Raw genomic sequence first — 248,917 nt, 5'->3', positions numbered from 1 at the left:
CTCTAAACCCTCCTTCCGACTTCCACAGCATTTTGGGCGCCAATGGGGAGTTCCTCCCTCCCTCTGACTCCTTTGCTTTTTGATACGTTCGGACCTCCGGGTCCATGGTGAGGGGGTGTTCCCCACACTCTCAAGTGATGTCTCAACTAGCTGCTCCCTCCCTTCTGATACTGCTGTCATTATATCGTAACTGGGTAACTCCCCCCCTAAGCTGTTCAGCTCCTGTCTCTCTCTCTGCTTCTGAACACGCTGTGGACAAGAGGGGGGAGCTCTTCCCCCTCCAGCTGTCCATCAGAGAGAAGCTGGTCTGCCATAGGATGCATTCCCCAGTCCTCGTCTCCAGACCATTCCCTGACATGCAGCAACTCCCACGCCCACAGTTTATTTTGTTTCAAGCTGAAGTTCCAAGTTGGGGGTGGGGACTCAGGAGGAGCCAGGCCTTAGTGTAGTGGTTAGGAGCGGTGGACTCGTAATCTGGTGAACCGGGTTTGATTCCCCGCTCCTCCACATGCAGCTGCTGGGTGACCTTGGGCTAGTCACACTTCTCTGAAGTCTCTCAGCCTCACACACCTCACAGAGTATTTGTTGTGGGGGAGGAAGGGAAAGGAGATTGCTAGGCGCTTTGAGACTCCTTCAGGGGAGTGAAAGGCGGGATATCAAGTCCAAACTCTTCTTCTTCTTTTCTTGTGACATACTTCTGGAAGCCAGTGTCACTTGGGCCACGTGACATGGAGGAGGAGGGTGTATGTGAAGGTGTAAGGCAAGAGTGTGGCACCCAAAACCCCTTCATCATTTGGTCCCGTGCTCTCGCACAAGTAAAAAGCAGTACATTCCGGGATCCATCCAATCAGAAGCTGGGATGGCTTCTGTAATTACAGGATATCCTGGTCAAATTGGGATGGTTGGTGGGTATGTTCACCCTAATGGTCAATTATCCACTGCAAAAAGTTCAGCTGTATTTTGGTAAATCTACCAGTCTTTCTGTCTTTCTTGCCTTCTTGTTTCCACCTCCTTTACATTCCATTCCAATCTACATAGAAGACAGGAATTTCCCTTTATTTCTGAGAGAGAGGAGGATTTATTAGAAGTTTGAAGGCGGTTGCTCAATGTGTCGGGAAAGAGGAAATTTCACATTTTCCACCAGATGGGCTGGTGGAGGGTTCAGCTTTAGCCGTTCCATGAAATGGGGCAAAATTCAGAGGGCGGCCAACTTTTTGGCCAGTCTCTATACCTTCGCCATTAAGAGTGGATTCCTCTTCAGACATTAGCAGGTGATTGTGGTTATTCCCAAACTGCAAAACTTTTTTCACCTGCTGCTTTGTACATCAAGCTTGGCCCAATGAACAGACCAATGTGTTGCTTTCCTGGTCAGCTCACCTACAAACTAGGGATGAATATTGGAAACAAGGGTATGGAGAGAAAGCGTGTTCTCATTAAAAGAGAGTGCGTGTTGCGGATGGGGCCAAGCAAGACACCCCGTAGTTGCCAGGCAGGATAAGATAGAGGGGCCAGGCAAGGATTGGTTGTTTGTGTTGCTGGGGTGAAATTGATGTTGCCAATTTGGGGGTGGGAGCAGAGATTATTTAAACAGTGCTCACAGCAATCTGCTTTCTCTTTCGCTGTGGGCACCGGATCACCCGCCCACCCTCCCTTGTTTTGGGCTTGTGCTTTGACCTTGTTATGCCTGTCATGGGGTTGTCTGCTTTGGGGCAGGGGCCCGGTAGGAATTTTGCCATCTGACTGATTAGTGGGAGCCATTTGGTTTTTTGCCTACTGCGTAGCAAATCATCACAACTTGTAAGGTTGGCGGTTAGGCATTGCTTTAAATTGGTTGGAGGAGGGGTATGGATTGGCTGGGCCAGCCCCTCTAATGCTGCTGCTCCAAGGGAATTCCGTTAAAGGAATTCAGGGGCTTACCATCCTTTCGTCCAAACCCCTGGAATCGGGTTTGGGCCGCGTAAGCCCCTGGGAGCATGCGGGGAGAAGCTGAGGGTCTGTGTCGCAGCTCCAGTTATCCCCGATCTTGTTTCCCCACACTGGCTTTCGCTGGAATCCGGGAGTCAGTTCTGTCCCCAAGGCGGGGGGGGGGGGGGACAGATAGTCATAACCAATGCCTAAGCAACCACTCACATCTTGTATGTTTAATAAAGTTGTGGCCAAAATTATGCCATAAACCTTAAACAAAAATTATGTGTAATGTGTGAGTTATTGGGGTAGGGATGTTTTGGGGGACCTCAGCACGCAAAATGCAGAGTAAAGTTAAATGATTCAGATTTCTGCTCTGTCTACCGAGGTGGAAAACTCTCATTTAGTTTCGGTTTCCTTCAGACAGCTTCATTTCCTGGTTCCATTCTGTTTCTGAATTTTGAAGTCACCCCATTGTTTCCACTCCGAGGGCCACCCAAGTCTAGATTAAAGTAATTTTCTTTTAAAGTCCCTTCCTGGAATTAGGAGCAACAACAATAACAAAAATCCCTTTCAATTATTTGGCTATGGCAATCCCTGCTAGGCCACTAGAGGATAGAGAAATAAAATCACAGATTACTTTGGTAAAAGAGTGAAAGAGCTTTAGTTACCAGCTTTTCTAAGGTAATTAAAGTCGATCTCTTGTGTTTCTACCCTTTATGATATCTCTAGTTTATCTCTTTAAAATATAACCTGTGGCCAATTTCTACAACTATTATGGACAGGGGGTAGGGAGCAGGGGTACTGGGGAATGACAATTTTGGTGTGGCATTTTTCTATATTTATTCCTTACAATTCTATTCCATCCTTTACATCAGAAACTCAGGTCAGCAAGCATAACCTGTTCTTCTGCCCCATTGTGTGGGCTGAGAGAGAGGGCTTAACCCAGGTGGGTTGGTGAGAACATCTAGAATATTGCCAGGGCCCTTTCAAACTAGTGTGCAACGGTGTTCTCTATTACTGCCCCTTCAATGTGCATTTATTCATTTATTTTAGTTCCCTGTCCTTTGAAAGAAACCGGGGCAGTGATCTTCTGATATACAGAAAAGATACACCGCATGTCCACATACGAAGGCATCTTCGTCACTGTCCAGCTTCCTGTTTTGACTATTTTTAGTCATACATAGGTTATTTACATAGTGAGGAAGAGGAGCACAGCTATGCAAAGTCAATAGGTCTGCCCCAAGAAGGGGAAACCGAGTTCTGTGCACACATGTGCTCAGGAAGTGCTTGAGAGGTGCCCCTTTGGCACAAAATGGATTATAACCATTCCAGCGTCACACTGACAAAAAGTGTGGGACAGGGATGACATGGGGATGGTGTCTGTATAAGTAAAAGTAAAAGGTAAAGGACCCCTGGATGGTTAAGTCCAGTGGACTTCAACAATGGGGTGTGGCGTTCATCTAGCTTTGCAGGCCGAGGGAGCCGGTGTTTGTCCACAGACAGCTTTCTGGGTCATGTGGCCTGCATGACTAAACTGCTTCTGGTGCAACGGGACACCGTAACAAGTGCCAGAGTGCACTGAAACACTGTTTACCTTCCCACCACAGTGGTACCTATTTATCTATTCATGCTGGTATGCTTTCAGATGGCTAGATTGGCAGCAGCTGGGACAAAGAGACAGGAGCTCATCTTGTCACGTGGATTCGAACTGCTGACCTTACAATCTGCAAGCTCAAGAGGCTCGGTGGTGTACAGCACCCAAAAGATGCAGAGAGAAAACACCCACGAAGCCAGTGTACTTCATGGCTAAATAGGGATTCAAACCCTGGTCTAATCCAGCCCACTAGCCTTTGCACCACATTGTGTTAAGTTGTGGGTGAACATATCAGATGACACAGTGATTCTTCAAACAGCTCTTGTTTATTCACAGCCAGAACAGAACTGAACTGAAGGGTTCAGCCAGCCTGCTTATATAGAGCTCCACTAGAACGCAACAGTAACCACTTTCTGTAACTATCCAATCACTGAACGTCACTTTCCATCCCTTATTTGCATATGTGGACCTGAGTGAAAACTATCTACAGTATCCCCCTGCTGGCCCAGGGTGAGAACTTCAGTACATAACACATTGGCTCCTTTCTCAAATGCTTCAATGGTGAACAACGTTTCGGAGCGAAACGGCTTGTCAAATTCCCTTGCAAGTGCATGACACATTGATAGTGCTTAGGAATTATACAGAGCTTCTGTGAAGCTCAAAGTGCATCACACGCATCTCTAGTTGCAACGAACCAGAAAACAAAAGGATCTGTCTTGTTTTCCTGCTGCCTGAGTTTGCAAAAGAAATAGCTTTTTTTTCACATAAGGAAAACTGTCACCTGCCTATCCTGTTTCGCCGCCGGAGGCAAAACAGGAAGGTGCTGTCCGCCCCTGCCAAACCCCTCACTTACGAGGGCTCCTGCAAGATCTCGCTCGAACCCGGAAGCCACCACAACCACTTCTCCTCACTTCTCCAGTGACAACAGGATGGGTGGTTTGCCTGTAGTGGCGCCTTTTGGATTCTGCCGCCTGAGCCAGTTGCCTCAGTCTGCCTCATGGAGGGGCCGGCCCTGCTATCACCTGCTCATACGAGGGTGGGGAACTAAGCAAGATAATGGACCATGCAGAACTGGCAAAATTAACAGCAAAATTAAGATAATCTAATGATGAGTGTTTTATGAAAGAACAGGTGCCTTTTTTCATACTACATAAAGAAATATAATAGTATGATGAACTCGTGAGCAGGATTTGAGCTATGAGTGACAGAAGTAATTAGATTATAGCACTGTGGGTTATGATTTAATAGATAGAAGGGAGAAACAACAACTCCCTGGAAAACAGGATGGGAAGTTGACGAAAATAAGAGAAAAAACATAATTGTGTATTGGATTGTATATGTTGAAAATGTTGAAACTTAATAAAATATTATTGCGGGAAAGAAGATCACAAACAAGTGCAAGCAAGGACTCAGCAAGTACATTGTGGGATATTTTTAAGGGGATATTTATTGAAATTATTCATGGCCACATTCATGGAATGTTTTTAAGCTTCAATTTTAAAATTAGTTTTTTAAAAATGGTATTTTATATTTTGTCATGTAAGATGCCTCATCAGGGCTAAATCCTAAAAGTAATTAAATAAAGGAGTGACGAGGGGAGGAACACAAGGGTGGAGGACCTCAGGCCCAGGGGCCAAATGTGACCCTCTATCTGGCCCTTGGAAATCTCTCAAGCCCCACCGCAATTCCTCAGGCCACACACCTGACTGTTCCTACTTTGCATTGTCCTTTGGCGTTTTTGCCTGGCTGCAATGTGCCCTTGAAGTCTTGCATGACTGGATGGATGAGAGAAGTCGGCGCAGAAGCTAGGCAAATGTAACACAAGTAAAATTTGGTGCTCTGCCTCTGGCCCTGCCCAGCTCTGAGATGTGGCCCCTGGGAGGTTGCCCAGAAAGGACTGTGGCCCTCAGCCTGACAAAGATTGTCCACCCCTTTGCTAACGAGTACAGATCAGGCCTTCAGCCTGACAGATCAAAGGACCGTGAGCCAGTAAAGCAAATAAAAATGGGAACCTTAATATAGGAATTGTTACAACAGCCCTGTAAGGTTGGCCAGTGTTTTCATTCCCTCTTTGCAAGGGGTTTGGGGGGGGTACTAGAACCGAGTGAGAAAGAAAGAGGCTCACTTTAAGTCCTGTATATGTTGCGCTTGAAGTCATTTAGGGTCATTTAACACTTTTTCACACAGCGGGACGCGGGGGGTGCTATGGGTTAAACCACAGAGCCTAGGACTTGCCGATCAGAAGGTCGGCGGTTCGAATCCCCACGACGGGGTGAGCGCCCGTTGCTCGGTCCCAGCTCCTGCCAACCTAGCAGTTCAAAAGCACCTCAAAGTGCAAGTAGATAAATAGGTACCACTCCGGCAGGAAGGTAAACGGTGTTTCCGTGCGCTGCTCTGGTTCACCAGAAGCAGCTTAGTCATGCTGGCCACATGACCTGGAAGCTGTACGCCGGCTCCCTCAGCTAATAAAGCGAGATGAGCGCCGCAATCCCAGAGTCGGTCACGACTGGACCTAATGGTCAGGGGTCCCTTTACCTTTACCTAATGCTTTTTCTTCACCATTTCCCCCCAGTAGTACGAGCCCTAAAATTCCTTCCTGTTAGATTTTCATTTTTCTCCTGCACTTAAATTTATTTGCTCTTCCTTTCTCTCTCTCTTCCTCCCCCCCCAACTCCCTTCTTGACAGAGAACCTCTTGTTTTTCTTTCATGCTGTTGTCAGGGGTTTTTTTTTTGTGAGAAAGCAATAGAGGGAGCCAAGCCCAGGGAGCGACTCCAAGTCCACTCCTCACTGAGGGAGGTTTCACTTTTCACTCTTGCTTTATGGGGTTTCCAGGCATGGAAATTCCAACTTTGTCTTGCCCTCCTCACCCCTTCCCCACAGCCAACCCCTCCTTCACTGTATATAAAAAGAAAGAGATAGAGTTTCCTCACACTGCTTTCCCTCTCAGAGCCAATACTTCCAAAAGCCTCGGCTTTCACTTCAGAAGGAGCAGCATCAAGGTTTTGAGACTGGTTTCCTTTTCCCTCTCGATATCAGTTTAAGACGAAAGGCAGCCAAATGTCAAGAGGAACTTCGTCAGCGTTGACGGCGCTTTTACTTATGGCTGTCCTAACTTGTGAGTTGTGTGCTTTGCTTTGGTATTTTTCAGGAGGCGGGAATTCTGTGCTTTTAGAGATATACTAACATTGCTATCTGTTGAGTTTCGGCTTTGCCTACCCACCGTGCCCTTCACTTCAGAAAATAAACATACAGTTGTAGTTTGTTTGATGTGAGGCATGTTTTTAAAAATTGCATGCTCAGTCTAGTAGTATGAGACACTTAAACTGTTACCTTATAAATGAATGGTTCCAGGAAAATAGCATCACCTGTGCAAAGAAGAAATTTCAATGATAAATCTAAATTGTTTAGGTGCAGAAGAAGCCCCTTAATAAGGGGGTAGTCCTAATCCTTATTTGGGAGTACAATCTGCAGTGGAACTTATTTCTGAGTAGGGATGGATCAGTCCATTTTGGTTATCCCTGTTTATCATTTTTCCAGTTATCCACATTTTGCATTTTAGTGTGAATTTCTGTTTTAACTAACATATGCATTGTTGCAAGCAATTAAGTTCTTTTCACCAATATATTAATTATTATGCACACTTTCCCACAAAATATTCATTTTTTTGTTCGGTGAACTGTATTGCAAAATTCAAGTAAGTGTGAATTTTGAAGGAGAGCTGCATGCATTTTTGTTTTGGAAAGCGTGAATTTGCTTCAGCTTTAAATGTGAACGAAACAAAATTTCTCCTCCATCCCTGCTCCTGAGAATTAGTGACTTCATGCATAAGATTGTGCTGACAGTCTGATCCTGCCTGTGTTTACTCATAAATAGCACAAATTCTTTCCCCTGAATTCAGTAAGACTTACTTGAAGTAGGTAGCCATGTCTGTTAAAAATGTCTACTCAGAGGTAAGTCCTAGTGAATTGAATTAAGAATGTCTACTCAGTAGTAAGTCCTATTGAAAGTGGGGTTAGGATTGCAGCCTAAATCTTGCTGAGTTCAATGGGGCATATTCCCAGCCAGGTAATTTTACATTGGAATTCCTGCCCAAGTACTTATGTACAGATCATGCAATTTTAGAAATGCTGTTGCAGTTGTATGCAAAATCAATTTGTGTATTAAACAGGTCAAGTGAAATGAATTAAACAAGGCCTTTGGGGCAATAATTCACCTGCTGTCGGCTGTTCAAAGCAGTTGGTGACAGGTGGATCTTAGGTCGCCAGCAAGCATAAACTTGTATAGGTTTATAAACTGTCACAATTGTAGATTTAACCCCAGACATCTGAAACTCAGTACAGTATTTGCTTAGACAGTTGTGTGTCCTTGCTTGGCAGAATGTGCCATTGAATTCAATGGGGTGTGGACTGGAGATGACTTGTTGAGAATAGACAATCTGACGGATTTAGATATTGCCTATATGGTGGGGGATGCCATTAGAGGAAAATATAAAGCCTAACTGAATTAAAGAGATTGACCCTGTTTCTTTCCCTCTTTTTTCAGCTAAAGCTTTTGAGGTGGAGGACATTGTGCCCGGCCACCAAGTTGCCGCACAGATCGGTGAAGACCTGAAGCTATGGTGCAACACAACTGGCTGTGATCGCCCCACTTTTTCCTGGAGGACCCAACTTGACTTCCCGTTAGGTGCAAATGTGAGCAAATGGGGAGGAAGCAGCTCAGTCTTAACGATGAAGGTTGGCTTTGAAAACGAGCACGAATATCTCTGCAACACTAGATGCGGGGAGGTCAGGAAACAAAAGAGGGTGCAAATTGACATTTACTGTAAGTAGTATTCCTGCACAACCCTCTGAAACAATCACATTTCAACCTACTAATAACTATAATCCTTGGCGCTGGTTTGTTCTCTCTGTTTTAGTTGCACCTTGCTTTTTTCACAGTCTAGATGCAGGATTTTACATGTTCATTGTTCCACGTGCGTCTCATTTGATCTGTGCTCGTTTCTGGATTTGTTTGTTTTGCTCAAGACAACCCAAATTACAGAGAAAGGTTGCACACCAGTTTATACACTGTGAATAAATGAGTAGCATTCTCCTGGGGTGAGGGGTCTGCACCTCCTCCTCAAATAAGTTCAGTTAAGCAATTTTGGACCCACCACTGAATATGAAGTCGTTTTTAGAGGCATGAAATGTCTTTTATTAGTTTTGGCTGATCTACGACCTGCAGCCCTATCTGGACACAAAGAGCCTTGCTACCATTATAGCTCAGCTGGTTAGCGTGTGGTGCTGATAATGGCAAGGTTGCAGGTTCAAACCCCATATGAGACAGCTGCATGTTCCTGCATTGCAGGGGGTTGGACCAGATGATGCTCAGGATCCCTTCCAATTCTACAGTTCTATGATCCTTGCTCTAATAACCTCCCACTTCCAACACTGCAATGATTTATATGTGAGGTTGCCCATTAGATGGCCCTGAGTTCTAGTATTGTGAGAGAGGAAGAAAAAACTTCCCATTACCTGCTTTCTCTGCAGCGTGCATTAACATACTGAATAGGCTGTGTTGAACAAAATCTCAATGGAAATCCTTCTTAAGCCTCATTGAAGTGAGCAGGAGGTCAAGCTCTTGAAGAGTTTCCAATTGAATATTGTCAGTGAGGGGGGACGATTCCCCAGTACAATGGTACCTTGGTACTCGAATGGCTTGGTTCCCGAATGCCGAAAACCCAAGAAGTAAGTGTTCCGGTTTGCGAACTTTTTCGGAAGCCGAACGTCCTGCAGCCAATCAGAAGCCATGCCTTGGTTTTCGAATGGTTTCAGGTGTCGAACAGACTCCCGGAACGGATTAAGTTCAAGAACCAAGGTCCCACTGTACAGATGGAGCCATTATAATTTAAAACACATTGTAGAAATCTTCCGTGTTGCTTTCTAAATACACGGAAGCAAGTGGGTCCTTCATATTTTGATGCAGCTGAATGAGTACCGGTACTTGTTCAACAAACATGCAGAATTTGGAAAGTTCTTTCTGTCAGGGAAGAATTCGCGTATGAAAACCCCCTCACTGCTGCTTCAGTTTTCCTTCAGCCGTGATAGGTCTTAACTTGAGAAGTAGATCATACTCAAAACACCAGAAACCTGAATCTAGGGTGTGTGCACAACATGCAGACATTCCACTTTGAGCCCCTCTCGAGTAACCTTTTCTCCTTCTGTGTCCTATTTCTAGCATTCCCCAGTGATCCTGTTATAGAGATCAGCCAGCCGCTTATTCTGGGGGAACCAGCCACTATCACCTGCCGTGTTCCTAAAGTGTATCCCTCTTATCGGCTGGAGATCTACTTGGAGATAGAAGGGGAGGTTCGTCAGATGACAGAGTTTTCCCGAGAACCCCTTAACAAATCTGTCAAGATGAAAAGTGCGAGCATGACGTTTACTCCCAGTGAAGAAGATAATGGGAAAGAAGTCACATGCAGAGCTGAACTGCCAATTGATGAGATGGAGTTTGAGCCCAAGGCGAGGAAAACAACACAAATACTGCAGGTTAACTGTAAGTAAATTGAGACAATTGGTCTTCAGGGATACATTATATGTACAGGAGAGAATCAAGACCTAGGGTGCAGCACTGATTAATTATCCCATCAGCAGCAGCAGCAGCATCATCAGTGTGGATGTGACTTAGTTTTCATTTTTACACACTGTAAAGGTAAAGGTAAAGGTACCCCTGACCATTAGGCCCAGTCACAGATGACTCTGGGGTTGCATTCTCATCTCGCTCTATAGACTTTGGGAGCCAGCGTTTGTCTGCAGACAGCTTCCGGGTCATGTGGCCAGCATGACTAAGCCACTTCTGGCGAACCAGAGCAGTGCACGGAAATGCCGTTTATCTTCCCGCCAGAGCAGTACCCATTTATCTACTTGCACCTTGACGTGGTTTCGAGCTGCTAGGAGCTGGGACCGAACAACGGCAGCTCACCCCGTTGCGGGGATTCAAACCGCCGACCTTCTGATCAGCAAGCCCTAGGCTCTGTGGTTTAGACCACAACACCACCCATGTCCACTGTAGTGTGTGACAAATTTAGTGACACAGGGGAACAACCTTGCTGAAAAAAGGCCTGTTGGGTTAATAATACAGTGGTACCTCGGGTTACAAACACTTTGGGTTACAGACTCCACTATCCTGGAAGTAGTTAAGAACTTTACCTCAGGATGAGAACAGAAATCGCGTGTCAGCAGCAGAGCAGCAGCGGGAGGCCCCATTAGCTAAAGTGGTACCTCAGGTTAAGAATGGTTTCAGGTTAAGAACGGACCTCCAGAACGAATTAAGTTCGTAACCAGAGGTATGACTGTAATAATAGATCTATCCCATTTTGGCTCTTGATTTGGCCGTTGTTTAATGTAAACCACTTGCTGGTTTTTACTACAATTAAGCAATGAGTACATTTTGATAAGTAAAGAAAATAAATAAACCATATGGAAGCAATAATACATACGGATCAATTTCCTCTGAGAGACACTAATGCTTTGTGACACACGAAGTAGATCTTTTGGCACTGGCTGCAAAAGGAAAATTAAAACTGGAAAGAGTTAGATGATATTGCTATGATCTATTTTGGAGATGCAGAAATTTAATCTGATTTTTCTTTCCTCTATATTATTGGTATTGGTTGTATTGTTGCTATGTTTGAATTTTGTACACTATAATGTAATGGTCAGAGCTTTTGGCTAGCACAATAAACTTACTGAACTGAATGAAAACATTTAACAACGTACACTAATGACAGGCTTGCAACGTGGTTATGTCTCCTCTCGTAGATGCCCCCAGACTTCCAGACTTCTCCATCCTTCCTGCTGGGTCAGTTAAGGAAGGAGAAAGTGTTACTTTGCAGTGCTTTGCAAAGGGCAACCCTGCTGCCAAGGTCACCATAAGGAGGAAATCAGCCAGTGAAAAAGTGGTCCTTGATAGCAAGGATGGAGTCATCCACATCCCTAGAGTGACTCCTGATGATGTAGGAGACTACGAGTGTGAAGCAGAGAATGAGTTTGGGAAAGTCAAAAGGGCAGAAACACTAAGTGTGGAATGTAAGTTTGAATAAATAAGCAATACTTAGCATCTATTTTATTTATTTGTTATTTACTCAATGAATTTATATGCTGCCTTTCTCCTGAGGCACCCAAACTGAGTTTTAGAGCTCTCCAGTTTTGCGATTCGCCTATTGACTCTCTGGCAGATAAAAATAAAAACACAAACGAACACAAACAGCCCTCTCCCCAAGTCCTCTCTTCCTTCTTACAGGGCAGATGGTGTCTGTTGGCCCTGGAAGAGGGTGGACTTTGTATCTCTGCCTGCCCCGCTCTCTGCCTTCTCACAGTGCAGAACGGTGTTGGTATTACATTTCTGAGTGCCGTTGCCCTGTAAGACAGGTCAAGACTGACCAAGCGCCCGTCTTCTTGCCTTCAGATGTGTTTAGCAGAAGACCTTCGCGTTCTGGAAAGCGCTGATGTTAGCATAAGCTGCTTCGTGAAAGCTTTCGCTTTGAAGAGTGTGGTATAAATAACTGAAATAGATAAATGAAAAAACAAATCTCCATATTCCAGCTGTGGGGCTAAGGTTGTGAGGTTTGTCTTAAGACCAGCCAGGGTATCTGCAGAACACACCTCACATCTTTCATCAAGGCTTGGATAAAGTGCATCCTTTTTGCATTTTGTTTTCTAGATGGACCAAGGAATACAAGGATTGTCGCTGTGCCTTCTAGCACAGTGAAGGAAGGAGACACCGTAACTCTGACTTGTTCCACCTATGGGAGTCCCACCCCAGAGGTTTTCTGGAAAAAGCAGCTTTTGAACGGAGGCTCTCGGCTCATTTTGGAAGCTGCTACTTTAACCATAAAAGCCGTACAGGCAGAAGCTATGGGACTTTATGAGTGTGAAGCAGTTAACGTGGCTGGGAAAGAAAGCACGACTGTGGAAATAATTGTTCAAGGTAAATAAAGGTTTACAGCGAAACATGTTCAGCTTTTATTTCTAGGGCCAGATTGTGTGCTCTTCACTTTTGGTTAAGGGCAGAGATGAAATTAACTTGCCTGCTAAATCCTTCTCTTCAGTTTTTAATGCTGGAATACTCTCCAGCTCTGAATGCTCAAATGTTTGCCAAATATCTGAAAAGTTGAGATTTGTATGTGATTCTTGATTTCAACATTTGACAGTATTTGCACAGTGTAACTCAACCTTTTTATCTGGATTGCTTATGAATGCCACTAAATATATCCCCCTTTTTCTTCAGTCTTGTCACCCTCTACTCCAGAAATGTCACATTCTACTCCAGAATTGTCACCAACTGCTTCAGAATTGTCACCCTCCACTCCAGAATTGTCACCCTCCACTCCAGCATTAACAGATCAAACTGAAACTGTTACTGAGGTGGAAGATTTCACTATTAAGAGCACAACCTATAATACTCAACATCAAGTGACTGACAGCAAAGGGGATGATCCGGAAAAGGAAACTTCCCTCACCACAAATGGAAGAATCTTTACAACGTATACAGCATCCAGAAACAATACAATCACGTATGCAGTGAAAGTTGATGATATTGGAAACAGTACAGAAGAGGACAAAATAGTCAAAGGTAAGTAATTCACTGCCCCTCCCCAACTATTGTATCGTCACACCAGAGATGTGGCAATCATGGGAGTTGTAGTCAATCAATACCTGAGTTAGCCAGAGAGCTAACTACAGTCATACCTCGGGTTGAAGTAGCTTCGGGATGAATATTTTTGGGTTGCGCTCCACGGTGACCCAGAAGTAACGGAGCATGTTACTTCTGGGTTTCGCCGCTTGCACATGCGCAGACGCTCAAAATGACGTTACACGCATGCGCGGAAGCGGCGAAACGCGACCCGCGCATGTGCAGTTGCGTGTTACGTTCGCTTCAGGATGTGAATGGGGCTCCGGAACGGATCTCGTTCGCATCCAAAAGTACCACTGTCCTTAGTTGCAGTATAAGCTCTAGGTGGTTTACAAGAAATATTAGGATCCTCAATAAAAATAGATTAAAACTAATAATAAAAATAAAAATGAAGCATGATACCCGAACAACATCCAAGTGTCGGGATGTGCTCGTCTGAACAAAAAATGTTTTGAAGACATGCCGAAAAGAGTACAGCAAAACTGACAAAGAAGTTAAACCATGGGAAATAATTTAAGGGAGGAAAAACAGAAATACCATGTCTTCGGCAACAGTTTGGGTGTTTTATTATGTCTCTTTACTCAAGAAGATCTAGCAGTGGAAGAAACTGTCCATTTTGGTTCTCTCCGTTTCTCCAGTTTTCAGTCTTAAATTCAGTTTTCCACATTTTGCAGCAATTTGTGTGTTTGTGTTTTTTAAAAGAAATCCACAAGAAAATTCATCACCATTTTAGCATGAATTTCTCTTAGCAAACACTTTTTTGCTTGCACTTTTAATGTGCACATTTTTGCAAGCAATTTGCATTTTTGTATGTTATTTTTACTAATACCTTCATTTCTATGCACACTTTTGACCTAGCCTATCCATTTTTGTCAATATTATTTACATCACAATATTCGGATAGGTGTGGATTTTGAAGGATTCATATTGAACATATTGTTTCAGAAAGTGCAAATTTTGTGGATTTGACTTATAAAGGTGTACCAAATTGAATTTTTCCTCCATCCCTAACAATGATGCAAACAATTGAGTTGGAGGAGGGAGCAAGAGTGATGTTAAATTCAGAAGGGAAGGGAATTATTTTGTTAGAACAGAGCTAACCAACATGGAACACTTTGCATGATGTTGGACTACAACTCCCATCAGCCAAAGCAAGCGTGACTAAAGGTCAGGGATGATGGGAGTTGTAGTCCAACATCATCTGTAGGGCAGTACATTGGCTACTCTGTGTGAAGGTATATCGTCTTTAAGGTAGCACTACTGATATAATAACTCAACTTCACTCAACTTCTTTATCTTCCCCCCGATTTCCGCAGAGAGAATAGAAGAGCCAGATTACGTGACTCCTGTGATCATTGCTGTTTCTTCGTTAGCAACGGCGGCTGGGCCCATGGCAGCCCTATTGATTTACATTTTTCGAAAGGCAAAAATCAACAGATCCTACAGCCTGGTGAACTCCCTGAAACCAAAAGTATAAACAGAGCAAGAGTAACCGCACGTTTTCTGCAAGATTAACAGAGGTGGATAATGTTGTGCATTGCTTTGATGAACTTCCTCATCATAACTCAATGTGATAAACCAAAAATACGCACTTTCGTGAGAATCACCATGGTGTAGCTGTTAAGTGTGTTGGGCTAGGAATGGGGAGACCCAGGTTTGTCCCTACGCAGCCGTTAATCTTGCTGGGCTCCCTGAGGTCAGTCACTCCCTCAAGCTAACCTACCTCACAAGGTTGTTTTAGTGAGAAAATGGGGATGAGGCTATGGGTGCTGTCCTGAGATTCTTAGTGGAAGGACAAGGTATCTGAAGAAGTGTGAAGGCACACAAAGGCTTATACCAAAAACAAACTTAGTTGGTCTCTAAGGTGTCACTGGACAATTATTATTATTTTTAATATATACTTCGACTGTGTCAGACCAACACGGCTACCTACCTGAAGGTTTTAAAATGTGATATATACAGCTTCACATCTTTTGGTAGCTAAGTTAAGGGATCTGTGGGCAATGGCAGACTGTGGGGTTTCAAATTTCAGCACCATAATTTCATTCTACATCATAGTTGTGGTGCCCCCGAAGCTCTGCACCCAGTGGAACTGAACCACTCAGGCACCCCTAAATCCACCTCTGTCTGCGGGGCAGATGTTACCTATCAATAAAAGGTCAATCGCTTGCTTTCGAACTGCCTTCACAGAAGGAAATCCTGGAAGCATTAGACCATCCTTAGAAATAGCGTATATTTTATAAAGTCACAGATCTGAGGGGGAAATGCCCAAACTTGCCATGGCCCTATTAGTTCTGTGCCAAAGCATTTCCTTCCACATATAGCGGAATAATTGCCGGATGGTTCAGAAAGCAAGATTGGTGAGTTTGTATTATTACAGAGTGTGGGGTTCCCCGCCCCTCTAATCCAACTGAAGTTAGGGATTTTAAAGACCCACTGATTTCAGTGGAGGTTATTTTAAAAGACACGGTTAATCTTTCCATTGAAATAAACTGTACTTCTTACAGTTGGGCAGATCCACACCACACATTTGAACTAACGTGACATCGTGTCTGTATACATACCCAATCCTTTCCGTCATTTTCAGCAATGCAATCTGGTAGTTTCACGAACCTACAGCAGTGTAAAGTGAAGTTCTTTGAGAAAGACTAGGTGGAACTCTTAACATGTTCCTCAGCACCCATGCCAGGAATCTGGGGAGGGGGGAGCTGCAACAGTTAAGCTTGTTTAAAACTGTCACAACATGGTAGTGTGTAGACAATGTTCTGTGACGTCAATCTCTATGACTGAATAAAACTAAGGCTGCGATCCTATGCATGCTTCATAGGGCATATTTATCTGAATAAATATGCTTATGATCACATGGCAGAACGTCCTCCACTCATATTAAGTGGAGTTCAAAACATGTGTTGTCTCCCTAAATTCTAACTACAAAACAACAAAACTGACTTTTAATGTCTACTTTGAAGGACGCTCTCAACTGTAATTTTACAAAAATTAGCTTGTACAATAGCACTCATGAAATTCATTCCCAGTGGAGTGATGATATGTCCTTCTGAAAAGATTTTCGACACCCTCACCTGCAATTTCATGTTCTTGGTACTTTTACGTCTTGCACAGTATTATTTAAATCTGTTTGTAGTAACAAAGTTTTTTTATCCTGTGAATAGAATATTCGTGTTTACATTACCTCCGCTCCCATTTGTAAAATGTTGTTCTGCTAAACAGCAACGTAGCCGAAGTTCTGTAGCTAGTTGATGTGTTATTATTACCTTTGTAAATAAATGTCCTTTTCCTTGCTTTGTAAGGGTTGCTGTTTTTCTTTTGGCCCTTGCGAGATTTCGTAGAATTGTTTAGTTGTTTGCTGTAAACCGGGGACAAGGAACCCGTAGCCTTCCAGATGTTGTCGGACTCCAATTCCCATCAGCCCCAGCAACCATAGCCAAAGCCCAGGGAGGATGGAAGTTGTAGTTCAGTAACATCTGTGGAGCCCAAGGTGCCCCAGCTCTGCTGTAAACCTTGGTTTGCTTAACTACACCTGACTTCAGCACTGCAGCTCTCTCAGTCAATGGAAATTAGCTAGTAGGACTAGGAACTAATGGATGTTGCCCCACAAGGTGTCTGTCTACTTTAGCAGTGGCAGTTGTGCTAATGTAATTGACAGTGTGAGCCTAGGGTGTGAAGGATGGACTGTCTGAAAAGAACATTGGAGGGTGGTGGATGAGAAATTTCACAGCGGCCTTTCAGACGACCAATAGTCTGCAGGATTTTTTCCAGGTTGAGGGCAAAATACATACCGTACATACAAAACTAGTGTTTGAGAACAGACTACCATTTCTGGTAAATTCCAAGCTAGGTAGACGTGGCCTCTGAGAAACTTGTATACCATCTCTACTCCTCTGTTGTTTCATGATGAGTAGACCTAACGTGTGTGATTGTATCTTGCCAATGAAACTTTTAATCTCGCTTCTGGCTCCCATCAACCCGCTCTAGCCCTTGATTAATTGCACCGCTGATGCAATCAACTTCAACTTGCATTTCCCCAAATGGCAAGAGCAGCATGAGAAGGGATTGCTACACTGCTAAGTGGTCATAATTTCTGCATCCCATGCCACCCCCAGTAAAATGGATATAACAATATTGGGCTTCTTTGCAGAGCTGCCATAACCCACACTCTCTCGATACAACCCCCATTCCTGCTTATATCCCACTTTTTCTTCCCAAGGAAATAACCAACTTGATGTCCCCATTTTCACTTTTATTTTTACAATGATGAGAGCTCTCTCTCCCTGGGATGATCCTATGGCCATTGGGGAGTGCTTCTGAATATTCTCCTATGAAATATTGGCATTGGCAGGGAATTTTTTTAACATTAACAAATTAAATATTAAAGTTTACAATATTTAATAAATTTTGAGTAAGACCCAAGTAGGAAGACCACTTTCTGCTTTGGAAAAGAAACAGTATTTCCATATGAGCCTTTTGCTCTTATCATTTTTGGCCAGTGACTACAGGGTTGGAATGTCTTACAGCAATTGTGTGATTCTTGGGCTTATGACTGCTAGTCTAAGTACATTAGCCAGGTCAACAGCAACCATTCCGCAGATTAGGAATCCTTGATCCAACTTCCCCCTTCCCCAGTAAGCACATAACCTCTTCTAGGAAAGCTTCTCTTCTGCCAAGATTCCAGCATTGATTCTCAGCAGCTTTTGACATATCCCTTCATGCAAACATTTGATAGTTTGTTTAGAAAGAGAGGAATGCAACCACTTTTTGAAAATGGTTTGCTGTTTCTGCTCTACTGATGCCATGTCACGTACACAGAAAAAGCTGGCAAGGGCTCCTCCAGATGGGTCTAATTTTATACATTCAATTTGAAGTTAGATTGGTGTTAAATTGCCCTTATTATTTCAATCAATGCAACAAGGATCCTCACAAATGTCTTAAGGCAGTGGTGTCTTAAGAAATATGGCAGAGAGGGAAGGAACATGGGAAGGAACTGTATTTCAGCTTTTGTCCAAAGGCTACCCTAAAACCACATGGTAGGATGAATAAGACTGACCTTTCCACTACGACTAAAGATGCGGGTGGCTCTGTGGTCTAAACCATGGAGCCTCTTGGGCTTGCCGACCAGAAGGTCGGTGGTTCAAATCCCCGCAACAGTGTGAATTCCCGTTGTTCTGTCCCAGCTTCTGCCAACCTAGCAGTTCGAAAGCATGCCAGTGCAAGTAGATAAATAGGTACCACTGCAGCGGGAAGGTAAACGGTGTTTCTGTGCTCTCTGGTTTCCATCCCGGTGTTCCGTTGCGCCAGAAGCAGCTATGTCATCCTGGCCACATGACCCAGAAAACTGTCTGTGGACAAACGCCAGCTCCCTTGGCCTGAAAGCAAGATGAGCGCCTCAACCCCAAAGTTGCCTTTGACTGGACTTAACTGTCCAAGGGTCCTTTACCTTTTTACCGACCTTTTGTTTCAGACTTATGGTGGGTGGCTGGGTGGGTGGCTGTGTGTATTCTGCAACGTGTCACTAGTGATGGGCTTATAGCGGACCACCCATATGGACCATGCACACATCATTCTTTGTCTTTAAACTGGACAGCCCTTCAAAAAGATGGTCCTCTGTAAAGTTGGACATCTTACCATTGTTTTCTGATCTGCCTTTGCCCCCCTACAAAGTTCCTTTGCCTTCCTGAAGGCGCTGGTCCCCCAAGTGAAGGAAACCAGAAGGTGGAAATTTGCGCAACATTTCAACACTAGGATGATGGGCTGGATTTTCTAGATAGCATGTCGAACAGAGAGAATGCAGTGCAAGGAAATCTGTTCTGCATCTCTGCACGCTGTCAGTAGGAAGAGAAGCCAAGGGGGCAAAAACTGGCAGTTCTCCTATCAAGTGAAGTTCTCTACTGAATGTTTAAAATATATGATGAGAAATTGCCCAGTGGTACCATGCACTAGAAATTCATGATGCTTTTCATAATTTATAATGAAAGAGTAATTTAGAATGCTATTTAAGCCATTGCCAAGCATTTAATACCCTCCAATATTTCTCTGATGAAAATAGGGATGTTCTATTCCATACTACATAATACTAATAATTTTGTTATTTATTCCCTGCCCATCTGACTGGGTTACCCCAGCTACTCTGAGAGGTTTCCGACATATTTTTTTAAAAAACCATAATAAAATATTAAATGTTAAAAACCTTCCCTATACAGGTCTGCCTTCAGATGTCTTCTAAAGGTTTTATAGCTACTTATCTCCTTGGTTTTGGGGGGTTACATAACTCCATACCCTCCAACATTTCTCTGATCAAAATAGGGACATCCTAAGGAAAAGCAGGACATTCCGGGATCAAATCAGAAACTGGGAGACAGCTTCTGTAAGTCCAGGACTGTCCCTGGAAAATAAGGACACTTGGAGGGTCTGGTATTTTATAATATTTGCATGGAAAACATCAGCAGTTCAGAACAACTGCAGCACCATGAATTGTCAGGAAACACAACAGCAATGTTTTCTTTACATTATAACTGTCAGAGCTCTAGGAAGGCTCTACTTATGTGTTTTCCTGTGAAAGGATAGGCTCCGCCACAAAGGCTTGGCTCTGAGCAAATCCCACTTCCATAAGACATAAGAAGCTGCCTAATTGGTCCATCAATAAGAAGTCAGTCCATTGGTCCATCTAGAGCAGGGGTCAGCAAACTTTTTCAGCAGGGGACCAGTCCACTGTCCCTCATACCTTGTGGGGGGGGGGCAAACTATATTTTTGGGGGGGAAATGAATGAATTCCTATGCCCCACAAATAACCCAGAGACGCATTTTACATAAAAGGACACATTCTACTCATGTAAAAACATGCTGATTCCCGGACCATCCACGGGCTGGATTTAGAAGGCGATTGGGCCGGATCCGGCCCCCGGACCTTAGTTTGCCTACCCATGATCTAGAGCACAGTTGACATCTCTACAAGAACTGGCAGCGACTTACCAGGATTTAAGGTCCCCCAAGAGACGAAGGGAAAGGGACGCGGGTGGTACTATGGGTTAAACCACAGAGCCTAGGACTTACCGATCAGAAGGTCGCCATTCGAATCCCCGTGACGGAGTGAGCTCCCATTGCTCGGTCCCAGCTCCTGCCAACCTAGCAGTTCGAAAGCACGTCAAAGTGCAAGTAGATAAATAAGTACCGTTCCAGCGGGAAGGTAAACGGTGTTTCTGTGTGCTGCTCTGGTTTGCCAGAAGCGGCTTAGTCATGCTGGCCACATGACCCAGAAGCTGTATGCCGGCTCCCTTGGCCAAGAAAGCGAGATGAGCACTGCAACCCCAGAGTCGGCCACAACTGGACCTAATTGTCAGGGGTCCCTTTACCTTTACCTAAGAGACTAAGGGTGGTTTACAATACGAAAACACAAAAATACATACCGTAGCAACAAACGAAAACAATGACCCCCCTCCACAGCATTATTATCCCCAGGTGAAGGCCTTTACAGATGTTTAGATTATCACTAACCTGAAATTACAGCCCGGAAGCCTTCACCTGCCTCAGCTGCAACAAAACATGTCTCTCCCTTAGCAGTCTCTACAGCCACAAAAGGCGCTGCAACCTTCCCATGGTTTGACTTCACACCCAAAAGCACACTCCTCCATTGTCTCCTGAGATAGATGGACGCCAATACATTTGGAATTACAGGGCAAGATTAGTTATGATCACTTCGAGTTCAGCCTATGAAGCTTTCTTTAGCTATCCTTTTCCCCATTCTCATAAGGCCACTTGCTGTAATTGGTTGATCATCATATCTTCTTGTATGTGTGAGTTCCATGCATGCCAGAAGATTCCCATAGGTTGAACTCCTTCTCCTCTTCCCCTTCCTGGATACAAGGAGTTCTGGGGAACATTACCTGCAACGGGAAACCCCTCTTGTAGGGTGTGAATGGGTTGATTAACTAGTCCTGAGTTGATTAACTAGTACTGGGCAATGGCCAGTTTTAACTGGCGAAATAAAATTAAGGGCACACTTTTGTTTGTGTTAGGGTATTTTGGTTCTAGTGTGCATGCGAAGGAAACCGAAGAGCAACATACAAAAACTAGCTTTTTCTTCTTCACGAAATGATTGTTCACTCTTGTTTAGAAAGCAGTAAATTTCCTTTAGCATCTCAAAATGGCACCTACTGTATACCTGAACCTTGGATAATGTGCATGTTATCTAAATGAAATGGATTTGCTTGCAGATGATAAAAGGAATGGAAGATCTTTTATCATCTGTAGTCAGACCAACATTTTAATTTTATTTCAACATGTTTGGGAAGTTGGATTGTGTAGCAAACAGTTCAAAGATGAGGAAGTCCTCAAGAAAAAGATACTAATCGCAGTACATTTTGACTTATTGACAGCACTCGAGGGGACCAAATTACAGGAACAATCTAGGTCACTATAAATCTTCATCCTGAATCAAAGATCGTTTGAAAGATGTTGATTGTTCCCAGTTTTCCTATAGGAAATTCGCAGTGTGACAGAACTGGATGAAACTGATTTTAATTTACACTTTTTCCGGGCGCCTCATCCAACTGGCGGCTGAGTCATTCATACAACAATGCTTCTATGGCGACACAGAATCATAGACTATAAATATGAATTGCTTTTGTCCATGTCAAAGGGTCATCTTACCTGAAAATGAAATTGTGCTGTTGAGAGAGGAATATCAAATTGGCCAATCACATTCCTATTGTCTACTTTTACGTTCCACCAGTTTAAATGGGAAATGTTTGCAGAGATGCTGAAATTTCCCATTAAAACCAATGAGACATGCGTTTTTTAATTATTTAAATATTTTTATTAGGAATTTCAGCAAAACATTTTATTAAAAAACATATCATCCTTAATCCCCCCCATTTCCCCCTCCCCCCTCCCCATAAAGTAACCCACTCCCCCCCCCCGCCCTGACTTCCCTCAGCTCCTCTCTCTGGTTTATCAACAAACTTTATTCTCTACATGTTACAAAGTTGTATAGATCCTTAATTTTTCTGACTGGCTATTATCAATAAAAAGTTTGTGAGTGTTTATTCAAAACCTGCCAAGGAGTCTAGTTCGTTTTGTTCTTTCTTTAGGTACTTTGCAAAGGGTTCTCATTCTTCCTTAAAGTCACAGTTGTCCTTATCAGGTAGTTTATATGTCAGTTTTGCCAATTCCGCATAGTCCATCAGTTTCTCTTGCCACAGTTCTTTGGTTGTGATTTCTTCATTCTTCCATCCCTGTGCTGTTAAGATTCTTGCCGCCGTTGTCGCATACATGAAAAAGTTTTCCAATTTCCTTGGCAGGTCTTTTCCTACAATCCCTAACAGAAAGGCTTCGGGGGTTTTTTACAAATGAAAATTGGAACATTTTCTTCAATTCATTATATATCATTTCCCAGAATTTTTTAATTTTACAACAATCCCACCACATATGATAAAAGGTCCCTTCTTTTTCCTTACATTTCCAACATATATTTGAAGCAGTTTTGTACATTCTTCCTATTTGCACTGGCGTTATATACCATCTGTACATCATTTTTATATAATTTTCTTTCAACAGAGAGCAATCTGTAAATTTTAAGTCATTTTCCACAATCTTTCCCAGTCTTCAAACAGCATTTTTTAATTATTAAAGGCAAGATTTAGTTTGTTCTTTGCATAGATGGTCTGTTTCACAAGGCCTTCCAGCATCAACCTATCTGTTCATTCTGTTAATGCTCAGGAATAGGATAGTACCATACCTTCAGGGCAAGCATGATGTCACTGGGATCCAGATAATAATTTATAGTGGAACGACGTCAAAAATTAAATGAACATGGAATGCAGCTTGTTAAAACTATGAGCCAGGATCCAGCCAAAGAGAACCACTATTGACTTCTATGGGAGAGAAATAAATTCATTCTTAAGATTACCTAGATTGTAATCTGGTTTTTTGTGTGTGTTCATTTGTTTGGCCTTAATTTGCATCTTAAATTTTGATTTCCATCAGATTAATTTTACTTCTTTTCTGATCTTCTTCCTGGTGTTTTTATTGGGCCCCTACAACATGTCTGGAAGCAACAGAACGTGATATTAGTAATTTGACTTACCATATGGTTACTCTATGACCTCGTTCATTTTCTCCTACACAAATCGAGTGTGCGTGGATGTTTACTTTGGAGAGCCACTTAAAGGCTGTCTTTCCAAGACGTCTATGCTTAAGAGAGTGTCGGTGAGAAGGCTGACAGAAAAGAAGGACAAGCCTCTCTCAGTATCATATCAGAACATGCCGGAATGATGACCATGTGGTTTTGGAGCTGATACGTTTCGTTTCCAAGTGACGGAGAGCAGAGCTATCAGTGTGTAGGGGTGATGTCTATTGATCATCATGCACAAATATGATGAAGTTGCATCGCTGCAAAAAAATTATTGGGATAGAGAAGGAGCTTGGCTGCAATCCGAGGTCATTTGAAGTGCAAGGGATTTGGGCCGCCATTTTAATTAGAAACAAGATGCTACCGAAAAGCAGTGAGTGATATCTAACTAACACATCCTGTTGGCGCAAGGATTTCCATTTCTGCAGTTGGACTTTCCCCTTCCTCCTTCCTCCTTTTGTGCCTCCTCAGATTCACTCTGAAGAGTTGGGGGACCCCCTAGAATAGATTTGGGGGGTGCAGAGGAAGGGGGAAGTGGAAATCCTCGCACTGACGGGACCATGGCTTAGGGCTGCTTCTAGGCCATCAGTATTTTGGGGTTGGATTCGATCTCGTGCCACCAATTTCACTTGCGCCATACCCAATGTCACTCATCCTCCCTGCAAACAAATCCAAATTAATGTTCCTTAAAAGCCAATGCCGTCTAATCTCCCTACAAACAAATCAAGATGAATGCTCAGTAAGCAGGTCTTCTGGAAGCACCAATCTCACAGCAGTAGTCCATTTATTTGCAAATTCATCACATTTTCACACAGGTCTTTCAAAGGTTGCTTTTCGATATTCTTTTCAGCCTCACCTTCAGGGTTTACATTTGTTTGTTTGTTCGCTTGTTTCAAAAAACTCAATTAGGTTTAGAATTATAAACACCTGAGATATTGCACAGCTACCATTTGCGATTTCTGTTTCACAGCCATTATGATTAATTGTGTTGGTAGCACAGTCTTCGGAAAGTGCAAATCCCGGTTTTGAAAAATGAAATGGGAAAACGTCGGGTGAGCCAGCTGCAGTGCAGAAGACAAGCTCACGGGCAATGAATCACACTCAAGAGTTTCTCAACCTGATGATGAAAAAACCCATCACACTTCAAGTGCTTAGATTCTTAGCTGAACTATTTAAACCTGGACGCACTTGTACCAGGCATTACAGCTTTCGGTGTATGTCGTTTTCCTTTGGCTCTACACAGCGTTAACAAAGATCAGACCAACCCCCCCCCCCCCCCCAACTGAAAGCATGCAGGTCCCATGAGAAAAACCTGAGGCTGCCTACAAGTAAAACAAGTATATATCCTTTCTCTCAAGTATACAGTCACCCACTTCTGTTTTTTCATATAGTGCTGCTCTTTCTATCACAGCTGACAGAGCCAGCCTAGTAAGACCCCACCCATCTGCAGTAATAATAATAATAATAATAATAATAATAATAATAATAATAATTTATTATTTATACCCCGCCCATCTGGCTGGCCTTCCCCAGCCACTCTGGGCAGCTTCCAACAAAATATCAAAATGCAGTAATGCATCAAACATTAAAAGCTTCCCAAAACAGGGCTGCCTTCAGATGTCTTCTTATAAGTCTGACTATGGGGTTGTGGCGCCCATCTCGCTCTCAGGCTGAGGGAACCGGCGTTTGTCCACAGACAGCTTTCCGGGTCATGTGGCCAGTAGGACTAAACCACTTCTGGCGCAACGGAACACTGCAACAGAAACCAGAGCGCACGGAAACCCAGTTTACCTTCCTTATTTATCTGCTCGCAATGTTATGCTTTCAAACTACTAGGCTTGCAGGAACTGGGACAGAACAACGGGAGCTCACCCTGTTGTGCAGATTCGAACCGCTGACCTTCTGATCAGCAAGCCCAAGAGGTTTCAGTGGTTTAGACCACAGCACCACCCTACTGTTGACTGTGGAGGGTGATAGAGAACACGGACGTACCTAGGGGTTGGTCAGGTTGACCCCTGTCCAGGGCGCAGGCCCAGTGGGGGACACGAAAATTGCACCTCTCCTCTCTGGCTTGGAGTGGCTAAGAGCCCATCTGCTTGTCTACACACTCCAGGGGCTGCTCCTCCCCTAATCTGGGTGGCCGGATGAGGGGTGCAGGCTCCTTTGGGTCCCTCAGTGGAGAAATCCTATCGCTGATCTGGGCTGTCACAGCGGCCCTGCAAAGCCCCCTCCCCAGTCGGCCAGCAGCACTATTAGACATGTAAGCAGAGCACCTAGCGGGGCTCAGAGGAAAAATGGAGAGAGAGGCCAAGAGTTGCAGGAGGAGGAAAAGGGGAAGGAGGGAGGCAGAAAGGAAAGCAGGGAGGGGAGGAAGGCAGGCTGATGGAGGAGGAGAGGCAGAACTGAGCCGACCTCGGAGGCTGTGGAAGAAGTCATTGGTGGAGTGCAAAAGGCAACAAAAAGCAAACTTAATGGGTTTCTGGTCCATGGTTTCTCCCAGCTTCAGAGGTACCAATATAGCTCCTTGCCAAGAATGCAAGGGAGCTGAAATATACTCAGAGTCGAGAGTGGATTTCATGCTCTTTATTCAGCTCATAGTGGTGAGGAGGAATGGAAGTTCCCCCACAATATCTGCTTTATATACATTATTTACACAATGAGCTGCACGTGATTGGCTAATTCCGGGATTCTCCTGTAGTCCAATCAGGTTGTGGATTCACTTCCACCTGGAGCTGGATTGGGTGGCTCCTGCAGACCAATCATACTGCTGCATTGTTCTAGGGCCAATCAGAATGCTGCATTTTGGATCCTATTGTTCTAGGGCCAATCAGACTGCTGTATTTTGGATCCTATTCAACTCAGTACATAACAGGAGCCTAGGTATGCTTCTGTTGGAGACACAAGGACCAGCACACGAATGAAAGGAGGGGCGCATAAGCTTAGAGCCCAGAATACTATGAATCACTTCCTCCCTTCACACATGTGCCGTGCTGATCTGAGGATAATATTTTTTTATATAAAAAACAACAACCCCACCAGTGATTATCTATTTAAACTCCCCAGGATAAACGGTGCCAGCCAAGCAGGGGAGATCAGCTTTGTAAGAGCACATGAATACAAATCTGGAAATCGAGTTAAAAATAAGCTGTTCCCATGGGGACTAAAGGGGAGGCTGGCTCCCCCCATCTCTCTGTATTTCCCTGCCTTCTACCCTCAGGGCAAGGCAGACACCCACAGATTATCTGGAAGGGAGGCACCATCTTTGGGAGCTGGCGGACAGCGGCTCACCAAACTGCTTCTCCGAGATTGTGATCAATGTTATTCCAGCTCTATTTGTGCCATTTTGAAGTTAACAGAAAGCAGGGGAGTCTTGAAGCTTCAAGACAAGCTGCATTCAAAGACCACCAATGAAGCGCACCTCTCTGTGTAGGATTCATAGCTGTCAACTTACAGATTTGAAAATAAGGGACCAGCAGCCTCGGAAATAAGGGATCAGCAGCCAAAATAAGGGATTTTCAGAGCACAAGTATGTTCGACTTCTGAGCCCCTCCAAACCAAAGGCAGAAAGCCCAGCCAGCAGCCAAACGAAGCCTCAAGCGGTGGTTCCCACAGTGCAGCAACCCGGCAAAGGGGTTGCAGCAAGGAAAACCACCGTCACCTTTCCCCTGGGAAGCACTGAGCAAAGGCGAGTCCCCAGGCAACATGGCCGATTTGATCGGCACAAGGCATGCAAGCTCCACCCCCCAGTCGTTCTTAGACTTCTTATTGGGTGAGCAACGCAGCCAAGCAACACAGTTGGAGCCTCCCTCCTCCCTAGCTGGCAGGGAGGGAGGGAGAGGAGCTGCTTCCTTTGAAACCCGGGAAATTTAAGGGACATCATCAAGAAGGGACAGCCGTGGGACACGGCGCTGGGATAAGGGACTTTCCTGCCAAATAAGGGACGGTTGACAGCTATGGTAGGATTGCTTACGCCACCACTTCTAAGCACACACAGGTCATCCTAGAAACTGAGTTCCAGCAAGTTCTGGCTGGAAAAAAGTCGTGTGTATGCACTCAGCTATACAGCTGCAAATAAAAACGTTTTAAAGGTGTTGTAAAGTGTAATATGCAAATGTGACACTAGATGGCGACAGTGAGCTATGCAAAATTCAGTGTATTTTTCAAAACGGTTTTTTTTATTAAAAAAAAAAGCATTTCACAGCATTTTTTAATATGTGTGTAGATTCCACCTGTGTGTGTGTGTGCATTTTGCTGCACATTCTGGAAAGCAAAATGTCACTGACATTCTTCCTCTTGAGATGATCTTTCAGAAAGCACAGTCATCTTCAGCCCTCCTTGCCAAATCACCAGCTTTCAAATTTTTGTTTTTAGTGAAAATTTTAGAGTGATCTTCGTTACAAAAGAATCACGGAACGGTTTCTAAAATTCTTTTTTAAAAAACCAACACATTGTACAAAGAAAACAACAATAAGACAGCTAAAATTTATCATAAAGCCACCTCAGAAAGCAGTCACAGCTCACACACATCTGAAGGCCTTGAAAAGCCTAAATTGTTGGTGTTGGTGCTGACCTTTAAAGCCCTAAACAGCCTTGGCCCAGTATACCTGAAGGAGCGTCTCCAACCCCATCGTTCTGCCCGGACACTGAGATCCAGCGCCAAGGGCCTTCTGGCGGTTCCCTCTCTGCAAGAAGCCAAGTTACAGGGAACCAGGAAGAGGGCCTTCTCAGTAGTGGCCCCTGCCCTGTGGAACGCCCTCCCATCAGATGTCAAGGAAATAAACAACTATCTGACTTTTAGAAGACAGCCCTGTTTAGGGAAGTTTTTAATGTTTCGTGCTGTATTGTGTTTCTAATATTTGGCTGGGAGCCTCCCAGAGTGGCTGGGGGAACCCAGCCAGATGGGCGGGGTATAAATAATAAATTTATTATTATTAGGATTGCCATCTTCACTTAAAATTGTCACTTTCCTCCTGACGGCAGCATATCGGATAATGACCACCTGGACAGAATTTCAGACCAACCATGGCAAATTCTTCGAAGCGGGAATTTATTTATGATCCACCCTCGCTACTCAAGCAATATTACGGAATAACCTCTCCGCTTCCGCTGAACTCCTGCAGTGCCAGCAGCATGAAATCCAGACTGGCATGAACTATCTAGGCAAACGTAATGTACATTTATAGAGCAGAACAGAGATGTCTCATGCCTTGCGCTGAGCAGAAGGTTAATATATTCTCTACCTCTTGTTTAATCTTCTTTACCCTAATTGTTTACTGACAATATAGTTGCACTGGGATTAGCTATGATTAACTGTGCCTCTTAAGTTAATTCAGGAACTTTCAAAACGTGTGGGTTGTTTTTTTAAAAACAAGTTACTTACCAATATCAAAATGTATTGCACTTAATATTTTAATGACCAATTAATTTTCTAAACTGGGGTACAAATACACACAGCATGGACTTTGGCGAAGTTAAACTTGCTTTTTTTTATATAATTATTTTTTATTCAGTTTCCAATATACATTCCATCCGTTTTTTACGTCAGTTTCTAACATCTACCTCTTTTAGACTTCCCCCAGCCTATCCGACAATTTCCATATTATCACAATTACTCGCATTTCTTAAATTTATATTGCGCTTTAACAATCTTAGTCTTATCATCTCTTTTAAGCAACATTTCTATCAATCATTTTCACAGAGCTTCTTGAAAGCCAACAAGCGTTAATTGGTCCTCACATACATTTTTGATATACTCTGTAAATTTATTCCAGTCCTCGGTGAATCTCTGATCGCGTTGGTTCCGAATTTTCCCCGTTAATTTGTCCATTTCTGCATATTCCATCAGTTTCAATCTCCATTCTTCTCTTGTTGGCACTTCTTCCTGTTTCCATTTCTGGGCCATCAAAATTCTAGCTGCTGTCACTGCGTACCTAAATAATTTCACATCCTTTTTTTAAATTTCATTCCCTAATATTCCCAATAGAAAAGCCTCTGGTTTCTTAACAAAAGTGTATTTCAACATTTTCTTCATCTCGTTATAAATCATTTCCCAGAAACCTTTCACTTTCTTACACTCCCACCACATGTGATAAAATGTTCCTTCTTTTTCCTGACATTTCCAACATTTATTACTGACTTTATACATCTTACCAAGCTTCACTGGTGTTACGTACCATCTATACATCATTTTCATAATATTTTCTTTTATTGTAGTGCATGCAGTGAATTTCATTCCTTCTTTCCACAGTTTTATCCACTCATCAAATTGTATATTATAACCAAAATCTTTGGCCCACTGAATCATTACTGATTTTACTTCTTCATCCTTTGTATGCCACTCAAGTAATAATTTATACATTTCTGATAGAATTTTAAGATCACTATTCAAAATTTCTTGATGAAATCTAGATTTCTTTTCCTGAAAACCTCTTTCTGACATCTCTTTTTTAAACATTGCATTTAGCTGAAAATAGTGCAACCAATCATTCACATTTTCTTTAACTTCTTCATATGGTTTCAGTTTCCATTTATTACCTTCTTTGATTATCAAATTCTCATATGTAATCCATCTCCCTGTCATGTTGATCTTTTTCACACTCATTATCTCCAATGGTGATAGCCAATATGGAGTTTTAAACTCTAATAAATTTTTATACCTATTCCAAACTTCAATCAACGGTCCTCTAAAGATGTGGTTTTCAAAACCTTTATGCACTCTATTCTTTTCACACCATAAATACACGTGCCAACCGAATCTATTATCGTAACCTTCCAAATCCAACAATTCTGTGTTTTCTAACTTTATCCATTCTTTCACCCAGCAAAGACACGAAGCTTCATAATATAACTTTAAATCTGGCAGGGCAAAGCCTCCTCTATCTTTTGCATCTGTTAATATCTTAAATTTTATTCTTGGCTTCTTGCCCTGCCAGATATATCTTGATGTTATTCTTTGCCATTCTTTAAATATTGTCACACCTTTAATTATTGGTATTGTTTGAAACAGAAATAACATTTTCGGTAGCACGCTCATCTTTATCGTTGCAATTCTTCCCCATAATGATAGTTTCATTCTTCCCCACACCTCTAGGTCCCGTTTAATTTTATTCCATATTGGTACATAATTATTTTGGAACAAGTCAATACTCCTGGGAGTTAATGTGATCCCTAAATACTTAACTTTCTTTACCACATTCATCTCTGTTTGTTGCTGTATTTTTTCTATTATCTCTTGATCCATATTCTTAGCAATTATTTTAGTTTTTTTCTTATTTAACTTAAAGCCGGACACTTGACCAAAATGTTCTATCTCTTCTAGCACCTCTTTAACACTCTGCATAGGATCTTCTATAGTTATAACCAAGTCATCGGCAAATGCTTTAACCTTATATTCATTACAACCAACTGTCACACCTTTTATTTTTTCGTTATTTCTTAGTGTTCTTAGGAAGACTTCTAGGACCAAAATGAATAATAACGGGGATAAAGGACACCCTTGCCTTGTACCCTTAGTTATGGCAATATTTTCCATTATAACATTGTTAACAATTAATTTTGCTCTCTGCTCCGAATATATTGCCTTTATACCACTCAGAAAAGATTGATCCATATCCATGTATTCCAAATTCTTTAACATAAATTCCCAAGAAATATTGTCAAAGGCCTTCTCTGCATCTACAAATATCAGCATCGCTTGTTTATCCTTCCTGTTTGACAGAAGTTAAACTTGCTAGGGCAAAGGAACAAACTGTTTTTAACCGCTTATAGCGAAAGACCATCACTAACAAAATGAGGAGGAAAGACAGATTTGTCAGTTATAATAAAAAGGATAAAAACAGATCGACAGAACATAGGAGGACATTGAAACAGGAATGGCAAAACACTCATATCTCCCCCTCAGGTTTAAGGGGGAGTTATACTTACACCAATACTTACTTTAAAAAAAATTTAATTTGCTACACCAGCTTTACAGAAGTTATAACAAAATCCGCAAGGCTCAAAAATACCTCAAAAATGTAAAATGAAGACATGACCGAGGCAAAAACAAATAAGCCAGCTCCATGGGAGATATTGATGCATTTGTTTAACTCTCCAGCTCAAATCCTTTGGATTTAAAATTGCATAACTTTTGCTTGATTGTGGGCTACATGATTTGTGAAGCTACCGTAACCTCCTCTTTCCTCCGTCATGTTTATTTTGGGGTTTTTGCTTCGTTTCGTTTATGAAAGACTGTTTTATTCCTGCAAGTATTTAAGCGGCTGCAACCACACAACTTGAAGAGCTATAGCGGCAAGATTTATGGGGTGGAGAAAGGAGCAACATTGCACATTTCGCAAAATCAATCACGGAATTGTACGTCTGGCAAGGATGCCCTATAATCTAACTCAGTTTGCTGAAATATGTCCCCTTCCTTCCCAAACATTCCTGGCGTGTTAGTCTAGCAGTTAATGGAAACCAATTCAAAGACTGCCAGATTGTTTGCTAGACCAGGGATGGGCACCCCTGTCTAGGACTCCAGCTCCCATCAGCCTCAGCCAGCAGGGCCAATGATTAGGATGATGGGAGTTGTAGTCCAATGATATTCTCTTGTTAACTATGCTGTTTTAAATGTGCATTTTATATTTGACTTCACTTAACATTCTTTTCTTTTGAAATGTTTAGGAATAATATTTTTTTGGTTAACTTTGTTTGTGTTAAATATGTATTCTGTACTTGACCTCCTTTATAATGTTTTATTTTGAAATCTTTAAGATAATATTTTAGTTTCCTGTTAATTATGTTCCTTTGACTACATACTTTATATTTTATTTTCTTCAGAAATGTTTGATTCTGGATTGTTTTACTGATGTTTAATATGCAAACTGCTTTGAGATTTTTCTTAAAAATATAAAGTGGAATAGAAATGAAATTATGGGACGCGGGTGGCGCTGTGGGTAAAACCTCAGTGCCTAGGACTTGCTGATCGTAAGGTCGGCGGTTCGAATTCCCGCGGCGGGGTGAGCTCCCGTCATTCAGTCCCAGCTCCTGCCCACCTAGCAGTTCGAAAGCACCCCTAAGTGCAAGTAGATAAATAGGTACCACTCCGGCGGGAAGGTAAACAGCGTTTCCGTGTGCGGCACTGGTGCTGGCTCGCCAGTGCAGCTTCGTCACGCTGGCCACGTGACCCGGAAGTGTCTTCGGACGGCGCCGGCTCCCAGCCTCTTGAGCAAGATGAGCGCGCAACCCTAGAGTCGGTCACGACTGGCCCGTACGGGCAGGGGTACCTTTACTTTACCTTAGAAATGAAAATAATAATAATAATAATAATAATAATAATATTACTGAGAAAGAACCACATTGGCTACCTTGATATCTTGTCAGTAGGTTAGCACTGCTGAGGTAGTAGCTCAGCTTCACTCTTCTTTTATTTCTCTTTCCTCCCATCCCTGCCTTAACCGCCCTCCCAACCTGGATTTTTTTTTTTAAAAGTGTGCTTGCTGCTCAGCTGTAATTTGTGGAGATGTAGAAGAGTCCTGGTTCACTTCAAGCTGGAGATCTGGTGTGGATCATGTGATTATCCCTTTGAAGTGTACGAAATAGCTATATATTTTTAAGCTCAGCGCTGGCCTTCCTACTCAATTATTGGCATAATCCCTTTTCAGTGAAACCAGCTTGCTAGGCAGGAAATGACGCACAGCTCCACCCCTCCCCACAAGGAACAGTTTCCATATACTCAAGAGAATGCCCTAGGTGTGCTGTTGTATAGAGGTTTGTAAATTTTCAAAAGGATTATTATTATTATTATTATTATTATTATTATTATTATTATTTGGTGGTCCAACAACAACCTGTGAGCTTCTAAGACTGAGGGCAAGCGTCCTGTCCCAAGCTGGTAGCAGGAATATTATTGGGAGGGCGCATCTGTGGTCCACATACCCTAGAATCCCACTTGCCCTAGAGCCATTGTGGCATAATGCTTAAGCATGGGTAGGCAAACTAAGGCCCGGGGGCCGGATCAGGCCCAATCGCCTTCTAAATCCGGCCCACAGACGGTCTGGGAATCAGCATCTTTTTACATGAGTAGAATGTGTGCTTTTATTTAAAATGCATCTCTGGGTTATTTGTGGGGCCATAGGAATTTGTTCAATTTTTGCCCCAAAATATAGTCCGCCCCCCCCCCACAAGGTCTGAGGGACAGTGGACCGGCCCCCGGCTGAAAAAGTTTGCTGACCCCTGGGTTAGAGTGTTAGACTAGGAGCTGGGAGACCACGGTTCGAATCCCCACTCAGCCACGAAGCTCTCTGGGTGAGCTTGGGCCAGTCACGGCCTCTCAGCCTAACCTAGCTCACACGATTGTTGTGAGGATGAACCTACACTACCTTGAGTTACTTGGAAGAAATAGGTGGTATATAAAGGTAATAATAATAAAATAGAAGAATTCCCAAACCAATCCTTAGCTTAAGCTATCTTGGCAACCAGTCTTTATAGGTCTTTAGAAGGACAACATGGGATCAGGAGTTGCTTTCTTGCAAAAAAACGAAATGGAAAACTTACGCCTATCTGATATCAAATCCCACAAAGTAAATACAGTGGTACCTCGGGTTAAGTACTTAATTCGTTCCAGAGGTCCGTACTTAACCTGAAACTGTTCTTCACCTGAAGCACCACTTTAGCTAATGGGGCCTCCTGCTGCTGCCGCCGCGCCACCGGAGCCCAATTTCTGTTCTTATCCTGAAGCAAAGCTCTTAACCTGAAGCACTATTTCTGGGTTAGCAGTGTGTGTAACCTGAAGCGTATGTAACCTGAAGCGTATGTAACCCAAGGTACCACTGTAAATCACTCATATCACTATGTGGCAGATTGGTTAGCATGGCAGACATGAACCCAAGTGGCCTAACTATAAAACCAAAGCAACTTTTATCCTAGGAGCATAGTTCAACACCTTCTGTCATTTGTAATAACACTTCCACTCTGCAAAGGATGATTTCTACAAGCCGTCACAATGCACTCGTAATGCAGGTCTGAGTAGATGCTGGAAGAGACTCACTCAAGGCCACGTACTGTTGCAGCAGCAACAGATGTGAAACTTTTAATTCAAGAGTGCACGGAAACGCCATTTACCTTCCTGCTGCAGTGCTACCTATTTATCTACTTGCACTGGTGTGCTTTCAAACGGCTAGGTTGGCAGGAGCTGAGGCAGAGCAATCGGAGCTCACCCTGTTGCGGGGAGTCGAACCGCCAACCTTCTGATCAGCAAGCCCAAGAGGCTCAGTGGTTTGGACCACCCGTGTCACAAGGGGACTTACTCCCAGGTAGGTGCCAGAGTGCAGCCCTTTCAAGACCACCGACAAGCCTGATATTCTGCCCTTCTCGTTTTGGGAGGTGCCTCCACCTGACCTTGTCAAACTCTTGTTTCCTTATATGCATAGCTGTCAACGTTTCCCTTTTTTTAAGGGAAATTCCCTTATTCCAAATAGGATTCCTCACAAGAAAAGGGAAAAGTTGACAGCTATGATTTTATGTGGGAACCTCTGTGTCAAGCATAGGGAACCTGTGGCCTTGCAGATGTTACTGGACCACAACTCCCCTCTGCCCTAGCCATTGGTCATACTAGCAACAGATGTGAAACTTTTAATTCAAGGCTCCTGCATTGACTCTCTGGTTATTGAACTAGTGCTACTTTCTTTGAAGGTTGGCGCTGTGGGTAAAACCTCAGCACCTAGGACTTGCCGATCGCATGGTCGGCGGTTCGAATCCCCGCGGCGGGGTGCGCTCCCGTCGTTCGGTCCCAGCGCCTGCCAACCTAGCAGTTCGAAAGCACCCCCGGGTGCAAGTAGATAAATAGGGACCGCTTACTAGCAGGAAGGTAAATGGCGTTCCGTGTGCTGCGCTGGCTCACCAGATGCAGCTTGTCACGCTGGCCACGTGACCCGGAAGTGTCTGCGGACAGCGCTGGCCCCCGGCCTCTTGAGTGAGATGGGCGCACAACCCTAGAGTCTGGCAAGACTGGCCCGTACGGGCAGGGGTACCTTTACCTTTACCTTACTTTCTTTGAAAGCAGATACCCACAGAATGAGTGTTACTTTTTCAAGCTTCTCAAATAGTCGATGGATAAATTAGGGCCTTTTATTTATTTATTTTTGAGGGGAGGAAAACACAAGAAACTCAAGGAAAAAGTCTTGCGATTGCATTTTTTTAAAAGGAGGGATACTAATAGGGTTTAATAAGTTATCTGCTGCCCCCTTCAGACAAACTCCAAACATTACAAATACAGCTGAACAGCTGTGAGATTAACAAGAAAATCAACCCGCCCCAGCTTCTGTCACTACATTGGGACACATTTGGAAAGGGATTACAGACAAGCAAGGTGAAAATCAGCTAACACCTGCACAAACCAGGAGAGTTCCTGGAAGCAGATTTGCCTGGAATTGTGCCATTTTGGCTCCTAGTCCTGTATGCCCTGCTCCAGAAGAAGTCCTCCCTTGCCCCAGTTGGGCTTCCTATTGCTGCTAACAGGGTAGATGATCTCTCTCACACACAGACGTCAGTACGCCTTTCAACCGATGTCCGTGACTGGGCTCAGTAACTGGTTCTGCCCCGACTGGGCTAGGCGACAGGAGCACTTTCAGAGACCTTCCAATCCCGGAAAACAGGTCCCAGTGCACTGGACTCGCAACTGTGCATTGTGAACACCGGACTCACGCAGAGTATAAATAACGCGGAAGATAGCTGTGAAGCATAACTCCTTATATTTCTAATAGCTACTACAAACTAACAAACTACTGGCTTGCATGAGTGTTACATATCCCAGTCAGCCATCTAGTCACTACATAGATAAGACTCTCTCCACACAGTCAGGCAGTCAGTAGAAGAGCAGTTTCCGCCCCCTCCTTTCTCAAAACATCAGATCAGGAGATTCTTGCAATGGGAGGGGTGAAAGTATCAACAACACACACACACACACACACACACACACACACACAAACACAACATACCCTCCAACATTTCTCTGATGAAAATAGGGATGTCCTATTCCATAAAATAAAAATAGTAATAATTTTATTCTTTATACCCCGCCTGACTGGCTTGCCTCAGCCACCCTAGGCTGCTTCCAACATACAGTGGTACCTCGTGTTAAGTACTTAATTCGTTCTGGAGGTCCGTTCTTAACCTGAAACTGTTCTTAACCTGAAGCACCACTTTAGCTAATGGGGCCTCCCGCTGCCGCCGCACAATTTCTGTTCTCATCCTGAAGCAAAGTTCTTAACCCGAGGTACTATTTCTGGGTTACCGGAGTCTGTAACCTGAAGCATATGTAACCTGAAGCGTATGTAACCCGAGGTGCCACTGTATATAAAAACATAATAAAACTACAGTGGTGCCTCGCAAGACGAAATTAATCCGTTCCGCGAGTCTCTTCGTCTTGCGGTTTTTTCGTCTTGCGAAGCATGGCTATTAGCGGCTTAGCGGCTATTAACGGCTTAGCAGCTATTAACGGCTTAGCGGCTTTAAGAAAAAGGAAACAAACTTGCAAGAACTCGCAAGACGTTTTGTCTTGCGAAGCAAGCCCATAGGGAAATTCGTCTTGCGAAACGACTCAAAAAATGCAAAACCCTTTCGTCTAGCGAGTTTTTCGTCTTGCGAGGCATTCGTCTTGCGGGGCACCACTGTACACAGGGCAGCCTTCAGGTGTCTTCTAAAGGTTGTATAGTTACTTACATTGCTTCTAGGGAAAAAAGGTGTCGGTACTGTGTACCCCCAGGGGAAAAAAGCACTGGTTACTTATCTCCTTGGCTCGGGGGTTACATGACTACATACCCTCTGATGAAAACAGAGACGTCTTACCATACCCTCCAACATTTCTCCAATGAGAATAGGGATGTCCTAAGGGAAAGCGAGACATTCTGGGATCAAATCAGAAACTGAGACAGCTTCTGTAAATCCAGGATTGTCCCTGGAAAATAGGGACACCTGGACACACACACACACACACACACACCCCTCAGCAGGGCCCTGATGTTGTACTAACAACACGTAACTGATCAAATTAAAACAACTATCACTATGCCCACCTCTGCCTTCTGAGTTCCAACTCTGCACATGGGGCAAAGTACAGACAACGCTGGAGAGATGTATATACAATACATTTTATATATTTTTAAAAAATAGCCAGAAATTGCAGAGGACTGGGAGAGTGCCAAGTGTGAAGGGTTTGTGGCATGTCTGCCTTAATATTCGCACTGATTTTTAATGGCATTCTTATCGCTTCTTCTCTTTCTCGCACTGTGCTGCGTTACAGCTTGAATTCTGCGGAACTCAAACTGGGCTACAAGAAATGCAACGTAAGAAAGAAAAGGAGCAACGAAAACACAATTATAAAGCATACGGCGTCTAGCACAGCGCACTGAAATTGCTACAACAGGCAGAAATATCACTAAGCGCGTATACCGAGACCCTCGGCAGTTTTCAAGTTTGGGAGCGACTGCGCTAAGTCAAAGCTTGCAGCAGTAAATGGACAGGGAGAAGGGACACAGCTACATTCTCCCTTTCCGGAACCTGCACACTTGATGCAAAGCAGGTCATACAGGTGCCACCGTCAGAAAATGCCCCCCATATTATTTGCAAACCTCTGCCCTTTTACTGGTAATAAGTAGCAAATATCTTCATCTGTTGAGACTGCTTTATTTTTATCTGTAGTCGTGTGCAAGAAAGGGTTACAGAAATAAAAAAAGAGATGTGAAAAGAAACTGCTGAAAATGACTTTTTGTCGACATCTTTGTTGCAACGCATGTGAAGGATTCCATATGATCAGCTCCCAACAGGGGACAAGAACGACCGAATCACAGAAGTCCATTTTTAAAAGCCGAAGCTATCGCTTTCCCCACTCTGCTGTGATCTATACTGATCATCTGCTGTGTTTAACAGCAGCAATATAGGCTTTTTATTATCTAGAGAGCCCAAAATGGATGTCCTTTATTAGAATTAATTCAAACCTAACACTAATCACACTTTTCTCCCTTGAGGATGTCAGCAATATTTTTAAAGGCAAAACAAAAACAAAGCCAAAATAATAATAATTAAACCATTCCAACAAACAGCAGCAGCTACAAATTGGTGTTTAGCAGTCCAACTCCTTGGCACTCGATAATGTAGGCATCCTTGGGGGAAGCGTCCTCTTCTGATTTTGTCACAGTAAATTTAGCCTGCAATGAAAATAATTTTAAGTGTCATAAAGTGGGTTTATTAACGTGTTCTTTAAAATGCACATGTGTAGCCACCTGTATATTGTTTGCATGACGTGCAAGAGCTTGCTTATTAAAATCAGGCTCTGAAAATAAAATACCGTATTTTTCGCTCTATAAGACGCACCAGACCACAAGATGCACCTAGTTTTTGGAGGAGGAAAACAAGAAAAAAAAAATTCTGAATCCCAGAAGCCAGAACAGCAAGAGGGATCGTTGTGCAGCGAAAGCAGCAATCCCTCTTGCTGTTCTGGCTTCTGGGATAGCTGCACAGCCTGCATTCGCTCCATAAGACGCACACACATTTCCCCTTACTTTTTAGGAGGGAAAAAGTGAGTCTTATAGAGCAAAAAATACGGTACTATAATAAAATAATAATAATAATAATAATAATAACAACAACAACAACAATAATACAAAACTGATAGTAAACAACGTTCAGTTTAAAACTTGAGGTGTTAAAAGCGTGAGTAAACTTGTCATATGAACAGACCTGAGGAGGCTTTGCTAGACCCCCACCTGAGGGAGACTATTCCATAACAGCAGCATAAACGACTGAAAATATCTACCGTATTTTTCACTCTATAACACGCACCCGACCATAAGACGCACGTAGTTTTTAGTGGAGGAAAACAAGAAAAAAAATATTCTAAACGAAACAGTGGATGTATGATTTTTGTGGTTCATGCTGTGGCCACAGACATGTAATCTGACGGTGAGTTTGGGGTAGCCCAATGCAAAAATCCTGAAGATCCACGTGGATCCATGTTTGTAACCACGTTTTTGCACCACTGCGGCCCCAGGCAACAGTGGGTGTGTGATTTTTTTTGGTGCAAATTGTAGCCATGGACATGCTATGTGATCTGATGGTGAATTTGGGGTGACCCAGTGCAAAAATCCTGAGGATCCATGTGGATCTGTGCTTTGTAACCACATTTTAAGTGGGGAGGGAAGGAAAAGCACTCAAGGGACAAGGAGCACGCGTGGGGTGGGTGGAGAAAGATGCTGCTAATAATGCAGGAGAGTGGTATAAGGGGAGAAGGCTCCTCTCCTCTCCCACTTTGCTCCTTTAAAGCAAGCAGGCTCTGCTTCTCTCCCTCCTCCCCGGCTCATCCCCCCGGCTTAGCGAGCTGAAAAACTTTGCTGCTATTTAGCGAGCTGAGTGGGGAGGAGGGACAGAGAGCCTGTTTGCTTTAAAGGAGCCAACCTCTCCTCTCCCACTTTGCTCCTTTAAAGAAGCAGGCTCTCTGTCCCTCTCTCCTCTCCACTCAGCAGCTCTTCTCCCGCTTTGCTCTTTCAAAGCGAGCCACGGAGGAGGGAAGCATTTGCTCCGTAACACGCACAGACATTTCCCCTTACTTTCTAGGAGGAAAAAAAATGCGTGTTATGGAGCGAAAACTACGGTAACTAGAGAAAGCAAGTCTGTGAAGTGTGTACTCATCAACCGACATTAAAAAAAAAGAAAACTATGTATCACTCACCTTTGTCAGCTCTTCTGCAAAATGTATAGCAGTTTTTGTATGGAGAGTAATTGGTCCAGTTTTCACTCTGGAGAGGCCATTTGCTAAAGCCATGAAAATGATTAGCTTGAGAAGAGAGAGGAAGAAAAAAACCCACATCATTATTAGTGATGCAACTCCCATGGCAGCTAAAGAAAGCCAGTTGAAGTAACACTCCTTGCCCACATAACTCACAATAAAATCCTATTCATGTCTTTGCAGAAGTCAGCAAAGGTAAAGGACCCCTGGACGGTTAAGTCCAGTCAAAGGCGACTATGGGGTTGCAGCGCTCATCTCGCTTTAACGGTTAAGGGAGCTGGCGTTTGTCCACAGACAGCTTTCTGGGTCATGTGGCCAGCATGACTAAACTGCTTCTGGCACAACGGGACACCGTGACGGAAACCAGAGCGCACAGAAATGCCATTTACCTTCCTGCTGCAGTGCTACCTATTTATCTACTTGCACTGGTGCGCTTTCAAACTGCCAGGTTAGCAGGAGCTGGGACAGAGCAACGGGAGCTCACCCTGTTGCAGGGAGTCAAACCGCCAACCTTCTGATCAGCAAGCCCAAGAGGCTCGATGGTTTGGACCACAGTGCCACCTGTGTCACAAGGGGACTTACTCCCAGGTAGGTGCCAGAGTGCAGCCCTTTCAAGACCACTGACAAGCCTGATATTCTGCCCTTCTCGTTTTGGGAGGTGCCTCCACCTCACCTTGTCAAACTCTTGTTTCCTTATATTCATAGCTGTCAACGTTTCCCTTTTTTTAAGGGAAATTCCCTTATTCCAAATAGGATTCCTCACAAGAAAAGGGAAAAGTTGACAGCTATGATTATATGAGGGAACCTCTGTGTCAAGGATAGGGAACCTGTGGCCTTGCAGATGTTACTGGACCACAACTCCCCTCTGCCCTGGCCATTGGTCAGACTAGCAGAGTCCAACCACGCTAGGAGGGCAAAAGGTTCGCCTTCCCAGCTCTACACGAAACGCTTACTTGGTCTTGCAGATAATCGTCCACTGCTCCCCCATGTCGAAGATTTCCAAGCAACATCTCGGCGGCTTCGATTCCAACTTTGTCAGCATTTTTACCTGTGTGAAGAAGAAGCACAGGTAGAACCTAACACACCTGTGCTGCATGTGTGGCAAGTGTTTTGTGCTTGTGTGAGCTATGTGCAAAAAAAAAAAAGGTTAGCTACCGTAGCTCAAGAATGTGGCCTTTTGGTGACTGTAATTATTACATCGTAATTACGCAGAACATGAATAATATAAAATAAGACACCACCACGAAGCATGTCAGAGCGCCAAATTAGTTTCCATTAGAAGCTTTTTCAAAAAAATAATAATTAAAAATCCTGTTTGCCCAAATCCTCACCTCTTTTACCAAGCGATGATCCAGCCAGCAAGCAACCTGTGGAAGTCTCTGCAACAATTCTAAACAGAAGGGAGGAGGGGGAGATGTTGGAACAGTTATGCATAGAAAACAGCCTTTGGAAAACTTTAAAGTGCAGATAAGTGAATTTCTGGATAGCGAGCGTGCGGAAACCTGCAATTTGAGCCCACTCACATTATTCCACTTCCGGTTCCAAAGGCCTCATTATCCGGTTCTCGAACAGCCTCGATGTTGACGTCAAGGTCTCGGATTTCCTTTCTGATGCACCTCATTGCTGCCGACGCCATGTCTTTTGCTAACTAACGTGACAAAGTCAAACAAAGAAAAACAACTGAAACCTCGACAGAAGAGCTTTCCACCATAGTCTGAAGTTCCTACGTAGAAAATGGCTTCTATCGTACAAAACGGGCGATAAAATTCTCCTTACTCCTTGGCAGGCTGACGCACAGACACCTGGCTTGCTAAAGTGTCTCATATACGCAAAGCATGTTACTGCTTGGTAAACGCTTGCCTATTAGACAATGTCTATACAATGCAGGTCAGGGGTAGCTAATGTAGTGCCTTCCCAAAATTTGTTTTTGGGACTCCTATCATCCCCAACCATTGGGGCTGATGGGAGTTAGAGTCCTATAATGTCTGCAGGGCACCCCACTGGCTGGCTATATCTGGATTAGGTTCCTCTGCATATTTAGAAAGAGGTGCTATTCCGATGTCACAAAAACGAGACCCTGGAAGATACATTATTCCAGGTCAGGCTGATTCACCAACATCAGCTCCCCCAGAGTCTCTGGCAGGGGTCTTGCTTATCACATGCTCCCCGTTCCTTCTTTGAATCAAAGGTGCCAGTGATAGCTCCTGAGACACCCCCCCATAAAAAACTATGGTCCTTCTCCTTCTGGTTCTATAACAAAATATGTGTGGGCACCTGCATACATAAGCATTACAAATTCACTGATATGCTGGAAAGAAAGTAGCTACACATTTTTTTTATTCACCAAGTGCAGCAGAACACATGCATTTTCCCATGAGGGTGCATTTAATTTTTCAACTGACAGATCACCAAAAGGAGGGGTGCTACAAAGTTATAATATTTTGACAGGATGTTTTGGTTAAATTAATACAATTTGGTTCTGCTTGGCAAGTAAAATGTGTGTCGAATTGCACAGAAATCATTAAAAATGATTGCCAAGTACAGTTGTACCTTGGATCCCGAACGCCTTGCGAGTCGAACGTTTTGGCTCCCGGACTCAGCAAACCCGGAAGTGAGTGTTCTGGTTTGCGAACGTTGTTTGGAACCCGAACATCTGACGCAGCTTCCGATTGGCCGCAGGAGCTTCTTGCAGCCAATTGGAAGCCGCGCCTTGGTTTCTGAATGTTTTGGAAGTCGAATGGGCTTCCGGAACGGATTCTGTGTGACTTCCGAGGTACCACTGTACTTGCAGTTAGTAATAAAAAATAAGATTGATATAGAATCTATTTAGTATTTCCAGAAGGTAACAGTAAAATGCCTTGGTTTTACAAAAGCAGTTAATGAGCTGGACTTACCAAGCTGAGAGTTGTCCAATCACAAAAAAATAAAGAGCAGTTTGAACGCCTCACGCCCAAAAACTTTGTGGCCCCCTCACTGAAAGAAATTTGCAAAAATTTGAGTTTCACCCCCTAAAATGACATGCCCTAAAAATATGAGGACAGGCTCACTTTGACTGGCAGAGCTCCAGCTACGAAGGCTCTTCCGTGTATCTTGGTCACAGTGCCGCGGTCGGTTAAGTCGATTGGGCTCAACTGTTTAACAGGCGACATCCGTATGATCACTTCGCCACCCCCCTTGGGGTAGTAGCCCCTGTCAAGAAACAGCAGGTTATGGGCCATGTAATGTTCCTGTCATGGCAACGAAGAAACAAGTCAAATAAAAACTAGAGTTTATGGCTGGCTTATTTAAGCACAGTTCAAGGTTCAAACACAATGTCAAACTGCAGTTATTTAAAAGCTTCCAATCTCCTCCTCACAGTCGCAAAAAGAAGAGCCTGAGACCTACCTCCTTTTTATATCGCAGTCCAGGGTCAAATTGAACTTCTCAACCATTGGTTTGAAGACCTGGAGAGTAAATACATTTGCTGAAAAACACAGATACATACATATTTTAGTGAGCAAAATATTCCTTCCTATCACCCTGTCAGAGTGTCAAAAGAATGTTGTTGTTTTTGACTTGTGTGCTGCCAAAGCACACACGTCAGTCATTGCTTTGGGAGGTTGTTTTGTGCATATATAATACACAGATACAGTGCTGTTTTTCTGGAAAAAGAGGGGCTAAAACTCACCATGAACACGTCCTTTGTTCTCTTAGAATGGCAATGGCGCCAGAACTGAGAGGTACCGGAACTGAGTTCCGGCAAGTTCTGGCTGAAAAAAAGCTCTGCATATATAGCAATAGAAAGATAGCTAGCTAGAAATGACGACTAGTTAATTTGCATGAATTCTTTTAATGGCATGATGTATTTATGTTTTTAAATGTTTACTTGGAAACCTTTGGGTAACAAGCAACAAGTCAAACAAACAAAATTGCTAGTAAGGTAGTGGCTTAATTCAATCTTATTAATGTTTTATTACTTATTATGATTTATAACAAATTATTATCATGAGATCTCAGGGCAGTTCACAGAATAAAAAACAGGGTAAAAACAAGTCTTAGACTCTCACAATCCCTCTTCCCCTTCATTTGCACATGGCAACGGTGATGGGGAGGTAGATTAAAAGCAGCCGCTTCTAATTTGTCTGAATGCAGAAAACATTGATTTGCACAAATCATTATTTATTTGCAAACTATTATCTGAAACCACAGTTTGATTGTGGCTTGCAGGCAAAATAAAGTTTTTGCAAATCAGTTTCCTGCAATCAGGCAAAGCAAGCTATGGCTTGCTGCACACTAGAAGAAGACTTGCACATGACAGAGAAATCATAATGAAAAATCATGGTTTGACATTATGTCTGAACTGAGTCGATGGGCAGTGCTGACTTTTAGTTTCCACAAATCCTGGTTTGTCATTACATATATCTTGGTTTAAAATAAACTCCAGGTAAGTTAAACAATCCATGGTTTGAAGCTGCATTCTTCTGAAGCATGCCTTTCAAGGAAATGAACTGCAAAGAAAATTCTGAAGGAACCACAATTCTGAAGTCAGGCGTACTGTGCTACTTATACAATCCCATCTGTTTCAACAAATAAGAAGTTATAGCACCTGAATGAATGGTTTCAAGAAGTGACCAGGCTGGTAGACAAGCATTCACATAGTCACTGTGACAAGTGAGAATTATTTCCAAGTGATCAGACAAAGACGCGTTTATTATAGTTAAAGGAAATAAATCTGCCTATATAAAAGAAATAATCTGCCTTTATATGGGACTGTCTGACCTCTAGGTTTGTCATTGCTCTGACAAACCTAGCAATGACAAACCTAGACAGCATCTTAAAAAGTAGAGACATCACCTTGCCAACAAAGGTCCGTATAGTAAAAGCTATGGTTTTCCCAGTAGTGATGTATGGAAGTGAGAGCTGGACCATAAAGAAGGCTGATCGCCAAAGAATTGATGCTTTTGAATTCTGGTGCTGGAGGAGACTCTTGAGAGTCCCATGGACTGCAAGAAGATCAAACCTATCCATTCTGAAGGAAATCAGCCCTGAGTGCTCACTGGAAGGACAGATCCAGAAGCTGAGGCTCCAATACTTTGGCCACCTCATGAGAAGAGAAGATTCCCTGGAAAAGACCCTGATGTTGGGAAAGATGGAGGGCACAAGGAGACGGGGACGATAGAGGATGAGATGGTTGGACAGTGTTCTCAAAGCTACCAGCATGAGTTTGACCAAACTGCGGGAGGCAGTGGAAGACAGGAGTGCCTGGCGTGCTCTGGTCCATGGGGTCACGAAGAGTCGGACACGACTAAACAACAACAACAAATCTGACATCTGCCTGACAAAGGACTACTCAGAGCCATACCATCGTAGCTGCAGCATCAGACCATTCAAGCAGTCTGGTCAGGGAAGCTACCAAAAACAAATTTATTCTCTCCTCCTTCCTGCCAACAGCATGCCACAACGCCAAAGCAGGTGGATGTGGAAAACTGAGAACTAGTAACTTTTTGTGGCTTTATCTCCACTTTCTGGAATTTAGGTCCACTTAACCGTTTGGTGGCAATGTATTTCGGATGTAGCTTTCTTGTGTAACGTTGTTGCCAAAGTCTAATGAAGCAAAGGACTGACTTGGGCTGCAAAGATGGAAGGGTCAACTTACCATCACCGTATAGTCAATCTGGGGAGCCATCTCTGCATTGGTGCCACCTTTCAAACGGAGCTCCGATGGAGAGGCTGCAAAGAGCACACAGGGCATTGCAACTTGCATCAGCAGGCAGACACTCCTGCAACGGGAATGAGACATAGACAGAATGTGTTCTTTATTATGGAGGGACTGGAGCCAATGGGGATTCCCAAACTCCCAGATGCAATTTTCTATCTGTGGGAATGTTGTGGATAGTAGGAGAGGATATAGAAGAGGAGGGCCATCTGGCGGTTCCCTCACTGCGAGAAGCAAAGCTACAGGGAACCAGGCAGAGGGACATCAGATGTCAAAGAGATAAACAACTACCTGACATTTGGAAGACATCTAAATGTTCAGGGAAGTTTTTAATGTGTGAAATTTTAATGTATTTTTAATCTTTGTTGGAAGCCGCCCAGAGTGGCTGGGGAAACCCAGCCAGATAGGCGGGGTACAAATAATAAATTGTATTTTTTATTATTATTATTATTATTATTATTATTATTATTATTAAATATTATCCTTCCTTCACTCATGCTAGTGAGTCAAGTAGCAGAGTGCATTCCCCTTATACCAGGGGTGTCCAAACTTTTTTCAATGAGGGCTAGATTTGATGAAATGAACATGCATGAGGGCCGACCATAGTTGTTGACCTTTATTTTAGGATTGAAGTTGTTGACCTTCTTTTAGGATTTTACCCCAGGAAATTAACTGCCGCAGGGGCCAGATTAAACCGATCGGCAGACCAGATTAGGCCCCCGGGCCACACTTTGAACATGCCTGCCTTATACAGCAGGAAGCTGGTTTGCAGATTTGTTTGAATCTCTTCAGCTAAGCAATCCAGTCTGGCATGCCCAGATTGGATTTATTCCTGGTAAGTCCCCTTTGATCCCTCTCAAAAGAATAAAGACACAACAGTCAAGGCAAAGGGGTAAAAGAGGAAGATGGCTGTGTGAATGGACCTGTTGTGGGGTCTGCAAGGGTCACGCCCACCTACCTGGTCACATGTAGGGGGAGGATGCTCCAGACCAGGTGTAACAGGATGTTATGCTAGCTGGAGTAACATCCCCCTGTCTGTGTCCACTCTAGGGAAACAAGGAGTATTGTATTTGACTGCTCCAACGGATTACATCTCACACTATCTACCAGCGACAGAGATGAACTTTACAAAACAGTTATACTTTAAAACACACACACTGCTCAGCTCACAGAAAATCTGTTCGCTTAACGACCCAGTTAACAAAGCTTCAAAAATCCAGCCCCAGTGTTCAGAGCTTGCGAAGAAAAGCTATAAACATCACTGTAAATATTACTATTTATTATGACTCCAGTGCACTTCCGTTGCTGTTTTTTAAATCCATGAATACGTGCCACCCAAGATCCAGAGCTATCTTGAGGTTTCTGGTGAAACACTGCATTTTGATGCAGTTTTCCCCAAGACAGCTTCAATCTAACTCAAACATGGCATCCCTTTCCACGAATTTCTTTTGCCACCAGTTTCACATCTGCTTTACTAATAAAGATTGTGCAAGGAGGCAACTTGGCGAAGTATAAAAACCAAGGTGCATGTGGCAGAAAGCCCCGGGTATGGTACATTTGAGTACATTTCATTTTCCTTCTGGATTTCCAGGAGGTAGAGAAACCAACTGGACAATTACCGTATTTTTTGCTCTATAAGACGCACCAGACCATAAGACGCACCTAGTTTTTGGAGGAGGAAAACAAGAAAAAAAATATTCTGAATCCCAGAAGCCAGAACAGCAAGAGGGATCTGGCTTCTGGGATAGCCTCATGCTGTTCTGGCTTCTGGGACAGCCACGCAGAGCTTCTCCCGGGCAGCGGGAGGAAGACTCCCCCTGCCCGGAGGAGGCTGCGCGTGGCTAAGCCAGGAGCCAGGACAGCGCAGTGATCCCTCTTGCTGTCCTGGCTTATGGGATAGCCGCATGCAGCCTCTCCCGGGCAGCGGGAGGAAGGCTCCCCCAAGAGCCACGTTCCCTTTAAAGAGCGCACGGAGCGTGTGTGCGGCTCTTGGGGGCTTTTCCCCGAGGAGGGAGAAGGGCAGCCCTTTTCCCTCCTCGGGGAAAAGCCCCCAAGAGCCACACACACGCTCCACGCGGCTCTTTAAAGGGAGTGCTGAGCAGAGCCTCCCGTCTGCATTTGCTCCATAAGACGCACACACATTTCCCCTTACTTTTTAGGAGGGGAAAAGTGCGTCTTATAGGGCGAAAAATACGGTATGTCCGGCAAAGACATCACCACCTGAGGGTGTGGACCCGCAGCAGGTAACGTCTATACACAGCAACTTGTGCATACAAGGAAAGGCAAATTCTACCTGAAAGGCTGCAAGAAAAAACACGACCGATCGGCATTTTAAGCCGGTAAGGTGTCTTGTCAATACTGGATCCATTTTCTTTCATTCTGTTATGTAAAATTTCTCTTGAACACGGAATAACAATTGCTACATCAGCACCCAAAGAAGTCGCAGAGATATACCCCGCTGTTTTGGTATCCGCGACGTGGGTTCCACCCTGGATCTTCCCTGGCACGAAAGTGACTTCGGTCGATCCGATTTCTCCACCTTCCATCTGCCCGTTGCAAAGGTCGCGAACCATTTTCAATCCTGACAGGTGCTGAGGCCTTCAAGTCAAGAGGACTGAGTTAGAACAGAAGCAAAGCCTGCGTATGCACTCATGTAGCAAAGAATGCTAGATTTTTGCATGTCCGGTGCAAACTTCTCAGTACACCAGAGGTGCAAACAGTAACTTGCCTGCAAGCTCAGGGTGAGCAGCCATTGTCCCTGGCCAAGAAAGTTAGTGGTCATAGCAGCAATCATCTTCCAGGGAAAGAGGAAACCAGTGCTATCACAGCTGCAGAATTCCCTGGGAAGAGGGATTGAATGCTACCCAGCAAGAACAACAAAAGATTCCTACACATAGAAAATGAGCGTGTCGGGGAGAATCTTGCCCTAGAACAGGACTGGAGACTCTGTGGGCTTCCAAACTGTGGATTCCAATCAACCATCAGCGCAGCTAAAGGTCAGGGAGGATGTGAGTTGTAGTCTAGCAATAAATAAAATAAATAGCTGAAGAGTCACAGGTTATCTCCCCAAGTGTTATCTATTATTATTTGAATTTATATACCGTCCTATACCCATAGGCCTCAGGGCAGTTCACAGGATAAAATCAGAACACAAAACCACGAAGCACACAATCAAACAAAAACAACCACAACCCTCCCCCCAAACACATTTTAAAATGGCAGAGGATGTACGTTAAAAACAGTTAAATCACTTTTAAAAACGATTGAAAAGGACATAAAAAAAAAATTAAAATCAATTTAACAGAAAAAGCAGTACTTTCTGCAGGGCAGCAACACCAGTCCTTATGAAGCCTGTCAGGCTCCACACTGGCTCAGGTAGATAGAGGCAGGAACAGGACCCTCAGGCTCTCAGCAGGGTGGTCCTTGATGATTGTCCACCCCGACTTGGTTTGCTATGCAAAACGGATGCGCATTCAGTCCCGCTGATATTCCCAACCTGCAGTCTGAAGCGATAATGTCCAGATGCAGAGCATCATGGGGTGAGGTGATTGACAGGTGGGCTGTCCTATCAAAGCTGGCCTGCCAGGTTGGGGGCAATGAGGTTCCCCAATGCCTCTCCTAAAGCAAACCGCTTTGACAATTGTTCTCCTAGACTTACCTAAGGCCAGGCTGACTCCTGCCGGCTCGGATATTTTTCACATGTAAGGGCGTACCACAGAGGCAGCTCAGAGCTGTGGTGACGCGCAGGATCTGGCCACCCTGAAAAGAAAAGAGAGGATCAATACTTGCCACAGATAGAAGCGACTGTCATACAGGTACGGCCTCGTCACTGTTTCCAGGCAGACTGCTCCTCTTTCCAGAAATTAAGTACTGTCCTGCTATTGCAGTTACCCAGTCAATTTGTATGCATGCGGACACAAGTCCCACTGGGTACCCGGGTGGGTAGGCAGAGGTCTTCGGGGAAAGGCCGTAGAATAACAGAATTGTAGAGTCAGAAGGGCTCCCCAGGGTCATCTAGTCCAACCCCCTGCAAGGCAGGAATCTCAACATGTGGTCCCCCATCCAATTTGAAACCATACTGTCTAGCTTTGCAAGTGTGCTAGCAGGTTCATTGCTGCGTAAGTCAGTGCCAGAGGACGTGCTTTTTATGCAAACAACCACATGCTCAGTTACTGGGGTCTCAGGGAAGGCCTAGAACAGATCCATGCCTGAAACCCTGAAGCGCTACTGCCAGTCTGTGCCAACACTTCAGAGCTACATGGCCAATGGTCTGGCTGCTTATAAGGCAGCCACCTATATTCCTTTGACTGCAGCTTGCTTTTAAAGCGCTTTCTGATTTTTGTCATAAATGCGACTTGCAGCAGCACACCTGCAAGGTGGGCTACTAACCAGGGGCAGACTTTGGTAATACGGCACCCTGAGCAAGGAGAAAATTTGGCAGTATTCTCCTGATCTGGAGAGCAGGACTCGAACCAGCAACTTCAAGTTACAAGAAAGGAGACTAAACATCAGGAAAAACTCTCTTGAGAGGAAGAAGCTGTTCTACAGTGGAACGGGAGGTGGTGGGCCAGGGGTCAGCAAACTTTTTCAGCAGGGGGCCAGTCCACTGTCCCTCAGACCTTGGGGGGGGGCTGAACTATATTTTTGGGGGGGCAAATGAACGAATTCCTATGCTACACAAATAACCCAGAGATGCATTTTAAATAAAAGCACACATTCTACCCATGTAAAAACACCAGGCAGGCCCCACAAATAACCCAGAGATGCACTTTAAATAAAAGGACACATTCTACTCATGTAAAAACACACTGATTCCTGGACCGTCCGCAGGCTGGATTTAGAAGGCGTTTGGGCCAGATCTCGCCCCCAGGCCTTAGTTTGCCTACCCATGTGGTGGGCTCTTCTTTCCTGGATGTATTTTTAGCAGAGATTGGATGGCCACCTGTCATGGCTGCTTTCACTGAGATTCCTGCATTGCAGAGGGTGGACTAGATGACTCTAGGGACCCCTTCCAACTCTACTGTTCTATTCAGAAGCAAGCCCCACCGAGCGGGGCCGCAGCCTACTATAAGTAACCTGGGTGGGGTAAGGAGAAAGGTAAACACAAGCAGTTTGGCATTCCCGTTGGGGAAACCAAGCAAGGGGTTATGCGGCTCCACGGCAGGGGATCGAAGGGGAGACGCTCCCCCCCCCCCAATATCCAAGAATGCAACTCCGATCTACCTGGAGGCCGGGCCAGTCCCCCCCCCCCAAAAAAACCCCATTCATTCAGGTCCATGGCGGCTATGAACCCCGAGAAAGGCAGCCGGCCCCGCGCGTAATCCCCAGCTCACCCCTTCCATGATGCCGCCGTCGATCTCCACCGGCTGTGGATCGCCCATGATCGGAAGCCGCCGTCGAAGATCCGAGCCCCGGAGCCTGCGGACCTGAGCGAGAAGGAGACGCCGGCACACCCGCCCTTTGCTCCAGGCCGCCGCCAGCAAGGAAGGGAAGCCGCAGACTCGGCTGAAGCGCCGCCTCCGCCGGACTCCGGTTGGAGGCGCGCGGAGCAGGCGCACAGGAAAACCAGCGCAGCCGCCCTTTCCTCGGAGCTGCGGATCTGCAGCGCCGCTTGCGAAGCGCGTAGATCTCTCTCTCTCGCGTTTCCCACCCTGGTGGGATTTGGCTTCTCTTATCTACCAACAGGCCTTTTGCTTTTATTGAAACCGAAAATGCATAAGATCCTTCCCAGAGCGCAGGAGATTTATTTTATTTTTTAAATCTCAGGGTGGTGGGTTCGAGTTCCACACCGTGGGGCGAAAGTTCCCTGCGCCGCAAGGGGTTGGACTGGAATAATGAGCTGCGCGCAACTGCCACTGAAAACAGGAGGCAGCTTGTCAAAACGCCGTATCATAAATTTCATTTATGTGCCTTAAAATTCTAGACGCCGCTTGATTGTAAATAAACAAATTTGCAAAAAAAAGGAGAAACGGGAAGATCAAGAACAATTTGCAACCAGTGCGTGCAAAAGGTTAAAATGCTAGAACAAATACCGCAGCGTAGTCTTTCCTGAGTGTGCTTCGACTTGCTTTTATTCGGTTTGAGCAGCAATAGGATCCTGCCGACCCCATTCTTGATGCAAGAAGGTAAGGTGACCACCTTGGGTGGCACAATCCACAGGGGCAGCAGATCCCGATGCAGATCTTTGTTCCCCGATGTAGATCTTGATTCACCCCTTGTTCCCATGGCAGGGAGGGGTTCGCCTCGAGTGCCAAAATGTCTTGGGCCAGCCCTGAACAGGGTATACGACCGTGCAGAAACATTGTTCCTTACTTGCATTGCAGGACCAGATGTTCCGTGTGGTCCCTTCCAACTCTACAGTTCTGTGATTCTACTTTAGATCCCGCTTTTTCTCCAAGGAGGAGGTTCTTTCTCCACAAAAACCCTGTGAGGTAGGTTAAACTGAGACACACATATGTGTATTTGCATATGAGCAAGGTAGGGATGTGTGTGTGTACATATATATATATATACACACACACACATACACCTTGCTCATATGCGCGCGCGCACACACACACACACACATATATATATATACATCTGTATCCTGAGAAATATACACATACATATATATACATCTGTCTCCTGAGAAATCTCTATGTGGGACAAGAAGCTACAGTTAGAACTGGATATGGAACAACTGATTGGTTCAAAATTGGGAAAGGAGTACGGCAAGGCTGTATATTGTCTCTCTGCTTATTTAACTTATATGCAGAATTCATCATGCGAAAGGCTGGGCTGGATGAATCCCAAGCTGGAATTAACATTGCCGGAAGAAATATCAACAACCTCAGATATGCAGATGACACAACATTGATGGCAGAAAGTGAGGAGGAACTAAAGGACCTTTTATTGAGGGTTAAAGAGGACAGCGCAAAATATGGTCTGAAGCTCAACATCAAAAAAACGAAGATTATGGCCACTGGTCCCATCACTTCACAATGTATATATATATATATTAGCGATGCCACAACACTGCCATAGGCAGAAGCCTGTTCCTTCTAAAATGTATACCCGGCTTCGTGCGCTGCCGAAGAGTTCTGTGCCGCTCGGCTGCTTGCGGCTGTCCATAGAGGAATCTCGCTTTACCTTCCAAGCTAAGCGCCTCCCTCTCTCAACCATTCATTGGAGAGAGAGAGAAACAGACCTTCAAGGGGGCGGGGGCAGCCCTTCAACGTCTAATTGGCTACCGGGCGCCAATCGTGCGATCCCATTGGCTGCCAGGTGGGAGGGGTGTGGAGGCGAGGGTCTCTCTTCTCTCTTGTCTTCCCTCCCCCGGAGTAAGATGGCGGCAGCCGTCGGGCTTAGGAGCTTTTACAAGGCGACGGGGCGCCTGGTAAGGGGGCAGTGCAGTGAAGCCCATGAGAAATGGGCGAGTGGAGGGAGGTTAGGGGTGGGTGGGTTAAGAGCAGCTCCTCGGTCGATCCCGCGCCCCAGCGATCCTCCTCTGTGGAAAGCAAGAGATCTTGGGAGGACCTTGCCTTGAAATCTGCCAGTGATTGCGGGTGTTTGAGCGCCTTGGTTGCCCGCCATATGGTTGCTCAAGGCGGTTTGCAAGGATCTGAAGGGTCACCTGAATCAGGGTCGTCAAAAGTGGGGAATTGTGATCGATCCTCCTCCCAAAAACGCCCCTATCGTTAACACCTTAAGAGATCTCTGCTGCTGCAGTAGGTAGAGCGTGTCATCTTGGGAGGGTTGAACTAAAATTTTGCAGATTTCTCCCATGAGCATTGTCTTTAAAATACGTTTTTGAGGTGCAAGGAATTCAAATCTGCTCTTATTTTTGTGACCGGACTACATTTGGCTTGGTAGATCTGCGTTCCATTTTTTTAAAAAGCACATAAACTAGTTTTGCAGAACTGAAATCATGTTAATCTTACCATCTGAGAATGTAAGGCGATAGCGAATAAGAATAACAACATATATACCACCAATCCTTTTTAATGGTTTCTGCGCAATTTGTTGCACGTTTTGCTTAGCCAACAAAGCTAAATATTGATGTAACCGAAATATCTTTTGCCTTACAACTTTTTAAGCACTCCTCAGTTTTTGGAAATTGAAGAATTCAACACTCCCTACCGCTGCTGCTGTCTTGCCCATTTTTGCAGTCTTAGCTCTCTGAAACTGCCCAGTATAAAATCTGCTCTGCCACATTCCTATTTGTATATAAGGCTTTTGAAAACAACAGCAGTTTTTAACAGATTTGTTAATGAAAGGTGTTTTCCAACCACTGTTAGTGCTGGTGTCTTGATGAAGCTTCCATGTAACAGAGGCAGCATACCTCTGGGTAGGTCCCAGATGTTGGGACAAATACTGGTGGTTTGAAGACAGGCAAGGTCCCCATTCTGCTGAGTCTAGGTGTGGTCGGTGCCTGACTGGGAGACGTCTTGGAAGCCCCATGTATGCTGCCTGAGGTTACATGATGAATATTTAGAAATGTGAAAAACAAAAACCCAGGAAATTACGGTTTAAAAATGTCAAGTTGTTTATGTTTTGCACTTAGTCCTCTGAAGAACTCAGGGCAGCTTATGTATGGTCCCCAGGCAGTCTATACATACAGTAAAAAAGGTAAAGGACCCCTGACAGTTAAGTCCAGTTGCGAACGACTCTGGGGTTGCGGCGCTCATCTCGCTTTACTGTCCGAGGGAGCCGGCATTTGACCGCAGACACTTTTTCCAGGTCATGTGGCCAGCATGACTAAGCCGCTTCTGGCCAAACCAGAGCAGTGCACGGAAACGCTGTTTACCTTCCCGTCGGAGTGGTACCTATTTATCTACTTGTACTTTGACATGCCTTCGAACTGCTAGGTTGGCAGGAGCTGGGACGGGAGCTCACCCCGTCATGGGAATTTGAACCACCAACCTTCCGATCAGCAGGCCCTAGGCTCAGTGGTTTAGACCACAGCGCCACCCACATCCCTTCTGCCACCCGCATCCAAACTTCAGATCTTGTCACAGGACCTCCTGCCATTTGTCTAGTGGCCTGTCCTTTGTGAACCCACCGAATGACTCTTGACCTGACATTTGTGGATGATGATTAGATTCTATGTGTGTCTTCTCCATTTGTGATGAACACTATGAACGGGTATTTTACAATGTATTCAAGCTAGCAAACTTTTGTTAAACTGATATATTGGAAGGGACCCCGAAGGCCATCTAGTCCAACCCCCTGCAATGTAGGGTCCTGCCTGCAGCCATCCCTGGATGGTCTCGAACCACCAACCTCCTGGTTAACAACCAGACCCACTGACCCACTGCACCGCAAGTACATCCTTCACTTGATTCTTATCTACGCACATGCAGATTAATCTGGCATACAGTCAGAACTTGATAACTTGAATTGGTAAACAATATGCATGTGCTTAGTTAAGTCTAAGCTTCTTTGATAATTCCATTGAATTCCACTGTGAGCTGTGGCTATTGTATGATAGTCCGATACCTAATCCCAATGTAAAGGATTGGGAATGAGAACAAGCCTGCTGTGTGGATCTTGGTGCGGTGTTTTGATTTCATTTAATGTCTGGTTCAAGTTTGCGTGTGGTTTGCAGGATTTGTGAGTTGAGATGCTGCTGCAGTCTACTTTGACTTCAGATTGTATAAAAAAGTTTTGGCAGAAGTTTACTTCAGAAAGTAGTTAATACGCTGATGATGGACACTGAAATTGCCAATTTCAGTACTTTATTTATGGGTGCTTATTCATGGGTGGTATTGGGGTGGTTATACATGACCACAAACCAATACTGTTTACACTTGCAAATGTTTTTGGAGTGGACATACTACCGTATTTTTCACTCTATAAGAGGCACCAGACCACAAGACGCACCTAGTTTTTGGAGGAGGAAAATAAGGAAAAAAAATATTCTGAATCTCAGAAGCCAGAGCAGCAAGAGGGATCGCTGCGCAGTGAAAGCAGCAATCCCTCTTGCTGTTCTGGCTTCTGGGATAGCTGCGCAGCCTGCATTTGCTCCATAAGATGCACACACATTTCCCCATACTTTTAGGAGGGAAAAAGTGAGTCTTATAGAGGAAAAAATACGGTACTTCCTTTCTAGTCAGTGCAATCCCTTAGCATCCTGCTGAAATCCTGTAACTCTTTATACCCCAAATGTTCAGGCCTATTGTTTTGTCCAGCAATACTCCCCCATAATGGGCTAACTTTGGGAAGCATTGCAGAAGAACCAATAACATGGAATGATGTTCTGATGGTCCTGTAAATTTCTTCCTAGTATAGGAGGGAAGAGAATTTGAGAAATCTTTACTCGGAGTTAAAGGTACCACATTTAAACACGTAATTGCCAACTTTCCCACACAGGTCTCCTCTTTCCTGGACCTGCCAAGAAGATCATTTCTCAGTTTTTACTATGTGAAATGCTTGAGGTACTTTGCGGGACCTGCTGCTCTTCCTTATTAGGAATCCCAGTGGTTAACTTTTGTTTTAAACCATTTTAGGTTGATTCTAAGGCATCTTGATCTCTTTTGGGAAGCTGTGCAAAAGAACAACTCTTTGAGTATTGTGCAGTTTTTGAAATGGAAAAATGGTGCCTTGTAGATTATTCTGCAGATGCTCTCTCACAGTCCTAATGACTTCAAAACTGGACTTGGGAGCAGGACACCCTCTGTGACTTCTCCCACCATTGATGGATGGATGAGACCTGATGCATTTCTGTGGCTGAGCATCCCTCCAGCTTCTCAAAAGAAGATCTTCTGCAGCACACCTGCTCCTTTGCATTCCTCCACAGCTTGAGAACCTCAGCATAGGAATTCTCCTTCCCTTCCCACTATTTCCCTAAGAAAGTAATAAGCAAATACATGCAGTTTACATCCAGTGAGAATAACATTGACAAGAAGATTACGTATCTGTGCCCTAAGTAAGTAAGCAAGCACCTATGGAAGCTAATCAGTTGCACCTTCTCACTGCTGATTTTGACCTAATTGCAGCATTAATCTAGTTGTGATTTTGGTAAACAATATTGTAGTGATTGGGACCATAGCTCAGACAGATTGCTGGTGTGGTTTTTTTCTTGGTCACCCCTTCAAAGCTCTGATCAGCTTGTAAGATACAAAATGGCTACCTCTTCAGTGTTGGAGCATGGTCCATAGATGCACTGCGGGCGTGCATTTCCTGATATTGCCCAAAACTGAAGAGAAGGGGGCAGCTTCTCTTCATACGGAACTTCATGTTGACTCCAAAGCCCACGGCCCAGAGCTAGTGGAATCTGATGGTAGTTTTTAATATGGTTGTTTACATTTCTGCTATACAGGCCCCTGAGGATTTTGAGGACAAATCTTCACTTTTTTGTTAACTTCCAATGAACACACAATATGGCAGAATTTGCCTTCCGAAACAAAGCAATTAATAACAATGAGTAAGATGCAAATGATAACATCTGCTACCTTTAATTGTCATTTTTCTCCCCCAATAATAAGTTGCTTCTGTGCGCTTCTGACAAATTGAAAGAAGAGAATAAGCGGCGATTTCAGTCTTGCTTGTCTCTAAGGCTTGGTTTTTGTTTCCTTTGCCAGCTCTGCGTCCACCATATTAGATTGTACAGTAACTTCCGTTCGCTAAAGGCAAAATACAATTGTGGGCTTGACAAGCCCTCATGGAGGTATCGAAATCCACACCGATTGTTCAGAACAACTATTGGTGAGTTTCTTTCACACATAATTTTTTTTATTTTATTAGGAGTTCTTGTCACTCCAAAGAGAGGCAAGCAAACAAGGAAGGATCAACACATATACTTGGAGCAATCTCAATTCTCCAAGTGCGAGGACTTACATAGCCAAAATGGCAGCCAAAATGGAGCCATGGACATTGAATGGTGTCCCGTTAGGGCAAATGGGGCACTGCCCTCCCAACCTCAGTCTGTTGTGGAAGCCACCACTGGGTATCAACATACTTGGGGAAATCCCGAGGTTTGCAAAAAGCCAAAAAAACCTAAAAGGGGTGAGGAGGAACAAACCTCATGTGTGGTGGAGGAGTCCCAAATAGCTCAGAGGAGACTGGTGTGCTCAGTGGCCATGAAATGCTGACGGGGGGGGGGGGGACTGGTATTAGGGTTTGAATAGGGTGGTGTAGCTGAAACCCTGAAGCACTCCATTCTGCAGTAAGCGTCACTGAACACAGTCTTGAGGTAAAGTATGCAGCAATACATAGTTAATTCACAGAGCCCAAAACATGGACCCAAAGTGTCTTAAGGACCATCTAGTAGTTTTTACTCCACCTCAAATTACTGAGAACCTCTGATAGGGCACTGCTGGTGGTTCCCCATGCTTTGACTAGAGACCAAGTATTTCATGGAGCAAGCCCTGCCCTGCGGAACTGCCTGCCACTAAAGGTTTGGCAGGCACTGTCCCTGCCTTTTTTCACATCTTCTGAAAATTGTTCAGATGGGTCTTCACAATCAGAATTTTAACCCACCAGTACCTGCTGCTGATGTTTTATTGATATTTCTGCTTGGGTTTTATGGGAGTGGTTTTATTATGTTTTGTGTGCATTGAGCCTCCTTTAATATACTTTAGGAAAGTGAGGTTTATAAATATCTACATAAATAAACTGCTGGAACTAAGCAAGGCTGATGGGAGACTGCCTGAGAATCCTGTGTACCCCAACTTGATTCCACAAGTGAAGAGGATTGAGATTTAAATGTAATAAATAGGTTAGAAAGTGGGGACAGTATTGCACTTCTAATCAGCAGTTGTTGGGACCTGACTCTAATTGTATAGTTTGTACATAGAGCTACTCCATGCTGCTGTTCTGTTGTTTTGTTTGACATTTGTTCCCTTGTCTTTCCCCCTCCAAGTGTCACATGGCCAAATTGTCCAGTTCAAGCTCTCCGATATTGGAGAAGGGATTACGGAGGTGACGGTGAAAGAATGGTAGGTTCATGCCACAGGGCTCCCTTCGCCTTGCACTTCCCTGAAAGTTGGAATAGCGTAGGAAAGGATGTTCGAGTTGTGTTAAGGCAGGAATCGCATTGTGTCAAGAGGGCCCTCACAAAATACACATACAAAGAAAAGGACATTGATAGGTAGAGCACTCCAAAGCTTTCAGTCTGCAGGTTAAAGTTCTGCTCCTAGCCATCACTGTTGTCACCTGGCAAGAGTTGAGCCATATAGAGCAGAGCCCCATTTTCTGACAGCGACTGGCACATGGCCCACTATGGGGAGAAATGGGCCTTCAGTTTTGAAGTCCACTGATTTCAAGAGTATAGCTTGAGGAATACTTCCGCATAATTTTGGAAATATCTTTCTGTATCCACGGAAGATAACAGTGAGACATGAGGAACAACCAATTGGCCAGAATTAGAGAAGGATGAGAAGGTGGAGCTCAGCCACTTCCTTGAACAAGCTCTTTCAACCAGAGGGACTTTCCACACACTGTGCCAGGAAACATAAAACTGAGTGTGCATTGGCAGTTTGAAAGGGGGGGGGGGGCTGAGCTACGCTAGGGGCCCCACATATATCAAGGTTGCCACAGCAATTGGAGGGAAGGTGAGGAAAAGCAGCTCCTTTCCTGAAACATCAGCAAACCATGATTTTACTCAATGCTGCCAACCCATTTCTGCCATATTTCCCATGGTTCTACCTGCAGCACCTATTTGGAGCATTAAAAAAGGAGAGGTGCCAATTGTCCCATTGTTCTTTGATAACCCTCCGGCTTCTCTGCCATGTATGTTACGCAGGTCTTTCTTTTTTCTTAGGTATGTAAAAGAAGGTGACGTCGTCTCCCAGTTTGACAGCATCTGTGAAGTCCAAAGCGATAAAGCCTCTGTCACCATCACCAGCCGTTACGATGGCGTCATTAGAAAACTCCATTACAACTTAGACGAAATTGCCCATGTGGGGAAACCGCTAGTGGATATAGAAACAGCTGCCTTGAAAGGTAACGTCAGTGGATTTCATCATTCTGTCAGGATGGTCTCATAGAATCAAATGTGAAATAGGTAAATGGGAATTTTAAAAACATAAAACCAGTTCTTGTTTCCAAGTGCTTTGCAAGTTGCAGGAGGTTCTTCACTAGGCAGGGGGTGGGGGGAGTTTTATGCACTTCTCAATTCATTTTTAGAGCCTGGTCACTCAGTTATGTTACAAACAGAAATCAGGATTCAGAGAACCATTTCAAGCGTGTACAAGGGCTTTGAGCAACAGACTCGGGTTCTTATTTCTTGTTGCCATATACAAGTCTTGAGCTTGCATCTTCTCCCCTTCTTCCTCTTTTGCAGGCCAGTTTGGAAGCTTCTGCCTTGCATTTTATAGAAACCACTAGGGCATCTGAAACCTGGGAAATTCTGGCCTGGTTAAATTCTGGTTGGTGAAAATAAGGCAGGATCAAACCATACTTTCAGGTCCTAGCTTGTTCTCAGAACCAAAAGCATAGTTCCCTCCATTTGTACGTCACAGTGGTTTAAAATCAGAAGCACCCGATCTTGCCCTGCTGGCATGCAGAAGACGAGGAGAGGGGAGATAGGCGCACACAAGACTGCAGCTCGTTCTGATAGTGGGAAACCCTGGATTCCTGTACCAACTAACCCAGTCCACATCGCAAACTGCTTTGGGGTGTCTCAAAAGCCATTAGCTGTCTGCTATGTTATGACGCACCGTTGCTGCAGAGCCACAAGCCTAAAGTCCCTTTGAAAGCATGGAGCTAATTGTATACAGTGGTACCTCAGGTTACATACGCTTCAGGTTACAGATTCTGCCAACCCAGAAATAGTACCTTGGGTTAAGAACTTTGCTTCAGGATGAGAACAGAAATCACGTAGCGGTGGCGGCAGGAGGCCCCATTAGCTAAAGTGGTGCTTCAGGTTAAGAACAGTTTCAGGTTAAGAATGGACCTCCGGAACGAATTAAGCACTTAACCTGAGGTACCACTGTATATCTTTGCACTCTGGCCAGAGACGAGGGCAGGCTGAGGGCAACTTGGAAGCTGCCTCCCTTGGGGTGGTGTCCCACATCACTCCAGCGATGTGTGAAGGAAGGAACCACCATGCCGTAATCTAAACACGCGAACGGTCTCGTCTCACACGTGCCCAAGCTTAAGCGAAATAAACTGGCAGCATTGTCACTGGACCCACGTTCTCCTTTCCCTTGACAGCCGTTTTCAGTGCTGCGTTTTAAAGTTAACCCCTTTGTGTCCAACCTGCAGATGTCGCTCCCGAAGAGGACGTGGTCGAAACCCCTGCCGTGTCTCACGAAGAGCAGACCCACCAGGAGATCAAAGGCCACAAAACCTTGGCAACTCCTGCCGTCCGCCGCCTTGCCATGGAAAACAATGTGCGTTCCCTTTTCACTGAAGCGGGCTGCCTTGCAGTTGATCTCTTTTTGCGAGGAGGGATGCGAGGCTGGTGTAATGCATTCGCAAACTGTGTTAACGTAACGGCTAATGCGGCGATTGTGCTAATGTAACGGCTGATCAGAAGGTTTGATGCTTCATGGCAGGAGTAGGTAACTTCTTGGTGGCTGAAGGTGGTACATTGCCTTCCTGTATGTTAGTGCCCCACCTCCCATATTGTGGGCTGGGCTTTACGGCAAGCTCCACCCACCACATGCTATATTATGTCAAACGCAGTGGAGAGGCTTGCTGGGGATTAATGTGGGCTGAGAGGCACCATGGAGCATGGAGAGGCTCTAAGGACTGCGTTGCAACACTCATGACTTGATGAAGTGGCTTGCATGGCTAGCGTCAGGAATTTTGAAACCATTCACTTCTTGCGCAGAATAGTTCCGTTAGAACACAAGAGTCTCTTAGTGATATATGATATGTGTGACTTTGCACGCAGTCCGGCACCCTTACCCATAATGGCACACAATGGTGAGCCCCTTTTGTGCAGGAGATGTTCTGAGTCCCATGTCATCAGGAGAAACCCCTCTCGCAATCAGGAGAACCTTGGAAGAAGCCCCGAAGCCGCCTGGGCCATCCTCAAGGAGTTCCTGGAAACACAAACGAGGAGTTTGAAGTGTGAGGCAGGCAGCGTAGTCCCATCTGCTGTAGAATCAGACTTTGAAGGTGCCCACCTTCAGTACAGGAAATACAGGGACGCTGGTGGCGTTGTGGTCTAAACAGCATATGCGGTGCCAGGGTGCAAAGATCCGCCCAGGCCCCCCCGCCGGTTGCCCAGTCCCAGGCAAACAGGAGGGCGAAGTCGGCCGGCCACCTCAGCATCTCGCTGGCTCGGTCACCCCCAAACTTGCGGCACAGCAGAAAAGCCCGCCATGGCACTCCAACCAACAGGCAGACTGTTTCCCGGACTCTGGGCCTGGCGCCTCTGAGAGCCCGATGCCCCACACCCCTAGCGCCTATGGGTAAGACGGCCCTTGGTCTAAACCACTGAGCCTCTTGGGCTTGGCATTTGGAAGGTCGGCGGTTCGAATCCCGACGACGGAGTGAGCTCCTGTTGTTCTGTCCCAGCTTCCACCAACCTAGCAGTTTGAAAGCATGCCAGTGCAAGTAGATAAATAGGTACCACTAGGGTGGGAAGGCAAACGGTGTTTCCGTGCACTCTGGTTTCTGTCACGGTGTCCCGTTGCACCCAAAGTGGTTTAGTCATGCTGGTCACATGACCCAGAAAGCTGTGGACAAATGCCGGCTCCCTCAGCCTGAAAGCGAGATGAGCGCCACAACCCCATAGTCGCCTTTGACTGGACTTAACTGTCCGGGGTCCTTTACCTTTACCTTTTACAGGAGATTACACCCACCCAGCTTCTCTGAAGGAGTGTCCACCACTTTTCAAGACAATCTGTTCCACTGTTGTATAGATCATACCATCAGGAAGTTCTTCCTAATGTTTAGTCCAAATGTCGTCGTCCGCACCAATAAGTTAAACCCATTGGTTCGGGCCCTAGACTCTGGAGCAACAAAAACCAAATTTGTTCTTTATTGATGTGTCAGCCCATCAGATATTTGAAGATATCTCCTGTTCAATCCTTTCCTCTCTCGGCTTTTAGCAACCTCAACGGAATTGTGTGTGGATCTTTGTCACAGCACATTTCACATGTAGCCTTGAGCAAATGGATGATACAGAATTTTTAGTTCACACTATTCAGTTGCATGTATGTGTACACCAATTTAAGGGGCATGTGGATTTCTTGGGGAGGGGGTGGGTTACCAGTCCCAGCTCCACACTCACCTAGCTTCAACAATCCTGCAAAATTAGATGCTTTCAGATTATATGACTGGACACATGTGGATTCAGTGTTAATGATGTACCTATAAATATTTGCAGAGGGAAGTATCCAACCAATGCATCCCATCAACGTAAGGATTTCCATTTCTGCAAAGGAAATTGGGGGGGGGGGTGCATGGGGGCAAGAGAGGGCAAGTTCTGTTGTGCAAGTGGAATTACCGTATTTTTCGCCCCATAGGGCGCACCTAGTTTTTTTTTGGGGGGGGGGGAATAAAGAAAAAAAATTATTTCCCCCCCAGGCACGGGGCTGGGGCGGGGGAAGCCCGAGCTTCCCATGACCCCAGCCCCCAGAACAGGCTGCTATCCGCAAGCCTAGGGAGCCCTGCGGGAAGTCGCGCCGGTCTCCCCAGGCTTGCGGATATCTGCCCGAAGCCTGGAGAGCGATGCGCACTGACCCCTCTTGCTCTCTAGGCTTCAGCGAAAGCCTGCATTCGCCCCATAGGACGCACACACATTTCCCCTTCATTTTTGGAGGGGAAAAAGTGCGTCCTATAGGTCGAAAAATACAGTACTTGCACTGAGGGGATGCCTAAGTTGGAAATGGTCCACATATTCTTCAAACGCTTAACTTGCCTGCCTTCTCTCGCATTTTCTTTTGCCATTTCAATAAAAAGGATGCGTTCCCTCTGCTCATGCCCTATATCCAGAATTCTTTAGCTTGTGCTCTTGTCTTTCAGATTAAACTGAGCGAAGTTGTTGGAACAGGGAAAGATAACCGTATCCTCAAAGAAGACATTCTCAATTACTTGGCCAAACAGACGGGAGCTATTTTACCTCTATCGCCAAAACCTGAAATTGTCGCGCCGCCGCCAACACCGAAGCCTGCAGCAGATAAGCCAAAGACGCCCAGAATCCCTCTGCCCATTTCCAAACCTGTCGTAATTTCACAGAAAGATAAAACAGTGGCCGTTTCAGGTAAATAAATTAATGAAACCTCCTGAGGATCTAATATAGAACAGCATGCGTAAAGTATTTGTAAAGTGCAACTGAACAAGTAAAACATGAATATTTGTTTCTGCATTCATAGCGAAGCACACTGCTGGTGTTTTTCCACTTGTAATCCCAGTCGGCTGTTGAGGGATGTGGTGCAATTTTTAGTTACAGTTAGAGATGAATCCAGGAAAATGGCAATGCAGAATTTTGGGGAGAGTTCATTCAGGCACTAATACTTATGGAAGCTTCCAAAGACTGGCAGGTCTGCTCCCCGCTCCCATCTATTCTCATATTAATCAGGAATCACCAGATTATCTTCCTGACTCCTGGAAAATTAATCCAGACACTGTCTTGGTAAGACTTCTAAGCCTTGGCATTCAGTGACATCACCATGCAACAGGGCTGGGGAGAACAACACCCTGTTGTGGTGCAGTGCCAACATAGTGTATTTTCTGGTTACCCTGGTACTCTGGGTAACCAAACCATAGATATGGCCACGCGTCCTTCTCAAAATGTCTCCCACCCAGGCATCGATAAAGTCTGCACCCACTTAGCCTCAACAGTACAACAGCCTTGGATGCTGTAATCTGTTCATTGGGCAAATACATTCTTACTGTACTGCAGTCTTCTGCAAATAAATAAGAAGGTATTTTCTCATATGGTTTCTCCCCCAGAGTTTCTCCTATGGCTTACTGGAGTCCCATCTGCGATATTTAACCTTTTTAATAGTTTTGATGGGATGTGGGTGGCGCTGTCGGTTAAACCACAGAGCCTAGGACTTACCGATCAGAAGGTCGGCGGTTCGAATCCCTGTGACGGGACGAGCTCTTGTTGCTCGGTCTCTGCTCCTGCCAACCTAGCAGTTCGAAAGCACGCCAGTGCAAGTAGATAAATAGGTACCGCTCTGGCGGGAAGGTAAATGGCATTTCCGTGCGCTGCTCTGGTTCACCAGAAGCGGCTTAGTCATGCTGGCCACATGACCTGGAAGCTGTACGCTTTTATGTAGTTTTGATCCCTATGTCTAAGGTTGTCATCGTCGTCAGTTAAGTGGCATATAAATTTTGTTAAATAAATTTGAAGGAAGATGGAAAGCAAGGCAGGAAACCGGGACATCACCAGGCATCATTTTTCTTCTTCTCCCCCTTATTTCCAGGATTCCAGAAGGTCATGGTGAAAACCATGTCTGCAGCGCTGAAAATTCCTCACTTCGGTTATTGCGACGAGATTGATCTCACGCAACTTGTCCGGCTGAGAGAGGAGCTGAAACCTGTAGCGCTCGAACGTGGAATTAAGCTCACCTTCATGCCTTTCTTTTTAAAGGTGAGGCGGAACCAGCAGGCCTTGCTAATGTGCAAAACGAGAGGGATTTGTAAGAAGCTGTCCGTACAGTAGTTTTGATAAAATGCAAATGCATCAAATTGTAATACGTTTCAAGGGAGATAATTAATGTATATGTCCTGGTGATTTTTGTGGACAATCAGTACAGAAATCTATATAATAAATAATAAGAGTCTTTTAACTGGTAGACAGCACTCCTTCTTACAGGCTGTTACACTGACAACATATTTAGTTTTGCACGTAGGTTTGGCTGCAACAATAGATTGACCTTTCTCAAAAAAACTTGATTTTTTTCATGCTTCTCAAAATATTTTGAAAAGTATGAGGCGTAGTCATGGTCCTCTTTCAAAATGCAATTCTTTGGGTGGGGGTGTATCAGGAGTTGTTGTTGTTTTATATCCCACCCTTCATCAAAAGATCTCAGGATGGTTCACAATAATGTTGTAATTAACAAAAAGGATCTTCCATCCAATAATTTTTTCCATTGAATACCAGAAATTACTTACTCTGACTGGAGACATTTCCACTGAAATGCTAGATAAAGAAAAGCTGATGGGCTTCTAAGCACATTTATTTAAATGAGGGGTGTGATTGTGTGTGGGGGGGGTGTGTGGAATCCAGCTTACAGAATGGCATTTGATCCAGCAGAGGCATTTGCTATTGGAAGAAGAGGGGAAGACGATATCTGCCCATTCCCTCTTCCCCCATCAGGTCCATTGAGTTGGGGGACATGCCGGAACAGGGCGGAAGTGAGAAAGAAGAATTGGCAAAAAAATAAAATCCCCTCCTCTTGCATTAATCTGCTCAATCAGAAGCCCTTGGGAGCATAGGATCTGCTTTAAACTGAGTCAGACCATTGGTCCATCTTGCTCAGTAAAGTCTTCACCGATGGGCAGTGTCTCTCCAGGGTTTCGGAAAGGTATCTCTCACAGGTTTACCTGGAGATGCTGGAGCTTTCCGCATGAAAAATGGATGCTCTACCACTATCTCCCTATGTACACGTATGCAGAAGCTATGTTGCACAGTTTCTGAAGCATGCAGCCTGTTGGCTCTGGCTGCTAGAATAATCACATTTGTCTTTCTTAAAAAATATTTAACAGGCCGCTTCTTTAGCCTTATTACATTATCCGATCCTCAACGCTTCGCTGGATGAAAACTGCCAAAACATCACTTACAAGGTTTGTATATTGACATTCCTGTCACATTCTTAAGGGAGATCCAGCTCTGTTTTATGATGATTAGATACAGGGAGGGGGTGTTAGGGGAGGGGTAGTACCTCTGGTGGGGGACATGTTGTGCTCCTTGTGGGGTAGTTTGTCCACCTTGGGGTCCCCCCCCCACACACTCTGCTCTCACCTGTGGCTCCTCAAAGTTGTCAGCTTGTGATAGTAGCCACACCCTGGGAATGGCTTTGACTGGCCGGCTAAACCAGGTGAGGTAAGGGGAGCCGATAGGCCTCAGACTCTTGGGGTTAAAGACTTCCCCTGCGTGCAAAGACAGGCTCCAGTGGATTGAACAGATGAGACCAATAGGGTACAAGAAGACAGTTTCTGCATGGGGGGCAGATGGGGCTCATCAACCTAGAAAGGGAGCCCGTTGAGGAGGGGAGAGACTCCGTCAGGCAAGGCCTCCTTCCAACTGCCTTGCCCCACCCTCTGGCCCTAGGAGTCCTCATAAGGAAGCTGTTCCTGGAGGAAGAACTGTGAGGGGAGAGACTCCATCAGGCAAGGCCTCCTTCCACCTGCCTTGCTCCTCTATGTGTATTGTATTATTTTATGTACTGTGGCTTGCCCTTGTTTTATTGATTATAGTTTAGATATTATTGTAACTGTTGAATGGATTTCTGTTTAACTTTTATATGTTGATATTATTATTTTATACTATTCTAATTGATTGTTGAACGTTGCTTTTTTTTTACTTTGCTGCCTATTTTAAAGTTATGTTTTATTATCACGTTTTTGTATTGCATTAGATTGTTATAAGATGTAAATTTTTTCTTTCTTCAACTTGTAAACCACCTTGAGTATTGTAAGATAGAAAGGCGGTATACAAATAAAAAATGAGGAGGCGGAGGAGGATGAAGGAAAACTCTGGTCCTAAACCTCCACTGCCTTGCGGGATATCTTCAGGAGAAGAAAAGGCTAAGAAGTAAACCCAACACAAATCTGGAATAGAGTTCCTAAGGCGGTTGGATGGCGTCTTGGACGCCTCCTTTTGGCAACCCCTGCAGCCAAGCTGGTGCCAAACGTATTGCTTTGGACTGCATCAGTGAGGCAACAACATATTGTTGTCTGAGCAGCCCAGGACCTCCATCCACACTAGCCAGGCTTGCATCCCATGGAGGTCACTCGGGTGCTGCTAACACAGTGGTTTGACTTCACCTGTGGAGGTGCACTGCATTGTCTCTTGAGACTGATGCCAACAAGATACGGGAAATTATAGTTTGTACTGCAAGCAAGCATGGTGCTTATGGGAGTACGTCAACAGCACCTTGCACCTTGCATGGTTTCATTTTTGTTTTGTTTCTTAAAAATAAAGTCCTGTATTTTATCCCAGTGTTACATCTCTCAGGAGTTCAGAGCAGTGTACCTGGTTCCCCCCAACCCCATCTTATCCTCAACACCCCTGCAGGTCAGCCTGAGGGAGAGAACAATTCACCCAAGATCACCCTTTGAACTTTTGCTTGTAGACTTGGAATTTGAACCCGTGTCTTTCTGGCTCAGTTGACAGTACTGGGCTGCATCTAGCATTGCATGAATTGAAGTCCAGTTGTGGAGCAGGAAAGGGAGAATATATTGGTCATGCCTTCTTACATCTTGAAGAGAAATTCTGTTTGGTCCAAAACAAAGATGGATATTTTTTATATATTCATTCATTCATTCTAGGCTTCTCACAACATTGGAGTTGCTATGGATACAGGGCAAGGCCTAGTTGTCCCAAATGTGAAGAATGTCCAGGCCTGCAGTGTATATGAGGTCGCTTCAGAATTAAATCGCCTGCAGAGCCTGGGGTCTGCGAATCAGCTGGGAACAAGCGACCTCACCGGGGGAACATTCACACTCTCCAACATTGGCACAGTGAGTTTGAACAGCCTTTTAAAATCCAACTCTAGAAGCATATCTAGCCATATTGTTTTAAATACAACCAGGCCACAAACTATTACCCCACGAGGGAGGGAGAAACTGGTCTAGCTTTGGGGACTAAGCCCCTGGGAGGACAGGGGGTTAGATGAATGAATATTCAGTTATGTAACTGCCCTACTTTTAAGCTGAAAAAGGCTCCCACAGATGGATAATAATATCAGGCTAGCAACTCCCATCATCCCTGGCCCATCGGCCATGCTTAGGGCTGAGGGGAGCTGGAATCCCAACAATATCTGGGAGGGATTGGGTTCCCCATGCCCGGCTTAGATGATACCCACCGCTGCCAAAGTAGATAGTCCTGTTGGAGTTCATAACAGGGCAGTGGAGCCTGATGGTCTCTGTGGTGGGTGGAGGAGGGGTGGCGAAAACAGCTACAAGTGGAGATGGCGAAGGTGTCTGTTGACCTTGCAGTCTGCTGTTGCTTCTCTTCCTCGCGGGGCATTTGGAATATGAGAGAGTGGTATGGGGTCCCTGCCGTGGGAGCATATTCACCCAGTGCTTTACCAGTTGCTCTGGCTCCCGGTGGAGTATAGGGTCAGGTTCAAGGTGCTGGTTTTGCCCTTTAAAGCCCTTTGTGGCTTAGGGCCCTTGTATTTACGGGACCGTCTCTCCTGGTATGCCCCGCAGAGGACCTTAAGGTCCATTAATAACCATAGTCTAGAGGTCCCAGGCCCTAAAGAAGTCAGACTATCCTCCACCATGGCCAGGGCCTTTTCAGTGATGGCTCCGACCTGGTGGAATGCTCTGTCCCATGAGACTAGGGCCCTTCAGGATTTAACCTCCTTCCGTCGGGCCTGTAAGACAGAGCTATTCCACCTGGCCTTTAATTTGAATTCAGCCTGATCTTTTATTTCCCTTTTCTTCCCTCCCCCTCCCCTTTTATGAAGATCACCCGCGCTGAGACCCCACACCTAATTCTCCCCAGGCCTCCTTGCTGGCCTAAGTAGGACCAATTCAACCAGCTAGCCCTGGGAATTATCTAATGCTTATTTCCCCTAAATTGATTTTTGATTTTTGAATTTTATTGTTATTCATGTTTTTATACTGTATTTTATGCTGCTTTTGTAATTAAGTGTTAAACTTGTTGTTAGCCACCCTGAGCCCAGTTTTTGAACCGGGAAGGGCGGGGTATAAAAAAATTATTATTATTATTATTATTATTATTATTATTATTAGGCCCCCATGAAGAGTAATGGTGTTATGTACACACATAGCAAACAACTCAACATGCACAGCTTCACCCATGGGCTGGGAGGGGGAATTGTTTCCCCCAGATTAAAGATCACCTAATACAGATGTCATCAGAAAAAATGCTTGTTTATTTTATTTTTTTATTTTCCAGATTGGCGGTACCTATGCAAAACCCGTAATTCTTCCTCCTGAAGTAGCTATTGGCGCTCTTGGGAAAATACAAGTATGTTGATTCTGAGTGATAAACCTACAATTTCAGTATTGATTCAGTATCGATCACTCCCATACGTTTTTGAATGCATTTTCACGACCAGTGTCTTTTTTTTTCTGGGGGGGCGCAGGGGTATGCATACCCCTAAACATTTTGTGAATCTTAAGTTTGGCCTCATTGAGGAGCAGTATTTTAATATGAATAGGAAAATGAGAGAACAGTGGTACCTTGGGTTAAGTACTTAATTCGTTCCGGAGGTCCGTTCTTAACCTGAAACTGTTCTTAACCTGAAGCACCACTTTAGCTGCCGCTGCCACCGCGCCACCGGAGCATGATTTCTGTTCTCATCCTGAAGCAAAGTTCTTAACCCAAGGTACTATTTCTGGGTTAGCGGAGTCTGTAACCTGAAGTGTATGTAACCTGAAGTGTATGCAACCCGAGGTACCACTACCCCTAAACATTTTTTTAGGATAAAAGCACTGGTCACGACGCTCTGCAAGCGTTTGTTGGTTTTCACCTAGGGGCAGTGAAAACTCAAACAGAGTGTTCTGATTGTGAGGAGTGGCCAGATTTTGAACCAGTCTTGCTGCTGTTTCACAAAGGCGCATTGTCCTGCTGCAGTCACTGTGAAGAGTCAGGGCTGTGGATGAGCACTTGCTCCACAAAGCCCCACAGTAGGGGATGGGGTTTGGATTGCTCAATAAGCCTACAGCCCCAAACATACTTCCTAAGGCGTAAGCCCCATAGCGGGAATTGGTTTTGAGCAAATATGCACAGGATTGTGCTGTAAATGTAACTTGAAATACTAGCATTTTCCTCAATTGCAGATTTGCTGTCTGCTCAGTTGAGGCCTTTAGACAGAGAAAAATCACACAACTGACTGTTTTCTGAGTGATACTAACAGTTTTGTGAGGCAAGCTTTCAGAGTCAAGAGGGGAAACTCTCTCATCCGACTAATTTCAGGGCCTCTTGTGTATCCAGGGCAATAGCCAAAGGTGTTAGAGAGTTCTGATGTATTAATAATACTCCATTAGTATTCTCTCCTTTCTTCCTGGATTTTTTAGGGCCTTCCTCGGTTTAATGCGAAAGGTGAAATATTTAAAGCACAGATAATGAATGTGAGCTGGTCGGCCGATCACAGAATTATCGACGGCGCTACCATGTCCCGTTTTTCCAACTTGTGGAAATCTTACTTGGAGAACCCTGCTTTCATGCTGCTGGATCTAAAATAAAGAGGACTAATGCATGGGTGCATCGTTTAAATTTTGAAACTGCTATCAAGCTAGCTATGCTAGCAAGTGTCCTTAAATACTACATTTCACAATTCAGTGTGTGAATTGTGTGATCACTTACAAGGTGTGATCAATAGGCCTTTCTGATCACCGGTCAGTGTACTGATTAGCTGTTACATTTTGTCGGGCTGAGTAGGTTAGTTTGTAAATTATTAGGCTAGAGACCGTCAGACTGTCATACTTTGGCTCTTTGGTGCGGCATTGAGAAATCTATGTTGATAACAGGCCGTATTCCACTACACTGACATTGCCAGATGAAGGTTACTAGCATTTTTTTTTAACTGCTTCTGCTGTTGGTAGATTAATCTTTTCTCAGAATTTGATTGGAAACAGGGTTTTCTCTTTCACAAAACAAAAGGGATGGTACCAAGTTTCTGATGCAACAAACGCACAAATCATGTTCAAATAAAATGCTTTTATTGCTTATTTTATTAAATACACGGGGATGGCCTTTCATTGGTTATTGATGCTAACGTTTCTTTTCCAAACGTCCTTTCTGCCTAAATTAATTTCTGTAATATGTGAAGCAACTGTCGGCAAATGGGAATATGTCCAATAGGAGTAAAGTTTGAAGCTCATAACAGGGCACAGCTTAGCTAAGGAGCCATAAACGAAACTCATGCAAAATGGAGGTTCTTCAAAATCCCAAGTACGTTGACTTTGGACAGTTATTGGTGCTCCATATCAAGATGGTATGGATAGGTATTTTGTGTGAAATCTAATGAATGTAACAGAGGTGCCCAAAGGATAGTTTGCACAATACGTTTGTTTATTTCACTGTCTCCCGCATGCTGCTGTGGACCTGGGGCACAGACTCCTGGGGGCCCAGCCCTTTTGGGACACCCCCCCCCAATATTTTGGGGGGCCCAATGTCCAGAAAACAGGAGGAGGTTGAGCGCGGTGCAGCTTCCATAGCCAGTTCCTCCTCCTCTTCCTGCTGCGGAGGGGAAGGAGGGTCCAAACAGCCCCCTGCCAATGGCAGCGGGAGAAGGAGGAGGAGCCACTGGCTCTTGAAGCCATGTGGCTGCCATGTCCTACTCTGCCCCGGCTCCTCCAGATGCTCTGACATCATGTGTGACATCAGCCCATCGCCCTTGCAAGCTGGCACCTCTGGTGTGGACACATGTAATTTATGAAGCAAGCAACCACAGATAGACATAGCTGACATCACTTCCTGTGATCAGAGAGGCACCTTTTGAGCCAGCGCAATAATAAAATTTGCCAATGGCCAATTCCTGCGTTAAGTTTCTCCACATGAGTGCATGCCTGGGTTTGGAAAGGAGGCTGGTAAGTAGGAAGTAAAGGCATACAGCAGAAAGGTGTTTGCCCGTTCACATAAAATGAACACTTTGAAGAGATGCTGGGTTCAAGCTGCGTCAACTGTTAAGTGGTTTCATCTGAGGATTTTCCACAGTGCCACTGGAGTTCACGATCCCTTTTTCTGCACGTGCATTTAGAGCCGAAGAATGGTATCCAGTTAAGTCGCTGTGTGCACAGGAATTGCCCCCCATACCGTCCCCCAAATCTACTTGGAAGGCTATTCCAACTCTATTGTGCAATTGTGGACTGGACTTCAGAACAGCGAAAACCTGAGATGCAAGCAGAAAGGGGTTTGAAACAAGCAATACACAAATGCGCAACTGTTTAGGGAGATTTAAAGTGACTTTAAAAGTGAGCGTGCCGGATTAAAGGCTGTACGTGACAGAAACTAAAAGGCACTTTAAAGAAAGAAAACAAAATAAGCTTCTAAAAATCATATGGGAAATGATCGTACGCTCAAGATGCTTGACAGAAGCTTAGTATTGCACGCACAGCGTATTTTCAAACAATATTGTATCCTTATTGTGAAAGTTATTTGGTTAAACATCCCTACAAACTCTTAAATCGTATATGTTTATTTTTAATTTTTTAAAAAACACTCCTCTTGCCATCTGTGAGAAGAAAGTTGAGGTAAAATATCTGAGTTTTAGAGACCTAAAGATGTGAAATAATACTCAAGTCTCATATAGATCTGTGAGGAATTTTGTATTCACTTTTGCCGATTAAAAAGCAATTACTATATACTGTCTTAACATTTCTTTTAAATTGTTTTCTATTCTTGAATAAATCTTTTATTACAACCTTTTGATTTGAGACTTTTATCTGAGGGTATTTTGTGGCTTTAAATCCACCAAGAACATAAATCCACAAACCGGGACAAAGTCCTGAATACACACTATTCGTCTCGTCACATGAAAGCAACTGATTGAGCTCATCTGCAGAAACTTGTTTCTTTAAAGATTTTCTGTAGTGCCAACAGCATTCGGTCTCCTTTTTACCTGCATGCTGACACATAGACTGGATCAAAAAGTGGATGTAAATTCAGATCCCAGAGGAAAAGTGGCCATGTGGCAAGATCAAGCTACAAGAAGAAATGGACAGTAATGGGTGGGAATATCAAAAGTAGGGGAAGACCAAGAGATTTTGCAAGAATCTGGCCGGGCAATGCCAATTTTTCTGTTTCCCTCCTCACTTCCTTTCACCAAAGCAAATCATCATAGTGTTTACAACAGCCAGGATTTACATATAAGCTAAACAAGCTATAGCTTAGGGCCCCACTCTCTTGCCCCCCCCCAAAAAAAATTAGGAGTCTTTGTAAATTGTGTTTCTAAAGGAACCTTTTTTATTGCCAAATGTCAATGCATTATTAAGTTTGTTATGAATAAAAAATCATTTTAAGTTAGAGCTTAATGATTATTTCACTATTATTATACTTCTTAATTTTATTTCACTATTAATATACTTCTTAATTGTATTTCACTATTAATATACTTCTTAATCGTATTTCAGTTCAACAATTACTTTGATAAAATGTATATTTTGTTATTTGCAAATGGCTTTAGATACCTATTAGGTCCATAAATTCCCATATAGCATATATTCAGCACAAAAAACAGCAGCAAATTGTTGTTGACAAAGGACAGCTGGACATATAAAGGGCCGCATTGTGACTGAAGGGTCAGTTCTAATTTTTTACCTGTGCATTTCAGTCCCAGTACTTAGGACAGAGAGCAAAACTTAGATCTCTAAGCTTAAGGAACTTTCCCTCGTTGTGGAGGGAGAAGAGAGACCTCCTTTGTGACTGCCAGCCCTGGTTGGTAAAAAGTGCCCCCCTTATTGTTCTTCTCATCCCAGAGTCACCTTTAAAGATGCTGAGTACATAAACCTCTGGATTTATTTGCAATTTTGCAGGATCACCTCTCGTGCTCACAGAACTGCCCACAGTACACTAGAGAAGATTAAATGATTACTTCTTCATTCATCCAAAAACTATACTGTAATGTCTACCCTTGTCTCTGCAGCTATCCTTCTGAAATTTGGCAGGGTTCACGCTCTCTGGAGGGGTGACCTTGCTCCAATTCTGGCCAAAGATAAGAAAGTAGAAGGTGGATTGAGAGAGAGAAGTTACTACCAGGAACTTTACAATAAACTGCTCAAGCATTTCTGGCTGTTCCCCATTATTGTTTGCTAAAAAAATGACCGCTGTTATATACCCAAATTGGCAGTTCTTCTATCCAGGATTCCTCATGGATTTAGATTCATGTCACCAATCATAATCAGCTGTATTATAGTAGCAATATAGTAAAACTCTTTTTTCATACAGAGCAGCTGAGTTTTCTTCGACTTATAGGAACACGACGACGAGTTCTGAAAAGCGGAAAGGGATTCAAAATTGGGGAAATACTTCAGAGGGCTGTGACACCTGGTCACAGCAATACTTACTATTCCCGGCCAGCGTCGTGGGTTAAAATTAGAACTCGTCAGGCGTTGCATTTCACTCTTCCATAGTTGGTACAAAGGTTGTAAATGGCTTTAGCAAAGCATTCAGGGTTTGCGGCCGATTTCTGTTGTCGCACAAGAATCGGGGAGTCATGGAAAACCAGGCAATAATTGAGGTAAGCCATTACAAAATGCTTCCGTTAAAACGCCTGAGGTGAATGCATTACCAACGGATTTGTTGATCTGTTTGCTTTGTGGCTAAAAATGGGAGCAGGCTTTTGAAACGGCTTGTGATCGCTGAGCAATTGTGAGATTGGCTTTGTCCAAAATAAATAAATAACTCGCCTCTCCTCTTTTTGTCTGCTTGACTACATAGGCCTGCAAAGGAGGCTATGATCATTTTAGGCTGTGGAACCCCCTCACTTTCATTGTACATTGTTTTTTATTATTATTACTGAAAGTTAGCAGGGATCAATGATTCTTAACACTGAAGGTCTCGCCAGGTTTTCCTCTTTTATGTGTGACACCCCTGTATGCGACAGTGATGCAGAAAAATGAAACCAGACACTGAACCGGGAGGTGGAAGGGCCATGACTGAAACGTCAGTTTGTGTCGGCACGTTTACAGCTGTTAAGGCACTTTGGGAAGTCAGGATCCAGAAAATCAGTGAAGAGCTTCGAAAGCAAAAGGCATTCAGTCAGAGGTCTGCAGAGAGGTAGGTTCTCAATACGACTTGAGTTTCTCCAAAAAAACAATTTAGAAATTGATTTCCTAGCTTCATTGGGAGCAACATATTAAGTTGAACTATCTCCTTTGAAGGCCAGATCTGTTGGTTTATTTAGGGTATTTATGAATACCCTGATACTCCAAAGGAGCTCATGGCAATAGACAGCAAGCAGAAAGCAAAATGCACCAAACATCAGTCAAAACGTGTATGAGCTAAAAATTACATTTCAAAAACAATGGAACACCGACTCATATTGCTTCTGAGAATTAAGCATCTTGTTATCAAACTGTAATACTTTAGGTAATTCAAAATATCTTCGGTTGATGTCTGAAAACTAATAATATGGAAGACAGAGAGTCAGGGCCTCATCCCAGAAAAAGCCCTTCTATATATTAAATATGTTACAACCTATTTCTAGGCTGACGCTTGTTTGGGAAGAGAGAGTCAGTTTGGCCAAGCTCAAAGAAAAAGTTATCACAGAAGATGGAAGGGCTGTTTTAAAGATTGAACAAGAAGAATGGAAGGTATTGTTTGCATGGTGCTGCTAACAAAACATTTCACATTGTTATCCCGGCTTCAGTGCTCCACTTCATCAGTTTAATCCAAGCTGTGCCAATATTATGGACTACAACTCCCATCATCCCTGACAATTGTCCATGCTGGCTGAAGCTGATGGGAATTGTAGTCCAAAACATCCAGAGGGCACCATGTTGGGTAAGACTGATTGAATCTATTGTTATATGCTCCTCTCTTCTTAGAGGAGGAGAGTTCCAGGGACAATAGGCTTCATTTCTTTTGGATTAGTATGCGTACTTGGAGACGTGTGCCTTTATAATATCAGATTTTAATATACAGAAGCACATTGGAAATACACAGGCTTCCAAAAGCACAGCCACTAACCCTGCATAAAATTTCCACATCAACAGTGCTGAGCTCCCCGCAGCTCCCTAACCCAGCTTCCAGTTTCATTCTCTCTCCATCAGATGCTCTCGAGCTGCAGATTGCTTCTAATGGTCTCTCTGTCCTATTCTGCTGTGAATGCTGACTTTTCAGCCAAGCAGGGGAGTACCCTAGACAGCTCCATGCTAGGCTCAGGCTGAAGACTTCATGAGAGCAGAGCTCTGATGTTGCTTCAGCGACAGTCGCCCTCAGCCTGGAACAGGAGCCATCGCTCTGTTTCAATAGCGAGTCTCATCTTCGGTGTGAGGAATACCTTCCTCTCAGCCTGCTTCGGCAGTCATTGGGTCCAATGGGATGGAGGAGACGGGTTGCAGTTGGGCTTCTAAGCTGGAGTCTCTTGAGCCAGAGGAAAGTGACAATCAGAATCACAACACCTTCCCCAAAACCTGATGGGTGAGACAGCCCAAGAGCAAGAGGGAGAGAGATTAAGCCATCAAGTAACAATTCTTCCCTTTTGTTAAGCTACTGGTTGCCCATTAGTTGCTGGACTCATAACAATATACTATGTGGTTTTATATTCTGATTTTGTTCTGTGAACTGCCCTGAGACCTATAGGTAAAAGTAAAGGGACCCCTGACCATTAGGTCCAGTTATGACCAACTCTGGGGTTGCAGCGCTCATCTTGCTTTATTGGCTGAGGGAGCCGGTGTACAGCTTCCGGGTCATGTGGCCAGCATGACTAAGCCGCTTCTGGCGAACCAAAGCAGCGCACGGAAACGCCGTTTACCTTCCCGCTGAAGCGGTACCTATTTATCTACTTGCACTTTGACGTGCTTTCGAACTGCTAGGTTGGCAGGAGCAGGGACCGAGCAACAGGAGCTCACCCCGTCGCGGGGATTCGAACCACTGACTTTCCGATCAGCAAGTCCTAGGCACTGTGGTTTAACCCACAGCGCCACCTGCGTCCATCCTGAAACCTATAAGGCGGCATATAAATTCAATAAATAAAATAAATAAATATGGCAAACAATGTACAATGACTACAAATGTAGTTATTATACAGAGAGCGGTGGGTAATGAGGGTTTGGGTTGAAATGGAGCTCTCTGGCATTTTATAGACTTTAATATACAGTATTGAAATCCAGTCTATGTTAGCATACTGAATGCTTACTATTTTTATTCCCCCCGCCCCCCGAATCTTGGAAATTGTAAACAGTGTTTTTACCCATATTTTTTGTACTGGATTATTAAAGGTGTCAAAACTACATAGGCATAAACAAAAATCTCTTAGTACCCGTTCATTTGCTATATATGTTCTGCATTGGTTCCTGGTCTTATTTGGCACCAAACTGATTGGATTATTGTCATTGTTCATCTGGCATGATAAGTGACATCTCCCTCTTGTTTCGTCTCATGCAAATTTAGACTCTGCCTTCTTGCTTACTGAAACTGAACCACCTCCAGGAATGGCAACTTCACAGAACTGGTCTGGTTAAAATCCCTCAATTCATCGGTCGCTTTCAGAGTCTCATTGTTCTAGATCTGTCTCGAAATTCCATTGCAGAAATTCCTAGGGAAATCGGTGAGTTGAACCATGAAACCTTATAGCTGCTTCTGAGTCAGGAATGCAGGAATTTGCACAGCAACATTTATCCCGTCGAAAAGAATGCAGTGGTACCTTGGGTTAAGAACTTAATTCGTTCTGGAGGTCCGTTCTTAACCTGAGGTACCACTTTAGCCAGTGGGGCCTCCTGCCGCCTCCCGGCAATTTCTGTTCTCATCCTGAAGCAAAGTTCTTAACCCAAGGTACTATTTCTGGGTTAGCGGAGTCTGTAACCTGAAGCGTCTGTAACCCGAGGTACTACTGTTTGCTTAAAATGCACCGTCTGTTGATTTTTGCTGAAACGTAAATAATTCTGAGGTTGCTTGAAATATAAAGTGGTATACAAGTCAGATAAAGTAATAATAAATTGGGATTCCTGTTGGAATAGCTTCCTACAGAGAGGGCCTTCCTGTATGGTCTCTGTGGAGGTGGACCCAACTTAACACTTCCACAGTCTTGAAGATAAAATTGAGAGAGCCTTCAAAATCTATCAGAGATGGCCCCTCCAAAGCATCCACCTTCTTGATGTCTTCATCTGGGTTTTTTCCAGAGGATGCTATTGTTGTATGTGTGGAGGAAAACCTTAAAACAGGGGTGCCCGAACTTTTTTCAAAGAGGGCCAGATTTGATGAAGTGAACATGTGTGAGGGCCGACCAAAGTTGTTCAGCTTTTTTTACAATTTTACCCCCAAAGTTATTGAGGTTTTTTTAGGATTGAGGTTCCTGAGGTTTTTTAAGATTTTACCCCAGGACAGATACTGCCATGGGGGCTGGATTAAATTGACTGGTGGGCTGAATTAGGCCCCCAAAACAGACTTTGGACATGCCTGCCTTAAAACATGTAGCAGAATTTCCCAAAAAAACCCAGACCAGAGGCAATAGTACTTCATCCAGCAGAGCTTTACTTGTGCTGAAGGCAAATGAGCATAATGGTCACAAATCCAGTACATTCAGGATTGGCACGGTCCATAAGAAATCCAGTTGCAGCGCTTACAAAAGCTTATAAACTTAACTCATAATAAACCTTAGCACTAAGCATACTATGTACAGAACACCACACCAGAAGGAAGAGAGATAGAGAAATAAAGTAAAACCCAGGCTCCTTCTGGCCTATATTTATAGTCAGCTTGACCTTAATTGGAAGAGATAAGAGAATCAGTTCAAACCAGCTTCCCAGAAGGTATAACCCAAACAACATTAAGCTTCTTTCATACAGAGAAGCTTCCAGAACCCTCTTGAATGAATTAGAATAGGAAAGATATCTACACATCAGATCAATACTTTCTGCACTAAGAAATGCAAACTGAGAGCTATGTGTTGGAAAATAAGCTTTTAACAAGTGAACATTATCACCCATTTTTGTTTCATTCGTAACTTTTGCAGGCCAGTTGTCAAATCTCCAAGAGCTGATCCTCAGTTACAATAAAATTAAATCTGTTCCTAAAGAGCTAAGCAACTGTGTCAGCTTAGAAAGACTGGAGCTGGCAGTGAACAGAGACATCTGTGACCTTCCCCATCAGGTTTGGAAAGACCATATTCTCTCTGTTTCTTTGATCACAAGGGTGACAAGGGACTTGTTTACGATTACCATTTTTATACCAGTGTAACCAATGTGGAATCTATTCCTTCACCATGTGCCAACTTAGCCCTTCCCTTCCCTTGCAACCAGGTGGCACCAACATGGAGACACCACTTGCGAGAGTGGATTTAATGTAACTGTCACAGTTTGCCCAATTGTGGAAGCCTTTTAATGGTCAAAATTGCAGTAACTGCATGTACAGCATCATAAAGACACTGCTGAACAACCACTGTCCAATAGTTAGCTCAACGACAGATCCCAAGGATCTCGTGCGAGGGCTACCATTTTGAGCTATCACCTAGTATCACATTCCATTGTACAATTAGGGCTCTTGACCGATTAACGGAATCTCGGTTGATTAACTGATTTACCATTGGTTAACTCTGCATGCATCGGCACGTCGAACAATAGTTCTGAAGGAGAAACATAATTTTAAAAGATAATGCATGCATGTTCCACAGTAGAAAGAGATTTTCCTTTTGTATTTGTGAGAAGGTGGGAAGCCTGTTATAAGATGGCATAGGACACAACAGCACGAGCCTATGCACGTTTACTCGGGAGTAAGCCCCACTGTGTTGAATGGAGATTCTTCCTTAGTAAGCATGCTTAGGACAGCATCCTAAATGTTGCAGCCAAAGCGGTTCAAGGGGGCAGCACTAATGATTTGTTTATTATCCTCTTGATTTTATTGCAAGGAGATTCATTATTTCCAGAGAGGTTACTCATGCTTCTACTTCCTCGTTCCGTTTTGTAATGTTTGACATGGCTCTGCTTAGCTCGCTCTGCAGCCGTTTGTGTGTTACATTTCCTTGCGGAAATTCTCAGGCTTGGTTTTCCCTTGTCACTCTACCAAAATATCTTGGGACTCTGTGTTGGCCCTTTCATACTGTTTGCACAACGCCCGCAGGCTTATGTGCTTATGATACAAAGTCAAACGGAGAAAGAGAACAAACGAGCCATTGCTATAGAAACAGGGCCGATTTATTTATTGAACAAGCATATCCCACTGGTCACTCTGGCACCTGCTCTGTAGGCCCTTTGTTGTGGCTCATCTTTCTTACCGTATTGTATACTGGACTAGATTCAAGAGTAAGCTGCCTGCCTGACTATATCCGACACGTAGCCTGGTGCCACTGATTTAGATATGATTCTTCTCAAGTAGGTGGCTGAGCTTAGCTGGCAATGGCACAAGTAAGGTCAGACCTTTGTCTATGGCCTCGTTGGACACAGGTGGGAGGAAGCAGTTGGGGAACCACCAAGGGAAGAAGGCTCAGAGCCCGGGGAGTGGTGGTGGGAGGATGTTTTAGTGGGCTGAAGGAGAAGACTGGGAAGAGGTGTTGGAAGCTGAGGAGGTAACAGGGTTTAGTGAACTGGGAGAGTCTGTGTCAGAGAGAAGTCCAGAATCAAGAAGCTGGGGAAGGAGTCCAAGAGGCAGAAATGAGTCAGGCTGGTGAAGAGCCATTATTATTATTATTATTATTATTATTATTATTATTATTTATACCCCGCCAATCTGGCTGGGTTTTCCCAGCCACTCTGGGAGGCTCCCAACGGAATATTAAAAACACAATAAAACATCCAACATTTAAAAACTTCCCTAAACAGGGCTGCCTTCAGATGTCTTCCAAAAGTCAGATAGTTGTTTATTTCCTTGACATCTGATGGGAGGGCGTTCCACAGCGCGGGTGCTACTACCGAGAAGGCCCTCTGCCTGGTTCCCAGTGTGGTGTAGTGGTTAAGAGTGCTAGACTCATAATCTGGGGAACTGGGTTCGCGTCTCCGCTCCTCCACATGCAGCTGCTGGGTGACCTTGTGCTAGTCACACTTCTTTGAAGTCTCTCAGCCCCACTCACCTCACAGAGTGTTTGTTGTGGAGGAGGAAGGGAAAGGAGACTGTTAGCCGCTTTGAGACTCCTTTGGGTAGTGATAAAGCGGGATATCAAATCCAAACTCTTCTTCTTCTTCTTCCCTGTAACCACACTTCTCGCAGTGAGGGAACCGCCAGAAGGTCCTCGGAGTGTCTCTCCCTCCTGCTCCCCTCCCCTTTCCCAGAACCAAGAGAGGCATGAAAAGGGCAGAGGAGAGATTGACTTCACACAGCAGTCTCCAATTGCTTGGGAAAAGCAAGAGAAGGCAGGAACATTCAGTCTTGGCAACTGAACTATGGGGCAAGACCTACCAGGGATGAGCTGCTGTGCTCATGAGGCCTCTCTGCCACGTCTGTGCAGACTGTGTTCTTGCTAATAAAGCATTAACTCCAGCTTGCATGGTGTGGTTTACTGCTGGCTCACTCCTGATACCTGCTGAGCTAAGTCCTGCACACGTGGTACAATGCTTAGGACCCTATACTTCTGCTTTCCTTTCAAAGATCAATGGGGAGGATGGATTAAAGATGACAGAAGCAACATGATTTATGTCCAGGTATCTCCTCTGATCTCTCCCACCTCATGTGGTGGGGGATAGGGAGAGGCACTACTGGTTTATTGCACAGAAGAGCCCAAAATTGGATCCAACGCTTCCTCAGTGTTTATAGCCCACGGCATGCTTCATAAAGTTGTTATCACTGAGATACTTATGCGTTTTTACCAGCTCAGCAACATGAAGAAGCTTTATCACCTAGATCTGAGTATGAATCAGTTCACCACCTTCCCATCAGTCATCCTGGATATGCCAAACCTGGAATGGTTAGACTTGGGGAGCAACAAAATTACAGAAATCCCTGGGGATCTGGACAGGTAAATTACAAACCTTGGGGAAATTCCTGCCGCTTTCCAGTATTTATTGGTAACAATCAAAGTTTACTGAAATGAAATGTCTTGTTACCCAGATAGTAAAAACTGAAATATATTGCAGTATAGGCAAGCTATATTGTTGTACCATTTATCCTAAAGCAAACAAGTCCTTGCTGGTCATGGGACAAAACAGGCTTTGTTTCCTCTGCAGCCAGCAGAGAAACCAAGTTGCCCATTCTTTCTCCACCAGCCTATTCAGTTACATGCATGAAATTCTGAATGCTTATGACTACCAGGTGAGTCCTTAAATATAAGGGTGTGCAAACCAAGCTAGCAGTTCAGGCTCATACATTGATGAGGATCATAGAAGCCCCCTTTGTGAGTTGTGCAGAGAGGGGTGAACAGGTGAATGACAAAAGAATTTTGGCATGACTGTCTAACTTTGGGGGCGGCATATTCTCCTCTGGAAACGCTATAGTTAGTTACTATTGCAAGGGTTTACCCTCCCCCAATTCAAACTAATGGTTTCATATTGTCAGATGCACCTAGTTTTTAGAGGAGGAATACAAGGAAAAAAATATTCTGAATGAAACAGTGGATATATGATTTTTGTGGTTCATGCTGTGGCCACAAGACGTATGATTTGATTGTGAGTTTGGGGTAGCCCAATGCAAAAATCCTGAGAATCCATGTGGATCCGTGCTTTGTAGCCACGTTTTTGCGCCATCGCGGCCCCAGGCAACAGTGGGTGCGTGATTTTTTTGGTGCAGGCTGTAGCCATGGGACACGCTATGTGATCTGATGCTGAATTTGGGGTGACCCAGGGGATGCGGGTGGCGCTGTGGGTTAAACCACAGAGGCTAGGACTTGCCAATCAGAAGGTCGGCGGTTCGAATCCCCACGACGGGGTGAACTCCCGTTGCTCGGTCCCTCCTCCTGCCAACCTAGCAGTTCGAAAGTATGTCAAAGTGCAAGTAGATAAATAGGTACCGCTCCAGCGGGAAGGTAAACGGCGTTTCCGTGCGCTGCTCTGGTTCGCCAGAAGCGGCTTAGTCTTGCTGGCCACATGACCCGGAAGCTATACGCCGGCTCCTTCGGCCAATAAAGCGAGATGAGCACCGCAACCCCAGAGTCGGCCACGACTGGAACTAATGGTCAGGGGTCCCTTTACCTTTACCTAATGCAAAAATCCTAGGGATCCATGTGGATCTGTGCTTTGTAACCACATTTTTGCACCATTGCAGCCCCACGAAACAGTGGGTACGTGGTTTTTTTGGTGCAGGCTGTAGCCATGGACATGCTATGTGATCTGATGGTAAATTTGGTGTGACCCAATGTAAAAATCCTGAGGATCCATGGGCTTTTACCTCCCCCGCCTCAGACAGCCTCCTTTATCTCTAGCTCCCTTATCTCCCTCCCCAATCCCTTACCAATCAGCTGCTTTCTTTCAGCACTCCCTTTCCTCTTGTTTGCCTTACTGTCTTTTCCTTAGCTGGAGCATTTTTTGCTCCTCCTTTTCTTCTAATTTCTCTCCTCATTGCTTTAGTCTGTTTCCTCTCCTTGCAAGTTTGCTGTCTTTACCTCCCCACTCCCAGGCAGCCTCCTTTATTGCTAGCATCCCTTATCTCGCTCCCGATCGTTTGCCGATTAGCGGCTTTGTTTCAACACCCACTTCCCTCTTTCCAAAAAAAAAAAAAAAAAAAAAAGCATGATCTGCTTTTTGCCCCTGGGCAATTTGGCTCCAGGGACCACACTTTCACTGCATAAGACGCACAGACACTTCCCCTTACTTTTTAGGAAGAAAAAAGTGCGTCTTATGGAGCGAAAAAAACAGTATTTATCCTCAGCTAGCTGCCAGAGATTCCGTAATCGAATACCACAGAGAAATTGCTCATAGCACTCCATGCTCAGCCTTCATTACTACCACTACAATGAAGAATTACAGGGGGTAAAGAAATCCAAGTGGTTTTCTTCATAATTAAGGTATCTGCTTGACTTCACAGAGCTGAAAACTTACACACTTTGTGGCTCCAAAGGAATGAAATAACTCATTTACCCGAATCCATTCGTAACCTGAAAAATCTGAGCACGCTTGTTCTTACCAGCAACAAGCTCCAAGATATTCCTGCCTGCCTAAAGGACATGACGGAGCTGAGGTGAGAGGAAAACAATCGCTGTGTCTGTAATGTTCATATTCATAGGCAAACACACAAAACCACACCGCTGCCTTAATATTGTGGAGGAAGCAGTCCAATAAGGTTTCAAAGAGCACATACTACTCCAGTAAACTTCGCTGCAAACCATTTCACCTGAGGATTAGATTTTAAGGCCTGAAACAGCTCTTGCTTTTTGAATTTCTCTCTAATGCATTACTAGATTCGTCAACTTCAGAGACAATCCACTGAAGTTGGAGGTAACACTACCCCCTTGTGAGAATCCTGAAGAGGAGGAGGAACAGGAACTGTATGGCCTTCAGTTCATGCATGCATACATTCAGGAGTCGCTCAGCAGAAAAGGTATCTTTATACCATTAAAATAAAAGTTATATTTGAATTCAGCGACCAAATGCTAAGGACATATTTTCAAGTGATGCAACCTTGTGATCTTTTACTTTCTAATCTTTAGTCTTCCTCAGGGTGGAAATATATTCCTTCTTAAGATTGTTGGCACTACTTTTAAAAAATAACAAAGGCATTTCTCTCTGGGCTGTCAAGGCAGGCTGGGAAACACTAATATATTACTAGATTTGTCAACATGTTTGCATGTGCTATCTAATTTTTCCTGCCTCACCCCCCTGTAGTGTAAGATTTTCTAAGGGGAAACAGCTATGAAAGCTCCGGTGAAAAATCACCCCTTCTTGAGGCAAATTACAGCTTCAGAAATAAGGGTTTTCACTGCACAGGAGAAAGGGTTCAATGCTCACTCTCTGTGCAATGCAATCCCAGTTCCGATGTGGGAGCCTCTAGCTGCTATTTTAAAAGAAAAAACATAAACATGTGAAAAAGTAAACTATGTGTTACATGTAAGGTATAATTTAATTTAGTCCATTGGCAGGGGGAAAAATACTCAACAGGCTTCAGCTAAGTACTTTAATTCTATGCAAGCACATAATGCAAACAGTATAAAAACTTGTTTTAAAAAAACCTTTCAAAAAGATATGGTGAACAGATAGGATTATAAATAAGTTGACAGTATTATTATTTTAATGTAAGTTTCTTGGCATGTAGATTTCTTCCATTAAATATTTTCTCTTTCAGAAAACATGGAAGGTGGTATGCTAGCTGGTGCTGCTGTCAATGAAAAGTAAAAAAAATAATCTTTTCCACTCTGAGTTTTCACTGTTACTGGAAGTTCACAAGAATATGTCTTCCAAACAAAGGCGTTCTCTCAGTGAAGAAGAAGTTGATGTTTCCTTTCTTCTGGTTCCAGAGGAGGCTATACAAACCTCTAGCTATTTGGTAAGCTCTATACTGGATGTTAGAAGAGGAGGCATGTTCTGCAGACTGTGTGTCCAGTATTTTCTAAAGTCCTCTTGCTTTTAAGCAGTTGAGGGGGTTAATGAAGACTGACATGGCACAGCTGTCAAGAGTACATTTTCTAAGGACACGCTGAGATCTGTATAGTGCTGCAACATAGCTTCATACCCTCTCTGCTGTAAATATTCGATCCGACCATGATCAATCAACAGTTTGCAAAGCTGACCTATCTGCTTTCGGTCCTCAGTGGTTAACAGCCTAAAACCAGAAGGAAAAAATATTTTTAAATACAGCAATTGTAACATCTCAAGGAATCAGGACATCAGATTTAGAGCATTGTAATGCAAATGGGTGACTTAAGAATTCCTTAAAAGTCATACAGTACCTTAAAGACCAACAAATTTACCTTTGTGGACTTGGATCTACTTTAAAATCTTGTAGGTTGCAACAAATTACAAAATACATTTTGGAAGGGAAAATAATACTCCTAATTTACATATCTGAGAGAGTATCAAATGCAGAATGTTAAAACCTATTTATTTCAATAATCTGTTGTGCTGAAAAGGATCACGTACCCTTGCAGGCTATCCAAATTGTATTCATCTTGGTCATGTTCTTCTGTCTCATTGGTTTGTTCTTCATTCTTTGTATGAGTTGCATAGCTTTTCCTTGCAGTTTCTCTCATGCCACAAGTGGCCCAGCTTGTCATCCTTTTAAAATAATTGAATTCCATCGCCCCAAGTCCTACTTTTTTGAAGAAGTCTTGGCCTACGTAATGCTTCCAGTCACATCTATGATGGCAACACAGGGCAATAACAACTCCAGCCACAGGGCTCCAGCTGTCTGCTATAGGCTTGCCATGCAATTCACCAGAATTATTAGAAGTTATGTTGGTTTCATTGCTCTTAAAGCGTTTAGGTGCAGGGCTCTCCTTTTCGCCTTCGCAGAGTTTTGCGTATGTTTCAACTAAGCATCTCAAAGCAAGATCTGTGAACACAAAAGTATTGTTTGAATTGTGGCTGCTTCAAAGAGCAATAGAAATAATGTATAGGTTATAACATTTACGTCATGTTCTTCTGATGTCTGAACCATCATTTTACCTGATTCCATCCACAACCGTTAAAAAACTTGGTTCGTAACAGATGTGCCATATTTATGGTACAACATTTTCAAGCTATATTCTTACTTAGCAGCCCAACCCAACAGGACTCCAACTCCCAAGTTAAGTGTAAGAAGGTTTGCAGCTTAATAAGTACAACAATTATTTATGAAAGGGTTTGGTAAGTTCTATTAACTTGCTTTAATCTCCTTTATTTTGTTACCTTATCAGTGTTTCCCAAACCTGAGTCCCCAGCTGTTTTTGGACTACAACTCTCACCATCCCTAGTGAGCAAGATAGGGATAATGGGAATTGTAGTTTGAAAACAGCTGGAGACTCAAATTTGGGAAACAAGGCCTTACATTGTATTTCCGTGAATATTTTTAAGCAGATGCAACGTGTTCAGCTATATACCAAGGAGAGATGATGACATACTGATTCTCAGAATAAAGTCAAAGCCTGCGCCAAGTCATGTGACCCTTTGGGGCTTGTGTGATTTTAATCAGCGATAACTTCTCGCTGTATAGTTCAAACACCTCTCTCTTCACCAACTAGGACAGTCTTGTACCTGTTGCCGCACCACAAACATGTTTTCCAATTCCTATCACAGGCAGCTTCTCTTTCACAAGAACGGGGACCTTATCTGAAAGAGAGAACCCCAGCCAGCATGCTTCTGACCGCTGCAGACACACACGTGCATCAAGCAATCAGAAGAAAATCAAAACTGAAAATCGTATGCTTTTACATACAAATTACATGTTGGTCCAACCACAGAGCAGCCAGAGACACTGTGATGAAAGGTTTTTAAAAGAAAGATTACCAAAAAAAGAGCACAGTAGGACATAAGAGTATCAAATCTAACAACATAAGTAAATCAAATCAAAAGCCCATCTCACAAGCTCTTTTGAAGCCAGCTCTGGGAAACCCATAAGCAATAAGGATGTGATGGCAATAGCCCTATTCCAACCCCTTTAGTAAGCTGGTCAAGGATGCCAAACAATTCAAACACACATTCCTAGTCAAATGTATCAAGTTTTATACAGTGGTACCCTCAGTTTTCGGATGTCTCCGTCGTTGAACGTTTCGGTTTTCGAACGCCAAAAACCCGGAAGTAAATGCTTCCGTTTTCAAACGTGCCTTGGAAGTCTAATGGCTTCCGCTGTGTGTATCTGTTGTTTTTCACAATTTTCTCTATTTAATTGGCAGACCGCTCTTTGCACCTCAGTTTTCGAACGTTTCGGAAGTTGAACGGTCTTCCAGAACGGATTGTGTATGAAAACCGAGGTACCACTGTATTTGGATACAGTGCCTTCAAGTTTTTCAGTGCAATGCATTTAGCCACAAACAAATATTCTAAAAATAATATACAGAGGACTAATCTGAAGTTAGTTCACTGATGGCAATCCAAATGTACAGAGTAATGCACATGAAACTGAAACACTCTGATCGATTTGTGTATCTGACCTGCTTTGTGATTATTAACACTTAAGGAATACAAATGGGGAGTGTCTAGTAATGGATTTGAAAAGTTGTATTTATATACCTAACAGTATATAAAATCTTGCCACTGAAATCCTGTTCTCTAGCTCTTGCACCACACTTGTTCTCAAATCTCAGTTTAGTAGGACTGATCCTGCTTTAACTGTTTCTAAAATCACCAGGGGTTTTTTCTGCACTGTCTTTCACAGAGTTCATAAAGAATGATTACTGTCAAACTGAAGCATATGTTAAATGAATGAGCAACTTACTTAAACACAAATGCTGGATATCGACTTGAAGCCTTTCAAAGCAATTTTTTCTATGCTTACCATCTACCTGTGAAAAAACAACAAGAAAGATTTATGAAGTAATTGCCTCCTAAAAGAGTTACTTGGCAAATTCCAGTTATATTTCACAAATGAAATAAAAAAATGTTCAGTAACAATTTCAGTATTTTTTTTCCCCTGCTGCAATGTTGTTATTGGCAAGACTTTAAAACAGACAAGTTTAGATTTGGCCTTACTTTTTTATTGATAATCTTATTTTTTGTAAAAAAAACAAAAACCAGAAACAAAAAACCCTTGAGTTGGCTTCCCCTGGGGGTGGGGGGTGGGGTTATAAGGCTTGCAATACTGCCTTACCTTGAACCTAGTAGTTGCTCTTTCAACAAGAAGAAAATGCACATCTTTAGAATCTTGTAAGGCTATATCCACCCAGTGGGACAGCTTTCCTCGTCCCGCTCCAAATTCAACAAAACAGTTGCCAGGTTCAAGCAAATGCAGTCTTTCCATGTTACCTAATATAGAAGCCTACAGATGTCAAAAGATTATTTATCAGCTCAGCGAAATCAATTCTCTCTACTATCATCAACGTAACAATCAGAAGAATTTTCCATAGCACCTACTAAAATGCTGCTTCTGATTCTGCCCATACTAATGGATTGCAGGATTAAATTATTGCATTGTTATTTTGAGCATATTCTGGTAATTCCATGCAGGGGGGTCATCTATGTGGCACCCACAATGACATGCACCCACAGAGGCCCTCTTCTTGCTGAAATTAGGCTTGAAAGCAGTGTAGCCAACAGAACAGGTTGTGGTGTGTGTGTGTGTTGTACCTACAACAGTTCCTTTGCTTTGCAAATGCATACCCACGCACCAAAAAAAGTTGGTGAAATTGCAGCCAAACCTATTTTTGATTTCTGCTTACTTAATACTATGAGCATTTTCTTTGGGCATCTACTTTTTAAAGAATTTCACGGGTTTATTTAATGTCCAAACTCATTACAAACAAATGTAAATGAAAGCTCCATAAAGCACAGAGCAATTTCAGAAAAAAATATATAGATATGCTAACACTTCGAAGACATTTATCAACCAGAAATTTAAAAGAAAGTTTTGCTAGTCAGTATTTACCACTAAGAGTACTCACCTGTTGTTTCAAATGCTTAAAAGCCACCTCTCCATTTTGGGGATCACTCAAGGCCTCTTGTAAAGCTTGGTGAGAGAGGATTTGGTCCTTAAGTACATAATTTATACCTGAAGACGAAAAGCATTATTATCCTTTGCCTGAGTTTCAACTGAGGCAGTCACAAAGAACCTCCTTCCAGGTAAATACATCTTGTAGACGGAAGGGTAATGGATGGCATGATGGGCCTGTGCAACTCCCAACCTCGACAGGTTGTGCCACTGCTGCTTATGGAGAGGGGAAAAGAGGCACATGGGCCCAACTCATTTATGCAGCAAATCCTGCACCCCTGTCAATGCAGTTGCACCATAGCAATGCCCCCGCCTCCTTGCCCCTCCATCCCTTGCAAACAGCAGCAACACAACTGACCAGAGGTGTCAGGTGAGCACCATCGACCCACTACACTGTCCCCTCCTGTGACCAAGTTACTAACCATATGAGAGTACACAATTTTGAACAGCAAAAATATTTTAAACAGTCGGTGTTTAAAGGTTTTCTAGTTCCATCCTTACATACAGTGGTACCTCTGGTTGCGGACGGGATCCGTTCTGGAGCTCGGGTCGGATCCCGAGGTTTCCACAACCAGAAGGACCGCTTCTGTGAATGTGCACAGTAGAGTGCTTCTGCGCATGTGTGCGCAGCGAAACACTTCCGGGTTTGCCGCTTTCACAACCCGAAGTTTACATTACCCAAGGGTAACGTAAGCCGAGGTGCTACTGTATTCTAAAAACATTAGGCTTTGACCATTAGGATTATTTCTATAATACTCTATTTCCTCAACACCCGACGTAAAATAAAACAGACTCACAGTTACTTGCTCTTCTTAGCTTTCTAATTAAGTCCTCCAACTCTTCTTTAGACAGCGCAGAAATCGGTACCTGCTGAAGGGTACACAAAAGGAAACTTATACAAAGTTTATTCTTTGCCCTTAGACTGGTGCTGGTCACCAAGGAGAAGGGATCATGTACGAATCCCCCGGGCATGATCCTCAAATTCTCTCCAATTAGGAAATGTAGTGACTAGACAAAGGAGAATAAAAGGGAATTGAATGCAGAAGCAATAATGGTGCAATTCTCCCAGCCTGTCTACACATTCTAATTGAAGTGAATGGAAAGCCTTGAGGAGGAGAGCTGTACCTAGTAAATGGGAACACACATCTAGAAACTTGGTTGTCTGGGCGACTGTCACTTACATCCTACCTGGTGCTCTTTTTTTATATGCCGTATATATAGCTGTTTCTGGTATCACTGGATCCTGCTTGGTGTGATTCATAAGCACCTGTAGTCCAGTCCTACATGCATCTACATGGAAGTACCGGTAAGCTCCCATGATTTTATTGGGATATATTTCTGAGCAAAAATGCATAGGATTAGGCTTTTTCATTAGAGCCAGCCACAGCAACAATGGATGAAGAAGATAATGGCACATATAAGAAGATGGATGCAGTCATCTGAACAAAGGCCCTTTGGGTGTGGTGCCTCAAATGATCAGCAGCATATGATTCTGTCCAAAACCAAAACCAAAGAAACAGCTTTTTCTATACTGAGGTTTAAGATACGGGTCAACTAAAATCAATGTTTAAACCCATTGGATTGTCTTCTAGGCTAATAAATCTTGCTGCAGAACCATGCCTGACACACAAGAAAATGTGCACTTACAAGAGGCAGTATACTTGCACCAGAGAACATATTGCAACTGCTTATCATTTGCAACAAACAACATATATTAAAATTTAATCATTCACCTGCTCTCCTGGCAACTCTGTCGTATCTTTCAGTCCTGCATTAATATCTTGAGCATAGTAGACCTTAATTAAATCGTGGAACAAATATCATGTTAGGATCTAATTATGGCAGGACAACATACAATTACTTTTTCAGTATGTTTATATGGTTTTACCTAGCCTTTCATTAAAAGGTTCACGGAAAGAATTGCTTCTCCATCCCCTTTCCATTTTTCTTTTGATGCCATTCTTCTTATTCCGTTTTAAACTTTAGTGGCCACCTCTTCAGAGGAGCCTGCCTTAGACTTTTATATCCATAGTTTTAAGAGAACCCAGTACTCCATAAATCATGTCTGCATAACTGTAATAAAAACACCACCCAAACAAAGCCACATAGATTTTATCTCACCAGAGAACCATCAGAAGGAAGACTGGCAGTAACATCACTGCAGAAGGCAGCTTTGCTTAAAAGACACCATTATAAACCCCGTTTAACTCATTCAAATCATTAGATGTATACTTACAGGCTTTGGCTTCTCTCTTGAATTACACTTTTTCAAGTGTTTTTGTAGCTGATCTTCATATACAGTACTAAAAGCAGAAACAGACAGAAAACTAGCAGCAGTGTTCACGGTTCTCAAAACAAAAAGTTAGCGTGCAAACATCTATTAAGCATGCTTACTGTTTCGGATCCAAAGGGCATGGAATTCTTTTCCTGCCATTTTCTTCCTGGGTGGCAAAAAAAGTTTTAACTTTAAAACTGTGTGTTTACTTTAGCAGTCAATGGACTGTATTGTTATATGTTATACAGAGAGTGGCCCCAATGAGATCAGTGGACTTGACTATGTCCTCTAAACTGCATTTAGCACCCGGGAACGGAATACAAAATCAAAATCGGCTTTCACAGAATGGGGTGTGCAGTTTGGACTCAAATCCTTAAAACATTACTTGGAAACAAGTTTTACTTAAAAGCATGTGTAAAAGAGAAAGCTTTTTTTATTTTATGACCTGATGTTTCAGGCTGCTGTCCTATATACACAATAACCTGGCAGCAAGTTCCATCGAAGTCAATGGGTCTTACTTTTGGGTAAAATGCCATCATAGAATTATAGTACTGTAGAGTTGGAAGGAACCCTGAGGGTCATCTAGTCCAACCCCCTGTAATGCAGGGAAGCTTTTGCCCAACTCCAACACACAACCCTGAGATTAAGAGTCTCCTGCTTTCCCAGTTGAGTAAAGGATTGCATTGCACAGAATTTCAGATTTCAGTTTCCAGTTTTATAGGGTGTGTTTTTTTCCTCCTGGGAATGATACACTACCTACAAGTCGTCCACTATAAATATTAATTTAAAGAAGAACTAAGCATATGTGTGTGTTGCAACAGATGAAGACTTCATCCAGCATGGAAATAAACGAAGCCACGAGGAATCTGCAACTACTGAACATGTGGTGGATCTGTCGCAACATACCACCATGCCTCTGAGCACGTGCAAAGCGCATTTCCTCGTTGCTGGAACGAAGGGGGTCCTTATTGACGGCGTGGTTTTTATTTTGGTCATTTGATGGTGGGTTTTTTTTGGGGGGGAGAGTCATTGTTTATTAGAACGAAAGCGAACTAGCTATTTGCCAGTCTCTCCCTCTGCCTCCACGTCGCCTGGTGAGAAACGAGCTCCAGCTGAGGCCATTTCTCTCTCTCTTTCCTCCCCGCCCTCCGCCTCCAAAGCGACTACCTCACGGCCTCCGTGCTCGCCGCAGAAGCGCCTGCCCTGGGCCGGCACCATTTTGCAGAAGCGCCTTTTCCGCGCCACGAAATAGGCGCAGCGGCCCGGCTGAGGGGAGACCGGCGCGGCGCCTGCGGCTGCGGCAGCCTCCGCCGCCATCTTGCCTACTCCTCCTCCTCCTCCGCTCGTCCCCGAGAGGCCTCCTTCCCTCTTTTCTCCGCCCCGCGGGAGGCCGGCGCCAAACTCAAAGCGCAAGATGGCGGCCGCCGAGAGTCTGTTCAGTCAGTTGGTGCCGGTGCAGGCCAAGTGCCAGGGCTGCGAGGAGAGGTGAGCGGCGAGGCGCGGCTTCCCCGCAAAGGGAGACCTTTTCCGTGTCTCCCCTCACAATGGCCTACGGGGGGGGGGCTTTCTTCTCCCCACTCCCCCCATTGCTTGAAGGGCCGCCCTATCTCCGTCGCAGCAGGCGGGCGGTTGGCTCGTCCCCTGGCGGGACCCGGGGAGACGGAGGGGCCCTTGAGGTGGGGTGTGGGGGGAAACCGGCTGCTTGCCCCCACTTCTCCAGCGCAAGACCCTCGGACCCTTTTGAAACAGGAAAGCTGCGGCTTTCTGTAGTTTGGCCGCTTTTGAGGGGGTTTATCAAGTTTTGGGAGGGGTTTTTTCAGAGACTGGTCGTAACACGAACTCTGGCGGGCTGGAAAGACGCGTGTCACGCTTTTCAAACGACCCCCTTTCGAGGTTGCAGATAAATGTCGTGCGTTGCGGGTGTTAAAGCGCTGCGAGGCTCGGGAGCAACGGACTCGGGAACCCGCGTGTGTTTGTGGTCCAACCGAGTTCAGTGGGGAGGAGGAGCCCGGCGCCGCACCTGAGCCTTAGGGGTCTTTTGCCCGAGTTCATCCCCTTCCCAGCATGTTGGCGCCATCATTTTGCGTGTGTGTGTGTGTGTTGTGCCGGATTTACGCATAATCTCAACAAGCTCTAGCTTAGGGCTCCACTCTCTTGGGGGTCCCCAAAAATTTAAAGGGAAAAAACCTGGGAGTACATTTCCAGAATACTGTATAAGATAATAAATAAATAAAACCTGCATATAGCAATAACAGTGTAGGCGCCTACGATGTAAGTAATGGGCCCCACCTGCTAGCCTGCTCCCTAAAATATCACTGGTTTTTCTCATTTCTAGTATCAATTGCTTTGATAAAGTACATATTTTGTTATGCGCAAATGGCTTTAGATACCTATTAGGTCCATAAATTTGTTGTTGTTTAGTAGTGTCTGACTCTTCGTGACCCCATGGACCAGGTCCATAAAAATACCATATAGCATATATTCAAGACAAAAAACAGCGACAATTTGTTGTTGACAAAGGACAGCTGGACATATAAAGAGCCCCATTACAGTACCTTCAGTGGCTTAGGGTCTCATCAAACCTAAATCAGTCTCTCTCTCTCTCTCTCTCTCTCTGTGTGTATGCAAATGCATGCAAAGGTAACCATGAGCATATAGACTGGCAACTTTAAAGCATATAAAGGTAACCTTGAGCATATAGACTGGCACCTTTTAACAGGGTTGTGAGCATGGGCATAGCCAGGATTTGTTTTTTTTGGGGGGGGGTAGGACACCCCCCACCTGTCATCATCCTCTGTCTAGCAGATGGGGAATGAAACCGTCCAGACAACAGTTGTTTTAAATTACTTCATTTCAACCCCGAGTTCTCAGAAAAATCTGTCAAAATCATTCGACACTTTCTACCTTAGTTAAGTATTTTTTATTGACTTGTAAATAGAATACGTACGTTTCTGAGCGCAATTCAAAGTGTTGGTGCTGACCTTTAAAGCCCTAAACGGCCTCGGCCCAGTGTACCTGAAGGAGCATCTCCACCGACATTGTTCAGCCTGGACACTGAGGTCCAGCTCCGAGGGCCTTTCAAACTTGAGCACACCTGCATTTGAACTTGGTGGAGCACAAAATTTGAGCCATGCTTGCTTGCTTAAAAGTAAGTCCTGTTGCAATTCTAAAAAGCTATGGCTAGGAAGCAAGTCCTGTTCAATACAGTAGGACTTAAGTTCCAAGGAAACATACATAGTAAAAAAAACACTGTTACTGAGTCATTAAGTGCAGGAAGCCCATAATTTTTAAGAATGCTGTGAGCAACTTGGTGCAAACTATTTTTTGAATAGATAGATCTCCTCCCCCCCTTTTGGCCTATATTATATGGAATCAGTATTTTGTTACAGCATTTTAGAATTAAAAACGGGATAATGCACTAATCAATTTAGATTTTAGAATGAATTGCACGCAACAAGCATGACTTAGTAAGTTTCTGTTTATTTCTCATTTGTGCTGCAAATTGTCTATACAAATGGAATTTGTAACAATGCTATGGTGTGGAGTGCTTGTGTTCAGGATTCTAGTCAGCCTTGTCATTTTCCAGGATACAGTGGTACCTTGGTTTAAGAACAGATTAGTTTATGAACAACTTGGATTAAGAACACTACAAACCCAGAAGTAGGTGTTTTGGTTTGTGAACTTTGCCTTGGAAGCAGAACATGTTCCGCTTTCTGCTGAGTGTGTTCCATTTCTAAATTGAGTCCCCGCAACTATGGGAAAGCACACCTTGGTTTAAGAACACTTTGGTTTAAGAACGGACTTCCTGAACGGATTAAGTTAGTAAACCAAGGTACCACTCCTCACCATCACTGCTGCCCCAGTGCTCACTGATCATGCACAATCTGCACTGGGCTGTTTTGAGTTGTTCCCACCACGGCATCCCCATTGGAAATGATAATGTAGCCTGCTGATAACTTGTACTGTTTTGGCTTCATAAGGATCCACACTCAATGAGTGGGCTTGTTGTTATTAACTAAACAATGGGTGATATGAAACTAAGGTTCACTTAGAGTAAACCCATTGAAATTAACAAACATGAGTGTAAAGTCCATTAATGTCAATGTGTCTACTGTAAGTAAAACTTGGTTGCATACCACTCCATATTAGTGGATTGGTTTTAGGATTAGTGATGTATGTATGAATGAATGGTTTAGATAGCAATTTTAAAGCAAGTGGCAAGTATGGAGACATTACATTAAGGAAAGTATCTGTTACCCAAGTTCACTTTTGTATTGTTGAGAAAACTTCCTAGCTGAATATAAATATAATCTAAATAATTCAATGATTAAGGCTTCATTGCTGTTTTGTAGCATATTTTAGCACTTAATCTAATTTTTCCTGTGAAAATCTTGATCAGAGCTGAAGTACAAAATATTTCATTTAGTAAAATGAAGAATAAAGATGCAGTCACATGTCTGTTTTGCAGGCGAATAAACGTTCGCGTGAATATTGAGCTGCAATCAACAACAAATCCCATTCATAGAAAGGTTTGTATTTTGCTTGTCATGTGTTGGTTTTGCTATCCTTTAGTTGCTTCTTCATATGATCATGTTTACTAATGAAAAGTAGGCTCATCGTTAAAACAGCTAGCACCAAACAAATTTGATTCCATGAACGGTAGCCTTGTAAGAAGTAATAGATTTCTGGGGATTAGTAGTCTCCCCCCCCCCCCCCCAAATACACACTGTGTTTCCTGATACATTTCCTAAGTTTAAACAATGCCCTAAAGGCTGGGGCATGGACAATTGAGAGGGATGGTATAGTCCAACAATATATGGAGGTCCACAAGTCCCCATCCTTTTTGTAGGAACTACTGTACAGTTTCTTGTGGAACATTATGAATAAGCATTGTCTTTGGGGTTAATATTTCTATGTTATGGTGCTGTGGTGTCATCTGTTGTATAGATGCATACAACAGTTACAAAATGCATGGGTAGGCTGTTGCTGACTTGGTTTGCATGTAACATTAAGGCATGGTTTGTTTGAATGTCCAAGCCGAGCAGAATACCCATGGTTTTCTACTTTGTTACTACTTTGAGCTGGTTTGCATGTAATGTAAGCTGAACAATGGTTTAGGATGAACAAGCAGACTGCTGGAGATTGGACTGTGCGCACTTTGTTCCCTCTGTCTTCTTCCTTCTGTCAGTTAAGCCATGGTTTTGCATAGCATGTAATCTAAACTCAGCCTTGTTATTTGTCTTTCTCGAGACAAATTGAGTGGTAACCCAGATTTGTAGCTCATCTTGTGACGGCCAAGAAAAAGGCCTTTTTGTTGTGGTACCCTGCCAGTGAAACAGTCTTCCTTGAGATAAGGCAAACACCTACTCTTGGTTAGCAGTGGTTGCTAAAAACATACTACTACTTCAGGTTTTTGCTAACCATTAATATCAGCATATTGATTTTATCTTAACTTTTTTTTGGCTCCCGAATTTATTGTTTTTATTGTATTTTTAGTGTTTGATTGTGAACCACCTTGAGATTTTTTTTCTTAATCAAAGAGGATTTGGAAGTATTTAAATTAACAACAATCCATAGTTAAAACAAACTGTTACATACAGTGCAGTGTGCAGACACAGCCACTGAATGCATGACTCTGAAAGAATTGTGAAACTGTTATAAATTTCTCCAAACTATTTTCTTCTAGGATTTAGTTGTTCGTCTAACTGAGGATTCTGACCCCTTCTTTCTATACAATCTTGTTATTTCTGAGGAAGATTTTCAAAGGTAAGTTACCAAGTTCTGATTAGAAAATACTTAGATAAAAGTTTGGGAAGCTGCGTTTTAGCTAATGAACATTGTTCCTATGTACCTAATGACTTGCATATCTCAGAAGGAAAAAGGAGATTCCAACTAAACATCAAGAATAACTTTCTGACACTAAGAGCTGTTTGACAGTGGAACAGGCTCCCACAAGACCTGTTGGACTCTCCTTCCTTGGAGATTTTTAAGCAGAGGTTGGATGGTCATCTGCCATGTATGATCTAATTAAGATTCCTGTATTGCAGGGTGTTGGACCAGATGACCCTCAAGGTCCTTTCCAACTCTACAATTCTATGATTTTAGTAACAAATAGTCTATAGGAATACATACTTATTATACCTTTTCTTTTTGTATAGTTTAAAACTCCAGCAGAGTCTTCTGGTAGATTTTTCTGCTTTTCCTCAGCGATTTATAGACCTCCTTCAACATTGTATCCAAGAACAAAATAAAGACATCCCAAGGTTAGTAACGCTTAAGCAGTAGTCTGCTTTCTTTAAAACAAGTAATACAAACAACAAAAGTAGGATTCAAGGAGACTGATTGTGTCTAAAGCCCTTATTTATTTTATTAACACCATTTGAAATCTCACGTTCGGTAACAACAAAAATGGGCAATGCAAAACCTATGGCCAGGATTCAGCTAATGGAAGCCTGCACAAGTGGGCTTACCCACTCTCCTGTCCCCATGCCCTCTCCCAAATTGACATGGGGAGGGGGCAGGAGATCTGCTAGAACAGTGAGCTGGAGGAGGAGAGAGCTGACTGTCCCATTGTTCCGAGCACAATTCAAAGTGTTGGTGTTGACCTTTAAAGCCCTAAACAGCCTTGGCTCAGTATACCTGAAGGAGCATCTCCACCCCCATTGTTCTGCCCGGACACTGAGGTCCAGTGCCAAGGGCCTTCCAGCAGTTTGGAAGGTCGGCGGTTCGAATCCCCGCGACAGGGTGAGCTCCCATTGTTCGGTCCCAGCTCCTGCCCACCTAGCAGTTCAAAAGCACATCAAGTGCAAGTAGATAAATAGGTACCGCTCCGGTGGGAAGGTAAACAGTGTTTCCGTGTGCTGCTCTAGTTCTCCAGAAGTGGCTTAGTCATGCTGGGCTGGCCACATGACCCGGAAGCTGTACGCCAGTTCCCTCAGCCAGTAAAGCGAGATGAACGCCACAACCCCAGAGTCGTCCACGACTGGACTTAACGATCAGGGGTCCCTTTACCTTTACTTAATGACATTTAGAAGTCATCTGCAGGCAGCCGTGTTTAGGGAAGTTTTTAATGACTGATGTTTTAATGTATTCCTAATCTTTTGCTGGAAGCCGCCCAAAGTGGCTGGGGAAACCCAGCCAGATGCGTGAGGTAGTCATGACTCAGGTTAAAGTTGCTTCAGGTTTTCTTTTCTCTTTAACTATGTAATTTTTAGTTTCTGAAATTTTAATAAATATCATTTTTTTTAAAAAAAAAGTTGCTTCAGGTTGAGCGTTTTCGGGTTGTGCTCCATGGCAACCCAGAAGTAACGGAACACAATACTTCTGGGTTTCGCTGCTTGTGCATGCGAAGATGCTCAATGACGTCATGCGCAGAAGTGGCGAATCGCAACCCGCATCTGCGGGTTGCGTTCTGCTCTGGATGCGAACAGGTCTCCAGAACGGATCCTGTTCGCACCCAGAGGTACCACTGTATTAGGCAAGGAGAAATGTTTGTGCTGCCAGAGCAATCTGCTTAGCTCCATGTTGAATTACTCCATATAAATCTATCAATTATATTTTGCTTTGACTTGGCTCTAGGAGTGCTAGTTGAGGTTATTGACACCCTTTAAATGGAGAACACATACCTCTTTCTGCAATAGAGTTAGAGGCAAAGTACAAACTCTGCCCAGTCCATCTAATACTCTGTTATAGTGCATTGTGCCTTCTCCCCCACCAGCTGCTTCCTTATTCCATTTCCTTTGCCTTTTCATGAGCTACTTCCAAATGATTGTTGCTGGCTTTTTAAATAAGGCTTTCAGACTGCTTAGGAAAAGGTGGTTGCACCTGCATTGATCCACACTTCTACCAGTGGGCAGAGGAAGTAGCCAGTATTTGTAATGATTGGTGGATTAACACACCAGTTGGATAGCAGTGGAGTTGGAAGAGTTATTTCCTTTGTACCAGCCTACCCTTCCATAAGGATATGTGCATCATGCTGAGAGACCCAGCTAGCAAGTCATTTTTAATGTGTTCTTATTCTTTTTTAGGTTTTTGCTGCACCTGGTTTCATCGGGCCCTAATTTAGATCACACTCCTGCTTTTTTAAATGTGGTTGAGACAAACCCATTTAAACACCTCACCCACTTATCACTGAAATTCCTACCAGGAAATGATGCAGAAATCAAGAAGTTTCTGGCAACCTGTTTGAAATGTGTTAAGGTAAAACTAAGATTTCAGTTGTATGGTTTGGGTTACATTTTCGGATCTTTCGGCATAGTGACTAGCTTGGGTCACTTTGTCTAAATGAGGAGGCAAAATATAAAGTTGTGGGGTGTGTCCTGCTGTGTGGTCTGGCATACTCTGCTTTTCTTTTCGTGACAGTGGTGTAACAAGGCCACCTTGACATAAGTTTTTTATATTTTACAATTGAAAGTTCACACATCACATTAAACCAATGTCGAAATAAAGTACGGTTTAATGTGAAATTGCTGGTGCTCCTGCTGCACTGCCAGGAACAAGTTACGTTCTGGCTTATCGTCATCTGGGCTTGGGTTTTGGTTTGTTTCTCTCCAGCCAAACTATGAATTGAATCCAAGGTTTGTTCTTGGCTTACCACTCATGATTTGTTTGAGGGAAAGAAGCCTCAGGCCTGTGTTTGTTTCCTTGTAGCGCTGCGGAATAAAAGCAAATCACTTGTGAGTTCAGCAGTGTGCACCAACATGCTGCTCATTCACATTAAACCATACTTCATTTTAACTATGGTTTAATGTGATATGCAAACGAGGACAGTGCATCTTTCAGAATTAGGCCTATGGAAAGGCACCTAATAGTTAAGTAGCCCAACTCCTGTAACAGGAGTGAGTTTGTATCTGATGTGCTGAATAGCAGTGCAGTCCTACGCATTTTTACTCAGAAGTAATCTCCCTGTGTCCAGTAGGACTTGATTCCAAGTGAGAATGTTTAGGATTGTAGGTTTAATGATTTCAAGAACTGGAAATGGTTGCATTGACCAACAAAGCTGTCAACTGTACCTAGGAAGAAAAATTGCTGCTGGAACAGAAACTTAGAAAAACAGACGAGGACCTTACAAGACAGCTGAACTATGCCCAGCAGGTAAGAGCAGAATTCCGCTGTGGTCAATTGGTAGAAAATTAATGTTAAAAAAACCCACCCTGTGTTGGTTTGTATACAATGTTATCCGTGTGTGAGCAAAACTTCCGCTGTAAGCACTGGGGCATCACCTTCCTCTAGTTGAGATTCCTGCTTTGGACTATATGACCCTCTGCAATTCTCTGATTCTTTACGCTCCCCCCTGCATGTCCTTAAAATGACAACCCCTCTGGAACAGATTTTTGGAGTACGTTGGGGGGCTGCAGAGAGGATAGGAACCCATTGCACAAATCAAAGTCTGCTTGAGCAGTGTTTGACTCCTCCTATTATTTAATTACTGTATTGTGTTTACTTAATGATCTTTTTGTACCTGACCCTTTAGAGAGAGAAAGTCTGGCAGATCCTTACCCCAAGGGGCACTCAAATCAAAGTCAGACATAGCAAGACAACAGAGGGAAGGGGGAATTAGAGGTGTGGGCAGGGCAGGGAAAGAACATGCAATTCAATTTGTTGCACTAAGGTGTCGGGGCTAAGAGAATGAGCCCAAACGCTCCCCATGAAATTGTGTTTTGAGGGGTGGGATTAACAGAAAATGAAGATTATTCTCTCTATTTGATTGAATTCATTGTATAAATACTGTGTCTAAATTTAGGATCTGTGATATGCCTTCTTGCTGAGAATTCAGTACAGGAGGAGAGGAAATGATTTAAGAATAGCTGCATTAGATGGCTGAAGAGTTCGCTGGCTCCTTGAAGTGTAACAAACTTATTGCAGCTTGTGCTAAAATAGGCAAAAGCCTGTTTCATCAGATGCACGGGAGGTTAGGGTAGGCTCAGCTTTAAAAGCTCATACTACGCTTAAGTTTTAGTGTTTAAGGTGCTATAGGTTTCTGTAAAAACAGAAGAATTGTGTATGTCTATATAATGAATTAAAGTGCAAAGCAATTATGTTTTTTTCTGGGATAGCTGTGATGTGGGAAATGTTCTGTAGGCTAGTCTTTGCAATGGGATGTGTTTGTAATAGGATAACCTGCCTGTAACCATTTTATAAAGCACTGGCACAGTATTGATTAAAACCCTTCAATTACATGCAAGTTGACCATCTTACTATTTTTATTTTCTCATATTTAGAGCTTGTCGGAAAAGAGCAGGGAATTGGACAAGTTGAGAAATGAATTGGCATCCAAAACAGCATCTCTAACCAACAAATATACCCAGGAACTGACAAATGAGAAGGAGAAAGCTCTGCAGGTGTGTAAAGAGAAGTCTATATACATCTAGCAGAATCCTTATGCCTTTAGTAGTTGCTCAAGTAATTGCTTTTCTTTGCAGGCACAAGCACAATATCAACAACAGAATGAGCAACAGAAAAGGGATCTGGAAAGCTTGCATCAGAAAACAGTGCAGCAGCTGCAGAATAGGCTGAAGGAATTGGAAAATGTCAACAAGGAGCTAATGGAAAGGAGATACAAAGGCGATTCGACAGTCAGAGAACTTAAAGCGAAATTGTCTGGCATAGAAGATGTAAGTAATATTCACCTATTAAGATTGGGAGACAATTTGATAGTTTCCAGTCACTCATACAAATATACTAAATATTGCCAGTTATGTATTGAAAACAAGTTTTTCTGTTTTGTTTTTATAGAATATGCTTAACTTCTGTCAAGCATGAAACAGCATGAATTTTTGCCAGCAACATTTTTGTTAAAATGCTTGTAAAATATTTCTTCAACCACATAGGAATGCCAGAGAGCAAACCAGGAAGTTCTGTCTCTACGTCGAGAGAATGCTACCCTAGATGCTGAATGCCATGAAAAGGAAAAACTAGTAAATCAGCTGCAGACTCGAGTTGCTGTTTTAGAACAGGAGGTCAAAAGCAAGGAGGATCTGATTACTAGGGCAAAAGAAGTATCGGATGCAACACATGAGCAAAAGGTTCTTAATTTTACTTTCTAGAATGCAGCAGTACTTTAATTCATGGAGAACTGAATGCTGAAATGAAAGAACATGAGCTACAATCCATAGAGCTGCTTATAGGTGCACAGCAGGGGTTCCTCATGCCCCATCTACTTCCTATTTGATACAACATAAGTGTTGTGCTCCTCAATATGCCCTTGAAATTCCTTTTAAGTTTTAAAAATAGTGTGCTGTGTGACATGGGACATTCCCAATAGAAAAACAAATCCAAAAGCTGCTGGGCACACAGAGATAGTTATGTAGTTCTCCGGATTATGGCTATATTTAGAAAGTGTAGGCAATACTGCAATGTATTGAGTTTTTTAAAAGTTATATATTTCACCACGCTGTAGTCACTATAGTAATATAAATAAGCATTTTTGGATGTGATGGGCTTTTAAGAAATTGCTAGCATTTTACATTACAGAATAGGAATTTCAGAACTAGTGTTCTTGTTACGTTATGCAACAGATCCATGTGAATATTTCTTGGCAAAACAAAACCTCCCTAATACAATATATGCTCTTTTAAAAGGTAAACCTGGAAAAAAATATAGAAAAGAAACAAATTCAAATAGGAAATCTGGAAACAACACTAAAGTCACTATCATCTGAACTCCTTAAGGTTTGTTCAAAACACATTATTGTCCTTCTTGATGATGATGATTTGACTTCGTTTTTCTTAATTTAAAATTCTGTGGTTGTTTATTAGGCCAATGAGATAATAAAGAAATTGCAAGGCGATGTAAAGACTCTAATGAGCAAACTGAAGCTGAAAAATACAGTAACAATTCAGCAAGAAAAACTCTTGGCTGAAAAAGAAGAAAAACTGCAGAAAGAACAAAAGGATCTACAGGAAGCAGAAAGTTCTCTCCGAGCAAAAGAGCAAGAGGTAACTTAAGGGTCAGGTTTCTATCCAGTAAGTGTTTTTTTTAAAAAAAGATGCTTAACTTTAAACTCATGTATGTCAGTTCATGCTAGGTCTGCCTTGAATCATTTTGCATAATCCCTGTACATATGATTGGCAGACTAATTCTATGGTGTGGTGGAAATACCGTCAGTATGAGCTTTTCAATAGACTTAATGCACTTTGCTTTTAAAGTAAGTTTTGATGCTGCCAGTTAAACTGCTATGGACTGATAGTGTTAAAACAAGAGATAGGCCAACTAAGGCCCGGGGGTCGGATCTGGCCCAATCGCTTTCTAAATCCAACCTGCAGACGGTCCGGGAATTAGCATGTTTTTACATGAGTAGAATGTGTCCTTTTATTTAAAATGCACCTCTGGGATATTTGTGGGGCATAGGAATTCGTTCACCCCCCCCAAAAAATATATAGTCTAGCCACCCATAAGGTCTGAGGGACAGTGGACTGGCCCCCTGCTGAAAGAGTTTGCTGACCCCTGTGTTAAAACATTTCAGGTGTGCAAGTTGCAGGAACAATTGGAAGCTACAGTACAGAAGCTGGAGGAAAGCAAGCATCTTCTCAAAACCAATGAAAACGGTGTGTGTATATGAGATTCTTGCATTAGCCACTAATATCTAATCCTAACAACTGAAGCTGGTTTGAGACGTAATCTCACTTTCATGGGTCTACAAATTCTATGTTCTTAGATATGTGGCAGTTGATCAGCTTTCTGTTAAGGAAGTGCAAGCATGTAAATATTACTGTGCAAAGACTAAGAATCCTGTTTGGCAGCTGAAACCTAAAGAAGAATTTCTGGGGCTGCCATATTTATTCCTCCCCTTTTGTTTCCTTCTCTCTTCTGCAACTTCATTATGTAATTTAAATTTTTAATAAATAATTCCTGAATGTAATTTCCCCACTTCCCATCTATCGTGTAAGGCTACCACAAAGTACTGACTAGGTTTCTCAGACTCTAATTTAATATATGACAAAACTGAGGCTGCGGTCCTACACCCAAGCATGTTGAACTTGATGGACTGACTTCAGTGTAGACATTCATAAGATAGCACTGTGAATTATTTACCGTATTTTTCGCCCCATAGGGTGCACCGCCCCATAGGGCGCACCGCCCCATAGGGCGCACCTAGTTTTTTGGGGGGGAAATAAAGGGGAAAAAATTATTTCCTCCCCAGGCGCGGGGCTGGCACGAGCTTCCCCCCGAGCTTCCCCCGACCCCAGCCCCCAGAACAGCCTGCTATCTGCAAGCCTAGGGAGCCCGGTGGGAAGTCGCGCCAGGCTCCCTAGGGTTGCGCAGAGCTGCACGAAGCCCGGGAATGCAGGCAGCTCTGCGCAACCCTTGGGAGACCAGCGCAACTTCCCGCCGGGCTCCCTAGGGTTGCGGAGAGGTGCATGAAGCCCAGGCACGCTCTTCAGCGCACCCCAGGCTTTGGAATGCAGGCAGCTCTGCGCAACCCTTGGGAGACCGGCGCGAAGTCGCGCCGGTCTCCCAAGGGTTGCGCAGAGCTTCCTGAAGCCTGGAGAGCGAGGGGGGTCGGTGCGCACCGACCCCTCTTGCTCTCCAGGCTTCAGCGAGAGCCTGCATTCGCCCCATAGGACGCACACACATTTCCCCTTCATTTTTGGAGGGGAAAAAGTGCGTCCTATAGGGCGAAAAATACGGTATGTATGGCTGTCCAGCAGTATACTGAGCTATGGTTTAGATTTAAAACAGCAGATAAAAGTCCTAAAAAGTGAAATACTTGGTGCACATTTTTTCTTTGTAGTCATCACATGGCTAAACAAGCAGCTGAATGAAATTCAGATGACGAGGAAGCAAGAAGTGTCAGGAACATCTACTAGTCCTAGTGGTACCACTCCCAGAACTGGCATTTCACCTCACAGTATGGTAATAGTAATGTCCTTATGAATTTTTGTATGGTCCTTCTGGTCCTTTCCTTCTCCTATAGTGTTAATTTCTACACATACTGGGAGAGAAGGAAGTGCTTATACCCAATATCCACTACTATTAAGATACAAATAGAGGAATTTGTTTTCAAATGGAAAGAGTACAGTACAAATTATGAAATACTATATAAATTATTAGTATAGTTTAATTTTGGATGTGTTTGCTTTTAAATACAAAAAAGGGGAAAGGTATGAAAGGAGCTTTGGAACTAATAGTGTGCTGTTGTTGCTCTGGCTTTATGATTTTAATTTTCTTTTGCAGGTTGATAGCAGAATTCCATTTTTGAACTCGGGACTAGGCTATCCCATCTCTCCTTTGCTGCCCTTTCAAAGTTTCCCAGATACAGTGGCTGTCAAAAGCATCAACCAGCAAACTTCAGGACAAAAGGCAGGCACCCAAATATATAATTTTATATTCTATTGCATCTTTCCACGTTAGCATTATAAGCTGCTGCACACCCAGAATACAGGCTTTAAGAATACATGTAACAAGGACTGAGCTGCAAGTTCTCATATGGAGAAACTGCTACCTGTGGCAGCAGAACTAAAACAAATATTTTTTAATGAACAAAAAAATTACCCTGTCACTGTTTTGGCAAACCTCATCCCTCAGAAACAAGTCTTTCCCCTCTTAAGTTGTTTAAATCTCTTAGCCTCTCCTTTTTGCAGGTATATAAAGTGAAATTAATTTCCACAACTGCCCTCCTTTATAATTTCAGCAAAATACTGGGAGTGTGGAAGCCTAAGGTTTATCCCTTGGTGGCTTAAATTAAGTTTTAGTGTTGTGCATATGAACCAGATTTTAGTAAGTCTTCTTGGCATTCTTTAATGTATAATTAAAGCCTAGAAATGGAAATGTGAGTGTGTGAAAAATTTTCTGTTTCCAGCAGGTTCAGTTCAATGTGCAACCTCAAGAGATTAACAGATGTTCGGATTCGCAGCCAGGAATTCCTCTGATGACGAATCACCCAACAAATAAAGAGAAGTGAGTGCTTGTGCTTTTAGTTGAGGAGTGGTCCATCGGTGGCCCTGGCCTAATTATGTATGGGTGGAGGTTGCCAGAAGAGAGGAAAGGGGTGCCAAAATAGATGGCACAAAGTCCTTTGGCAAGAGTGATTGTCCCTCTGCTGGCAGTCTGCAGGATGTGGGGAGAGAAAAGGGTGGCAAGAAGGAAGGAAGCAGGTATCTACATCCTGAATGTGTCTCCCATCATATTATCCCTGAAGGAATGTGGCCTTTGACTGAAAAAGGATCCTCAGACGTGTTTTAGATGACCGATTGTAAAAAAAATGAAAGTATTCTCCTGCCCACACCCCAAGAATAACAGCAGCAGTATTATTTTTAATTTTGAGTGGGAGGAATGTGCACAAGCGACCCTTGAGATAAATCTCTTGGGATTTTATACACAGGTATGCATGATCTTTTTCATCAGATTCCTTTTCATGGAGAAGCTATTCAGTATGACTGAACCCATTTATCATAACTATCAAAATACCGTCCATAACAGAGTGACAGAGACTAAAGGGCAACATGGCGATGCATTGCTCTGTTTTCCTCTGGCCACACTGGGAATATCAAAAGTGGCAGGATCCAGAAAGTGAACGTGATGTTCAGAGAAGATGCAAAAGTATTTTGTGATGCTACTTGAATCTAAAGTATAGGTGAAACTGCGTACATGCAGTCATTTCGATATGCATACTTTTAAATTATCAGCTGAATCCCTTGTGGAATTGTCTGACTTCCCTTAAAGATGTATAGCTGCTTTATGCAGAATTAATACTACGTTATGTGAATCATTGATCTACTTACTATGTCTGGCACTGGCTCTCCATCAGATGCCTTTACTATTAGCTGCTACCTAATCCCTTTAAGTGGAAATACCCAGGAACTGAACCAGGGATTTTCTGCATGGAAAGCATATGCTCTAGCAGTGAGCAATATGACTCTTCCCAGCTGTAGTCCCTCCCTGACAATGGGCTTGATCTGAATAGAACCCAAAAGCTGCTGCCAGGCCTTGGACCCTATTACATGAGCACTGTTCCACAGCATTTGATATTTACATACAGTGGTGCCTCGCAAGACGAAATTAATCCATTCCGCGAGTCTCTTTGTCTTGCGTTTTTTTCGTCTTGCGAAGCACGGCTATTAGCGGCTTAGCGGTTATTAACGGCTTAGCGGCTTTAAGAAAAAGGAAACAAACTCGCAAGACGTTTCGTCTTGCGAAGCAAGCCCATAGGGAAATTCGTCTTGCGGAACGACTCAAAAAACGGAAAACCCTTTCGTCTAGCGAGTTTTTCGTCTTGCGAGGCATTCGTCTTGCGGGGCACCACTGTACATTCATTCGAAATCAGATGGGTTTATGAAGAAATTCTATATCCTCCCACCACGCTGATGAAGAATTCTGTGAAACGGTAGTCAATATCTGGAAGCGCTGTTCAGTGTTGGACATCATATTTGCTGAATACACAAAGCTTCACAGCTTACTTTTCATCGTACAAAGTCTGGTACCTCGCTTCATTTAAAGATTTTCAGAGACTTTGAGACTAAAGATTTCATTTTGTACTTGTTATGGTTTGAAGGAATTCTATAAAGATTGTTTATTGCGTACATGGTCGTGTTGCCTAGACCTTGGACGCTGGCTGGGGAGACCCAGGTTCAAATCTCCACTCGGCCAAGCTTACTGGGTGACCTTGGGCTAGTCAGTCTCTCACAGCCTAATCTACCTCACTGGGCTGTTTTGTTATGGTAGATAAACATAGAAGAGCCATGTACCTTATCTTTAGTTCCTTGGTGGAAAGGCAAGATACAAATAATACTACTTTGACTAAGGCAGTCCCAAACAGGCTACATGTCTGAGTGTTCCTGAAGAAATGTCTAACTTGTGGCCCTCAATATGTTGTTGGGACTCCCATTAGCACCAGCCAGCAGGTTGGACTACAACTCTGACCGTCCCCAACACCATCTGGAGAGTTTGACTTCTTCTAAAGAAAGCAGTATTTTAGGAGACCATAAAATGTATTATTTGAAGATCTTATGAAACCCCAGCTTAGTGAACTTAGAAACATTCTTTGAGTGTGGCAAACTGAAATGGTTTCTTCTTATTAAGTATCTTCCTTCTGATTTAGTGGTGAAAACATGGGATTGGAAGCAAAATATTTGAAGAAAAGAGAAGACAGCATTCCTTTACGAAGGCTCAGCCAAAACACATCTCACAACACAGGTGGGCAAGCATGCATGTGCATTAAACTTAAAATGTGAGACGTTGCTCTAAAACTTTTTGAAATCTTCTGAAGCTGTTCATTTAAGATTCTTTCCCCCATTATTAGGACACCTGAAGTCAACTGCCTTGATAAAAACTCAAATACCAGCCAAATCTGCAGCACCTTCCAGACCCTCTGCTTACTTCCCTGGATAGTGGACAACGTATTTGCCATGGTAAAAAGTTTATCAGCAGTTGCAATTCTTTTTATGATTATCTCCCCTGTAAAGTGTTAACATAAACTCATTTAGTAAGCAATGAAATATCTGAGAGATAATGAGCTAGTTTTTTGGTCTGCTTACATTGTAATGTGAATTACAGAAATTTCCTAACAAGACTTCCAACATTGTAAGGACCCAAATGAGTGATTGAGCAATTTTGTATCAATTATTATCAAAGTGCACTAAGGGGAAGAAAGGTTTGCAATTTCTCTCCCAGGTACATGCGCTACATGTTTCTTGGATATGGACCTCAGAGGTAAAAACTCATCTTTGAAGCCTTGGAGCCTTTTCTTTATTTTAAAGCTTGTCAAAGTTACTATGCACTTCAGCTGTGACTCTTCAAGTCATCGCTACCAGCTCCTAGTTACATTTAAATTAAAATTTTACCAAGGATGAGCTCATCCATTCATTCTTTGCAACACTCTGGAGGCTTTCAGAAGTGCAAAAATGTCCTACTTACCATGTCAAACTAAATTACCTTAATATTGATTGTCTGTTGCTTATTTGACCAGATGGTGGCACTCTTTATAAACGTATTGAACCTTTCCTAACTTTACAGGGAGAAAAGTAAATAAGCTCCTCCAGGTTTATTTTGCAATCTTTATTTTTATTTTTCATTGCTCCTAAATATAAGTAATTTGGTAGTGTTCCACTAATTTCAGTGGGACATTGAGCAGTGCAAAAATCCACCAAGATTCCTAATAGTAAGCAAGTGTGTCTAGTTCTTACCAGGATTCAGGAGGCATTACTTGACGTTGTTGAATACCAAATGCAGCAGTCTAAATTAATTTGCCAGTTGAGTTCAGCCTTACAGCAAATTCTTATTTTCATTTAATTTTGAAATATATCAACTTTTTATATCTTAATGGTCTGTAGTATATCAGAGTATCTTTAACATTCTAAGTAACTGTTCAACATTTGAATCACAACAAAGGATAATTTTGCTGCTTTTCAAATTATTTTAAACTTAAGGTGTCAGTTTTTAAGTTGTAAAATGTTGCAGTCAATGTATAGTGGCATGATTTAAGAAGTCTTATATAACATAAAACTGGTGCATACCTATAACAAACAACTTTTGTAAAATTAATGAAAATCAGCAATCCTTCAAAATGATTTTGAGGCCTTTACATTGCTACTGCAATCAGTAAGATATATAAGCACTATTCTGATTCTCCCAAAAGCTATGGAATTTCAGAATACTTGATGGTGGGTGATTAATGCCCAGTGCAAGACCTATTAATCTCAGTGGGTTGTGATTACACTTCTCTAGTCTAAATAGAAGCAGTGTAAGATTTTTGCAAAGCATTTTTTTATCAGTCTCACTGATGTATATTGGGAACTCTACATGTGTGATTTCAAAATTGAAGTGTCATTTCTTTAGCTATTAGCAGTCATGATATTCAAGTCTCTTAAAGGTGGTTAGTATAGTAGGTTGTTACCCACTTATGAGTGGCTTGCTTTTTTAGCACATGGGCTTTTTGTATATTGTTACAGGTGTGTAAATACAAATTATTTGAACATGTATGGCAGAATCATTCCTTGCAGTGTAAAATTTGTACATTTGTCTTTTAATCAGAATGCATGTTCACATGTATCTAAATGCTCGTTTCAGTAAATTTTCAAATAAAATGAAACATATTGCTGGTGGAATTAATCTATAAATTTTGACTCTTAAGAGAAGATGCAAACATTTAATTTTGTCAACTGACAAAAGCTAAGGGTTGCATGGTATTAAGGCTACAATCCTACAAAGGCTTACATGGGTCTGACTTCTCAACAAATATGACACAGGATTGCGAATGCTCTTAAAAGAGACTGTTGCAGAAAGTCGGCTTCTGCCCATATTCCATGATATAGAAGACGGGTCACCAACCTTTTTTGGACTAGTGGGCACATTTCCAACTTTGAGAGTGCTGGGGCTGCCATGGGGTGGGGATATGGCAAAACACAATATGAAAGAGCTACTTCTAGCAACTTTGTTACCCTGGGAAGACAGCTATACCCTGTTGGTCCTGATTGTGGGAGATCAATACAACACTGATTTTTACCTTCATGCATTGTGACCTGTTGCTAATAGCAACAGCATGCATTCCCCAGCACCAGGAAAAATATACAAGGTAGGCATAACACACACATTCTCACTTCACAGAAATTGCTTCGTAGGTACCTGCACATTTTGCCCCATAGCTTGCTTTCTGAATGAAACAGGAGATAACCCCAGTGCAGTAGGCAAGATTTGCCTAGCCTTCACTTGAAGGACACCGGGATTTTTAGATTTTACATCAGTGCATTTGATTTGTGCCCTACTCCTTGTATTCCAGAACAGAAATTTTGCAGTTTTTCTGCCAGTAGAGAAAGCCTGTCTTTTCTCAGATGTTATAGGGCAAGGTAGCAGCACTGTCAATTTTTAAGCTTAAACGCCTTATTGAGTCAGATCACTGCTCCATCCCCGAGACTTTGAGATAGCTTTTTCCAGCTGTACTGGAAACACCAGGGATTGCCAGGCTGATGAGCCTTTCCCCTAAGTCACCTCCATAATTCTACCCATGTTAAGTTTTTCCACAGGAAAATTACAAAATGAGGCTAAGAGTAACTGGCAAGATGCACCAGTCCTGCCTAGGACCAAACAACTACAGCAAAGGTGTAAATATAAATGCCCAGTTGTGTGCTTGCAGTACTACTCTAGCGCTTTCCCACTACTGTCTCAAGTGGAGGAGCTGCCCACCAAAAGCATTTCAAGTTTCAATTCTACGGTTCTTATTCAAAACTGTCTTACTCATATAACTCCTCCACTAACTGTATATAAAGAAAATTGTTACTGACATTACTGGCTGAAGACAAGGCCAAAAAACTGTACATTACCTAATAAGATTCCCTTCTGGAAAATAACTATGTTGATTAATTCATCAACAAAGGCAGAAATCTTAACAGCTAAATCCAGTTGGTGCTATGTAGATACATTTTGCTCCTATAAAAGTTTTACAAGAGCCAAATTCGAAAAACACCCTTTTATTTAGTCAGTAGGGAATTCTTTCTACAGTATTCCATCGCTCCCCTCACCAAGTCCTCCGACAACTGTCTAAAGCAGATTTAAGAGGGGATTGCCAAATTTTCCTCCCCATTCTGCTGGCAGATTATTTTCCATTAATACATAGTCACCATTGGATACTACACCTTATAGAATATGTTTACTTCTTCTTGGTGTCTCATACAAAGCATAGGCTGGTGATGCCTTTAAGTAGTAAAGAATATCTTTGAGTACATAGAAGCAGCAGCGTTACCATGAGAAAGGTATAAGCTCATCTACACACATGGCATATAGTCTTGTTTCAAGTAATTTGTTTTTAAAAAATCACTAAAATATTCAACTTTATTAACAGTGTATTTACATATTTTTTCCAGCTTTTAGTCAACCGTGGTGCATTAAAAAAGCTAAGCAATAACCACAGTACAAGATGAAAACATTTTGAACTATACAATACTTTATACACGTTTTATACAAAGGAACACTTAAATAATACAACCGGACACAAAAATATACATTTTTAGAGAAATTCACATCAGTAATTGTATAAAGCTCTCTCCTGTACTGTGGTCCTGAAACGGCAGGACTAATCCTTGGCTCTGAAGTGTTACTTGTGACAGTCCTGAAAGGCCACTATAGCGCAAGGATTGCCACCTCTATTACTAGGCAGGGCTACTTACCAGTCGACACTCTCTCTCCGCAGACTTCATTCACAAATAACAACAGAGCCAGAGAAGGCAGATCAACTGCCATTTGGCTTTAGCTCTGTACTTAAAAAGCTACCGTCGCTGACCAGTAGCAGAAGTGGCAATCCAGCATAGACCACACCAACGTCTTCAAGGCTATCAGCTTAGAGTTGAGTTTGTGTGTTCAAGTGTTGAGGTCCTTATGCAAAACATCCAAAGCATAGTGGTATCAAATTGTATTTAGGAAGGTAGAGTTCTGGAGCCAGTAATAAAATCTTTTAGGCTCACGCTACCCACTAGTTTTAAGTACTACATACTGATATATACTTAATTAAAAGAATGAAAGAATTAGCAGAATAATGCACTTAAAGGAGTGTGTACTGTTCAGGATGTGTGTTCAACACATGATTGTGTTAGTAAAAATAAGGAAAGCCTGCCAGACACTGATTTGACAGTCCAAGGTCAACCCAGTTCACTTTTCTTGGTCAAGTGCATCTACATTAAGGCTTTGAATTCGTCTGACCAAAGATTTTACAGTTAAAATAAATGGGTGCCCAAGTCCTGCTAGTATGTCTCATTGAGACCAACATGAAGAGAATAAAGCTTAACACCTTCCAGAAACTGATGCAAGAACACATGCCGATACCTTGAATATATATAATTTAGTTTCAAAATTAAGATGTAAAGATTTAATAAGTTTTTGTTTTTTTTCACTAGGACATTATGGCAAAAAATCCTAGAGGGTAAAAAAAAAAATCAAAAATCAAATAATTTAAGTTGTAACTTCTTTGGAGGATTTTCCACTTCCTGTTTGTGGTTCTTACAATTTTCATGCAAAGAGATAAAATTTCTTAAGACCACCTTAAGAAATGACACTTTCAATGGAAATGGAATGTGCATCCAGAACTGCAGGTGGGGGGAAAAAGAGAGTAAGAAACTCGCTCTAGGAGTCCTCGAGTTTTGTTGTCATACATTTGTGTCTTGTAATAAAGGTTCCTTGGCCTCTCCAGGGGCCTGTGGACTGTGCGGGTGACCGTGGCCACCGCAGTGCTTTTTCCAGTTGCTCGATCGACCATTTAAGTTGGTGTGTTCGGGAATAAACAAGGCAACAAGCAGAGCCAGTAATACGGAGCATGCTCCAAATAGGAATGGGGGACCAGGAATGATGGAGTTCTGCAAGGAAAAGCACAAGAGAAGCTTACCAAAAGAAACCACCACTTTTAGTCTGAATTGCGTTTCCCCTTTAGATTATCTTACGCCAGATGTTAGTGCAGCAAAGATTGGACACTGGGCCAACAGAGTTGCAAAGTTTCTTTCCCACCCTTCCTCCCGCTAACCTAAACGATTAGAGGGCACTGGACTTTGAGCCACTAAACGCAAACAATAACCTATCATCTCACCCCGGCTGTGTGACATATTTAAAACCAAACTACAGAACTGCTCCAGATATTTGAGAATGCCAAACACAACAGGTAATCCCATATATGTCATTCAAAGTAGAGATGATGGCTACTCTACGCATTATTATTATTGTTGTTGTAGTTGTTGTTGTTGTTGTTATACTGCACCAAGCATTGGACTTGCAAGAATAAAATGTTCACACAGTAGTTTGCTGGTAAAAGTAATACAAAATCTTTGTTGGCAAAATTCTGGATTTATCCTTGAATGCCACTCCCAAATGAAGTGTGCATTTATCAATCGGAAATCGGTCTTAAGCTGCATGTGGGTTTTCTCCAGATACTGCAAAAGCACTGGGCACTTGCAGCCTCACCCCCCCTTTCCAACAGCCAAAACTTCAGCAGGCAAGGTACGACACAGTTAACAAAATAAAATGATTTTCCAGCAGTGGACAGATGTGAAGTATTCTTCTTTTAACTCGAGAATGGTGAAACAAATAACCTTCAGTATTTCCATGCAGTGATGAATTGATATATTAAGCCATTCTGAGGATCAGATATTCTAAGCCAGGTACAAGGTACAGTATATTCTACAGTATTTTTCACTCGATAACACGCACCTGACCATAACACGCATATAGTTTTTAGAGGAGGAAAACAAGAAAAAAAAATTCTGAATGAAACAGTGGATGTATCATTTTTGTGCTTCATGCTGTGGCCACAGACATGTGATTTGACGGTGAGTTTGGGGTAGCCCAATGCAAAGATCCTGAGAATCCATGTGGATCTGTGCTTTGTAACCACGTTTTTGCACCATTGCAGCCCCAGGCAACAGTGGGTGCGTGATTTTTTTGGTGCAGGCTGTAGCCATGGACATGCTATGTGATCTGATGGTGAATTTGGGGTGACCCTATGCAAAGTTCCTGAGGATCCATGTGGATCCGTGCTTTGTAACCACGTTTTAAGTGGGGAGGGAAGGAAAAACATAGAAGGGACAGGAGCACTGAGAGGGGTGTGTGGAGAAGCAGCTGGCTAAGAATGCAGGAGAGGGGTTTTACCGGAGGGAGGAAAGGAAGGCAAAAGGTCCCCCCCACGCACCCACCCAAGCCAGCCAGCTCTCTCTCTCTCCCCCACCTGCATGTTGCAGCACCGGAGCACGAGAGGAATTAGAAGGAAGGACGCTCTGCTTTCCCCTCTGCTTGCCTGGAAGGGAGGGGTTTTCTCTGCTCTTTGTTCCGTTTGAGCAAACACAGTAACAAACAGAAGTGGGTGGGCAGTAAGACCCTGAGGCAGAACGCAGGAAAGCAGCAGCTTCCTCTTTTCAAGGCTTCCCTTCTCCGGACAATTGATATTTGCCTGAACTCGCGCCTGTCGGCTCCAGGGACCACACATTCGCTCAATAACACGCACAGACATTTCCCCTTACTTTTTAGGAGAAAAAATCTGTGTGTTATAGAGGGAAAAATACGGTAATTGTGGACTCCCAACTCCCATCAGTCCAATCAGCATGAATGATGGACAGGGATGATGACACCTGTATGGTACCAACACAGGACAGGCTACCCATGCCGTAAGCTTGGTATTCGCAACCTCTGCTATCATGTACCAGAGAAGATACTTTTTAGAGCAACCTTCACAGATTCTGTTTCTGAAATGACCCTTAAGGATAAGTCACACATTAAGCAAAGTCTACCACCACATATAAACCTAAGAGGTACTTGTATGCAAGCAGTGAAATGTTTGCCCCCCTCTGTTAAAATATACAGAAACGCTGAAGACAATACCTGCTGCGAATGGTGCTGTGTGGCTACATTATCTCCCAGATCATTCTGAGTCACTGGAATTTCATTCAATTCTACATGGAAAATGTAGAATATAAAACCATAAAGTGCTGGTCCCAAGCCATTGCAGAGGCCTCTAATTCCTGTTATCATTCCTTGTACGACACCTGGAAAACAACAAAAGAATCAGCTACAGGCTAACAGTTTTCTATACTGGGGCCATACTGTGTGCTTAACAAATATTTGCCTGCCTTATCTGGAACAAACTGTCTGGAAACTGTCTCCCCACAATCCCGAGATTGCTAAAGACATTTTGATCACTTTTTACTAGTACTCAATGTACTTCTAAAAAAATTAAGCCATTTATTGGTTCCGAGAATTTTCCACTTCACGTGTCTTGTCTTATGAAGTACCTACCCTGTTGATCAGCATCAGCAGTTCGCGAAACAAGTGCACTGACGGCTGGAAAAGTGATGCTAGACATGGCAGCAACAGCCCCTGCTGCCCACATCATCCTGGAAAAACGAATGGATAAATTTGTCAAGGTGTAAGTCAGAATCACCTCTGAGAATTTCAGCTCAAAATCACATAATGCTGCAGGGAAACCAACCATTTGTATGACAAGAACGTGCCTTATTATTATTATTATTATTATTATTGTTGTTGTTGTTGTTATTATTATTATTAAGGTCTCATTGATGCTAATATTGCAAAAAGGAGCAACAAAATAGCTTGAATAATGTATGTAAGATCTACATGGAAGACATCAGAAAACAAGAGCTTGTTACACTTGTCTGCAGTCATTAAAGGCAATACCCCAGAAATTCATACTCTCAGTAGACCACTTCAAATCAAAAGGCTTAAGTCATGACAACCCACTGCTTTCAAAGAACAGCCTTCCCGGATCAGATCAAAGTTCCATCTAGTCCACCTCCTCTTCCCAAAATCAGATGCCTATGAGAAGCCCACAAGCAAGATATGAGCAATGGAATTTGAAGGAATACTGCCTCTGATCCTGATATATATACCCATGCCTAGTAGTCAGTGATAACCTCTAAAGCTGTGCAAGTTGATGGTCATCACTACAGTACTGTGGCTGTTTAACTGCGGTGTGAAACTGCTAGTACTAGTACATTTGCAAACTAAGCAGGGTCCTGCATGGTTTCAAACCGGATGGGCAACTGTGTGTTGAGATTTCTGCATTGCAGGCGGTTGGACTAGTTGATCCTTGGGATCCCTTCCAACTCTACAATTCTATGGTTCTATACCTCCTTTTGTCTGTCTTGAATTGTCCAACCTTCAACTTTAGTGCATGGCCACGGGTTCCAGCATTACAATATGATTTAATCAGGTACTACCCATACATTTGGATGGGTGTACTCAGATTTAACCATTGTAAAGGTTTAACCATTGTAAAGGGACCCCTGACCATTAGGTCCAGTCGTGACTAACTCTGGGGTTGCGGCGCTCATCTCGCTTTAAGGTCGAGGGAGCTGGTGTTTGTCCGCAGGCAGTTTTTCCGTGTCATGTGGCCAGCATGACCAAGCCGCTTCTGGCGAACCAGAGCAATGCACGGAAACGCCATTTACCTTCCTGCCGGTACCTATTTATCTACTTGCACTTTGACGTGCTTTCGAACTGCTAGATTGGCAGGAGCAGGGACCGAGCAACGGGAGCTCAGCCCGTCGCGGGGATTCGAACCGCCAACCTTCTGATCGGCAAGTCCTAAGCTCTGTGGTTTAACCCACAGCGCCACCCTCGTTCCTTTAACCATTGTATATCACCCTAAATGTGTAGCTCAGAACCCACGCATTATGACAATCATTGCACATCTTTAGAACATACACTTTCCAATACTGTGAATGAAAGCCGAAAGAGAGAGATTTATGAGTCACATAGCATATATTTTAAGGAGTCTTCTAAATAAAGAACAGGATTCTGCCAATAAACAAACAAAAAAGCAACAGACTGGAAACGTTACTTACCAAGGTTCTGAGCCAAAGCCATACCACGCAAGTTGCAGTATTTGAAATCCCAGGCCCAACAGGATGGTGTTTTTGTTTCCAATTGACCTCATAAGTAAACTCAAAACTATTGTCTGAGGTGAGAAAAATGTCAATATTTTAGTTAATGCAGTATATGGTTATTGGAAACACCCAGGACACCTCAGAGATTTAAAAAAGCATTAGCTACAGAAAATCCTGGGTTAGTTCTCAGTGACCCAGGCATCCGATTTCTACAAAGATGGAGACTGGGGACATGATGGGGGGGGGGAGGGGGGAGAATCAAAGTAACAACTATTGTTTGCTTTCATCACACACATTTAGTAAAGCTGCACTGGAGTGCAGAAGTTGAACTTTGTGTACCATTTGTACTGGGAAGCCCTTCGTTTTCATCTTATTTTTGCTGTGGCTCCACAGATTATAGTTTAAACATCAGTGCCCTAACATGAAATCTTTAGTGCCATACTTAGCTTATCGCCAGTGACAGCCCAACCACCTCTGTTCTTGAAGATATTCTGCTAACAGAACCTCTACGGCAAACCAAGATTGTCAGTTATAGTTACCTGTGCAACAATGGAGAGAATCCCAAGGACTGCTATAAATGCTGCAACACTTTCTGGTGAAAATCTCATTATCTAAAGGATAAATAAAAAATCATTGGATCATTTTTACGTTAAACATAGATGAGCGTGTGGAAGTATGCTCAGTTCACATAATGTTACCTATCTAACTAAAATCTTTCATTTAATAAAATACTGAATATAGCTAGCTAACTCAATTTCAAGGCAGGACAGTTTTTAAAAATGTCCCTACAATGGTACAGGGGACGCAGGTGGCGCTGTGGTCTAAACAACATAGCCTAGGGCTTGCCAATCAGAAGGTCAGTGGTTCAAATCCCCGCGATGGGGTGAGCTCCCATTGCTCGGTCCCTGCTCCTGCCAACCTAGCAGTTCGAAAGCACGTCAAAGTGCAAGCAGATAAATAGGTACCGCTCTGGCGGGAAGGTAAACGGCGTTTCTGTGTGCTGCTCTGGTTCACCAGAAGCGGCTTAGTCATGCTGGCCACATGACCTGGAAAAACTGTCTACAGACAAACACCGGCTCCCTCGACCTGTAAAGCGAGATGAGCGCCACAACCCCAGTTGTCCGCGACTGGGCTTAACAGTCAGGGGTCCCTTTACCTTTAGAATGGTACAGAGGCCTGAGTTTCAGTCATTCTTCAGCAGAAAGTGAATGTGCTTTTAAGCAATGCAAATGATTCCACACAGCACAGAATAAAAAGTGATTTGCCCCCTTCAGGCAAAGGTGACAAGTCCTAGCAAATGAATCTATCATCAAGTCATTCCGGCTTGATCACCCCTCATTTCTGTCAATTAATATTCCACAATCAAAATAATTAGGCAAATGCTTACCTGTCTGAGGTACAAGAAAAAGCTGGAATACTGTCCTGCCTCAGGGAGGTATGAGAGAAAGACTGTTATGCAGATTAGCAGCACAATGGAATCCTGACCAACTTTCTTCAATGACTAGAACAAGAGGGGAAAAGGGAAATGGTCAAGTATCATTTATAGAGTCCATGTGATGTGTGTTGGACTGGGACGTGGGAAAGGAGAGTTCAAGTCCCCACTTGGCCATGAAGGCCACTGGGTGACCTTGAGCCACTCACTGCCTCTCAGCCTCACCTACCTCACAGGGTTGTTGTGGGGTTTAAAGGAGACTGGGGAAGGGGAGAACCATGCATGCCACTTTGAGCTCCTTGGGAGAAAAAGATGGCATTCAAGCGCAATAAAATAATGTTCCTTGCCTCACGGGAGGACAGTGAACAGGGCCACACATATGGAGGGGTTTCTGCATACATGAAGAGATCTCCCCAGGAATGCAGGATAAAAGATGAGTGAATTTTAAAAGGGAAAAAAACCCCTGAAACAGCCCAACAAAGACTTGAAAGTCCACTGCCGTTCAGGAGCCACAGAATGTTGAAGAGAGTTTGAAATAAACAGAGATGGAGAAAATAATGCCTTATTCTGGGTGGGCAATTAGGGCAGGGAATGTGTGCATCCCCCAACCCAGCCATATTTTCCCCCTCTCTAGAATTTCTCCAGGACGCAATAAGGTTTTGAAGGGCTATATCCTAGTCAAAGCTAAATCCTCCCCAATCACTTGGACATATATGGCCTGAAGCAAAGAAAGGGATTTTCAGAAATCGGTTTATTACTTTCATGTCTCCATTCTGGACCTTCATAAAAAGCAAGGAGGCCAGCGAGGACTGAGCTTTTCTCCTACAGCTGAATTTCTGCCCCTGCCCATTTAATAAATGGACAGAATTCAGTCCTGGTGTAGCCACTTCAGCTGGGACACACGGTACCCACCCCATAGCCGTTCATTCCTCTCCCAGAGTTCAAGAATGTGTTCATGTTGGAGCCCAAGTTATTTTGTGTCCTGACACTGCCCCAAGCATTTTTGCAGTAGTTAGTGAGCCTGTTCCACTTGGATGGGAACTTCCATATACAGTGGAACCTCTACTCATGACCACAATCTGTTCCAGAGGCCCATCCTGAAGTCGAAACAGGTTGCTAGGAGAGGCGCTGTTGTGCGCAGGTGGCGACTATCCGCTTCTGCGCTTGTGCGAATGGTGATCACTGCTCCTGCACATGCGCGAATGGCGGCAAACCTGCTGGTTACTTCTGGGTTTGCTAAGGACGCTGGGCGAAATGGATGGGAGCGGAGGCAGACGTAAGAAGAGGTTTGACTGTACAGTCGAACGTTGGATCCCGAATGCCTTGTAAGTCAAACGTTTTGGCTTCCGAATGCCGCAAACCCGGAAGTGACTGCTCTGATTTGCGAATTATTTTTGGAAGCCAAATGTCCGGCAGGGCTTCTGCAGCTTCCAATTGGCTGCAGGAGCTTCCTGCAACCAATCAGAAGCCATGCTTTGGTTTCTGAACGTTTTGGAAGTCGAACGGACTTCCAGAACGGATTCCATTTTGACTTCCAAGGTACGACTGTAGTTTCTTAAGGCAGTTGGGGACAGCTAACTGGCTAAAGAAGAATCCTGCCTAGACCTACAAGTGTGACTCTGGAAAGAGATTAAGTAAGCAAAATTATATGGAAATATAGACCAGCCAGGCATCTAGCCGCAGACCACGTGTGTTTGCGTGTTTTGAAATTGGGCCACTCCACAGCCTCCTAAAACATTAGCTAAGCAACCAATTGCAAAAAGCAGTGGGGTGAAATTCCGGTACGGACATGCTCAACAAAACATTTACTGTCACACATTAATAAAAACTCCAGAGTTTCAAAGCACACCACAGCACCCTCTGTACCAAACGTTTAAATACATTATTACCGCAAATGGGTCAGCTTGTTCCCAAGAAATGGGTGCTCCCCACGACGCAGGCCTCATCTTTTCTGGCAATGATTCAGGTACAGCAACAAGGATAAAGCAAATATCCAGCAATGCAATAGCTGTAGCCAGGACCACAACCAGGCTGTCTCCGTACACACGACCAAGGTAGGCACCAATGGCAGGACTGGTAACTAAACTCGCAGCAAAAGTTGCCGAAACCTATGAATGATAACAGGGATAATATTTTCAGTGAGTAACCACATCCTCTCTTTCTAATGCCAAGAAGGATTCAAGAAAGTTGACATAGAAATAGAAAGCATTTAACACAAAACATCACCATACGTTTTGATAATTTATAGACTTAATGATCATGATTTTCCTATAGCAACTGCTGAATGTTAGGTAACGGAAGAATGACTTAAAGTTATGAGTAGGAGTAGCAATAGATTGTTCTTTCACAATACAAAAGATGTAAAGATTCTTCTGATAAACAGGAACAGGAAGCCAGGACCGTAGGATGCTAACCAAGAGGAACCCAATTAGCTGAATGTACTTCCTATAACGTGTTACAACTCACATTAAAAGAATTCTAATTACTAACTACTGTTGAGTTTAAAACATTCAGATAAACTACACACATACCAAGCCATACGCCATGCTCCTTTCATGTTCTTGGGTTATATCTGCTACATAAGCAAACACCACTGAAAAGGTCACTGCAAAGACTCCAGAGACAGATATAACAGCAAAGTACCACCTAGGAACACAGAAAACCACAGTAATAGTTTCTTAAAGGGATAGTTTCTTAAAGGTAGTTACAATTAACAAGAAAAATCCTAGCCTGGGCTGGAGAAATACAGCCAAATTTTCAAATAAATATTAAAACAGCATTTTTTTGACAAACCTTTCCACAATATATTAGATTTAAAAAGCTTTCATATTTGTTTTATTTATTCAAAGTATTTATAAACTGCTTTTTAGCTAAGCCCATACAATGCACACAGAAAGAAAAACATGGGTTATGTTAAGCACATTGAACAGGTGAATTTGGCATACTTTGTCAGAATAAACATCCTTGAGTCATAAAAAGTGAATGTTTCAGCAGAAAAGGAGAAGCAAAAAATGACATATAACTGGTCATTCCAGACAGACGCTCTACGCCAAAAACTCTATAGGACTCATTCTTGTCTAAAAACCTGATGAACAAGAAATTGCAGAGTCCCATGAACCAAATCTCTGCTTCAATAAAGCCTAGGGACTGCAGGAAAGCCTAAAGCATACCAAAAGGCAATCTCCAGCACTGCCTGAGAGCAAAACAAGGAGAGCAGCCAAGGACAGCTTGTCTATGTCATTCACAATGCATTCATTGCTAAGTGAGCTGGCACTCTGCTAACAAGCACCATCTAGCTTTGCACAAAACACAGCAAGTTTTGACATTTTGTCGTCGTCTTCTTTGGCGATCACTCATAGCCGAGTAAGATTGTCTTCCATAAACACGGTTTTAACAATGAGTCCGTAAGTGACTGTGGAGGCCAATTCTGGATCCACACGTCCTTCCACAGTAGGGACATTGGTTTCTGGGTGGGAGTCGATCACGATGTGGATTTGCCAAGTGTGCCTTCCTTATAATAAAAACCAAGAACACAAGACTAACGTGACAGACGTATACAGACAAACTTTAAAAGGGGACACTAACCATGGACTGATCTTCATTAGTGGAATTGGTGCACAGGTAAAAAATACTGTTAGCAGCAGGAAGGATTTTCGGCCCCAAACGTCAGACAGAGCCCCAATCAAAGGGGCGCTCAGGAAAGACAGTAAGCCCTGGGAAGTAAAAACAAATGCTTAAGTGAAGGACAATGCACACACTGAAGAGCTGAAAGGTTTCACATCCTGATACATTCATTTAAAGCAGTGCTTCCCAAACTTGAGTCTCCAGCTGTTTTCGGACTACAATTCCCATTACCCCTGACCACTGGTCTTGCTAGCTAGGGATGATGGGAGTTGTAGTCTGAAAAAAACCCAAGTTTAGGAAACACTGATCTAAAGCCTTTTTAAAAGAAATACATTCACCTAAAGCCTACTTTTAAACAAAAAGATAATCTGCCCCTTCCTTGAAACGACTCACTACTCTACAGCAAGCAGATTCAGTTAATAGGATGCATATGACACACAGTGCAGGATAGGGCTCATATGGATGTCTCTTAGCCCACCAAAAACACAGGTAGCCCTACAGTACCAGTTTTGGAGGTTGGCATTGCAAAAGCCTTTTTGTGTGATATAAAGCAGGCTTATACACCATAGTTCACTAGGTGAGAACAAATCACCTGAAGATAACCAGGCAGGAAAAAACTGTTTGGACCTCAGCACGTTCCAAATAAATACTCACTCAAAAATATATGTTATCTGAGTGGCTCACAAAAATGATTAAAAATGCATTACAGACTTGCTCTTTTTGATAAAGAAAACAGGAATCATAAAACTGAGAAGCCTATATTATACACACACAAGTTGTTTAAAAGGCCTGGGTTAATAACATGTCTTCACTTCAAGATTGAACTAGAACATTAGGAATCTCTGTCACTACAGGAATTTAGTAACACCATATCTTGAACCGAAGGCTATGATCTGCCTAGAGTTTGAGAGGCTTCTTAAAGGAGTGATATGAAATACGTAGAGGGAACGAAGAATTAAATGCAGCCTAACTTTTGGCTTATTGTGTTTGATCTCACCCTAAATTCACAATGTCAGGTATAATCCTGAACTTGAATAGAGCAAGGTGGAATAATTGAACCATTCAGGTCTAATTTGCAGGCATCTGATTTATGAATGAATCATACACCTTAATAGAAAACATTTAAAAACTAGGCTGGTCTTACCTTTACTCCTTGGATTAGGCCATTCATTAAAAACGTATGTTTGGGAAAGGTTTCGTGCAAAACCTGTGAAACAATTACGCATGTGACATATTAATGAAGGACACCTAAGAGTATGAATACTCTATTCAAGCACAAAAAAGTTTCAAAGTCCTTAGCCTCCATTACCACCAGCACAGTTTACTGAGACAGAATCACTTCCATTCATAGCAGAAAATGCTCACTACTGCCAATACTGTAAAAAGCTTATCATCATTTGTTACGTGATTTTTCTAAGAAAAAAGGAAGAGGGAGAAGAATGACGTTCTACAGCTAAGGGCCTGCAATACCTGCAGCGTTATGATGCGATACAACTGTATCACTCAACATTGGAACTGTTTCTACCATGAAGACCATTGCAACTGCTGATGTATCCATGCCCACATTCGTCAGAAATCCCAGTGTGGCATGCTGCTACTTGGCAGTGTGGCAACACCACCATTAGTAGCTTCCTTTTGCCAGGACTTTTGAGATACTATGCCTCTTTTTTTAAAGAGACAGTTTCTAGGTTTCTGCATATGCGAATTGAGATAATGCAGACACACTTATATTTTACTTTTTAAAAAATGCAAATAGTGTATCAAACTAATATAAAATGTGATTATGACTTTCTTAAGGTTCTAATTATATTAAAGAAAATAAATATCTAATGCATAAAAGAAAAAAAATATGATTACCCTGAAGAAACATGAACATCATGATATAGCATCATATGGTGGAAAAGAATTATGTAGTATTAAATTGTAACTAATTTTGTTCTTCCAAATATTAATTTTTTAAAAAGGCGTCTCTTTCTTTAAATCTGCCTGTTTGCTGGTTGTTTAAAGTTCATGCATTAATTTGGTCATTAGGAAAAATTCCCATATATTCTGTCCATTCTTTGAAAGATTGAAAGATTTTTCCTTTTGAGGGTTGGACAATGCATAAACTTGCCAGATGTCAACGGACTGGCAAGCTGCGCTTCTATAAGTACTACTTCTGAGTTTACTACACACAGAAGAGCAGTTTTAGGAGTATTTGAAACATTATATCCAATAATTTCCTATATCATGTTTAACACCAATTTCTATTTCCATTTTTCACAAGTATCCAGTCAAAGGTTTTAGAGAGCTAGTATAAATTATTCTGGTACCAAGTGCAGTTTCTTTCTGTCATTACATAACAGCACACAATAAGCTACAATGACCGTGCAAACACAGGAACATTGATGGTCAGCAATTTGTTTACTACCTCCATTATCATATTTGCATACACTGCACTATTTGCAGTTGTTTGCTTTTTCTGCATAGAAAATTTGGAATTGTGCTCACATTTATATCACGAGGCACTGAGAAGGAAAGTTTGACTCTTACTGAGGGGTGAGCTAGGAGAAAAGAAGTCTGAAGAGACAGAGGGCATGGATAGTGTGCATGCTGCAGAGTTAGAACTGGCGAAGGAATCTTTAGGAAGACCTTTCCCTGAAGATATTACAAAATTCAAAGCCACCTATCCACATGCAAGCCAGACGTTGCTAGCATGTTTCTGGCCAAGACAGATTCACACTGCATCAATAAAGGGGAAAGTGAAAGAAATCAGCAGAGCTGCCCTAGGAAATTCTAAATGGGTGTGTGTTTTGGAATTGAATTTACAGAAACACAGCCTCTGCTGGATTGTTTTCGGCTATCCATACTTCAGAAAGTTACAAGTGAAATAGTGCAATTACTTCCTCCTCTTATTACAAAGCTAAAACTGTATGTTCAAAGAGTGTTTATTTTTACCTTTCAAACGCAAGACAAGCCAGTTTACTTGGACTACATGAATATTTAACTGAGAACAGAACATTTACTTGAGAACAAATATCCCGGTCACACTATGTCCCTTGAACACAAACCGCCCCATTTCAGTTACATATTACCATCAATAACAGCATTTTGCCAGATACAGAAATAGCAATAAACCACAATAGAACACTTAAGAATATATTCAGAATTTGCTTTTAGCATGCATTAAGTCATCTTAGTGCCTGCTTAAGGGGAATGGCTCTGCCATACAGCCATACACATAACCTGCCAGTCTTGCCAAGACTGAACACATTTATCTGAGGGCAAGCGTAACTTTTTACTCTGTTGTGTATTTCCAAATAATCATGCACTGTTTTATGCATGATACAGATGCACAACCCCCAACTTCCTAAACTGTAGTTTAGCAGCAAGAATGAGTAACCCATCTTACTCCCCCTCCTAAATATTTGCTTGCTGATTCAATCAAACCTCAGCTATTCCAAAACAGGGAACTGTGATTTAATGTCAGCTTTAAGCACCAAGGAAAGGGGGAATATTATAATAATAATAATAATAATAATAATAATAATAATAATAATTTATTATTTATACCCCGCCCATCTGGCTGGGCTTCCCCAGCCACTCTGGGCGGCTTCCAACTGAATATTAAAAACAATACAGCATCAGACATTAAAAACTTCCCTAAAGAGGGCTGCCTTCAGTTGTCTTTTAAAAGTAAAATAGTTGTTTATTGCCTTGACATCTGCTGGGAGGGCGTTCCACAGGGCAGGCGCCACTACCGAGAAGGCCCTCTGCCTGGTTCCCTGTAACCTCACTTCTCGCAATGAGGGAACCGCCAGAAGGCCCTCGGCGCTGGACCTCAGTGTCCAGGCTGAACGATGGGGGTGGAGATGCTCCTTCAGGTATACAGGACCGAGGCCGTTTAGGGCTTTAAAGGTCAGCACCAACACTTTGAATTGTGCTCGGAAACGTACTGGGAGCCAATGCAGATCTCTCAGAACTGGTGTTATGTGGTCCCGGCGGCCACTCCCAGTCACCAGTCTAGCTGCCGCATTCTGGATTAATTGCAGTTTCTGGGTCACCTTCAAAAGTAGCCCCACGTAGAGCGCGTTGCAGTAGTCCAAGCGGGAGATGACTAGAGCATGCACCACTCTGGTGAGACAGTCCGCGGGCAGGTAGGGTCTTAGCCTGCGTACCAGGTAGACAGCTGCCCTGGACACAGAATTAACCTGTGCCTCCATGGACAGCTGTGAGTCCAAAATGACTCCCAGGCCGCGCACCTGGTCCTTCAGGGGCACAGTTACCCCATTCAGGACCAGGGAACCCCCCCACACCCGCCCACACCCTGTCCCCCAAAAACAGGAAGCAGAGAGGAGTGGGAGTCAGGTCTAATCCCTTGTTAAAATACAGTAATTTTTTTAAAAAAAACCACTTACCACTAAGGTAGGTGCTGTCAGAAGCCCCCATGCAAAGAATTCCAAAAATATTACTATCACAGCATGATAGACACTAGGTGAGCCTATTCCTTGAGGCTGAAAGAAAGAAATATAATTGTTACTACATAGAGCCCAACCAGTCACATATAATTTCCTCACTAGCAAACAATAGGGAAGAGGTGGTTAACTGTGGCCTCAGATGCTGCTGAACTTTAACTCTCATCAGCCCCAGCCAGAAGTACCAATGGTTAAGGAAGATAAGACTTGCAGTTCAACAGCATACAGAGAGGCACTCCTGCAACAGGGGATGAAAACAGATGTTACAACTCAAGGGAATGAAAGACACCCAAGCTGCATTCAGACATAATGGCAAATTACAGTTTGCAGTTGCTTGCATGCTTGCATAGAACTTATGTCTCAGGTATTCTACCCACCCACCCAACCAGGAGAGATTTATAAAGTGACCTTGCTTGTTGACAAGATAAAAGTTTGTCACATTCATGCACAAGGACAAATTGGGGTTTGGCCAATTATAGTTTGCTCTTAAAGGAGGAACAAAATGTTTGCGAGGATCCTTGATTAAGGGCAAATTAAGGACAGGTATTCAGACAAAATGGAAAACCAATGGCTTGCTGGCTAACAGGGAAGCCACTTTAGGAAACCCCCATGTGTGAGTGGAGAAAGTGCATGAGCCCAAGACTTAACTTTCCATGTGCATGTAATGGAAAACCCACAGTCTGAATGCATCAAACTATTCATACAATTTTTCAGTAAGCATTTTCATTTCTATTACGAAAATCTATTTTAACTCTTATATGATTCAACTATAGGTTTGAATACTGGTCCTCTATTCTCTCAGGTCAAGTGACATTCATGACAATGGTGCATGTTCCAGTTACCTATCTTTACATTACTAGATCGGTGTTTCCCCAATTAATCCTCTCAACTTAAAAGTGTGCTACTTCTTTCTTTTGCAAAGAATTTGCATACCTTCATGCAAAACCCACTATCCATGAAAATGTATCAATGACAAAGTAACATGCAGCCATAGTATTGCTTGAACAAATCAAAATGAGAGTATCCAAGTTTTCAAGTGTGGCCATTAATTGCATAAATGTATTGGAAAACTGCTACAGCCCTTTGCTAAAATGGATGTTAAGGTTAAATGCTTTACTGTAGCGAAAACTCTTCAATATAGAACATACTACTGTTAAGCCAGAGGCTTATTGTTGGGCACTACACCCAGAGACAATCATATAGTAAGTAAGAGAACCAAAATGAGCCCACTACATCTCTCCCAATAACTCTGCATGAGACCACATTTAATTGGGATTACAAGTGCAATACATGTTTGAGGGCATGGAAAGGTCGATGCTAAAAACCTTAACTGCCACAGGAATTCAATTACTCCTCAAATAGAATTAAGCCAAGAATGAGTACAAGTCTCCACAGCACAGTTTACACCTTTGTACTACGGTACACACAAAACCAAAAAGGAATATTTTATTGTAGCACTACTTTTTTTTTTGTTTTGGCCCCAAACTGAGCTGAAGTTTGCATCAAAACTCATGCATGGAAAAACAATACCCTGCCAAGAGTTGTAACTGCCAGAATGCTTCAACATTTCTCCAGAAGAGCTCCTGGCACTGATGCATCTACGCTTGCATTCTTTCTGTGGGTACAGAAAGCTGGGGGAGGCGGAAGTAATGTAACTGGAGGGTTTGACAGTCTTGTTCATCAAGCTAAGATAGATGATCACCTGGCTGGGAGGCAGAAAAAGTCTGCATGCCTTTGCCACCCCTTGCCAGCTGCAATGTGAGAGAGAATGGAGGAAAGTTAATCATTTCCCCATTTTTTACTGAGCTCCAAACATGATCATATTGTTTCATCTCTCTCTCTCTCTCTCTCTCTCTCTCTCTCTCACACACACACACACACACACACACTAATTTCCTATTTAGCAGCTTTACTTATATGCAAAAGATTCCCTTCCCCTCCCAATCTTTCAGCCAATTAGAAGGGGAGTAGCTGCTTGCTTCAGTTTCTGATTCCCCATTTTTCTTCTTTTCTTGTCTCTCCTCCCTTTAACTTTGGGTTTCGTTTTGTACTTGGAGTTTATTAGGCTGAATTTTTGAGCCTCTTGTTCAGAACCACCACTTAAACCAGAAATCAACCACTCTGGCATTAAAACCCCCCACTTCAAATAGATCAAGTTGTATTCCTTCACACTGGCTATCTCCCACTCCCCCAAAATAGGGGCATGTTCAGAGGAAATGTTTTTGTTCAGACACCAAAGCCACCCAAAAAAATTTGACGCCCAAGTGTATACACACATACACACACACGCTGAGAGTGGCAGCAGCCAAGGTGTTGTGGCATTTCCTTACATAAAATTGTTAAGGCTCCTGCATCTGTACACTGCATCTTTTATGGCATTGTGACACATCTATAGCACTCAGACCAGCAGCAGCCAACTCATGCTGATACGCTTTCCCAGCCAAGCCAACAGAGGGGAGGATTTCATCTGCAGCTACCCTCAGGATTTCATCCTTTTCCCAAAAGGACATGATGGAACAGTGGCAGACGGAGGGGAAAGGGAAGGTATAAACAGGAGCAGTGCCTCAATTCCTTGTAATTACTCATAACAGACTTGGAAAAAAGTTATGAATCTGCTGCAAAGGATTAAAACATGGAGTGTAGAAACTTTTAAAAAACAACAGTACTCAAGCTGCAGTAGCATCACACAACTTCACATTTCTAAAATTCTAGAGCACTTTCAAATACAATCAAATGCTTAACCACATCCTGTCACACCCAGGAGCTGTATAGAATGCTTCCTTAAAATGGTGGTATGAACAGAGTCGGAACTGACTGAATATTACAAACGGGGAAATACAACAATGATGAATGACACTGAATTAATGTTACTTCCTTTTTGGGGGGCAGTATTCCTTTCTTTACTTACTTTAACTTTTTTGCATTGACATTTTCTTGAGTAGTGTTAATTCACATTATGGAACAGTAAAACAAGTCAGAACTTTGTCACTTATGTACGTTTTCCTCCAGACATATTTTACATATTTTATAGTTCTTAGTGATGCTTGAAAACATCCACACAGAAACATCCATTTATAAGAGCATCTGACTGACCACACTGCTTTTATATGTAGATAGAAAAGTCAGCTATGTTTACAAGCAATTCTGCAACTTTTCATGGAGGCACCCAGGCGTTAAATATGCAGCTGAAGACCACAGAGCACCAAACACATCGTAACTACTATACCATTATGTACAATCAGCACAGAAGGCCAATTACATGCTTCCCTTGAGGGTGTAAAGTAGTAACAGCACCTCCTCATTCTCCACAACAATCTTACTCTGGGCTGAAAGAGCACGACAGCACTCCTTAACCAAGGGGAAAATGCACTGTGATGAAGCAATATTGTTCTTCCTACATATGAATACATGAAGTTGCCTTAGAGTGATATGTGTTTTAAACCATGATTTGCCATGTGTGCACTGATCATGCTCGCTTTGCTCCTTTCCCTACTTGCACTGGAGAGAAACAAACCACGAGCCCTGCCTTCATGTTCCATCCAAACCATGTTTTGGTTTTACTCCAAACCACAAGGATAAGCCAAAGTTTGTTCTTTGCTTATCAGCCATGTTTTTTGGAGCAAAACAAACCACCATCCCTGGTTCAAATAAAATATTAACCCAGTAGTTGTGGTTTGTAGAGTGTATAGCCTATGCATGTTAAGCCATGAGTCAAAACGTAAATCTGTCTAGTTCAGCTTTCTCCAAACAGGTGTCCTCCAGATGTTTTAGACTATACATACAGTGGTACGTTGGTTGTCAAACTTAATCCATTCTGGGAGTCTGTTCGATTCCCAGAATGGTTTGAAAACCAAGGCACAGCTTCCAATTGGCTGCAGGAGCTTCTTGCACTCAATTGGAAGCCGCATCAGACGTTCAGCTTCCAAAAAATGTTTGCAAACCGGAACACTCACTTCCGGGTTTGCGGTGTTCTGGAGCCAAAACGTCCAAGTACCAAGGTGTTCAACAACAAAGGTACGACTGTAACCTCCATCATTCTTGACTACTGGGCAATAGTTCAAGAGCAATGCTAAACCAAGGTTTGACATTATGTGCACAAGCCTCAGTCTTGTACGCTTCTTCCTACTCTTCTGTGTGACCATTACCTCTTTCCTTTGAGATTAATCCAAGAGTAGAAGTAGGTAATTGTGGTGCATGATGGAAGGGGCCATGTGTCATGGACTGGTTGGACGCAAAGGAGTGGTAGGATGAACCAGCTGGGGAACCACCAAGGGGAAAAGGCTCAAAGCATGGGGAATGGTGGACGGATGACATGAGCGGTCAGAGGGAGGTGGTGTCACAAACTGGAAATGGGGTTTAGTGAACGGGGGGAGTCTGTGGCAGAGAAAAGTCCAGAATCAGAGGCAGAAGGGTGGCCAGGAGGCAGAGATGAGACAGGCTGGGGAAGAATCACGGGTGTCTCCCCCTCCTCAAGCTCCTCTCTTCACCCAGACTTCCAGAACCAGATGAGGCATGAGAGAGAAGGAAAGACAAGCTGCACACAGGGGCAGTCTCCAATTGCTTGCAAGAAGCACTGAAGAGGAGAAGACATAGGTGGCTGTGGGGAGGAAGGAACTTTTAGTCTCAGCAACTGATTTCATGAAGTAAGATGCTGTGCTGAAACCGCACAGTCTGTGAAAATAGTGCTTTGCTAATACACAGTTATCTCCAGTTTTGAAGTGTGTGATTTACTGCCTGGCTTTGCAGCAGAATGTGAGCCTGAAAGTTCAGATAATCTCTTCCACCTAATGCCCAAAAATGATTTGTTGATTCATGTGAACCACCACTATCAGTAGCTTACCAAAGTCTAAGGCAGAGGATTTTCCTGTCTCTACTACCTGAGATTCTTTAAGTAGTGATTCAGAGGTCTGAATCTATCGCCAAGCTAGGGCATGTGCCTTGGGAAGCTGTGACAACCCTGCCTCATGTCTTATAATAGGCAGTGCTGCAGGTGTCTCAGTCATCCCTTTAAGGATGAAAGAGGTGACTTGTCTGCAACAGCGTACCTACTCTCCTGCTGGAGAAGAGCATTAGGTCACAATTGCCAACTCCTTTCTTAGCAATAAAAAGGCCACACAAGTACTGACCTATTACTGAAGCACCTTCAATGATCAAGGGGAGTAATCCCCAGGGCAACAAGATTTCAAGTACAGAGTTCTAGAGTAATTTATAAGGCACCCTCTGTTTTGAAGTTTCACATACATTTATGTTGAACTGGAACTTAGAAATCTGACCTGCAATAAGGAGGGTGAAAGTGACAACTATGAAACCTAAAATATTTGTTTTCTAGTATGAGCATTTGCAAGAGTAATTTGAAATAAAGGGGAGGAATTGAACAGGAGCTGGAGGGAGAAAGTTTCACTGTAAGTTGTAAGGAGACAACCACTGAATCAAAGTCAGGAAATGAGACATCACCTATTAAATCAGAACTCAAGGCTACTAAGAAATATACATCCTTTATCAACTTAGTTTCAACATAACCAACCTCAAAAATTTGAAGCAGTCTCTCCTTGCAAGCACAGGCAGTTCACAGAGGGAGTCCCCAGAAAGTGAACAACTGTTGGATAAGAAGTCAACCCTCCATTCACAGTCTTCACTAACCTGGTGCCCTCCACAGGTTTGAGACATACACCTCCTGTGGCCAGGAGTAGTCTAAAACATGGGGGGGGGGGGCACCAGGTTGGCAAAGGCCACTCTCTCAAAATTGCTCTATACAGTGCAGCACAAGACAACACACCACCTGTGCTGACTACTTAGCAATTTTAACAATAATTATGTAGGTGGTGTTAAACATTCAAGGGAGCAACTTGTGCTTTAATCATTTCTACCGTAACATGAATACAGTGTCTCCGCCTGTGTCCCTTTACTATTGATACAGCAGATCCCACTCAATTTTTAAAAAGCTAAACTACATTGGAACAAGTTACCTGAACAAGAATAATCAAGATATACAGACTGTGTGCCTTCCTAAGTAGAGAAATGGACAGAGCATTGACAAGCATGTTTTTTAAAAAGGACAGTGAATTTTACAAGCAAGTGAGGCTGCAACAGGTGCTCTACCTACTTTAAGCACTATTAACAACATAAGAGTAATCTTCTGAAAATGTATAGGATATAAATAAAATGAACATGGCAATGGCGATAAGCTGAAAATACAGTTAACTGCAAGTAAGAATTGTGGTGTGGAACTGCAAAAATATTGAAATGCTTAACTTCAACAATTCTGTACTATTATTCCCCTTTTAAAAACGGGAAACTCAGAATTCATTTAAGAAAATGTACCGTATTTTTTGCTCTATAAGACTCACTTTTTCCCTCCTAAAAAGTAAGGGGAAATGTGTGTGCGTCTTATGGAGCGAATGCAGGATGCACAGCTATCCCAGGAGCCAGAACAGCAAAAGGGATTGCTGCTTTCACTGCACAGTGATCCCTCTTGCTGTTCTGGCTTCTGAGATTCAGAATATTTTTTTTCTTGTTTTCCTCCTCCAAAAACTAGGTGCATCTTGTGGTCTGGTGCGTCTTATAGAGCGAAAAATACGGTATCTTCTAAGCTTTGTTCCTTCAGTGAAAAGTGTCATTCATTTGAACCATCATAAATAACTGTGTAAATTGATAACACATGAGTTTGACTAACAGGATTATGGCATTCAGAACTCTGAGTCAAAGCTCTTCATTGTCAATTTGAACAAAACATTTTCCTGCACATGAAGAAACATGCATGACTTTCTCATGTGCAGAACTGTGAAGAGAACATCTGCAAAAACCAACCAACCAACCAACCAACCCAACAGCAGAATCCAGAATAGCTGCTCACACCAAGAGCGGTGACATGAAGAATGTAAACAGGAGGCCTGTCCCCAAAGACTCTGCTTCCCTGATGTGTGTGTTCCCAATTGGCCACAACTCTTTGAAGCATATCTATTCACGGTTCTACATGTTTTACAGTTTGACATATGTACTGTTCACATTTTATGTGTGCATTATGGAAAACATTGGTGCGACCACAGAATGTGTTAAATGTAGAACAACTCCGAATTCATAACCGAGCAGGAAAGTCAAGCCAAACTCAAATCAAACATCAATAGGCTATTATCAGTTCTCTGCCATAAACTCACTCTCTCTTTGCTCAAGTCCATAAACTATAGGTGGCTAATCTTTCCAGCCAGTTGCTGCTGGACTTCAACTCCTCCCATCCCCCGTTACCTGTCATGCAGGCTAAGGTTGATGAGTTTAGAAGTCTAACAACATTTAGGGGATCACAGGTTAGCCACCTCTGCCTTAAATACATAACAAGAACAGGCAAAGCTGGATTCCAACCATAGTGTTAAAAATGTAAAAATTGCAATCACAAGCTTGACCAGTAGAGTACAAGAAGATAATTGTGCATCTGTTACTTGATGGCTCTAGAGAAGGAAACACAGTGTGTGTTCATGTGTCTATGACAAGATGATCTCCATGCAGAAAATATATTTAAAGCATGAAGCTATCCATTAGCAAGAGATGAGCATAAGTAGCTCATAAACAGGGTGTGTGAAGGTGTGGGTGTGTGACATGCTGTAAATGGCAAAGCATAGAAATTAAAACTAAGTTCAGCAATTGAAGCCCCCTAGGCCAAAGCTCTTGTTCAAACTGCCAATCCAAGGGTAAAAGTGGATGTGCCAGCATACCATCTGGGGGACTGGCAAGACTGAACTAGAAATACTAGTTGCCAAGAAAATGATCTATTACACAGAAACCTCAGCATCCTTGCAAAAGTACAAATGCCTTTGAAAAGTGCTCTACATCTTGTGACAGAGAAAGCTGTACAGACATTAATTTTGCGTTCCCCTCCCCCCAAAAAAGTTTCAGGGATGAAAACAGGGACATGCCTGTATACCGTGAAACATTCAAATCAAGATTACTTGCTGATCAGCACACATTGCTGAAACAGCCATATATTTAATATAGCATAGTACAGAGCAGGCATCCTACACCGGTTGGAGGTGATGCACAGGTGAAACCACAGCAGTTTCCTTTAACAAAAACACCTGACTATGCTAAATAGAATTTGCAATCTCCGGGTGGATCTTTCCTTCAAATAGTGAATTCGAGCAGCCCAAGAGTGTCCATCACTATGGAAGCACAACAGGTCCGCCCAGAATAAAGCCAGTGATTTCTGCACCAGCCAAGAGATCTCAGAGAAAACATATGTTTGTGAATCAAAAGAAGGACGTGCCCTTTTCCTTCCACGCTTTCCAGTATAGTGTGTGTGTGTGTGTGTATACACACACACACACCATATAGTATACACACACACCATATAGTATATCTATAAAGATTTCTGAACCAGAAGCCCCTCTAATGATATACAGGACAGCAGAGAAAAGAGAGAGGAAGCTGTGCTCCCCTCCCCCCATTCTCCCCACCTGAAATTCACCTTCCTCACGAGGCCCGGTTACAAATTTTGTCCCTGAAGAGGGACACATCTTTTAGGGTGCCTATTGTGTGACAAGCTGATTTGTGTAACGGGAACCCCAAACCCACTCGGGACCAAAGGACGGCGGAAGGCAAACTCGCTCTCTAGGGAAAGTGTAGTCAACCAAGCTCCTTTCAAAAGCCACCCTTAACATTTTCCCACGCAGAACCAAAAAGGAAAAAAAAGGCCCTCCTCGGTCAAACCGGGGCAGTGGACCCATTCCGCCTTCAGTTCAAGGCGACCCACCAAACTCGTTGGGCGGGCAGGCGGCGGCACCTGGGCCCGAAGCACGCGGGCGGGAGGCCTGCCTGGTACCGCGGGGGTCTCGCGGGGCACCCCCCCCCGCGCCCCGGTCCCCTCAGGGCTCCGCTCCCCTCAGGGCCCCTCGGAGCCGCCCCCCTCACCGTGCCGCCGTCCTTAATGATGATCTTCTTGGCCAGCAGGATGCTGCGGTTGGCAGCCCTTTTCTTCTTCTTCCCCGCCTGGGTCATTTTACCATCGTCCTGGAGGGCCGAGGGAAGGGCGGGCTGGGCAGCGAGAGGGGCTCGGGGCGGAGGCGTCGCGTCTTCCTCTCCCGGCAGCGGCCGGGACCTCGCTTCCTCCGCGCGGCGACAGCCTCCCTCTCAGGCACCCGCCGGCGCCGCCATCTTGGAGAGGGGAGGAGGGGAGGGAGGAGGGGAGGGCGGGGCGGAAGGGGAACAACAACTGCGGCGCCGGCAACAGAGACTCACATCACGCGATCACCCGATTGGTCAGGGGGCCCTGCACGTGAGCCCCGGGGGCCTCGCCCCTAACTCCACCCCCTTCCAACACAAGGCGGCGGAAGGGAGCCAATCGCTTTCGTCGACGCTAATTTTCGCGCCAGCCCCGCCCAACCTTCGAGAGGTTCACGCGACGGGACGCGAGCGTCGCTGGGGTAGGCGGGGCTACGTGACTGGCGGAGCAGGGCGTGGCAGGAAGGAGCCTCGTGAGGGCGGCGCGTCACTCTTCCCTTTTCTAGCTCTGTAGGCGTGAATGTACCAAAATTTCATAAGTTAAAATGAGGCTGCGGTCTTATTTTATCAGTATTATTGCTTTTATTTTTATTTTATATACTGTGCTTTTTTCTGTGAACCGCCAGACTTCTGGGTACAGGGCGGTATATAAATTCAGTTAATAATAATAAATAATTTAGAGTTCCAGTTTGAAGGACTGGTTCCTGATTTTGCTTTCCCGCCCTGACTCTCCCCTGCCTGTGCCCTCCCGCCCTTGTAAGCCTGCCTTCTTTAAATGGATTGTATGTTTTGGATAAAAAGCAGGAGTACCAATGTCCTAAAATAATAATACACTGCCTTTTTTATAAGTGGGTGGTATGTGCAGGCCTTTAAATGAGATAAAACAACAATAATCTGAAATCATAATCATATCAATGTCGGCGGAGTGCCCTGTAAGTAGACCCATTTAAAACCAATGGATTTAAATCCATTCATTTGGACTTAATTCTATGATTCTGTTATTTCAGTGGCTCTGTTCCAAGTATGGCTTAATTGGGTACAACCTAAAGTACTGAATTAAATGCTTTAATTAGGTACAACCAAAAGTATTGTTATGCGTTTGGGGGTGCCAGACCCCTCTATTCCTGGATCCAGTAAGTGTTGGAATCAAGCTTGGGGTGTTAAACTGAGTGCCAGACACCTAATCCCTGGACTCAACAAGTGTTAAAAGCTAATCAAGACAGGCTAGATTATTGTGTTCAGGTAATAGCCTGGGGAATGGGCCATTAAGAGAGCAAAGGAAAGGGGGCTCTGTGCTAGATACAAAATGGGTGGAGCCTCTCTTTCAAATCAGAAAAAAGCCAGAGTTTAGAATTGAGTTTGTGCCAAGTGAGCCAGAAAGTCGACGTAAAGTAGCAAGCTGGAATGTCAACGAGGTAAAATATTCAATTGGTGTTTGAATCCAAGGCTGGGAGAAACAAGACCTTTTTGGGATGTCAATGCTGTGAACCCCTCCATTACGGCCCAGGTTGTAAAGACACCACGGTCTTCACTGTGTTTCATTCCAAAGCAAAATACGAACCCTGTATAAACTCCTGGAATCTCACACCACTAGGAGATTGAGGGAGCATCCAACAGTATACAAATCACACCCATTTGGTTCAGGTGTAGATGTCCTGTTCTGCTATGAATGTAACAACATTTTTTAATTATTTTTTAAAGATACTGTATGTTTACACTTTGTGTGGTAAATATAGTACATTGGGTTATATTTACATTGTGCAATAAAAAGGGAACTACAAAGTGTACATTAATGTATTTCATTCTTCCATTATTTTCTCCGCTCTCTCACAGTGGGGCACATTAAGCCAGTTCTTGCACACTGGGTTTATCGACCCTCCTGGTCAATACATACACTAACTCACATAGGCCCTATGCAACCCTACTGCTTTCAGAGTCATTTAAATGAAAGGCACTGGCAGTATAAATCTTTAACTGATACACGGAGCAGCAGAATGAATTTGACACAGACGTCACACTTTGTGACTAGTAGAAAAATGTCCTTTATGAAGCTTAACTCACTGGTTAAACTTCAGAGAACAGAGACGGATGGATGCAGTTCTACAGTTCAGCTGCCCTATTTCACACAGGACTTTACTTGCTACTAGCCTGCAACTCATGAGATGCCCTTTGCCTTCCACAAATGAGGGCAAATAGGGAATTGGAGGAGTCTGAAATACAAAAATCCGCCAGTTTGGAAAGCCTCAGTTATGATGCCTCAGAATTTAGAGTTCGTACAAGGGTTTGTCTCCATTTCCACTGCAATCCTGTCCACATCACCATACCCTCCTCCAACCAAACAAAATACCCTTGAAAAGGATTGGAAGGAAGGAACTGGGGATGAGAAGGGCTTGCTTCTCATCAAGACAGGAAAAGAGTAAGCCTCACTCTTGAATGGAAATGAGCTCCTATGTGATGAAACATCAGGTTCCTGATGAGGAACCTGAGATTTGAAGTTTTCTCTGCTTCCCTACTCTGATTGGGAGGCAGGGGAAACTACAGATCCCATGCTCTCCAGCAGGAAACAGCATTCACCAACATGCACAGCAATTCTCATACTGGAAGCGAGCCCTTCTCACTTCTATTTATTTCCCTCCCTTGCCAAGGATAGTCAAGATGTTGGTTTTTTAACAACTCAGAATTGGGTTGTTATTTTAAAAACATGTATTAGAAAAGCTTTTTTCTTTTTTAAGTGACTTCTGCAGCAAGCCAAGTGGAGCTCATCCATCACCACCTTTCATGCAGGCCACAATTGCCCAAAGAGCTTTTGCAAACTTTGGCAGACTTCTCCTCACTCCCTGGCCCGAATTTAAATTGGAAGGACACTTTCTTCTTACAGTCTTAAACATTTGCTTTTAGTGTGTGTAAAGAGTAAGACTCAGCTATGCAAAACTGCTATGCTAGTGTTTGGAAGGTTGTGCTTGTAGACAGACCAACACAACATTATGGAGAAGTCAGGGGCGATATTACCAGAGATAAATGCTATGATAATGGGTCTCCATTCATTTCTTTCATTAATTCCTCAGCAAAAGAACCTGGACCACCTTCTATTCTATATTTATTTTGAGATATTTACTGAACTTCCAGATTTTTGTTTATTTAGGTATCATGTTGACTGTCTCCAAGGTTTAAAGAAGGTTATTTTCAATTTTGTAAGTCTGCTGTTGTAATTGATCCTATATGTTTGGCATTTATAGATATATTCTTTCCAAACACATGTAATGAGGACATATCGTTCATGTACATTTTCCCCCTCTCTTGACATGATCCTTGGAATTGTTGTGGTTGTTTTGTATCAGTTTGTTTTAATTTTTTGTTTTAAAGAAAGAAAGAAAGAAAGAAAGAAAGAAAGAAAGAACAGCCCAACCAGAACTAACTAGGAAGACCTTGAGGTCATAGTGGATAGGTCAGATGTCAACCTGGTGTGTGGAGGCCATGAAAAAGGCAAATTCTAGGGATCATTAGGAAAGGAATATAAAATAAAAACTGCCACGGCTGTTCTGCTGTTATACAAATCTATGCCACGGCGACATTAGGAATACTGTGTCCAGTTCTAGATGTCTCACCTCAAAAAGGATTTGGTAGTGTCAGAAAAGTTTCAGAAAAGGGCAGCCAAAATGATCAAAGGACTGGAACAAATGCCTTATGAAGAATGGTCGCAGCATTTGGGGCTTTTTAGTTTAGAGAAAAGGTGAGCAAGAGATGAGATAACAGAAGCACATAAAAGCATGTGTGGGATGAACAAAGATAAAGACAAGAAAAATTTCCCTCTTTCACAGCAGAAGCCGTGGGCATCCAATGTTCTGCTTCATTGGAAGGCTCAGGACAGACAAAACAAACTCCTGCTTAGGTGCTCTACATAGGTGTCCAGTTGGTCGCTGTGAGAATAGGATGCTGGTCTAGATGGGGCTCTGGCCTGATCCAGAAATCTCTTCTTACGTTCTTAACCTCAGGGTAGTCTAGCCTATGCATTTGGAAGAAGGCAAGCCAAGAGCAGAAAATGCACACTGAGATTAGCAGAAAGCACGTTTTGGAAGTGAGACCTCGCAGCTCACAAGGGTTTCTTTCATTTACTTCTTTTGGCCCTCCAGTTCAAATTCATCATAAAATGTTTCTTTAAATAGTCTGAAAAGAGCATCCATTATTCCGACAGCTTGTGGTTCTAAAACAGGATGCCTACCAAATTATCCCCCTTCTTTTCATATTTATCCCATCAGGTTCTGGACCCAAATGTAAAAATCATTTTCACCTTACCAACTGAAATCCTTGGCGAGTTGCCTACAACACTTTCACAATGCTCTGCAGCTGAGATTGTATTTTTGAGATTATATTACACCTAGGGAAGGGGAAAGGTTCATAACAGGCACCTGCCGCAACAGGTTTTGACAGAGCAAAGAGGCTGCTTACCTGTCTGCAGCTTCCAGAAGGCGGCTGCGTATGCATATTATAAACTGAAAGGCCTGAGGGGAAGCAGGACTGGTGTTCTGTCTTTTGGAAGCTGAACAAGATTAAACCTCAGCCCACGCTCTTACCTACTGGTGAGGAAGTGAAGAGAATAAAACAAATGCTTCAGGAGATGACTAATAAGGTGTCTCCTGTTGTAGCACAGTTTGGACCATAGATCGGTCAGGCACCCAAGTAATAATTTCTCAAAACTTCTTTTAAAAGCTTAGACCACACTTCCCCTTTTTTCTACCTGTTTTGCTTCCAATCCCCCAAACTTGAAATGAGCTTGTGGAGCTGAACAGTCATTGAATTGCCTAGGACTTGCCGATCAGAAGGTAGGCGGTTCGAATCCCCGCGACGGGGCGACCTCTTGTTGCTCAGTCCCTGCTCCTGCTAACTTAGCAGTTTGAAAGCCCGTCAAAGTGCAAGTACATAAATAGGTACCGCTCTGGCAGGAAGGTAAACAGCGTTTCCGTGCGCTGTTCTGGTTTGGTCAGAAGCGGCTTAGTCATGCTGGCTATGACCCGGAAGCTGTACACCAGCTCCCTTGGCCAGTAAAGCGAGATGAGCGCCACAACACCAGAGTCGTCTGCGACTGGACCTTACGGTCAGGGTCCCTTTACCTTTTTACTGTTTGCCAAATAAATACTGTCTCTGCCTAGAGCAGGGAAGCTTTCTAAAGACAGAAATGAGGTTGGCTGTATGTATCAGCAAGCTGCAGCAATGGAGGCAGAGGAAGGGAGTTCTTACCACTTTTTTGGAGTCAGTGGAAGCCGACAGTACTAAAAAGTGACTAGGGAAGAGGGAGCTCCATTTGGCTCCCTGGAACCTTACCACTTCCATGGTTTCCCCCCGCAGATCATCACCAATATTGGGGCTGGGCTTGCACCACAGGTTGTGAACTTAGGACTCTCCTAAGTGGATTCTGACTTGGCAGGTACAAAATTTCCTTCAGTATGCATGGAGCTTTGGGTTTCATCAGGGTAAAAGGATCATCATTGTCATCGATTGACGCAAGAGTACATGCATGAAATCTTTCATCCAAATGTTCTTTCTCATAGAAGCAGCTGCTAACATGAAATCAGTCCAGCATTATAAATATCAGGGAAGATTTATCTATTTTAAAAAGTGAAGAAAATCGGGTCTTCAAATTCTTCCAAACGGGAGCCATCAAATTACATTTCTACAAGTCCAGCAACACGTATGCATCATAATAAAACATCCTATTATGTAAAAAGCAAATATTGTGGCCAAACATACAGTCCACTTTCTAAAGGGAGACAAAACAGCAGCAGCAGGTCACAGTAAAAATATAGTTTTTACAAGCAAGGACAAAAAAATTGCTCATCTTTCTGTGTGCAAATGACTGGCAGGGGAACAATTATTCTTTGGCTAAGCCTAGAATGCAAGAAAACCTACAAGCAAATTCAATTCAATTTTATTGTTTCATAGGAAGTTCTGTATCCAGTTTTGTGTATATGTACATACAATTCATGTACAGTATTGTTTATCCAAATCCGCTATCCGTTTAAACCAGTGCCAGAGCTAAATCTGCCAAAATGGACTCTGACAACAGGTATTATGTTAAAAGAAAGAAGTGACAAGGGAGAATGATGACTGGTAGCAGTCATAAGTGAAATAAATGAATCTGCTTAACAAATTCAGTTTTGCATAAGTGGGTCTCTTTAACGATGAGCCAAGAAACCTGGTCGTCTCCCGTTTTTGCTACTGCTGCATATGCCAAGTTTAAACTTACTCAGAATAATTCTTCACATCAACAGCAGGTAGCTATTGTTTTGTTTCTCTAGCCATTGCTCTGGCTTGTTTAAGATGTATGGAAAACATATTCCTAAGATGATCAGATACAACAGTGAAATATTCCTACTGCGTGCATGCACACTTCCAAAATAAATTTGCACTCATTATAAATAATGTGGGTGTGACATAGTGAGGTATTCATTGGCAAGGTTGATTTAAGTATATCAAAACTACTTTCAAATACTGTACACTAGTGAATTCTTGGCTGCAGAAACTACAAACAAGGGCATCTTGGGTAGTCTGGGTGTTTCAGAAGTGGCATGAGAGCTGTTCTTCTGCAGGTTTATCCCATAGATGGTGCCGCTGTAGCATTTAAAGGCATGCCGGCATTTGAGAGGGACCTTTATAAAAGTTCCTTAGTAAAGGTAAAGGTACCCCTGCCCGTACGGGCCAGTCTTGCCAGACTCTAGGGTTGTGCGCTCATCTCACTCTATAGGCCGGGAGCCAGCGCTGTCCGCAGACACTTCCGGGTCACGTGGCCAGCATGACGAAGCTGCATCTGGCGAGCCAGCGCAGCACACGGAACGCCGTTTACCTTCCCGCTGGTAAGCGGTCCCTATTTATCTACTTGCACCCGGAGGTGCTTTTGAACTGCTAGGTTGGCAGGCACTGGGACCGAACGACGGGAGCGCACCCCGCCGCGGGGATTCGAACCGCCGACCATGCGATCGGCAAGTCCTAGGCGCTGAGGTTTTACCCACAGCGCCACCCGCGTCCCTAGTGCCACCCAAGTTCCTTAGCTCATTATTATTGCTGCTGTCCCAGCTATGCAAGAATGGTTTAGTTAGCTCCCACCATGTGGTGGCAAGCTTTTAAATGTTACAGCATAAATCAGCTCCCCTAACTGTAACGTATGATATAGGTAAAGGACCCCGGACGGTTAAGTCCAGTCAAAGGTGACTATGGGGTTGCGGCACTCATCTCGCTTTCTGGCCGAGGGAGCCGGTGTTTGTCCACAGTTTTCCGAGTCATGTGGCCCCTTGACTAAACCGCTACCGGTGCACAGAGGACTGTAACGAGTGCCAGAGCGCACGGAAACACTGTTTACCTTCCTGCCGCAGCGGTACCTATTTATCTACTTGCACTGGCATGCTTTCGAACTGCTAGGTTGGCAGAAGCTGGGATAGAGCAACGGGAGCCCACCCCGTTGCGGGGATTCGAACACAGACCTTCCAATCAGCAAACCCAAGAGGCTCAGGAGTTTAGATCACAGTGCCACCCACGTCCCCTGTCTGAGGATCCATTGTTACTCAGCCAGTGATATGTTTGCTATTTCCCCTCTTCTTCACCGCATGCTTCTCCAAGAATGTCTGTGAAAGGGTAATAATAAGGGCAAGCAACACTCCTCAGTAGGAGCATCAAATTTTTCAATAACTTTTCTAAGAGTTTCAATTAATCTGTAAAGTGTGGACTCATGGAAGATTGCAGCCGTTACATCTGCGATTAGAAAAGTGTATTGGTTTTTAATTACTTGCTGCATTAGAGGACTTTTTTAGGTTTTAATTTCTTCTTGATTGGTGAGCTACTCTGGAAACTTTGGGATACAGAGCAGGGTAGCAATGTATGGAATGAATCGGATTGTTCCATTTAAAAAATGAATCCGATTGTGCCATTTTAAAAATGTGAAGTAGTCACTGCATTGTTCTCTAAGCGCCTGCTTCAGATATTTAACTAGTTTTAATCAGCGATTTTTGGGGCGGTGGGATAGCTCTTTTCTATTTTGTTCTGGGATCCAGGTTCAGTTCACTTGCCAGTCAGGATGGCACAGTGTGACTTTAGGCAAAACTTTCCCCATCTGTAAAATGGAATTTAATAGTGAGAAAGGTATTTGCAAGGTTGCTGTGAAGACAATTGGAACAGCTAAACAGCATTCAGTGGACACTGAACTGTTAACATTGCCCTTTAAGGTCATTCTTCTCCCCACCTCCATCAGCCAATTTTAGTATTTCCAAACTTTTATTCTTACTTACAGAGGTTGTTCAACACCGTAGTACCAATTATTTCCTCAGATTACAGGATTCAGATATCCTATCACAGAGCAATCCTTGTCTCCTCAGAAATTAATCCTATTGGGTTCAATGGATCTTTCTCCCAGGTAAGCGAAGCACATTCAAGTAATTAAAAATGATAACGGCTTAATCTCAAACTATTACGTTGAGTCCTGCGTTTCAGTTAATCACAGGCCCAATTTCATCCTAGGGCTTCGGGGGGAGGGGTGCGGATACTGTCAAAATGATTAAAATATGCTGTATTGATTTTTTATATATAAAGTGATTTGCTAATCCTCTGAATTAGGGTTGCTAAATAAACAAGCACTCTGTTCACCCAACAGAAAGGAATTTTCAAGATGAGATAGCCAAAATGATCAAGACTAGTATAATGTCTCCTGAGAAATACTGTGTTTGGGGCAGGGGCAATAGGAACCCACCCCCTTGATAAATAAACTTATCCAGTTATCAACCAGCTACCATTTCAACTGAATGAATATGTCTCTGAGAATGTCCAATTCAAGAGCCCCCAAAGAACTAAAGAGAATCCTAATAATACTGGGAAATTCATGTCTACTGTAACTCTGTTCCATGCCCATGCTGAATTCAGGGATAGCTCAAATTCCTTAGTAGTTTTATCCAAACAAGCATGGGAGGAAAAACGAATGAATTCCAAGTGCAGCATTGTAATAAGCAAAACGTAAAATAGGACAGATCCTGAAGCTGAGGCTCCAATACTTTGGCCACCTCATGAGAAGAGAAGACTCCCTGGAAAAGACCCTGATGTTGGGAAAGATGGAGGGCACAAGGAGAAGGGGACGACAGGGGAAGAGATGGTTGGACAGTGTTCTCAAAGCTACCAGCATGAATCTGACCAAACTGCGGGAGGCAGTGGAAGACAAGAACGCCTGGCGTGCTCTGGTCCATGGGGTCACGAAGAGTCGGACACGACTAAATGACTAAACAACAACAAAACAGAATTTAAGGAAAAACATCGGCTTCCAACCTGAGCTCTCTTGCACCAAACATGAGAGATGATTAAAATTCAATAATTAATTTTCTTCACAATGGCCAGTTGTTGTTTTTTTAAAAAAAAGTTAGTTGTGTTTATAGTTCTTTCTAGTTCTAAAATCTTGCAGTGTGATCCTATAAAGGCTACTCAGAAGTACATTCTATGGAGTTTCCTGTTTCCAGGAAAGCAGGTATTGAATTCCAGTCTGAATGCAACGGTTGGTTGTTTTTATCATATGACCATTTGTATTTGGTACTTTCCAGCTGTTTATTTTTTGTATTTGTTGGTTTTAGTATTGCATTCTGCACAATTTCAGTATGGATATCCCTGCTCTGTGGAACAGCGTTCCTGTCAAGATACAACAGAAACCCACTCTCTGCATTTTCCAGAAACAGCAGAAGACATTTTTGTTCCAACAGCCTTCTCTCTCAGCTAGATAAATGCATCTATTTTGTGTTGTTTTAGTTTTGCTTTCAAACAAAACTTTTGGTGTTCAAAGGTTTGCAGTTTGTACTGTACCTCGCCTTGAGATGATGGTGTAGAAGGCAATTTAAACATTAGTGATGATAGCAACAACATCCACCCACCTTGGGAGTATTTGGTGAAGGGCAGGGTTATAATTAATAAAAAAAGCCTTTGGTGCAGGGCCGAATAACATATGGACTGTTATGTACTGAAGTTCTCACCCTGGGCCAGCAGGGGGATACTGTAGTTATGCAAATAAGGGATCGAAAGTGACGTTCAGTGATTGGATCGTTTTAGAAAATTGTTACAGTTACATTGTACTGGAGCTCTATATAAGCAGGCTGACTGAGCCCTTCAGTTCAGTTCTGTCCTGGCCTGTGAATAAACAAGAGCTGTTTGAAGAATCGCTGTGTCGTCTGATATGTTCACCCACAACTTAAAATGGACTGTTAGAAAATTGCTCATGGTACAGGAAATGGGAACACTGCAAGACTTTCATGGCTTCTCATTTGTTTCTAGTTTTTTAAGGTTTGAAGCTATTCTCTCCCCATCCCAACCCCAGTCAGGTTATGATGTTGGAAGAAGTTAGGATGTGAGGAAATGGCACTGGGAGAGAGCAGCTTTTGCATTGTGAGATAAGATGTAGAAAGGGTTAGGCATCCTCTCCACCCCCAAACACCGATTCTCCTCTGCCCTAGATTTGTGCTTATAAGAAGACATGTTCAGAAAGCATTTATCTCAGGGGTCAGCAAACTTATTCAGCAGGGGGCCAGTCCACTGTCCCGCAGACCTTGTGGGGGGCCAGACTATATTTTGAAGGGGGAAATGGACAAATTCCTATGCCCCACAAATAACCCAGAGATGCACTTTAAATAAAAGGACACATTCTACTCATGTAAAAACACGCTGATTCCTGGACCGTCTGCGGGCCGGATTGAGAAGGCAATTGGGCCAGATCCGGCCCCCGGGCCTTAGTTTGCCTACCCATGATTTATCTGTTAGTATGACACCTACCTCCTCTGTGTAACAGATCCAACAATATGTGCACTGGATTTCTTGCACAAATGGGTAGAATTTCTTCAAAACATGCATGGTTCCGCTGCCTGAAATCATGATCACAATACAACATAACATACTCTCGAGAGAAGTTTCAGCCAGCATCACAACAGTCTGATAAACTTTCCCATTTTCTCCTTGTAACACTAAAACAGCAATGACTTAATCATGAGGTTCAAGATTGGTAAACAAATGGGGGGGGGATACATCAGTTGATAGTCAAAACGATATAGCATTTTTTGTTAAATACGGTTGGTCAAATCACCATTACAATTTTGAAAAAATAAAAATAAAAGCTCCTTTGTTTTCATAAACACTTTATTTCTTTGCTAATGCCAATGTTTGGAATATAAATTACTTTCACTTTGTACTGTTACCAGTGGAAACGCTGCAGAAAAGCGATCATTTATGCACCGTTTGTAAATTAATTCTTTGCCGTAAAAAAGAAAGAAAGCTGTGCACTAACCTGACACTTTGATTAGGTTTGACTTAACGGACTTGAGATTTCAATCCCATACACACTTACCTGGGAGAAAGTCCCACTGAATGTAATGGGAACTTGCACCTGAGCAGAAATGCATGGGATTATGCTCTGAAATATTTTAATAGACTAATTCTGGAGCAAAGTAACATTAAATTAATGTAACTCATAGCTCCCCACGAAAAACCCATAGAATTGTAGCTGTGAGAATCACAAGAGCGCTCTGAGACTCCTAGCAGCATCACAGAAACATCTATTTATTTCTTTGACATTTATTTCTTTAACATCTGTGGAACGCCCTCCCATCAGATGTCAAAGAAATAAACAACTATCTGATGTTTAGAAGACATCTGAAGGCAGCCCTGTTTAGGGAAGTTTTTAATGACTGATGTTTTAATGTATTTTTAATCTTTCGTTGGAAGCCACCCAGAGTGGCTAGGAAAACCCAGCCAGATGGGTGGGGTATAAATAATAAATTATTATTATTATTATTATTATTATTATTATTATTATTATCACTAGAAACATGTTGGGGCAGAAGGCAAGAACCATGGTTGTTACACAGATGTGTAAGTGGGGTGTTTTGTAGACATTTCCTTCCTTTTGATATGTTACCGTAAGCAGTTTAACATCAGATCTGCCCACAATATTAAGCCGTAACAAGTGTTCCAGGAAGGTTTGCCCAGGCATTCCAGGATGAAGGAAAGAAGGTTCTTTGGCAATCCCTTGTACCAGGAGAAATGATGCCCTATACTCATTGCACAATAATGTTATCAATATTAATACAGTTAGCATGTATTCTTCACAAGACTTGACAAAAACCACTCTCCGTTACATAATTCTTACGTGTGTGTGTGTGTGTTTTTTTAAAGCTCTGTAATATAATACAGTATATTCACATGATATATCACCATGGCTCCAAAAGGAACGATAATACCTTTAAACATTTCCATGACTAATTTTAAAAATACAGTTTAAAATATTTTCAGATTAAATTTTGAAGCAATGAAATGCACTGTAAGGTAATTACAAGATTTTTTTTGCTTTTATATATTTATATAAAAAGGATTTGCTCTTTGAACACACACATATCTGGTGCCAACTCTGGCACTCTATCATAGCCTTTTGTTGAATAAAAGCACAGTAGCTATGCCTCTTCGATTTGTTTTTACGAAGCCTTTGGTCAGACTCAATGGTAGTACTGCAGCAGCAGTGTACGTTGTGACCTGATCCCTACAACACTTCTGATTAATCATTTTTATTTGTAGATTCAGATTCTTCCTCTCTGGGAATCTTATCAAAAAGGTTTCTCGTGACCGTAAGAAATGTGTATAGATATGTTTCCCAACACCAATTTCTGTTTACTTGTTCAGCTTTCTATATAAAATATTTAAAATGTCTGAAATGAGAACGATTCAATCCTACTTTGCAGGGGTTTAAATTGGAACGCCAAATCAGAAACGCCATGGTTGCACCAAGTCTTATTTCACTTTGATTTGATCATTACAAATATACAGCAAGTTTTAAAAAAAAACATACTAAGATGAAACAGTCAATTTGCAAAAAAAAATAAAGGAAAAAAGTATGATTCAACAAATGTCATGTGCTCTTGCAAGAAGAGTGCATAGGGCATTTCTGCAGCTGTCAAATACAGTAAATAATTCTGATTTAACCTCAGAGTTTAAGCAGGAAGCATTTCTAATTGTAGGTAATAGATGCAACGTGTTCCCTTCAAGTTTTGTTCTAGGACTTCCTTCGTTTCCAGAGGTACATACTGTTTTCTGTCTTTCTGTAGTTTGGTCTCCCATAAACCATTATTTTAATATGTTGTCATTCTTCAGATACCATGTAAACTCTTCCTTTCCAGTGCTTGGTGGTCCTCCATATAATTATTTTGAGGTCCTTAGTGCACAGTTTTTGCAAAAAAAAAGTGCTGGCACTGAAGATTCTGCTATGCTTTAATAGGATTCCCCGCAGGCTTTGGATCATAACCGTATAGGAATGTAGCAGCTATTACAAGAACAGCTCCAAGGAAAAAAACACTGAAAGTGAAAAAGAAGGGGGGGGGAGAGAGACTTAAGACCATATACATTCATAAACTGGATATCATTTACTTCAATGTATTTATTTCATGACCAAAATGTTCGTTAGTTTTGCTTTCCCCATTTCCCCATTCTTCTTACAAGCAGATTTCGGGCTTTTCTCTTAACCTGGTCATATAACAAAACACCAGGACACCTACAGAGATCTGCAAAGGAACTGGAACAATAAAATAAAAGTGATAGAATAGCACCTTATTAAATAGATGCCGTGAGCAAATATGAGACTTTTGCACGGCAACAGGACAGAACTTCCCAGCTTGCAAATGGTTACTGTTAAAGTCTCATGATGTTGTCTGAGAGGGAATTGGACAAAAAAGCCATTGTTTTGCTTTGGACACTTCCACAGGCATGGAAGACAATGGCGTAGACTGAGAAGTCCAATATGTAGGCTGCAGGGTTCAAAATGGCTGAAATCGTGGGTATCAAAATTCAGGGTATAAAAAATTGTGGCTATCAAAAGATTGGGCTTTCAAAATTCAGGCACTATGTACCTGCTCTACGATATTTCTATTGGAGTTAAATATTTTTCTTCCCTTTCTGACTGAACTCACTGCTGGTGTTTTAATATTCTCTCTTAAAGTATGCAAATAACGAAAGGAAAGATTCTAATCAACTTATGTTCAACATGGGAACATAAGAAGCTGCTCAATGGAAAATCAAACTGTTGGCTCGTCCAGCTCAATCAATGACTGGCAGTAGAAGGGTTTTATAAATGGTATAAATGGTTTTTCCGAATCCTACCTGAAAAGCTCAATCTGGGGATTTTTGCAAGCCCCGAATCAGTGACTTCGTCTGCTTGTATGACTATCACTGGTGTGTCAGGATTTCTGTGTAGAGAACTGCTATGGCAACCAAACTGCTGCACTACCCTTACAAGCATACAATATTGGCTCCCGTTTATGATGGAGGGAGGAAGATTTGGGGCCGAAAGTTTCTTGCTGCTCAGCTGCAATTTCATGTGCTCTAGCACAGCCTTCAGGTAAGAACAGGGGCGATCGACACATTACACCATCTGGTAGAATGAATAAAAGTTCTATCATTTCTTCTTTAGAATGGGAGCCAGGGAACAAGGAGGGGACACCTGGCTACTCTTTCCCTTGTCTTACACTCAGGGTTGTAGCTCAGGAACAGAGTAGTACATGCTTTTGATGCAATGATCTCTATTACAGTCCTTGATGGTGTAACGTGTCGATCGCCCCTGTTCTTACCTGAAGGCTGTGCTACAGCACATGAATTGCAGCTGAGCAGCAAGAAACTTTAGGCCAAAAATCTTCCTTCCTCCATCATAAACGGGAGCCAATATTGTATAGTGGTACCTCGGGTTACATACACTTCAGGTTACATACGCTTCAGGTTACAGACTCCGCTAACCCAGAAATAGTACCTCGGGTTAAGAACATTGCTTCAGGATGAGAACAGAAATCGCGCTGCGGCAGCGTGGCGGCAGCGGGAGGCCCCATTAGCTAAAGTGGTGCTTCAGGTTAAGAACAGTTTCAGGTTAAGAACGGACCTCCGGAACGAATTAAATACTTAACCCGAGGTACCACTGTATGCTTGTAAGGATAGTGCAGCCGTTTGGTTGCCATAGCAGTTCTCTACACAGAAATCCTGACATGCCAGTGATAGTCATACAAGCAGACAAAGTCACTGATTTGGGGCTTGCAAAAATCCCCAATCCTCAGAGGTTCTCACAAAAACAATTTTGCTGAAGGAACTGCTTTTCCACCAGGAAAAACAGGACTCTGACTTGCTCACGCTGAATGACATCAGATTGAGCGTTTCACATCTGATGAACAGAACTAGCACAGCTCAGCAATGGAAAAGAATCTGCACAAGAAGTGGGTGGACCATGGAACTTGGAGCAGATAGGTGGGCAACAAGCTCCATCAATAAAAGCCTAATCTATGTTGACCCTGCTGGGTGAGGCTTTGGAGGGCTTTAAATGGGCATGCCATTTGTGTGTCTAATCACCATTAAACTTTCTGAAAAACACCTAATCCCCACTGTTTAGTTTAGTTGTTTAGTTCGTTTACAGTTTGATTACAATTGCCAGGCAAATACTGATACAGTGGTACCTCGGGTTACAGACGCTTCAGGTTACAGACTCTGCTAACCCAGAAATAGTAACTCGGGTTAAGAACTTTGCTTCAGGATGAGAACAGAAATCACACAGCAGCGGCGTGGCAGCAGCGGGAGGCTGCTAAAGTGGTGCTTCAGGTTAAGAAGAGTTTCAGGTTAAGAATGGACCTCCAAAATGAATTAAGTTCTTAACCCGAGGTACCACTGTACCTGAGTATGTACTGAATTAGAACTCAGGATGCCCAACATTAGTCCAACAACAGATGGTGAATATTGGTTTCAAAAATATATACAGTCCTACCTTGGTTGCCAAACACCTTGGAACTCCCGAACAATCAAAAACCAGGAGTGTTCCGGTTTTCGAACCATTTTCAGAAGCCGAACGTCCAGTGTGCCTTCCACAGCTTCCGATTGGCTGCAGGATGCTCCTGCAGCCAATCAGAAGCCGCACCTGGGTTTTCGAACAGTTCTGGGAGTCGAACGGACTCCTGGAACGTATTCTGTTCGAGAACCAAGGTATGACTGTGTTACTTGAATGTTATACCAGTGAAAATTAGTAGCAAACCAAAGCCGACTCAGCTAGATGTTTTGCACTCTGGCATACTGAATTTGATCATTTTCCTTATCTGAGTTAATGTTTGAGCTATTAATAATGGGCTTCTGGTTGAACTGTAACTTTAGTTATTGTAGATCTTGCAGATAGCACCTCAGATTTAAACACTAAACAAAATTAGGATCAGCAGATACAGAGATTATTATTTTTTTGAGGGGGAAAGAGGTAGAACTCTTTTAAATGTCTTACAGTTGCTATCTGAACCATATGTACTTGTAATCAAGTTCCTCTGTATTCAATGAAACTCACAAAGAAGGGGGTTTTTTTGGGGGGGGGGGACACAAATTCATAATATGGTTTTACATAAAGATATATGCCACCTATTTCAAAGAATCGCCCTGAAAAATATTTGAGTCCAGATTAATATGGAAGTAGTCTAAAATGCCGTAATTTCATATTTCCTTCCCTGAAAAGTAAAACACTGTGACCTTTACTCTTTGCATATGTTGATCTTAGTGGAAACGAAAAGTAGTATGTTTGGCTCAGAATAAACCCACTGAAATTAATGGCCAAATTAAAAGTTATTTCAGTTGCATGGTTAACAGCCATGCTTGGAGTTTTTCTTTTTCAAAAAAATTAATTAATAATAAACTGGGGGAGCAATTTTTATTGGAATCGTAACATGGAGGGAAATGAGTTGCGACATTTGCAGGAGCAGGGGGTTCATCATGTTGCTGGGGAGAGAAGGGTTATATCTCCTCTCCCTGAAGGCTGTGGTCATGATAAGACTCATGTCCCCAGCAATTTGGTCTTAACTTTTAAAAAATGTGCATCACCAGGCTACCCAAGAACTGCACAGTTTATGTCTAGCTTAACACTAAGAACAGTGTAGTCAGTTTAATGAAGTAAATCAGTGCAATTCAGGCGTAAAAACTGAGTCGGTCAGAAAGAAGCATGTGAAAAGGTCCTGAAATAGTGACATAAGTGACCATAAATGTGCATTTAATAACCTTTGATAGACTCCGACTAGAATCTATATTTTGTAATCCGCATGACAATCACCATTCTCCACGATAAAGTACAAAGGCTGCATCCTATTGCAATGTATTTAGAGTGCATACTAACCTAAGCAGTTAAATTTACTTAAAATCAGTTGAGACACAAATTTCAAGTTATTTATATAACGTACTCTTACCTTGTAGGGACAAAATCTTGCAGCCAGAAGTATGAGATTAATGTTGACAGTATAATAGACAAAGATGTTGCAAATCCTTTTAAAATGTTGTCTGCATATTTTATAACAGCAGCTATAACAAGGCCTCCAAGTGCCTGACAAAACATTGAAAAGTAAGTTGTCATCATATTTGAAAACTTCTAAGGAGAGGCCTTCCTTACTATGCAAAGAAAATGGAAGACTGTCTTTTCAAAGACGGCACCTCCCCTAGGGCTTTTGTAAGTATTGCAATAAATAGGTATTTGTTAACACTAACATGTAGGGCAGGGGTCAGCAAACTTTTTTAGCTGGGGGCCAGTCCACTGTCCCTCAGACCTTGTAGGGGGCCGGACTATATTTTGGGGGAGAAGGACAAATTCCTATGCTCCACAAATAACCCAGAGATGCATTTTAAATAAAAGCAAACATTATGCTCATGTAAAAACACCAGGCAGGCCCCACAAATAACCCAGAGATGCATTTTAAATAAAAGGACACATTCTACTCATGTAAAAACACGTTGATCCCCAGACCGTCCACAGGCCGGATTTAGAAGGCGATTGGGCCGCATCCGGCCCCCGGGCCTTAGTTTGCTTACCCATAATGTAGGGTGAGGAAGTTCAAAATTATATTACATCAATAATAGGACTGTCAACTGAATGAAGAAAAGTTAGTTGATTAATTGGGGTTTTGTCAATTAAATCTGCATAAATCTGCATATGAATACTCTGAAGTGAAAAACGAAACTCTTATAAAATGACACCTGCACATGTCACAAAAGGCACCGTCTTGAAGAGACATTATGCTTTGTGTTAGAAGTTTGATTTGGTGGTGGAATTTGCCAACATACGAATATTTCAGTTTAGGAAAAATAATGTCTGATTATGGGGGGGGCTGTTTAATAAGTCAAAGTATTTTAAACTAGTAATTGAACTGAACACAGTGGTACCGCAGGTTGCATATGCTTCAGGTTACATACGCTTCAGGTTACAGACCCTGCTAACCCAGAAATAGTGCTTCAGGTTAAGAACTTTGCTTCAGGATGAGAACAGAAATCGTGCTCCAGCGGCACGGCGGCAGCAGGAGGCTCCATTAGCTAAAGTGGTGCTTCAGGTTAAGAACAGTTTCAGGTTAAGAACGGACCTCCGGAACGAATTAAGTACTTAACCCGAGGTACCACTGTAAAGATAATTGACCCTCCTCAATAAGATGCAGCGGTACTTATCCCAGAAAACTGACATGTTTATCCTGCGAGAGAATAAGTTCTGCTGGTTTTTGTGTAAAATGTAATTCTGGATGCATTACCTGCAGAATGACGACTATCCAGGTGAGCTGGTTGTAACCTTGAAAAAATCCATTCTTCGATACAAGTTCCCCATCATAAATGTAGACGCCCATCAAGCCAAATATGCTGCCAAAAAATCCTTTAAAAGACGAGACAGATTTTTTAAAGCACAATGAAATGAACGGCAAAAATAAAAGAAGAAACTCTCTTAATTCACCTGAATGTAGAAACGCAGGTTGGTCCCCTCCTGCGCTAATTAATGTGCTCCTCATGGGGAATCCCGAATCATGTCCTGATACTTGCAACTAGTATAAAGCTCTGTCCATTTACTGGCAGGTGCTGGACATAGGTAAAAAGTAAACTGGCTGCCTCTCCTGTTCAAGGCCTTTGTTATGATTTTTTTATCCTTTTATCCTTAACCGCCAGACCAGAGTGGGAACTCCCTCGCCCAGGTCCACCAACCAAGCGTCACCCTATTGATTGCCCATGATTGGGCAGTTTGAGCTTTAGACTTGGTGGGCTGTTCTGCCCTGCAATGTGGCTTGCCAGGGAATTTATGCCAGCTGGCCGCTGGAACATGACTGCTCGCCACCCTGGGCATGGTATTCAGCCCGTGACAGTTGAAACTGGCGCCCACCCGGAGCAGGATATTATGATATTTAAAGCCCTAAACAACATGCTCACAGCATATCTGTCAAAAGGAATGTCTTTCCCCTTAGATTTGAAAATGTATTTATTAAAGCAAGCTTTTAATTTGTGAGTCTGTCACTTTTAAGAGTTTCCCCTTTTAAAAAGGCTATTTTGATCTGAAGCTACGAGTTCTTCATTTTGAGCCTACGTTTTTGCATTTTTATTAGCTGCAAACTATTTTATCGATCATTGCTTTTCTGTTTTATATACACGAAGGAGCGTCTTCACCCCCATCATTCTGCCCAGACACTGAGGTCCAGCGCTGAGGGCCTTCTAGCAGTTCCCTCACTTCAAGAAGTGAAGTTACAGGGAACCAGGCAGACGGTCTTCTTGGTAGTGGCGCCCACCTTGTGAAACACCCTCCCATCAGATGCCAACGAAATAAACATCTATCTGATGTTTAGAAGACATCTGAAGGCAGCCCTGTTTAGGGAAGTTTTTAATGACTGATGTTTTAATGTATTTTTAATCTTTGTTGGAAGCTGCCCAGAGTGGTTGGAGAACCCCAGCGAGATGGGCAGGGTATTATTATTATTATTATTATTATTATTATTATTATTATTACTATTAGCTGCTTTGGGAGGATTTGTTACAGGAAAGCGGTGCGCCAATTGTTGCTTGTGAAGAAAGCTGGCGTAAACAGTTTAAAATAAATAAACAGAATAAAAATATGGGCCTCCCCACTTTTTAAGATCTGCTTTAAAATTCTCTGTCTTTCTCAGTGCATGGGTTCCAGAATGCCCAGGATGCTCGTGTGGGGACAGTTCCAATAATTTCAATATATATGCGTTTTTCTGTGTCTGCTGAACCCTTGGAACCAAACCCCCTTGCAAAATGCAATCATACTGTAAATGCATTTCTATTTTCCTGTGCTTTAAAAATTTTGCAGTTACATTTTATTATTATAGTTATTTTACTGTGTAACCAATACTGGATTTTTCAATGCTGCCTTGAGTGCATTTAGGAGAAAGGCAATTAGCAAAATTAATAAGGATGGATTCAACTGCTAACATGAGGTCTCATAGCACAACTGTACAGTCAATTCAGATCTAACCTATGAACTGCAGAGGAGCTTTTCTACAGGTTCATAATATATCTCTACAAATATACATGCAATCATATTTTTAAAATGGCAGTCCATAATCCTGTAATCAGTTGTTGAGAAATGATATATTTTGTTTTAAACAGAAGGAATTCATGTGTGTTTTTATTACACAATTCTATTACAGACATGGGGGGAGGGATTTAAGTATTCATCAAGAAAATGTTTGCAGGATACATGATATTCCCAGTTTATTTTTAAAATAAAGGCATAACTAACTGCCACATTAAGATTATGCTTTAAATTCGAAACATGCAGTCAAAATTTAATCTAGTTCTAGTACAATACATGAGCCAGGATCCAAAGACTTATCTTAGGTTTGCCCGTGAACTTGCGACACTTCAGACGGAGTGTTTGACTTTCTAATCTTTAAACAGAGGGCCCTCGTGGAAAATGACAAAGCATTAAAAAATTTCCTAAAAGAGAATTTTAGTTGCACTGTGGTTTGGATCTCAGCCACTGCATTTAGCACCCATTAGATGATATCAAATCAAACAAAACAAGCTGACTCAGACGTTAAATGAACAACAATTGTATTCTGAACAGGATGCAGCGTTTAGAGTTCCTGTTAGCAAAGTTAATGGCAAATTTGGCATATGCTTCTGTAACAATTTAATTACACAAAAGCATGTTGAGGTACTCTGATTAGATTCTGCTGGAAATCTGAATCTCCGTTCTGTCTTTTTCTCGAGACAAGACTCACCCAGCTGAATGTTCCTGATCCATACTGACTGTTTTGTTTCTTTCAAGATTTTCTCAAAATACACTCCAGCAAATCCGCTTGAAAAGCAGGCTATAAGTACTGCCATCAGGCCCACAAACTGTGATCCTGCTGAGAGTTCTTTAGTGGCTGCTTCTTGTGAATCTGATGGCCACTAAAGGAAACAAGCAAAATAAAACATGTATATTAAAATCGTACAGCAAGTTGCCAAATATAATTTAACATAGCGCAGAAGTTTGTGCTTTGTTCTTGCTGACAGGAAACGAAAAGAGGCAATGAAATACCAGAAACATTTCTCATCCAGCTCTTGTTTAGTCCTTATTCATATCTTTATACCCATAAGCAGCTATTGATGGCATTCCAAGTTTGCAGTGAATCAAACTGTACTGACAATAGAATTGGGTTTTTAATAATTCCCTTTAAAAGTTGCATGCCTAGGCGTAAAGGTAAAGGGACCCCTGACCATTAGGTCGAGTCATGACCGACTCTGGGGTTGCGGCGCTCATCTCGCTTTATTGGCCGAGGGAGCCGGCGTACAACTTCCGGGTCATGTGGCCAGCATGATTAAGCCGCTTCTGGCGAACCAGAGCAGCGCCCAGAAACGCCGTTTACCTTCCCGCCAGAGTGGTACCTATTTATCTACTTGCACTTTGATGTGCTTTCGAACTGCTAGGTTGGCAGGAGCAGGGACCAAACAACAGAAGCTCACCCTATTGCGGGGATTCGAACCGCCGACCTTCTGATCGGCAAGTCCTAGGCTCTGTGGTTTAACCCACAGCACCACCCGCGTTCCATGCCTATGCATAGTCCTTCACATTTAAAAAATATAAATATTTCCGCCCAAATTAATGCCCACCATTTTGTTTGGGCAACTTTTAGGTTTGTGGCTCTAAACATGTTCAGGCTGCCCTGATGTTTATGCAGAAGCCAGTCCCACGTATCTCAATGAGACAAACTCTCATATAAGTTTGCATGTGCTGGTAGCTCAAGGTTGCAACCCTGTGGACACTTAATTGTGACTTCCAAGAAAACATGCTTTGGACTGGGCTGCACATTTGCAAGGTTAAGCATGTTTACCTGAGACTAAGCCTTACTGAATACAGAGAGCCATGTTTCCAAACAAACACAAACAGAATTGTGCTGTAATGCATGCTAATAAAAACATCTAGTTCTTAACCCAGTCTTCTGAAGCATTTGGGAGTTTCTCAGGTTTACTATTTTATTAAATGCTGTTTTTGTGTTATCTAACCAGGCAGGGGGCCTTCTCAGTAGTGGCGCCCTCCCTGTGGAATGCCCTCCCTTCAGATGTCAAGGAGATAAAAAAACTACACAAATTTTAGAAGATATCTGAAGCCAGTCCTGTATTGGGATGTTTTTAATGTTTGATGTTTTACTATGTTTTATATATGCTGTAAGCCGCCCAGAGTTGCTGAGGTACCCCAGCCAGATGTGCAGGGAATAATACTAATACTAATACTACTACTACTAATAATAATAATAAAACAACTAATCCAGCAAGTCCTTCAAGAGATGTTGAACACTGGGAGCACTGAATTCTATGTTTTGTAAGTGGTGCCCCTAAAGAGCTAGGTACATTTACTGGTGACATGGCCTATATCTCGGGATCATATCCCAGAACAGCATGCATAAATTGAACATGTGAAATATGTTTAGGGCAGTATTTATTCTGCTACTTCCTTCCAAAATAACAAGATTATTAAACAGTGCCCAAAAGAGTTGTGAACATTTGGCCCATGTTGCTCTGCAGCATCACCATCTGCTTATCAATGTTCAATTAATCAGGAGTTCAGTGCACCCTTAAGATATATTTGATGAATGAATCACAAGCAGAGATCCAGGGAGGGACGTTTATTGACAAAAGAACTGATTGCAGTTGTGTTCTATTTCTTTATTCCTCTTTTGCCATTTAATATCCAATTATGGGGGGCGCGGGTGGCGCTGTGGGTTAAACCCCAGAGCCTAGGACTTGCCGATCAGAAGGTCGGCGGTTCGAATCCCGCGACGGGGTGAGCTCCCGTTGCTCGGTCCCTGCTCCTGCCAACCTAGCAGTTCGAAAGCACCTCAAAGTGCAAGTAGATAAATAGGTACTGCTCCGGCGGGAAGGTAAACGGCGTTTCCGTGCGCTGCTCTGGTTCGCCAGAAGCGGCTTAGTCATGCTGGCCACATGACCCGGAAGCTGTACGCCGGCTCCCTCGGCCAATAAAGTGAGATGAGCGCCGCAACCCCAGAGTCGGTCATGACTGGACCTAATGGTCAGGGGTCCCTTTACCTTTACTATCCAATTATGGATTTTTTGACACGAACACAGAGAAAAGAGTTTGCCCAACTTCATTGCAACCAAGTACAAACACATGAAATGGATCCCGAGGTTCTGTTGCACCTATTGATCTGCTTCACACAACATGCCAAGCCAAACGTTGGCTTAGGAAGACTGTGCAAATGTGCATGATCCCGGAAAGAAACACCATTATTAGTGGGGCTCAGTCCGTAGGCAACATGTCAAAACTATCCTTCATGTGTTCTTTTACAACAGTTTTTATCAGCAGAATAGAGAACACACAATATATCTTATTATGAGACTCCTTCCTGGCCAATCTTAAAACACCCTTCTGAACATGTTCCTAGAAGGTACCAATACATTTATTACCAAGCAAGTGCTCAAATATTTAAATGTTTTAAAGTCTCTTGGATCTTCTTTGATATTTTACTGGGGCTATGATTTTGTGTCTTGTACAGTGGTACCTCGGGTTACAGACGCTTCAGGTTACAGACTCCGCTAACCCAGAAATAGTACCTCGGGTTAAGAACTTTGCTTCAGGATGAGGACAGAAATCGCGTGGTGGCAGCACTGTAGCAGCGGGAGGCCCCATTAGCTAAAGTAGTGCTTCAGGTTAAGAACAGTTTCAGGTTAAGAACAGACCTCCAGAATGAATTAAGTTCTTAACCCAAGGTACCACTGTACTCTGTATTGTCTCATTTCTCAGCTGACAGCATCTGAAGTCAAGGGATAAACTGATCTGGGAATCAACATTTAATATGGATTCCACCCCATTCTCTCATTTATACGTATCAATAAAAAAAAAATCCTCCCAGAACAGATTTAGGGGGCACAGAAGGAGAGAAGGAAGGGATGTTCCACTGTGCAGCCAAAAGTCCTTCATTGGATACTACCAGTGCTTTTTTTCTGGGGAGATGCAGGGGTACACATACCCCTAAACATTTTGTGAATCTAAGTTTGGCCTCATTGAGGAGCAGTATTTTAATATGAGTAGGATAATGAGAGTACCCCTAAACATATTTTTTTTGGAAAAAATCACTGGATACTACCCCAGGTATTAAGTAGTAAAGCAAATAAGATCTACACTTTTAATATTCAGGAGTATGTTTATGTTAATATTTACCTGTACAAATGCAACTCCAGCCATCAAAATCACTAATGAAAGCCATTGATACACACCTAATTTCTTACTGAGCATGGACACAGAAAATAACGCAGTGGTAAGAATTTTCAGCTGATACGTGACCTGAAAAGACCAAATCAAGATGACTTTTGATTAATGACTCATTATTTGTGTGCACAATTTTAAAAACAAACAACAGCAAACTCCTCAAAAGCATACCATACCTGGTAAGTGGCTGCATCTAGGTTTGACAAAGCAACATACAGGAGATTATTCTGTAGTGTGTAAATCCCAGAAGGAATAGCCAGTTTAAGTGTCTCCATAGGCTTATTAAGGATTTCATCATGCAACACTCTGTTCAGAGATCGTAAATTGCACTCTATGCAAAAAGAGAGGATAATAAATTCTTTGTAAGTTTAAAAACAGATTAGTGTGGTCTATTAATTATAACGAGCTTTTTTTGCTAAAAACTTTTAGAGCTTTGCTTTTAAACACGGCATTCCTAAGCAAAAATTTGCATAGCTATGTAGTTAATGTCCATTTCCAGCAATGGGTTTTCTGCGGCATCTTCATTGCATAACTGTGCAAAGCTGACAATGGTTTGTCCCGATTAAGATATAGCAATATCTAGTTCCTGCTGATGAAGACATCTAACTCGTCTCTTCAGCACTAGGAACACTGGCAGCAAAATGAAGAAGTTGTTGCTGTGTCCAAAATACAATTCCGTACATTTCTAATACTGTAGTTAATTCAGGTGGTGAGTGGCAACAGAATTGTAGCAAAAACGGGACCACCAAGAAACAAGAAGAAGATTATAACTGTGGATGGGAAAGCCTGAGGTTTACAAGACGTGGAATTTTTTATTTTTTTTATACACGCACAAAAAAGATTAAGAGGCCAAACTGCTCCCCCCCCAAAAAAAAACAGCCCAATGAGGTCTGAGCATGCTCAGTAGTTGTGGAGTACAGTTGAGGGAAACAAAAGACAGGTAGGTGTGGGAAGAGGAGTGGAATTTTCTTTTTTAGGGAGATGAGTCCCTGCAACACTGAACAGGAACATTTCATTTAGGAGGGAGGATACAATGCAATATTTTGCTAAAGGTCCCACCTTGTATCGAAAAAAGTATTAACCCCCTCATAATAAACCAACAAACAAATAGCAGACACCTACTGCTGTCTTTGTAAACCAACAAAATACAGGCTGTGATCTTCAAAAGCTCAGCAATAACCACTGCAGTCGAAGATAGATAACGAGGTCCTTCTTCTTTCAGTGTCCTTGAATACCGCATAGTCAAAACCAAGCTAGTTGTCTGGAAGACCAAAATCCCCAAGGAAAGGTATTTTAAGTTGGTAGACATAGCTTGACTATCGCTTTCCTGGGGGGAAAAAGAAAAGAAAACATATATATCAAATGTAAAACAGGGATTACTGAGTAAAATAATATATTGAAGCCTGTTTAGGAATTGCTTTCAGTACAAAAAGAAGTCTCTGAAGTCAAGGAGTAAAGAACCAAGTTTTTTTAAATGAAGCCACTACATTACAGGTAGAACAAATGGTCTGTAGTGGCAGCGCTGAGCCAATACAACAGAACAATACCTTGTTTTTGCTTACTTTGGCTGTTGCCACTTGCTTTAAGGAATATTACTCAGTGGGTTTTTCTTTGAGCAGCCTGTCAATTCCCCCCAAAAAACTTCAAGCTACTCAAAATCAGGAAGCATTTTGAAGACAGTTAAGAAAAACAAATGTGTCTTTTTAAACTATATAAATACCCACAAATCAGCAGGTAGTTAAAAAAACACCACCCCATGTTACTAAGGAGGGGTGTACATGGGATGTTTATTTTACAAATTAACTAACAGATGGGTGATTCGGATTTATAACCTGCCCTTCCACTTACTAAAGTAGCATTCAGTGCAGCCAACAATATTCATCATGCAATAAAACAATCAAAGCAGCACAGCAAGGAAGTAACAGAGTCCACTTCAAATGCCAACACTAACAGAAAGCCTGCCGGAACAAAACAGTCTGTGTGGCAGTGAATAATTCCACTGCTGGTGAAATCTATGGAAAAGACCAAGCACTGAATGTCAAAGCAGGAATAGGGAACCTAGACTACAGTTCCCATCATCCTTCCCTATGGGGTTGATGTGAGTTGTAGTCCAAGAACAGTGGTCTGGCCACAGGTTCCCCATTTGAAAACGGGGCACAGCAAAAGCTGATTAAAAAGTCAGAACTGTGTAAAAACAAACCACAACCTACTCTTTTACGCTCCTTTAGAATTTCATCATGATTTTTCAAGAGCTGGCGGCTATTCTTCTGTATCTGAAGGTTTCAGCGCCTCTCCTTCCCCCACTGATAGTCACATTTACACACATACCATACCCTCCGACATTTCTCCATTGAAAATAGGGATGCCCTATTCCATCCTCAATCATCAGTAGTAGTAGTAGTAGTAGTAGTAGTATCATCATACCCTACCCATCTGACTGGGTTGCCCAAGCCACTCTGGGAGGCTTCCAACATATATGAAAACATAATAAAACATTAAACTTTTTTTAAATTTAAATCTTCTCTATACAGGGCCACCTTCAGATATCTTTGAAAGGTTGTAAAGTTACTTATCACTTGGGGGGGGGGGCGGCACACATAACCATACCCTCCATAGGGACGTCCTAAGGAAAAGTGGGACATTCCAGGATCAAATTAGAAAACTTCTGTAAATCCAGGACTGTCCCTGGGAAATAGGGACACTTTGAGGGTCTGACATACAACTTTACTAGAGTGCTGTGTGCGCATGAATATTTGGGCCTGATGTTGTCTCATGTAGTTCCATACTAACAGGAGCATACTGTTAATAAAGCAGACTTTGGAGCGTACTCTCCCCCCAAATGTAGACTTTATTAGGGTTGCACAAGAGTTGCATCGTGCCCTTAATACACAAGAAAGCCATACAAATTGTCAGAGCCAGGCTGGGGGCCATGGACAGCTATATCCAAATTTAATCTTCTGGAATCAATGAGGGAGAGGAATCCACTCTCAGGCTCACCAAATAGGCCCCTCAGTCTGCTGAGGTAACTTCTACAGATTACTTGAAAGGTTGTCAAAGGCATCTATACTTTGACAATGACCTTGCTGGCTTCCTGTTGCAGCAGAACAAAATTTAAGTTTCTCTGGGGATCAACGCAGGCATTTGGGGACATGGTACCCAAAGAAATGAAAAGACCTGCAATACTATCCTGGAAGGCCAGGAACACTAACTTGGTAGCCTTCAGTGCCAATTAGCTGATGTTTACAACTGCATGATCAGATCATAAAAGGAACCCACTCCCAATTAATTTCAATGGGTCTGATTTGAGTAGAATTTAGTTGGACACAACCCTCTTATCCCTGATTCAGGATACAAACACTTTGACTTTTGAGGGTTACATCCCCATCAGCAACTAGGCTATACTGCACTATTTTGCTTCTCTCTTAACTAGTACATTATTCAAACTTAATCTCTAATTTCACCAAGATAAAGACGCCCCTGTTTTTCTTTACTTCTGCTTTCTACTTATCTTGGAATCTGATTGTTTTGTTTAAGGTACAGGGCAGATCTGGGTTACATGTCAGGATTTATCATCCCACAATAGAGAGCTATTGCTCTTTGGGGTGTAGCACCTGAGAGAAATTTATTCTGGCTGCCATCTCAATCCCGGAACAGAGCCTACACCTCTGACCTTATGGCTCTAATATCACAATTTTTGTACTTAAAAAACCCCCAAAAACTTTTCTCATTCCACCCCCCCATCCATGTTTGATGAAGAGTTGTGCAGAACTCACAAGCTTGCCAAAAGGTTTTAATTATTTTAATTATTTTTCCAAATTATATCAAACCAAATTACTTAAATTTAATACAATTTCTTAAAATCAGGTTTCCTGCTCCTGTTGCAAGCATATGTCCATAATTCCCCCTCCCATACCGCTTCCTTTCTTATTTTGTCTCCAGCTGACATCCTTCACTTGACATTAAACCAGCTTTTTTCACCTTACAAAGAGCAAGCTTGCCAAAATGTTGTGACATTTTCGTCGGCCCTCATAAGGTATTTATGTATTTCTTTTTAAAAAATTGGTATACTGCTGTATCATAAATATATATACAGCAAAGCAGTTTACAGCAACAAAAACATAAAGCCATACCATAAAGCCACAGAAAGTTATTATATAACTAATTATATTGTTAACATCGCATGAAGTTAGCCTCCAACATGGGGACAATCACTCAGCAAAGCAGTTTCTCAAATTTATATTTAAAATAACAATTTTGCTTGGCCCTTACAATTCCCCACCCCGACATCTTTTCAAACTTTTCTCATTGTTGTTAGCCGCTCTGAGCCCGGCTTCGGCTGGGGAGGGCGGGATATAAATAAAATATTATTATTATTATTATTATTATTATTATTATTATTATTATTAAAGTCTTCTGGGCTTGAGAGTGTCTACATAGGTCTGAGAAGAAGTAGCTCAGTTGGAAGAGCACAAGTCTCTTAACCTCAGGGTTTTGGGTTTGAACGCCACATTGTGGGCCCTTTCAACTCTATAATACTATAGTTTCTTCTTGGTCAGAAGTTCAGGAGTTCTCTAGGCTCCTCTTATAGGAAGAGAAAGGCCAGTTTTCAGGATATTGTGGGTGTCTGTGTGGGTGACAAGCTTTTTGGGAGGCCTGCGGGTGGAGCTATGGGTTAAACCACAGAGCCTAGGACTTGCCAATCAGAAGGTCGGCGGTTCGAATCCCCGTGACGGGGTGAGCTCCCGTTGCTCAGTCCCTGCTCCTGCCAACCTAGCAGTTCGAAAGCATGTCAAAGTGCAAGTAGATAAATAGGTACCGCTCCGGCGGGAAGGTAAACGGCGTTTCCGTGCGCTGCTCTGGTTTGCCAGAAGCGGCATAATCATGCTGGCCACATGACCCGGAAGCTGTACGCCGGCTCCCTCGGCCAGTAAAGCGAGATGAGCGCTGCAACCCCAGAGTCAGTCATGACTGGACCTAATGGTCAGCGGTACCTTTACCTTTTAGCTACTTATTAACCCTCGATAAAACCTTCATGGAAAGAAACTCGGAGCGTGGAAAGAGAAGCTGCCATCTATCTCGGCTTTGCTCGTTCCTCCGTCAGGCCGTTTGGCTCTTACCCCATTCCAGCTCTTTACCCCATAACAGAGAGGCGAAGTTGCTTGCCACCGGGAGAGGTGGGAAACGGGGACTTGCTAACCTTCTCCATTGCACTGGTCCCTCCCAGGCTAGGCCCCATGGTGCTTCCCTCTTGCCACGGTCCAGGACTGCCTCTCGTAAGAGGATGAGAGAGATGCTCAGCAGAGGAGACTGGTGCCTGCTCTGCCTCTAAAGCTGGCATGAGCTGCAACACTGCTTTTGCAATGATGCCAAAGTAACAAAAATTAAAAGTCAGGAAAGAAGAGCTTCTCTGGGTACAAAGCCTTCATTCAACGCTCTCTAAGGGGCTGGTTGCTGCTGGGTGCCATTTTGACAGGGAAGACAGGCCAACTTCCAGCCTTCTCAGCTTCCTCCTTCTCTGCCCCCAAGACAGGAAGGGGAAGAGCATGGAGTTCACTGGGCTTGTGTAGCTCCTCCACTCTCAAGAGGGCAGCATTCCCTCCAATGTTTCTCTGATGAAAATAGGGACATTATTTTAGAAGACATCTGAAGGCAGCCCTGTTTAGGGAAGCTTTTAATGTTTGATGCATTATTGTATTTTAGTATTTTGTTGGAAGCCGCCCAGAGTGGCTGGGGAGGCCCGGCCAGATGGGCGGGGTATAAATAAATTATTATCATTACTGTATTATTATTATTATTATTATTATTATTAATTTTATTTATACCCCACCCAATTGACTGGGTTTCCCCAGCCATTGTCGGTGGCTTCCAACAAATATAAAAAACCTAAAAAAAAACATTTTAAAACTTCTCTTTACAGAGCTGCCTTCTGATGTCTTCTAAAGGCTGCATAGTGACTTATTTCCTTGGCTTGGGGAGATCGCATAACTCCATAGCCTCCAACATTTCTCCGATGGAAACAAGGACATCATCATCATCATTTTACCCCACCTATTTGACTGGGTTGCGTCAGCCACTGTGGGTGGCTTCCGACAAATATAAAAAACCTAGAATTATTTTTAAAACTTCCCTTTACAGAGCTGCCTTCAGATGTCTTCTAGTGACTTATCTCCTTGGTTTGCGTGGGTGGGGGATAGCATAACTTCACAGCCTCCAACATTTCTCTGATGGAAATAGAGACGTCCTAAGGAAAAGCAGGCCTGCTCCTTGGGAGAAAGGCAATGGCAAACCTAGACAGCATCTTAAAAAGCAGAGACATCACCTTACCAACAAAGGTCCGTATAGTTAAAGCTGTGGTTTTCCCAGTAGTGATGTATGGAAGTGTGAGCTGGACCATAAAGAAGGCTGATCGCCGAAGAATTGATGCTTTTGAATTATGGTGCTGGAGGAGACTCTTGAGAGTCCCATGGACTGCAAGAAGATCAAACCTATCCATTCTTAAGGAAATCAGCCCTGAGTGCTCACTGGAAGGACAGATCGTGAAGCTGTGGCTCCAATACTTTGGCCACCTCATGAGAAGAGAAAACTCCCTGGAAAAGACCCTGATGTTGGGAAAGATTGAGGGCACAAGAAGACGGGGACGACAGAGGACGAGATGGTTGGACAGTGTTCTCGAAGCTACAAACATGAGTCTGACCAAACTGCGGGAGGCAGTGGAAGACAGGAGTGCTTGGCGTGCTCTGGTCCATGGGGTCACGAAGAGTTGGACACGACTAAAGGACTAAACAACAACAACAACAAGGAAAAGCGGGACATTCCAGGATCAAATCAGAAACCTGGATGGCTTCTGTAAATCCAGGACTGTCCCTAGAAAATAAGGACACTTGGAGGGTCTGGGGCAGAGGGAGGCTTGCAAAAAATGTTCCTCTGTGCATTCTCCAATGGCCTCTTATCAGCAGTGGGGTGGGTGTATGGGATGCTATGACAGCCTGAAGAGAGGGCCTGAGACAATTTTGGCTGGTTAACATACGATGCCCTTAAATGTGTTGTGGGAGAGGGAATTACCGGTTACAAATTTAAATAATAGTAATAATAATAATAATAATAATAGATGTTCGCCCAAGCTGTTTAACCTGTCCTGTCCACACTGGCTCGGAGGGCAGGAAATTATGAGCTCCTGTTACCTGCTAGCCAGTCAAGCATGCTGAATAGCCTCTTATTTTGGTAACCCAGAAAAGAAATCCCAGATGCGATAAATGCCTCCCACTATTTGTACTTTCGGGAAGCAATTAAAATGCCTTTTTGCTCCAACAAGCTTTCCCAGTTGGCTGAACAGATCCTTGCCAGGAGTGTCTGTTTTGTATTGTTTTTTAAATTCATCTTTTCTTATTTTTTTTACACTGTTCTTAATGGTTTTTACTAAGTTTTGTAAACTGATTTGAGATATATATATGAAACTAAGTATACTACTACTGTGGCACTTTAGGACAAAAAAAAAATGTTATTTTAGGATGGCACCCAATACTTGTGCTTTTTCTAAGCAAATATTAAAATAAAATAAAAATTGAATCTGCTGCCCAGATAACCAGCAACTTTTTGCTTGACCAAAATGTTTTTTTAACTGATTAATATATCGATCAACTAAATACTGCAGTCTTAGTCAAATGTTAACTTAATGTCCCACAATGCTTATTTCCCAATGACATTTCAGAGAAAAATATCTGATGGGTTCTTGCCTTGAATTTTCCGGAGCAATGTGGATTTAGAGCTGAAAACCAAAGTTTGGGATAGAGGATTATACCACAAAGTGGTAGTAGCTGTCACAAAGACTAGAAGGAAGGAAGGAAGTTTACAGCTAGGTGACTTTCCATTGCATCTGTGACCAATTTCACCTTTTCTTTACACCTTTTCTATTGTAGATGATGCCACACTTAGGAACCTAATGGATGCCTGGTACCCAAGAAGAGGATGATTTGGGAACAGACCCAGCCTTGATTTCAGTGTCAAATGAAAGCGGGAGAGCTCAGAAAGCGTTATTTCATGAAACTGTATGAGTTGCTTATGGAAACTTAGGTGAATAAATGCAAATCTGACTAGGACAAAAGGGAATGAGAACGATTATCTGCGGGGTTTTTTAAAAAAACTGTTCACGAATTAGGAGAAATAGCTGTAAGGGAATAAGATAGGAATAAGCCCACAGGAAGGAGCACAGGCATCCTGACACTCTGGGATAGGGCAAGACATAAATGAATTTGTACATTTGTAACATTTCAATTCAAAGACAGCTGTATTTCACATTGACCAGCATTTTGAGTTTTGCACAAATGTCTTGGAAGTGAAAAGAACACGTCTAACTGTTCTTAGAATTCTCCTGCACGCATTTTATATTTGTATAACATCTGAACAACTAAACAAAATACAAGCCAGAAAGAAATACTGATTTAAATTTTCATGAACTACCTTGACATACGAGCTGCTAACTATGCCTAATAAACAAGTCCAATAGAAGACAGGTGGCTGTTTTTCCTGAACGACAAGTTTCTCAACTTTTATGTCAAACCAGCTTCGGCTGGTGGCTCAGCTACGCCCTTATCTGGATAGGGATAGCCCAACTACTGTTGTCTATGCTCTGATAACCTCAAGGTTAGATTACTGCAATGCGTTATATGTAGGGCTGCCTCTGAAGACGGTTCGGAAACTTCAGCTGGTGTAGAATTCAGCGGCCAGGTTGCTCATCGGAGCAAGACAGTTTGAGCATAGTACACCGATCCTGGTTCGACTGCACTGGCTACCAATTACCGTATTTTTCGCACCATAGGACGCACCGGACAATAGGACGCACTTTGTTTTAGAGGGGGGAGAACAAGAAAAAAAAAATTTCCCCTCTCTGCCCAGCGCCCCTTCAGTGAAGCAGCAGGAGGCGCTGGGCAGAGAGGGGGAGAACTTTCCCCCTCTTGTTTTCCCGCTCTAAAACAAGGTGCCATTTAAGGTGCGTTCAGGCGGCTACCTTGGAAGCCTGGAGAGCGAGAGGGGTCGGTGTGCACTGACCCCTCTCGCTCTCCAGGCTTCAGGTTCCTTTCGACCTGCTCTTTGGGGCTGGCGGGGGGAAGCCCACCACCAGCCCCAAAGAGCAGGTCAGGGAGCAGCGGAAAGGCGCAGCGGAGAGGCTCCTGCCATAGCCGCGCGTCACCTCTCCAGCCGGGAGAGGGTCGCGGGGCTATGGCATCTTTAACATATTCAGCACTGTTATGTATTTTCTTAAGAGCATTCTTAATAAAAACATATACGGTAGAAAATGGTTAAAAAAACCAAAACAAACCATAGAGATATACTAACTTCAAGTATAATCTTCTCTCCGTTTTCTGCCATTTCAAAAACTGAAATGTTAGGCACATAGAATTATTCAGTCAACCTTGCTGGAGAAGAACGACCCATCAGGTATCAGTTGATAAGTTCCATGCCACATTTTCTTCCCAAGCTGTCTTAGAAGAAAGCACTAGATTTCCAAGTTTTGTGTAGCATCAGCTTGCTATATGCCAATTTTGCTTGCTGTTGTTCTTCTTCAGCAAACACCAAGCTTTGTAGCATATGCAAAATGATTTCATTTTCTTGTAGGGAAAACGTTTTTCTAAGTCAAGAGGTGACTCCAAAAGACCGATTTCTCATGTGGACACTTAAGTACCTTGCACACAGAAAAGCACTTTTGATGCTATGCTGTACCTAACACCGCCTTTAAGACAAGTGACGTGTCAGAAATTGTGTAACTAGCAATATTCTACGCATTCCACTGAAACAATAAACCACTCACTGTTAAGCACGCTGCAAAGCGCAGCCTGTTTAGAGATATTTATTTAAATATCGCGTTTCCTCTAGATAAGAAAGCTCAGACTAAAGATCTTCAAAACAGAGACTGAATTCCACAAAGCACTTTATATATGCTAAATATTTACGAACATAGAAACTTTCAACCTAAGGCTTAACCCTGCTATGTGTTTGTGGAAATGGACAACTATAAAATGTTTCTAAGACACAGGTTGATAACCTTATTTGCTCCTTTAGAACAGTGCATGGTACATGAAAGACCAAAATGAATGGAGTTTTGCTGAGCAGCAGAGGATGTGGTGCATTTTTATTATATTCAGCAGTATAATTTTGGGGGTAAATATTAAATATCTATAACCTTGTCAAAAACAATGTAAGAAATACTTTACCAATGGTTTTTTGAGGGGGCAGATATGATGGCAAAAAGCAATGGGCTCAGGTTTTAACACAAGGGTTTTACACTGGAAATCTTCCTATTTGTAGAAACTACTGGGCAACAGAACAAATTAGCCAAGGGAGACTTTTAGAAAACTAAGGCTGAAAGCCTGCAGCCTTGAACACACTTATGGCTAGTCCTACTGAACTCAACAGAACCTATTCCTGAGCAGACTTGCATAGGATTGCACTATGAACATTTAAGCCTTATGGAATAGAGGCATTAGGAATTAAAATAGGAACTGTGGTTATTCAGAATAGAAGATAAAACCTTGAACATAAAGGTACTGAATTGATTTTAGAATGCTGTATTGTTTTAATATTATTAGCCGCTCTGAGCTGATGAGGATGGGATATAAATAAAATTATTATTATTATTATTATTACTACTACTACTACTACTGCTGTGAGTGTGGTGCATGTGTTTGCCCACCTTACAATAATAGGCTAAATCTGAGCTGGCTGCAGCATGACTGGATCTTTGGCATAGTTTCAGCCCCTGGGCCCCTCCTATATCAGTTGAACACTCACCAGCCCCCAATGGAGTTACCTAGTGGTGAGCTGTATCATCAGTGTTCCCCTAACCCAGTGGTTTCCAACCAGGGTGCTGTGGCACCCTGGGGTGCCTTGAATGATGGTCAGGGGTGCCGTGGGCAACCATGGCCTCTGTCCCTTTTTTCTTCCCTCCCTCCTCTGATGCCCTCTTGCATCTCTGCCTCCCAAAGGCTTACAGGGCTGTTTGTTGCTGCAGCCCTGGCTACAAGCTCCCCAGATGAATGGTGCCTCTGGGGCAGGCCAGGGGGTGCTTTCCAGGCCCCTGTGGGGCAGTGTGAGGAGGCGCCTCTCTTTGGGGCGGGAGGGGGGCAGCTCAGAGACCAGGGGCGGCAGCAGTGGCTGCCCAGAGGACTCCCAGTGAGAGGGGAGAAGAGAGGAGGCTGAGGGAACACTCTACAAGGGAGGGTATTTGAAAAGGGGTGAGGGGGCTTTTGGCTCTGCAGGCAAGGGGTGACGTAACTGAGCTCCTGAGCCCCACAGGGGTGCTGCAGAAGGAATGTAGTTGGTCAAGGGAGCTGTGGATCCAAAAAGGTTGAAAAACTTTGCCCCAACCTCGGGGCAGCTTGGAGCCACCATTTAAATTCCTCACAATGCTTCAGGGTATGAATAAAGGCTAGTTAGCACATGCACCACCCACACTGGCCTACACCAGGGGTCAGCAAACTTTTTCAGCAGGGGGCCGGTCCACTGTCCCTCAGACCTTGTGGGGGGCCGGACCATATTTTTTTTAAAAAATATGAACGAATTCCTAAGTCCCACAAATAACCCAGATATGCTTTTTAATAAAAGCACACTTTCTACTCATGTAAAAACATCAGACAGGCCCTGCAAATAACCCAGAGGTGCATTTTAAATAAAAGGGCACAGTCTACTCATGTAAAAGCAGGCTGATTCCTGGACAGTCTGCGGGCGGGATTTAGAAGGTGATTGGGCCGGATCTGGCCCCCGGGCCTTAGTTTGCCTACCCATGGTCTACACCCATCAATGTAAACTTAGTTCCGTTTGTTCAAACCTCTCTCTAGTTCAGTATTTCCAACGCCAGACCTCACTCGCAAGTACTTTGCAGAGAATTACAACTTTCCCCTTCACATTGTCAAAAGTTGTTGAAGCAGGCCATAAAAGCAAATCGGGGGGGGGGGGGGCAGGGTATCCATTTCTTTGAGAACAGAACCCTTCACTTATTTAATTATTTCAAAAGCTTCTCCTGAACCAGAATGCTTTTTTTTTTTTTAATTATGACTGATGTCCCAGTCTCATAGTGTGAAGGTAGAAGAAATCTAGTCAAGTTTATTATTCTGTTATGTTTGGCTTGTTTATCTGCCCTGCTGCCTGTCTGTTTCGATTGTGTAATTTTTTTAAAAAAGTTGTATAATCACTTAAAAACACGCAAACACAATTGTTAAGTGCCTTGAGCAATTTTTCAAGCAGAAAAGCAGGATTTGTGAAGGAATAAATACCCTCAGTTTTCCTGTTCTACTTGCTATCGCCTAACCTCACCCACCTTTGTTCCATACTACCTAAATTAAATTGCAAGAGGATGGGAGTTGTGGTCCAAAACATCACATCAACGCACTCTTCCAGCAGTAGTAATACTCACGACTATCTAAAAAGCACCACACCAGCCATGTAAATAAAGATTTATTCACTGCTCAAAGCAGAAAAGGGTATCCCGCCCATTTCAAGGTGACGCAAATCTCACACAGCTTAAGCTGTGGTGCAACCTCATCCATAGTTATTTCAACAAAGCACTTGGCTAAGGCAGATATGTTTTTCAAAGACTGATGATAGCAGCAGTGGTACTAACATTTGTAGGCAATTATTAGCTTGACTTTCAACTCAGAGGTGGGCAGAGTTCAGGCTTGTTGAATCTATTTTGCCTCTTCCTAGAATCAAAATACTACCAACCAGAGTCAGGTGCAAGAGACATAAAACGGTTGTTTGCATGCATAGGACTACTAGAAAAGAGATTACTTTCTTTTGCACTAGTCCTAGTTACTTCAACTTTTCTTCATTTCACCAGTTTAATTGAGATGGAAAAGTCATTTTGCTGTTGCTATTGTTAAACAATTGGGAATTGGAAACCCATGCAGATCTACTGCAACTCACACAATTTGCCACTAGATCCCAATATGCCCTCTGTCTACCTCACCCTTTTTTTAACCGTACCACTGCCTTCCTTTTGTAAGCCACCGAGTTATTTCTTATCTCCCAATTGACATCCTCTTTCGCCCTCCTGTTATTTTTTCTAGTTCTTGCTCAACAATCAAAAATCAAATTCTACTTCTTAATCCTTCAGTTCCCCTTCAATAGTAATTCTACAAAGACACAGATATTTTAGGATACTTTCCAAGATCACTGTCTCCCCCCGCCACCAAATTTCAATTACCAGGATGGATATGAGAAACCAGTTTCACCATGCTTTTAATACTTCTGGAAATAGTACAACCTAACTGTGTGGGAAAACCTTTCAAAGAGGCAATGTAGAGAGTCAGGCTGTAACCTGTAAAACATGTGATACATCTTCAGCCTCCTCTATTCCTCCCTGCCAAATAGAAATTCCCTAACACAATACACAAAGGTGTGATTAGATGGCTGCTATTCAGATATCAAATAAGGAAGAGCGCAAAACCAGAATCCTGATGCACAGGAAATTCTGGGCCTCATAGGTTTACATTACTCCACAGATTAACTGTTACTGTGCACACACAGAGAAGCAAGAGTTTGATATTGACTTAGGAGTTCCTGTGTCCAACTCTCTGTGGCAAGAGTAAATGGAATCGTTTCCCTCTCTTTATTCATAAATAGTACATACAATGTTTTCATTGTGTAAATGTCACTCCGTATTTTCTCTTTCTATAATATAGTGATAGGTGCCAGCTGGTAAAGTACACATAGTAACTTTAGGCTGCAATCCTATACGCCTATACATATTTTCTTGAGAGTAAAGCTCAATGAGACCACACTGCACTTCTCCTAAGATTTGGACAAATGTGCCATTAATCCTTAGGTACAGTGTAAACTGAATTAATACAAGTGTAGTAATTCTGGGAGTTCCAGCTGTTTGTGTCTTTTTTCATATGCAAGGAATGGCAGTCCTTTTTCGTTGCATCTTTCCCAGTGTTAAGCTTCAAACTTTCCCTCAAAACCCAGTTCCTTACCTACCTACACCCCTGGGCTACATGCTCCTGGCTTGCAACAAACTAGCATTAATTTGTTAAATAAAACCATAGAGGAGTTGCTGTTGTTTCTAATTAACTGCCATGTACCATCTCCCTGTGTTTCTCGCTTGCCAAAGTACAAGTTACTGGAATCCAGGCCATCTGAGTGTCCAAAGAAGTCGATGCACAATAGTAATAAATTTGTTTCTCAACAGTCCTTCAAGTTGAGCCCACCAACAAGCAGGCAACCTATTTGGCAGGAGTAGCATAAGGCACAAAGGAATGGCAGGGTGTCTCTTAACTTCATGTATCCCTGATCCAAATGACTCCTTAAATTTTTGTAAGCCTCAAGCTTAACTAGCCAATTCTAAGCTCAGTGGTCGCTTTCCTTGGCGCCAGACATTTCTAAAACAAGAATCACAGAACTGCAGAGTCGGAGGGGATCTCGGGTGTCATCTAGTCCAACCCCCCTTGCAACACAGGAATGCAGCCCACAGCGGTCCCTGGGTGGCCTCAAACCCGCAACAGCCAGACACGTTGACCCACCGCACCAATCGCACAACTGCAGAGTTGGAAGGGACCTCGGGGGTCATCTAGTCCAACCCCCCGCGGCGCGGGAATCTTGGACTTGAACCCTTCACCCTGAGATCAAGGGCCTCTTCACCCTGAGATCAAGGGCCTCATGCATCACCGACTGAGAGCTGCCTCCCAGCTAAAAAGCCCATCTTTTATCCTGAAAAAAAAATCAAAGCTCCTCGAGGGACTCCTGAGGGCAATGCGCAAGGCGAAGGAGAGAACACGAAACTTTCCTTTCCTCGCCGCGATCGCCAAGCGTCAGAACGGGCTGGCTGCTTCTGGCTGCGGCTGGGCGGGACGGCACTCTGCACATGCTCGGAGGGACCACCCCCTTTCGGTGGGGGAGCCCAATCCCTCGGGGATGGGGTGGGGTGTGCTTGAAAGCCAAGCCGCCCCCCACCCGAAGAGCCCCGCCTCCTCCAGGTTCGCATCCCCTCCGGCTCCCGATTCCTCCCGCTGCCTCCCTCGGCGAGGAGCTGCCCTTCCTTCCCGCCCGGGTCTCCTTCGCTTCCCATCCTCACCTGCCGCGCGGGGAGCCTGGCGCGCTTCCCTTCCGGGTGCTGCTTTCTCCCCCCCACCAGCCGCCGCCGCCGCCGCCATCCACTCCCGGTCCCGCCCCGACAACGCTCCGGCTGCAGCCGCGGCTCCGCCCGCTCGGTTCCCAGCGCCCCGGACGGCCCTTCCTTTCTCCGAGGCCGCTTGCCGAAACCCCGCGCTCCTCCAGGGTGAACTTCCCTCGGGGAACCCCGGAGTCCGGGCGGGAGAAGCTTTCCGCAGGGCCGGGGAAAGGAGGCTGAGGGGCTGGAAGCGAGCGGAGGGCAGCAGGCACCCCTCGCCCTGCCCCACCTCTTCCACCCCTTTTTACAAGTGCCATGCACAGTCCTGGGACAGATTTATGGTGCCATAAGCCTACCTTCTTTCACACAGTTTATTATTGTTATTATTTTCTCCTTCATGTTAAACATTATCTCTCTTTTTCTTCTACAGGAGAATGGGTAGCTTTCAAGAACAGTGTTATAGGAATTCTCAGGTCGCGTATATATAAATCATATGTTCATAAATTTACAAGGCAAGCACATACATAAGTATATAAACTATACTGTATCTGAAGAAGTGTGCTTGCACACGAAAGCTCATACCAAGAACTAACTTAGTTGGTCTTTAAGGTGCTACTGGAAGGAATTTTTTTATATAAACTATGTGTCTGAAATAGTACAGGAGAGCAATCCTTAAACCATTTTGACTCTCCCAAATTGACCTGAAATGTTTCTGCAAGGAGGAAGGAAATGGGAAAACCTCCCCATGGTCTCTTTGCTCACAAATCCTGTCTTAAGGGCGTATCTGTGTATGAATAGGGTTAGCCTGTGACCTGGATTCAGAAACAAAAGAATGGCCAGGATGCCTAGGTAAAAGCAATCAGTGACCATTATCAGGTATCCTGGCAGACAGGTTTTCTGCTGTAGACCTCCCCTTCAGTGATGTATGCATGATGTTTTGCGGGGTGGTCTTGAGCTACATGGGAGGCAATTTTCAAATGTCTATATAAGAGCTTAAACACCATTGTTCTAGGTTCCTCTCCGCCCTCCCTGCGTGGGGTGAGCGGGGGACCCTGCTGCAACAGTTTAATAAAGATCATGCCTCCTAGCTTCTCAATATTCTCTGGTTGGCCTCTGTTATTTTCTCCTACCAATAGAGAACCTACTTAAGGAATCTGTATGGGCTCTTAGATACCCCATAAGGGAAAGGGAGCAGTATTTTTCTTATAACAAACTATAAAGGACGTTGTTTAAATTTTGAGCTCACAATATTTGTGAGACACGGCAGGTAGCCAGGAACTTCCGTGACCCCCTTCCAAATAACATTTGCCCTCCCACCACCTAAGATAGACCTGCATATCTGTGACCATTCAAGCAAAATGAACCCCTCCCACCATGAATGGCAGCCCACCAAGGGCTTCATAAATTTGCTTTTGATACCTTGCCTGAAAATTCAAAAGCAAAGGGTGAACTGTCAAGCTGAACTGCAAACAGCTGAAAACATGTTAATAAAAACTCTGCGAGTGTCCATTATGATCCCATTGTGTCTTTGGAAACTACCATGTGTCACAGGGGTTGGTAACTACGAATGACATTTTCAGTAGCCATTGTGCAAGTTCCTAACATAGTTGATATTATTTCTGGTAAAACAAGTCAAAGTATGTAAGCAGGTCAGTCCTGGGCATTACAATGGTGCCAAACTGGCTTTTCCTGTTCATTGCTTGCAATTCCAGATTCATAAGGCCTATGGGTATGTTTCTCTTCTTTTAAAGGCCTATTGTGCTCTCTTTGAATGCTATTAAGTTTCTGTTCCTGAAACACGAACCCTGAGTTCTTCCTTAACTCATATTGTCTGAAGAATATTTGGGATTGGCAGGTGTAGCAAGTGAAAAGTGAAGACAATGATGAAGCCACAGCCACAAATAGAGAATTGTCTGTCCATGCCGGTTCCATTATGTCTCTTTTCTGACTAGATGCACAGAATGGTAATATATTTTGTGTGACTTTACAGAATGTTATGTACAGTGGTACCTCAGGTTAAGTACTTAATTCGTTCCGGAGGTCTGTACTTAACCTGAAACTGTTCTTAACCTGAAGCACCACTTTAGCTAATGGGGCCTCCTGCTGCCACCGCGCCGCCAGAGAACGATTTCTGTTCTCATCCTGAAGCAAAGTTCTTAACCTGAAGCACTATTTCTGGGTTAGCGGAGTCTGTAACCTGAAGTGTATGTAACCTGAGGTACCACTGTACCAGTATATCTCTGGTACTGGATATAAATATGAATTTATACATGGCACTAAGGTCCTCTTCTCACGGTAGACTTTTAGTTATGTGGTCCCCAGTGTGGAATGTACAATGCCTTCTTTAAAACTGTTTACAGTGGTACCTCAGGTTACACACGCTTCAGGTTACATACGCTTCAGGTTACAGACTCCACTAACCCAGAAATAGTGCTTCAGGTTAAGAACTTTGCTTCAGGATGAGAACAGAAATTGTGCTCCGGCGGTGCGGCGGCAGCGGGAGGCCCCATTAGCTAAAGTGGTGCTTCAGGTTAAGAACAGTTTCAGGTTAAGTACGGACCTCCAGAACGAATTAAGTACTTAACCTGAGGTACCACTGTATCTGCAAAGCAGTCTGTGTGGCTGGCTTTGTCCTGAGATGCTATGAATGCAGGTTCTTCTTCTTTGGCATTCACTCATAGCTGAGTGAGATTGTCTTCCACAAACACGGTCGTAACAGTGAGTCCGTAAGTGATTGTGGAGGCCAATTCTGAAAGGCGCTAATAAATGCTTTCAGCAATGGAAGCTATATTGTGGCCAATCATCTGTAAATTCCTAAATTTAATGTTCATTTGCATAGAACTAGCCTGGCCACAAAATTCCCTAGTGGAATTTTAAACATTGGATTTATTGATGAGCACTTAAAATTCTATTCTTATCTTAGAAAAAGTTAAAGATGGGCTTATCTGCACAATTATTCAAAGCTTTTCCCCCAGCTGCATTTCAGCCATTCTACTGAAACATTTATTTATTTATTCGGTGGTGTATACAAAACAACGTCAGTCTGTTGTAGAATAGTGCATTTAGGCAAAGGGATATCTTTGATTCATGTTCATCATTCCTTCCTACTCTTATCCCATCTTGCAAGAGACACACATACTAGCTCATCATATGGGTTGTGTAAGTGATTACATCTACTGACATTAGAAAGAATATATAGAAGGTGGGTGGAGGAGGTTGAATTATGTATGTCAACATCCTGAAATACATAATTAATTATATTTCAGAAGCATATAACATGAGGGCAGTATTTGCTCCATCTATGTTGCTTTGGTGTCTATTTCCAGCTTTCTGAAAGCACCAGATTCCCTTAGTTTCCCTAAAGCACTACATTTCCTTAAATAAACCTTTAGGCATTCCCGTTTCAACGTAAAGCCAGAATATCTAGCTTATGTTCCTAAGCACAAACTTTATGAAACCCACGTAAATTGGCTTCTTCAGTTTCTCAAATACAGTTACTGAAAATAGAACAACAAATTGCAAAGACACGGCAGTTCGTATGAAACCAATAATAAATTTATTAGAACAATTTAATACCTATTCAAATGAACAGTATATTACATCCTAAAGACCTTTCGAAGTTGTATCTATCAATTGGTTTTGAACAGAATCCTAAAAGCCTTATTTGAGAAAAATATGTGTTTTTGCCACAAGCTATGTAAAACAATGATGCAAGCTTTAAAGGATTAGGCACATGTGAACACTAAAGGGGGGGGGGCAGCCATGGTTACTTATACTCAGAGTAGATCCATTGAAATCACAATGGACTTAAGTGACTTGAGTCCATGAATTCCAAAGGGTCTACTTTGAATATGACTGGCTTAAGAGTGAGACTGAAAAACCCCTTCCTGACAGTTAATTATTTGACTACCAAAGGTCCATAGAATTTTCATGGAGTTTAGGCTCAACCTGAATCCTCTCTCTTGTATTTTATAGCTTCTAAAGTGTCATGGAGGTTCCTGCTTTAGGGATGTTACAATAAGGACTTCAATAGCCATGTAGTATTGTTTAGAATGTCCTGAATTCTGATTTTGAGCTATGAACAACACCCAATAAAATAAACACCTATTGTTTATTTTATTTTTTATTTCCTGCCCTTCACTCTAAGATCTCAAGAGCATTAAAACACAACATGAAAAACAATTTAAAACAACTTAACAACCATAAAAATAAGTGGGGTCCTAGGAACATACACTTTGAGAAACTCTTTGTACTTTTATAATCTGAGGTACTTGAAGTGGGATTAAAAAACCCAGTAGAGTTAGGGTTTGATCCCCCTTCAAGCACTGCTGAATTCTGACTCCAGATGTGCTTAATAAACACACTAATTTAATTGTAACTAGTCTGTCTTAACTGAATTATGGATAATGTTGTGTCGTCCTAATTCTATGCAAACAAAAGGCCCATTTTAAAATGCCTATGCCGTTTTTAAGTTTAAGGACATGTTATAGTAAAGATGACAGGAATTTAAGTGGTCTTAAATTTCTGAAACCTTTCAAAAAGTTATATGCAAACGCAAAGCATGCTGTTGCAGAAAAAAACACACCCCATTGTATTAGTGGGTCAGAGGCAATGTAATAAACATTTTTAATTTAGATCATCACTAGTGTACCTGGTACATACTGTATGTGATGCTATCACATTTCTCTCTAAGAGTCTGTTCATTGGGAGGGGGATCCACAAGTAGGGGTGGGTGTTGTATTTTTTAAATAAAAAGAACATAACCCAAACATGTGTAATTTTAGAACAAGCCTTCTCAAAATGTATGTCCTCATCCCTGCTTGAGGTATCTGAAAGGCAACTCATTTGAGTTACAGACTGGATGGGACTGACTTAAAACAAAACAAAAATTATAACTGTGTTATTGGGTAGCTGGCAACTGGTAATTTAGGGAGGAGCTAGAGTTGGATCTACTGGAGCTGGCTGGAGATAAGGGAGTCTGAGCAGTCTCCCACCCTCTTGTAAGTAAGATGATGCCACACAAGTAAGGACTGGAGCTCTAGTGAAGAGAGGGCACCACCAAAAAGCTGGGACAGGATGCAATTGCTAGCTTTGAGCAGGACAGAATCAATCAGTTTTTGCTCCATATTATTGTGGCCATTTTGCTTGGCCTTTGGAAGGCAAGTTAGGCAAGAGGTGATTTACAGAAATATTGTGGAATTTTAATTTGTGCATCCAGCACAAGCTCACCCCATCAGTAAAAGCCTTGATGTCATAGCTTTTTGTATGAATATAGGAATGCTCAAGCTTGTGAGTGGTTCCTGGTTATTTAAATCCATGCATCTATTTGAAATTGAATATAGCTTATCTTTATTCTCTTATAAGCATCATAAAGGTCTAACATAATTGTGCTTATGAAGAAGAGGGAATGTTGAGATATTCACCGCAAGAATAGTTTCTCTTTCATAATCTCTAGGCTGATTACTATAAATTCACTGAGGATAATCATCCTTGCTATCTTACTGTGGGTCACTTTCTGAAAATTACGGTGTATTGCTGAAGGCTTGGTTCACTACCATTCTATACATCCATTTAGGGGTCTTGGCATGTGGGAGTTATCACTCTTCTAGGACCACAAGCCAACATTTTAAAACATGTTTAATTCTCTTGATAACAATAGGCCTAGCCTATTGTAGGCAACTCTGTATCGGGAAATTTTTAATGTCTAGTGTTTTACAATTTTTTATGTGCTGTAAGCTGCCCAGGGTGGCTGGGGAAACCCAGCCAAATGGGTGGGCTATAAATAATAAAATTATTATTATTCCTATTATTACTAAATGGATTGTCACCTATAACTCCCAAATTCTTTGGAACGAATAGAATCCTGCTTAGAGCAAATGCAGAGGAAGCATTCATTACATCTCAAGAAGCAAATAAAACATCATATTTCTTGCAATTAATATCCCTACTTCATACGACGCATATGAAGCTCTGCTATGGAAATAAAGAGACAAGAAGAGTCAGTGTCATGACCTATTGCATTGTTAACCCAGGGGTGGGGATGGGGAGGAATGAATGTTTTATCAGTCCATAAATTCGACTCAATCGTTTCGTATAGAAAGTAGTATTCTGTTGAAGAAGGCAATCTTCCTCAATGGTATGGCTTCAGAAGTTTAGATCATCCACTGAATAAGAGATAGTAGAGGTGAGAGAACACTGAAAAGTAACAGGCTGAAGATGGGTTGTTTCCCGGAAGCGTCCTGCAAAAGAACACACATATATAATCACTCTAGAATCAGTTTCTAGTATTGTGAGATGGTGAAAAAAATTCATAGGAAAGTGCTTTAATTGCTTGGTCATTTAGGGAGTAGTCATTTTCTGCACCTTTTTCTAGCTCTGCAATATCCTAGCACACAGTATTCCTAATGCACACACACAAGAGACTTCTATAATGGCATTATGGCACTCATCACTTTTTATTTTCAATCCCTTCCGCTAGTAATTTGCATCATAAAATATGCATGTTTCATGGCTGGCACACAATGAATTGATGTTTAAAGTGAACTACCTTTGCTGGGGAGTCACAGATCCTTTCAGTGCCTATTGGCCACAATGTGAATCCCTAAGGGCCCTTTCTTCCACTGAATTTTGGTGGGCATTTATTTTGTTGCCCATTCCCCAATTTGGAGAGCTCCATTTGGAAGGTTTCACAATCTGCTTGGATTCCCACCATCGCAAATAATTTGGTGGCATCCACAAACCCGACCACCTGACTGCACATCATTTATGAATAAGGCCTTGTCTGCTCATGAGGCGGTAGAATGAACTGTATCACTTCAGACTGCCAGTGGAAGCATCACAATCGTTAAGTGTATCCTATGTTGAAAAGCAATAGCCCAAACATGTACTTGAAAGTGGAAATTTCAAATAGAGAAGAGGCCAGGATAAAACCTTTCTCCCTCACATGCTAGGTTTATGTTTTGTTTGCAGTGAACTTGTGGGAAACTTCCAAAAAACGGCACGCATTACCTTCAGAATGCAGTGGTACAGTCCACTCTGCCACTGCGTTATGATGACTGAGATTAAATAGCATCAGTCTCTGGATAGGTCCTGAGGGTACCTCACTGTTTACCTTCCTGATAACCCATCCTTTTATCCTATGACTTAGGATCCTTTGGCTAAAGTCCAACTACAAAATGTTAACAAGACTGTAATTTTTACAAGTTATGATAAGAACCCTTTTCGGACAAAAGATATGTGCAAACTTCCATTTAAATACAAAGCGGGGTGTGTGACTAATTTTAACAGTAAAAGGAGCATGTAGACTTTGAATCCTCTTCCTCCTCTCTTGCCTTTCCTCTTCTTGTCAATTCCTGCAGGAAATTTTCTCCCTATGCAGCTCTGGTACCAGAAGTGAATTGGAAGTGGAGAAAATATCTGGTGTGTGGAAGAAAGGGAGGGTCCACTCCCCTCTCCTGCACCCTCCCTTTGAAAAAACCCATTCCAAATTTCTACTGTACACATACATTGGGTGGATATACAAGAGAGAGAAAAAGGTGTCTGCTCCCTTAGACTCCAGTGAATCACTTCAAAGCATTGTTGTTGAAGAAGAAGAAGAAGAAGAAGAAGAAGCAGCAGCAGCAGCAGCAGCCACCCAGATGTGGCAGTCAACCAAAAGTTGCACATAAAGATCAATGCACATTTCTAGTCTATGCCACCAACTCAATACCATCCAATATTGTTCACAGTATAATTTTGAACATGGCCGTTGTCATTTAACAGAAATAAGGAAGGGGGGGAGTGTAAATGTTCTGAAAACAGTGTACTTACAGAGTGAGGAGCCTGATTGCTTTGAAAACCCTGCAGAAGGGGGGAAATGAGTGCAAATTATTTCAGCAACTCAGCCTCGGCACATTCATAGTAAGTCCTCATATGGCCTCAAGGTGCAGAGGCCTTTCTGTGCGTAGCCTAGGAGCCTCTGGCTCATGATGGGACCTCCAGAGCCCAGAATTTCCCCCTTTCTTATTGAAACACAGTTCCCTCCAGATTTCTAAGATGTGGCACAGATTTTTGCCAAAGAGAAGTTTGGCAGCATTCTTACACAGAAGTAAGGCACTTTCTTCTGTAAGGGCATAGAAAACTGCAACCATGCAGATTGTTCAACAAAATTTACTCTTTAAGAATACACATGATCACAGAATTGCAGCACATTCCTATACTTGTTTATTTGTGAAGAAGTCTGGCTGAATTAAAGGCCAACAACTCCCATGATAGTGTGTTTTAGGCAGCAATTCTAAGCACACTTACTAGGAAGTAATCCCACTGAATTCAGTCAAGCTTACTTTTGTGTAGAGATACATCAGATTAGGCTATTAGTGTTAACTTGTGAAAATATCCCAGCACATGATAATAAACCAGTTTTAGTACTGGGTCGAGTGCTTCATGATTGATTACAGTCCCGGGCTATTTAGAAGCTTCGCTGATACTTTCAAAGTCATGTATATACTTTTAGAAATGCTCTCCAAGCCAAGAAGAAGATTAAAAGCTAATGCAGAAAGGCTGCTTACCTTGTTGGAACCATATGGCCTACTTCCGTATGGTGAACCCTATAAAAATGAGAAACCCATTAAATATAGGAAACATGCACTACTGTCCGGCTGGGGTGGAGGAATCACCTACTCAGTTATGATCCTACTTGTGAACATTGGCCACTGATTCCAACCGAGGGTACAGCACAATCCTAGAAATGTAAACTCAGAAGAAAGCTCCATTGGGTTCAATGGAGTTTACTCCCAGGTAAGCAGATACAGGATTGTCCCTCACTTCTCAGCATCAGAGTGTAAATACTCTTTGGTTTTAAAAGTATTTAGTCACATATTTTGAAAGAGCAGGGGAAAGCCTACTTCATAAGGATATTCAATAAACACACAAGACGTAACCGGCTGTACTTTTGAATAAATAAGGTATATTATTCATTGTATCAAATTGTAAATTTCAATGGAAGTTTCATAAAGTTCAACGAGAAAAGCAGAAAACCCAGTGGATCAGTTCATTCTCTAGTCAGTTCATGCATAAGGTTCATACATGTAAAAGTATCTATTCCACTTGTCTGTTCAACGAGTTCAATAATTCACATGAATGGTTGTTACAGTTCCACAGAATCCTTTCACAGAGTCTAAAGACAAAGATATCTGGAATATTAGCCTTGTTTCGCCATCCTAGGCTTCATCAGTAGAACAGGCTCATACACTACTATGCTATAAGATCCACTATCCTGTAATACTGTTCTACTGACAACCCTTCATGTGGATTATTGGACTCTTTGTACAGCCGGTTACTTCATAAGGATGACATAGGCTTGAAATCCAAATGAATTAAGCGTTTTCAAACTTTCTACCCTGAGAGAACTACTGCCATGCCTACTTGTCTGCTGAGGAATATCAGTGTATCTGCCATAAAACCCTTTTGTTGCCCAGTTTCACACTCGGTTCTCCTGAGGCACTGGCTAGGCCTGTTGAGTTTCATTGTAACTGGGAAAGATTAGGAGTGATGGGCAGCTTTGTTTTCTTTGCTGCCATTGGAAAGAGCAGCAATCATGTTGACATCCTGCCCGCCATTTTGAATCCTCCAAACAACATGCAAGACCTAGCAGAATTCTGTGGCACTGTGAGGGGGACAGGGCAGTGGCAACAAAAAATAGTGAGGGTGTAGGGAGAAAGCTGCCTTATTTTCCTCTGAGGGTGAGAAAAAGAAAAATCTCCAAAACTTCCTCAGAAAAAATGTCTTCGGATAAATTTTGTCTCAGCTCTGAAGAGCATAAAGCTCATTGCCATATCATATTGAGAGGACAAAGCAATTTAGCATGGCTCCATGATGTTTTACTGAGAAGTTAGTTCTACAAAGTTTATTGGTACTTATAAATAACAAATACATTTGTTAAACAGTCCTTACATATCCACCATATTGGCTGCCTAGCCGTCCGCCACCATATTGGCTGCTTCCATAGGGGTAACCCTAGAATCAAAACAGAAATGAGAAAATAAATAAATAAATAAATAAATATTAAAAATGTAAACACCAATATTTTATTTGTTAATGCTGTAGAGAAAATTTCTGTCTTGTCCACCACCATGCTGGCTACTTTGGTTTCCACCATTTTGGTACAATCCCGTAAAGGAAAGCTTTGATTTTATCCGCCACTCATGTAAAAAAAGAAAAGGGGGGAAAAAGCTCCATATATAGGCCAAACTAAATAAGATGTTGGAGTACTGTGACTGGAGCTCCTGTGATGGTTTCTCTTTTTGCACTGGGGGAGAGGGTATAACCCATTGCCTCTGTAGAAGTTTTTCAATGCAACCCCTCTCCCCCAATATTATTCAAAGCTGAAAGAGATACAGGCACAATATGGGTGCCTCTAGGTTTCAATCTCCACGACTACTAGCTGCACAAAATTGGCACACTGAAATTGGTTACCCCACAAAATAGCCCTGAACCAAATCAAGGGCTTCAAGGTTGCTTTTTGAAAAACAAAAATATGTCACAAGCTCCTAAATGTAAATTCTGTTGAAAATTGTTCCTTACTTGTCCGTATCGTCCACCACCATATTGATTGCTGCCACCATATTGGTTTCCTTGCCAACCACCATATTGGCCGCCTTGGCTGCCGCCATACTGGCTACTTCCTGACTGAGAACCCTGTAAAAACAACAACACACAAGCCAGGTTGTTTTTAATGCAATTAATGTGGTTGAAGTTTATTCCTTGTCCACTATAAGGGTGGGGTCAGAAGGACAATTACTTAGAAATAATGCCATTTGTTCATATCTTTTATGGGTAATATAGATATGTTTAAAATATATGCCACATCAGACTAGCCTCAAACATTTAATAACTGACACAGTACACACAAGAGATTAGGTGGGCAATCACAAAAGAATTAGCTGCACGCATGCTGCAGAAAACAGGAGTTTTGGAAAGTACTGTATTTTTTGCACCATAACACTCACTTTTTTCCTCCTAGAAAGTAAGGGGAAATGTGTGCGTGTTATAGAGTGAATGCCTACGGATGGCGGGGGGATCTGCTGCAGTCGTGAGCAGAGGATCCATGGTTCCCCTTCCTTCCCTCCTCCGTGGCTCGTTTTGAAACAGCAAAGTAGGAGAAGAGCCACTGTGTGGGGAGGAGAGAGGGACAGAGAGCCTGCTTGCTTTAAAGGAGCAAAGCACAAGTGTAAGCGGCTCCTGTCCGGTTGGCTCCTTTAAAGCAAGCAGGCTCTCTGTCCCTCTCTCCTCCCCACTCAGCTGGCTAAATAGCAGCAAAGTTTTTCAGCGAGCCGGGGAGGAGGGAGAGAAGCAGAGCCTGCTTGCTTCTCCTCTTATACCCCACTTCTGCATTATTAACAGCATCCTTCTCCACCCACCCCACAGGTGTTCCTTGTCCCTTGAGTGCTTTTCCTTCCCTCCCCACTTAAAACGTGATTACAAAGCATGGATCCACATGGATCCTCAGGATTTTTGCACTGGGTCACCCCAAATTCACCATCAGATCACATAGCATGTCCATGGCTACAGCTTGCACCAAAAAAATCACGCACCCACTGTTGCCTGGGGCCGCAGTGGTGCAAAAACGTGGTTACAAAGCATGGATCCACATGGATCCTCAGGATTTTTGCATTGGGCTACCCCAAACTCACCGTCAGATCACATGTCTGTGGCCACAGCATGAACCACAAAAATCATACATCCACTGTTTCGTTTAGAATATTTTTTTTCTTGTTTTCCTCCTCTAAAAACTATGTGCGTGTTATGGTCAGGTGCGTGTTATAGAGCGAAAAATACGGTAGTTCATTCATAAACAAACACACACAAACAAATGCATCCATCTCATATGGCTTCCAAAACATACAAATGAATACAGCAGGCAATGGGTACTTACAGTCATTCCACCTGGACAATAACACCCAGGCTGAAAAGAAAACACAAAACACTTGTCATATATCTTTAGCAATCTTACTAGACTGCCATTTTTATGGAGGAATTTTGTGTGGATTAAGATTGATCAATGATTCTTCACGAAACGCAACCCTGTATCGGGAAATTTTTAAATGTTTAGTGTTTTACAATTTTTTATGTGTTGTAAGCCGCCCAGAGTGACTGGGGAAACCCAGCAAGATGGGTGGGGTATAAATAATAAAATTATTAATATTATTCTGGACCCTAAAACTTCAGCTCTTAGTTCTTCCAAGATGCATTTTCCTAACATTGCTAAGGTTTCGGTTTTGATTCTTCTTCTTTGTATTTCATCTCTGTTGCGTTGTCTACATTAGATTGCGGGACTGCGCATGGCACCGCGGCCCACTTGGGACCCACCAGCTGGTTTGGCAGGCCTGCCCCCCTGTGCTAGTCCTTGGAGGTTCCCGCCAAACCTCAGTTAGCCAATCAGCCCTGCAGAGAGGCGGGGCCAGCTGTTTAAATAGGAGGCGGAGCCAGCAGCAACCATGTGATCGGCTCCGGAGCTTCACCCACCTACCTAACCTCCCATTGTTTAATGCTTTTTTGCAGGTTAACCATTTTCCTTCCTGTTCAGCGGGCGCTGCTACGATCTTTGGATGGTTGCTGTTGAAGAGCCGGGAAGGAATTTCCTTGCATTGGCAGGTTTTGCCTTCCCCGTAGCAATTCGTCACAACTTTGGCGGTTTTAGGCCTTGGGCGGAATCCTTTAGTCTGTCTTTCCTAAATGGGGGGGGGGGGGACGTGAAGTGGTGACCTTGAGGACTATGAATGCAACCTCCCGGGCAGGACTGGAACTTAGAGGGGAGGGGTGTTATATACTGAGTTGAATAGGATCCAAAATGCAGCAGTCTGATTGGTCCTAGAACAATAGGATTCAGAATGCAGCAGTCTGATTGGTCCTAGAACAATAAGATTCAGAATGTAGCAGTCTGATTGGTCCTAGAACAATAGGATCCAGAATGCAGCAGTCTGATTGGTCCACAGGAGCCACCCAATCCAGCTCCAGGTGGAAGTGAATCCGCAACCTGATTGGCCTAAAGAAGAATCCCGGAATTAGCCAATCACGTGGGGCCCATGTGTAAATAATGTATATAAAGCAGACATTCTGGGGGAACTTCCATTCCTCCTCACCACTATGAGCTGAATGAAGAGCATGAAATCCACTCTCGACTCCCAAGTATATTTCACCTCTTAAAGGGGTTTGTATATGGGAGTCTCTGGCCATACACTGAAAGGTTGCCAGTGAACTCCCCTGCATTGCAGGGATATGGGGTGGGCTGCCAGTATACACAAGCGTCTTGCTGTGCACCCTCCCATATCCCATTCACCCTGAAGAGCCCCAGTTCCCCCAGCTGGGGGGCTGGGAGGGATACACACCCAATGCCTAAACCAAGGTCTTCCTACGTCTGAAAGGTTAAATAAAGTTGTGGCCAATTTTTAATCCCATAACACGTTGTCATGAGTCATTATTCCTTCTGGTGGTCTCTCGGGGCTGGGGGGGCAGTGTCCGCCTGGGCTTGCAATTAACAAGCATGGTAACAAGAAAATGCTTACCTGTCCACCAGGTTGCCTGCCTCCGGCGTATGATGAGCTCTATATTTGCAAAAACAAACCAACAGGCTTTCATGTTCTAAACTTGTCTATCTATCACTACACAAGAGTTTACCAATAGCATCCAGTAATTACAGTATCAATTGTGTGAGGGAAAAATGCTTACCGGACTACCCTGCTGGCTTCCTGAAGGGGATGCTGAACCCTGTAATTATACAGTGAAAACACAGGTCATATATATAGCAATGGCTTTCTGATCTTTATACAGTATGCGGAATATGATAATAAAGCTTTATGATAAAATAAAGTGGCCATTACACAGTCAACACAGACTGGAAAAAGCCTTGATTGCAGAGGGTTAGGCTAATAGGAACTGACTCTTAAGGCATTAAATGTGGAAAAGGTTTGGTAAAGGAATCAGGGGAGAACGATGATGGTCTGTGGTCCAGCGGCCCATGATTAATCGGCTTCAAATCCTGGTTAAGAAACAAAGTTAAATGGAAGCTGATTGGCCTCAACCGTGGTTGACACTGGCTTTGAGATGGAGACACATGATACAGCAACCTTGCTAAAGTTAAGCTGATCTGAGCCTAGTCAGTGTCTCCATAGACCACCTGGGAGCCCTTTATATGTCTGATGCTTTGAATTTCACCATGGGAAAAAGTCAATATATTTATGTAATAAATAAAACAAAGGGGATGAGAGATGCAGATGAGAGCCACAATGTGAGATCATCTGCTTACCCGCAGAGCAGGCAAATGACAAATTGCACATCTGCTCTAAAATATTGCAGCAAATTCATAAATATATCTAAGCAAATTTATAAAATATTAAAGCAAATTTATGAAATATTAACATTTTGAGTAAACATTACCTGTCCAGACTGGCTTCCTCCTGAGGACCCCTAAAAGCAACACACAAGCAATCAATTTCTGTGCTAATATGGCAAGATACTGATTTCTCTTTGTGTGGTTTCTCCCCCCCCCCCTTTCTGCATGTTAATTTCTTACCTGTCCAACAGACTGACTGCCTCCTGAAGAAGTCGAGTTCTGTAAAAGAGTAGGAAGTGTTTGTTTCTGTTCCTTTTAAAAAGCAACAACCAAGCAATCTTTGGGTGGTTTAGATTTCTTTTGGAAATAAGAGAACGTCTATACCTCAATCCAGCTAGGTGCCAAATTCTTACCTTTCCACCAGGCTGACTGCCTCCTGAGGAAGAGTTGTTCTGCAAAAAATTAGGAATTGATTGTTTCTGCTCCTGATGCTTTGCAGTACGGTTCTTTGGAAACAGGTAAATGTCTATATTCTGACCCAGCTGCAAGTGTCTCTAATGGGGGATGAGAGCAGCACCAGAGTTCCTTTCTTATGGCTCATGAGAAAGAGACTAGATCTACTGCCACCTGCAGTCCATCTGAACAGGTGACTGCTCCGATTGCTGATTTTTCTGACAGCAGTACGCATGTGCAGACCTATCTAGTGTGTGATGGGGTATCTTTAAAGATATAAATAAGGTTGCTATATGGCCTGCTTGTCCAGGTTTTGGCCAGATTCTGAGCATGCCATCCAGCGTGGGCCATTTAGGCCACATTTCCAGCTTCCACTGAAAAAATAATAAGTTGCCAGCCTTTGTAGATCCAGAGATATGCGGTAAAACCACAGGAAGATTCTGGCCAATTGTTTAGTGAGACGCCAAGTCTGTGTCTGCTTTCCATTGTCTTAGGAAGGAAGACACAGCTATGATTGCCATACAGAGAAGCAGCGATAGCCACCTTTGTTTCCCTCAACTGATGGCTACAAAGCAATGCAAGAAGCGATTTACAATCTCCTCCTTGTCAACGTATTTGCTCTTTTTTATAATCTAGCTGAAGGGAAGCTGCCCAACTTTTCCGCTTCCTAGATTTTAGTAGGCTTCTAAAAATAAGTCAGCTTAAGGCAAAGTATCTCATACAATCTTATGATTTCCAAGCCTGGTCCTGTATTTCCGATGCTTGAAGAAATCCCGTGGATACCAACCCCATTCTTTCCCCTTCGTCTTAAATCAAGATTCTCCTCCCACAGACACTGAACTCCAATGCAACTTTATATTTTGGCTCCCCTAACCCAAGATTCTACTTTCCTCCATTAACTTTTTAAAAATCGGATTCTTTAATTATGAGTCACTATGTGTATAATATATAATCTTTCTTTCTTTCTTTCTTTCTTTCTTTCTTTCTTTCTTTCTTTCTTAGGGCCCTCATATTTATGGGACCACCTCTCCTGGTATGCCCCGCAGAGGACCTTAAGGTCCATGAATAACCATAGTTTAGAGGTCCCGGGCCCCAAGGAAGTCAAGCTATCCTCCACCAGGGCCAGGGCCTTTTCAGTGATGGCTCCGACCTGGTGGAATGCTCTGTCCCATGAGACTAGGGACCTGCAGGATTTAACCTCCTTCCGTCTGGCCTGTAAGACAGAGCTATTCCACCTGGCTTTCAGTTTGAATTTAGCCTGATCTTTTATTCCCCTCTCTTCCCTCCCCTACCGCTACCGCTACCCTACCGCTAATTCTCCCCTGGCCTCCGCACTGGCCCAAATAGGACTAATTTAGCCAGTTAGCCCTGGTAACTATCTAATGTTTATTGGATGGATTTCCCCCCAAATTGATTTGTGAACTTTAAATTTATTGTTATTCACGCTTTTATACTGTATTTTATGCTGTTTTTTGTTGTATCACAATTAAGTGTTTTAAATTTGTTGTTAGCTGCCCTGAGCCCGGTTTTCTGAACCGGGAAGGGCGGGATATAAATAAAAATTTATTTATTTATTTCTCTTTCATAGGTCCTTCCGTGCCCTTGAAGAAAGCTTTTGCCAAAATGCACTGGACATTTTACACAGAGAGAGAAAGAGAGAGAGTGAGAGAGAGAGACAGAGAATAATTTTGAGATCTCATTTCTTTCTTTCTTTCTTTCTTTCTTTCTTTCTTTCTTTCTTTCTTGTGTCTGATGTTACAGCATTTTTTCCTCTTGATTTGCATAGCCAGCAGATTTGCTTAATATGCAAACCCGGCTGACCAGATTTGGAGAACTGCGGCATAGTATTTTGTTACTATTTCGCAGTTATCATAATGGTTCCTAACAGTTATTAGACTGAGCTACAAACACATTCTGATAAACAGGAGAACACCAGTTTTCAAGACCCTTGTCAAGATTTCTCATATGCATGTCTCAGCTCCACGCGTTAAAATATGATCGCATTTTAGAAGTATATTTAAAGCATGATTATATCGGAGTATTCTTTCTGGGACTAAACAAAAAGCTTTCTATTCAAATTCGAAATACTCATGGACCAAACCTGTACTAGGGAGGAGCCAATGTTCCAATTATAAAAGCGCATTCACTGTCAATGGTAAGAAAATTATAAACAGGAAAGGGTTTTTTTACCTTTCCATATTGGCTGCCACTGCCGTACGATCCACCCTGCCCATACTGGCTGCTGCTGCTGCCGCCATATGATCCACTCTGCCCATACTGGTTGCTGCTGCCACCGTATGAGCCACTCTGTCCAGAAAACAATTTTTAAAAAAAGAAAAGATGGTTTGTCACTGATGCACCATATTACCATATCAAAAGATCTACAGCAAGCCACTCTCTAAGCAGAAATAAGCAGAAAATCTTCTTGGTCCTGCTAGTACTCTTGATTCAGTGGGAGGCATCCATTCACTACTGGCAAATTTTGCAGATTTTGCCTCCTCCAATTTCCAGCACCTCCTGAAAATCTCCTCTGGAAGGTCCCAGGAGCCTCTGGAAAAGATCTCCAGGGGCTGCTGGGGACCTGCATAGAGGAAAAAGGTAAAGGTAAAGGGACCCCTGACCATTAGGTCCAGTCGTGACCGACTATGGGGCTGCGGCGCTCATCTCGCTTTATTGGCCGAGGGAGCCGGCATACAGCTTCCGGGTCATGTGGCCAGCATGACCAAGCCGCTTCTGGTGAACCAGAGCAGCACATGGAAACGCCATTAACCTTCCCGCCAGACCGGTACCTATTTATCTACTTGCACTTTGGCGTGCTTTCGAACTGCTAGGTTGGCAGGAGCAGGGACCGAGCAACGGGAGCTCACCCCATCACGGGGATTCGAACCGCCGACCTTCTGATCGGCAAGTCCTAGGCTCTGTGGTTTAACGCACAGCGCCACTCGTGTCTCTTGGGCATAGAGGGAAGGAAACTGGCAAAGTTATCTCCCAGTAGATGGCACCATTCAAGGCAACCCACACTTTTGTTTCCTTATGTATGGACTGGATCCAGGAGTCACTCCTATCATGGATGGGGAGGCTAATTTTGCATCTCCCGCTGTAGCCCTCAGTGCCACACTGTTCTGGAGGGTGTCAGTGTCTTCATCCAGGACAGCATGGAAGGATGGGGGCGGGGAGCAGGGAGAGGGAGGAAGTGGCAGAAAGTCACACCCCCCAACACACACAGCTTCCACCAGATTCATCCAATGGATCAGAAAGCTTTGTGGGCAGAAGAAAACCTTCCATCTACAGAAGGCAAAGTCCAGATGGCTTTATGCCGCCTTGAGATATCTATCTATCTATCAATCTATCATCTATCTATCTATATCATCTACGTATGCTACTTTATGAATTTGTTTTTACCTGCCCATATTGGCTGCCTCCACCGTATGATCCACTCTGTCCACCCTGCATGGGAAACATTAATTACAATAGCTACTTTTTATGGCTGCTTTCTATTACCAGGAGCAGAAATTAGCATATAAATGTTTTCTTTTATTTATTTTTTATAGCTGTGTTTATGCTAAGGCATATGTTCCCTAATATGCACACATTAAATGAGTTTTTACCTGCCCATATTGGCTGCCTCCACCGTATGATCCACCCTGGGGAGAAAATGCATTATTATATTATTATAATATAATCAGAACCAGTGAAGGCAGTGAAGGTCCTGTGTGAGTGCCTGGAGGCGGTTGGAGGATGAATGGCGGCTAATGGATTGAAGTTGAATCCTGACAAGACAGAAGTACTGTTTTTGGGGGACAGGGGGCGGGCTGGTGTGGAGGACTCCCTGGTCCTGAATAGGGTAACTGTGCCCCTGAAGGACCAGGTGCGCAGCCTGGGAGTCATTTTGGACTCACAGCTGTCCATGGAGGTGCAGGTCAATTCTGTATCCAGGGCAGCTGTCTACCAGCTCCACCTGGTACGCAGGCTGAGACCCTACCTGCCCACGGACTGTCTCGCCAGAGTGGTGCATGCTCTAGTTATCTCCCGCTTGGACTACTGCAATGCGCTCTACGTGGGGCTACCTTTGAAGGTGACTCGGAAACTACAACTAATCCAGAATGCGGCAGCTAGACTGGTGACTGGGGGCGGCTGCCGAGACCACATAACACCGGTCTTGAAAGACCTACATTGGCTCCCAGTACGTTTCCGAGCACAATTCAAAGTGCTGGTGTTGACCTTTAAAGCCCTAAACGGCCTTGGTCCAGTATACTTGAAGGAGCGTCTCCACCCCCATCGTTCTGCCTGGACACTGAGGTCCAGCGCCGAGGGCCTTCTGGCGGTTCCCTCATTGCAAGAAGCAAAGCTACAGGGAACCAGGCAGAGGGCCTTCTCGGTAGTGGCGCCCGCCCTGTGGAACGCCCTCCCGTCAGATGTCAAAGCGATAAATAACTACCTGACATTCAGAAGACATCTTAAGGCAGCCCTGTTCAGGGAAGCTTTTAATCTGTGATATTTTAGTGTATTTTTGGTTTCTATGGAAGCCGCCCAGAGTGGCTGGGGAAGCCCAGCCAGATGGGCGGGGTACAAATAATAAATTATGATGATGATGATGATGATGATGATGATTTAAGAATAGCAAACCTTCCCTAAGATATTTTCAAGATTTAAGAGCAAAATAAGCATAGTGTGTGTGTGTGTGTGTGTGTGTGTGTGTGTGTAATATTACTATGGCAGGTATTTCATTTATCTATTAACATAGTTCCTACCTGTCCGCTGCTGCCGCTGCCATATGATCCACCCTGGGAAGAAAATACTTATTTATCATCATCATCATCATTATTTACGAATAGCAAACATTCCCTAAGATATTTTCAAGATTTAAGAGCAAAATAAGCATTGAGTGTGTGTGTGATATTACTATGTCAGGTATTTCATTTATCTATTAACATAGTTCTTACCTGTCCGCTGCTGCCGCCTCCATATGATCCACTCTGAACAGAAAACAATTACTACTTCAGATAAGGTTTATTTGTTGGTGTAATACCACATTACATTAGTATATCTGACATTCAGCTACTTTCTGTATTGCGGAACAGAAATAAGCATAACACTTTTACGATAAGACATCTTTGTGCATACTATCTAACACTACGGTATAGACCAGTGTTTTTGGACAACAATTCCTATCATCCCTGACCACTGGTCCTGCTAGCTAGGGATGATAGGAGTTGTAGTCCAAAAACAGCTGGAGACCCAAGGTTGGGAAACACTGGTATAGACAATGTCTCCAGATGTTGATGGAGTATAACTCCCATAATTCATGCCCATTGGTTATGCTTGCTGCAGATGATGGGAGCTGGAATCTAGTGTCTTGAGACCCAAGGCCGAAGAACATTTGTAGAGATTACATTACACACACACACACACACACACACACACACACACAAACGTACCTGTCCGTATTGGCTGCTGCTCCCGTATGATCCACTCTGTCCACCCTGAACAATAAAACATGTTACTTCAAAAAAAGATTGTTTCTTTCAGATGCGATAGTACCATATGCTTAACACACATTGTGCAACTAATTGGGATCCATTTCTATCTGGTATTTGCAAAGAAACTGCCTTGGTTGATCTAGCTGGTGAACGATATTGGAGAAAAGGCAGGAACTCCAGCGCTAGGAATTCAGCTTAACATTATTGTCATTCAAGTTAATGGAATGGACATCAAAGGTCTCCTAGTCCAAATGCCTGCTACGAGTTAACACCTCATGGATTTCTCCCTAGTTATCTCCCACCTCATAAAAAAGGGCCCATTAGGTCCAGTTGTGGCCGACTCTGGGATTGCGGCGCTCATCTCGCTTTATTGGCTGAGGGAGCCGGTGTACAGCTTCCGGGTCATGTGGCCAGCATGACTAAGCCGCTTCTGGCGAACCAGAGCAGCGCACGGAAACGCCATTTACCTTCCCGCCGAAGCGGTACCTATTTATCTACTTGCACTGGTGTGCTTTTGAACTGCTAGGTTGGCAGGAGCTGGGACAGAGCAATGGGAGCTCACCCCGTCACAGGGATTCGAACCGCCGACCTTCTGATCAGGAAGTTCTAGGCTAGTGACAGAGTTATCCCTAGTTATCACCCACCTCATACAAAAGGGCCTCTGAAGCAGATCTTAAGGATTATGCAGGAACATAGGAGGGGGAAAATGCTCCTTCGATCGCCTAGTCTTAAGCTATTTGGGGCTCTTTAGAGTAAAAGCACCACATTTAGTGGTGCCCAGAATCAAACAAATTGTTAGCTAGAGATGGATAAAATATTTTCAGACCAGCATTAATAATCTTGATACCATGTTCTGAATTTAAGTGAAGTTTCTAAAAAGCTTTCAGATGGCAAATAATATAACAACCAATAGTCTAGCCTGGCTCTTATTAGAGCACAGATAACGCCATAATGACATGTACATTGTATATTACATGCATGTATAATTCTTTTACCTGTCCATATTGACTGCTACCACTGTATGATCCACCCTGTCCATATGGATGACCATAACCATATGATCCACCCTGTAATTAAAAAAGTCTTATTACTACTTATTACAACCATTTTTTTAAAAAAAATATGCAAGCTCAATATAACTGCATAATAAATAAACTGTAGATAAATAGTCAAAGCTGGGGGGAAATATAGGAGAAACAACCATATTGGCAGTTGTCCCCATATGATCCCCCTGCCCACTGTCCAGAAAACAGCTATTTCAAGAAATATTCTCTGATGCTGAAAAACTATATTGCTGAAATATATCTGCACTCAGCTACTTTCTATAACCAGGACAGGAAATAAGCATAAAATGTATTTTTATTTTATTTTTCATAATTCTCTCTTTCTCTCTGTCTTTCTCTCCATATGCTATATTACAAAATAACATTTACCTGTCCATATTGGTTGCTGCTGCCGTATGATCCACCCTGAACAGAAAACAATTATAAACTGAATAAAGATTACTTTAATACATCTCAACTAGCTTCTTATATTCAAAGGCAGAAAACCCCCCACTAAACTTTTATCTATATAATAGCACACTGTGTATTACAACACACACACACACGATAACAAAATACTTTTTACCTGTCCATATTGGCTGCCACCATAAGATCCACTCTGTCCACCCTGAACAGAAAACAATTATAAATTGAAAAAGGATTAGTTTAATACATCTCAACTAGTTTCCTATATTCAAAGGCAGAAAAAACCCACCAAACTTTTATCTACATAATAGCACATCGTTTATTACTATATACCGTATTTTTCGCTCCATAAGACGCACCAGACCATAAGACGCACCTAGTTTTTGGTGGAGGAAAACAAGAAAAAAAATATTCTGAATCTCAGAAGCCAGAACAGCAAGAGGAATTGCTGCGCAGTGAAAGCAGCGATCCCTCTTCCTGTTCTGGCTTCTGGGATAGCTGTGCAGCCTGCATTCGCTCCATAAGACGCACACACATTTCCCCTTACTTTTTAGGAGGGAAAAAGCGAGTCTTATAGAGCAAAAAATACGGTATATCTATTATATCTATTATATCTATCTATCTGTCTATCTATTTATCTATAATACATATACTAGATAACAAAATGATTTTTACCTGTCCATATTGGCTGCCACCATAGGATCCACTCTGTCCACCCTGAACAGAAAACAATTATTACCTGGAATAATATTACCTTAGCATATGTGCAATGCAATCCTACCACTGGCTAAATGGGGTTAGGAAGGAGTGAAGGTTTGTCTCCTTTGCTAGAGATGAACTTGGGAAGCAATGGGCATGGGGGTTCCTGTTATGCCCTGTTATGTTCCTCCATGGTCATACAGAAACAGCTGTTCCTTATTTTGCGATCGGTAGCTGGCGTTAGGACTCAAAACAGAGATTCAGCAGGGGAAAGACAAAGGTGGCCTTGGGACCCCTTGACCCAAGGCCTCTTCATTTGCCAAATGGGCTCCTGAATTGAGCTCTTACCCTCTGTTAGCATGGAGCTGGCCTTACTTATCAGCTGCCCATTCCCCATTCGAACTGGGGAAGTGGGGATTAAAAACAAAACACCCAGCCAGCAAAAAAGAAAATGACACCCCAACACCATCTACTCTGTCCAGCACAAGCTGGCAGGATTTTGGAAGTGGTGGCTATTCCATCACTAGTCCAGTTCAATTTAGGATTGAATTCTAAACTACTTTTATGTGGAGGATCAGAGTAATAATAAAAATATGTATACCATGTAAGACCTCATATATATTACATATAGTGAAGGTAAAAAGGTAAAGGACCCCTGGATAGTTAAGTCCAGTCAAATGACTATGGGGTTGCAGCGCTCATCTCGCTATCTTAGCTTTCCGGGTCATGTGGCCAGCATGACCAAACCGCTTCTGGCGCAACGGAACACCGTGATGGAAACCAGAGCGTATGGAAACACCATTTACCTCCCTGCCGCAGCGGTACCTATTTATCTACTTGCACCGGTGTGCTTTCGAACTGCTAGGTTGGCAGGAGCTGGGACAGAGCAATGGGAGCTCACCCTGTTGTGGGGATTTAAACCACCGACCTTCTGATCAGCAAGCCCAAGAGGCTCAGTGGTTTGGACCACAGCGCCACACTCTCCATTACTTATACACTGTATGTCAAAAGAGTTTTTACCTGCCCGTATTGGCCGCTGCCGCCACCATGCGTTCCTCCCTGTGCAGGAGACATTTTTAAAAATACATTCATGTATCTTCCCTAAGCAACTCTCAATATTTAAGAGCAAAATAAGCATTAAACAGATTTTATTTTCATGCCTCTGCATATACTGTATATTTACCATGGTGTTGTATCTGGCTAAATCATACTCAGAGCAGAACCACTGAAATAAAGTCAGTCATAGTTACCTGATGTCGAATAATTTCAGTGGGCTCACTCTGAATATGACTTAGCTGGATGCAAGCCATAGTGCAGTATATACTCTGTATGTACTATAAATTAAAAGTGCTTTTACCTGTCCATATTGGCTGCTGCTGCCATATCCGAACCGTCCACCCTGTACAGAAAATAGTTATTGTAAAAAAATGTTGCTGGAAAAAAACCATATTGCTTTCTACATTCAGAAGCAGGAATAATGAGAAACACTTTTAATATCTCTGGTATGCTACTTGTAATGCCTATTAAAAGTTCTTGCTACTTATTAAAAGAGTTTGGATTTGAAGAAAAGTTTGGATTTGATATCCCACTTTATCACTACTTGAATGAGTCTCAAAGCAGCTAACATTCTCCTTTCCCTTCCTCCCCCACAGCAAACACTCTGCGAGGTGAGTGGGGCTGAGAGACTTCAGAGAAGTGTGACTAGCCCAAGGTCACCCAGCAGCTGCATGTGGAGGAGCGGAGACACGAACCCAGTTCCCCAGATTACGAGACTACCGCTCTTAACCACTACACCACACTGGTTCTAAAAGTTATTACCTGGCTGCCACCACCATATGATCCACCCTGTAGGAGAAAACAAACAATCCATACTTCAAAAAGTTTCTTGATGATCTGTTGTATTACACTAATATATGCACACTAAACTATTTTTTAATGTTCAGGAGCAGCAAAAAAGCGGAGGGATATCCTACTAAAGTCATACTCCAAGGAGACCCATTAATATCAATTGCCTGAAGATGCTTAAGTCCGCTGATTTCATTGGTCTGCCAAGAGTATGACTGATGCTGGATATCACCCATAAAACCCATTTTTCCATTCATTTTTAAAATCTTAGTGTTACTGCATGATGCATTTCATATATGCTAAGTATCAAAAAAGAGTTTTTACCTGTCCATATTGACTGCCATACGATCCACCACCCTGCGCAGAAAACAATGACTTCAATAACAACAAAACTCAATTGCTAAAGATGCTATATCACTTTAATAGGTCTGCACTGCGGAAATACTGATAAATGTAAAAGTATCTACTGTACACGGGATGAGCAATCCCAAAAGTGGGGGGGACGGACTAAAGTCAGACAAACTGCCATATTCATAGCCTTGCCAGAACTGTGTCACTACAGAGGACAAAAGAATGGCTTTCCTATTTATTGTCTTCTCCACCCCATGACCAGGAAAAGTAATCTTATGTGAACCAGGTGTCCTATTACCTATAACAGGGTAAAAGGTAAGGTAAAGGACCCCTGGATGTTTAAGTCCAGTCAAAGGTGACTATTAGGTTGTGGCACTCATCTCACTAAGGGAGCTGTTTGTCCACAGACAGCTTTCTGGGTCATGTGGCTAGCATGACAAAACTGCTTTTGGCACAACGGGACACCGTGATGGAAGCCAGAGCGCATGGAAGAACCATTTACCTTCCCGCCACAGCAATACCTATTTATCTACTTGCACTGGTGTGCTTTTGAACTGCTAGGTTGGCAGGAGCTGGGACAGAGCAACAGGAGCTCACTCTTCGTGGGGATTTGAACCGCCAATCTTCCGATCAGCAAGCCCAAGTGGTTTAGATTACAGTGCCACCCACTCCCTCCAACCTATAATGCTAAATGAAATCACGAGACAACCAGTTTGGGAACAGCAAAGAAAAATAGTTACCTGTGCACCAGGGCAAAAACATTCTCCCTGTAAAAATACAAAAGTTAGCTCCATTTTTGTTGTGAGAAGTCAGATGAAATGCAATTCGCATTCCCCTAAGTTTATATTGATAAAATGGGAGCTGCAAGATTCTATGGATACTTCTGCCACATTTTAAGTAACATGTGCAAATTCAAAAAGGATTTAAGTTGTAATCTATTCCTACATGGGATGGGAGTCAAGCTCCAATGTTGCATCAGCATCTGGGGGAAAATCCACGTACTGAATTTCTGAGGTAAAATTGATTTCTGTTTTCTGATGGAATATCCAGCATGCTGTTGCTTGATGGCATCAGACCCAATCGCTGTGCCACCTCCAGGCTGGTGCAGCAATTTGTCTTGAGCGATAGGGATGTGAATGTGGTGGCAATGGCCCCACACCCTGTCGTGTTCCACCCCTGCCCAGCCAAGACTTGGATTGTCCTGCCAGTTATTTAAAATTTTATTGTATGAATTTGTGTGTATTGAGATGCAACTCGCCCTATAACCGGTGAAACCGGTGAAGGGCAGGATATGAACTGAGCAAAAGCCTGAAACAAATGCGCAGGCGAGTCACTCGGGATAATCTTAAGATTTTCTTTGAAATGCAGAAGAAAAGGAACTACAGTTGCCCAAGTGTCAGAAAGAGACTGGTTAAATAAAAGGTAGCGAGGCAAGGAAATTGAGGACTGGAGAAACCGAAAGGATGAAAAATGACCAGAGAGGAAATTGACCGGGAATTGGGGCGGTGGGGGAGCAATTGAAAGAAGGAATAGAAACTGAAGTCTCCTCACTCTCCCATTAACATTTGGATACAACAAACAGTTGAACAAAGTCCCATCAAATTTGCTTACCTGCCTATTGGCATAAGCCACAAATGATCCATCCTATAAAGGACAAAGTGAATTAAAAACAAATAGCATCTCAATATACAGTTCATTCTTCTATCTGCACTTAACTGTTCAAAGTGCTGCTTACTGCATGTGTTTAATTATTTCATCGCACCAAGCTCTAGCATTATTAAACATAATTTGAATTTTGAAGTATTTAAGGCAGATGTTTATAGGTCGATGCACACACTGTGGTCCATGTGTTAGTAACCTCGAGGCTGGATTACTGCTATGCGCTCTGTGTGGGGCTGCCCTTGGGCCTGGTTCAGACGCTCCAGCTGGTGTAGAATGCAATGGCCAGATTACTGACAGGGACATCTGGCCGACAACATTTGCCACAATTGTTAATGCATCTGCAATGGTTGCTCTTTTACTCCTGAGCCAGGTTCAAGGTCCTTGTATTATTTTACAAAGCCCTGAACAATTTAGGAGCACCTCAGCCCCAGCAGAGTCGCTGAGATCAACTGCAGGAACGTTGTCAGTTGTGGCCTGAGTTGGTGAGGCTCATTCGACAGAAACAAGGAACCGAGCCTTTAATGTCATCGGCCCGGTATTACGGAATGCTATACCAGCAGAGATTTAGCAGGCGCCTTCGGTTTCAACTTTCAAACGCCTGCTGGAAATGTTTCTATTCTGTCAGGCTTATGTAGATAATTAAAAACAAATATTTTCACAATGTATAGCTGATTTCTGATTTTATTTTTATTTTATGTTTTCAATTGAATGGTTTTATGTACAATTGTTGTAAACCACTTTGATTTTTTTTGTCAATAGCGATATGTGACTATATATATATATATATATATATATATGAGCAACAGCGTCATAATTTGTCTTTACAAGATTATCATGCTGCTGTACAATGTAGGTGGAAGACCCTAGGATTTGCTGCTGACCAGTAAAAGTTCTTCCCCCTGGAAGCTAGAATGTCAGGAAGCAGCCTATGCCATAATCAATCTTCCTGCTAGCAGCTGTTGAAAGAGATGTGATTTCCCCACCAGTGTCCTCCTGATTTTCATTATGTCATAAGTGCTATCCTATATGACCAACAATATACACCCAAAAATGCACCTGGAGGCACCTTTGTACGACTTAAGAGCTCATGTTACAATCCAAAAACTTCTATTTTTAACTTTCTAGCATTGTGCCTGTATAAACAATATGAGGCAACGTAAGCTATTGGGTGAAGACAGAAAGAACAGGGGAAAAAGATAGCCAATATTGCATCCTGCAGCCACAGGGTGAGCCCAGATTTGCAACTCAAATGCAAAGCAATGAACCGAAGACAATATATATTATTATCATCAATGCATTACCTATACTAAGTAATAAACTATGCCAGCCCATCACTTTTAAAATGTTCTAATACTGCTGCATTTTTCAGCTTATTTGCTTATTAGCTTTCCCTTTCAGAACCAGATTTGCATTTTTTTCAGAACAGAATCCTGGAGAAAAATATATTCATTTGGACTACATGCACTGAGTATATTTCAAAATAAACTCTGGTGCTTCATATTTCTTACATAAATCTTTTCCCGTGGGTTCAGATTTTATTTTATTTTTAAGCCCAAATTGTGTTTTGGAAGATCATTTTTCATTTTTTGTTGAGTTTCTTTTCATTTTCTTTTGCATGAGATTAACGATTTCATTAAAATTCCTAAATTTATGCCACGTCCTGATTAAGAGCATAAAGAACACTTGATTTCCCCCCCACTTTCAATAGGAGAGTGTATACTGCTTGGAGAGTTACGGTACTTGTCCCTGGAGAGTCACTGTCTTTGTAATGAACACCAGAAAACTATAGAAAGTGAGTGGTAATTACTCTTGGATCAGAGTTCTTTGAAGGACCATCTGATCAAATTGATCTACAAGGGGAAAATTCTTACCTGTACATTATGGTTTTCGTTATTATAAAAGCTTTCGCCCTGTGAAAGATGCAAAATAATAAATAAACACCATCTATTTCTGTAATGTAATTATCAAAAGATTTAAAAACTTTACAAAGAATTAGTCTATGGCCATTAGGATATACAATAAGAACCAAACAGTCTGATGTGACTGAAATACAGAAACGTCAAGAACAACTGACAGGACTGTGTAGGGTATGTACTAAAGTGAAAGCCAAATTAGTAATATCTGGGGAAATTATTTGAAAGGGCCACTGTAGTCAGGTCCCAGAGACTAATCATCCAGATTATTTATTTCCTTAATTTCTATCCCACCTTTTGATCGAGAAGTACCCTCAAAGCATCTTACATAAAGTACTACAATGCAACGACATTGGGGCTGCTTCTACTTCCTCTGGGACACAAAATTGCTCAGGGGCACGACATATCTGTTTTCACAGGAATTCACTGTCCGAAGGATGAGAAAGAGGAACAAGTCTGTCTCAGGTGAACTGCTGAGCGTTGGGATTTGGACTTTAGCTGCCTGGTTCATGCTTCTTCCTTTCATCCCCTAGATCTGCAAACCATTTTTACTCTCTGAGGGGAGTTCTGTTTCTTGGACAGGAGCCTACCATGTTGAAGGCAAATCACTTTTGAAATGAAGAGGAATTTCAAAAGCATGATACAACGTGGTGGGTGGGTGGTTCTGCTGCCCACTGAAAAAACAGTCATTAAAAAATGCACCGGTTGTTTGCAAGTCCTTGAAAACTCCTAATATTGCAGTCTGAGAGGATGCCGATTTTCGTAACAGGTCCTCCTCTATAACAAATAGGCGGGCCTGATTTACTCTGCTCCAAACCCTGGTTATTAATCCTTCTGAAGCAGGTTCTAGCTTGCCTGAGCAGCAGTTAGTATAGTTCCCAACTTGCTCGCCAACGGTGTTTAAGGTGAGATGAAGAAATTTCCTCAGGGGAGGAAGTGTGCATGGCTGATTTCCTAGCTGCAACACACATGTGCCCAATGGTATCTTCATTTGTCTCTTAGTGAGCTCTTCGCATGTCGTGCCACACCACACAGACTGGGCTGGCACAAGCGATGTACAATGGCCTAATTTCAAGTCCTAGCTAGTATGTTTCAATGAAGACTTGATGGGAGTGGATGTCCTTACCTGGCCATAGGTATTGATACTTGGTGGATTAGAGGTTTCATTCTGTAACAAAGCCAGAAATTTCAGAAAGCAGAGTTATTTGCTTGCCTGAGCAACAGCTTAAATAAACGAAACGAGGCGAAAGAGGAAAATCTGCCTGTTCACTGGATTTTCAAAGCTATAGAAGTCTGAGAGCCCAATCAGTGGAAAGACAGTACAAAAGTTTCAGAAGAAATTAAAAAGCAAGTTGTGCTGCTTTTAGTAGACATTGTATTCATTCGAGAATTGACAATGTACCTTGCATTTGATGCCGAATTTCAACGGGGCTGAACGCAAGCCATGTTTGCAAAGGAACAACCAGGAGCCTGGGGTCCAAATTGTTTGTTGGCAAGAGCAGGCTCCAGATTATTACTCTGCAAACATGGCTTGCGTTCAGCGCTGCTTTGCACCTGATGATATATGATGCTGGGTGATTGACAGATAGGTGGTTCCACCCACCTGTGAAAGGTGGATCATGAAGGGTTGGCCATAATTGAATCTGGACCATTGACGGAAAGGGGTTCACTACCCCGATATATAGACACACATTGTATAAAGTTGGTATAAATAATCCTAGAAGTTTTCAGGAAACATCTTCTGGTTTATTTGATGTGCTCATTTAGACTGATGTGCTTTTTCTTTGCCATTAAGAGCTGTCTGGTTTGGGGGGAAAGCTCCCCTCCACTCTGCTGCAAATAGCAGCTCAGTGGACAGTTATATGTATGTAGGTTTTAAGTAGGCAGTGCTGAGTCAATAAGGCTTTGTTTGACGAAGACCTGACTGAAATACTGTAAGGCCCAAATCATTTCTTCCATTAACTACACCGTAGGGCTGCGTTTAGCTCTCCTCACGCAGCCCAAACAACACTTCTTCTTTTATTTTATTTGTAATTTGTTTATTGAGATTATTCCACTGAGTACAGTAACACACATATAACACAAAAATTGAAACATAAACCTAAATATGTCTTTTGCGGGTGGCAGCATGAAAACACAGGAGAAAGCTGAGTGTTATCAGAGAAAGATTACATCATGTAAAAAGGTAAGTTCAGAGATAGGGATTAGTTAGACCAGCCACATGTTCCAAAATACCACAGGTACAGGTCAACCTGTTCCTTCTTGATTTGTAAATGTTATAACGCTCCACCAGTCTGCAGCGAGAGAGTCTTGCTTCTTCCTGCCTCTTGCTAGGCGCAAGCATTGTGTTAGCTTCTAAGTTAAAAGCTATTTCCTGCACTTTATTTTAACACCTCTACAGTACAAACAGTTAATTTTGGCACTAGCAAATACAACAGGCGCTGAAGAGTCAAAATGAAGAAAATGGTGTCAGGCAGTTCTTACTTTTTCACTCCGAGCTGCTCTGATCAGAGCGCGAGCCTGCAGAGAGAGAGACAAGGGAAAGTTTTAAGGTCTTGCTTTTATCTGAACGAACATCAAGCAAACTATTCTGTACCATACTAAGAGTTTGGTCAGCCACTTTGCAAAATATGATGTGGGCCACCTGAAGCTCAGAAAGAACTGCAGAGATATAGGTAAAGGTAATGGGACCCCTGACCATTAGGTCCAGTCGTGACCGACTCTGGGGTTGCGGTGCTCATCTCGCTTTATTGGCCGAGGGAGCCGGTGTACAGCTTCCAGGATATTTGGCCAGCATGACTAAGTCGCTTCTGGCGAACCAGAGCAGTGCATGGAAACGCCGTTTACCTTCCCGCCGGAGTGGTACCTATTTATCTACTTGCACTTTGACGTGCTTTCAAACTGCTAGGTGGGCAGGAGCTGGGACTGAGCAACGGGAGCTCACCCCGTTGCGGGGGCAGAGATATAACAAGGGATCAAATTTTGAAAAAGCTCTTCTTGGATCTTCCCCATCTCTGAATGAGTGTTGGAGGACAAAGCCGATTAGGAGTTCTGCTCTCAACATAACATTTTATTCCAGTAATTCAGGCTGGGTGGGAGGAGCATAGAAAGAAATCGGTACTGGAGCATATCTTCCAACTATTTTAAAAAAAAATATTTGGATTGGCAGAGAAGATTGAACAGGATGGGACTTTCTAGAGCAACCTCTACAATCTCCCTGAGCTGAACGTTAAAACAACAAACAAAAAGGATTTGAAAGATAGTGCAAAGGAGAATGGGAGGAAGCCAACACACACCACTGGGTTGGAAACATGCCACAGCTTTCCCTTCCATTCTCAGGGTTGTGGGTTTGAGTCCCATGTTGGCCAAAAGATTCCTGCATTGCAGGGGGTTGGACTAGAGGATCCTTGTGATCCCTTCCAACTCTACAATTCTATGATATATACAAGTAGCGCTTACTTTTTCACTCCGAGTCTTTCTGGTGAGAGCGCTTTTCACACTCCGTGCCTTTCTGATTACAGGAAGTGCCTTGGGAAGTAAGGAAAGAAAAGATTAGTTTTAGATAACATTTATGCTTATATCTGAGAGCAGTGCTCTTCAACATTCCTATGTTCAGGGAACTTTTCCATATCACCTTGTCCACTGAGGAACACCTGCATTTTACAAAATATTGTTTTAGGTAGGCCTGCGGGGCCTCTGCATTACTCTGTATAAACCTAGCATACACCTTGAAACACACTCAACACTCTTGTCTGCAGTGCATTATAAGGGAGAATCAACAGCAGTGGGAAGGTTGACTTCCCTCCACTAGATGTGAAAGAGCTGGGTTCAAATCTCTGCAGTTAAGAAGCTCACCGCATTTCTCTTTCTCAACTTAACCTAGCTCAAAAGACTGATATATTTTGCCACACAAACTGGCCAATTCACCCATGAGTGTTCAGGCTCCATAATAAAGTTGGCGCCATCTATTAGTGAGGTCTTTCTGCTTACAGAGCACATCCTCAGGAAGAGCATATTGTACAATATGTACATTTGCATATAAAAAATGAAACATACAAACATCAAAGATGAGAGAGAGAGAGAGAGAGAGAGAGAGAGAGAGGTAATATATAATTATGGAATAACTGTTTTTTTCTTTTCTATTTGGCTGAAAGTTCTGCTTTGTTATCATTTGGTAAAACTAGCAAGGACCAGTTAAAACTGCCCTGGTCTGATGCCATTACTATATCTCTTGCAGGAAAACATGAACTTCATCCAAGAAGTTCATGTTTTCCTGCAAGAGATATAGTAATGGCATCAGACCAAGGCTTGGACTATACAGAGGTGACAAATATACAAGTCAAATAAAAATTATTATAATGTCACATTAGGAAAAGTGCCTAGGTACACAACACCACAGAGAATACCATGGGTAGCTGGAACCAGGCAGTTTACAAATACCACACTCACACCACGACCCAACACAAAGGGTCAAGAATGTATGACTAAAACTCTCTGCTAATGTACATGAACCCGTGTGCAGTTATCTACTTCCTGAAACAGTTTTTGAAAGCATTTATTCTCTTGACCTCAAAGCTGGCAAAGAATCCTGCATCCTGTTGATACAGCTACATATATTTATACAATTTTAAGAGCATATGAGCCAGTGCTGCCAATAAAATCCAATCCTGCTGACTCTTTTAAGAGTTAAAACTGAGATTATGGTAATGGGTAATGCTTACTCTTTTTTCCTGAATCTTTCTGATGAAAGCTGTGAATGCCTCCTGTAAGGGGAAAACATAAACCCAAGTTAGCAGATGCTGAACGAATCCCTCTGTGGCTTTGTTTGCACAAATATGCTCTTTAGAAGCATATTTGGAGCAAATCCAGCATGTGGAAACCAAAGAGTACTTACTTGAGCTGCTACGTCCCTTTTGCCTCTACAGTTTGCTGAGCTCTGTCGAGATAAGTGGCATGGAATGAAATGAAAACAGAAAGGTTTTTTTTTTTAAAAAAAAATATCCTAAAATAATGCCCATTCAATTTGTGACCCATGAAAGTGGAAGCTGAACTCAGCCCTCAGGTCCCTGACATTCCCTGCCCCTGAGGCAATATAAAATGTGCAATGGTCCAAATGCAATAGATCAATGGAAATCGCTAGTGCCACAACTGTGCAATAGTGAGAAATTGTGCAGCAGCCTCGTGATATAATAAGGAAAGCCAGCCAGCTTTCTCTCATACCTGGAAGGCTACAGAAAATTTCTGGTATTAGGTTCCATTTAGTAGTGCAGCCATATCAAGATTTGAATTATCACTTCCTTCACCGGCTGCAGTTTGAAACAGTCTGTAACAGTTGCCTACTCTAGAATATTTGTTAGTCAAGTCTTAGGTTCCTGAGCATGAGCGATGATTACAGGGTTCAAATCTGAGAGTCATATTCTTCCGATTCAAAGGATAATGTGTGGACCCCTAATTCAACTTAGGCAATGCCTAAACTGATATTTTAAAATATTGCAAATGAAAAATATTTACCACAGCTTTTCCTCCGTAAGTAGAGGCATCACCCTGCAGAGGGGGAAATAGTATATTGTTATATATTTTGAAAAACAGAACCAAGAGACTAATTTGTGATATCTAAATATAAGGTGTCCCTCGCCCAAAGCTAGGAATGCATCAATAGTACTAACTGAAATGGTTTAGCATCCCCTCCTCCAGGGAACTTTAAGGAACTGTAGTTCTTTAAGGGTTTAATGGGCTTTAGTGGTTAACTGTCAGTACTTTGATGAAACAGGATTCTGTGATGGAAACCACCAAGATATATAGGTATAAAAGTGAAAAATGTGTATATCATCAACAGACCTAGGAGTGTTTGTCAATCTGAAATGTGCCACTAGGGGATGCTGTTCGTTAAAATGTGAGAGAAAGCAGAAGACAGCCATTTTTATATCAGATTCCATGGGTTTTAAAAGTTGAAGTACAGATATTAGAAACATAAAGAGTTGTGAAAATGGCTTTCCCCAGCCAAATGTCTTATTTTCTCCTGCCTTTCCTTTAGCCCGGCAAATTAATCAGGAAAAAAGCACTAATTCCATCCTGTATAATCATTTTGTGCAAATGTAATGCACTGCAAGACAAATGTAATGTCCTACCAGCTTTTAAAAATTCTAGTTTCAGTTGTATCACCTTATAATATCGAAAAGACTGTTTGAAGAATGTGAAGTAGAAGATTTCAGACAAAATAATATTCATGCTTATGATTTATTTATTTTTTAAATGAGTTGAATTCAGGAAAGTAGAAAAGGTAACTGAGCAAGATGACTACGCTTAAAAAAAAACTTTGAGGGGGGAAAAACTGTGAGAGTATCCCTTTAGGATTTCATTTCAGAAACAAGTGAAATGTTATCTCCTGGGGATAATCAGCACATCACATGCCAAGTGTAAGGTGCAACACAGAAGGGCTACTCTTACCTGATCGCAAATGATATTGCCGTAACGTCCACCAGTCTGCGATCCCTGCCAAAAAGTAAAATAAGGAACCCAATTATTTACCATGAGAAAAACCGCATAAATATCATGGGTTAAGGAGCCTGGAACTGAAGGCTGCATACTAAGGAACACCAGAGGTTTGTTGCCGGCTCTGTCACTGGGGGAGATGGAGGGGGGGGGCACTGTCCCATGTCTTGCATGTTGTGTGTGTGATGTGCATCCCTCCATGTTTGGGTACATGTAGATTGTCATCACCAGCCCAGTTCCTGAACTGATGGGGCACCGGCAGTATTTACTGGAAGACTGTGGGCATCTGTTGCTTTTTTATGACTTCTTTGCATCTTCTACTTGTGTATATTTTTCCTGCCCTTCAGGGCTGAGCATGCCTTTTTCCTTGGCAAAGCAGAAGTGTATCTTTAGTTCCAACATCCAGCCTAAGTATAGGCTTGATATCCCCATCTCTCCATGGAATAATCTGCACATATGCTATAATATTAAAACAATGTTTTACCTGTCCATACTGACTGCTGCCACCACCAAATGATCCACCCTGTACAGAAAAAAATACATCTTATTGAACAAAGGATTAGCTTAACCTATCTGCACAAAGCTACTTCCTCTATTCGGGAGCAGAAATAAGCAGAGATACTTATTTGCATTTTATTTACTGGATCTCTGTGTATACTTTGCGCATTAGCAAGTATTATTGGTATTATTAATTATCCACCCTTCACCCTAAGGCCCCAGGGATGTTTACAACAATTAAAAAAACATCAGTATGAAAACACAGTATTGAAAACAGTGTGTAAAACAACTTAAATAAGGTGGGCTCTGAAAATAGACATCTCAAGTGTCAAGGGATATATATATATATATACAAAGTGTTAAAGAAAGAAAGAAATCATTTGATCTTTAGAGACCCTTTTGAGTATCTTTATTGAGGTGTTCAATAAATTTATTACCGACCGGGGGGAAATATATCTGAAGGTTGCAATATCTCTTAGACCTGTTATGTTTGTTATTTCCTAACCTGTCAGTTTTGATATTTATTAACTGGTTCTACAGAGGCTGAACTTTGTTATTATTTCATATTTTGGTCTCTCTGTAATGGATGGTTGACAAAAGATTAGATTGATTGAGTGACCAAGCCCTCTATCATGTGTCTTTTTAAAGTGTTTTTACCTTTCCATATTGGGTACTGCTGCTGCTGCTACTGCCGTATGTTCCACCCTGCAAAGGATACAGTTTATTATTGTTGTTATTTTTTAAAAAACAGATTTTTCTGCTGAGATACCAGCTTGATTTAAGACATCTGCATCAGCCCTGCAATAATATGGTCTCTGGAAGAGGCACTAGGATAGAGTGGATCTCCCTCTCTGAGGACGGAGAAAGAGATAGAGATCTACACTTGGAGAGGAAGATCTCACCCCAGGTCCCCTGCCCAGAACCATGGTTATCTTCATAGCCCTAACCTCATTGATGTTAGGTCAGAACTGCCATAATGGCAGAGGAGAAAGGGAGCATGCCAAGAACAGATCAGGAGAAAGCACCCAGTCTGCGTTTCATGTGCTCCAGTCCGGAGCAAAAAAGCTCAGGAGTTCTAGGAACTGAGCCTCAAGGCAACTGAAGAGATTGAGTATGACCATGGTTGGATACTACCCAGATTAGAACCACTGACATGAATGGATTAGGATTCATTTACTGGTAGGCCCATTGATTTCACCGGGCCTACTTTAGTTGGCTACATCCCATAGATTTCTGGTGGACTTTTCTCATGCTTAAGGTGGGTTATAGGTAAAGGTAAAGGTAAAGGGACCCCTGACCATTAGGTCCAGTCGTGACTGACTCTGGGGTTGCGGCGCTCATCTCGCTTTATTGGCCGAGGGAGCCGGCGTACAGCTTCCGGGTCATGTGGCCAGCATGACTAAACTGCTTCTGACGAAACAGAGCTGTGCACGGAAACGCCGTTTACCTTCCTGCCGGAGCGGTACCTATTTATCTACTTGCACTCTGACGTGCTTCCGAACTGCTAGGTTGGCAGGAGCAGGGACCAAGCAACGGGAGCTCACCCCGTCATGGGGATTCGAACCACCGACCTTCTGATCGGCAAGTCCTAGGCTCTGTGGTTTAACCCACAGCGCCACCTGCATCCCTGTAAATATTTCCTACTATTTCCTAAATATTTCCTACTAAATAGATTGATTTTGTCGAGGACTGATTTGTAAATCCAGGGACTGTCCCCGGGAAACCGGGACGTCTGGTAACCTTACTCTAAATAACTTGGTCTGGGTCACCATCCTTAAATGCATCTTACAGTCATGGATTCCGATAATCCTAAACCTTTGCTCGTTCCCTGACATGCCTCCCCCCCCAAACCAGGGAAGGAACGATGCCAGCCCACAACTGTATTTCTGCCCTTGCAGAGCTATGTAATCTGCTGAATTGTAACTGGAAATCAGTAAATTAAAACAGGCAAATGAGAATAGGGCAGAGGAGGAGGGCTTTCGCACAACCTGCCAGGGCACTAGATGAGCTGGTTGGTCCACCTTTGTTTCTCTGCCTACCCCACCTTTAAAACCTACAGCCTATGAGTCTGTACACACCACACATTCACCCTCACCACCACAGTCCTTGGAGATGTAGTTTGTTAAGGGAGCTGGGAATTGCAGGTCTGTGAAACTCCCAGAATTATTGAGGGGGGTGTGTGCTTTAAATGTATGGTGGGTACACAGCCTAAGAACCCCACAGTAGTGTTTGATGCGAACTATAACCCTGTGTGTGTGTAGACAGATATAAAACACAGTCACACACAATGAAAGACCACAGACAGACACAGAGTCCTGTTCTCCAACCAGCATTCAAAGTGAATGGATGTCTTCTATGGGGTGACACAGCACCCCACATTTATGCTGTGTACACAATCTAAGCTACAGTGGTACCTCGGGATGCGAACGGGATCCGTTCCGGAGCCCCGTTTGCATCCTGAATAGAACGTAAGACGCGACAGCGCGTCTTCGTAGGTCGCGTTTTGCCGCTTCCGCGCATGCGTGTGACGCCATTTTGAGCGTCTGCGCATGCGCGAGCGGCGAAACCCAGAAGTAACACGCTCCGTTACTTCCGGGTTGCCGCGGAGCGCAACCCGAAAGCATTCAACCTGAAGCACATTCAACCCGAGGTATGACTGTACTTTCTATATTCAGAAGCAGGTTAAAAAAAATAAAAATCTTATGGAGATATAGATAGATAGAAAGATAGATAGATAGATAGATAGATAGATAGATAAATTACCTGTCCAAATTGGCTGCTGCCGCCACCGTATGACCCACCCTGTACAGAAAACATTTATTGCAAGAGGGTTACTTGAATATATCTGCACAGTTACTTCCTATCTCACTCTTATTTTATTTTCTATGTTTGTGTGTGCTGGCGTGTGGCCCTCAGAAGACTGCTCAGAAGGAAATGCGGTTCTCAGGCTGAAAAAGCCCCCCCCCCCCCGGTATATACTGTTTATTACTAGCACGTATATTATATACTCTATAAACGGTATATTACAAGTGTTTTTACCTGTCCAAATTGGTTGCTGCTGCCATATGAGCCACTCTGCAGAGAAAACGTTTATTTTAGAAGGATTACTTTAATATATATGCACAAGCCTACTTTCTATATATTGTTTCTAAGGCTGGAAAAATAAAAAATAGAAGGTCCTAAAGGAGGAGATCAGGATACTATCATAAACACAACAAGAAATGGAAATACAACAGGGAGTGGAATTTGAACATATGGAAATGGGCATGAACTAAAGGATATATAATAAGAAAAAAAATAGGGAATATTAGCCCAATATGTGATCACAGTGGAGAGATTTTTAAATGGACATGGACAGAAGAATTTACTCAATATGGAGTAATGGTAGTGGGAATTAAGGGAGGTAAAGTCAAAAGAAATAATATGGTTGGCATTTATCAATAATAACAATCTCGGACTTTTCGTGGGGAAAAGAAATGAATGATTTCTGACACCTTGACTTAAAATAAATATTGTTTAACAGAAAGTGGAGAAGACGAAAGTTAGCATAGATGGAACATTTTAAATAATCCACTTTTTATGGCCTCATGATGCAAAAGGTTCCCCACACCTGGCGTATACTGTCTATTACTAGCACATATATACTCTTTAACCTGCATATTAAAGGCTCTGAGTCTTCTTCCCTTGGGGGTTCCCCGGCTAGTTCCTCCCACCATTCCTCTGTGTCCAACAAGTCCATGACATCTGGCATATGGCCCTTGGAAGGTTGCCCAGAAGGGAAGGTGGCCCTCAAGACTGAAAAAGGTTCCCCACAACTAGGGTATGCTGTTTATTAAAAGTCTTTTTACCTGTCCAAATTTGTTGCCACTGCCATATGAGCCACCCTGTAGAGAAAACATTCATTACAGAAGGATTACTTTAATATTTCTGCACAAAGATACTTTCTATATTATTTTTAGTTTTATTTCCTCTCTCTGTGTGTGTTGGCGTGTGGCCCTCAGAAGGCTTCCCAGATGAGAATGTGGACCCCGGGCTGAAAAAGTTCCCCCACATCTAGAGTAGACTGTCTATTACTAGCATATATATTATATACTCTATAAACTGTCTATTAAAAGTGTTTTTACCTGTCCGTATTGGTTGCTGCCACCACCGTATGATCCACTCTGCAGAGAAAACATTTATTACAGAAGGATTACTTTAATATATCCGCACCAAACTATTTTCTCTATTATTTTAAATTTTATTTCTTGTATCTCTGTCTGCTGGTTTCACAAGAGCCTGTCAGTCGATACCACATAGTTCAAAGATGGCGTTAACTCTTTATTAGCTAAAGCACAACCTCCACAGACTCGGTTGAGTGTCAGGCCTAATGAGCAGAGCAGCTCATTCCCAGTGGTCTGCCAAGACTGAAGGTCCCTGCCTCTCCATAGCCATCTAAGTACCATCCCCTCCAAGGCTTTCCCCAAGCAATGTGAGACTATGCCTATGTGGAGCCAACCTCTCCTCTGCCCTTTTCACGCCTCTTCTGGTTCAGGGGGACGGGAGTTTGTCACAGCAAGAGAAAGAGACAACCATGCCTCTTCACCAGCTGGACTCATCTCTGCCTCTTGGCTTCCCTCCTCTCCTGCGTCCACTCCTACTTCTGAACTTCCCTCTACCACAGCCTCTTCCTGCTCACTATAGCCTGTTACCTCCTCATCTTCTGACACCTCCTCCTCCCAGTCTTCTCCCACTGACTACTCTTCGTCATCTCACCAGCAATCCCCAGACTTGGGGGTTCCCCGGCTAGTTCCTCCCACTATTCCTCTGTGTTCATCAAATCCATGACATCTGGCATATGGCCCTTGGAAGGTTGCCCAGAAGGGAAGGCGGCCCTCAAGACTGAAAAGGATTCCCCACAACTAGGATATGCTATTAAAAGTCTTTTTACCTGTCCAAATTTGTTGCTGCTGCCGTATGAGCCACTCTGCAGAGAAAACATTCGTTACAGAAGGATTACTTTAAGATATCTGCACAAAGATACTTTCTGTATTATTTTTACTTTTATTTCCTAAATCTCTGTGTGTTGGCGTGTGGCCCTCAGAAGGCTTCCCAGATGAGAATGTGGCCCCGGGGCTGAAAACGTTTCCCCACATCTAGAGTAGACAGTCTATTACTAGCATATCTATTATATACTCTATAAACTGTCTATTAAAAGTGTTTTTACCTGTCCGTATTGGTTGCTGCCACCACCGTACGATCCACTCTGCAGAGAAAACATTTATTATAGAAGGGTTACTTTAATATATCTGCACCAAATTATTTTCTCTATTATTTTAAATTTTACCTGTCTGTATTGGTTTAAATTTTACCTGTCCGTATTGGTTGCTGCCACCACCATACGATCCACTCTGCAGAGAAAACATTTGTTACAGAAGGATTAATTTAATATATCTGCACAAAGCTACTTTCTGGGCCTGGACCTGCAACCCTGCAGTCACAAGCTCATTAGGAACACAGAAGTCCATGGAGGAAAAAGTCAATTCTGTTGCCAGGGCAGCTGTCTACCAGCTCCATCTGGTACGCTGACTGAGACCCCACTTGCCCTCAGACAGTTTGACGGGTGCATGATTTGGTAATCTCCCGCTTGGACCACTGCAATACGCTCTACGTGGGGCTACCTTTGAAGGTGACTCGGAAACTACAACTAATCCAGAATGTGGCAGCTAGACTGGTGACTGGGAGTGACCACCAGGACCATATACTGTAACACCAGTCCTAAAACATCTACATTGGCTCCCAGTACATTTCCGAGCACAATTCAAAGTGTTGGTGCTGACCTTTAAAGCCCTAAACAGCCTCAGTCCAGTATGCCCGAAGGAGCATCTCCACACACACACCCCAGCCTGGACACTGAGGTCCTCCTCCGAGGGCCTTCTGGCAGTTCCCTCACTGTGAGAAGCGAAGTTACAGTGAACCAGGCAGATGGCCTTCTCGGCAGTGGCACCGTCCCTGTGGAACACCCTCCCATCAGATGTCAAGGAGATAATGAACTACACAACTTTTAGAAGACATCTGAAGGCAACCCTGTATCAGGTAGGTTTTAATGTTGGACGCTTTATTATGTTTTTATATGTATTGGAAGCTGCCCAGTGTGGCTGGGAAAACCCGGCAGGATGGGCTGGGTATAAATACTAAAATTATTTATTAATTAAATTATTATTATTATTATTATTATTATTATTATTATTTCTATTTCATTTTTACTTTTACTTCCCATATCTCTGGGATATCATGTGGCCCTCAAAATGCTCCACAGATGAGAATGTGGCCCCGAGGCTGAAAAATGTCCCCTACACCTAGAGTATACTATTACTAGCACATATATTAGATAAACTATAAACTGTATATTAAAAGTGGTTTTACCTGTCCAAATTGGTTGCTGCCGCCACCGTATGATCCACTCTGCAGAGAAAACGTTTATTACTACCAAAGGATTACTTTAACATATCTGCACCAAACTACTTTCTATTTTATTTTTTAGATCTCTGCGTGCTGGCATGTGGCCCTCGGTTGGCTGCCCAGAAGTGACTGCGGCCCTCAGGATGAAAAAGACTCCTCGCATCTGGCATACAGTATGATTTTGTCTTACACGCATTTAACTTGTTTAAATTTAATCTTGCGCTGTTGAAGGCCAGCTGGCTGAAACCACACAGATTAAATGCATGGAAGGTGAGGAGCTTAAAAGCTCTTTTTGCACTGTGCTTTCCTGGCACAGAAATAACTTTTAATCTCTCTTCCTTACTTATCAGGCTCTGGGATGCTCTTGCGAGATCTCAGGGAAACTTGGACAGTCCCACGAGAGAATCCCAGAGCCTGGAAAGCAGGGCGGAGAGCTTAAAAGCGTTGCTTGTATACTATAACTCCCATATATTGCACATATTATATATGCTATATATGAAAAAGGTATTTTTACCTGTCCGTATTGGCTGTTGCTGCTGCCATATGAGCCAACCTATACAAATAATAATAATAATAATTGCAAAACAGATTTGGTGGCCACTTTAAAATCTCTGCACTAAGTTACTTTCTATATTTAGAAGCAGAAACGGAATAAAACTTTTTAGGAAATCCATCAGTTTTATTACACATCGAAAGCTTTTACCTGTCCATATTGGCTGCTGCTGCTGCTGCCGCCGCCGCTATATGATCCACTTTGTCCGCGCTATGGAGAAAACACGCATTACTTTGAAGTATTCAAAATATTACATTAGCAACTATTCCTGCTTAGACCCACTAAATGACACACAGGTGCTTCTGAAAGCGCACATTCCTACAATTCCTGCATGGAGCCAGATGGCAGTACAGTCGTACCTTGGAAGTCGAACGGAATCCATTCCGGAAGTCCGTTCAACTTCCAAAACATTCGGAAACCAAACCGCGGCTTCTGATTGGCTGCAGGAAGCTCCTGCAGCCAATCGGAAGCTGCGGAAGCCCCGTCAGATGTTCGGCTTCCAAAAACAGTTCACAAACCGGAACAGTCACTTCCGGGTTTGCAGCGTTCGGGAGCCAAAACGTTCAAGAACTAAGCTGTTTGAAAACCAAGGTACGACTGTACTGGATAAGCTTTCAGTGGAAGTGAATTATGTGGAGCGAGGGCAATTGTGTTTGCCTATGCATATTTTGTTTGCTTAGAAAAGTCTTCAAAAGGTGCCAGGGATTGCCTGGTGTCACATAGTTAGGAAGAGGTCCCATATTAAGGAAAAAGGGACTGAGTAACTCTTGAAATGGGGCATTCGAGAGCAGAAACTCCCTGCTTTTCTCACTGAAAATGCTTAACTGTGGACATTTGGTGTAGCTATAGCCAGGCGTGCTCTAGTCCATGGGGTCATGAAGAGTCGGACACAACTAAATGACTAAACAACAACAATAGCACACTCCCATCCACAGACACCTTGCTTGTGGTTTCACCTGTTAGTGTAAGATCATAGAAGACATAGAAATTTTACCTGTGGACAGTTGCTACTGCTGGTTATTTTACCGGTATAACCATCCTGGAAGGGAAAAAATAATACATTTTTAAGGCACTCTGGTTTATTTAAACTGTTGCTTAATGCATAATATGCTATCAGTTAAAGATCCAACTTCAAAAGCCAGCAGGGAAGTTGGCACTTTATAGCCAAATATCTTAAACTAAGTTAACAAACAACGAGAAAGGGACTTACCAGTCCACAAGGATTATAGTTGCCTCCTTGGGAATATGAACCACCCTGTGGAAAGTTGGAAGGGAGGAAAAAACAACAGTTACTTCCTTTCAAGATATATATGTATATATTCCATAAATCAAGGTACATTCAGTCTAGGAAAGAATATAATTAGGGCTGCGGAACCTCTGGACCAAGGGCCCAAAGTAGAAGAAAATGAGGGTGGGAGCAGGAAATGACATCACGTGATTGGCAGGGGGAGGAATTTTCCTTAAAAAATGGCCTCAGGCGCCATTTGAAGAGACCTGGTGGGCCAAATAAAGCCCATGGTCCAAAGGTTCTTTCCCAGTATTGCTAAAAGAGAAGCGAAATGATTTTCCAGTTGGAGATAAGTTGGTATAGTGGTACCTCGGGTTAAGTACTTAATTCGTTCCGGAGGTCCGTACTTAACCTGAAACTGTTCTTAACCTGAAGCACCACTTCAACTAATGGGGCCTCCCGCTGCCACTGTGCCGCTGGAGCACGATTTCTGTTCTCATCCTGAAGCAAAGTTCTTAACCTGAGGTACTATTTCTGGGTTAGCGGAGTATGTAACCTGAAGCGTATGTAACCCGAGGTACCACTGTACTCTCCAAATATTAATTGAAACAATCAGTCGTGATGTGCGTGAGAATGTGTACTCTCCTTCCAGGAGGTAGAGCGCTGGAAACTGTTACATGGACCCATCATGGTCTGTGCAAGCATAAACCATACAAATGTGGACTTTTGCATTGTTATCGGCTTTTGCACAGGGAGCAGCAGCTATGTAGAACTGGGTCCTAGGCTCTTGGTGTTTAGGGATGGGGAACCTGTGCCCATTGGACTCCAACTCCCATCAGCCCCAGACAGCACAGCCTATAATCAGCAATGCAGTCCAGTTTAGACTTGTAGTCCAACTTAAAGGCCCACAGGTGACCCAAATGTGTGCTGGACCATAATTCTAATGGGGGATATACAATATGCAATTTACCTGTTTGCTTCCAGTTTGCTGGGATGAGCCGCCCTACAAGGGAAAGGAGGAGGAAAAACAGTCTTTACTTGTGAAAGTGGACCTTCTCAAATACCAGATGGTGCAATATTTATTATTATTATTATTATTATTATTATTATTATGTTAAAAGCAGCTGTACCTGGCTACTCCCGTAAGTTTGTTGGGATGATGATCCCCCCTACAAGGGAAAGAAGGAACAAAACAGTATTTTCTCGCGAACTGGAAGCTTTTCAAATACCAAATGATGCAGTATTATTATTAATAATACTAATACTTAGTCCATAAAAATATAGGGAGGTTCAAAACAGTTCTACCTGGCTACTTCCGTAAGATTGTTGAGACGACGATCCACCCTACAAGGGAAACAAAACAAAAACCAGTGTTTTCTTGGGAACAGGGAAATGGCAAATCATGCAGTATTTAATTTTTTTAGCAAAATGAGTTAAAACGTAGGGAAATGAAGAGCCGCTTTACCTGGGAACTTCCATAAGTTTGCTGGGATGGTGATCCACCCTGAAAAGCAGATAATTTAAAACACTGTATATTGTCAGAATATAAAAAAAAAGATTGGCACCTTTAACACCAACAAAAATATGAAACATTTGCAAAGGAAGTAAACGAGGACTGTATCCTGTATATAGCCACATTACGCTATATCGTTACGCAACTAGGAGGCAAACAACAAAGAATAATATAGAAATTTATGATAAATTAGAACCATTAAAAATGCCACATGAGGGAATATTTTCAGTAGGAATCCTTTACCTGGATACTTCCAGAACTTTGCTGAGATGTTGATCCACCCTGTGGGAGAAATAATTAATAAAAACATTAATTTTGTTAAGTGTGGACCTGTGTCTACACTACTTTCGGTACAGTAGGGTGGGGTGCTGGCTTCCCCCACTGTGGGGGTCCCAAGTACATTAATGTGGTATTTCTCTCTGTACCACCCTTTTTAAATATGGGGACCAAATTAGCAGGTGAGAAGCAAGACCAGGAGACTAAATCCCAATACAAAATTACAGCTGCTGAGTCAGGGGAAAGATTTCACGATATTAAGATCCATGCTGGACACAAGCCTTCAAAGAATTCAGAGCAGAGGAATCTTACCGGTTTGCAAGGATTGCCGTCAGTTGTATAGCCCTAAGAGAAAATTATGAACATTAATATTAATCATCCTCCATTTATTTCGATCTTTGACTCCATTGGTCGAGAAGAGATTGTGTCAATTAATTAAACTACTAACTGGGCATTAATTATCAAGCTGACAAAGACTTAATAGACAGACAAATACGGTCTGCACAGAGTAATCAGCTATGCCTTTTACAATTGCTATGGATTCTTCAACCAGTATTTATTTGCATGCCAAGGCTCCGTTCCCTAGTGGATAAAAAACAAATGGACACGAGTATTTAGGTTTATGGGTTCAAATAGGCCACAACTTTATTGGTTACAGATGTGAGCAGTTTGGCTTATGCATTGGGAAAAGCCAGACTATATTTTGACTCCTGCCCTACAGGGAGTCCATCTAAGGGTAAACCACCAATAGGGGGAGCCCTGTGACTTACATCAAATAGGGGCACCGCAAGTGGTCCTCATTGAGGTCGTGGCATGGCCCTAGCCCACATCTGGGCATTAGACAGAATCCACACCTCCAGATCCCTTTAATAGGATACCCTTAATGAGGAGGGGCAGGTGGAGTCTACAACATCCCCTCAATCCAAACAAAGGCTTAAGTAAAGGTAAAGGGACCCCTGACCATTAGGTCCAGTCATGGCCGACTCTGGGGTTGCGGCGCTCATCTCGCTTTATTGGCTAAGGGAGCCGGCGTACAGCTTACGGGTCATGTGGCCAGCATGACTAAGCTGCTTCTGGCAAACCAGAGCAGTGCATGGAAACGCCGTTTACCTTACTGCCTATTTATCTTCCTACCTATCTTCCTACCTTCCTACCTATTTATCTACTTGCACTTTGATGTGCTTTCGAACTGCTAGGTTGGCAGGAGCAGAGACCAAGCAACAGGAGCTCACCCTGTTGCGGGGATTCGAACCGCTGACCTTCTGATTGGCAAGTCCTAGGCTCTGTGGTTTAACCCACAGCGCCACCCGCCCAATGCCTAACCTCACAAAGTTGTGACGATTGCTGCAAGGTAGGCGAAAACCAAATGGCTTGTACCAATTTGCAAAGTACCCAGCACCAACAATATGGCGGCCAACATTTGTCCATAGCAAAGTCATATCAGAGCAAAGCATGAAAAGAGGGTGGATGGGATTGGAAGATCCGGCGAAAGGGCGAGAGAGGAGGGACCCCGACCATGCTGTGGTTAAATCTCCTGTGGCCACTCCCCCTACTGGCACTGATTGGCCAGTGGGGCCACACTAGGCGTGGCCTCACCCAAGGCCGGCAACACGGCCGGGACAACATGGGCCCTCCACCCAACTCTCCGCCCTCACACCTGATCACTGCAGTGTCCCAGATCCCTGGCTGCAACACTGCCCACCGGAAAAGGTGAGCGGGCTTATTTCATAGAAGGTATATTCCACTTGATTTTGGGGTTTATTTTCAAATACAAATACCTTGCAACTTATGCACATTTAACTTGTGCACATTCAGCTTTACGTGCTTGCCAAAAGAATAAAATGGGTTTTTTTAAGGAGATGGGAATGGGATGGGTGTCCAGGAAAAAAAGACTTTGGCAATCGCACCCACCGCTGAACCCAATGTGTGTTGACTAAATATGATTTAGGCCCAATATCCAGAATGTAACCCCAGCATAAGTTTAGAGTTGCCTGTAACTGAAAGTGGTTTACAAAATGAACCAGCGGAAAGCTAAGCTGCTGGCAACTGATGATAACGTTATCAACTTACGGTGCAAAAATGATGATAGAAATCTGAATTTTTAATTTTGAAACATCACCCACAATGCAATAAATCAGAATGGATACAAAAAGGTGTTTGTCAAGGGAAAACAAAGTCAAATTAAACCAGTGCTCGTATTATTCAATTTTCTTCATCTGCTTACAGTAGGGACAATGAAACCGTTTTTTAACACTACAAGATATGACACAATTTGGGCAAGTTCCTCTGCCTCGCATTTGTGGCAATTCTTACCTGGCCGCAGATTGTACCTCCAGCTTTAGAAGAGGATCCACTGCTCACAACCGAACTTGAGGATCCGCTGCTCACGACCGAACTTGAGGATCCACTGCCAACAGAACCAGGAGATCCACTGCCTCCAAAAGTAATAGAGACCCCGCTGTTGCCAACTGCAGATGAGGATCCACTGCCGCCAGCTGAATTAGGGTATCTGCCGCCACCAACTGAGCCGGGAGATCCACTGCCGCCGAATGTCACAGAGACTCCACTGCCACCAACCGAAGTAGAGGATCCACTCAGCTAAAGCCCATACACACAAAGAACCTTGTCAACATTAAAGAACGCCATCACCTGTACTTTTCAACCTGAAATCTGTTATCTTGGGGAGGGACCCTTTCTGAGGTAAATCAATAGGAATAGCATGAAGATGGACCATTCCCAGTGTCGACACCCCACCTACGCAGCAGTCTCCCAAAGGAAATCAGGCAGGTCCCCTTTTTACCTGCATTCAATAAAACCCATGTAAAACTTCCCTTATTTATCCAGGCTCTGGCAAATTTTTATGAGTATTTTTACGCTGCTGGTTTTAAATGCTGCCTGTAGTGTGTTACAGAGCTGCATTGAATTGGTTTTTAAGTAACATTATTATTCTGAGCTGCTCTTCACACCCTTTGGGGAGGAAGGGCAAATTATAAATCTGAATGAATGAATGAATGAATGAAGATTTGCAAAAGGTATGGCCATGGAAATTATAAGGCAAGGGGGGGGGGTAATTTCCAACTGCTGAAGAGAGTATTTCCTCCATATTTTAAGGCTACAGGAATAATTAAACAAATAACATTTGCTTCATATTTTAAGACTAAAGGAAATGTTTTGGAAAACCATAGTGTGTCATGAAATTATTGCATTCAGAAAACATTATGAACATGCACTTAATGTTTGCCATTTTTGCTCTGATCCAGGCAGGGACAAGACTCAAGACAACCGATTTCTGCATTTAAAAATGTGCTGTTGTTCTAATTATTATTGATTTCTTACCCACCCTTCACCATAAGGTCCAAGGGTGGGTTAAAACTATACGAACACATAATATTAAACCATTTCTCTAGTTGGATGTGCTGCAAAAAGGGTTTCTCTCACTGATGCAACTGCAGGTGCAAATCCCTCTTTAAAAACTTAGGTAACTGAGCAATATATGACTGGCTTAAATAATCAAAATAAAATCGCACTTATGAACCGTTTGCAGGGAGCACACACAACTTGCTGTCAAGAACTCAGTTGGCGCAAAGCATGGTTCTTTTAAAAGAAAGTTCTGTGGACGTATCCCAAGAACCGTGCATGCATGCATGGGTGGAAATCTTGTGCAGAAGATTTCTGTGATGAGGGAACATGGGAGGATTGCACAAAGAGCTCCTTCCCATGCCTGCTCTGCCCCTCCCATAAACTGGGACAAAACTTGCATGGGAAGGATGAACTGCATCATTGTGGGTCCCTCCCAGGTGCGTTTGGGTTTCTGACATTACCAGAGCAGCATGGCTGTAGGAACTATCCAGCAGCAGTTCTTCTAGACCACTAAAATAACAATCATCTAAGAACTCCTAGTGAAACCAGTAGGAATTATGCACGGCTACAGTGGTACCTCAGGTTAAGAACTTAATTCGTTCTGGAGGTCCGTTCTTAACCTGAAAGTGTTCTTAACCTGAGATACCACTTTAGCTAATGGGGCCTCCCGTTGCCACGCAATTTCTGTTCTCATCCTGAAGCAAAGTTCTTAACCCGAGGTACTATTTCTGGGTTAGTGGAGTCTGTAACCTGAAGCGTCTGTAACCTGAAGCGTCTGTAACCCGAGGTGCCACTGTATTTACCTTAGAGCCGTAGGAACTGCCTCCCTGTGACTGTATACTCTGTAAAAAACAACAACACAAAACAGATATTTTGGTCACCTCGCTGTGTAGAAAAAATGGCAGGCAATGCTTCAACAGCTGCAGCAGAGAGAGGAAGAAAGGAAGTAGGGTTTTCCACTGGCTGCCTTTGGCTCTTTCTCAACTGTGATCTACTAGAAGCAACCATTCCATTAGTCCACAGAGCAGAATAAGGGAAGCAGGACCATTCCAGCAGCTCTGCTACGAAACCATCTTAATATTGCTTCTTCTCCTGTTTCCATCCCGCCTGGCCTTCAAAACAACTCTTAACTTTAAGAACTGGTGCCTGACTTTGCTTCCCGCCCCCCCTTCCTTCTAATTTTGGTTTTTTAATTTTTTTTAAATGCATACAAAAAATGTGGATTTCCATGCTAACTTTTTTTAAAAAAAAGTTTGTGGAATGTCTTCGTGCAGTTAAAAAAATAATAATCACAGAGTTATACAGGAATTGGGTGAAAAGTGACACAGGCTGGAAATAATTTAATCTGTCAAACCCTTATTGGAAATACTAGAGCAGGTTTGGGAACCGTCGGCCCTCCAGATGTTGTTGGACTACAACGCCCATCAGTTGCAGAATGGCCCATAATGATGGGAGTTGTAGTTCAGCAACAGCTGGAGGACCCAAGATCCCCTAGACCTGTGCTAAAAGCTCTAGACAAGCAGAAGATTCCTACCTGACCATTATTATTATTATTATTATTATTATTATTAATTTATTTGTACCCCACTCATCTGACTAGGTTGCCCCAGCCAGTTTGGGTGGCTATTAACATAAAAACATTTGAATAGCAATTTCATTCATTGTCAGAAGAGTTGTAATTTCACATATAATGGTACAGGCTAATACACGACACAGCCATATCATGTACTGTGACCTGCGATCTCACATTCTGATCGTGCTCTCCTTTCATTGCTGTATTTGTTGCCTTGGAACTGGTCTCAAGGCCTTAAATGCTTTGGCAAAATGTTTTAATAGCTGTAGCTTTGCTCCATGTATGCTAAATCTCTTTGCTAGCATGATTAAAGGTAAAGGTAAAGGGACCCCTGACCATTAGGTCCAGTCGCGGACGACTCTGGGGTTCCAGCGCTCATCTCACTTTATTGGCTGAGGGAGCCGGCGTACAGCTTCCGGGTCATGTGGCCAGCATGACTAAGCCGCTTCTGGCGAACCAGGGCAGCGCATGGAAACGCCGTTTACCTTCCCACCGGAGCGGTACCTATTTATCTACTTGCACTTTGACGTGCTTACAAACTGCTAGGTTGGCAGGAGCAGGGACCGAGCAACGGGAGCTCAGCCCATCACGGGGATTCAAACCGCCGACCTTCTGATCAGCAAGTCCTAGGCTCTGTGGTTTAACCCACAGCGCCACCTGTGGGCCTCCCAGAAAGCTTGTCACCCACACAGTCACCCACAATTATCCTGAAAAAACTGGCCTTTCTCTTCCTATAACAGGAGCCTAGAGAGCTATGGTTTAACCTACAGCGCCATCTGTGTCCCCTGCTAGCATGCTTAGAACCTCTTAATGACTCCCCCCACCCCCCATTATCAAATATCCAAGTAGGCAAGAGGAACACTGCTACACAGGGTAAGCTCACAGAGCTATGTGTGTTTTAACAGACAGATCTCTCAAAGGAGCAGAAATCAAGCTGCAGCCATATGAATGTGTTTACCATTTTACAGGCTTGGCTGTTGTAGGAGGATGAGGTCTGTGAAGTAGAAAAAGAAAGAAATTACTTCCTGAATTAACACAACTAATATGCTAACTTGCAGAAAATTTCAGCATCTGTTAAAAATTATCTGATTGTTGTAGGGTTACTTAAAGACCAAACAAAACATTACTTTGGAAAAATAAATAGTGAAATAGTTAGGAGCCGGGGAGTTTATGCATAGTACAGATTACTATCTGTAATAATTTACATTTTTGTGGAATTTCCTCAGTACTGATATACAACTGCAGACACATATACACTGGTGTTTTGTTTTGTTTTGTTTTGTTTTGTTTTGTTTTGTTTTGTTTTGTTTTGTTTTGTTTTGTTTTATAAATGCTTGGTCCTTAAAGCAGTTATTGGAAGTTTGATCCATTATTGGTCATTCAGGTAGTCTTCCTTCCAAACTTATTTCTTGGACGAAAGGCCAACGTTAGTTAGTATCCAACTCAGAGGTGAAACAGCACTTACCTTATCACAAACTCGCCCAGGTTGTCCACTCTAATTGGGGGGGAAATAGAAGCCATTGTAAAACAAATCTTTCAAGTGCAATATAACACCATGTTAGAATAAAATTCTGCACGCATTACAGTCAAGACCGTTTGTTAAGCAAATTTCTGATCTCAAATATAAACGCTAATTGGTTTTGTGATGCGAAGTGAACATTACCGAGAAACACAACTGTTATCATTTTTGTCACTTAGAGGGTTTAGTGCGGCTACACTATAGTTACCTGGATGGTTATTCGGATGTCATCTTGGGGTTTTGAGCCCTGTGGGGGAGAATATGATAATAATAAAAACAACAACAACAACAACAACAACAACAACAATTTTGCAATCAAAGTGCAGGCAGCAGAATGTCCTACAGCTACAAAGATTTCCCTAGACGACAATTTTTATTAAAATAATTTAATAACAAAGGGCATATAACCGTGGCGAACTAGTCGCATGTCACACCTGCCCAGGTGACAAGCTAGATGGGAAAAATAAATATTTGTTGCATGAACAATCGGCGATCTCCCTCTCGTAAACCAAAGCAAGTTGCCACAGCAATGATCTGTACTATTATAAAAGCATTGGGGCAAGTGCAATTATATAATTAAAGAGATATAAAGAGATAATCGCAACTCATTTTCTTAGAAAGAGGATATAACGCGTCTGAACTCTGCTTAAAGCCAGGAGTATTCTATAGCAATTGCATGCTTGAAAACTCACTTGCTTTCACTGAAGCTAAATTCTGATGTGTGTGAGAGAGATCAGGTCTGTTCCCACACATGGTTTGCACCATATCTTTATAAATTGACTTTTACAGGTCAGACTCCAGCACGCTCAGGGCAACCAGCTTGACTAAACAAACCACTGTGTTGCTGGAGGTGGGTGTCATTTAAGAAATAGAAGTCTGACATTCCTTGTCTCTTTGGGGTCCTCTTCACAAGCTTTAGGCTATATTGTTGTATTTTGATTTTACAGATGGGAAAGTGAGGCTGAGAGATGATGACTGTTAACTTTGGATGGGCAAATATCTCTACTTTGGTCTTTCTTCATTTCTCATTTGACCACATTCCTCCACCAGATTGCAACGTTTATTTATTTATTTTGCTACGTATTATTTCTTCAGCAGTCAAGAGAGGAAGTTTACAGCTCTCATCCATGAGGCATGGAGTTTTCTGAATATTCTTTCAATACTGAATTTACTAAATCTTCACCATCTTGGGGGGGGGGGGGAATTACACAGCCATCGCAACGGCACATGCTGCTTCCATGGCTCCTGAGTTGTTAAGCAATTTAGACTGTAGCTCAGGTGTTTGGCACATATTTCCACAGTACTCTGTGAAAGCATCCTCAGTAACACAGGATAATCTGCCAGTGCAAACAAGGACCAGAATCAAGCTGTTAATTGTAACAGAGAAGCCTATAGATGGCAAAGAAAAATTAAAACGTACCTGGGCCTTGATTTTGTCACCATATATAGTGCTCTGCAAAGGAACCGGAAACTAATTAGTTCAACATAGAGGAGTACCTGCCTTCTTGAAATACTTGCTAACTTTGTGTGTACTCCATTCTTACAAGTGATATCCCTTGTTATTAATATTTGCTGGATAATATCCCGCTTCTACATCCTGAACCCTGTGTCATCGTTACACTGAAGTGGAGTGTTCTAAGAAGCTAGCAGTTCAAAGCAATAACCTAATCCTCTCCCCTCGCTTCATTCATATATTCCTTTTGCATCACAGCGCTCATCTACAGTTCCTCTCACCCCACAACTCCCCATCCCTGGGGGGGGGGGGACCCACTACTCTTTAGTGCTCAGTTGAGCAAATGGCAATTCCCTTAGAGTGAGGGTTTCTGCACCAAGAAGAGTAGAAAGTGGCTTACTGAATGTGTTTATATTTAGAGTTGGCCAGTTGCTAAAAAGGAATCAGAAACCATTTTATTTGTACTGCGTATGCACACATCACATCATTATTCTCACAGTCATGACTTTGTGCTGTGATAATGATTAGGAAGAGAGGTTGGAAGAATGTTTCTTTTGTCAAAAAAAACCAGCTGATAATTAGGGCATGCTCGAAATGGGAATAAACCCAAAGCTGTTTCACGGAAATCAAAATGAATTGTTTATAAAGACTTTTAGGCATAACGACGAAATGAGAGTGTCCAGCAAAAAAAAAGTAAATGATGCTTTTATTTGAAAGCAGACCCCAAAGTTGTTCAGGAATGAACAGTGCAATCTTATGCGTGATTCATCAGAAGTAAGCCCCACTGAATTTAATCTTGCTGAAGAAGCAGCTAAACAAATTAACAAAATAGGGTTTTTTTTGCAAGGGGCATTTCATGAAAAGCAAAGCAGGAGTACAACATAGGGTTGGCATACGTCCCGAATTTCCCAGACACAGCTGGGATTCAGCTGTCAGAAGCTGTCTGGGTGGAAATTGCTGAAATGTCCAGAAAAATCTGGACATAAGGCAAGAAGCGTAGATTTTGTCGGAAGTGTAGGTTTTGGCAAATTTTCTTATAAATTGTTCAAAAACGTCTTTTTTAAACAAATAGATTTTGCAAAAAAATAATAATTAGAAATTCTAGTACAAATATGTTGTAGTTCCACAGGTACCCATGCCTAAATATCACTTCCAGAAATAATTCCAGGAACGGAAGAATTTCTTGCGTTGAATTAGCTTAAGAGCAAGAAAAATGAAAATATTTCTTACCGACGAGTATGTGTTGCGCTGTGAAAAACAACAAAAATACAAATAATTAGCCATTCCCAAATAACTTTTCCCACGTTAATAAAAACCTCAAACCACAAAATGATATTTTAAAAGAGCTTACTTCGGGTGGGTAGGGCTGGCTGGGAGCATACACTATGACCTGCCAAAAAGTAATATAATCAAATGACAAGTTAAATTGGGTTAATTTCAAAAGACATTTCCTGTTCTGCCTCAGGTGGCAAAACATCTTGAGCCATCCCTACTGAGGACAGCGTGGCTGCACCAATCTTCATCCCAGCTGTTGCTTAAATCAGTAGGAAATTAGCTCAAAGAGATACATACCTTCCCTTGGTTTGAAACAGTTGAACGGACTGTAAGGAAAACAGAAAGCAAACATTGAATACTTTTTGTTCCCTTGTGCTCAGCTGACTGGGCTGGAAGCATCAGGGAGTACTAGGACAGGAATAGGGAACAGTTTTCCACTGAAGGGCCACAGTCCCTTCTGGGCATTATTTCAGGGGCCGCATGGTAGTGGTGGGCAGAGCTAGAGGTAAATGGGGATTTTAGCTTTCTATAGCAGGCTAGTTTCTACACACACACCCACCCTCTATCCTCCATCCATTCAAGCAGACAAGAAGCATTATAGGAGTTCAAGGACACATTCCAAGCAGGCAAAAAAACACTCAAACCGGGTGTCAAGTAGAGTTGGGGAGAGGTGTGGCCTATGGAGACAGTGTTCCTGGGGGCCACATTTGGTCCCCAGCTTTGAGGTCCCTCAACCTTGCCCTAGTACTTCCTTTCTATGAGGCCTGTTCCACATTTTTGGACACCTTTGATGCAGGAGTACTAGTTGATTGCTTGGGCATGCGAGCACTCCAATTGGAGAACAGCCTTTACCAAAGGTGTCATGGGCTTTGAAGACACTCAATCTCAAGACGAACTGGAGAAAAGTGCAAAGAGGAAGGCATGCTTGGAAAACCTTCACCATGATCAACTCCCACCCGGAAACTAATGTCCACACTGTGGAAGGATGTGTGGATCCAGAACTGGCCTCCACAATCGCTTACAGACTCACTGTTAAAACCTTATTTATGGAAGACAATCTTACTTGGCTACGAGTGATTGCAGAAGAAGAAGAAAAAGAAGAAGAGGAAGAAGACGACGACTAGTTGATTGCTCACCTGTCCATAGGAAGTGCCACTACCATAGCTTACACCAGGCTGCATAAAAAAGAAACTTCAGTTACTTCTTTATAAAAGCCACGCATTTCAACAAATTGCTATGTTATGAAATTAAACCCATTTGCAATGGTAAGTTTAAAGAGAGAAGACAAGAATTCAGGAAAACGGTGTTGATTAAGGGACATTCTGTTGCTGATTAACCTTTAATTTAAATATGTAGATCTCGGGGAAACCCTTGTTGGTGGTTGGGAGAATCTAATTCAGATTTCAGACATCCAAATGAGCTAATGCTGAAGACACAATGTGGAGGTTTTCACTTGCACGACTATTCACTTGTCACACAAACGATCCATCACATAGCTAACCATGACAATAAACTTCTATGAGGTAAAGAAGGAGAATGCTTACATCGTAGCAGCCAAACTTGTTGTAGATATTAGCAGTGGCACCCTGTATGGAAAAAAAACAGAGAACTGATATGATTCTTTGTTTTGGTCTGCTGGTAAATGGAATTTAATGGCATACAATAATATGGGTTCTGATGGCTGAGGACAACTGAAGTGGATGCAGCTGGGGGTGGGGGGGGTGGGAGGTTGAATATATACAGAATACAGAACTCCCACAAAGGCTGCCTAGATTTTCAACTACAATAATTGCACAGGGACAAGGTTTTAAATGAGAACAGAAAAATGTCTGCTTACCGCAAGGCATCCTCCGCCTTTCTTTACACCTCCTTGGTACACTATAACTCCCTGTAAAGGAAGTAGGGACAGGTTATTTCTTTGTCAAAGACTTTATTCAATGCAGGCATAGAAAACTGCAGTGCCTTCATCGCAATCCATTCAGTTTGGAGGGGATGGAGAAGCTTGCTTGAGAGTACAGCTGCTGTCCTTGGGAGCGACACGTGTAATCTGCAAAGACCCTGGAAACTGTCTTGGTGTAAAAGGGAGAATGAAACCCACTGGACGCTTCAAGTGTCTTGCTTGCTTTTGACACAGGTGAAGGACAAGAAGAGCTTTCATTTCCCCCTGTTCAGTCTTCATCCTCTTGCTCTAAATGACTAATTCACAACCAGGGCAAAGTGACATGGGGATGCTGCTGCCTGCTGGTGTCTTGGAGATAATAGATGCTTCCAGGTGGGGACTTAATTTGCAAACACATTGTTGGTATTTTTCAATGTATCAGTTTTTCTCCAGAAAGGGTAAATCTAGATTAAATTGGGGTGGGGGTGGGGGTTGGCATTTTGATGCCTTGGTGGGTACTAGCTTGGGGACCGCAGTCTAAAATATTATTAATTGTTCACAGAAGAGGTTATTCAAGTGAGAAAGAGAAAAGGTGCAGTAGCAGCCCAGAAGCTGGCTCCCTCACATTTATCCTTTAAAAGCCCAAACTGCGGAGTCTAACAAAGCAAATACCTTTGGGACAGAAATAGCTTTGCGTGCTGTTAAGACTGGTACATAAATGTGGAAAATATAAGGGCATGGAATGCAACACATGGAAAACAAGGCACCGTGAGAAGAACAAAGGTGGCAGCAGTGAATTACTTCTATGCAATTCGCGTCGGACTATGTAGGTGCATATTTTCACAGAACTGCACTAATGCACACAATCAAGGAGTCACCGGAAGGAATCGTTGTACTCTTGTTTCTCTGTGTAAGTGTAAATTTCTGCTCTGAGAAGTTGGGTATGGTTGTACAAGACCCAAGATTATCGCGAAGATGAGTGAGCCTATGAAATTGGTAACATATTGGGGAATTGGAGTTTACCTGGCCTTGAGAGCTACCACCCTGAGAGGAAAACGTTGAACCCTGTAAAGTAAAAAGGAACGAAAATGTGATGCTCTGTCTATCAAGCACAACTGTTAAATAACAGAATTTCCATAACCCTCCTTCAAGGCATGAACAAGACACAATGGCTTATTCAGCTTATCCTGTGTTTTATTTTACATCATTCTGCTGCTCTGCATCATTTGAGTGGTAATTCCACCCACTCTCCTTGGGAGTAAACCCTGTTGAACTCAATGGGATTTGCTTCCACATAAGCAGGCATAACTTACTCGAGCTGCTAACGTGATAAATGTGTGTACAGTTAATAATAATAATAATAATAAATTTTATTTATACCCTGCCCTCCCCGGCCAGAGCCGGACTCAGGGTGCCTAACACCAGTAAAATTACAGTAAAAACATAATAGGGGGAAAAAAACAATTTAAAATACAGGTTAAAATGCAATTTAAAATGCAACCTCATTTTAAAAGTAGCCCATAGATCAAAACCATAAGGGGAGGGAAACGTAAGGGTCAGACTGAGTCCAAACCAAAGGCCAGGCAGAACAGCTCTGTCTTGCAGGCCCTGTGGAAAGATGTCAAGTCCCGCAGGGTCCTAGTCTCTTGTGACACAGCATTCCACCAAGTCGGGGCCAGTACTGAAAAGGCCCTGGCCGTAGTTGAGACCAATCTAACCACTTTGTGACTTGGGACATCCAAAATGTTATCATTTGTGGACCTTAAGGTCCTCCGCGGGGCATACCAGGAGAGGAGGTCCCACAGGTACGTGGGTCCTAGGCCACGTAGGGCTTTAAAGGTCAAAACCAGCACCTTAAACCTGACCCTGTACTCCACCGGGAGCCAGCACAGTTGGTAAAGCACTGGATGAATGTGATCCCGTAGCAAGAACCCCATAAGGAGCCTCGCTGCGGCATTCTGCACCCGCTGGAGTTTCTGGATCAGCTTCAAGGGCAGCCCCGCATAGAGCGAGTTACAATGGCCAAGCCTGGAGGTGACCGTCACATGGATCACTGTGGGCGAGAAAGGTAAGGGACCAACTGCTTAATATGGCATCCAAGATAGGGAAGGAGGAACAATATGAAGAAGGGCAGCATGTCGCTCAGTGGCAGAACACCTGCACTGAGTGCAGAAGGTCCTGATTCCCAATATGTCTGGATAAAGCTGGGAACATCTCCAGTCTGAAACCCAAAAGTGCCCTCTGCCAGTCAGCTTGATGGGCCAACAGCTCAACTTGGTGTAAAGCAACGTGCCACATTTCAAATATTGGACTCACCTGCCCTAGATTCATGTTTGAGTCTTGTGAACAGCGGCCATGTCTGCTCAAGCATAGCCTCTGTTCACAATACCTCTGTGTGGCATTTTTGTCAGGTATAAGTGTCTGCATACACTGACAACAAAAATTAGCAGTGGTAATATTCATAGCAGTAATCCCAGTATATGGGGTGGCTTGGGGGCATAGCTGTCAACGTTTCCCTTTTTTTAAGGGAAATTCCCTTATTCCGAACAGGATTCCTCGCAAGAAAAGGGGAAAGATGACAGCTATGCTTGGGGGAAGTTCAATAGAGAGAGACAGAGAGTAGGTGTAAAGATAAAGGAAATAGCTTTCAGCAAATAATAGAAAGGCTATCAAAGGGCTAACATTATCATTTGTGCCCTATATTTTGAAAAAATGAGCACTTACCTGGGCACATTTGCTGCTGCCTACATGAGCTCCTCCCTGCAAGCAATAAAAGGCATTTGATTTTTTAAGGACTTTTGCAAATGTAGTACAGTTTCAGGTTTAGTGAAGGGGGAGAGGAGAAAGTGCTTTCCCAGGCATTCCAAAGAAAAACAGAAGCAGGAAGATGGAGACAGGAAGTTGGAGCCACCAGCACTTCCTGTTCCTTCCCTTCTCCTCCATTGCATTAGGGCAGATGTAGGCAAAGGTTTCAGCACAAGAAAAGGTGTCAGAGAAGAAAAATACCGTCATTCTGCCGGCTGAGAACCATTTTGCTGCTTTTAAATGCACAGTAATGGACACAATGCATTAAAAAAAGCAGTTGTGTCAATAAGGGGTATCATGGGAAATAAGGAGTTCAAGGATACTTACTGGTCCACAGTCTATTTTTATGGTAACGGACTGTAAAGAAACAAAAATAATTACGATTTAGGAAAAGGGCTTGTGCTACAGCTTTTTTTTAAGCTGGACGTATCATTGACATAAAAATAAATCACGTGAACAGGTTCTGTCGCATGACTGTATGAGGATCAGAGACTACATAGCGTGTGAACCAGAGGAACATGGAGTGATACAGCTGTCCCTTCTACAAGTACAGATGTTGTAATCACAAGTGCTCATCCTATCTAACCACACAATCCACACTTAGACTTTTCTCGCTGGTTGTGCAATCCGTGGGACTTAAAAGTTCACCGTCTGGGCCAAAGTCCAGTCATAATAATGTAGGGGAAAAGTGCATGAGAATATCAAAGATTTATCTGGTCTTTATTTCAGCATACCTTCTTCCTACTTTTTGACGATACATTGGCTTTTTTAGACTCATCTTCAACTTTAGTCTCATTGGAAAGCTTAGGAAACAGGACTATGCTGGGAACCAGCCAGTACGTTTCAGCATCTTGGAAAACAGTCGCTCTGGAAAGAAAATGCAGTTGTTAATAGGTCATGGTTTGGATCAGAATGGGTTTCTTGTGCAGTGTCAATAACAGTTTTGCCTTATTGCTCTAAGGTAGGCTTTCTGGTTGCAGTTTTTCCCATTAAATCCGAATGTATGCATATTTCTTCTATTTTTAACAGACTGTTGTTATTCACCAAAACTATATCACATGATATGTCACACCATTCTGACATATAAATAATTTGTTGAATCAAAACTCTCCTCCCTCCCTCTCCTCCACTTTTCTAATACTTCTCCATCTACCCAGGATTATTAATAAATTCACCTTCTATCTTAAGAGTGTGATTGAATGCAGGCTCCATCATCAGCCAAGCTTTCTCTCCCTGGTTTTGTTTACTGTCTAGCCTGATGAAGAGTTCTGAAGACCTCAGAAGTTTGCACACTATTTTGTACCATTTCGGTTGGCCCTAATGTACATATTCAATGAATCACCACACCAGCAAACCAGATGGATCACTATGTCATATGTTGGGCGGCCAGATGGGGGAAGAGACAGCTCTTCCTGAGACTTTAATAGTTGTGCAGAAGGGGGAGTTTCAACAGGTGTGGCTTGCATGTCACCCTATTTATATGTCTATCGAAAACATGCAACTTTCCCTGCATGCAGTATTATAATATTTAATCTGAATGCCAAGCTGAAGTTTAAAAAAAACAACACTCCTAAAACTAGAGGATGTTTGTGAGTATCAGAGAAATTTTTGGATTAAAAAATAAAACCCAAAGAAACAGAAAATCATAGCGAGGCTTAATCCTTTCTAATATGCACTTACATAAACTGAACCTTTTTAGCATTGGGTGAAACCCAAAGAGATGATATGTTGTGCTTCTCTTCTGAGTCCTTGTGAATTAATGCTGAATTCTGAAAAATTAAAGACAAGCGTTAAGATTATTCGTTCATTTTTAGACATTTACTGAACTTGCTTCTTTGAAGGAAATGTCTTAACAGCAGCACTGGAGACAGAACTCCGGTTTACTTTTTGCAAGGTTACTGAGTAGTATATAAATAGGCAAAATAAAAATAGGTACTCCAGAAAATGACAAAACAAGGCATTCAACAGCACTGTAATGCCCTCTCATATGCTCTTGATGTGCAACTCAGATGTGTTTTTCTGCATTGCTAGCGTTGTATAATAAAATATTCCCATTGTGTTTTCTGCAGAAGCTCATTATTGTGCTTTGCTTTGTGTCAGGACCATATAAGGTTTTTTTCTGTCCTAGGTAAGGTTTCTTCTGTCCTTTGTAGAGATTACGAAAAAGGAGACTATTCCCCATGGGTCACATGGAGATCTGGCCATGCTGCAAAACACTGTTTCTGTCAGTTTGAATTGCATCTCCCTAGGGTGCCGTCTTGCTTTCTTTTAAAGTGGTGCTAATGGCCCAGCCCTGGGGAATCACCATGGAGTCATTACCAAGCACACAGAACAGAATGCTACAAGGTTGGAACACTGAATGAAATCCAGTGGTTTGACGCAAACGAAATTATCCTTTCCCCTCAGGTGAACAGTTAACAAGATGCCTTTCCCACCCACTGCGTGATCCAGAGCTTTGTACTCATAAGTACAGATCAGACTCCTGCAAAAATAAATGTCCGCATTTGCTATTTGATTTTAAGAGGCTGAGCCCTGCAAAGGCAGCCCAGTGAGGACAACTGTGCATGTGCAGACACAATACACACCCTACGCAGGCTCACATAGTAAGAGAGTGATGCCTGTTGTCGAAATGTTATTCCCTATTATAAACACATCCCTGCTTCATCCTCATTAAGTATAACAGCAGCTGTATTCATTCATAAATATATTGCAACGGTCCCAATATTTATTCTTGGGGGAAATCCAATGCTTATTTCCCGCTATTGCGAAAGTGATTTGTTTATTACTGCCGTTCTGGGGTTAAATCAAAGGTTGTCTTCCCTCTAGACAGCTCTGACTGACGTCCCACTAAGAATCCTTTTTCATGTAGCTTATTGTGTAATGTACCAGACAGATTTCCTCTAGATGGGACCAACAAATTCAACCATGTTAAATAGCCAAGCTGAAGGAGTAAACACATACCGTCATGTTGTAACAGTCGTGGGTCTGTGTATTTGGATCTGTGACTTGAAACGAACCAACAGGGATGTTCTCATCAATGTCTCGGGCTTGTAGCATAAACCATTTAAATCCAGCTCCGGATGCTCCTTGTATGTCGACTGGAGAAACACAGAACATGAGAATCATAAGTGTAACATATTTTGCATTCTGTTTCAATAGTACTGACCATAATATATGGATGGTTGGCCTCACTTACGCCTCTCCACATTGCCTTAATTTCAGTAATATGGCACATTTTTAGCTGCCGTAGCTAAATCCATAATATTTCTATTAAAGCAGAAATAGGAGTTATGCAATGTATTTTCTGGTTTCCAAATTCCATTCCGGCAAAAAGACCGATGATGGCATGGAGAAAATTCCCTGCTCCACAAGGTGTCCCCTACATATCAGTCGCTTATCAGAAGAATACAAGCACTATCATGAGTAATTTAAAACAGCCATTTTAAAGAAGCATCTCTATAATACCCCAATGCACAGGTTGTAAAAGCAGGAAAAATATGGACACATTTAGGGAATTAAAGTTATAGTCTATTTTGCTATAGTAATTTGGCATACAAACCAACAAGTTGGTCTCATAAGACACATTATCTTCTCATAACTCACCATCAAACTTATTCCAGTCACCTTCTTTCCAAGAAAGTGTTCAGAATAAGAAGGATGGTGAACTATAGCAAAATTCGCAGAGTAAGAGGACTCTTATGTAACATACCTTTTATTTCACTTCCTGGGTCGTACACCTCTGATGGCACAGAAATGGAATAGGGCAATTCAGATTCCTGAGGCCGAGCTGGGTCGTCGGGCAACAGAGTTCCACAATCTATTGAAAAATTCCTGTACGTAACGCTGAAGACTCTTGACATGAAGACGCCACAGAGCAGAAGCACAACCAAGTGGTACCTCTCCATCTTGAAGGGGAACAGAGAACAAGAAATAGGTGAGCAGAAGTCTAGTGACCAAAGCAGTAAAGGTAAAGGTACCCCTGACTGTTAGGTCCAGTTGCGGATGACTCTGGAGTTGCAGCGCTCATCTCGCTCTATAGGCTGAGGGAGCCGGCGTTTGTCCGCAGACAGCTTGACTAAGCCGCTTCTGGCGAGCATGACTAAGCCACTTCTGGCGAACCAGAGCAGCACACAGAAACGCCGTTTACCTTCCTGCCGGAGTGGTACCTATTTATCTACTTGCACTTTGACGTGCTTTTGAACTGCTAGGTTGGCAGGAGCAGGGACCGAGCAACAGGAGCTCACCCCGTCGCTGGGATTCGAACCGCCGACCTTCTGATCAGCAAGACCTAGGCTCTGTGGTTTAGACCACAGTGCCACCCGCGTCCCTATGACCAAAGCAGTAAGCAAACACAAATGGCACAACTCTCGTAGTAGCCTACCTCTTGGGTCAAAGTATGAGGTGATGACACTCTGATACACTACAGTACACCTGGAGCCCACCATGGGCCAGGGCAATTTTGGCAGTAAGTAAAGGGCTGGAGTGGAAGCTGTCGTTTTATTTTGAGGGACCCGAGGAAACATAGAGAAGTGGTCTAAGCAGAGACAGTATGGTGTCATTACAACAGCTTCAACCTCAGACTGAGTCCTACCAGAACCTTTCTGGTCTATCTTGTGTTCAGAGCAAGCTTGAATCCTACATAACATCTCAGCTGGAACTAGTCCAGATTCTAGTATCCTAGAACCACTAGGAAAACACAGAGTGTGCTATGTCAGTTGTGGTACCTTGCATTGCAGGTTGGCCACTCACATTACAGGATGTTGATAACAAAACATCCTGCACAGGCATCATCTTTCAGGTGGCTCACCTATACGCAATATCTATTCTGCATAGCCATCAAGCCTGACTGTCCTGATTAAGAAGGTGGCTGAGGGTGTTGTCATACGTCAAGTTTAAATCGGCTTGCCCTGAAATCAATGCCTAATGTGAATGCAAAACTGGCAAATGATCAGAACAGGCATTCCGTTTCTCCTTCTCAGCTTATTGCCTTTGAACAACAATGGCACAAATATTGCACGAAGGATTCAGTGCGCATTTGATTTCCTTGTGTGCAGTCTTAAGACATATTGACTTAATTGACACAAAACTATATTAAATTCAAAATGAGGAATAACTGGCTAAGTTGTTATGGAGTTAAGAATAAGGTTCAGAAAGTTATAAAGGACAGGAAAGCATGAAAATCAGTTATGATGACAATGCACGAAAAGCTGGTATCATTTTAGGCTTTTATCATCTAAGCCAATGCTAAGCAACTTCATTGTGTATAATTCTAGACAATGAAAATGAATGAGCTTTTTCTGCCTCAATAAAAAATGTAAGTGAGAGGCATATCAGTTTTCAACTATTTTGAAAGCATCTCAGCCAAAAAGGGGGAACAACTGATCGCAACAGCCACCAAAGATAGTGCAAGCAGCAAATTGAGCAATACATTAAAAATATGTGAATTTTATTAAATTAAATAATCAATATTAAGGGGATAGGTAATCAGCAAATGTAGTAGCAGTTTAACTGGAGGACAGAAACGGGATCTGCTCAGTGGGTCAAATCCCTAATTTCCGCACCCCCAGTGAATCACCTTTGACAGCTGAGCAGAACAACTCCCCAGTTGTTGTTGTTGTTGTTGTTATTTCTATACCACCCTATATCCGAAATCACCAGCCATCATAATGACACCAGGTGATTGACACCTGTCAAATTCAAAGCAGCTACTGATCAACCAAAGCCTATTTGTGGGAAGTGATTTGGATTCAACAGTGTGCACCTTTTTACCCCAGGAAGGTTTTGTAAGAAAGGCTGGACAGGAATTTTTAAAAAAGAATGTTGTGGTTTCACGACAGCCTTCTCTAAGTTGTTAATCACATTGCCTTAACAATTATGACTGCTTTCACCTTTTGCATCATGTGTGCAGTGAATCCACCGAAATCTTTTAACACATAAATCCTTACAAAGCAACCCAACTTGATGTTTCACCTTAAGTGAACGATCCTCTTTTCTGTTTTCCTGATTCTTATTTATGAGGACTCACATCAGCTAAGAACCTGCACTGACATGTTTGATTCAGAGCTCAGGGCATATTAATTTCCTTTAAAGGATTCCATTCATACTCAGCATCGCCTGATTCTTCCCATACCCACTGGAAAGCTACTCTCACATCCTTCATTTAATACTCCAGGGCCTGACAATGAACATAGCCACGCTTCCTCTTGTCCTGCTGCTTCCCGCTCTCCACCAGGGGAAACCACTCAATCAGAGCAAATGGCAATTCGGGTTTTCTCCGGATTAACGTCTGCTCTGAGTTAGCACTAAAGAGTGGGTTTTCCCTGGGAAAGGGGCGGGCAAAGGGAAAACTGCCCGGACTCTTGCTTTCTAGGCACAGGAGAAGCAGAAGTGTGGACAAGCCCAATGTTCAACATTCTGTTTCTTTTTAGGTACAATTTTTCAGATGGACAGATGGACAGATCCACACAGGCTTTTGGAGGAAGTGGATTTTGCACACGTAGGGTAAACAGTGGGGTTTTCCTGGGAAAAGCAGTGGGACAAAAGGTCAACATTATGGACCCATGCCTAGAAATCATGGGTGATGCCTAGAAAACCTGGATGAACCTTTATTCAGCATACTGGATGTACTCAGTATTGCATTCACTCATTACATCTCTAGAAGAGGAGGAGGAGGAGGAGGAGGAGGAGGAGGAGGAGTTTGGATTTGATATCCCGCTTTATCACTACCCGAAGGAGTCTCAAAGCGGCTAACATTCTCCTTTCCCTTCCTCCCCCACAACAAACACTCTGTAGGTGAGTGAGGCTGAGAGACTTCAGAGAAGTGTGACTGGCCCAAGGTCACCCAGCAGCTGCATGTGGAGGAGCGGGGATGCGAACCCGATTCACCAGATTACAAGTCCACTGCTCTTAACAACTATACCACACTGGCTGCCACATGGTCCCTAACTGGAGCCTGTGTCAATTCCCCTGACTGTCCACATGGGAAGAAAGGGGGGTTGCTTTCTTAGCAGGACCTGCAAAGGAGACACTGCTTGCCAAGTCCCTGTGCAATGTCAACACAAGGTTCTACATTTTCAAGGTGGAGGAAAGTTTCCTGAAGCAAAGCGAAAGGAATACACTTGCTGTCGGATCCTACAAAAATCACAAAGCGGCATATAATTTATTTTTTGCACGTAGGAGGAATATAGAACCAATATTAATGGCAAGGGGAGCACTGGGTCCAATGAAGGCACAGCTCTATGTTATATACGGGAGGGGCGGGCTAAGCCTGCTCCCTGGTGGCCCATGCCCTCTTGTGATTTGCTGATTAGGTGATCGGGCGGGACTAGTTACCCAGGCAGCAAGCTTAATCCCAGAGGCTTCCTTTGCTGCCTGGGAAACGGTCCCTGGGACTTCCCATGTCAGATTCTACTGCGCGCAGGAATGGCAGTCCGCAATGGCACCCATCAGAGACAGTGAGTGGACATAGAACCACCGATAAAGACAATGAATGCTAAGGATGTCAGTGGGTTGCATATGGACATTGAAGTCGTTTCCACTTTTTCTTTGTAATTTCTGAAATGAGTGCTTTCTTAACGGGTGCAAGATTTTAAACCACCAAGAAATTGATGCATCTATTGTGGCATGAGTTTTAGTTGGCAGAAACCTACCCCCATGAGATGGATGCCATGAAGGAGATGGTGAAAGTGCTGGATATAGACCCATGTGCATCTACACAAACACACAGAGGGGCCCAGTTTGCAAAAATGTTTGCAAAAGGCACGAATAACAAAAGCAGAATCATAGTACATGAGTCGATCAACAGAAGTAAAGCAGATTCGGATCAGTGAGGGGCATCAACAAGATCTAGGTGGGACCAAGCACATCTTCTGAGCCCCATTTCGGATATTATAAAGGAGTATGGGTGAGGTGTGCTTCCCCATCCCCTGCTTAAGACCACTTCGGCAAGTTCAAATCCCAAAGCTAGCAAACAAGATCCATGGGCTGCTGGAGTCTTCTAGCAGCTGTGTTTTAGGTTCACAAGCTTAAGTGACAACAGAAACCAAGCAGCCATGGGAACAAGTCACAGTGTCAGCAGAAAAAGGAGGAGGTTGCAAAGGCTGTGATGAAAGAACTGAGTCATGCCAGGGGAACAGCCCAGGAGGACCTGCTTAAGCTTTGCCGTTGTCACAATCGATGCAAGGTAGTGAGCAATCAGACGCCTGGAGGAACAATGACCATCCCTATGAAACAAAAGGGATGGAGACTGTTTCGCTCTTGGGTGCCAAGGGAACTCATTCACATGGGATGTTCCACATGGATTTATGTTCAGGTATCAGTGTGGTAGGTGTGGTTGCTCGCTTTCCTGTGGGTACATCCACTTGACCCACCTCTAATTAAATCTTAAGTACGGCATGTGGGTGCTGCTCTTTTAAGTGCTGTGATAAACAGCGATTTCGTATGAGCTAGTCTCTGTGTTGTTGAGATCTTTCCCTCTGACTCATAACTCCTAAGTAATGAGCCGCTCTGTTCTGGTCTGAAATGTGACATTTAAATCGGACAGGTTTGGGAAATGGGAGCTTTGAAATAATTCTAAACCTGAACTTTGTACTATCTTCCTTCCTTCTTGACCTGGAGGTGAAGGAGCAAAACACAGCATCCCTGACCACAATCAGCTGAAAGGACCACTGCATATAGTGCGGTTGTTGGTGTGTGTGTTTGTTTAGGTGAGTATAGCCTAAGATGGTTTAAGAGTACACATAAAAATCTGAAGCGTAAATGTGACAAACGTCAGCATCATTTCAGCTGGCGTTTGTTGCATTTTACATGTGCAGTTAGCATTTGCATGTTCTGGTCCTGCAGGGACATGAGGGTGGGGCAATGGGCTGGACTGGAGGAGAAGCAATTGCCCACTCTACCCAAAACGGAAAGGAAACTCAAGTATGGCTGAGAGAGCTTGATTAGTGCATGGCTGTTTGGCCATACAGAAGAGTACAGAAGAACCAGGATTATATTCCAAATCAAGACGTGGGGAATTATTTCCCTCTGCAAATCCATATGCCTGACCAACTTTCCAGATCACTTCATGAATCTGATGAAGTTTTCTGTGGATCTCAAATGTTTATGCCACAATAAATGTGATAGGCTCTTAAGTTCACCTCTGGACGATCGGTATTTTTGCGGTAGGGATTCGATTGCATGGCAGAAATTAAGTCTTGCACAATTAAAATGGATTAAAATCCTCTGGTGCAACAAATCTCCACTCCCTTTTTAAAAAAAAGGTAATCTTGCAGTTAGGAAAGCAAAGGGCACCAAAAAGGATAGGATAGTGACTGGTTGATGAGAAGACATACAACTTCCCTACAGGGAAACCAGAACTGATTGCTCTGTTAAAGGTGGACATTGTATAATCTCCATGCAAGCTTTGTGCCAGCAAATCAGAATGAGTGTTCATTAAACAGGAGTCCTAAGATGCCACAGGCCTTTTGATTATATTTGCTACAACTAGCTCAACCCTGTTTTATACCATTGCCAATTCCAGAACCTCAAAATTCTTCGTTGTTCTTTCCAGAACTCTTGAAGAGGCAGGATGTCCCATGCTCAGGTTTGCTAGGCTGGCTGCTGTGGTAGGTGAGGGTGGCAGCAAGTGGTTTGCTATGTGCCCACTCTTGCAGAGGACATAGCATTGGGCAGGATCTCAATCACAGGGATGGGGAACCCCATGTTGGATCTTGAGGTGATGCACCAAGCAGCCCATCACAGCTCCCGTGGAGCTCAGCCTGGTGTCACTCAACTCGGGTTGCCAGCGGCATCCCGTGCATGACTTGCACCATGTTAGATCCTCCCCACTGGTTAACTCCCATGACATTCCTCAGCAGGCATTCTGGGATGGGTTTTCTGTGAAAAAAACATCAGACGTTTGCAGCAGAGAACATGCCATGCCAACCCCACAATTATGTTGTGGCCTATTTTAACCCACATTTGTCTTATTGTAGCCTGGCCTTGTCTCTGGAGCAGCTTAATGTGCCTGCCCCACAACTCCTGCACTCCCTCAGCTTTTTCTCACAGCAGCGCCACAAGCCACTTCACCTCAGGAAAACGTCTGTAGATGTTTTCATGCCTGCCATGTCCTTCATCTTCTCAACTTTGGGCACAAATGACCGTAGGTCTATCAACTGCCCTTCACACCACTCAGCCTTATTAAAGCTATGTAATCTTTCCCTCTTCTCTCTGTCCCTTTCAGCTTCTGCTTTCATGTCCAAACAAACAACAACAACACCATAGCAGCCTTTCCCAGTCATTTTTATTTTGTCAGTAATGCTGCTTGAGGAGGGGCTGCAACCAGGGCAGGAAGGAAATATAAAACCAAAACTCCTTTGCACATCGAAGCATCCCTGACTGGGGCAACCACAGCAAATAAGGCAGAGTAAACCTTCTCTCCAGACTTCTACCTCATTGTGCCCTCACAATTACCCAAGAGATTGCTGCTGCCCATGCTGGGCACTGCCAACACGGTCAAAATCAGAGTTGCACTGAGGGACATAAGAACACAAGAAGGATCTGCTAGATCAGGCCGTTGGGTCAAACATTCTGTTCTCACAGTAGCCAACCAAGTGTCCATACCAAGTCACTAGCAACTTGAGTGCAACTTGCATTCTCCCTACCTGCGGCTTCCAGCAACTCCTATCTAGAAGGATATTGCCTCTGATAGTGGAGGTAGAACATCGCCACCAGAGTTGGAACCCCAGATTCTCATTTGTTTGCTTCACATGTCTACCAACCCTGGCTCATACAATTAACAGGTGAGGTGGTAAATATATTCTGTATCTACAGTCTATGTTCCACTTCAAATTGCATAGCCAGGGACTGAATGCCCCTCCATATGCAAAGCAAATATTATTATTATTATTATTATTATTATTATTATTATTTATATATACCCTGCCCATCTGGCTGGGTTTAGACACACAAAAGTAGATGTTGGGGGAAATGACTAAAGAACTGTCTTTTCCCTGATATTTTAATTTTGCATGCAGTGATTTCCCCTCTACCCACCCACGGGAAGGTATTCAACCATACAATTACTCCCCTCCACCCCTCGTAACACACACATTATGAAGTTTTACCACTTCACCTACAGCAGTTTCAAACTTGTTTCTCTGGGCCACACTTCAGGAAAAAAAGGTTGCTTGTTCCCCACACCAATTTTTTTATTGATAAGCAAGACGATGGAAAACACAACTAGGGTTGCCCTCAGTCTCACTTGACGCTCTTCCTCTCTTTTTCAAAAGATATTCATATCCATATTCTGCAACTATTTTTTTAAAAAATTGATACTATACTACACTGAAATATCCTTCCTTTGGTTGTCATTAATCTTCCTGCCATACTTGCCATCTTCTCTTGCCACACCAGTCAGGCTTGCCAAACCCTTGGAGAACCACTGACACACAGCTGGAACTAATCCTCAAATGGTTGTGTTCTTCCATTATAAAAAATAAGAATCTTGTGCAAAGATACCAAGTGGATATCCTATGCTCAAAGTTATCATGTATATCTTTTGCATAATATTACAAAGGATGTTTGGAGATTTAAAAAAAAATTTGGGGGGGACTTTTTGATTCAGGCCTGAAAATAAATGTTAACCAAAAGGAAATGGGTGACATTCACATGGAAAGAAATGTATCCAGAATTTCAGATAAACTATCACAGAAGGAAAGACTACAGACATTGAATTGGCCAAACTGTGCAAATGGGAAATAAATGCTGTACTATATTTTGTCCTTGTATTGAAAGCATTCCGAGTCTTATTGCCCTCAACCACAGACAGCACTGTCGAATCATTTACACAAAGCATCCAACCACTTATAATTTAGCATTACTTCATAGCAATATAAAGGTAAAGGTAAAGGTACCCCTGCCCATACAGGCCAGTCTTGACAGACTCTAGGGTTGTGCGCCCATCTCACTCAAGAGGCCGGGGGCCAGCGCTGTCCGAAGACACTTCCGGGTCATGTGGCCAGCGTGACAAAGCTGCATCTGGCGAGCCAGCGCAGCACACGGAAACGCCGTTTACCTTCCCGCCAGTAAGCGGTCCCTATTTATCTACTTGCACCCGGGGGTGCTTTCGAACTGCTAGGTTGGCAGGCACTGGGACCGAGCAACGGGAGCGCACCCCGCCGCGGGGATTCGAACCGCTGACCTTTTGATCGGCAAGCCCTAGGCGCTGAGGCTTTTACCCACAGCGCCACCCACGTCCCTCATAGCAATATATATGCTTACATATACAACAGCCTCAGCTGCAGGCATTAGAAAATTTCATCCCTATGGAGAAAACCTAAATAAGAGCACCCTCAAGAAGCAAAAGAAGCCACATGCTTTTTTTTGTTTTTGACATTGTCCCAATTGCATATTTCTCAGCCAGATTTCCACCCAGCTTCAATATTTCTTAGCATAGCACATCCTTTCCCTTTAGGAATGAAATCACTCTATCCCATTAAAGCAAACTGTGGTGACAAAGGGAGCAGGTGAAACCTCTCCTCCTCCTCCTCCCCACAAATTCCAACCAACACACCTTGTTTCTGGAGTGCAGATCAGCTGTGAGCAACTCCTGTGGTCAGTGTGCAGCAAGTGTACAGCCCTGGAGTGCAACAGCTGAGCTAAGAATGGCAAGGAAAGCCTATCAGAGGTGGGTGGATACACCAATCACAAGCAGGGCGGAGAAAGGAAGCCAGCCAATCACAGACACTGGTATCACCTCCTCAACAATTAGGACGGAGCAGGTGGAATCCTCCATCAAAGTGTGGCAATAGCCATTTGCGCTGTTCATGACTCACTCCTTCTCTGACCTTAAAACCACCTGTGTTGAAACTGGTAGATTTAAAAATGGAGCCTAGGGAGAGATTTGTTTCCAGCCAAGGCTTCTGGTTGGAATGGAAGAGAAGGTGACAGGAAACCCAAGTGTTTACACATTTTGTTGGCATCTCAAACGAAAAATCATTTTGAACTTGCATCTCTAGGCAAGCATCTTACTATTACATTACTGTGAAGTGAAGACTAGGATACATTTCGGCTTCTCCCTTTCTAGTGTCCAAGTTAAAATCTATGTTTATATTAAGCTGGTTGTATGTCATGAAGTCACTTCAGGAAAATTTACCAAAGGATAAATTTCATAGAAAGGAAAGGAAAGGAAGGGAGAAAATTAATATTTACAGGCAACGTGACGCAGACCTATAAACTTTTTTTAAAAA

At 42.9% G+C, this 248,917-nt stretch overlaps 10 protein-coding genes and 3 long non-coding RNA genes across 30 annotated transcripts; 6 read left to right on the top strand and 7 right to left on the bottom strand.

Moving 5' to 3' along the window:
• The first annotated feature begins 6,279 nt into the window (after window positions 1-6,279).
• On the top strand, window positions 6,280-16,486 carry VCAM1 (vascular cell adhesion molecule 1). The gene is made up of 7 exons (XM_081010624.1): window positions 6,280-6,619; window positions 8,047-8,325; window positions 9,721-10,041; window positions 11,307-11,573; window positions 12,208-12,474; window positions 12,775-13,119; window positions 14,496-16,486. Exons 1-7 carry the CDS (start codon window positions 6,562-6,564, stop codon window positions 14,654-14,656), a joined length of 1,698 nt encoding a protein of 565 aa, XP_080866750.1. The 5' UTR covers window positions 6,280-6,561; the 3' UTR covers window positions 14,657-16,486.
• A 19,521-nt stretch (window positions 16,487-36,007) lies between these two features.
• Window positions 36,008-37,061, top strand: LOC308478791. The gene is made up of 2 exons (XR_013987280.1): window positions 36,008-36,677; window positions 36,977-37,061. It is a non-coding gene; the product is annotated as an uncharacterized lncRNA (long non-coding RNA).
• Window positions 37,062-37,961: 900 nt separating this feature from the next.
• Window positions 37,962-51,295, bottom strand: RTCA (RNA 3'-terminal phosphate cyclase). The gene is made up of 11 exons (XM_081008773.1): window positions 51,108-51,295; window positions 49,433-49,533; window positions 48,229-48,372; window positions 45,715-45,838; window positions 43,464-43,522; window positions 43,127-43,268; window positions 41,603-41,727; window positions 41,411-41,469; window positions 41,033-41,127; window positions 40,023-40,127; window positions 37,962-38,502 (listed from the first exon to the last, which is right to left on the bottom strand). Exons 1-11 carry the CDS (start codon window positions 51,153-51,155, stop codon window positions 38,404-38,406), a joined length of 1,101 nt encoding a protein of 366 aa, XP_080864899.1. The 5' UTR covers window positions 51,156-51,295; the 3' UTR covers window positions 37,962-38,403.
• Window positions 51,296-53,046: 1,751 nt separating this feature from the next.
• Window positions 53,047-73,016, top strand: DBT (dihydrolipoamide branched chain transacylase E2). Its single transcript, XM_081008722.1, has 11 exons — window positions 53,047-53,152; window positions 57,339-57,462; window positions 58,619-58,694; window positions 59,519-59,700; window positions 60,964-61,091; window positions 63,679-63,916; window positions 65,088-65,254; window positions 66,373-66,450; window positions 68,158-68,349; window positions 69,758-69,829; window positions 70,882-73,016. Exons 1-11 carry the CDS (start codon window positions 53,102-53,104, stop codon window positions 71,047-71,049), a joined length of 1,476 nt encoding a protein of 491 aa, XP_080864848.1. The 5' UTR covers window positions 53,047-53,101; the 3' UTR covers window positions 71,050-73,016.
• LOC308478798 lies at window positions 71,510-75,000 on the bottom strand. The gene is made up of 2 exons (XR_013987287.1): window positions 74,872-75,000; window positions 71,510-73,510 (listed from the first exon to the last, which is right to left on the bottom strand). It is a non-coding gene; the product is annotated as an uncharacterized lncRNA (long non-coding RNA).
• Window positions 74,912-85,734, top strand: LRRC39 (leucine rich repeat containing 39). Of its 2 annotated transcripts, none has more exons than XM_081008781.1 (9): window positions 74,912-75,044; window positions 75,419-75,583; window positions 76,014-76,119; window positions 77,921-78,077; window positions 79,482-79,618; window positions 82,267-82,412; window positions 84,413-84,565; window positions 84,786-84,925; window positions 85,667-85,734. In XM_081008781.1, the coding sequence occupies exons 2-9, from the start codon at window positions 75,423-75,425 to the stop codon at window positions 85,714-85,716; spliced, it is 1,050 nt and encodes a 349-aa protein (XP_080864907.1). In that variant the 5' UTR covers window positions 74,912-75,044; window positions 75,419-75,422; the 3' UTR covers window positions 85,717-85,734. The 2 variants fall into 2 exon arrangements, with proteins under 2 accessions (XP_080864907.1, XP_080864908.1); XM_081008782.1 differs by having other exon boundaries at window positions 74,933-75,044; window positions 75,411-75,583.
• On the bottom strand, window positions 85,485-93,533 carry TRMT13 (tRNA methyltransferase 13 homolog; the record flags this gene model as incomplete). 3 transcript variants are annotated; one of them, XM_081008724.1, is made up of 11 exons in its annotated part: window positions 85,485-86,143; window positions 86,461-86,872; window positions 87,553-87,627; window positions 88,733-88,799; window positions 89,105-89,272; window positions 89,895-90,001; window positions 90,739-90,811; window positions 91,675-91,737; window positions 92,178-92,244; window positions 92,336-92,382; window positions 93,384-93,533. In XM_081008724.1, 11 exons carry the CDS (start codon window positions 93,531-93,533, stop codon window positions 85,948-85,950), a joined length of 1,425 nt encoding a protein of 474 aa, XP_080864850.1. In that variant the 3' UTR covers window positions 85,485-85,947. The 3 variants fall into 3 exon arrangements, with proteins under 3 accessions (XP_080864850.1, XP_080864851.1, XP_080864852.1); XM_081008725.1 differs by having other exon boundaries at window positions 90,739-90,808; XM_081008726.1 differs by lacking the exon at window positions 91,675-91,737.
• Window positions 93,534-93,567: 34 nt separating this feature from the next.
• SASS6 (SAS-6 centriolar assembly protein) lies at window positions 93,568-110,683 on the top strand. 3 transcript variants are annotated; one of them, XM_081008648.1, is made up of 17 exons: window positions 93,568-93,701; window positions 96,685-96,745; window positions 97,903-97,982; window positions 98,375-98,479; window positions 100,244-100,415; window positions 101,232-101,309; window positions 102,437-102,556; window positions 102,638-102,829; window positions 103,046-103,240; window positions 103,796-103,885; window positions 103,973-104,152; window positions 104,680-104,761; window positions 105,949-106,070; window positions 106,392-106,517; window positions 107,020-107,114; window positions 109,255-109,349; window positions 109,456-110,683. In XM_081008648.1, exons 1-17 carry the CDS (start codon window positions 93,631-93,633, stop codon window positions 109,542-109,544), a joined length of 1,953 nt encoding a protein of 650 aa, XP_080864774.1. In that variant the 5' UTR covers window positions 93,568-93,630; the 3' UTR covers window positions 109,545-110,683. The 3 variants fall into 3 exon arrangements, with proteins under 3 accessions (XP_080864774.1, XP_080864773.1, XP_080864775.1); XM_081008647.1 differs by having other exon boundaries at window positions 107,017-107,114; XM_081008649.1 differs by lacking the exon at window positions 93,568-93,701 and adding an exon at window positions 94,106-94,125 and having other exon boundaries at window positions 107,017-107,114.
• Window positions 110,684-113,069: 2,386 nt separating this feature from the next.
• MFSD14A (major facilitator superfamily domain containing 14A) lies at window positions 113,070-137,199 on the bottom strand. Its single transcript, XM_081008723.1, has 12 exons — window positions 136,934-137,199; window positions 127,979-128,074; window positions 124,726-124,788; window positions 123,543-123,670; window positions 122,489-122,603; window positions 121,847-122,065; window positions 119,913-120,026; window positions 119,065-119,136; window positions 118,484-118,596; window positions 116,916-117,013; window positions 116,502-116,665; window positions 113,070-114,493 (listed from the first exon to the last, which is right to left on the bottom strand). Exons 1-12 carry the CDS (start codon window positions 137,018-137,020, stop codon window positions 114,287-114,289), a joined length of 1,476 nt encoding a protein of 491 aa, XP_080864849.1. The 5' UTR covers window positions 137,021-137,199; the 3' UTR covers window positions 113,070-114,286.
• A 10,948-nt stretch (window positions 137,200-148,147) lies between these two features.
• Window positions 148,148-176,712, bottom strand: SLC35A3 (solute carrier family 35 member A3). Of its 2 annotated transcripts, none has more exons than XM_081010953.1 (8): window positions 176,608-176,712; window positions 162,666-162,870; window positions 161,720-161,874; window positions 161,496-161,618; window positions 158,056-158,227; window positions 155,581-155,699; window positions 154,258-154,391; window positions 148,148-150,370 (listed from the first exon to the last, which is right to left on the bottom strand). In XM_081010953.1, the coding sequence occupies exons 2-8, from the start codon at window positions 162,850-162,852 to the stop codon at window positions 150,280-150,282; spliced, it is 981 nt and encodes a 326-aa protein (XP_080867079.1). In that variant the 5' UTR covers window positions 162,853-162,870; window positions 176,608-176,712; the 3' UTR covers window positions 148,148-150,279. The 2 variants fall into 2 exon arrangements, with proteins under 2 accessions (XP_080867079.1, XP_080867078.1); XM_081010952.1 differs by lacking the exon at window positions 176,608-176,712 and adding an exon at window positions 170,877-171,295.
• A 3,464-nt stretch (window positions 176,713-180,176) lies between these two features.
• On the bottom strand, window positions 180,177-229,773 carry LOC308478657 (uncharacterized protein). Of its 12 annotated transcripts, XM_081008579.1 has the most exons (61): window positions 229,697-229,773; window positions 228,485-228,523; window positions 228,223-228,252; window positions 227,716-227,751; window positions 225,988-226,026; window positions 224,138-224,422; window positions 222,137-222,169; window positions 221,792-221,830; window positions 221,501-221,539; window positions 221,341-221,379; window positions 221,166-221,204; window positions 221,006-221,038; window positions 220,018-220,062; window positions 219,802-219,846; window positions 218,958-219,017; window positions 218,769-218,807; window positions 218,219-218,257; window positions 217,165-217,203; window positions 217,020-217,058; window positions 216,744-216,779; window positions 215,938-215,976; window positions 215,662-215,697; window positions 214,853-214,888; window positions 214,577-214,615; window positions 212,471-212,518; window positions 211,800-211,838; window positions 211,271-211,315; window positions 210,335-210,367; window positions 209,718-209,759; window positions 209,545-209,586; window positions 208,283-208,351; window positions 207,308-207,343; window positions 205,950-205,991; window positions 204,782-204,820; window positions 202,860-202,892; window positions 201,989-202,015; window positions 201,222-201,254; window positions 200,871-200,897; window positions 200,410-200,451; window positions 200,073-200,111; window positions 199,029-199,070; window positions 198,514-198,555; window positions 198,318-198,353; window positions 197,880-197,951; window positions 196,843-196,887; window positions 196,348-196,380; window positions 196,156-196,188; window positions 195,013-195,048; window positions 194,807-194,851; window positions 193,595-193,711; window positions 191,365-191,403; window positions 191,192-191,230; window positions 191,056-191,085; window positions 190,348-190,386; window positions 190,185-190,223; window positions 188,555-188,584; window positions 187,204-187,317; window positions 186,574-186,636; window positions 185,190-185,228; window positions 184,453-184,482; window positions 180,177-182,882 (listed from the first exon to the last, which is right to left on the bottom strand). In XM_081008579.1, exons 4-61 carry the CDS (start codon window positions 227,716-227,718, stop codon window positions 182,796-182,798), a joined length of 2,727 nt encoding a protein of 908 aa, XP_080864705.1. In that variant the 5' UTR covers window positions 227,719-227,751; window positions 228,223-228,252; window positions 228,485-228,523; window positions 229,697-229,773; the 3' UTR covers window positions 180,177-182,795. The 12 variants fall into 12 exon arrangements, with proteins under 12 accessions (XP_080864705.1, XP_080864709.1, XP_080864711.1 ...); XM_081008583.1 differs by lacking the exons at window positions 194,807-194,851; window positions 195,013-195,048 and having other exon boundaries at window positions 193,595-193,672; XM_081008585.1 differs by lacking the exons at window positions 194,807-194,851; window positions 195,013-195,048; window positions 196,348-196,380 and having other exon boundaries at window positions 193,595-193,672.
• A 2,283-nt stretch (window positions 229,774-232,056) lies between these two features.
• Window positions 232,057-248,332, bottom strand: LOC308478739 (uncharacterized protein). The gene is made up of 11 exons (XM_081008811.1): window positions 248,242-248,332; window positions 239,398-239,593; window positions 238,650-238,786; window positions 237,369-237,457; window positions 236,423-236,555; window positions 236,016-236,045; window positions 235,608-235,643; window positions 233,907-233,948; window positions 232,842-232,892; window positions 232,549-232,590; window positions 232,057-232,179 (listed from the first exon to the last, which is right to left on the bottom strand). Exons 2-11 carry the CDS (start codon window positions 239,591-239,593, stop codon window positions 232,072-232,074), a joined length of 864 nt encoding a protein of 287 aa, XP_080864937.1. The 5' UTR covers window positions 248,242-248,332; the 3' UTR covers window positions 232,057-232,071.
• Window positions 243,242-246,550, top strand: LOC308478795. Its single transcript, XR_013987284.1, has 3 exons — window positions 243,242-244,010; window positions 244,305-244,393; window positions 245,911-246,550. It is a non-coding gene; the product is annotated as an uncharacterized lncRNA (long non-coding RNA).
• Window positions 248,333-248,917: the final 585 nt, after the last annotated feature.

This window comes from Podarcis pityusensis (genome assembly GCF_964106645.2).
Source record: "Podarcis pityusensis genome assembly, chromosome: 6".
NCBI classification, from domain to species: Eukaryota; Metazoa; Chordata; class Lepidosauria; order Squamata; family Lacertidae; genus Podarcis; species Podarcis pityusensis.
Note: the sequence above shows the minus strand (reverse complement) of the source record. Positions and strands in the feature narration are given on the sequence as shown.

Coding starts and splice junctions, on each gene's coding strand:
- RTCA (XM_081008773.1), bottom strand. CDS start 51,155: ATGGGCGATCCACAGCCGGTGGAGATCGACGGCGGCATCATGGAAGGG. Junction 49,534..51,107: donor ACGGCGGCATCATGGAAGGG/GTGAGCTGGGGA, acceptor TTTTCTTTTCAG/GGTGGCCAGATCCTGCGCGT. Junction 41,470..41,602: donor GGAACCGGAAGTGGAATAAT/GTGAGTGGGCTC, acceptor CCTTCTGTTTAG/AATTGTTGCAGAGACTTCCA.
- VCAM1 (XM_081010624.1), top strand. CDS start 6,562: ATGTCAAGAGGAACTTCGTCAGCGTTGACGGCGCTTTTACTTATGGCT. Junction 12,475..12,774: donor TGTGGAAATAATTGTTCAAG/GTAAATAAAGGT, acceptor CTTTTTCTTCAG/TCTTGTCACCCTCTACTCCA. Junction 13,120..14,495: donor AGAGGACAAAATAGTCAAAG/GTAAGTAATTCA, acceptor CGATTTCCGCAG/AGAGAATAGAAGAGCCAGAT.
- LRRC39 (XM_081008781.1), top strand. CDS start 75,423: ATGAAACCAGACACTGAACCGGGAGGTGGAAGGGCCATGACTGAAACG. Junction 75,584..76,013: donor AGTCAGAGGTCTGCAGAGAG/GTAGGTTCTCAA, acceptor ACCTATTTCTAG/GCTGACGCTTGTTTGGGAAG. Junction 78,078..79,481: donor AGAAATTCCTAGGGAAATCG/GTGAGTTGAACC, acceptor TAACTTTTGCAG/GCCAGTTGTCAAATCTCCAA.
- LOC308478657 (XM_081008579.1), bottom strand. Junction 215,698..215,937: donor GCAGCAACCAATACGGACAG/GTAAAAACACTT, acceptor TTTTCTCTACAG/GGTGGCTCATATGGCAGTGG. Junction 185,229..186,573: donor GCAGCCAATATGGTGGATAT/GTAAGGACTGTT, acceptor TCATTTTTATAG/GGTTCACCATACGGAAGTAG.
- SLC35A3 (XM_081010952.1), bottom strand. CDS start 170,909: ATGGCAGAAAACGGAGAGAAGATTATACTTGAA. Junction 162,871..170,876: donor GAGAGAAGATTATACTTGAA/GTTAGTATATCT, acceptor TTTTCCCCCCAG/GAAAGCGATAGTCAAGCTAT. Junction 161,619..161,719: donor TAGATGCAGCCACTTACCAG/GTATGGTATGCT, acceptor TGGTCTTTTCAG/GTCACGTATCAGCTGAAAAT.
- DBT (XM_081008722.1), top strand. CDS start 53,102: ATGGCGGCAGCCGTCGGGCTTAGGAGCTTTTACAAGGCGACGGGGCGC. Junction 53,153..57,338: donor ACAAGGCGACGGGGCGCCTG/GTAAGGGGGCAG, acceptor TTCCTTTGCCAG/CTCTGCGTCCACCATATTAG. Junction 61,092..63,678: donor GCCTTGCCATGGAAAACAAT/GTGCGTTCCCTT, acceptor CTTGTCTTTCAG/ATTAAACTGAGCGAAGTTGT.
- SASS6 (XM_081008647.1), top strand. CDS start 93,631: ATGGCGGCCGCCGAGAGTCTGTTCAGTCAGTTGGTGCCGGTGCAGGCC. Junction 106,071..106,391: donor GCATTTCACCTCACAGTATG/GTAATAGTAATG, acceptor TTTCTTTTGCAG/GTTGATAGCAGAATTCCATT. Junction 109,350..109,455: donor AAACACATCTCACAACACAG/GTGGGCAAGCAT, acceptor CCCCATTATTAG/GACACCTGAAGTCAACTGCC.
- MFSD14A (XM_081008723.1), bottom strand. CDS start 137,020: ATGACCCAGGCGGGGAAGAAGAAGAAAAGGGCTGCCAACCGCAGCATC. Junction 128,075..136,933: donor TCATTAAGGACGGCGGCACG/GTGAGGGGGGCG, acceptor TCTTTCTTTCAG/CCTCAAGGAATAGGCTCACC. Junction 116,666..116,915: donor TGCTGATGCTGATCAACAGG/GTAGGTACTTCA, acceptor GTTGTTTTCCAG/GTGTCGTACAAGGAATGATA.
- LOC308478739 (XM_081008811.1), bottom strand. CDS start 239,593: ATGGAGAGGTACCACTTGGTTGTGCTTCTGCTCTGTGGCGTCTTCATG. Junction 232,893..233,906: donor GTGGTAGCTCTCAAGGCCAG/GTAAACTCCAAT, acceptor CTTCCTTTACAG/GGAGTTATAGTGTACCAAGG. Junction 232,591..232,841: donor AAGGCGGAGGATGCCTTGCG/GTAAGCAGACAT, acceptor TTTTCCATACAG/GGTGCCACTGCTAATATCTA.